At 39.0% G+C, this 272,510-nt stretch overlaps 6 protein-coding genes, 3 long non-coding RNA genes and 6 pseudogenes across 9 annotated transcripts; 6 read left to right on the forward strand and 9 right to left on the reverse strand.

Annotated features, from left to right (window-relative positions):
* Nucleotides 1-25,916: 25,916 nt before the first annotated feature.
* Nucleotides 25,917-26,315, forward strand: LOC139779993 (glycerol kinase 3-like). Its single transcript, XM_071718531.1, has one exon. It carries the CDS (start codon nucleotides 25,917-25,919, stop codon nucleotides 26,313-26,315), a length of 399 nt encoding a protein of 132 aa, XP_071574632.1.
* A 787-nt stretch (nucleotides 26,316-27,102) lies between these two features.
* On the reverse strand, nucleotides 27,103-28,482 carry LOC139779994 (uncharacterized; annotated as a pseudogene).
* Nucleotides 28,483-30,545: 2,063 nt separating this feature from the next.
* Nucleotides 30,546-31,698, forward strand: LOC139779999 (uncharacterized). Its single transcript, XR_011720069.1, has 2 exons — nucleotides 30,546-31,382; nucleotides 31,483-31,698. It is a non-coding gene; the product is annotated as an uncharacterized lncRNA (long non-coding RNA).
* A 13,571-nt stretch (nucleotides 31,699-45,269) lies between these two features.
* On the forward strand, nucleotides 45,270-200,501 carry Uvop (ultraviolet-sensitive opsin). The gene is made up of 5 exons (XM_071718536.1): nucleotides 45,270-45,784; nucleotides 46,024-46,239; nucleotides 49,262-49,643; nucleotides 163,596-163,780; nucleotides 200,226-200,501. The coding sequence occupies exons 1-5, from the start codon at nucleotides 45,561-45,563 to the stop codon at nucleotides 200,326-200,328; spliced, it is 1,110 nt and encodes a 369-aa protein (XP_071574637.1). The 5' UTR covers nucleotides 45,270-45,560; the 3' UTR covers nucleotides 200,329-200,501.
* On the reverse strand, nucleotides 86,566-88,286 carry LOC139780007 (uncharacterized). Its single transcript, XR_011720071.1, has 2 exons — nucleotides 87,204-88,286; nucleotides 86,566-86,852 (listed from the first exon to the last, which is right to left on the reverse strand). It is a non-coding gene; the product is annotated as an uncharacterized lncRNA (long non-coding RNA).
* LOC139779991 (uncharacterized) lies at nucleotides 88,471-95,212 on the forward strand. Its single transcript, XM_071718530.1, has 4 exons — nucleotides 88,471-88,505; nucleotides 89,975-90,129; nucleotides 90,226-90,413; nucleotides 94,039-95,212. Exons 1-4 carry the CDS (start codon nucleotides 88,471-88,473, stop codon nucleotides 94,912-94,914), a joined length of 1,254 nt encoding a protein of 417 aa, XP_071574631.1. The 3' UTR covers nucleotides 94,915-95,212.
* On the reverse strand, nucleotides 95,107-96,682 carry LOC139779992 (putative nuclease HARBI1; annotated as a pseudogene).
* On the reverse strand, nucleotides 97,752-98,980 carry LOC139780006 (uncharacterized). Its single transcript, XR_011720070.1, has 3 exons — nucleotides 98,901-98,980; nucleotides 98,433-98,823; nucleotides 97,752-98,346 (listed from the first exon to the last, which is right to left on the reverse strand). It is a non-coding gene; the product is annotated as an uncharacterized lncRNA (long non-coding RNA).
* On the reverse strand, nucleotides 123,257-125,530 carry LOC139780002 (uncharacterized; annotated as a pseudogene).
* LOC139780004 (uncharacterized) lies at nucleotides 127,542-131,794 on the forward strand (annotated as a pseudogene).
* Nucleotides 190,661-193,486, reverse strand: LOC139780000 (uncharacterized). Its single transcript, XM_071718535.1, has one exon. It carries the CDS (start codon nucleotides 192,754-192,756, stop codon nucleotides 191,716-191,718), a length of 1,041 nt encoding a protein of 346 aa, XP_071574636.1. The 5' UTR covers nucleotides 192,757-193,486; the 3' UTR covers nucleotides 190,661-191,715.
* A 10,125-nt stretch (nucleotides 200,502-210,626) lies between the features above and the next one.
* Nucleotides 210,627-215,961, forward strand: LOC139779998 (uncharacterized; annotated as a pseudogene).
* A 30,083-nt stretch (nucleotides 215,962-246,044) lies between these two features.
* LOC139780001 (G2/mitotic-specific cyclin-B3-like) lies at nucleotides 246,045-249,258 on the reverse strand (annotated as a pseudogene).
* Nucleotides 249,259-250,541: 1,283 nt separating this feature from the next.
* LOC139779996 (uncharacterized) lies at nucleotides 250,542-255,662 on the reverse strand. The gene has a single exon (XM_071718532.1). The coding sequence runs from the start codon at nucleotides 255,660-255,662 to the stop codon at nucleotides 250,542-250,544; it is 5,121 nt and encodes a 1,706-aa protein (XP_071574633.1).
* Nucleotides 255,663-256,075: 413 nt separating this feature from the next.
* On the reverse strand, nucleotides 256,076-271,847 carry LOC139779997 (uncharacterized). The gene is made up of 6 exons (XM_071718533.1): nucleotides 271,799-271,847; nucleotides 270,638-271,374; nucleotides 269,848-270,049; nucleotides 258,425-261,055; nucleotides 256,162-256,169; nucleotides 256,076-256,081 (listed from the first exon to the last, which is right to left on the reverse strand). The coding sequence occupies exons 1-6, from the start codon at nucleotides 271,845-271,847 to the stop codon at nucleotides 256,076-256,078; spliced, it is 3,633 nt and encodes a 1,210-aa protein (XP_071574634.1).
* Between the last annotated feature and the right edge of the window lie 663 nt (nucleotides 271,848-272,510).

Genomic DNA, 272,510 nt, shown 5'->3' on the forward strand with positions numbered 1-272,510 from the left:
TTAATTTCTGATGCCAATTTGTTAATATCATCTTTGGTTCCCATAAGACTAATTAATGAGGACACAAATGATGTTATTTGGCAAAATCCGACCCCTTCTTCCGTTCGATTTTGTCGACCTATTTCAATAGAATTTTCGAAAGAGACACCAGAAAAAACAAACAATCTTGTCAATGACATTGAAGCACAGATACGTGTACTTACACCCACCTCAGCTATAATTGGAGAGAAAACAGTGACGATAAAACATAAATTGTTCTTAACAATGGTAGATGGAAAGGTGGTACAAGTATTAACAAATACACCGTCTTCCTCAACTTGCAATGTATGTCGCGCCAAACCATCAGAAATGAACGATTTAAATCGCATAAAGCAAAAAGTTGCAAATGAAGAAACCTACAGATTTGGACTTTCCACGTTACATGCGTGGATTCGATTTATGCAGTTGGTTTTACATATATCGTATAACTTGTCCTTCAAAAAATGGTATGCAACCACTGATGTACACAAAAGGAGAAAGAAACTAAAAAGCGATATATACAAGAACGTTTTCGAAATGAACTAGGTTTAATAATTGACAAACCACGCCAAGGTAGTGGAAATAGCAATGACGGCAATACTGCACGTAGGTTTTTTTGACAATGAAGCTTGCACTGCTGACATTACAGGAATTGATGAAGAACTAATAAGACGATTCCATGTTATATTGCAAGCTATGTCATCTGGATTACAAATAAATCCTCAAAAAGTTTGGAGAATATGCTTATAGAACAGCAGAGTTGTACGTAACTAAATATGAATGGTATCATATGCCATCATCCATACATAAAGTATTGATTCATGGAGAGGATATAATTCGTTATAATGCCATTTTACCACTTGGACAGTTATCCGAAGATGCACAGGAATCAAGAAATAAAGACTACAAGAAGTTTAGATTACATCATGCTAGGAAATGTTCCAGGTTTGCCACAAATGAAGATGTCTTTCATACATTACTTTACACATCAGATCCGTATATAACCAGTCCTTAGAAGTAATTCTCGGAAAACTACCGTAGAATTAGACGAAGATGTATTACAGTTGCTATTAAACTAAATGTAAATTAATTTGTTGATTCTTTAAAATAAATTTTAAAAATCTAAAAAAATAAGAAATTGAAAAAATCGAAAAAAATGTAAAACATATTAAAAACAAAAAACAGTTTTAAAAATATATATGTACGTACACGGAGAGAATTTTTTGTTATATTTTACCCTTAAATTCACTACAAACTTGGGACAACTTGACAACCAAGAAATTTTTAAAATATACAAAAGACATTTTACAAACAACGTGATAAAAATTACCAAGCAGATTGGTAAATTTTAAAAAATTATTGAAATTTCCTAGATATATTTGAGTAAAATTAATCAAACATATTTTATATTTTAAATGTAATAGATATTAATATTTTTTATTATGGTAGATATTAATCAGAATAGCTCGCATAAAATTCTTGGTGGTACATGTTGTCCCACAACTACCATGATTTCAGGGTAAATTTTAAGAGAAAATTTTCTCCGTGTACAGTCTAAAATAACCCTCTTGATATTAGTAAAGGGTCATACGTAATGTTTCAAGATATAATGAACTTATTAGCATTCATGTTACGAAGTATATTTATTAAGTTTTCCGCCATCTTGGATCCGCCATTTTCTTTTACTTAACCTGCAGATTCGTCATTATCGACTATACAACATATAATAATATTTTTTCGTAAATACATGCACGGTTTGTTACAAATTTACTCGCATTCGTACACTTTTGGCACTTTATGGGATCCGCCATTTTGAATTTAGAACAAAATCAAAATTGGCGCAGAATATTTGTATAGCTTATTCAATTTCCAAAAAATTGAAAAAAAAAAAATAAAAATCCGTTAAGAATTGGCGCACGGCTCGAATTTTAATCACAAAAGGAGGTTCTCGCCCCACTGTGCGTCGCACGCGTTCGCGCTTGTGTTCCTTTTCTGTGGTTTCATGCTTGGCTCTAGAACACCGTGACCGCCGGGGCACGAAGCCCTCGGGGCACGCGCTCCGCCTAACCGAGTAAGTAAGGAAACGATGAAAGTAGTGGTATTTCACCGGCGATGTTGCCATCTCCCACTTATGCTACACCTCTCATGTCTCCTTACAGTGCCAGACTAGAGTCAAGCTCAACAGGGTCTTCTTTCCCCGCTAATTTTTCCAAGCCCGTTCCCTTGGCAGTGGTTTCGCTAGATACTTGTATATGCAACCTGGCATCTTTATATCTTATTCTTTTAAGATACAAACTAGTACATTTCAATGATTTAACTAGTGAGACGGCGGGGAGGTGGAAGCGCGTTCGGCTTACGAGCTGACTTCGGACAGGCCCGTAATCTAGCGAGACGGCGGAGAGGTGGAAGCGCATTCGGCTCGTGCGCTGACTTCGGACAGGTCCGTAATCTAGCGAGACGACGGATGGGTGGAAGCGCGTTCAGCTCGCGAGTTGACTTTGACGAGGCTTAATTTAAACGTATATTTACGATAAGTAAAACAGACGTTATTTGCAAATTTCGATTCACTTTTTATCATACATCTATCTTCTCGAATTCCGTATTACCCTTTTAATTTTTTTTTATTTTTCTGTTTCCGTAATACTCTTTTAATCTGTCTCTTTTATTTTTAATAGCTTATTTACTGTATTTAAAATTGTGTTATCTACATTACCCCTTATTCCCGTACAGGGCGACTTCTATTTACTCGTGCTTAATATGCTCGCATAGATTGTAAAGCTTCAGTAACTTTAGTTTTCTAGTTGTCTGACTATAAGCGGAAAATTTTACAAATTTAGAGAATACAAGTTTAGTGATTAAACTGATTCGCAGAAAGAGCCGATAAACATGCCACGCGCAGCAAAATTTTCTGTCGAAATTATTTTCGATTCAGTAAAAGATTTGATGTTTTTCGACGATAGCGGAGAACTAAAATCATTATCGCAAAGCGTTTGGAATGACGCAGTCCTAAAAATGAGAAACGAAATATCGATAAAGCACATGTATTTATACATTTCTCGGAATGATCACAAAATCCAAGATATGCTGAGAGAATGGCATGGCGTTGGGCAAAATCTCGAAATATCAACTTCGAAAAAAAATCGCAGTTGTGACTCAAATCACTCAAACTGGTCAATAAATGCGTCTCGTGATTTATTATCACCACTTAGAGCGACAATCACTATTTCAGGCGATGATTGGAATAGTATTCGTGCGCGTGATGTATCGTACAAAGATAGGAATTATAAAGTATTACGAGAGAGAGAGAGAGAGAGAGAGAGAGAGAGAGAGAGAGAGAGAGAGAGAGAGAGAGAGAGAGGGAGAGGGAGAGGGAGAGGAGAGGGAGAGGGAGAGGGAGAGGGAGAGGGAGAGGGAGAGGAGAGGGAGAGGGAGAGGGAGAGGGAGAGGAGAGGGAGAGGAGAGGGAGAGGGAGGAGAGGGAGAGGGAGAGGGAGAGGGAGAGGGAGAGGGAGAGGGAGAGGGAGAGGGAGAGGGAGAGGGAGAGGGAGAGGGAGAGGGAGAGGGAGAGGGAGAGGGAGAGGGAGAGGGAGAGGGAGAGGGAGAGGGAGAGGGAGAGGGAGAGGGAGAGGGAGAGGGAGAGGGAGAGGGAGAGGGAGAGGGAGAGGGAGAGGGAGAGGGAGAGGAGAGGGAGAGGGAGAGGGAGAGGGAGAGGGAGAGGAGAGGGAGAGGGAGAGGGAGAGGGAGAGGGAGAGGGAGAGGGAGAGGGAGAGGAGAGGGAGAGGGAGAGGGAGAGGGAGAGGGAGAGGGAGAGGGAGAGGGAGAGGGAGAGGGAAAGGGAGAGGGAGAGAGAGAGACGGGGTTGGACTGATATACTTCAGGAGCAATTGTGGCGAGAACATAAGTTGCCATGTTGTTATACTTTTAAAAATCCGAAAATTAACGAGAATCCCGGGGAATTATATGTGATGATAAAAGGTTCTTGTACTGAATGTAATGTTGAAATTAATTTGTACGCTTTAGACAAACCAACCGAAAATGGACTCACACTGCAAGTGTCAACAAGTAACACAAAAGAAATTGAGCATAAAAAGAAGCGCCAACTGCGAGGAGAGAACAGAAAACGAGTCGCTAAGGAAGTCACTGCCCAATCAACGTATGCTTGGCGTAGACAAAAAGCAAATAAGCTTATGGAATTCGGCGATAAAGTTCTCGCGCATTTGTACAACGAAGATGTTCTACGCAAGGCAAAGCAAACGGAAAGCGATCGAGAATTAGGACTTCGTAAAGGTGTCGATGTCCTTGAATCGATGCGTGAATTAAAATATCGCCCCGAATTCGTGGGGACTATTCGAGAAATTGGATACGATAAGTTCTTCGCGATGTACTGGAGTCCGGAACAAATCTTTCTGTATAAAAAATATTGCAAAGACATGTCAAAAATTGGTAGTCTAAGCATAGATGCGACGGGTTCGATTGTTCGAAGCATTACGAAACCAGATGGATCAAGTTCAACGATGTATCTATATCAAGGTGTGATTCCGTTTAATACGAAAATCTTGCCAGTTGTCCAGATGATTTCGGAAAAGCATGATGCGAATATTTTATCTTATTGGTTACGCGAATGGTTACGTTCTGGCGTACCGTGTCCTACGGAAATTGTTACCGATTATGCCTTGGCACTTTTAAATGCTGTTTGCTTGGCGTTCGAAACAACTGATCTTAATACATATGTCGATAGATGTTTTGCGCTTGCTGAAGGAAATTGTTCCATTACAAAACCACGTTGTTACATAAGAATCGATATTGCTCATCTCATCAAGCTTGTCACTCGTTGGAAATGCTTTCGTAATACTCATATACGTGTAAAAGAATTTTTTCTTCGATCGTTTGGACTTCTCGCAAAATGCACAACATTTAAAAGCTTTGAAAGCTTGTTACGCAACACTCTGATAGTAGCTTTTTCTGAGACCGAGGACGTAAATTCAAATGACAACTGCTTTAGTGCCCAAAAACGACTGATCCAGAACATTAAATCAGTAAACGAAAAAGAAATCGATGCTGTAATAGAAAAAGAAATAAATTATGAAAATGATAATTCCGAAGATAATTTTGCAGTGGATCTTGAAACTTTCGAGTTCGACGTAACCGGAAAATTGAGTATTTTTTTACAAGAACTTGAAAATGATTGTAAACAGAGAGCAGAAATAGGTGACCGACCAAATCCATATTGGTGTCCGAATTTCGCGAATAGTCTTCTAAGAATAAGTAAACATTTTACTCTTTGGACATGCGTATTGGCACCAAATGGGACTATTGCAACTTCTTCGCGAAGCGAAGAATATTTTCGTGAATTAAAAAATCTGATTTTAAAAGGTGATCGGAACCTTCGTGTTGACAAGTTTATAATAAAACACATACGATCAATTTCCGGCACCGAAAAACTTTTGAACGCTGCTTGTGATTCCACTGATAAATCTGAAATAATTATTACATCGAATGAAATTTCGAAATTGGATATGTCTACCTCAGAAATCTCAAAATCAGAAAATGCGGTATCAAAACTTGACATAATCTCAAAAATCGACACTAAATTAGAAATGGAAGAAATTTCGAACTGCGGTGAAATTGAAAAACTCAGTGTTTCACATGAAGAACCCATAGAACTTGATGCAGTTTCAAAATTCCGTGAAACTGAAACCTCGGAGTTTTCGACATTTAATGAGACATCTATTGAGAAAGCTGAGATGAATGTAAAGCATTTTGAAGAAATTTATTCATTTTTATACGAAGAAGAAAACTGGGGTGGAAAAAATTTGCCAAGAACCGAATCATGTAACATCAAAAATCAGGCAAAACAAACAAAGTATGAAATTCTATGTCCAATGGTTGATAGTGTCCTCGATGAGCCTGATGCTAATCTTCTCAAAGAAAAATTAAATGTAAAAACATCAAAACGGGGCAAATATTTAACTCCGTGTCCGGACATTGAAAACATTCTTCAGAAGCCTAGTAGAAACGCTAATTTACCGTTATTAAAAAACGGACAACTATTGGGGCGAGTTCGCGTAGCAGGAAAAGATGTGACATTTTACAACACGTGCCCGTTTGATGCACTTGCGCAGTCCGTGTTAGCAGGTTATCGAGATTTGGGCCAGTTATCATAATTATATTACGGTTTCGAAGAATGAGTTTTATGATTTCATAAAAACATTTTCAACTTATGGAGCAGTTGCCCAAACATATAAGAAACGATCGACGCTACTGAGCAATATATTCGAGGTGCAAAATAATGAAATTAATTGCCATTGCAAATCACGCAGCAATGTTGTGATTGTGGCGATATTATCGATAATCGCCCGGTTATTGACATAAATACAAAGCCTTTCTATGAAAAAGGTATGCAGGCTCTTGAAAGTTCTATTAATGATAAAATATGTGATGAATTCTATAAGAATTGTATTCGATGTAGGTCGAACAATGTACTTTCAAAAGTTTCTAGTGGAAATCATCTCTTCATCGACATCGAATGCTTGCAATGGTTAAAACTTGCTGCAAACATGGGTAACAAAAAATGGCCTGGAGTATTTACTATTTCACAAATTCCCTCAAAGTTAATAGTTGGCGAATTAAATTATAGATTAGTTTCTGCCATAGAATATATTGGGAATTCAGAATTCAATCCAAAATATGTCGGACATTACGTGGCGTACATCCGTCGAATAACCGGGCGGTGGGAGGTTCATAACGACTTAGGTGCCAATAAAAAACCAATCCTAATAACAGCGAGAGCATTGCTACAAAAGAGAAAATTGGCAATGCTAATGTATGTAAAAGAAACGTAAGCAATAAAGAGACATGAGGGGACATGAAACAAACATTCTGAAATATTAAAGTAAAAAGGAAAAGGTCCCTGGCATAGATATTGGCATATTCAATAAATAATATATTATTATTATTTTATAATTTTTAATATTTTATTCTTTTATATAATTAAAATAGCTTATTAATAATAAACATAAAATATAAAATAAATAAAAAAAAACAAAATATATTTATAAAAACAAAAAAAAACAAAAAAGTATAAAAAAGCAAAAAAAACAAAAAACAAAATGGAACTAGAATCCTGTCACGTCCTCGTCGTTAGTTCCGGATTACACTAAGCGCAGGAATATAACAATTATGCAATAGATTTACCCGATGCGGTTACACCTCCGAATAATTTCATAATGGTCACACGAGATCCATTGGACCCCCACGTAGAAAAAAACAATCACCATTTGTTAACTATTCAAACTATTCAATTTCATCTCAAAAATTTAACTAGACATACCTGAAGGTTTTCTATTTATGATCCAACAATCTTTTTTTTTTTTTTAATTAATACGTTAACATAATAAAAAAATTAGAAAAACGGTTTCGCGATATCTTAAAAAATAGCGAACTTACCGTTTTAGCGTTAGGTCTAATAATTTAAAATAATTGTACTTCCGAACCCTTTGAGGTACAAACGAAATGAAAAGCGGTACAAACGGGTACTAACGATTCTCTGTCGAACCCCGTTGACCGTTTCGCGATATCTTAAAAAATAGCGGACTTACCGTTTTAGCGTTAGGTCTAATATAATTTAAAATAATTGTACTTCCGAACCCTTTGAGGTACAAACGAAATGAAAAGCGGTACAAACGGGTACTAACGATTCTCTATCGAATGACATTAATAAAATTAAAATATCTTAAAGTTGAGTTCTGGCCATTTTTAACCACCTTATATCTCCGAACCCTTTGAGGTACAAACGAAATAAAAAGTGGTACAAACGGGTACAAACGAAGTACAAACAAATTATATTATTAATTTTTAATTTTCGTAAAGTCGGGCTCCAGGTTCACAAAGGTTACATATGTCGCTACGGAGCATCCGCGTGTGGTCGCGGGGCATGCTCGTAGTCGCTACATCTTGTCGGTATGACAGGTCTCATAACCTGATAGTCGTCAACTTTAACTGTTAACCCCTTCGTTGGCATTGACGCAATAGTGCGACAAATTAATTCGTGCCCTGTGTGGCATTGACGCAAAAGTGCGTCAACCTTTTTTTTCCTATTTAACTTGCTCCGATTTGGCATCCAAGTCTTATACGGGGGTTTTTGGGGTCGCTGATTACGAATCTGAATTCAAAATTTGCAAATTCAAAATGGCGGATCCAAAATGGCGGATAAAAATGCAAAAAATTACTTGATTGGGATGAAATTTGCCACTCGGGGGTTTTTGGGGTCGCTGATTACGAATCTGAATTCAAAATTTGCAAATTCAAAATGGCGGATGAAAATGCAAAAAATTACTTGATTGGGATGAAATTTGCCACTCGGGGGTTTTTGGGGTCGCTGATTACGAATCTGAATTCAAAATTTGCAAATTCAAAATGGCGGATCCAAAATGGCGGATAAAAATGCAAAAAATTACTTGATTGGGATGAAATTTGCCACTCGGTGGTTTTTGGGGTCGCTGATTACGAAGCTGAACTTAAAATGAAGGAATTCAAAATGGCGAATCCAATAACATGGAGCGAAATACAAAAAATAGGTGGAAATGTACTCAATGTTGTTTTAAATGATTTAAGAATTCCAGTTTTGAGATTTCTCAAAATTTGAATCAGCAACCTAAATAACCCATAAGTACCAAGATTTATCCAAATCAAGCCGTTTTTTGTATTTTCGCCCGCCATATTGGATCCGCCATTTTGAATTTCTGAATTTTGAGTTCAGATTCGTAATCAGCAACCTAAATAACCCATAAGTACCAAAATTTATCCAAATCAAGCCGTTTTTTGTATTTTCGTCCGCCATATTGGATCCGCCATTTTGAATTTTTGAATTTTAAGTTCAGATTCGTAATCAGCGCCCTCAAAAACCCCAGGGTACAAATTTTCAGGATAAAAAATTTTCCTGCCATTTTGGGCACTTTTTGTCGAATTCTCTCTGCCAACGAAGGGGTTAATATCTCGCTTCGCGGAGCAGAGCGACACTTTTTTCTGCCAGATTCGGTCGTTTTGTGCAAAAACGCGTCGATTAAGCCTAAGTTCAACGAAATCGGTGAGGAGGCCACTATTCTTCAGATTTACCAAATCCTGTTTATTACAAATCTTTGGTCAATTGAAAAACCAAGACTGTGCTAGAGAACCAATTTATCAATAATCGTGTCATATTTGTTTCATCAGATGACCTAAGAAATTGAAAACTGAAAACAAAGTTCTATAACCTCACTTTTTGTCGTAACCTAGCAGAGATCAACGAATATTGCCTCACAGCGACTCGATTACATGTGATCTGTAACTAAAGGGTGAAAAGAAAGAGAAAATAAAAGTGTGGATATGATTATCGATGGAAATTATTTCATTTTATAGGAAAATTTAGGCACTAACATTTACTATTCCGCGATCGAAACACACTACGGAAACTCGCGCTGTCACGTAGGTAGGTTAGATAGTTCTGTAAGCGTGGCACAGAGGACCCCATCAACCTGCGTCACATTGGACCCCACTGAACATCGATATTATTTATCGTAAATATTTCAGATACAGAACAATTAAACGTTTTTGTGCGCACGTTGGTATTGAACCTAGATCCCGACGAACGTCTTATGAATTTTTTTTTAACTGTAGAATCCCTAGAAATCCATACATATCAAAAAGTTATGACAAGTAAAAATTTACTTTGCAAGGCTCCAATTACATATCTGCCTTTAACTAAAGTATACATATATGCTTATTTCGGCATAATTTTTTGATGGAAGTTATATGTTTTGAAAACGAAAGTTTTCATACCCACCGTCACTATTTTGCAGAACGTTAATACAGAAAACTCGCACTGTCACATTGGACCCCGTGGCTCAAGGGAGCCCACTCTCCCCTACTTACGCAGTACTAACCAAGTAGAACAAAAAGTCAAGATAATATCAAAATAACGTCATATTGATAGTTTAGTGTGTTAATTTAGTATTTCCAAGATACGTTACGAAAAAGTAGTACTAGCAATCAGTACTCAGTACTGAGTGATCAGTACTCGTAGTATTGACAGTATTAGTATGTTAATACTCATGAATATTGCAGAATGGTCAGTACTGTGCCTATTAGTTTCTTACAGTACTGGCAGTACTATCATGATAGTACTCCGAATATTAATCTGATAAAGTACTGACCACTTCAATACTTTGAAATACTAATGAGTATTATGGTAGCACGACTAAATATTTACGACTAAATATCTTCGACAAAATAACTCGGGAAAAATATCTCACGTCGAAATATTTCTCCGACACAATATTTTCGACAAAATATCTCAGAAAAACAGGGGGGCGGAACCTATTGCTTCCACGCATACACTTTTCGCGCGAAACGAGATGCCACATGGGTTTACGACTTTCCACGCGTGGAAAGCCAACGCATGTACTTTGAAGGCACACTATGTGTCTAGTTTAACAATAGTGGAGCCCCCCGCAGGGGGGCGGAACCTACTGCCTCCACGCATACACTTTTCGCGCGAAACGAGATGCCACATGGGTTTACAACTTTCCACGCGTGGAAAGCCAACGCATGTACTTTGAAGGCACACTATGTGTCTAGTTTAATAATAGTGGAGCCCCCCGCAGGGGGGCGGAACCTACTGCCTCCACGCATAGACTTTCCACGCGAAACGAAGTGCCACATGGGTTAACAACTTTCCACGCGTGGAAAGTCCACGCATGTACTTTGAAGGCACACTATGTGTCTAGTTTAATAATAGTGGAGCCCCCCGCAGGGGGGCGGAACCTACTGCCCCCACGCATACATTGTCCACGCGAAACGAGGTGCCACATGGGTTCACTCATGGGATTTGCAATAAACGCCTTATGTTCAGCTATATTGTTGATATTTGTGAAATTATCTGTCGGCGAGATATTTAGTCGCGAGATACTTTGTCGGTGAGATATTTTGACCAAGATATTTTGTCGAAGATATTTAGTCGGAGATCAATTGTTACGCAGCCGAGTATTATTGCTTGTAGTACTGCCAGTACTGTAAGCACTGACAGACACAGTACTGACCATTCTGCAGTATTCATGAGTATTAACATACTAATACTCTCAATACTACGAGTACTGATCACTCAGTACTGAGTACTGATTGCTAGTACTACTTTTTCGTAAGGGTGTAATGGTCATAAAACTACACGTACGCATCTCCGTTTTACAAAAAGTAATTAAAGGTAATTTAGATTGATGAATGGACGAGTATGGAAACAAAGAACATGCTAATCCTTGACTTACGAGAGTTACGGCAGCTCCATTATCAACCTCAAACCTAATCAGCTTTTTATTTACTCGTAGAGTAACTTCGAATTTGCTTTGTCTTTCGGAATGCTCGAGGGTACATACATCCTCAATGGAACGCACATTTTCTTTCTTGGAGAAGCACACCTTGCTAAGATGGCCCTTCTTGCCGCAAGAGTGACAGATTATATTTTTACTAAAGGTACATTTCGACGCCAAATGATGATCGCCGCATCTGTAACAAATAATATTTGTATTGGTTTTGTACAACAAAGTCGAAGATTTTGCGGTCGACGGCAAGCTCGCTTGTCCCTTTTTCTCTGTCTTCGTATTCTGCGGTTTCTTCTCCGGACGACCTTTTGATTTGAACGTCTTCTTCTTCTCCACCTGCAGGCACTCTCCCATGGGCTTCTTTGCTTGTAACTGCACCCCGCCTTTCTCGGACATTTGCATGGTTAAGGCGATCTGGCACGCTTTATCGAAGGTCAAGTCTTTAACTTCCAATAATCTGGATTGAATACGTTTGTTGGAGACCCCAAACACGAGTTGATTTCTCAACGCTGTCTTTAAATAAGCGCCCATTTTGCAATTAACGCTTAATTTATGCAAGGCAGCTATGAATTGCTGTATACCCGGAAAAAAAAGATTATATATAATGTTGACGCATCTAACATGTAAGCTTTTACAATTTAACTCTGACAGGTCTTCCGCTATTATATTTGACATATTTATTTTGACATATTCGTTTTTAGTTTTAGCGTGCGCACGATGTAGTTGGGACACAACGTTTGGCGACGCATGATGTAATTGTTGCGTATTGTATTAATTATAACATCTCTCTTGAGAAGGACCAAATTGTGGTCGAAACGTCGCGAGGCAGAATAAATGGAAATGGCCAGTTGGGTCGCTTAATTTTGAATTATTATTTTTATCTACGTACTGGCGAATTGATTATTTATTACATTATATATAAATATATATGATTATATATAATGCAATTATATATGAATTTTTTCTCTATATGATCATATATAGTTACATATAATCATATATAATCATATATGAACATATATAATGATATTATATATATGTAAATATATATAATCATATATGACCATATATAGTCAATATATATTAAAAAAGAACTGTTAACTTCGATAATACAGCATTAATAAATTAAGATGTATATTTTTTTAAAAGCTGTAGAATTCAAAGTAAAATGATTTATTCCATGTATTATGACTTGGCACTGCTTGACGTGAGACAATGCCGTGTCTCTTGATACCGTTTTTATACCACTGTTCGTTCGTCAAATTTTAAATACGAGAAACGAATCCTATCGAATGCCATCTTTTTTTTGCGTAGGATGGGAAAATGCCTATGCATGATGCCCCCCGAGGGGAGGACTTATACATGCCGCATACCCTGAGATTCGGTCTCTCAGGGATATGTGGGACTGCACCCACTAAAAACCGACCCCTCTGGCAACCAGCCTCTGGTGTACCAGGGGCCCGGAACATCGCTCGGTACTCTTCAGACCCACAGGCTCACCGTGTGTCAAAAGACACCCTTTCCTCCGTAACACGCCCGTCCGCTTTCGCGGAAGAGGTGCTCCCGTGGAAGAGCATGCGCAGCTGGTCGGCCAATTTATAATTGACCGACTGTCTCTGGCGTGCTATGCCATGCCATGCGGGGGACATGCCATAGGCAACACCATCATTGACGGCGCCACGATGCCCCTCCACGGGAGCCAATAAGTGCGCCCCCCCACGTCTCCGTTCTAGCGCACGAGTCCACAATTGCTAATCAGGCACCAAGCCTGAGCGCACACACCTCCGAGCGGTGACCCTCACCTGACGTACTCGCCCCCAAGGATCACAACATCTATATACAGAAGGCCGGAAATTTCCGACCTCGACGCCTTAAAGTCTATGAAGACAGACCTACTCTTCGGAATCAGGGTCGCTCCGTACACGCTGGGGGGATCGAATGCCATCTATTGGATAATCCGAATTTAAAGTTTATATATGATTATATATAATCATATATAATCTACATGGATAAATGCTTTTTGTATATATAATCTATATATAAATTATATGAACTCATATATAATCATGTCAAATTGTATATAAAACATTTATATATATTTAAATATATTTTAATCGCCTGTACAATTATATATAATCATATATAATCATATATAATTATATATGATATATATAAGTACGGAAATTTTGCTTTTTATATATAACGCTACATGAAATTATATATAATCATATAGGGTTATATATACTTTTATATGAATCTTGTATGTATCCATACATGAGTGCATATATGATCTATTGTTCATATCTAGTTATATTTGGAATTATATATGCCCATATATAATAATATATGGACCCATATATAATTTTATATAAAGAACCAAATTTTATACATAATCACATATAATCATATATATTAATATATAATGAACACCAGAAGGATATCAAAAAACCAGCCGGCAAACACTCTGTAGTTAGTGAACATCGAATATCCCGTGGACATGACTTTGATTGGGGGAATCCAGAGATAATGCATAGGGAGAGGCTGATGAGAAAGAGGGAATTAGCGGAGATGTTCTTCATCAAAAAATCGGATAATACCATTAATATGCAAAAGGACACAGAGAGTCTTAATGCTCTCTACGAACATATCATAAAGGAAACGTAATATCCCCTTCTCATCTGCTTCCCTCTCTTTACTTCAGCCACATTTTGAAGTCATTGTTTATTGTTTCGTCCTTTCTTGTTAGTCGCAATTTCACCATCGCACGACAGGGACTCGTCCCTCTGATATAATTACGGACAACGGAAATGTAGTGAAACCGTTTTCTATTTCTTGAAATAACACTCTAATATGTAAGTTTTTGATTTATATAATGCTCCTAGACTTATTCTATCTGCTACGTTCTACAAAATCTGATGTTTAGTTTTTAGATTCGGCGTATTTTGGAAACTATGTTCAACTAATTAATATTTGCGAGTCATACACGCTTGAAAAGGACCGAATTTTGCGGTTGAAACGTAGCGTCTTTTTAATAATAAAATTGCCAGTTTGGTCGAACAAAACTCCTGTGCTAATTGTTAATATATAATTATATATAATCTTTTTTTCCCGGGTAGTTTCTCCATCTTCTTGTTTTCTTTGATGGAAACGGAAATTTTTCACAATTTCCAGAGGCGCAGGCTCGTAAAACTCTTGTAGAAGTGTAGTTAACTGAGCATACGATTGCTCATAGGGATTCTCCGAGTCCAAACGATCACACAGCGTATCAAACGACGGTGCCCCGATATAATGTAAAAGGTAAGCCACTTGTCTCGGTGACCTTGAAAACACCCAAAGCGCCTTCAAAACGTTGCAACCAACGATTCCACTGGGATGAGGCAGGATCGAACTGCTCGATTTTGAAAGTGCTGGGAACACAGCCCGACGGAGGATCGGCCGTCGCCATGATGCAATCGGGGAAGAGCAAGCACACCGTGTCGTAATACAAAGACCTGATAAACTGTTACTTAGCTATCAGTAGTGCGCCGATCCCATCCTCGTCGCCAATTACTTGTTGTGTATGTAGGTAATGTAATGAATCGACGCATGGGTTATAAAGATATAGGACTCGTTTATTTCGAGCCGTAGAACTTGGCTGTGTGTCGCAAGCTCACAAAAGACGAACGTGAATCCCGCCGCTGCTGCTTCACGCTTGCTTGCGCCTGTGCGCTCGCATACCCTAGACTCGTAGCGCACGACAATAACTATCGCGTAACGCAAACGATTAGCGCGGGAAACTCAAACCTACATAACATATATATCATTTGCGACGCCCGTGACAGCTACCGGGATCGTCTCCTTCGGAACCAGTGTAACGCGATTCCGGATAAGAAAAACGGTAGACATTTCAATATGTCTTCATCCGATACAGGAATTATGGCACGGCCTCCTCCTCAATGCGAATCAGGAAAGCTTCCGCATCATTTCCACGCGCTCTCGAAAAGCTGAGATTCCACCGTCTCATAATATTATAAACGTCCGGGGCGAAGGCTCCTTCCCGTCGCGGAGTATCGGTTCGCGGTCGCACCCCCAGCCTTGGAATCTCGGGGGCTGGTAACACTTTCCGGACATCCATCCGTAAACCCGGACTTTCCTCGGCCTCCTCTACGGGATCGGCTCGCAACGCGCGGGGTGAAGTTCCACCGAGTCCTTCTCGAAGAATCCGTTCATAACGTAACAGACGGTGTCGCAGCGTCGGCAAAATTCCATTCGTAGATAGGCCTCATGCAGCTTCTCAATTAATAAATCCTGATACTTATTTATCTTAATCAGGTTAATTGTGGAATGGCAGATAATCTGTTAGGATTACTCAAGTGAAGAGACACAAGAAATTTAATATGTAGTTTTATTCTCGTGTATGTAACAGCGTGCGTAGAATCGACGGAACCGGAAACGGAAGAAGGAAGAAAATGAACGAAAAAGAACTAGACAGTCCGACATGGACTATAAACTAAAACTCAATATGATATCGCTCTTAATGTGAGCTAAATGACAAACAAAAGAAACTAATATATATATATATATATATATATAATATAATATGTAATATGTAATATGTAATATGTAAATATGTAAATATGTAAATATGTAAATATGTAAATATGTAAATATGTAAATATGTAAATATGTAAATATGTAAATATGTAAATATGTAAATATGTAACAAATCCGAAATCCAAGCATCAGGGTCGGTTCCACCTTCCATCGCGAAAACTCACCTGGTATACGCAATTGAAATATTATTCGCAAATCAAACTAATCAACGGCTAACGCGAAAGTCCAAACACAAAAGAAATGGTAAATACTGGAGACTCGAAATGGTAAATAGACAACGCGCGGTCTCACGGCAGAGGCACGGACTGCTCAAATTCCACATTCAAAACAAATAACCCACCCAAAATTTCATGGTCTCCGAAAATTAATTCAATAAAGGCGAGCGTCTCGGTACAAGTCTCTTTCAAACATATATAGCATAAATCAAAATCATACCAGCATAAAAAATCATAGGGAAACATAAATCAAATCGGGAGTTCCCCCGTAGCCCTCGGCGGGGGAACAGGCGGATAAGTGGTAGGAGAGTGAAAGGAGATGAAGGGAGAGATTTGAGATGTGAGGAAGGTGTTGGATGAAGGGAGTAGATAGGGGAGTGCGAAAGGAAGACGGGAGATATTGGAGGTGAAGCGGAAGGTGGTCTGGAGGAGACGGGAAACGTTGGTAAAGAGGCACGTGGAAAGTGAGGTTAGGGAGAAAGGCGGGATTGAAGGAACGGAGGTATCAGCCCAGGTTACATGACGAGGCAGCTGAGTGAGTTGGCATTGGCAGCAAGGAGTATCGATCGGGCGATCGATCGAGCTGACTCGAGACAGGGGATTGTCGATGGTGGCGCGGCAGGTGCGGAGCGGAGCAGCGAGTCGTCTCGACGGATCGATGGATCGAACGATCGAGGGGGCCGGCCACACATAGACAGGTGATAGAGAGAGATGGAGAGAAAGTGACGGAGGAATGGAACGAGGAAGGAGAGGAGGTGCCGAGCGTGCGTGAGCTGGACAGATCGGCCGCCGCACGGCAAGAAGAAGGAGAGAGAAGGACGGGGGGGTGGGAGAACGGAGAGAGAGGAATACGGAGATGGGGTAATAAAGTATCCAGATCAGCCGCCGCACGGCAAGAGGACGGAGAGAGGAGGACGGGGGGGAGAACGGAGAGATGGGAGTATGGAGAGTGAAAGGTGGTGAACGAAGAGAGGCGAGAGGAGAACGTAGAGAGTGAAGAACGGTGAAAGGATAGATGAGGGAAAGGATCGAGTGGAGGGCGAAGAGAAGGGAGAGGAGGGGAGAGAGCAGAGAGAGGTAAAAAAGGCAGAGAGTGGTAAGGGAGAAGGAGGGAGAGGCAGGGGTTACACACACACACACACACACACACACACACACACACACACACACACACACACACGCACACACACACACGCACACACGCACACACGCACGCACACACGCACACACGCACACACGCACACACGCACACACACACGCACACACACACACGCACACACACACACACACACACACACACACACACACACACACACACACACACACACACACACACACGGGGTTTAGAGGAGGCGTAGAGAGGAAGAGAGAAGGGTGGTTAAGAGACATGAGCTGAGGAAAGTTTGTTTGTAGGGGTGTCCGACAATCCTCAGTCTCTTTTGTTCTCGACAGGACGTCCGCCCTCACGCACGATCAACCCAATAGTGACGAACATCGTAGCGCGACGACGATCCTCAGCTCCGATTTCGGTGGTGCAGCCTCAGCACGCCGGATGACGCCATCGACAGAGATCGGAGTAATACCGTCGCTTTTCCGTACTCGCGGGAAATTTGGACTTCGGCTCCTCCTTGGGTCAGTCGCTCTGAGTCCACTTCGCCTGGCCAGGGCGAGGGTAAAATAGAATCGACTCCACGGCGGGGCCTCCTTTACTGTGCCGTAAGGGAGAGAGCTCTCCCCTGGTCCGAGTTCTCGTCCTGGAGCTTTCCTCCGCTTTATCCTGAACCAGCTACCGACGCCTACAACCAGCAATACCCGTAAATAATAGTTAACGCAAAAACGCATAGGTCCACTCCACCACGCTGACGGAGGTCGGTCTTACGCACGAGCTTCAGGCTCATGTGACCGGCACACAGGGCCACGTCACACATTATATATATATTATACAAGGACGAGCGTGGCCTAGTAGACAGCGCACTGGTCTACTGAGTCACAGGTCCCGGGTTCGATTCCCGGTAGAGCTAGAAAAATTATATTTGCTCGTTCTCCTCTCGGAAGGCAATGGTAAACCACCGAGAGTATTCTTGCCATGAACACTTCTCTGAAAAAAATATAGCCGTTCGGAATCGGCGTTAAACTGTAGGTCCCATATACAATGTGTATAATCTACGTGCGCAACATATGTATATGAAGAGTAGTCACCACGCTCGGACACGAGTAATAGGACTGAGGATATATATATATATAAAGTTCGGAAAAACAAATTTTTGAACTCTAACTTGCGCCAAAATTTTTCTTATTTTATGCCCTTTCAAAGGATATACTACAATATAGGGGGTTCTATTTAAAAAATTGAAGGTGACTTTCACGTGACCTTCAAGCAACTATTCAAGGTCAAACTAATGACACCATCTTATGTGCCCCTCGAAACCGTACAACTTTTGTCTGAAACATTTTTGCTGAAAATGCTTCGTTGAAGAATTGTCGAGGTGCGTTTTTTAAAATGGAACACCCTGTATATATGATATATATATTTTATTATATAGGAGGAAATATGCCACACTTAACAAAATTTTGATTTTTATTCTATTTTTTTTCTATCTCTTCGAAATATCTTTGCGTACTGGTCTCCTTTTTTCTCCTTTTATCTGTTATTTATATATATGATTTTAATAAAATATTTTGATTGTTTTTACTATTAAAAAGAAAGAAATACAAAAGTATTGCAAAATGGCATATTATCCAACCATGTGGGTAATAGTTTATTTCAACATTAAATTTAATTTTAACATTTTATTTTTTATTTTAAAAACTATACTGACTTATTTTAAAGATTATTTGTACTGTTTTTATGAATAAAGTAACTTTTAATGTTAAATTACTACATGTTTGTATGTGATATATTACCTTATACTATGTGGCATATTACTTACATGAGGTAAATGTCTAGATTAAAGGCGACCTTACCGATTTCAATGACCTTGACATATATTGCCAAGGACATGGCTCTGGCAAACTTGCAAGAAGTTTTAGCCATCGCTCGTTGTTTATTAAAAAGTTATGAACAAAATAGTTTAAGAAATATAATACTTTGTGTCAGTGCCAAGGGAAGTAATTTGCTGATATATGTGTATAGATAGTAGGGGAAAGGGTGTAAGATGACGAAGTGGTACTACGTTTACGCAAGCGTTACTTCTGTAGTAACTTACGATATATCACTCGTTTACGCGGAGTAAATTATCGCAAGTTACTACAAAATCCCGTTTACGCGAAGGAAAATCCCGTTTACGCGAAGGAATTATCGTAAGTTACTACAAAAGTAACGCTCGCGTAAACGTAGTATGGGTAAGATGACGAATTGCTAATTTTTTTAAACTAATAACAGATAACGAGTTGATACTGAACTCATTAAAGGCTTTAGATAATAGCACATAATCTCTTGTAGTTTGATTTCAATCTGTCCACAAAAGTTGATAATATAATAAGAAATGTGTTTTGGATGCACCCATATGTAATTTTTTGGTGTTTGTTTATAAGGAATGACATAATTATAGTAAATACTTTCACTTTCTCTATGAAATTACAGTATAGTATAGCTAAGAATGTATAGAATAACATACTAGCATATTTTATTTTTATTAATATTTCATTTTTCGCATTGCACCATTTTTATTAAATTCAATGCAATTGTAGTTCGCTAGTTCGAAATAATAAAACTAATTGTAAGACGTATGAATTGGCCTAACTGGCATTAATTTATCATCGTGACGATTCGACCATTGGTTTTGGTCCGATTAATCGTCAAGACATTAATAATCTTTGATACTTATATATATAAGCAACTCATTTTTAAATAATTTAAATTAAATTATATTATTAAATTTATTGCGAATTTTTATTAAATGAAAAAAAATAAATACAATGACTGCGGGTAAGATGAGGGGTTTCCCCGTAGCCCTCGGCGGAGGGACAGGTGGATCGTATAAAGGGAAGGTCAGGGTGCTGGAAAAGGGTGTTTTGGGGGAGAGGGAAGGTGGAGGAAGAAAAGAAGGAGTGAAGGAAGCTGAAAGGAGGTGGAGTGAGTGGAGGTGAGGGAGAAAGTAAAGCGAGACGCCGGGAATTTGTTGGAGAAGAGGAGGACTAAGAAAGAGGTTAGGATGACGGTGTGATTTTGGGAAGGAGGCTACAGAGAGAGGAGCAAGGACGGAAAAATACGAAGGAGGAAGGAAGGGAGAAGAAGGCGGGGGTGCACATGCGACGGGCGTGGTGGCGTGGAGGAGCCGGAGCCGTAGAGGTTGTGATCGAATGTGACGGGAGGAGAGAGGAGGCGGGGGAGCGGGTCAGGAAGAAGCAGGGGACCCGCAGAAACGGACGAATCGGTAAAGTGGAGAGGCCAGGTACCGACGAAGAGGATTCGACCACGGATTGAGTGAGTTGATAATGGGGGAAAGCCGGGGCTGCCGGATCGATAGGAGGATCGATGGAGCGGCACGGTAGAGGGACATAAGTACGGCGTGACGATCGAGGCAGGACACGTGCCATTAGAGTGCTTGAACGAGAGGCATAACCTAAAGGGAGAAAGAGAGGAAAACGGTGGAAAAAAGGATGGAATGCAGAGGGAAGATTATAATAGAAAAGGAGGCGATAGAAAAGATAGTGGAAGGGAAAGTATGGGAGATGATAAAGGAGTTTAAGGAGGACAGTAAAAGAAAAGATGAGGAGCTAAAAGAACTGAAGGAGGAGGTAGAGAGATTAAAAAGAAAGGTGTATAGGATGGAACAGAGCGCGGGCAAAAGGAAGAGGGATGACAGTGAAGAGAGTAAGGGTAAGTTTGGTAAGAGGAAATGGTGGGCAGAGGAGTACGAAAGGAACGACGACGAGAAGAGAAAGAAGAACGTGATAATAAGGATTGAGAAGGAGAGATGGGTGGGAAAGGAATCAATTTGGGAGAAGGTGAAGAAATTGTTGTCGGAAGCATTAAAGGTGAAGGTGGAGGTGAAAGAGGTAAGCGTGATAGGTCAGAGAGGAGACAGGGTAACGATACTGACGATAATAGTAAAGATGGGGAATGAGGAGGATAAGTGGAAGGTATTGGATGCAAGGAGAAAAGAAGGGAGCAGATTAAGGGTGAAAATGGATGAGGACAAATCGGTGGAGACGAGGGTAAGAGAAAGAGAGGAGAAAGAAAGGAGAAAAGAAAGGAGAGAGGAGGAAAGCGGGAGACCAAAGAGGACCGCGGAGGACGAGATTGCGTAAAAGGATGGAGGAGAATCTGCTGATGGATTCAAACGAGGACGAAGACGATAGGAAGAAAAGAGAGTAAGAGGAATGTAGGATAGAAAGGAGAGATGAAGGGAGATAGAGAGAGAAGCGTTAAGGGAGAGGGAGGGGAGAAGGAGAAGAAGGTAAGATTGTAGGATTAATACCCTTATTTTGAGAGTGAAGGTAGAGTAAGAAAGAAGGAAGGCGTCGAACACTAGGAGGAAGGGAGCCGGGAAAAAAAGGGAAGAGCCGCGCTAGGAAGGAAGGAGTCAGAGGTGTGCTGAATTAGGAGAAGCTAAAGGAGATGGACAGAGGGGTCCCGGATGGAAGAGGAAGGGAAGGGAAATAAGATGTGAGGTCGCTCAATGACCAGGAGGGGGAAATGAAGCAAAATGTAAAGGTTTTTGGGACCGTTTTTGCTGAAAAAACGCCTTTCCAGCCCCGGAAGAGGAGTGAAATAAAGAATGATTGATTGACTGCGGGTAAAATGACGAACGTCATGCGTGTGCAAGATAACGTATCCGTAAAAGCAGTTATAATTGTTAATGTGCATTGTAAATGTGACTGCGTCAAATTAGTTAGTTTGTTAATATTGGTTACCTGTGTAAACAAATCTTACCATGTGCATTCACTGATTTTTTCGTTTTTTATTTTTCTTTCATTGCGTTAAAATATTATAACACCAAAACAATATAAGAAGTTTATTACAATAAAATAAATCTTCTTCGTAAAAAAGTATAGTTTTAGCTTAATTTGACTTTTCGTTATCTTATTCACTACTAAAATCATCTTACCCGCATATGGGGGCAAGATGACCAAAACGACACGTTCTTAAAAAATGTAAATTTTTAAAAATTTTAATTTATTTAACAGTTTATATAAAATTTTTACAGTTTATATAAAAAACTTTAGTGAATCTAAAAAAAAATAGATCATTATTTTTACATTCTCACAGAAATTAGAAAAAATCGGCAAACCTTCGTCGGCATCTTACCCCCCTTTCCCCTACACATGTAGGGGGGGGCTACCGTCCTTTCCTTTCAAGCAGGGATGGGTGGGGGTGGATTTCGGTTTGCGTGGAAAGTTGAAAATCTGAATCGTACAATGATAGACATCGTTTCGCTCTATAAGCAGGGGTGGAGTGGAACTTCGCTTCACATGGAAAGTTTGAAACCCATGTGGAACAGTAAAATGATAAACCCCATTTCCGCCTGTAAGCAGGGGATGGACCTCGCTTTGCGTGGAAAGTTGGAGCTGCTTACAAAATGAAACGAGATCTATTATTGTACGGTTCTATATGGGTTTCCAACTTTCCACGTGAAGCGAGATCCACCCCACCTCATTCCTTGCTTACACCATTGTACATTTCTACTCAAGGGGTCCAACTTTTTTTTTACTAATAGAGAAACGGGAAAAGTCAATTACCTTGATCTTCTTAGAGGTCTATTTGTCTACATTACATTTAAAATATGTTACTTTTAATTTTAAAAAGTAGAAAATTTTGAAATAATTAGAAATATCTCAGAAACCAGAAGAGTCCACAGTGTGATTCAAAGTGTACGTAATTCAAAACTATCAACTACACTCTATTGACTGATTGATTCTAATACATGAAAAGTGATCAATGGGGTTTAACCTTGTTGCATATGTATGTTGGAATGTACAGTCTGTTCTACAAGAACGTATACGGCAGCATCTGAAAAATATACAGTTTAGAGTAAAACTTCTGTTTTCATTTTAAACTAAACCATAACTATTGCGCAATATCTAATAGAAGGTCCAGTCGTCTCCGTTGTCGATTATTGTCTGGTACCTTCTGTCCATGCTTTTCACAAGGTTTTCCGCATATTCGCGTGGTAGAGAGCGCCATAGCTTCCGAATCCTGGTTATAAGCTGCTTCTGAGTTAAGGCAGTTTTCTCGAAGCTTATACTTTATGTAAGATCACACATTTTCAATGGCATCTGGGAACGATGCTGGCTAATCCACCGTAGTAATGCCATTATCCTCTTTCCACTGCGTGCAAAGACGACTTCAATGTTTTGGGCTATTATCCTCTTGAAGCAACATCGCCAAAAAACTTCTTAGCAAACTTCAGCAAGTATTTTTGGTAAATACTACGCATTTTTTAGCGTTTAGATTTTCGGTGAAGAGGAAAAGGCAGCCAAAACCGCGTTTGTAGAAGCACCCCCCAAACATGGACTTTTATTGGGTGCTTAACGGTGCGTTGAACAATCTTACTATCTGCAGTTAACCAGGCCCTTGTTAGGGGAAACCATGCCCAAAAGAAAGCTTTATCAGTGAAAATTACATTGTCCTAATTTTCAAATTCTCGCGTGCCCACGCCAGTCGTTTTGCAGTGTGTTTTTTTCAAACAAAGAAATTTTTTGGATAGTAGAGCGATACTTTATGTTCTTTTCATATAGGCGACGTCTAATAGTGTTAATTCCAATGTCTACACCCTTCTTATAGAGCAAAACGAGCCTGGCGCAATGTTAGAGAAGGACGCTGTTCATAAAGGTGAACGATCATTCTGTCCTGCTTTTCTGTCATCATCCGTGTTGTTACCCTTTCGGACAAGTCATCCACGTTTCCAACTTCTTTGAAACGTTTCACCTACTTCGGGTCAAATGCCTTAGACTTTTTTATCGATGACGCAGCTGCTGCATACGATAGTTTTGGTCCTTTCGAATGACTAACGAGAAACACTGCCTCATACCGCTCCAGATATTTCGCAAAAGTCTCATTTCGAAAAAAGTCTGTTTAAACGAAACTAATACAGCGTACCGGTAAAATGTATACTACGCCAAAGAGCATGGTTTAAGCTTGTGGATAGTCTTAGAGAGGTAGCGCTGTGGTCATTTTTCATAAAGTTATGGCGTATATTTTCTTATGGAACAGCCTGTATGTGTGTACGTGTGTGAGTCAAGGAGCGAGTGAAAACGCTTGTAACAAGGCATAGTCGGGCTGGTAATGGTGAGCAAGCCACATTGTCTGTAGGAATAAAAATAAAAGACTGGCATAAACTACGTGTACCACTTTAATGAGTTTCCCGACACGTAACATAACATTGGCGACGAAGAAAAGTTAGAAAAATCAGTTTACAAAGACGCAAACCAGTGATAGTGAAGACGGCGTCATGTCAGGCGAGTCGAGCATCACTGTTTAATCCGAACGAGGATCAACACGACATACACAATGATTCAAAACAATCCTATTGTCCCGTAAACGTCAGATTCCTGACACGATTCTGAGACAATTTTTCCTGTAGCAAAATTTTAGTCAAAGCTTAGTTTTCGAGTTATAAAAGAAAACAGTTACCTTATTACAGACCGTACAGGAGGTAAGCAGGGGCGGCGCAACTCACCGTCCGCTAGATGTAATCAGTTAGCGTGCAATTCAGTTATTCGCAGAGATAATGGCATGGTATATCGAAAATTTCTTGTCGCGTCGATGCGAAGATGATTGGTTCGCGGAGGCGAGGAATGAGGCGCCTGTTGCGATCAGCTGAGCGCTACATACGAGAGTGCACATACATGCGAACATATTTTCTATCTTTTTTCTCTTTTACTCACTCAGTCACTCCCTTACGTTTACTATTTCCTTGTAGAGATTCGATGACTTCGTGTTGCTGTAGTTTCTTGAGAAAGACAAATGAATTTCTCGATGGATCGTAATTTGAAACAAGTGTTAATTATAACTTTCATTCAAATTTAACGTAAATATTAAGTCATACGACGTTCACAGTAATCATTGATTAAGAAATATTTCATAGATCCTTAATAGCTATGTAAGTCAATTTTGACGCAATTTTGACGCAATAGACTCTGCGTTAATCATTAATATCTTTTTAACAATAAGCGACACACCAAATTCCTTTTGAAGACTAAAAGTTCTAACAATATACTTAATTTTGATTGCAATTAAACTCCAATACGTCACATATCGTAGTTATAATATGCCAAAATGCACTAAAATAGCTCATTTTTGCAACTTTAACTGCAAATATCTCAAAATTGTGACGTAATAGAGCAATTTGGCAAACGGGATTGTTTTCCGCGTCCAAAAAAATTATTGAATGTCGCAAAGTTCGTTTTTGTGTTTTTTTTGTTGTACAATGTTATTAAATGAGAAAAATTGGTGCAAGAATCCAAAAACTGATTCCATAATGAGGGAGGGGAAAAATCCAGATGGCAGTAAACAGAATTCTGACAGCAAGAAATTCCAAAATGCCCTCCATGGAAAAAACCGAGACAGTTGATAAGGAAAATGTTTCTTGATAGGTACAATAATGCCCTCTGATTTGGCCGATGGTCCGTCTGTTCTCAAAATATTAAAGTTCCTAAGGGAAAATGACTTATCCTTATCTAACCAAGTTTCAGAAAAAAACAAAATGTCAAAATCATCCACCAATTTTAGAAGAAAATCCTTTTTGTTCCCGTGACTTAGCAGCTAACTGCAGAGTCTCCTGAAATCGGCGGAAATGCTACCGGAGATCAAGAGCAGTTCCGAGATATACGGCAAAATCATGATCGGTCCGCTAGCCGGCATTCCCATATCCGGCATTTTAGGAAATCAACAATCTGCTTTGGTCGGGCAGAATTGCTTGAAGAAAGGCCAAGCGAAAAATACGTATAGGAGTGGCTGCTTTCTACTGTGTAACACGGGGCATACTAGAGTATATTCTTCTCATGGATTGGTTACAACCGTCGCATATCAGTTGGGTCCGAAGAGTCCACCTGTCTATGCGTTGGAAGGTTCAATCGCGGTTGCAGGTGCAGCTATTAAATGGCTACGGGATAACATGAAGCTCATAAACATGAAGCTCCTCATCACGCTGGCGCAACGACGCGGCGGCGTACTCCTCGTCTCGCCGACGTAGCGAAGCAGCAAATTCCTCCTCTTTCCGCGCGTACTCCTCACGCAACAGCCGCACTTCCTGGATGACGACTTGCAGAGTCGATGCCATCGTGGTCGCTTCCGAGACGTCCGGTTGAGGTGTCTCTGCCCGGAGCCTTTTTCTGATGGAAGCCGACGTGACCATTTCGTCCTTTCAATTCCGGACGAGCCCCCAAAATGTTGCACTCTCCGCAATCGCACTCTCTCACACTCACTCTCACTCTCCCGCGAACGCACCGCGCACTTCCATTTCCGGGAATAAAGACTCTCCGTTAGTTAACGAACAGATTTAATAGAAACTCAGTACAGGGAAAACACGTTTGTATGGCTCAAAGGCCCGGCGCAGAATCTGAAAAGCGACAGACAACAACAAGCCCGTCGTGAAGCCCATCGTCAGGGACCGCTTCGCGACTTCCTTCTTAAGGCTTCTACTGGGCCGACTGGGCGTCTCAGCACGAGCGCAACAATATATATATATATATATATATATATATATATAATCTCTTTTCTCTATTTATTGAAGATTTATGAAAGTTATATATATTTCCGTTGTCCAACGTCACATTGACCATCATTGATTAGCTATTTATAAAGTAATAATGTTGGCAAAAAGAAATTGAATCGGTATGAATCTAGTAACTAGTACGAAAAAATGGGACGTGCCGCATTTTTTTATTCGAGCTTTCTATTCAAGTTTTGCCTCCAAGTTCAGTGTGTCCACGATCCAAGTTTTAGTAACTTTCCTTCGGTCCGAGAACTTAGACCAAGTTCTAGCATCGTGGACACAGGCCTTTAGGCCCCTGAAGGGGACTGGATGACAGGGGCAGAAGAAGAGGCTGCATCTTCGCGAACCAGCCCCAAGTTTTGTTTACGATGGGCCCGTCTTTTAGGAATCCAGATTCCTCCCGAGAGGAGGAGGAAGACGATGAAGAGGATGGGATGTACAACATCCTAGAAGGAGGAGGAAGTGGAGAAGAGAGCGCCGCCGCCTGCGCGAAAGATGATGGAGCGTCAAGAGAATTCGTTCTCTTAGCAGAAGAGTGGAAAATAAAAAACTCCTCAAAAGAATAAAAATCTGGGGGCGGAGAGGAAGAGTTAATACCTCTCTTTACTATATCTCTCGTGTCCGAAAGAGAGATATTTCTGTAGGCTGCTATCATCTTAATCTCCTTCTGACGAGATAGCTCCGAGCATGAGAAGTGGCACGATGATCACCCTTACAATTAATACAAGAAGGGAGCGAGCCCGGACATTTATCTAGTTCCTCATGGGATATTTCTCCACACTCTGCACACCTTGGATGGCTCTTACAGTTGACTTTAATGTGGCCAAACCTGTAACAAGAGTAACATTGAGAAACCCTTGATACATAAGGGGAGAGTTCATAGTAAATATGGAAAATAGCGACTTTTTTTGGAAGGCACTATCCAGCAAAAGTAATAGCAACTGTTTTGGAAAATACGAGTTTAAACTCAGAATCACGTTCTTTATTTTCACTATTTAAAGTATCCTTATCTTTTTCAATGCAAATTCTACGATTAAGTCTTTTGACCTTGAGAACCCTAAAGGGAGGGCCCTGAATTCCTCTAAGGATTTCCTGATCAGAAAATTCTAGAGGAACATTTTTATAATTCCCTTGCGCGAGATAAAAAAAGGTGGAACAAACGCAATAAGATTTTTCTCTTTCAGCTTAGGATGCGCGATCAGAAAATTTTCCGCAGATCTAGACTTAAGGTAAATTGCAACCTTAGTAAACCCTACATTCTAATCTGAAGAATGTCATCTACTAGTATAGAATTAACAATTCTACCCATCATTAATGAATGAAGACGAGTCTGAGCGTCCGTGATCCGTTGCACATGAACGCTGAAGGGACCTTGATTATCATCCGAATAAACATTATTCAGAATTTCCTCCGAGAAAGAACGTGACGAGCCCGAGGATACCGAGATCGAGGAACCCGAAAGAGAGGGGGACGATCTTTCCTCGGGAAGGGTATTTTGCACCTTAAAAGACGAAGGAGAAGAATCTCTATCCTTAGTAGCACGCTTCATCACATAATCCCTTTTGATCGGCGGACAGGACATCTGTGAAACATCTATAGTTCAGGAAAATTAGACGAAAAAATAACAAATCTGCGGAAAAATTTGCACCCAGCTGAATTTTTGCATAGACCTTTATTTCGTCGTTATAAACAATATGTGAAAAGTTCCCATCGATGTGACCCCTGCTAAAATTTTTACAGAGGGTCAAAGGTAAAAAAAACAGTTTTTCGCGAATATCTCTTTATTCATTAGTCCTACGGCAAAAATAGTTATTACAAAATTTGTAGCTTATAAAATTCTCTACAAAAAACGTTCCATAAGTTTTTTTCGTAGGATCAATCGTTTTCGTGGCTTACAAAGTTTCAATTTTTATACGTTTCAGAGATAATACACTGTTTTCCACACCACCTCGAAGGTACAGTGCTAGGTGCGTTTTTTGTAATGTGGTGTCCCCAGTAGGTCTAATTTACTGTTTTTCTGAGAGAAATAAAACAATTAAGTACTTCTTCTTCAATTTCCTCCATTGGGTCAATATCCATAACTTCTTCAATTTCCATGGCTTCCGCCAAGAAATCTACAGAATGTACATCTTCGTAGCCGCAGTCGGCATAGCATTCTTCGATTGTATCAGGTGCTGCGTTGAGGCAAGACTGGCAACGGCAATGTCCACACACTGCTGAACATTTTAAACCAATTTTCTTGCAGCCACAGTTGAATCCACAACTTTTTGAGCAGTTGCAAAAAATGGAATTTAACAGAGTGTCCGGAGCAGATGGTAGCAAAGATGGAATCGATTCTGAAATATCATTCCTCCTTATCCATCCTTAGTTTTCAGGAGAGAAGCAACAAAAATATATAATGTAAAATTTTATTGTTTGTTAAAAAATGCTTAAATAATTTATTAGAATTAAGCTTTGATATTATTTTAGTAGTAGTTAATAATTAGTAGTTAATAATTGACCAAAATGTAACTAAATTTAATATGGTAGCTATAATACAAACAAATAGCTTCCAATTACTCTAGCTCTCAGTAAAAATGGAAAAACTGGCTGAGGTAATATTTTTCGCAATAAATTTAATTATTTAATTAAGATGCTTATATTATAAGCATCTAAAATTACATCAATTTTAGAATGACCAGAATCCTTGGTCGAAACTCGGACGATTTGTCACGACGATTATAATTGTTACCACGATTATAATCATTGCCAGTATAGTCAATTAAATTCTTAATTCCCAGATAGCCAAGATCCCGTGATAGAGCATATTGAGCAAACTAATGCATTGCATGTGTTTTCATGTATTTGCTGTAAATTTGCTGACATCGAAATAGAACACGTTACAAATACAGCTACATGACTGCTTATACATGTAATCAGTTGACGCAATTTCAAGAGCAAACGGTCCGCAATATTGGTGCGTTATGTTGTCTGCAACATGTCAGCAACATGACAGCAATGAATGATTCATCGTGATGCAAACATGACGGCAACAACACATATATAATGATTTCCATCCGTTATTGTGTATATGTCATCAAGCTATGAAGTTTTTTAATTGTATCTCGTTGCTAACGAAGTGTTGACAATATGAAATTGTCACAAATCCCTCACAAATTGATGCTGTCACGTTGCAATCAATTTGCTGTTAATAGAAATATAATTCATATAAGTTCAACCCGACAAGCATAATGCTGTCTCACCTTGTCCCGAGTTTGTCAAAATTAGTTGCATTAACGACAAGCTGCTGGTTGGCAACATGGCAGCAAACTCACAGCATTTGGCTATCTGGGTTGTGTTAAAAATGGAAAAAAATTGTAGTTAAACAAATAACTAAAAGTTATATAAAGGTAACAATCAGCTAATATACTTTCGAAATAGCGTTCCAAGGTCATGTTCCATCAACCGTCATGTTCCAAGGTACATAGAAATCAATTATACTAATAAAAAATTAGTTAACAGTTTATAGGCCAGTCATATTAGACATCGAACCTTCCAATTAATCTTCCCAGGTTGCAACCACCATGAATCGCTTTGATTTGAGGTGCTATAAGTGGGATTTATTTTGTATAAATCCCACAATAAAAAGTTATTAACAATATTATCAACAAAAAACGCGATTTTTTTTATTTTTTCTTAAATATCTCGAAAACTAAGCAAGATAGAGTAATTAACTATACGTATCTTTTTTGTAGAGCGTAAGATTATCTACAATAATGATCTAAACAACATTTATCGTCAAGTCAGTCGTTTAGTTTGCACGCGCTGTCAAAGTCCGAGACTCGGATCCCGAAAACCCTCGATTTCATCGTTTTTTTAATGTTGCGCCGGTGATTTTTTTCCGTCATTTAAAATGGTATTAAAAATCCCCAAAAAATCACACATAATCTGAGAACTACAAAGAATACTTTTCATGATGCAACCGATTTTTTAGACCTTTTTTCTTTAGTTTGTTTTGTAGCTATGTAGGGGAGATCGGGACTAAAACGCCTACGGGGTAAATACGTCTAATCAAATATCTCGGAACCTGTATATTGTGCGAACTCGCTATTAACATTGTAAACGCTGCTTATAGTACCCATGTGACCAACGGAGTTTCGGCAGGTTACCTGCCGTGTTATGATTTTTACGAGGGCAAACGTGTTTTCGAAAGGTGAAAGTTACATTTTCTGCGCGTGGAAATTTTGTAATATCTGCAATAATATTTGCTCTCCAAATCTCGAGGTACGTGATTATAAAGAGTAATGCATGTTGAACACGAATCCAGTGTAGTTTTTTCATTATCGTTGATGTCTAATATTTCGTGGGCGATCAAACCTGAAACTTGTGTTTGGGGCTAATCGGTCAGTAAGCAGTCCGGGTGCATTTCCAAGGCATTTTCGGGCTCACTGCATATGGAATATGGATGAGACGGGAATTACAACCGTTCAGACACCGAATAGAGTCATCGGACGTCGAGGAGTGAAACAAGTCGGGCGAGTGACTTCTGCGGAAAGAGGAACCCTCGTAACTATTTTTTAATAATGTTTCGCATAAAAATTTTAAATAATTTTTTATATTTTTCTCTTAAAAAACAATTATTAAAATGTATCCTATTATTTTTTAGAATTAGATGTACGTATATGTATTGAAAATGCAGTGCAGACTGTTATACCCCGGCATTTTTTAGATTTCAATTTTTCCACCGTTGTCGTTTTTGCTCTATACCGGTTAAACAAAGCGACGTAGACAAAAATTTCCTATATAAATTTTGTAGCTAAAGGTTCACTCTTTACAGTGGTATACCACTTTTAACTACAATTATTTATTTTGTTGTTAAAAATTGGCACCGAAAAAAACGGACTGTTTAGCCCCGGTCTCCCCTAAGCAAAAATTTTGATTTTTTGGAATAGTCTTAGTTTTTCGCTGTTTTCAGGCCTTAGAATTTATTTGAGATGAATTTTATCATATGCATCTTGTATTTTTTTCGTACGACGAACGGTGATTTTTTTATTGACGCGCAAAGTTATCCAATATTGCGCACAGGTCGGATAACGCTTGTTTTACACTAAAATAATTATTTTTTATTAAAATTTACGTGATTTTTCGCATTACTAGCACCACAGACGCGCGCTTCGCGCGCGCTATTTAGCTTTAACATTATGCTATTACTATTACACTATTAATTTCTTGATACACACAACTGTCAAAATATACGATGACAGCTGCAAATGAAGTAAGCGCAGCGAGAAAACCAATCAGCATCGCGGAAAAGCGGCAACAATAAATTCGACTATTGACTTAACATGCCTTTTTTTATATAGGAATTATTGAACCATATTGCAAAGCCGGGTTTTTCGCAGTATTTACCTTTCAAACCTTCGCAAAGCGTTACAAAAAATATCTCACAAATGTCTTATATATGTCTTAGATACGTGAAAATGTCCGCTATTTTGTCACAAAGACCTTTATGAAAGGTTGCACAGACATCTCCTAGAGATTTTTCTACCATCCCTGAGATGTTTTGCAAAACATTATGAGAACGTTGCATAGAGATATCTGGCAATTATTACATACGCTCATATATAGTAGGATAATTAAAACCGTTAGGTAAATGAGAGGACAAACTATGTTAAACCACAAAATAAATTGTATTTGATTGCATAAACATTTTGCTCTCGCATTTACTTACAATCTCATTTATTCCATATTTGAGCCTATCTTTTTAAAGTTCTCCCATTTCTCTAAAGGGACCCTACATAAAGTTATATTAACATTAGATTTTACTTTATGTATATTTTTGATCGATATTTAGTTTCGAATTGAAAGGTCGCTGACCAAGTTAACAAAAAATAATTTTTTTATTTTACTCACTCGCGACGCGTCGAACGGTTAAGCTCGTTACAATGTGAGGCGTGTGTCGCTTTCGCGGTGCGATATTCTGGTCTGCAGTTGCTCCGCATGGTTCGAATCTTTCACCCACTTGGTCTTTCAACCGGGCTGGATTATTCGAGGATGAGATGGATGTGGAGCGATTGCACACCGGCATGTCGGGCTTTCGACTATGGTACATCCTGATTTGATTTTATTCTTAGACTGCGTCCTTTATACTTTATTTGTCGATGACTACGCCTTATACTCGACTTTCTGTAAATCTTCGTTTTTGACTATGTAACTTTTAACGCTGAAGAGGACACGAAAAATGTGTCGAAACGTTCGTTAATACATCTATTTATTACTTTTAAATTGGTTTGCGCTTTGACTACCGCGCTTGGCTCTAATTGCCTCACCTATTCACATTGTGTGAAAAAATAATTTTATCGTACTTTATTATTTTGTATTTAAATGGAGTTGCAAGATTATTTTTTAAAAGATATAGAAAAATTTTTAAGAATATTTTTAAAAAATGTAGAAAAATAGATTAATTAAATATTTAATATGATTCCTTTCTTCACATCGTTTTATTTTGCAATGCAAGTATAGAAATTTATAAATATGTAGAGGCTCTATATATAAAAAATTTCAAATTAAATTCAGGCAACAAGAGCCGAGCGTGATATTTAGCCGCTAAGATTTATTTTGCAAAACTAATAATTAATACAGTCAAAAGTAGTCAAATAACGTACGTTTCGACCCTTTTTGGAGTCATCTTCAGCGCATTGTCTTAAAATTAAAATTCACATAAATAAACCGCGTGAAGGCCATATAATAATATTTAACATTTTGAAAGAACAAGTAACGCATTTTTCAGCCTATATATAAAAAAATGCTCTATATATAAAAAAATTGAATATAAAATATAAAAAAATATTAAATATAATTATCATTGCACATAAAATATCACTTTATGATAAGTAAGAAAATAAAACACATTACGAATATTAAGAAATAAAAAATATTAAGGAATAAGAACATTAAGAATAAAACAATATTTTCTTACAGCATAGAAGACGAAAATGTTCTTAAAAGTCTGTTACTTAAAAATCATATACCAAAATAATAATTTTAAATTAGCTCTTATCGGATGATATACTTTTTTCCTTGTCACCGATGTTTAGTAAAGGATTTTTTTTCGGATTTCTTGGACCTATATGAATACCAGCAGTACATCTATTTTACATATTATTTCAGCTGAATTGTATATAGAAACCTTTCATGAACATCACGTAAACGTTTTAAATGTTATGTTTCTATGTTATGTTTTTTAGATGTACCAATGACGCTTTAGTGTTATTTAGAAACTTTTTGGAAACTTTGAAATATTTCTGAAACATTTCTGTGGAGTTTTGTGCTATGTGGGTTATGGCTGATAACTATATCTTCATTATAAAAAATTACAAAAATCACAGTACAAATCTCAATAAATTTACTTTACGCGTCATAAAATACAAAAGTCGATATAACTTACGTGTAAATAATCGCAACGACACAAAACTACAGATTTAAAGAGATTATCAAATAACTCAACAATTAGTACCATAAACTATCGCCAGATGCGAACACTATTCGATTACGACAGAGTGTTCCAACGTGCAGCTGTAGCCAAGGTACAGCACCTTCCCCTACATAAAATTCAACGAATAATATTTTTAGGCTATCAAGATTTAGTCCTGACCGTAAAATGACGTTTTACCCTAATTGATTGATTGTACATTGATCGTATTTTACTTATTTGGCTGTTCTTCTGAAAACGTCCGTGCTCCGATTTAGGTGAAACTTTATAAATAGGTTCCTTTTAAATAAAAAAAACCAAAAGGATTTTTAGCGACTCAAAAGTTAAGTAACTTTTTTAACCTACTGCCTCCACGCATACACTTTCCACGCGAGACGAGTTGCCACATGGGTTTACAACTTTTTACGCGTGAAAAGTCCACGCATGTACTTTGCATGGCACACTAGGTGTCTAGTTTAACGGTAGTGGAGCTCCCCGCAGGGGGCGGAACCTACTGCCTCCACGCATACACTTTCCACGCGAGACGAGTTGCCACATGGGTTTACAACTTTCCACGCGTGGTTTTTCAACATTCCACACAAACAATGATAGACTGTACAATAATACATAAGATATAAGAAAAAAATGTGAAAAAATATTTAAAAAGTTGCTTAACTTTTGAGTCGCTAAAACTCCTTTTGGTATATGTCTTTTTTATCTATGTTTGAGATTGCGCTACCCTAGCTGGAAATCGCATAAATCGCATGTCAAGTAGCTCTCAAGAATAAATTTGTCGACGTTAATGTTCAGTATAGCATGGATCTTTCATCGCATCGGAAAGTTCGCTAATTGTTAGCAATAACACAGCCACGGCCGACCGGGCGCACAAATAAAGTCAAACAACAACGCTTTCACTAAGGAAAGATCCATGCTATAAACACCGCAATCGAAAACATGTAACGAGCACGTCGGATCTTCAACCGAAACCGTGACGTAAGCGCGATGACGTGGGCCACCGATGGCCAATCACCTTCCCGAAATTATTTGTAACGAGCCTGGAGGGAGTTCCTCCTCGGAGGTGATAAAGGGATCGCCGCTGCGCCGCGGAATCGATTTCGTTCGAGGATCACCGCCAGTACACCGCTTCATACCATTCGCACTCGCTTACTTGATTTCACCCGCTTAGAATCACCGCTCGTGCAAATCGCTTGAACGCTACTTGCAAACCGCTTAAACGCTACTCGCAATCCGCCCTCGACACCGAATTAGCTTGTGCAGCTAAATTCTCTGCTTTTTGCTGTGATAGATTCAGTGCGCGCTATCACTCACGGCTCTGAACTCTGTAAATAATTGTACACATTAGACTGTGAATATACTTTGTTTTATTTTCGTGTATTTTTGGACTTGCTGTTTTCTTTGTGGTCGTCTCGTTGCCTCGCGCTACATCGCGCTACCGCGTGCTCTCGAACAATCTAAGAGGAACCTATTTACAAAGTTTGACCTAAATCGGAGCACGGACGTTTTCGGAAGTTTTGTTGCTTCCTCATAGAGAAAGCTTTGTTTTCGTGAAAAAATTTTATTTTTCAGTTTTTTTGCCAATGTGTTCAGAATGTTCTAAAACGGCGAAAAATCACATTTTTTTAAAATGTCCGTGTGCGTGCGTGCGTGCGTACGGATTTGATGTCCGTGATTGCTTTAACTTCCGCAAATTTTGAGATATCAAGCTCAATTTTTTTTTTAATGTAGAGTATTATTATTGAAGAAAAGTTATTGAATTTGGCGATGATCGGTAAAGTGGTTCTTTTTAAATAAAATTTTTAATTTTTTGAGAAATGTCCGTGCTTGCTCCAACTTTCGCTAATTTTGAGATATCGGGCTTTTTTTCTAATTCTATTATATTCTTCAGTCTTTTCTACCTCTATTTCATATATAATTTTTTAAGATTTGGTTGATTAGATCCAGCTTTATACGCAATCGAAGGTCCATATGCGAAGTCCATACATGGACCATGTAGTCTGAACTCCCAAAGTCAACATCGATTTAACATTGCGTTGATTGTAAAACCCCACTTGTGCTACTAAGCTGACCCCTCAATTCATAAAAAGGTTAAATTTAAAATAAAAAAAGTGTGCAGATTAGAAACTTGCACATTGCTTCCTCATCATTACATATCGCTACCATTACTCCTGTTTTATTTCGCTTATAAAGCTTTCTCTATGAGGAAGCCAAATAAATACATAATAAATACTAATAATTATGCATCAAATAAAATACAAGTTTCCTCATAAGAGGAGTTTTGTGAGCTAAATAAAATAGGAGCAATGGTAGCGATCTGTAATGATGGGGAAGCAATATGCAAGTTTCTAATTTGCACACTTTTTTGGATTGGTTCTGCCATGATTTGGCAACACCAATCGTCACACAGTCGATCAGTGGCCAGACTCTTACTTGAGGGTCTCTAGCTTTATCAACCCGTGAAAAAAAGATTATATATAATTATATATAAATATATATGATTATATATAATGCAATTATATATGAATTTTGTCTCTATATGATCATATATAATTATATATAATCATATATAAACATATATAATGAGATTACATATATGTAAATATATATAATCATATATGACCATACATAGTCAATATATATTGAAAAAGAAATGTTAACTTCAATAAGAATAAACCATTAATAAATTAAGTGTATATTTTTTCAAAAGCTATAGAATCAAAAGTGAAGTGATTTATCCCATATTATAACTTGGCGCTGCTTGGCGTGAGACGCTGCCGTGTCTTTTGATACCGTTCTTATACCACTGTTCGTCAAATTTTAAATACGAGAAACAAATTCTATCGGATAATCCGAATTTAAAAGTGTAATAAATATAATGCACATGTGTGTTGGGTTTATATATAAATACCATATGGTTATATATAATCTACGTGGATAAACGCATTTATATATAATTTATATATAAATTATAAGAAGTCATATATAATCATGTCAAATTGTATATGAAACATTATATATATTTAAATATATTTTAATTACCTGAATAATTATATATAATCATATATAATCATATATGATATCATATATAAGTACGGTTTTGCTTTTTATATATAACACTATATGAAATTATAATATAATCATATAGAGTTATATATACTTCCATATGAATCTTATATGTATCCATACATGAGTGGATATATGATCTATTGTTCATATCTAGTTATAGGGGAGACCGGGACGAAGTCGTCACTATTTTTTTGGTGCCGATTCTTAACAACAAAACAAATAATTTTAGTAAAATATGGTATACCGTTGTAAAGAGTAAAACCCTTGGCTACAAAATTTATACGGACATTTTTGGTTTACGTCGCTTTGTTCAATTGGTATAGAGTGAAAACGACAAAGGTGCAAAAATTGAAATGTCAAATCTCCCGGGGCGGATTCGTCACTTTATTCTCGGACTGAATTTTAAATAAAAATTCATAATTCCGATCATGAAAAATGATAGGATACATTTTATTAATTATTTTTTAATAGAAAAATGGAAACATTAATTAAAAACACGATGGCGGAAAATATTGTAATTACAAGAAAAGCGCACACACTTATGTGCCCTACGTTTGCACGTTTCTCGTCAGCTCTATTCTGTCATCTCTGAGCACACGTAGCACATATTATCCAAGTCCTCGCCGGAATCCGACCACTGCTGCTTCTTTGACTTTGATTTTCGCCGGAAGCCTCCATGATATGGCTTGGTGACGACTTCGCCCCGGACACAAGTTTCAAGTTTGGTCGCTCATAAAATATTAGAAATCAATGAAAATAAAAAAAAACTTCACTGGATTCGTGTTCAGCATGCATTACTCTTTAGAATCACTTACTTTGAGATTCGGAGACACAATAATATTTAAGATATTACTTCTACGTACAAAAAATTTTACTTTCGAAAACACGTTTGCTTCGATAAGAATCACAACATGGCACATAACCTCACTAAACCCCGTTGGTCACGTGGGCACCATAAGCCGCGTTTACAGTATAGCCCCCCTTATGAAAAAGTAGTACTGGTTTTAATACTGGAAAAAGTATTGGTAAAAGTACTGGAGACATAAGTACTCAAAGTACTACTAAATTCGACCATACTGACTTCGTCAGTACTCCTTCCCAGTACTCATCCAATACTCATTCAGTACTCCCTTCAGTACTTCCTCTAGTGTGTACTCCCTCCAGTACTCCCTCCAGTACTTTCTCCAGTATTCCCCCCAGTACTCCCCCCAGTACTCCCTCCAGTACTCCCACCAGTACTCTCTCCAGTACTCCCTCCAGTACTCTTTTAGTACTTATTGAATAATCGTGGGATACTAACGTGTGGTACAGGCGCAGTAGGGGAGAGTTGTACCCTTGAACCACGTTTTTTCAAATCACATTAAAAATGATTTTTAATAACTTCATTATAATATAAATGAGACTATTCGATGTTTAATATAATAAACTTTGTTTATAAATGATTTAAGAAGTAAATTTTCAGAAATATTTTGCAAAAATAATGATATTTCGAAATGCTGCGTTTGTCACAGTGGACCCCACGCGTGGGGTCGATTGAGCCATAGCGTAGGGTACACTGTGACATGTAATGTGAAAAGTAGGGTACCCTGTGACACGTAGAAGAGATCTGTTTAAATCCTGTTTATTACAAATCTTTGGTTAATTGAAAAACCAAGACTGTGCTAGAGAACCAATTTATCAATAATCGTGTCATATTTGTTTCATCAGATGACCTGAGAAATTGAAAACTGAAAACAAAGTCCTATAACCTCACTTTTTGTCGTAACCTAGCAGAGATCAACGAATATTGCCTCACAGCGACTCGATTACATGTGATCTGTAACTAAAAAGTGAAAAAAAGAGAAAATAAAAGTGTGGATATGATTATCGATGGAAATTATTTCATTTTATAGGAAAATTTAGGCACTAACATTTACTATTCCGCGATCGAAACACACTACGGAAACTCGCGCTGTCACGTAGGTTAGATAGTTCTGTAAGCGTGGCACAGAGGACCCCATCAACCTGCGTCACATTGGACCCCACTGAACATCGATATTATTTATCGTAAATATTTCAGATACAGAACAATTAAACGTTTTTGTTGGTATTGAACCTAGATCCCGATGAACGTTTTATGAATTTTTTTTAACTGTAGAATCCCTAGAAATCCATACATATCAAAAAGTTATGACAAGTAAAAATTTACTTTGCAAGGCTCCAATTACATATCTGCCTTTAACTAAAGTATATATGCTTATTTCGGCATAATTTTTTGATGGAAGTTATATGTTTTGAAAACGAAAGTTTTCATACCCACCGTCACTATTTTGCAGAACGTTAATACAGAAAACTCGCACTGTCACATTGGACCCCGTGGCTCAAGGGAGCCCACTCTCCCCTACTTATGCAGTACTATCCAATAGCGTTTTTTCTTGGCTGCACTAGTGGGCGGTAGTGCAGCCAAGAAAAAACGCTACAAGTAGAACAAAAAGTCAAGATGATATCAAAATAACGTCATATTGATAGTTTAGTGTGTTAATTTAGTATTTTATTAATTTAGTATTTCCAAGATACGTTACGAAAAAGTAGTACTAGCAATCAGTACTGAGTGATCAGTACTCGTAATATTGACAGTATTAGTATGTTAATACTCATGAATATTGCAGAATGGTCAGTACTGTGCCTATTAGTTTCTTACAGTACTGGCAGTACTATCATGATAGTACTCCGATTATTAATCTGATAAAGTACTGACCACTTCAATACTTTGAAGTACTAATGAGTATTATTGCTTGTAGTACTGCCAGTACTGTAAGCACTGACAGACACAGTACTGACCATTCTGCAGTATTCATGAGTATTAACATACTAATACTCTCAATACTACGAGTACTGATCACTCAGTACTGAGTACTGATTGCTAGTACTACTTTTTCGTAAGGGCCCTTGCACAATAGGCGATAGCGATAGCGACAGCGACAAAGTTGCCGACAAAGCTACAGCTTCGCTATCGCCTATTGTGCAAGGGGCTTATTAATGGCGAGTTCACACAACATACTGATTTCGAGATAATTGCAATGACGACTTCACCCCGGCAGAGATGCCAATGGTGCTGTTTTGCCCGCTGCCTGCGCGCCTGGTGGGGGACACGCACACAGCTGACGGAGCCGTGTACGTGTGCGCTGGGCGCTCGGCGGCGGCTCGGCCAGTTTCGGGCGGGTAGAAGAGTGCAGACATACACTCGGATGTCTCGTTCTTCCGCGAGTCGTAGCGTAGCCATAGCCGGTTCATCGAAAGTCGTATGCGTTAGCGCGTCGGCTGACTTGGCTCGTCTGTTATGTCTCGCGTATCCCTTCTGATGTTGATTTATGAATAAAATATATATTATGACATTGCAGGTGAATAAAATATTCCTTCCCACACTAGGCGCGATACACTGTGTCTCTTAATTATTTAAAAGTAATGAAAAAGTCATTTATGTAATTAATAAATTTTACTAACAAAAAATGTTAGTAAAATTTATTAATTACATAAATGATGTCTAATGAAATTATATTATCTTTATTCTGAAAATAACCTATATAAATTAAGTAAAGAAATAAAAAACAGAAAAAGCGTAAATAATAGAAATCCACTCTTAGGCCAATATGTACGCTTTCTTCTAAAAAAATCTTGTTATTAATTTAGAAAGATGACTTCTGTTTGCAATTCTTACATTTTTTTAAATAAAAATATATTACTGTACATCATCAGCACACTGCGTAATTTATATTTTCTCTTTACCATATACGATTATATATTTTTAATCCATTTATTTTAATAAATATCTGTACATATTGTTGGAATACATTTGCTGACTTAATATGACTCATAAAAATGTAAAATTAAACGATGACTTTCAGTTTTTATTTTATATTTGCGGTTTATTATTAGTAATAAATTAATAAAGAAATGGAAAGTTTTAAAATATTTATTTTTCTTACAATTATTTGATATCTATTTATAAAATGTGTAATTTTATGCTCGTAATCTTGCACTTTTTATTATCAAATTTTTCAATATGTTATCAGCAATCTTTATAATCTATAAATGCATATTTTGGTGTAATAACATGGTGTCTTTTCATAATAATGTCTGAAAGCTGTACTTTGGATTATTTTAAAAATGAGAACTGACTATATTAATAGTATTAATACTAGCCTAATTCATATTTATTATAACACCTCTATTTCACTATATTAATTATATGATGTTTTAAATTGACCTCTTCAATCGAATTATTTGTTCACTCTCAACATGCTTTGCGTTACCGTGTGTCTGTGAAGTTGGCATATCATTTTCCAGCAGATCAAAAATAAAAGGGAGTTCTTGTCGCATGCAGTCGAGTTCTATAGTTCCTGATTCTTTTTAGTAATAGTTCTGGTGATTTTACCCAAAAAACAGTCGATCGAAAAAATGATCTGTTAACTTCCCGTAGCAGATCATTTTCTAGCAGATCAAAAATAAAAAAGAGTTCTTGTCGCATGCAGTCAAGTTCTATAGTTTCTGATACTTTTTAGTAATAGTTCTGTTGATTTTGACAAAAAAAGTCCATTGAAAAAATTATCTGCTACCCAAGCAGCATTTTTCGGTTAACTTTCCGACTAAGGATACTTTTCTACTAATCACAACGTTGTAAGCGGTCCAAGAAAGTTATAAAATGTAACTTATAATTACTAACGTTTTTTGGACGTTGTCTTAACGTTAAAATTACGACGTGCTTTTTTTGTCACTTTCCCAACGTCAAATTTAAAACAGTTTAAGTCCTATTACCCGACGTTAAGATATTTAACGTTTGCCTGACGTTATACTCTGCACCACACTGTTTTGTTATCAAACGTTGTAAAACGCTAACGTTGTGAAACGTCGCCTGTGGTCATTTCTGACTGACGTTAAGAAATCGCGAGAAATGGTAACAAATTCTAGCGACGCGTGGCGGTGCTAGGACGTGGACGACGATGACGGCGACGACGCTTCGGCGAGGTATCTCGCTGGTACCTTCGACAGGGTGTTCGCGGGCCCCGAGACGAGCGAACGACGTATCTTTTCGTCTCTTTCTTTTTTATTTTCTTTCGACCCGGTTCAAGAAAGAGCGCGTGCTGCGTCAAGCGGGATCGCCGACGGCAATTCGCGGCGTCGTGCGTGAGCTACGAGGACGATGCGACGAATGTTGACGATCCACGGCCGAACCGGTCCATCTCACGCGGTTATCGTCGTCGGGAAGCAATGCGCGCGCGGTTCACAGCTCGAGAGCGCGTTCGCTCGGCTGCACGGCTGCCATAACCATAACCTACATCACATCACCATAGATGGTATTGCATAGGTCGGATTTGGTTAAGATATACGACTCATTCGCAAATCTAGTATAGAATTTTCGACTAATCGATACTTTATCGACATGTTAAGTCAGTTTGGCGACCTTTTAAGACTTTTAGTCAATATAGGTACAATTTTGCCTACAGTGGTATACTACTTAGTTTGCAAAAGTCTGAAAAAGTTCATTATTTTATACGAGAAGACAAATCTTAGTAGAATTTATCGCACCTTTTACTACGTAAAGTTTGATATAGTGTGGAACGCTGACTTCACCATTTTCATTCCTCAAAGAGGAAGGCAAATAATCCGCCATTTTCCAGTATATTTAGATTTATATTTTTTAACGCACTTTATTAACAATTTAAAGCATTTATATAATATCTGTTGTTAAAGTTTTGACAACATGTTTATTTTAAAAGTAATTTTGATAAAAAAAAATTAAAATTTACATTTCGAAAATTTTAGTTATTTAATAAAATATTTAGTAAATTGGAATATTTTAGAAGGGATTCGTCTAATTTCGACCTATCATTTCCACATTTATCAATAAAGTAGGTTTCGTTATAAATTTTCAGTTCTGGGTTCGTGTATTTATGGCAAAATTACAATAGTATCAAAGACTGCGCAAACTATATTTTTCCTCTAAAGCCATTTTATTTGTGCCAAATTGATAAGTACGTATTATGATACATTTATCACACCAATGCCGTCATATGGTTTGAATGGAAGCACGAAAACTACACCTAAAATGTACGTTGTGAAAAAATAACCTCAGGTCTAGCAGAGTGTACAAAATCAAAGTTTACAAAAATTACTTATACCAACGTTAAAACTGGTGGAAAAAATGTAACCTCAATTTAACTTATATAAGTCGGATCCCAACGTTGGTACAACCTAAATTTGATTCCCCAAATTAGTGCAAAAGAGGGTTGAAACGACGTAGCGAAAACGTTGGATACCAACGTTAAGTGTGTTTATCTTAACGTCGGGCGGACGTCAAAATGCTGCTTGGGTAGTTTTCCGAAATCTCGGAGTTCCGGTTTATCTAAAATATTTTTTGAATAGTTCTGAGTCTTTTTTCATACCAATTGATTCGTCTCATTATTCTGTGCATAAAAGTATTAAGGTAACATTACCGAAAACTTAATGTTTTACAAGATATTTTGTATTTTATGTCAAAATACTAGAACTTTCAAGCCTAATAATTCCAAAAGTTCTTAATGAAAAAATACTTTATTATAGTGTTTTGAAAAGCTCTCGAGATTAGCTACAAGAATATGCATTGAAAAATAGGGGTTTCCATTTAAGAAATTAAAGATGACCTTCACGTGATCTTCACACGCCTATCCAAGGTCAAACTAATGACACCATCTTATGTGCCCCTCGAAACCGTACAACTTTTGTCTGAAACATTTTTGCTAAAAATGCTTCGTTGAAGAATTATCGAGGTGTTTTTTAAAATGGGACACCCTGTATATGCCCATATATAATGATAGATGGACCCATATATAATTTTATATAAAGTATCAAATTTCATATATAATCACATATAATCATATATATTTATATATAATTATATATAATTATATATAATCTTTTTTTTCCCGGGAATAGCAATCTAAATCTGATAGATTGATTCTTCGATCTACGTTTATTAAGTATTTTTTCAATTTACTATTGATAGGCACTATTTATTCTAAATTTATCCTTTTCTCACAAATAGAATTTATATGCATTTATTAATATTCTAATATATATATGTATATTATATATATATAGGTAGAAGCGTTCGTGGAATCAGCTGCTCAATATTACGGTTTGGAGATAATACGCATGCAACGACCGATTCAGTCCGCATTATCTGCATTACTGGAAGAAAAACATGATTTGAAAGCAGCTCTTATGGGTACAAGGAAAGGTGATCCAGGTTCCGAAAATTTACAAGCATTTACACCCACCGATCCGAGCTGGCCACAGTTGATGCGTATAAATCCTATCTTGCATTGGTCGTACAATCAAGTGTGGGCATTCTTATTAAAGCACAATATTCCTTATTGCTCACTTTATGATCAAGGATACACGAGTATCGGTAATAGAAATACTACGGTGCGAAATCCATTGTTAATGGATATTAATAACCCTTCATCTTATTTACCAGCGTATACTTTGACCGATAAATCTGCAGAGAGAGAAGGCAGAGAACATGATAAAAATAATATATGATTTTTTTATGATTCGATATAGTATTCCATGATTAGCGAACTAATATATATGTTATATATTAACTATTAACTAGTGTTATTAATGTATATTTAGTATTGTGTATGTATATATTAATTATTTTTCGAAATAAATCAAAAATTTTACTTCTAGGATCATATTAATTATTTGTACACACCAGATAACACATTTTTACAAATTATTATAAAATTTTTCCTATTTAAATTTATTATGGACACACATTATAACATAAGTATTTCTATACAATTTCTTAAAAAAAAAAAATAATAATAATAATAAAATAAATTATTTTTAATGAAAACTACTGAATATTCTTTTAATTCAAGAATTCTCAAAAACTGTTCAATCACAATCAACGCTTTATCAATAGGGATTCTGCTACTATAATACATAATTCGATTTAACTGACGTAACACAGCAGCATACATACGGTGACCATCAGCAAATTGAGGATTATCTTCAGTTGATCTTCGTCGGAAGCCATTTAAGTTTGGATTTGGATGGATTAAGGTTTCATGAATTTGTGGGATTGAAGTTCTATGATTCCGCAACGCATATAAAGATTCAACAATACAGAGAAATAAAGTAAAGCTAGACGCTACCAAATCGACATGTTCAACGGAAGTATTCATTGGGAGGCAAGAATTCTATCAGCAGGATCACCACGATTGTTGGGATGGAATATCCCTGAGGAAGAATTGGTCTATATACCGGAACATTGGCTGATCTATCCCGAACCCAATCCCTCTCTTCACTATCTGCTGGCCATTGTATACATACTCTTCACTTTTGTAGCGCTACTCGGAAATGGACTGGTTATCTGGATATTTTGTTCGTAAGTTTCGCATACCATCAGTTGAATATTAACAATAATATTGTCTAATTTAGATAATAATGCTGTACGATGCAGATTTCAACAATAAACAAAATCTTTTAAGAATTAATCTTTATTTTCCCAGATATCTAGTTATGACTCTTTATTCAGTACATTATAATTTAAAAATGTCCAAACTTAGCATGTTATTATGTCGAATGTTGTTTATATTTTATATCAAAAATTTTTTTTATTTTTAGAGCCAAATCACTAAGAACTCCTTCAAATTTGTTTGTGGTGAATCTGGCATTTTGCGATTTCTTCATGATGCTCAAGACACCTATATTTATATATAATTCCTTTAATACCGGATTTGCTACGGGTCATTTAGGATGTCAGATCTTTGCCTTTATTGGATCGCTTAGTGGAATTGGAGCTGGTATGACAAACGCTGCCATTGCATATGACAGATACAGGTATTGCAGAATCCTCATTAAGTAAAACAATTAATTAATACACTCATTATACAACTAAGAATTTTCATATAATTAAAAAATATAAATTTCAAAATAAATCTTAAAATTTTTAAACAGTGTAAATTAAAAAATCAAATCTTAAATTATTTAGACTATGTTTTTAAGCTACGAAAGTTATTAAAAGTTTACCTATTACTGATTTTAAGCTTAAAATGAGTCATATCAAAACTATATTTTTTTGCAATGAGTACTGGTTTCACTCAAATTTTTCTTAATATCTTAAGTAATTGATTATTTTAACACAATCAAATTGCTCAAATAAATTATTAACTTTGTTCGAACTTTATTCTTTTTATTTGAAACTTAAACACTTTTACTTACTATTTGAACAGTTTGATCACACAATTTTGTTCCAATCTTTTGTTTAAATCTTAATTAAATAAAAATTATATCACATTATTGAATACAATTATATGTATATTACATTCCAGCTAATAAGGTGACGTCAAAATAACGTGACTTTGGATTGTAAACGTTATTAGTAACATGAATTAGACGTCATTTTGACGTACTTGGGATGTAATTATGCTACAGTCTATTAACGTCATTTTTGCAACATCATAATGACTTTGAAAAGTGAAGTAAAAATAACGTCTTTTAGTTGTCTTAAAGACATTTTTTGGATGTTTTATTGACATTGGGTGAAACAAATAAGAACGCAATATTATGTTTTAATACATTTTATATTAGTACACGATGTTGAAAATAATGCATTTAAAAGTGTGTGCCATCTTTCTGTAAGAGTGGACTCCACGATACAACTGATACAAGTTATGCTTTACTGTGATTTATGTACTGTTCTTATACTACTGTTCATCATATTTTACGTACGAGAAACAGATCTCATCGGAAGCTATCTATCGGATGTCAATATTTGGGAATACACACAAAGCACTATATATTCTATATATTAGCACTATATATTAAGACAATACGTCTTTTTAATGTAATCGTAACGACGTATTATTTTAGTATTTAAAATCACATCAAAATTACGTTCCATTTAATCCTTCGAGGCCACACTGGGTGGCGGCCACCCAGACAAAAATTTAGGCCCAATATTTTTAAGATAGGCTTTATAATCAGTGTTCCTTCACCCAGGATTCTTAGTTTGAGTCGCTCTCTTGAAGATCCATACAGTAGAAAGGCTTTAAGCCATGTCAATTATGTTTAGTAAACAATTTGAAAATTATTATAGGTGGTGACCATCCAGGTATGGCCTCGGTGTATATTCCTTATCGCGACCAAAAATTACAACATTTTTGTTTATCGAGTACATTTCGGGTTTTGCACCATACATATTTTTGAACAACACCCTTAAAATGTTTCATGAATTTTTACGTGCACATTAATTGGAATTATGAGACTGAATCCTGGGTGCCGACTACTGAGTGTCGTCACTATTAAAATAGAGGTGTAACCTCGGAGGGTTAAGTCACATAACGTTGTCGTCATCAAAATCACGTATTTTTTGCGTTATTTCGATGTTGTCTTAGCTGGGATATACATAGAATGTATTAAATTTTATTAATGATGTATTGATTCATGATATAATATCAATGCTATCCTTGGTGGAAAAATGTCTCAGAATTTTTTATACTATTAATTAGAATTTCTATAAAAATTTTCAGATTTCTCAGAATACTCCGAACTTTTCAGATTTTTTATATAAATTGAAACATTTTTCAGAAAAAGTCAGACAAAATAACAGAGTTGGAAAGTAACGCGTTATTTGTAACCCCGTTACCGTTACAAGTACTTGGAAGTTTTAATCGATCCCCTTAGGGTTACAATGCTCATCCATCACTACCCTTCTCCTCTCACTTAACCCTTTGGACCAACGACTTAACGTCTCTTCCCGAAAGACGGAGCCCAGTTTGCTCCGTACAAGAGTTTTTCTTGCACGGAGGGCGCAGCTTTCGGAAAATAAATTCCATGTTTACGTGCTCAAGTGGACTCGAACCTGGTTTCTCAGATTACGAGTCTGGCGCTCTACCACTAGACCACACTGCCGCCCTCCGTTACAAGTACTTTTTTTTTGGTAATGGACTGGTAACGACGTTACTTTTTTCTTTTCGTAACTGTAATGGTAACGTAGTTACATTTTTTCAGTAATAGTAACGAATATTTAACAGTTACTTTTATCGTTATTTTTTGTATTTTGATATTCGACGATATTCATAGTCTGTTATATTTAAAATCGTCCCAAGAATAGTTTTAAGATATTATAAACTAATCACAAAGCCGTTATTAGTATAAAAATAAACTTTATGAATACCGGCTTTGATGCCGCGCTCTCGCCACTGTGCCTTTTCGCATTAAAATTTTTAATACAATTAAGGGTACAAAAAGTATAACTTTGGCTGTATTTATAAATTTAATAAAAAGTAAAATTTTTTGCTTTTTAAGCATTATAAATTTCTCTTTAAATTTTTTGTGGTCTTGCGATTTAAAATATAAAATTTTATTGCTTTTATTAATATTTTAACAAAAAATATTACGAAAGTAAATTTTTTAGTCTGTAATCTCATTTTAGTATTAAAAAAGTAACGGAAAAAGTAACGAATCGTTACTTTTTAAGTAACGGTAACGGTAACGAAATACTTTTGAGAATCAGTAACCAGTAACGGCAACTAGTTACTTTTAAAAATTAACTTTCCTATCCCTGCAAAATAATAATAAAATACATATTTTAGATTAATCTTGCCAACACATCTTTGTAGAAATTTAAATAAATATGAAAAAATCTGTGCAATTTATCAGAAATTTTCATACAAATACTGAAATATTTCGAAAATTATCCAATTATTTCTGAAAGTATCTGAGAAGATTTATATATATTTTTCAGAATTTTTCATTAGTCTCAATTCTTACAAAATTTCTGAGAAAATATGAGAAATTTTTTCACCAGGAATAATTTATAAACACATGTTTAAATATATATATAATGTTATAAAATTAGTACTATAGCTCGGCCACTTGATGGGAAATTATCTCGTGGTCAAGTGTTGCTCTTTATCGTGCTCATCTGGACGTATACGATTCCTTGGGCCCTAATGCCACTAATGCATGTCTGGGGTCGATTTGTGCCTGAAGGCTTTTTGACGAGCTGCAGTTTCGATTATTTGACAGATACGCCAGAAATACAATATTTTGTGGCCACGATATTCACTTTTTCTTATTGTATACCAATGGTTCTCATCGTATATTATTATAGTCAAATTGTCAGCCATGTTGTTAATCACGAGAAAGCTCTTCGTGAACAAGCGAAGAAGATGAATGTCGAAAGTTTGAGAAGCAACGCCAGTACGAACGCTCAAACTGCGGAAATACGTATAGCCAAGGTATTCTCTACACACATCTCTTCCTTACACATATAATATGAATACATAGATAAATTTACATACGTATATATTACAAACAACAATATGATCTCGCTCGACTAAGCAAAACAGCTAAATAATCAAAAACGGCCAAATTTCGAGCAAATAAAGGATGTTGAAAATAAATTTAATAACTTCAATAAAAGTATACAATCATGTTAACGTTTCGAGCCTTACTTGGCCTTCTTCAGAACCATAAATAACGATGAATGACACATTAAAAATATCTCGTATCAATTTACAATAAAAGAATCGGAGTAATAAAAGAATCGGAATAGATCTCACCTATGAAATATGGACAGATAGTCAAAGTGAAGTCGGAGAGTACATCGTCGAATATTCGTCAAAGTTACATACAATATCGGCCGTATTCTTCATTGCATGACCCATGTGTGTCCATGGAAACCAAGTGAGAGTTCAATAATTGTATTGAAAAACCTTCTCTGTCGCAAACCAACTTAGTGGCAACTATTGTATATAAAAAAATTTTTTGAAAATCACGTAAGAAACAAAGTAAAATTTCTTTACTGAAAATAGACCAATAAGAGGACTCACATAAGCGGTCAATACAACAAGAACGAGGATGAATTCTTTCCATCATCTTACGAAAGCGTGTGATCCCCGCGAAGAATTACAGCTGACTGACAAAGTATTCACATCGCAAGGGCACAGTAACCAATAGTCATTGTTGTTAACAGACATTTAAGATAACAAATTCAAAATATCAAAATAGACATCGTCCAATAATTCGGTGTCCTTGTTTAAATTTATACCATTTGGCTGCTCTTTAATATAAATCATTTCCGCGATCAATCTTTTTTGGTAATTATGCTCAATTTCTAAAATGAGTGTATTATCCCAATCGAATGAATGACTGAATTTAGCAATATGTTCTGAGACAACTGAATGTTTGGACTCATCCAGTCTAATATTGTTTTCATGTTTTTTCAATCTGGTATGCAATTGCCTCTTAGTCTGACCGACATAAGAGGCATCACAATCCTTGCAATAAAATTTGTATATCACATCGCTGTTAGAAAAATAGGAATTCCTATCCTTCTGGACCTTAATGATGCTACTAAGTTTATTAAGAATACGATATCCCACAGAATTTTCTGATTTATTTACAGCTGAAGCAATAATTTCCGAAGTAGATTTTAAATATGGCATAACAATAAAACTCTTTTTTTGTTGGGAACATTCAGAATCATTACAAGTGTTATTGTTATTCTTTAAAGACTGAAGTTTCCTCAATCTCTTATTAATATATAAGAATATTAAATCAATAGGATACCCATTTCCAAGTAATACGTTAATAACAAAAATTAAATTTTTATTGTAAAAGCTAGGGTGTGACAACATGATTGCTCTGTCCAACAGACTATAGATTGTTCCTATTTTATGTTGGATAGGATGACTCGAAAAGAAAAACAATAGTCTACCCGAGAAAGTTTTTTTATGAAACCAATCTGTTATAATCATGTTGTTTCTAATCAGCATCAGATCCAGAAAGCTAAGGCAACCATTTTCCTCGTATTCAACTGTAAATTTGAGTCTGTTGTGGTAATTGTTAAAGTGATATACAACATCTTGAACGCTATCCCTTGGAACTGTCATAACAATATCATCAACATAGCGCCTGTAAAACGATAGACGGATATTCAATGTGCCCAAAACCCATTCCTCCAAGTCTTCCATAACAATGTTGCCTTAGCTCTGGATTTGATGCTGATTGTTAGAAACAACATGATTATAACAGATTGGTTTCATAAAAAAACTTTCTCGGGTAAACTATTGTCTTTCTTTTCGAGTCATCCTATTCAACATAAAATAGGAACAATCTATAGTCTGTTGGACAGAGCAATCATGTTGTCACACCCTAGCTTTTACAATAAAAATTTAATTTTTGTTATTAACGTATTACTTGGAAATGGGTATCCTACTGATTTAATATTCTTATATATTAATAAGAGATTGAGGAAACTTCAGTCTTTAAAGAATAACAATAACACTTGTAATGATTCTGAATGTTCCCAACAAAAAAAGAGTTTTATTGTTATGCCATATTTAAAATCTACTTCGGAAATTATTGCTTCAGCTGTGAATAAATCAGAAAATTCTGTGGGATATCGTATTCTTAATAAACTTAGTAGCATCATTAAGGTCCAGAAGGATAGGAATTCCTATTTTTCTAACAGCGATGTGATATACAAATTTTATTGCAAGGATTGTGATGCCTCTTATGTCGGTCAGACTAAGAGGCAATTGCATACCAGATTGAAAAAACATGAAAACAATATTAGACTGGATGAGTCCAAACATTCAGTTGTCTCAGAACATATTGCTAAATTCAGTCATTCATTCGATTGGGATAATACACGCATTTTAGAAATTGAGCATAATTACCAAAAAAGATTGATCGCGGAAATGATTTATATTAAAGAGCAGCCAAATGGTATAAATTTAAACAAGGACACCGAATTATTGGACGATGTCTATTTTGATATTTTGAATTTGTTATCTTAAATGTCTGTTAACAACAATGACTATTGGTTACTGTGCCCTTGCGATGTGAATACTTTGTCAGTCAGCTGTAATTCTTCGCGGTGATCACACGCTTTCGTAAGATGATGGAAAGAATTCATCCTCGTTCTTGTTGTATTGACCGCTTATGTGAGTCCTCTTATTGGTCTATTTTCAATAAAGAAATTTTACTTTGTTTCTTACGGGATTTTCAAAAAATTTTTTTATATACAATAGTTGCCACTAAGTTGGTCTGCGACAGAGAAGGTTTTTCAATACAATTATTGAACTTTCACTTGGTTTCCATGGACACACATGGGTCATGCAATGAAGAATACGGCCGATATTGTATGTAACTTTGATGAATATTCGACGATGTACTCTCCGACTTCACTTTGACTATCTGTCCATATTTCATAGGTGAGATCTACTCCGATTCTTTTATTACTCCGATTCTTTTATTGTAAATTGATACGAGATATTTTTAATGTGTTATTCATCGTTATTTATGGTTCTGAAGAAGGCCAAGTAAGGCTCAAAACGTTAACATGATTGTATACTTTTATTGAAGTTATTAAATTTATTTTCAACATCCTTTATTTGCTCGAAATTTGACGGTTTTTGATTATTTAGCTGTATATATTACACATTCAATATAATTATCAGGAATATTCTCTACTTATTCTGTACATAAAAGTAATAAGATACAGTTATCAAAAAATCAATAATTACCGAGATATTTTATATTTTATTCTTACTATATTTTGATATAAAATATGAAGTATCTTATAAAATATTTATTTTTGGATAATTAATTTTAATATTTTTATAGAATAACAAAAGTACATCAATCACTATAAAGAAATACATAGTTGGTTTAAAAGAAAATAGGACGCAATTCACAATATGCAATTATACACTTTTTAAAAAAATACTTATATATTTTCTTTATATCAGTTGCATTATTGCTTCCTCATAGAGAAAGCTTTGTTTTCGTAAAAAAATTTTTTTTTATTTGTTTTTCTGAATGTGTTCAGAATGTTCTAAAACGTCGAAAAATTGTAATTTTAAAAAATGTCTGTATGTATGTATGTGTGTGTGTATGTGTGTATGTGTGTATGTGCCAAATTTACCGAAATTTCTATAACTCCAGAATTAATCAACCAAATCTTAACGAATTGTATATGAAATATGGATAGAATTTTCCGGGGAGTGCTATAGAATGTATAGTTTTTCGTTATCTATTTTCTGGAAACCGATTTTAAAAATTTTTTTACCCGTAAGAATTAGAAAAATTAAAAAATCGGTTTCCAGAACATCGGTAACGAAAAAAATACACACTCTATAGCACTCGCCGGAAAATTCTACCCCTATTTTATATGGTTTTAATACAAATTCGGTCCAATAGTTTTTAAGTTAATAACGTTTTTTTTAATTTTTATAATTCTTACGGGTGATGCACTCCCTGGAAAATTCTACCCCTATTTCATATACTTGTGGTAAAAATTCGGTCCAATAGTTTTTAAGTTATTAATGTTCAAACATACATCACCCGTAAGAATTTTCACCCGTAAGAACTATACATTCTATAGCACTCCCCGGAAAATTCTACCCATATTTCATATACAATTCGTTAAGATTTGGTTGATTAATTCTAAAGTTATAGAAATTTCGGTAAATTTGGCACATACACACATACACACATACATACATACATACATATATACATTCTATTTTATATATGTAGATATAAAGATTTACATATTTAAAAAAGTCTTCTTATAACAAAAAAAAATAAATCGATGATGACTTTGAGAGTTCAGGCTACATGATCCATATATAGACTTCGCAAATGGACCTTTAATCGCATATAAAGTTGGGTCGAATCAACTTACTTGAGTGAAAAATACAACGCGATATTAAAAATAATTTTAAAATGTGTAAATTAGAAAGTTGTACATTACTTCCGTAAAAGAATTAACTAATCGAGTGAACCAAATAGAAATAAAAAATATCTACAATTAGTAGAGATTAATTTTACTAAAAACATTAATTATTTAATTGATTTTTGTAATAGTATATCATAAATTAGTATAACAGATATTAGTCACAGTAAAACTTATCACAATAAAAAAATGGAGAAATGGTGCAAGTAGAAACTTGCACATTGCTTCCTCATGCAATTGTTTACTTATAGTTCTTAAGCTTTTATTTTATTCGATGCATAATTATTAGTATTTATTTATTTGTTTTGGCTTCCTCATAGAGGAAGCTTTGTGAGCGAAGGTTTCTACTTGCACACTTAAAAACTATGAAACAATGTGCAAATTTATAATTTACATACTTAAAAATTTTTACAAACTTAAAACGAAAAACTACACACCCTATAGCACTCGCCGGAAAATTCTACCCCTATTTTATATGGTTTTAATACAAATTCGGTCCAATAGTTTTTAAGTTAATAACGTTTTTTTTAATTTTTATAATTCTTACGGGTGATGTATGTTTGAACATTAATAACTTAAAAACTATTGGACCGAATTTTTACCACAAGTATATAAAATAGGGGTAGAATTTTCCAGGGAGTGCATCACCCGTAAGAATTATAAAAATTAAAAAAAACGTTATTAACTTAAAAACTATTAGACCGAATTTGTATTAAAACCATATAAAATAGGCGTAGAATTTTCCGGCGAGTGCTATAGAGTGTGTAGTTTTTCGTTACCGATGTTCTGGAAACCGATTTTTTAATTTTTCTAATTCTTACGGGTAAAAAAATTTTAAAAATCGGTTTCCAGAAAATAGATAACGAAAAACTATACATTCTATAGCACTCCCCGGAAAATTCTACCCATATTTCATATACAATTCGTTAAGATTTGGTTGATTAATTCTGGAGTTATAGAAATTTCGGTAAATTTGGCACATACACACATACACACATACACACATACACACACACATACATACGTACAGACATTTTTTAAAATTACAATTTTTCGACGTTTTAGAACATTCTGAACACATTCAGAAAAACAAATAAAAAAAAATTTTTTTACGAAAACAAAGCTTTCTCTATGAGGAAGCAAAATGGTGCAAGTAGAAACTTGCACATTGCTTCCTCATAGTTTTTAAGTGTGCAAGTAGAAATCTGCACATTGTTTACTTATAGTTCTTAAGTGTGCAAGTAGAAACCTGCACATTAATTTAGTTTTTAAGTGGGCAAGTAGAAACTTTCTTAAAATTTTTAAGTATGTAAATTATAAATTTGCACATTGTTTCATAGTTTTTAAGTGTGCAAGTAGAAACCTTCGCTCACAAAGCTTCCTCTATGAGGAAGCCAAAACAAATAAATAAATACTAATAATTATGCATCGAATAAAATAAAAGCTTAAGAACTATAAGTAAACAATTGCATGAGGAAGCAATGTGCAAGTTTCTACTTGCACCATTTCTCCATGTTAAAGTAATGTTATGATGGCACACCATTTTACTTTTTAATAGCATAAATAATATTCTACTCGATATAAAAGTTTTAAAAAATAATTGTTTTAAGAAAAATGGCGACTCTTACTAATGAATTAAAATTATGTTGAACATAATAAAAATTGGATGAATTACAATTATGTCGGGATATAATAAAAATTCGGAATTATTTTTATGTCCCGACATAATTTTAATTTCACGAATTAAAATTATGTCTGGACATATATAAAATATAAAAATAATTTCGAATTTTTATCACGTTCCGACATAATTTTAATTCATCCAATTTTTATTATATTCGACATAATTTTAATTTCGACATTAAGCAACGTTGTTTTCGAGGTTACGCAAACACGCGACGGCAGTCACATGTAGGTATTTTAAGAACTGTTAGCGCTACCCAGTGCTGCCAATGTGAAATGAAAATCACCAGCTCCGGAATTAAAATTATGTCGAACATAATAAAAATTGGATGAATTAAAATTATGTCGGGATATGATAAAAATTATTCGGAATTATTTTTATGTCCAGATGTAATTTTAATTCGTGAAATTACCCAAACAACAAAATATATCTGAGATATAGCCAGATATCTTTATGCCTACAATTTTAAGTCAAATCTGAGATATCTTATTTTCAGATATTCACAGAATATCTGCAAGACATCATTATATCTTTGAAAAAGATATCTCTGCAACATTTGCATTCGAATATATGGTCGATTTATAGTTAGCTCTTATATTTTATAAAGATCAACTCAAGTTTATTCGTAGCCAATAAAAATCCGAGAGGACTTGGACGCCGTACCGATTCGTCCTGGCGAAAGCCAGACGCCGCGAGGAAACTTCGAAAATTTTCACTCGGGCGGCGCGAAAGCAACTCGCCGCGAGGGGACTTAGAAAACTTTTTCTGGGGCTGCGCCGGAGGTAACGACCGCGGCGCGAAAGCAACATGCCGCGAGGGGACTCAGAAAATTTTTGCTCGGGCGAGCGCTAGTAACATGCGCTGCCGCGATGCGGCTACATGCGCCAGTACCTTCTCGTAAGCAAAAATCCTTGCGCACTAGGATAAAAGGCGAGCCTGTGAGATACTTGGCTCTAATATTTTTCGTGATACCTCCGAGATATCATACAGAGATGGCAAAATGCAAAATATTGGAATAGTATCGAAACATAATTTTGAATTTATTGCGAATTCTTATGAAAAGAACTTTTTCTATATTTGAAGAAAGACTCAGAATTGATGACATAAAAATGAATTTCTTTTAAACTCTTAAAAATCATTTTAGAACAGAGAATAAATACGGAAAAACAATTAATTTCATAAATCGAGAATTTAAAAAGAATTTTTTTCTTCTTGCTATTTGGGTTGTATATAACATATCTGCTTTTAAATGAGGCATAGATATCCGATATATATGCAGAATCAGATATTATATCTGAGATAAAATTATTATGGCTTTTTATAATCTTGGAGATGTCTCTGAGATATTCTCATGATATCATGCGCAATCAGATTCCGTCATTCAGATATCTTCTAGGTATCTTGGTGATATATTTTGCTGTGTGGGATAAAATTATGTCAGGACATAAAAATAATTCTGAATTTTTACTATGTCCTGACATAATTTTAATTTATCCAATTTTTATTATGTTTGACATAAATTTATATCATTAGTAAAACGGTGTGCCATCCAATTTTTATTTTGTTTATCAAATTTTAATTTGATGAATTAAAATTATGTCGCAATATAATAATAATTTAATGAATTAAAATAATGTCTGGACATAAAAATAATTGCAAATTTTTATTATGTTTCCGACATAATTTTAATTCATTAATAAGAATCGCGATTTTTCTTAAGACTATTATTTTTTGATCTTTTGTATTGAATGGAATATTTTTTATGCTATTAAAAAGTAGAACGGCTTGCTGTACAATTTTTATTATGTTCCGACATAATTTGAATTTATTAGTAAGAATCTATTAATAAGAATTAGTAAGAATTTATTAATAAGAAATATTGACATAAAATCATTATTTTCAAAAGTTAATGACTGTGGGGTAGACCTTGCTTCACCTTGCACAGTTTGTTATCCTATATAATATATCAAAGTCATGTGTGGGCGGGGGGGGCTCCGCCCCCGCACCCCCCCGTGCACTGGGCGGTTGGGTTGATATGGGTGGGCAGGGGGGCTTCGCCCCCTTCCGCACCCCCCCATGGACACGCCTTCGGCGTGCCCGGGTGGGAAATGTATTTCGCTTTAAGCGTGAGCGGGGGGGCTTCGCCCCCCTGCACCCCCCCATGCACGTGAACTTTGCTTTGTAACTTATAACTCACGTGCGGGGGGGTGGGGGTGCAGGGGGGCGAAGCCCCCCCTCGCTTACGCTTAAAGCGAAATACATTTCCTACCCAGGCACGCCGAAGGCGTGTCCATGGGGGGGTGCGGGGGGGGGGCGAAGCCCCCCTGCCCACCCATATCAACCCAACCGCCCAGTGCACGGGGGGGTGCGGGGGCGGAGCCCCCCCCGCCCACACATGACTTTGATATATTATATAGGATAACAAACTGTGCAAGGTGAAGCAAGGTCTACCCCACAGTCATTAACTTTTGAAAATAATGATTTTATGTCAATATTTACCACAATATCTTAGTAAATACAAGCGACCCCTAAATTTTATCAACAGTTTTGGATTCGGGGGGCAAAAATACATAGAATTTACCTCTTTTTAATTGATTTCTCGTTGGGGCCCTAATTGTAGACATTTACCAATATTTTACCAAAGCTACATTTTTAAACTTAAGGAGAAAAAAACTATGTACAAGAGTAAAAAAGTAAATAAAAAGCTACATTATGTTAACAATAAGAACTTAATTTAGTAAAAACAATCTTAATTTTATTTGTTAACAGTCACACAGTCCGAATTAAGCCACACCTAGGATTGACTGGTCAAAGTCCGAAGTGATTTTTCTTAAGTTTTTAACTTTGACCAGCCGTATTAGTTATTTCTAGGTTTGACTAGTCAAAAGCCGAAACGCAAAACTTATTTCGGGCTTTGACCAAGACGCTTGGTCGTTCCCCAGGATTGACCAGTCAATCCTAGGAATGCCCGCGTTTCGGGCATAACGTATCTTTGACCATAACGTATATATTACCCTTCTTCGAGTGCGTGAAAGGTCCTGTTGTGTCAATGGCTAGTTGTGCCCATGGTGTAAGTAAAGATCTCGTCATTGACGGTCCCTTTAATGGTTTCTGATCAAATTTGACTTTAAGACAGATATCGCAATCTTCGACACAAGACTTTACGTCTTGTGACATGCCTGGCCAGTAGTAATTTTGTCTTATGCGATTATACGTATTGTCTCTACCTAGATGACCTGCCTGTGGAGTTGCGTGGTTTTCACGTAGGACGTTTGGAACTTCGTCTGGCCTGATTACTTTTTTCCACGGGTTTTCATCGTCCATCAACATTTTAGCATAGTCTGGTCTGTGATAATAAAGTTCGTCGTTTTCGATCTTCCACTCTGGAAATCTATCCGGTTGTTTACTCACGAGTTTGCGTTTCGTCTCGTACCAGTCTTGATCGCAAATAGTTGTTAATTGCATTCGGTTCTGGGTTATCTCTTTAATAACTTTCTCCCACCCGAGTGGATCGACGTCAACGTCGTACATACGCGAAAGTGCATCCGGTGCTTCATTTGTCGTTCCGCGCCTATATTCGACTGTCATATTATGTTGTAAGAGATAGATTGCCCATCTTGCAAGACGACCTATAGGGTTTTTTAATCCATGTAGCCACTGTAGCGCTTGATGATCAGTGACAAGTTTAAAGGGCATTGCTTCTAAATAACAGCGTAATTTCTCAACTGCCCAAACGATCGCTAAGCACTCTTTTTCGGTGGTTGTATAGTGCAATTCCGCGCTCCTTAACGGCCGGCTCAAGACTTCTATCAAATTTTCTTTCTTAGTGTCGGGATCTTGCTGTACTAGGATCGCGCCTAACCCGGAGTCGCTGGCATCTGTATACAAAATAAACGGTTGACCCGGTATCGGCGTGTACAGTCTCGGCGCATTGGCTAATGCAGCTCTTATCTCATAGAAAGATTTCTGTTCAATTTCCGTCCATCTTCACGGAACCTTCGGACTAGTTAGCTTGTTCAAAGGTCTTTGTACTCGCGCGATGTTTTTCAAGTGTCGGTGGTACCAATTAACAAGATCGTTGAATTGTCGAAGTTGCGTTCTATCGCTCGGTACTGGGAAATCGAGGATTGGTTGTATTTTTTCCGGGTTTGGTCTCATACCAAATTCGTCAACAATATAGCCGAGAAATTTGACCTCTTTACAAGCGAAATTACTTTTCTCGCGATTAATTATTAATTTTGCCTCCCGCAGAACTTCGAACAATAGTGACAAGAGCGCAAGGTGTTCATCAAGGTCTTGACTGACTACTATCCAATCATCTAGATACGCGAACACTTGGTCGGCCCATTTACTCGGAAGATTTCTTTCTAAAATTAGCTTCTTGATTCGCCGTTTTAGTTCGTCCATTGAACGTTGGAACGTGGTAGGAGCTCCGGTTAAGCCATACGGCATTCTGACCCATTCTAGTAACCCCTTATCTTCGACGACGAACGCCGTGTATTTCCGACTACTTTTATCCATATGGATTTGATGGAAAGCTTCACTCATGTCTAGAGTCGAAATTATTTTAGCTGGATGTAATTGCGACAAGATTGATTTCATGTGTTGGAGCGGGTAAACTGGTTTAACGGTTTTTCGATTCACCGGACGATAATCTATACAAAATTTGAGTCCTCCGTTCGCTTTCGGGGCCACGATTGGTGAACACGCCCAATCGCTATTACTATAAGTTACGTAGGGGAGACCGGGGCCTAACCGTCGCCGGGGTTGAACCGTCAAATCAAATATCTCGGAACCTGTATATTGTGCGAACTCGCTATTAACATTGTAAACGCTGCTTATGGTACCCATGTGACCAACGGAGTTTCGGCAGGTTATCTGCCGTGTTATGATTTTTACGAGGGTAAACGTGTTTTCGGAAGGTGAAAGTGAAATTTTCTGCGCGTGGAAATTTTGTAATATCTGCAATAATATTTGCTTTCCAAATCTCAAAGTACGTGATTATAAAGAGTAATGCATGCTAAACACGAATCCAGTGTAGTTTTTTCATTATCGTTGATGTCTAATATTTCGTGGGCGATCAAACCTGAAACTTGTGCTTGGGGCTTATCCGTCAGTAAGCACCCGGGGTTTATCCGTCAGTCTCGTCACTGTGGCGCGCCGGGCGCACGACTTCGGCTCACGGCGATTTCAGGTTAGGTTTCCCTCGAGCGTGATTCTGTCTTCCCTTGCACGTGCGTCAGTTTGTATAGGAGGGAAATGGTACGCACGTATCGTCGCAAAACGGGTGTTTTGGCCGACCGAAAAGATGGCGGACCGTTGTTTTCGAGATCGCTCGCGCTCACGGCACGTCGGCGAGGTACGGCGAGGCACGGCACGGCTCTGAGATCCCGCGATTTCCGCGCGAGAGTTGACATGCCGCGCGCGCGGTAGATCGTCCCGACTCCCGGCCGCGGTAAATCGTCGTTGTTGGTCGTTGTGTTAGTGACAGTCGCGCGTGCGACCGCATCGTCTAGCGTTCGCCGCATCGTCTCGGCGTCATTGTCGCCGCCGTTGTAGTGGTGGTGGTGTCGGTGGTGGTCGTCGTCGTCGTCGTCGTCGTGGTGGTGGTGGTGGTGGTGGTGGTGGTGGTCGTGGCCGTCGTCGTCGTCGTCGTCCTTACTCCGTACAAAGCGACGTAAATCACAGAATCCCTGGGTCCTGACGGAGCGATTCCGACGACGTGTCGTCGTCGGCGCGTCGAGGAATCGGCGCGAGGACGCCGTCGATTCCCGTCGACAAGGAGCAACTCAAGAAGGCAGTTCTTGCGGTGAGAAAAGATAAAATAAAAAATGCCACACAAACAGAACCGCAGCCTTCGACGAGCAGTGGGCGTAAATCGAAATCAAGGAAGCAGCAGCGGTTGGATTCTGACGAAGATTTGGATAATACGTGCTGCGTGTGCTCAAAGAAGTTGACAATAAACAGAGCATATGGGAAACAGTGCATTGCGTGCGAGCGTAGGGCACACAACACATGCGTGCGCTTGTCAGGATCTGTATTCACGTGCCTAAAATGTTTTATGGAATAGGTAAAACAATTATTTTTTAATAAATTTTTATATTTTTCTCTTAAAAAACAATTATTAAAATGTATCCTATCATTTTTCAGGATTAGATGTATATATATGTATTAAAAATGCAGTGTGACGGATAAACCCCGGGGGGGGGGTGACGGTTAAACCCCGGCATTTTTGAGATTTCAATTTTTCCACCGTTGTCGTTTTTTCTCTATACCGGTTAAACAAAGCGACGTAGATAAAAATTTCCTATATAAATTTTGTAGCTAAAGGTTCACTCTTTACAGTGGTATACCACATTTAACTAAAATTATTTATTTTCTTGTTAAAAATCGGCACCGAAAAAAAACTGACGGTTAGGCCCCGGTCTCCCCTATCCCTTTTTCCAGTAACCGATCGACTTCTTTATTAATAAACTCACGGACAACCTCGCTTCATCGATAAGGTTTCTGTCGGTGTGGAGTAAGGTCGTTTAGTTCAATGACGTGTTTAGTTAAGTCAGTCATTCCAGTAGATTCTTTATCAAATCTCGCGAATTCAGAGTCGAGAAAGTTTCTTAATTTATTCGTTTCGTCAACCGTCAAGGTTCTTAATTCCGCTCGTGTAACGTAACGTTGTGACATTGGAATATTTACTCCCCTCTAATGTCCAAGTTCTTGTCGTTGGATTGGTTTTAACTTTAAATGACATCCAAAAATCCATCTCGAGGATTAATTCACTTGATAGGTTCGGGAGGACGCTAAACCATTGTGGGCCATAAACATCACCCACATCGATTACGAAAGACGTGTCCCTTTTAGTCTTGGAGACTGACTTATCACCTAATCGTACTCCGTTTCTTGATGTCGAGTCTGAGGAAAGGTCTTTAATTTGAAGGTTTTTTACTCGTTCATATGTTGCTTGACTCAAGTACGATTTTTCACTTCTCGTGTCTAATATTCCACGAATTTTTTCGCCAAAAATGGAAATCTCTATTGGTATTCTCATGACTTTATTCGGCTCGACCAGACCGTTATTGGCACGAAAGATTCGTCGCTGTGTCAAACGATGAACTAAGTGGGGTCGCAAACCGATTGGTCTCTAGGCTTTCAATTTCTCAATATCTAACGCGTTCTCCCGAGTAATGTCAGTAGCTGTTTCAGGTGTTTTGTCCGTTACCAATGTTGACAACTGTACCATTTCTTTGTAGGGTTTGTCTGAAGTAACTACGTCCAAGTCATTGTCCGACAGTTCTGACTCGTCTGTTAATTCGACAATTACGTCTAATTTAATTGACGAGTCATTTTCGTCAGTTTTTTGATCCTGTACGTGAGTTAGTATCGTTGTATCTGCGCGAGTGTTTAATTTATCTAATAACTTAGTTTGCTCGATATTAATTTTAATTTTATTTTTCTCATTAATGCCCTCCGTAACAGTAACCTGAGGTTTGATCACTGTGGGCGCTACTCGTTTCCCGAACGCGTTGGGCAATCTTTATTTATGTGACCTTTGCGTCGGCAAACATGTCATACAATCTGTCGATCAGCCGTACACAAACGTGAAGCGTGTCCCGTTTCGCCACAATTATAGCAAAGCATTTTACTCGGATTTGGAACGAATTTCATAGGCGATTCTTTTGACTGTTCGTTAGAATCAACTGTCGATGTTTTACTGTTTTTTTTTTCAAAACGCGCGAGATTATGTTCGAGTCTCTGTTTGACTAGAGTCTTAAAATTGTTCGATGAATTCTTTTTGTTGGTACGATTGGTCTTTTGTTGAAATGGCGTGCAAATTGGTTACGTCACTGTCTTCGTCCTCTATTGGTTGGATGTCGTCCTTGTCCGTATCGTCTTGCAAATATTTTAATTCCGTTTTAGCGGCTCTATCACGTGATCCCTTTTGTGTGTCGAATGATCTACGGTATAGGTAACTGCGCTCGTTTATGTAGTGCAAGAACTCATCGTAATCGTTAATTTGCAAGTTGAGGACTTCGAAGGTTAACCGTGGATTAAACTTCACTAGAATCTGTTTTAGTTGTTCGCGGAAAGATGGAGGATGCCGCATCCTCTCGAAGATGAGGCGCGCCCGACAAGTGAACTCCGCGATTTTCACCCTTTTCGAGTTTTAAATTGTGCACCTCTAAGAACAGAGCACCGTTATCCTTCTTTACTCCCCATTGAAAACGGAAGGCTCGCGCAAAGTCTTTCCACGTCCGCCAACGTTGTTTATTCAATAAATACCAGGCCCTGTACGGACTCTCGAAGATATTAGACAAACATGGAACAAACAAGTCTTTGTTTATTCCACTCACGCTTAGCTGATCTTTTAAAATTAACAGAAACTGTTCGGGATTTTTTTCAGTTTTAGGGAAAGTGATGTTCCAGTTACTAACAATTCGCCTGATTTTCATGGCAGAATTGAATTCTCGATCGTGCGCGTACGAGGGTGAATTTCCGCTCCCGCTATACCGATTTGTCGAATAATTATCCCTTCTGGGTCGCGAACTTCTATGTTCATTGAGTCGTCGTGCGTCGTCGTCACTGTCACTCGATTCGGTACTTCGCCATGATAGGGCCCCCCTTCTAGGTGTTCCTGGACATTCTTCGCGTCTAGGTTGAGAACTGAACATTAAATTCTCGCGGCGAGACAATTCACTTCTGTTTTGTATTATTTGTCGGTATTCTTTGTTAGTTACGTAGTTATCTTCACTTACTAATTCGCCTTCAGGTGTTAATCGCGTTATTGTTAATTTAACCATGCCGTAGTTACGTTTGAGTTTCGGGAATTATGTCGAACGTCATTTAACACTCTCATTTGATTCACGTCTGGTGATCGAGTGTTCAGATTGACCGATTTTCATCACCGAAATGTACTCTACGGAGTTCTCTTTCGACTGAACCTCTCTCGTTTACCGGGATAACTCCATTGTGTAATAGCCTGCTTTGTTACCCGGTTCCAAGTAATATTTCCCGAGATAACCCTCGCGCATCCTGACATGACGGCTGTATATCTTCACCAATATTCTGGAAACTGTTCGACGGTTCCACGTTGACGACTTAACAACTACGCGGGATAATACTAATCAAGCGAAAGAAATAGAAACGGTAACGTAATGAAATATTATGCGAGCGAACAAAGTCGAGTAGAGTGAAAAATAGAAGCGTTTCTGATAAAACTTGTTTCCTTGGATTTGAACAGAAATTTACTACGACCCCAGATTAATAGCTTAATTAATTTACAATTATTCAACAAGTCGACAACCGAGACAAGACTCAAGCTGTTGAAATGTCATTGACTTATCAATAATAACACATAAGAACGGAATTTGTCAATAATCCATAGCGAGATATGAACCGGTTGACAAAACACGTACATAATAACTCAACATACATAACGAAATTCGTCCATAATCCATAACAAGATATGAACTAGTTGACGAAACACGTACTCCTTTACAATAATTTGTCGACGAATGGGAGCAAGATCCTCACTCATTGACAACAAGATTCAATTAATCCTTTTAGAATTTACTAATTAACGAGAGCAACTCGTTTACAAATCAGTAATCACAATAACTGATACGGACCAGGGCAAGATCTTTGTCCCACAAAAATTACTCAATAATTTTAATAAGCCGCAAAATTAGAGCAAGATCTAAATCATTCATTCGTTCATTCAATGGCGCAACAGTCCGAGTCGGACCTGAGCCTCTCCCAAAGTCATGTGCTTGTAGTGCGCACGCAGGTTGTACACAAGCACATGGGATCTACAGTTTTAACGCCGAATCCGAACGGCAAGGTAGAGGGGGTTTCGAGGCAAGGGACACTCCTGACGGGCTGCCATTCCGTCGAGGAAGATCTAAATCAAGCGACTGCAATTTATAATTGTTAGATTGAACGAACTTACCTGTGAAGTTCGATCCTAATTATGCCCTGTGTCTCGTCCGGATGGAAAACTATGTAGTCGTGCTCCTGCATGCTCCCAGACAACAGCATTCAAAGAATTGCCCAAAATAAAAAGTAAGCGCGCGCCTGCCCCCCAGCGCCCCCCGCACGGCCCGCGCTTCTGGGCGCTGCGCGCGCCTTCGTTCTTCATAAGTTCAAAGAAGACAAATCGCGATATATCAGGGAGGGGAGAAAAACAGAAAGGGTGGGCGTCCATCCGGACGAGACACAGGGCATAATTAGGATCGAACTTCACAGGTAAGTTCGTTCAATCTAACAATTATGCCCAGTTGTCTCGTCCGGATGGAAAACTATGTAGCTGTTCAAATAGTCGCGATTTGTTAACCAAATACTGAAGTATAATAACAAAGGTTCGGCCCCAGTGAAACGCATACTCCCTCGTCTTCGCCAACCGAAGGTTGGCAGCAGTCGGGAGAAAAAGAATATTATTCACAATCTAATATTGATGACATAAGATGGGCAACGCATAATTATATAAAAAATAATTAATAAGACCGTTACATTAGGATGCCGTAAGTAACAACTGTGTTGTTTTTTTTAACTATTAGTATTAGAATTAAGTTGTGCGCGAAAGGATATAAATTAAACCTTTATGATAGAAGAACCGCGTTACTGAAATCCGCTGGATTAATGATAGGCCTATTGTAAAAGTTTGCGTAAACGCAGGATTCACCGGTCCAGCCTGCCGCGCGCTTAATCAGGTCGAGCGAAACTCCCTTTCTCGCAGCTTTTGACGTTGACGCGTGACGGGTATTGTAAGCTGAGAAAATAGTAGTATGTATTCCGCATTCGTCTAAGCTCTGTCGAATCCAACGACTTACAGTTTGAGCTTTATATGGTTTAGCAAGAGAAATAAAAAGGAAATTGCATCCCGATGGCCGTAGATCTTTAGTTTTATCTATGTAATATTCTGTTAGGCGAACGATACAAAGATTCTCGTGATCCTGGAAACGAGAAAAACAGAAAAGGGGTTGAGCGCGGCCCGGTGCTGATGTCTTGATCACCGGAGCCGGATTCCAGACGTAGTCATAACGAGGTTGCGGCGGATTGCGCGCTGCAACGCCTTTGCAGAAACGCTTGACCGCCGGATGTTGACCAATTTCGTTCTGGGAAATTAACGAGATAGCCGACCTCATCGTATTTAGGCTCGAATAAGAGGTGGTAGGGCTGAGTTTCTGAGCTAGAAATTCTAGCATCTGAGGGACCGTTGGAGAATACAGAGATAGCTAACGGCGATGACAGAAGTTCCACCAAAGGTGGAGAGGACGAGAGTATTACTTGATAGTTGTTTATGACAAGGAAGCTAGCATCGTTGGTATGGCTACTGATGGTATTAGGCGGGCCCTGAAAGATTCCGTGATACCTTCCCGGCAACCAGGGAAAGAGTTTTCCACGCTGGATGATGGTTCCTGAAAGGTGAAGAAAGCAGAGAGTAACTGGGAGGAAGGATTAACGGTTTAGATATCAAGAGGCGTTGAAACAACGGAAACCATGCTTGAGAGGGCCACCAGGGCACCACCAAAGTTCCCGTTGCGCCCTCGTCCACTATCTTTCTCAATACGCGTGGTAACAAAATAAAGGGTGGAAAAGCGTATAAATTCAGTCCTTCCCATGAGAGAGTAAACGCATCTATTGCTATAGATCCTGGATCTGGGAACCATGAAACGTAGAAATCGCACTTGGTATTAAGTAGAGACGCAAAAAGGTTTACATCGAATGGACCAAAAGTCCTGGCCACTCGCTGAAAAGTATTATTGGATAGGGACCACTCGGTATCGGGATCTGCGATTCGAGATTCAGCGTCGGCGATGGAGTTCTCAATAGAGGAAATATATGAAGCAAAAATGAAGATATTTCGATTCTCGCACCAACGCCAAATTTGTCTAGAAATTTCAGAAAGATGTGGAAACTGGATAGAACCAAACTTATTGATGTAGGCTAAAGCGGTTGTATTGTCAATACGAAGCAAGATGTCACAATCGCGGAGGTCCGCTGCGAAGCCGCACAGGGCGTAAAAGGCTGCTTTAAGTTCGAGTGCGTTAATGTGAAGAGCTCTATCGTCTACCGACCACCAGCCGTGTGTACGCAGCTCGCCGCACGAAGCTCCCCAACCGTTCAAAGAAGCATCTGAAAAAATTTCTCGGATGAATCTGCCCGAACGAATCTAAATAGATTGATTAGGATTTGAAAAGACATTGATCCACCATGCAAAGTTTGATTGGAGATATGATGGAATCTCCAGAGTTACCGAATAATTATCGTTGCTCTTATTGAGAGCCGAGAAATTTTTCTCGTTCCAAATTTTTTATATATAGAAGTCCATATTGAACAGCTGAGTACACCGAAATGAGCGATCCAATCAGGCTAGCAAATTTTCTTATGGAACATCTCGATTTGTAAGCCATATTTGTTGTTAATTGTAATAATTTCTCCCGACGGCGAGGAGGGATCGAAGTAGATTGGTCGGTGGAATTAAAAACAAATCCAAAAAATTTACGGTTATTCGATGGTTCTAAATAAGACTTGGAATAGTTTATCCTGAAGCCTAATGACAGCAGGAGGTTAATAGACGCGGTAACATTAGCTCGGCATTCCTCTATGGATGAGCCGAGAAAAAGAAAATCATCCAGATAGACGATAGATTGGAAACCTCTCTCGCGAAGGTAAGATACGACTGGTCGAAGTATTTTGGTAAATATGTATGGGGTTGTCGAAAGGCCGAATGGTAATGCGGTAAATTCATAAGTTACTTCGCGCCACTGGAAACGCAAGTATTTTCTATGTTCCTTGTCTATTGGAACCAGCAAGTAAGCGTCCACCAGATCTAAAGTGGCCATTAGCGATCCCGGTAACATGAGGCGAATTACTGTCCGCCAATCCTCCAACTTAAAATGTGGCGGCTCAATATACGTATTCAATTCACGTAGATTTAATATAAAGCGCTTATCACCTGGTGGTTAAAAAAAAACACATTAAGCCATGTGCGTATAGCCGCTGCGCGTTTGTTCGAAGAAATCCGCTCTCTCAGTCGGTCACCCATCCAAGTAGTATATCGGCGCCTTGTTGCTTGACATCGATGCTCGAACAGGGTAGTGGTGATCCCTGACTCTGACGCTACTTTTTCTACAAGAACGGGGATAAAAATTGTTCTGTGCAGGGTTCGACCGCCTCAATGGCTCCTTTACGCAAGAGGCGTTTAACCTCTAAATAAAAAATTTTTGCGGTGGCCTGCGAAAATTCCATTTCTTTCAGAGCGGCTCTCGGTGGAGGCAAAAATGTAAAAGGGATGTGATAACCCCGTATAGCATCCAATACTGTTTGGTCGGTAGTAATATCCGACCATTGTGACAAAAAGTTGTGGAGGCGCCCGGCGGTACTTACGGTGTTTAACGATGGTGTCGTGGCCGGGACCGGGAGTGAGAGCGATGACGACGGCTCTTGGAGTAAGGAGCCCCTGTTTGGCGAGCCGTTGATGGATGAACAGGAGCCTTCCGGTTTCCCGGAAGCTGCGATTTAGACGTAGGAGGCTGAAAACGGCGCTGCGGCGCCTGCTGACGGACAGGCTGCAGGGTCTTTTGCCCACCGGGGCTGACGATTTAGAAATCTCGCGCCCTGTCTTTTCACATGCCTGTGCTGCTTTAAGGGTCTCCGTGAAGCTTTGACCAAACAGGAATTCGTCAATAGGTGCTGTCTCTGCGGCATTTTTGCCTATGATGTTAAAGGAAGGCTTGGTGAACGCTCTTCTAACTAGGGAGAGGCGAAACTGATGGTCAGACAGTAAGTGTATGCCCTCTGAGAAATATGATAAGGCCGGTCGTGCGTCGTCCTTAAGCTTGCGCAGGATTTCCGGCTTTAGCAGGATTGACATGCCAGAGCCGAGGGCATTGAGGCAGGCACCCACTTGAGCCTGTGAGAGCGATTGATACTCGTCACGCTATCAGCAAAGATACATACCAAGAGTTGCAGAGAAAACGTCGCCGACGTTAGTAGGCACTGGTGCCAAACAGAGAAAACAAAGCAGAAGAAAACAGTCGGTTATGTTTTCTCTTTGCCACGGAGTGTGGGTCAACAAGAGGACATACCTGGTACAACGCCACGGTCAGCTTGTGCGACCGTCTGTTCTTCACCTTGGTGGAAATAATTTTACAAATTTTCACGCAAAAATTATGCGAAAACTACAATTTCTTATAATATAATTACAACTTTTCACGCTATTTTTACGTAATTTTTACGTAATTTTTACGTCAAAAGTACGCGATTTGGGCCATGTTTGTAATTTTTCATAAATTTACGTAGAAATTTTTATGAATAACTACAATTTTTTGGATATACTACAGAATAAAATATAAAATTTACTTCTCTCGTGGAACATTATTTTATTGCTGAAAATCTTGATTACATGCAAGCTTAATTAAATAAATTTATATTAGCAATATAGAAATTTTATTATCTCACGACGTTTCGACCGTCACTTTCGGTCCTTATCAAGTGTTCTATCTCTTACAAACAATTCAGTCCTGGCATTGTGCCAACAATCCAAAAGTCAAGAACTAAAATTATATTAAAAAAATATAAAAAGAAAAGTATATCTTAAAGATATTACATTGCGAAAAACAAGTTAGAAAACGCGAGATCGCAGAAATGTTTTTCATAAAACAAAATAACAACACAATCAACCTACAGAAAGACACGGATAATTTGACCGGGGCATATGATATAATAATAAAGAACATTTAACGTCGATCGTGATCAGTGTGCCTTTGTCACCCGTGGGCTGCTGACATGCTTTTTCCACACATACTACGTCTTTTACATATGACGCGCAAACTTGTAAGTTATTTAAATTTGTCAATTTATATTTTATACTTTTCTTTTTATATTTTTTAAATATAATTTTAGTTCTTGACTTTTGGATTGTTGGCACAATGCCAGGACTGAATTGTTTGTAAGAGATAGAACACTTGATAAGGACCGAAAATGACGGTCGAAACGTCGTGAGATAATAAAATTTCTATATTGCCAGTCAGCGTCGATTATAACTACTCCTTTTTATTTTATTCACTGGCGAAGAAAAGGTTTCTTTATTGGTAAATTTATATATATTGTACTTAGAAAATTTGCTTACCACCGCGGGATTTGAACCTGAAACCCCTGGCTCTTGAGTCAGTCACCTTCCGCACTGTGCTACAACATTGATTGATGAAGACGTTTTGTATTGTCTATATATGTTACACTTATTGTTAGCAGACGTACGGAAGGTGTCAGCTTTTAATAGGGTCGGCTCATTATATATATATATATATATATTTCTTACAAAATTGATGTCGGTCATCTGTTCGATATCGAATCGATGACTTATCGACATCGAATTTGACATTGAAAATCAGCCGATTTCAATCAAATTGTTTTGGCATCAAGTTGCTTCTTTCTAAGTTACTTGTGTTCAAAACTCTAAAAATTTTGTCTAAAATTAAGAGACTATCACCATATAGTATGCAGATAGTCATCGATTCGATGTCGATCGATATCGAACCGATGACTATGCATACTCTCATATGGTGACAGGCCGATATTCATAGTCGGTTCTTATATTCAAGACCATCTTAAGTTCAATCTTAAAATGTCATGAACCAATCGCATAGCCGTATTAAGCCCCTTGCACAATGCCAGGCAACAGGCAATAGGAACAGAAAATAACCAAAAAATCGTTAATTACAACCTAAAAAATTCGAATACTATGATTGGTTGGCAACAGGCAATAGGCACAGAATTTCCAACGTGACGGAAACTCTGTGTCTATTGCCTGTGTCACTGTTTATTCTGCATTTATACATGATTTCTGATTTCTATTCCCTGTTCCTATTGCCTGTTGCCTGGCATTGTGCAAGGGGCTTTAGCGTCTTAATTAAGACATAACTTAAAACGGTCTTGAAATAAGATCCGACTATGAATACCGGCCATAGTCTCTTAATTTTAGACAAAATTTTTAGAGTTTTGAACACAGGTAACTTAGAAAGAAGCAACTCATAATGCCAAAACAATTTGATTAAAATCAGCTGATTTTTTATGTTAATTTCGATGTCGATGAGTTTCCGGTGAATCGACGTTGAATTGACGTCGATTCGACATCAGCCTTCTCACTGGATAAACATACTAAATATGCGATATGTTCGACATTTTTACATCAGACTATGCTGAAATCTACAACTTTCAATAAGATCTGTTTCTATTCCTGCACTGCTGAACTAGTGCACACTGATGCAATATAAGTTAGAGTGGGACAAGTATACTTTGTTTATATCTTACATTTAATCATAAAAATATTTTTAGAATATTGTAGAAAGTTGTAAATAGTTGTAATTTTTACAATAATTTACAACTTCTACAATTTACTACGTTCTCATAAAAAATATTCGCAGAATGTTGTAGATAGTTATAAATAGTTATGATTTTTACAATAATCTACAACTTCTACGATTTACTACGTCTCATAAAAATGTTCGTAAAAAAAGTTGTTACAATTTTCTATTACTTTTTACAACTTACTACAATTTACTACAACTTACTACAATTTACTACAACTTACTACAATTTACTACAATTTACTACAATTTACCATGAATTTCTACAATTTTCACTTTGTAGAAATTTGTGATTTGTTGTAGAAGATTGTAATTTTTCATAGAAATACGTAAATTGTTGTAAAATTATTTCCACCAGGGCAGTGCTTGTTAATTGCTCTAAGGCAGGAGGTGTAGCCTGAAAGACCGAAGTTAAAACCTCGTTCACGGGCGAGGCGCCCGTTGCAGGCGACCTAACCTCCTGGGCAGGATCTTGGAGGTTATGCACGTCGGCCCGGTAGGCGATAAGCCTACGAACCTGCTCAAGAATCTGAAAGCAGCTGTCCCTGAAAAGAGAGCCTCGAACGGATGAATCCCTCGATGTCCGCCTGCTGTCCGCAGAATGGCTGCGCGATCTTCCTCTACGTCGCGAGAGATCTCGAGATTGTCTCACGAGAGAATAGGCTCGCAAACGATGCTTACGATGGACTTTGTCTCCTCTCGAGCGTCTCGAGGGAGAGCTATCTTTTCTATCCTTATGTTTCGGCATCCTAAACGACGAAAATCCTGAAGATAGGGAAAGTGCGTGTTGTCTAGACTAACGAGCAGAACACAATGAAGAACGAAGGCGCGCGCAGCGCCCAGAAGCGCGGGCCGTGCGGGGGGCGCTGGGAGGCAGGCGCGCGCTTGCTTTTTATTTTGGGCAATTCTTTGAATGCTGATGTCTGAGAGCATGCAGGAGCACGACTACATAGTTTTCCATCCGGACGAGACAACTGGGCATAATTTATAATTTGTCATGAACGGAGCAAGACCTTCATTCAGACGAAATTATCTAACATATAATTGAGCTACCGGCCGGTCGAGGTTTGTTCAGTAATTTGGCTGTATAGAGTAATCCTATTGGACCTAGCGCTAAGTTTTAATTTTAATGTTAATCGAATATTGCCTTATTCTACCGCGGAGCCCGAGAGTTTAAACTGCGAGACATTGAGCTCAGAATCTCCTGTCACATCACAAAGAATTTAAGAGGTAACAGTAAAATAAAAATATTTAATTAAAATAAAATAAATAAATATTCTTGTAAAAAAACTTGGCGCTGCTTTTTTACTCCCGTCACATTCTTCCCTAAATTATGTTTATTGTTTCTTTATTCAATCAAAAATTTTAGTACTAATGTTTAAATTTTAATGTTTAAATTTCGAAGTCTAGCAGCGCCAAGTTTTTTTACAAGAAATATTTATTTATTTTATTTTAATTAAATATTTTTATTTTGTACTGTTACCTCTTAAATTCTTTGTGATTAAAATGATTCTTTGTAATATTATAATATTGTTAAGGAGAATTAAGAAAGAAGCTATTACCACTTGGGTTGAAATAGGAAGATCCTTTAATGGGAACACAAAGATATGTACCAGTTGGATTTTATTTTTTTAAAGTAGTTGCACAACAATTATTTTTCAAAGCAATGTATATATTTTCTTTGCAATTGGCGCAATTTAAAGATTTCACATCTTTTTTTGAAATACATGTCACTTGGGTTGAGTTAGGTAACATAATTTTGTGATATAATAATTTTGTTAAGGAGAAATTAAACTACCACTTGGGTTAGATTTTTGAATTTACAAAATAAATTGCGTGTACTTGGCGCCTTTTTTTACCTTTTTGAAAAAGGTAATTTTGTAGTGTCACGCATTTTGTAGTGTTAAGCAGGGATCGGCAAAAGAATTTTTATTTATTATTATTTAATTATTCACAAAATTAGCAATAACAATAAATTAAATTTTTATTAAATTAGCAAATCACAAAAAATTACTAATTGCATAAAAATTAATAATATTTAGGTAAAAGTGAATTACAGATTACTTAAAGAATTCGTAATTTGTCAGAGAAAAGTTTCTAGTTCGTGAAAGTTAGTATTTAGGTGAAAATGAATTAATTTCTTTTGCAAATTGGTAATTAGTAAAAATAAATTTTTTATTATTAAAATAATTAATAGTGTTTCGTGCTCGGGCAAGGAATCCTCGGGACACGAGGGTTTTGCCGGAACCCGCCCTGACAAAGGCGCGAAGCTAGGACCTTGGATCGGCGAGGAATGGTTCCGCGATTAACTGAGGCGGTAGTGTGTCTAATGTTTAATTACGGCACAAATACAAAAAAGCTTTCTCGTTCACAACAAGCAGTTGAGAGATGTCCCAGATAGCCAAGCATTCCTTGGCATAAAAAGGAAATAGTGTTTGGCATAAGTTTCCCTTCAGTTGTCATCATATTGCTGTCACCGGACAACAGTAATTTCGTTTAGAGCAACTTAAAAGCATTATGCAGACAACGATTACCTTACGCAAACAAGCGGAAAGCTCGTAGCATACTTATTGCCATAAAAGTTGCCACAATCTGTTGGCAATCGTTTTGGTGGCAATAAAAGTCGGCAATTCAATAGGCAAAATCGGAAGCCGCTTTCCTCAATATTGAAGGCAACTTAGCAGAGCAGTTTTAAGCAAATTGACAGCAACCTGCGGGCAACTTGCTATTTGGGGTGGTATCACAGGACTCGATACCACGAAAGAACAGTTGGCGTCTCGCGGTTGTAAAGCGCAGAGAACGGCGAGCAACGGCCGGAGAATCGCGCTTCGGTCAACCACGTCGTGGAAGAAGATCGCGTTCCGCACAGAGAGGTAGTCTGCTTCCCCGTTGAAGACGGCTGGCGGCACGAACAGCGAGTAGCAATACGTTTCGCGCGATGATCAAGCGAACGGATGCAGATCGCGACGAACTGTTCGTCGACTCTTTAAGTACGAGGGCTAAAACGGTTCTCTCTATCTCGCTGCGGTTACGGTCGTGCTCCGGCTTGAGAAAGGCTCTACGGGGGGAGCAGGGCGCGTCAAAAGGGACGAATCGTATCGATCCGCGTTGCGTGGTGAACGAAAGCGCGGAAACGCGTGCGCATGACTCTCGTGAGTTCGCATAAATTGAGGGATTATTGGGCGACGCTCCGTGGCAGGCCCGTGTCTTCGATCGAGATCTCACGCGCTGAGGTCAGGGCCGTTGACAGAGAGACGGCGCCCAACAATTCCTTTCTAGCGAACGGAATTTCGATTGCTATCCTGAACAAATAGTTTGTCAAAAATAAATTACTACTTATTTGAAAATTAATAATTAGTGAAAAATAATTATTTTTTTCAATAAAAAAAATTAGTCTCTACTTAGATAAATTACTTATTTTAAAAATTATTAATAGTTAAATATAAATAATTTAATTATTGCAGTTAAAGGTGGTTTAAAAAATAATTATGTTAATGTTATATTAAAAATATAAACTCGTTTGTCCACCACTTCCAAAAACTTTGCTATTATAATTTTTATTATGATATATTTAGATTAAATATTAATTAATTCTTTTAGAATCTAATCTTTTTTGAGAAGAACATATTTAATTTAATTATTTTTTAAAATGTTAGAGATTGCTGAATACGAATATAAAATTTACCAAAATTTATTTTGTTGTTATTGCTTTCGTGAATAATTAATATTTCCAGACACCAAGATATAAAATCAACGTCTATCATAATATAATGGACTCGATTCAATTGATATTTTAACTTACCTACTATACAAATTGCGCTACAGATAACTTTCTCGTTCTCTTCAACTTTTACAAGACAGCAATTTACAAGACATTTACAAGACAGCATATGCATACGTGTGTGATTTTTGAATGCACCTTCCTTCTTAAAGATCTCCTCGGTATCAGCTCCCTCCGGTTAATATGTAATATTATATGATATATTGATGATCACACACACACACACACACACACACACACACACACACACACACACACACACACACACACGCACACGCTCACGCACACGCGCACGCACACGCGCACGTACATGCGCACGCACACGCGCACGCACACGCGCACGTACAGGCGCACGCACACGCGCACGTACACGCGCACGCACACGCGCACGTACACGCGCACGCGCACGTACACGCGCACGCACACGCGCACGCACACGCACACACACACACACACACACACACACACACACAATCTGTCACGTACTACGTTTACGCTAGCGTTACTTCTGTAGTAACTTATACGATAATTCCTCCACGTAAACGGGGGTCTGATTCGCGCTTGAGCCACGGAAGCGAGCGGACGTTCCCTCTCTCCCGTGTTCCTGCGCAGTGTGCATGTGCGTATTTCTGCCGACCGGCCTTTTGCCTTGTGTCGCGCGGGGTTTTTAGTAGTGTGTTTTTGCGCGAATTAATTGCTTTTAGACTTTTATTACCCGTATTCTACGGGTCGCATAAGATTTCTTATTTTTCGATTGATCCGCGTGTGCGTGTAATTGCCGATTCATCACAGATCTCGGCAGGGAGATGCGTGCGGCTTCTGCCACGTGCTTTCCCGAGGCCGGCGAAATCGATCGAGGACGACAGAGGATCTGCGCCCCTAAGTGAGTTCAACGAGTTTAATTTGAGTCTCAATAACGAGACCCTTTCGTTTCCCTTGCCCGCGGGCCGCGTCGACACGCATGTGATTCGATCTCGCTCTCAGTCTTGCGAACGTGATTCATCGTTTGATTACGATAACGATTCAATCGATTTAGATTTCAACAAAGATTTAGACCTCGACATGGGGGGAAAAAATAAAAATAAAAACAGAAAACGAAATCTCACGCATCCGGGAAATGTAATTGCACCTCCCTCCCCCTTTCGCCCGAGCGGCGACGGCTCAAAGGACCAATATCAATTAAATATGAACGTCTTAGATAAGATCAGCCGCGCTTCCGAAGTACATTGTATCGAAGACGATGCAAATAGCATCCATGAAAGTGACGACATTCATCGCGTAACGCCGAACAAAGAAAACAATGAACTGCGTAAAGATGAAACATCCGCGGCCGCGGCGGCGACCCATACCGATTCTAGCATGGATTGCGATAATTCTAACGAGATTAGAAGGGGCGTTAAGCGCCCCACCAAGGACTCGGCACCCTCGGGGGGCGGCAAAACTCAGGGAACATCCGCGTCTTTCAAAAAATACAGAAGAGAAGCCAACCGTTATTCATCCACTGATCTCCCCTCTTTCTTAGTGCATTTCAATATGCCGAATCTAACGTTCCCCCGAATTCTCCTCTGATCTCTAAAATTATTAGCGGATCGCTCGGTGAGAGTATCGAAAAAATGCGCACGATCGGTAATAACAAAATTAGAGCCCAGTTCTCTACGTATCACGCGGCTAATCGAGTCATAAATAATCCGATACTCAAAAAACACAACCTAGTAGCATTCATTCCCTCCTTTAAGATAATGCGTATCGTTCTTGTAAGGGGCATTCCTCTCTGTTTCAACGATGAAGAACTTATACATGAAATAGAGACCTCGGCTAAAATAATATCGGTTCACTGGTTAAATCGCCGTGTAAATAAGGATGGCGAAAGCAAATTCGAACCCTTGAAAACCGTAATGATAAAATTCGAAGGTTAATTCTTGCCCGCGGAAATTTCTATTTACAAGACCAGGCTCAAAGTCGAGCCATATGTACCGCAAGTACAAATTTGCTTCTCGTGTTTTCGTTTTGGACACATCGGCGCGGATTGCCGTAGCAAGGCGCGATGCAATCGTTGCGCGCAGACCGCTCATGAGAAGAAGGAGGAATGTCCGAGATCCCAACTGCCGCCGCTTTGCATTAATTGTAAGGGAGAGCACCTCCCCACGTCCTCTCTATGCCCTGTTTTTATTAAACAGAAACACATCGTTACCGTCGCGGCTAAGGAAAACATTCCTTATTTGGAAGCTCGCAACCGAATTGAAAATAATTATTCCCCCCTCCAGATTTCAGTTCTTTTAACTCTATTCCCTCGCTTTCTAACGCATTTAGTCCAGGTCAAACAACCAAAAACATTAAATTCAATTTCTCTCCATCTCCCTCGTTACACAGCTCCCCTTCGATGTCTGTTCGCAAAACGTCTGATCAACCATCAACAAGTCGGCAACAAAAGCTCAGGGAGGCTCATGAGGCCTGCCTAAATTCCCCTCACGGCAGAACTAAAACTGACAAAGTTCCAATTTTTGTTTTCGGAAAATCCGCTGAAGAAAACCTACAAGATGATCCCTCTTATTATCCCAACCTCACTCGGGAGAGTTTCATTCCTCTTATCAAAATCATAATTGACTTCGTTTACAAACTGCCTGAATTCTTCCCTGCGGTAAAAGAAACTCAATTTTTTGAGATGGTGCTTCAGATTTGCACCGTCGCGAAATGCTTTTTTGGGCTGTAAATGCGGCCCAACCTCTCTAAATTTAACATCCTCTACTGGAATTGCAGGGGAGCAGTACACAAAAAGCCTGATATTGAAAAATTCTGCGAAAAGTACGACATAATTTTCCTTTCGGAGACCCTTTTAAGACAACAACACTCCTTCTCCTTTTTTGGTTTTAATGTAGTACGAAACGACTCGGAAGCGGGCCGACGTGGAGTTGCCATGCTAATTCGAAAAAACATCACCTTTTCTCTCATCAATCTTGATCACATCCTAAATTCAAATGCGACCATTGAAGCTGTTGGAGCAAAAATTTTTGTGGATGGCGTCAGCACTGCGCTGTTCGGTATCTATAGGCACCCTGGAGGTCCGTGCCCTCAAAATTCCTGGCTTAAGTTTTTTAATTTGGCTAATTCTTATTCGCATTCTCTCCTTATCGGAGACCTCAATGCACATCATCCTTTTTGGGGCGCTTCGTCGCCCAATCCTGCAGGAAAAGTTATCATGGATTTACTTGATCGATTCCCCTTCATTCTCCTTAATCCCCTTACGCCTACTTTCATCCCCCCCTCCTTGTATTACCCCCTCTTTAATCGATTTGGCTATTGCCTCTGCTGGTTTTGCCACCTTAGTAGACGTCAACATCCTGGATGACACCTATAGCAGCGATCACAGACCTGTGGAGATTGCTGTCAACTCTAAGATTAAGACCAAAAATATTTTCTCCCACAAGTGTAAATTTACCCGCGAACAACTCAAAGAATTTACTCGCATGCTCGAAGCGCGAGCAAAGGTCATTGAAACCAGTGTGTTAAAGATCGCAGATAATGAGCCTCTGGAGCAATATAAAATTTTCACCTCCCAGTTACAAGAATGTATTGATATTTTCTCTCCACAGAATAATAATTCACATTCAGACAGATACAGCAATCTCAATAGCCCAAGCAACAAACCCCCTCCTTCCCCGTGGTGGAACGAAGACTGCACAGCGTCAGTCAAAGCAAGAAAATCCGCGTGTAAAACATATCGGAAAAACCCTACGGTCGCCAACTATCATCTGTATCGGAAGCAAATGACCGAAACCAGAAGAATCCTAAGAACCGCCAAAAGAGAGGGATGGAAAAAATATTGCAATTTTTTTGATTTTAAGACTCCCACTCCTTCCATTTGGAATATGATTAAGAGGTTTTGCAATAGGAAGTTGGCTCCCAAAGCAGATGCCCATTCCGTTAATCAGGAAGAAATCGACGCCACCACGGCCAATATTTGCCCACCAGCTTGTTGGGAAGAGCGAACAAACCTGGCAAAAAGCGATTGACCGGATATAAACAATCCGTTGAACTGGCTCGACAGCCCCTTCACGTGTAGCGAATTTCATCATGCCCTAAATTCTTCCAAAAGCGGCTCTAGCTCCGGTATCGACCGAATCAATTATAAAATATTAAAATCCCTTCCTCTCTCGCTTAAAAAATTACTTCATCGAATCCTCAACAATATTTTTGCCGAAGGCGACTTTCCGGATCACTGGTCTCACTCTCTGGTCTACTTAATCCCCAAACCTCATGGCAGAGGAATACGCCCAATAGCTCTTACTTCCTGCACTCTAAAACTCCTAGAGAAAATGATCCTCAACCGCATACACTGGTGTGCGGAGTCAGGCACTGCGACCTTGATTCCGGAACACCAATTCGGGTTCCGTAAATTCCGTTCCTGCTCTGATAATCTCACCATACTCGCATCTGAGATTCATAACAATAACCTCCTTGGTAAAGCAACAGCAGCGCTTTTCATAGACATTAAAGCAGCTTTTGATAACGTCATCCCTAGTATACTCGTAGATGATCTTTTGCAAGCCGGATTTCTTGGCAAAACATGTCAGTTTGTACAGAATCTCATAGCGGAAAGAATCGTACAGTTTGTGATAGAAGGGAAAATATCATGTCCCCACATTTCGCGAAAAGGAACGCTCCAAGGGTCAGTTCTCAGTCCTTTTCTATTTAACTTCTACCTTAAAGATATAGCAGCCCAGCTAAGCCAGCACGTAAAAATCCTTCAGTTTGCGGATGACATCGTCATTTTCGCCTCAGCTAAAAAGATCAAGAAAATCATCAAGTGGTTAGAGTCCTCTATAAATAACATTAACAAATACCTGCGCAGTCGCGGATTAGAAATTTCGCCATCAAAAACTCAGCTCATGATATTTTCCTCAAAAAGATTCCCAATACCGAGCAGCACAAAATTCAAATTGAGGATGCCTCCATATTTCCCTCGGATTCCGTTCGCTTCTTGGGAGTCACTCTAGACCCCAAGCTTTCAGGTGAATTACATATGAATTCAGTTATCAATAAGGCTAGGAAAACCGCGGACGTCATTTCAGCTCTTAGAGGGGTGTGGTGGGGATCTCATCCCCAACTCCTCCTTAACATTTATCGTGCGGTGCTACGAGGATCTATAGAATACGCCTCCCATATTTTTGCTCTCAAAGACAGCCCCAGATTCCATCGTCTTGAAATAATCCAAAACAAAGCCATTAGAGCGTGTTTAGGGTACCGCATATCAACGCCCATTAACACCATGTTCGCGGAAGCTAAAGAAGCACCTCTCAAGCTCCGCCTTCAGTTCCTTGCATCCAAATACCTAATTAAAACCCTATCCATTACTAATCACCCGGTAACAGAGGCGCTATACCAGCTTGCACTCACTACTCGAGACAACCTAGCTAACTACGAATACTGTCATAAAAGATTTCCTCTATTTAACTTGTTCACACGCACTCGGGCCCTTCAACCCTCTCTCCATTCCGCAGTTGCCCCCTCTCCCTACCAACACTCCTTCCAAACTATTTTATTTGCTCCCTTCTTATACCGCCCAGCCTCAGACCTCCTTGAGGTCATAGAAAGGGTTCCCAGATTTTCAGTCCAGAACCTTTTCATGGATGCATTTAAAACAGTTATGGACAACTCTGTTGTTGTTTATACAGACGGCTCTAAAGTTGATACGGCAAGCTGGGTGGGAGCTTCGTGCTACTCCCCTCAACTCCAGAAAAGCTTAATGTATAAGCTCCCCTCGCGTGCGTCAGTATTCACAGCGGAAGCGTGGACAATATACAACGCGGTACTGCTCTCGCTAGATTTAAATCAATCCAAATACACAATAGTTTCAGACTCAAAAAGTGTACTCGAAGCCCTCTCTAACCCGGTAACATGCCGCTCAAATTACTTAATTCCCCTAATCAAATCTAAAATCATGGCATCCCAAGAGCGTGGCAATTCCATCCAATTTATCTGGATTCTCTCACACAAGGGCATCACCGGCAATGAAATAGCCGATGAGCTAGCCAGAAAAGCTATTCGTTTCGGTAAAGAACCACCTACGTTTAAGCTTCCCCATTCGGACTTATTCATTGAACAAAGGGAAAAATTAACTGTAGAATTTCACAATTACTTATTTAAAAGGGCACAGCATAAAGGCAATCACTTATTTCGCACAATATACGTTAATTCACCGAAACCGTGGTATTATAAACTAAATTTAAAACGTGACGCAATTGTCACGGTCTCCCGACTGAGAGCGAATCACTACAACCTGAATTACAGTCTTTTCAGGAAAAATATAGTCGATGACGGCTCGTGCGCTTGTGGTGATCCAGCGCAAGATATAAATCATATCATTTTTCATTGTCCTCTAACGTCTGGACGAGCCGCGGGTCTCCGGCGAGTGGTGGAGACCCTCGTGGGCCCACACTGTAATGATTTTCTCATTGCATTGAAAAAGCTGATCATGGCATTCTGCAAGTCAGCAAACATACATTTGTAAGCACGCGCGCTCCCGCGCGCGCAACAATGGCCTCCGGATTCCCCCATTTTCCTTAGTTACTCCCTGAATAATCCCCCCACCATATACGTCCGACTCAAGTGGCAGAGTCAACATCAAATATGATAGCACACCGCTCTCAGTTATCTGAACAAACAGGGGCAAATGCTGGCCATATTGACCTCGTATTAGAGGCAGGAGCCAATATAAATCCAAGAAGAAGAAGTAAACGGGGGTCTGTAGTAACTTATGATAATTCATCCCGCGTAAACGAGTGAATTATCGTAAGTTACTACAGAAGTAACGCTCGCGTAAACATGTGACGGTCACGACTGTCATTACATATCTCCGACCTGCTGATATTTCGCCTCTTGTGACACCCACATCCTAATTTCGTGGCACTTCGATCCTTGCGTGACGCGACCGAAATTCGGAATTAAACGATCGTAGTATTTAACGATGGGAGACCACGGTGTTACGTGCGAACGCGATATCTATTTCTAGGTTATAACTGATGACTGACTGCGCGCTGTCCGCGCGAACGCACTGAGCGACGAGCACACACGTATATGCTGTCTCTTTTCAGTGTAGCAACATTGTCATGGAGGGGACCCGGGGGACCCTCGAGATGTTCTCAAACGCCATCTATCGAGGCAAAAGCAACCGTACGGCGATGACGACGACGACGACGACGACGACGACGTTTCTTAATTGTAAAATTTAACATTTCGGATTGCATCGTAATATCTCCGCTCGTAGGGCACGTAGCGGAAAAATAAAAACACTCTTATTATATAATTCAAACCCAAGCTATCGATCAAGCCTACTTAGAACTTAATCCGTTCACTCGTTATTGAGATCTCAAAATCTCGGCTACTCGCAACTCGTGCGTTCGCGTAAAAAAGTCACGGTGCGGTCTCGCTTCGCGTGTACTTGGCGCGAGACACTACCGTGTCTCTTGATCCCTTGCCTCGAAACCCCTTCTACCTTACTGTTCGGATTCGGCGTTAAACTGCGAATCCCATGTGCTTGTGTACAACCTGCGTGCGCACCACAAGCACTTGACTTTGGGGGAGGCCTAAGTCCGACTCGGACTCTTGCGCCATTGAATTGAAAATTGAATGTAATATAACGGCACTTTCTCCGATTCGTTTGAAATTTTCAAATTTTGTATATTTTGAGTAGTAAAAAAGATTCTCAGAAGGAGAATTGTCGCTCATTTCATTTGTTTATAATTAATACTTAAAATATCACGATGTCGGTAAGTATAGAAATAATAATTTATGGATATATATTTCGCTCTTACTTATTAGATCATATGTTATTTACAACTTCATTCAATTACATATTTTAAAATTATAATCTTTGTTAAAGCAGAGAATAGTAGAAAGCATAATTGCAGAATATTCTCTGCTTTAACTAAAAACACAAACTGTTGTCTACTTTAATTGTGATCTTTTAAATTTTTATCCCAAAACAGTTTTCGAATGAATTTGGGTCATGTATTCGCATTACCAATTACATCTTGAACTGCAAGCAGGGACTATTATTAATTTGTTCTACTGAATATAATATATCAAAGTCAGATACTAGATATATGTATTAAAGTTGTGCAATACAACATAATATGAACAAAAAGTTAGTCGTAATCCAGTTCGCATAATATAAACAAATTCAAAAAAAGGAGGGCTAGCGAACAAAGCTCGTTCTTAAGGGGTTAGGTCACTCTAGAGCAAGCCATATTTCGGGAATTTTTTTTAACGCAATAAAGGGATCAATCGAAATTCTGTAAAATGGGTTTTATCATACTACTAATGAATTACAAAAAAATATTTTTTCATTAAAAAAATGGCCGCTGCTCCGTCGATGCCTTTTTTTTTGGAAGGGGTCCACGGCCGGAAATGTAACTCATGCAATTTTTGACCTGGAACAAAAAACCAAAATTTTTTCGATTATATATAACAACAGCTAGAGACGTACGTAGGATTTTTTTTTATATTGCATAGTATTCTTTTTATAAACAATTATCTGACGATTTTTTTCCTGAAATTTTAAACTTTTTTTTCATAAGTGTACTATTTTGCCAAAAATCAATGTATCGAAAAAATCCTACGTACGTCTCTAGCTGTTGTTATATATAAAAAAAAAATATGTGAAATCTTTTAATACTGCGCCAATTACAAAGAGAGAATATATATATATATATATATATACCTTAACAAAATTATATTATTATATTACGAAATTGCGTTACCAAACTCAATCCAAGTGATATATATATATATACCTTAACAAAATTATTATTATATCACAAAATTGCGTTACCAAACTCAATCCAAGTGATACGTACCAATAACCTAAGTGGTAGTAGCCTTATTTCTCCTTAACAAAATTATATCACAAAATTGCGTTACCTAACTCAACCTAAGTGATATGTTATTTCAAAAAAATGTATGAAATCTTTAAATTACGCCAACTACAAAGAGAATATATATATTGCTTTGAAAAATAATTGTAGTGCAACTACTCTTAAAAAATAAAACAAAATTGTGTTACCTAACTCAACCCAAGTGGTATGTAGGTACTACCACTTGGTTTTTTTCAAGGTTACAACCACGCATGTACTTGGCGCCTTTTTTTACCTTTTTTGAAAAAGGTAATTTTGTACTGATATCATGCATTTTGTAGTGTTACGCATCCTCTTCTAACTAATCTTATAAAGAGTATATCTTACAAACAGTATGTACAGATTGTAAAGCTAAAGGTGTTACAGACTATTATTTCTAAGAAAATAGATTTTTTTAAATAACATGTAGACATGATACAAATAAAACAAATTTATTCTTTATGTTTTTTTGTACTTTTAAGTACTCTGCATTTAAAAATAATTTACATTATTTTCATCCATTTGTATCATGTCTATTTGTTATTTTAAAAAATTTGGCAATTATATCGTTCAATAAAGCAAGGTTTCAGCTTTAAGAATCTGTTTTTTGAATTGCAATACGATGATTTTTAAGGAAGTTATGAGCAATCAAAGTCAAAATGCTCATTTCTTATTCAATCCACGATAAAAACTTTCAAAAGTAGAGATTTCAAGCTTTAAAATCCTTTTTTTAAATTTAAATTTTGTTCATTTTTAACAAAGTTACAGCTGCTTGAATTTTGCCTATTTTTAAAGATAAATTTAGTGTTCTTTTAAAATACCTGACACATTGAAGATAATGAAAGTGCTTCTAGCATGCTCGGATTTTAGATTTCGAAAATGCAACAAAATCAATATGTTAGTATTTCTTCAGAAAAATGCATCAACATTGGTTAGCGCTTAAACGTTAAATTTTCTTTTCCTGCGTTAAAAACTAAAGCTACGATTTATTTAAACATTATTGGTGCAATAACTAGGTAAAACATCAATTTAAACATACATGTGTAGTTTAGACAGGATATAAATCCAGGTCAGAATTACTTGAATGTACTAGCATTTAATTATACAGTAAATAATATATTTATTTACAGTTACAATAGATTATACATATTAAATAAAACTTGATTTGGTAAGTATGAAGTAAATAACAACAATATAATAGTTTTATTAAATGTTTATTTAGCAATTATGTTTTCATGTATGTATAAGAAACGTAGCATATTCACATATTTACTTTGTATGTGTGTGTTCATATGTGTATGGTCAGAGGTACGAATATATAATACTGACGGGTTATATTACTGCTTAAAAATACGGCTTAAAAATAATTATGTTACTGTCTCGGTCTTCTGCCTCGTCTACCCCAATGGTAGTTAGCTGACGACATCTTTCTTCTTGTCGTCGTATCCCCGCGGCTCTGCCTCTTGGTCTTCGAACTGTAAATATGCTCATGTACCATAGCGTTTGGTCCAAAGCGTTTGGTCTGCACTATGCGATCGTGTTCCTCTCTATTTTAAAAAAGGTAATTTTGTACGGATATCACGCCTTTTTATAGTATTACGTATTTTATAAACAGTATGTACAGGGTGTTATTTCGAGGTATAATACTACCACTTTGTTTTTTTTTTTCGAGTATTATTGACAATGCGATCAAGTGCGATTTTTTGCGCATTTTTATTACAGACGTTCTTCATTACATTAACATAACAAAGTCTATACTTTCAAGGTACATGATGATCGTTTTAAAATGGTGTCTACCTGTGAGATCTTTAAGGATTATGCGCAGTGTTCAAGCTCCCGCACGGAGCACATTAAGCTAAATTAGTCTTCATTATTTTATTTTTATCTTGCAAATTGTCTTTATTTGTTCTCTCTCTCGCGAGCTTACCGATTATTAATATCGAGTCGCCGCAAGCGCTTGGACACTTCGATAAGATTAACCCTTAAATGCCACACCTCTCAAGAATCTCGTAAATGACACATGGGGTCTAAAAGACCCCAGCATGAAAAATGTCTCTTTACTTATTGATTTTTTGATATTTAGTTATGAAAATTATTTTCAATGTTGTTCAAGGCTTAGAAAAGAGAATAAAATGCTTATATTGTTAAAATTTTAATTTCAACATAGTATAAAAAATTAAGATCGCCAACAGTTAAAATGTTGGCTCCAAAATCAAAAAAATAAAAAATAATAAATAAATATGAGCTCCATATTTGGCGGGAACATTTGAAAATATATCATTCTAAAGGGTCTGGGGTCCGCTGGACCCCGGGTGGCATTTAAGGGTTAAACCGATCACAGACAGAGGCATTCCGGTAAACGAAACGCCGCGAACACCCCAATAGATACAGAGGCTAATACTTCTTTTCTTTTTTTTTAAAGGATTTCTAATGATATCCGTACCGCACGTAGGGCGTTCCCGTCGTTGCGAAACCGTTTCACGACTCGGAGGCTGCAAATGTAGCGAGTCAAGTTTGTAACGCAAGCTCCGTGTCCCAATTCGTTCTAGATGCGCTCCTCTCTACCTAATGTAATACATTACTCGCGTAAAGTACCGCGCAATTGTAATTGTACGTTATAATAAATGTAGTACAAATAGAGAATATACCGCGCGCGCGTAATGTAAAATTGTAAGAGTAGACCTAAAAGGTAGTAAAATCGTAAAACGTAAATATCGTAGAAAAGTTTTGCGAAAAAGCAAAGGCTCGTTCCAAAACAATAGCGGAAGGCTTATGAAATAGAATAAAAAGAAAAGATGATAAAAAATTTCCTCATACACATTCTCCGTTAAGCTCTGATATTTGTATGATTCTTCGTCCTTATGTTAGTTCGTCTATCGATTATCTGTCAGTAAGAAAGCATTTATACTTCTAGTAGACCGTCGTGTTATAGTTCTGAAGGCACTGTTCAAAAGTTTATTACATTTCTTGGAATAACGGGTCTTCGCTAAACACCTCTTCGAATGGTGCGACAAGGAGAGTCGTTATAAACATCGACATGACCATTGCACACGCCTCCTTCGGTCTATATCACAAAATTCAAAATAGAGTAGTCTCAACTTGACAGCCTGTGCCACAATGCCAATGCCGTATTTGTCGGGTCTGTGATCGGTTAGGAATTATCGTGAGCTAGCAAAAATCGATGGTCAGAATTCAGGCTTATGATACGCAATGGCCGGTGCATTTCCATTAATTATGTCATATCAATATCGTATCATTATATTACACAAACGCTTATTAATTTAGAGGCACATTGCTAAGGGTCTCGGTTTTTTTTCTTTTCAAGTTGCTCCCTACATTAATGAACTTATGACAATTAGCTAATTACAATTATTCAATACGACAGCGATTTGGCATACAATATTGGAAATTGTACAAAGATTCGGAGGATGCAATAGTATTTGAAAATATTGCTTTGTACATATATATGGGGCATTCTCCGTAAAATCAGACACCCCCCCTGTCCAAAAATTGGGGTCACCTAAAAAATTCTTTTGGGGTTTATTTTATAGCTACACATATGTAGTTTTAGTTGAGCTGTGACCTTTTGAAAAATCAACATGGCGGACCCCAATATGGTGGCCGAAGTCTGCGGGTAACGAGGTACGACAGATGAAATCGTTACTTGGAAGTTATAGACTGTCATAGAAAAATGTGTTAATGTGTTTATTTAGTAGTTAGCATTGAATCCATGGAAAAAATAAATTTTTAGTTCGTCCAAAACCAATATGGCGGCCAAATTATCCGTGAAATGCTAAAAAATAACTATTTCGTTCTTTAAAAATTACAAACTGCGTTCAATTTTCATGAAAATTTATATCATGATACATTTTAAGATGTTGATCATAAATTAACAATTGGGACGTCGTATTTGAATATAACGAAACTCAATATGGCGGCTGTATATTCGAAAAATGCTAAAAAATAATGACGTCGATATTCAAATCATACAGACTCGTTCTAATTATTATTAATTTGAGTGTTACGGTATTTTTTAATTGCTTTTTTTTATTTACTTTTTCAAATTTTTTATTATTTTTTTATTTTTGACTATGATTTCGTTATTGCGGTGACAAAATTTGAACGTGGTTGATCAAATATGGCCGCTAGATTTTGAAAAAACAGATTAAAACAGTGATCGTTTTTTCAAACTTTCAAACTTGTGTTATTTATCACTTAATTGAGCGCTGCAGTATTTCCTCGTCCCTAGTCTCTCATTAAGATATTAAAAATTTGGCACATACACACACACATACACACATACACATACACACTTACACACATACACACATACACACACACATACATACATACATACATACATTTTAAACGAAAACAAAGCTTCCTCTATGAGGAAAACGTTCTAAAACAGTTTCTGCAAATAGTTATTTTCACGACTATTGTTCGTAAACACTTAAACAGTCGTTCTCACGACTACTTCTCGGGCGGCGATTTACTGCAAACAGTTTTTGGCAGTTGTTTTCACAACTACTGCTTGCAGTAAGTTGAGTTCGGGTGTTCGCAAACAGTCGTTCTCACGACTACTTCTCGGGCGGCAATTTACTGCAAACAGTTTTTGGCAGTTGTTTTCACAACTACTGCTTGCGGTAAGTTGAGTTCGGGTGTTCGCAAACAGTCGTTTTCACGACTACTTTTCAGGCGGCGATTTATTGCTGGCATTTTTCTTAGTTTTTCTCACGATTTCTAGTCACTTTAAAGTGTCTTCAAATATCAATCAGTTCTTTGCAGAACTACTTACCAATACTTCTTACAAGAAGGAACTATTATTCTACTGTAGTCTTCACATCACTTGTTTTTTATTTTGTATCCAACCTTATACTCAATCACTATGTCTAAAAAAGTTCGTACAGATAGATGCATCAATCCTTTTATGAAAGATGGTGTACCAAATCACAAAGGTTCAAATCTTAGAAAAATATCAAAAACATTTTTACAAGAAAGACCTGATTTCCCAAAAAATGCTATGATATGTAACGATTGTAGATTAAAACGTTCACTGAATCGATCAAGTAGTGCTATGTCTTTAGATAATTCCTGTCATAGTATTGATACTATGGAATGTGATGAAATCTCATCTGAGATTGATGTTGACAACCCAAACTCTTCCCTGAATAATGAAGACGAATTTCGATCATCCCGGTTACTTGAGTTGGAAGAACTTCTACAAGGGTTGAAAGATAAATTTGCAAGCTTGGAAGGTAATGACCCAATGAAGCTAAAAATTCTCACTATTGCACCAGAATCTTGGAGCATTAGAAAAATTTCTAGCGAGTTTAATTCATCATTATACTTAGCGACAAAAGCTAAAGAATTAAGATTATCTTGTGGGGTTTTGGCTGAAGTAACTTCAAGAACTGGTCAAACGTTACCAGACTCTACCATTACAAAAATAAATGACTTTTATAATGACGATTCGATTAGTAGAATTATGCCGGGGATAAAGGAAACTGTGTCGGTGAAAGTTGATGGCGAGCGTGTTAAGGTACAAAAACGTCTTTTGTTAATGGATCTCAAAGAATTACATATGTTATTTAAAGAATCACACCCCGATAATCCAGTTGGTTTTAGTACTTTCGCAAAGCTCCGACCAAAACACTGCATACTGGCTGGAGCAAGTGGGACACACTCGGTCTGTGTATGCACGATCCACCAGAATTGCAAATTAATGTTGGATGCAATTAATATTGCCACCTTGACAAAAGATTTCGACAATCCAGTTTGTAATTATCACGACTGCTTAAAATTAACTCTCTGTAAAACCCCTACACCTAACTGTTACTTCGATAAATGTAACAATTGTCCAGATATTACGGAATTCTCTGAAATATTATTTAAAATTTTAAGAAATGCATCTATTGATCAGGTTGAGTATAGCACGTGGACAGGAACAGATAGATCAACATTGCAAACAGTCACTGTTGACGTAACTGATTTTGTTGAGGAATTTAGTCATAAATTACAAGTTCTTAAACCCCACTCATTTATTGCAAAGCAACAATCACAATTTATTTCACAAAAGAAAATTGATTTACGTAATGGAGAAGTACTCGTAATGTTTGATTTCTCAGAAAATTATTCATATGTTGCGCAAAATGCTTCTCAAGCTTTTCATTTCAACAATCAACAGTGTACTGTGTTTCCCGCTATATATTATTATAAAGAACAATCTGAACTAAAGCATCAAAGTTGTATTTTTTTGTCAGAAAGTGTAAGGCATGATACTGCTGCTGTTTACACGATACAAAAGCAATTAATGCCAGAAATCAAGAAAACTGTTAAAAATGTTTAAAAAAAATAATATATATTACGGATGGTGCTAAGCAACATTTTAAAAACAGATTTCAAATGGCTAATCTTCTTAATCATAAAGAAGATTTCGATGTTGATGCAGAGTGGCATTTTTGTGCAACTGCACACGGTAAAAGTGGTTACGACGGTATCGGAGCTATATTTAAACGAGAGGCATACAGAGCAAGTCTTTTAGCTAAGCCTTCTCAGGCTATTTTAACACCACAAGCTCTCTTCAGTTGGTCAAAAATTCACTTTAAAAATATTAAAATGTTCTATTTCAGCAAAGTTGATCACGACAAATCAGTAAGACACCTAAATAAGAGGTTCCAATCAGCGTTACCTGTACCCGAAATTTTAAAGAATCACTCTTTTACCATTCTAGCATCAAAAAATTTATTTATCAAACGATTTTCTAATGCTACAGATGGAGTAGAATTTTTCCAGTGAATACAGAATAATTTTTTTTCTTCGCTGGCTGAACAGTCTGTCTCTCTTGCCTTTACTGGGCCGGACAATCTGTCTCTCTTGCCTTCACTGGCCGGACAATCTGTCTCTCCTGCCTTCACTGGCCGGACAATCTGTCTCTCCTGCCTTCACTGGCTGGACAGTCTGTCTCTCTTGCCTTCACTGGCCGGACAATCTGTCTCTTCTGCCTTCACTGGCCGAACAATCTGTCTCTCCTGCCTTCACTGGCTGGACAGTCTGTCTCTCTTGTCTTCACTGGCCGGACAATCTGTCTCTCCTGCCTTCACTGGCCGGACAATCTGTCTCTCCTGCCTTCACTGGCTGGACAGTCTGTGTCTCTTGCCTTCACTGGCCGGACAATCTGTCTCTCCTGCCTTCACTGGCCGGACAATCTGTCTCTCCTGCCTTCACTGGCTGGACAGTCTGTCTCTCTTGCCTTCACTGGCCGGACAATCTGTCTCTCCTTCCTTCACTGGCCGGACAATCTGTCTCTCCTGCCTTCACTGGCTGGACAGTCTGTCTCTCTTGCCTTCACTGGCCGGACAATCTGTCTCTCCTGCCTTCACTGGCCGGACAGTCTGTCTCTCCTGCCTTCACTGGCTGGACAGTCTGTCTCTCTTGACTTCACTGGCTCGAAAAACTACCTGTCTTGCCTTCACTTACTTATTCAATGTCAAAATAGAGAAAAAGTTCATATTTTGTCGACCAGTGTAACCAGAAATGTACTTAAGTTAACAAATGAGATGATTTTTTATCGGTTTATGGACTTATTCAGATACTAAGGCATATATGCCGTATCTCGTAAACTAGATCTGACTAGATAGACCACAAATCTGACGGTATACTTGGATTCTGCACCTCACAATTACCTAGGAACACTTAACAAATCGCAAGCAACAAAATGTGTAATTGGAAAGAGTTTGTATGATTTGAATATCGACGTCATTATTTTTTAGCATTTTTCGAATATACAGCCGCCATATTGGGTTTCGTTATATTCAAATACGACGTCCCAATTGTTAATTTATGATCAACATCTTAAAATGTATCATGATATAAATTTTCATGAAAATTGAACGCAGTTTGTAATTTTTAAAGAACGAAATAGTTATTTTTTAGCATTTCACGGATAATTTGGCCGCCATATTGGTTTTGGACAAACTAAAAATTTATTTTTTCCATGGATTCAATGCTAACTACTAAATAAACACATTAACACATTTTTCTATGACAGTCTATAACTTCCAAGTAACGATTTCATCTGTCGTACCTCGTTACCCGCAGACTTCGGCCACCATATTGGGGTTCGCCATGTTGATTTTTCAAAAGGCCACAATTCAACTAAAACTACATATGTGTAGCTATAAAATGAGCCCCAAAAGAATTTTTTAGGTGACCCCAATTTTTGGACAGGGGGGGTGTCTGATTTCACGGAGAATGCCCCATATATATATATATATATATATATATATATATATATATATAGAAAGAGAAGTGTGTGTGTGACGAACGAACGGTGGATATCTTTCTTGAAAAGAACATCAATGTGTGTCAAGGTAGTTTAAAGACAATATTTGAGCTCGGAATTTCTTAAAATTAAGCATAAAAAAATGTCATGTGCATAAAAATAATAAGGGTGCGTTCCGTTTCTCGCATGATGCGAGCATGAGCATGAAAGTTCGTTCCGTTTCTCTTCATGCGCATTCCCTGCACGCATGGATGGCTCACCCAGGCCCACCTCTTCCGGTGCATGAGACTGCATGAAGTGCTTCACCTCGCGAGCTAGGGCACTTCATGCAGCTCATGCATTTGTCATATTTTGGCGCGAAATCTAAAGTATAAAAATAAAAATTGTGTCAGACGCACTAGTGTTGCACTAGTGTTGCACTAGTGGGCGATAGTGCAGCCAAGAAAAAACGCTATTGGATTGGAGTGGCTGCGTTTTGCCGAACCTCCGCTAGCCTAGCAGTCGCTCGTTTGGTAGCGGTTTTGATTGCAGCGCCGCTTAGCGCTATTGAAATATCGGCTGGCTACTGACTATCTGGCTACTCAGCGCTTCTGTCCAGCCAAATATTGCGTAGCAAGCGCTCGCTGCTTACGTGCGCTTAGCTAAGCAGAGGTTCGGCAAAACGCAACCAATGGCAGACATGGAAAACGTAACACTTGACGATCTCGTTGGCCAAAAAGAGGAACTGTATAAAATTACCGTATCCCATGAAGAACATCAGGAAATATTGAAAGGAAGTAAGTTGGTTATAAAAAATTTTCTTAACTTAACCTGTAAAAAGAAATTCTGAAAATATTATAACTTTTATGTTTTTGTCCCTTTAATATTTTATAGTATTTTATAGTTGTTTCTTGTTGACTTTCTAGATGAAGCGTTATTGCTAGAGTTAGTTGCTAAAGAGACGGAGAAAAGAAGTCTTGCTACGATTCAGACACTTCTAGCAAAAGAGGCTAATTCTACTCAAGATTTGAACCTGGAAACTACAAAGTCAATGGAAAGTGACCATACAGAGGAAGAAGGATACAAAGATAGTGAAAAAGATACAGTATTTATCTGGCCAGACAAAGCTGTTATGCTTTTCTTAGAACTGTATCGTGAAAGGGAGAATGACTTTATTACTGGATTGAAACGCCACAACAAATTATGGTCTGAAATTGCTTCTGAATTAAAGAATTTAAATTATAACGTTTCTGGTGTACAAGCTCAAAATAAAATGTCAAGTTTAAAAAGGACATATAAGAAAATTAAAGATTCCAATACTAAAAGTGGAAATCATAACAGTAGTTGGACGTTCTATTCTATCATGGATTCTTTATTTGGTGACAAAGCTTGGGTTTCTCCTCCAGCTATAGCGAGTAGTGATGGACCAGCTGTCCCCAACACATTAGCTTCTTCATCATCTGCGTCATCATCCTCAACATGTCACTCATTACCATTTTCTTCTGTAGACGATTCTGAAGTCAAGAATTCAGAATGTCAAGAATTACCTTCTAAACCCAAAAGAAGGAAAGTAGAAGTAATATTAGATTCTTTTATATCAGACTTGAAAAATAATAGAGATCAGATGAAAGAAGAAAGAAAGAGAGAACGACTTGAAAGGGAAGAAAAAAAAGAGAAGAAATGGGAAATTAAGAGAGCAGAAAGAAAAGAGATGCATAAAGAATCTTTCGAAATACAAAGATCTCTTGTTCAACTTTTAAGTAAACTTGTCGAGAAATAAACTGAATTTTTAATATGTAACCTATGTTATAAGTAAACAACTTGTTTTGAAAAACATTGTAATGACTATGTTCAACATTTATATTTATAAATTACATTTTTGTATTTTTATTTATTTACCAATATGGGATAAATTATTATGTTATCATTTTTAGTTTTATTGCAATTGCAATTGCAATAGGCTGCTAATCAGCTAAGTCGAGTACAGAAATGTATATAGCATTAAATTTTTGATTATATATTTATTTCAAATTTGCATTCTTAGTTCCTGCATAATTTTATTTCTTTTGATATTGCCTAATTCAGTTCCTGTTTGTATTACATCAGGTACAGTATTTGTTGTATTTGGACATACTATTACAGGAAATTCATCATTTCTTAATATACAAATATTATGAAGAACACAACAAGCTAGTATTACTTGTGGTATCTTTTTTACATCAGTAAGAGGTAAGCAATCTAATAAAATACGAAAGCGTACTTTTAATAAACCAAAGGCTCGTTCTATGGCCATTCTAGTGGAAGACAAACAAAAATTATAATTTTTTTGAAGTGCTGTGAGGTGGCCATTATCCCTAAATGGAACAATTACATGCGGATGAATTGCATATGCAGCATCTGCTATAATGTGAGTGTCTGAGGGAAAATATTCATTGGGCATTTCAATATAACGAGCAAGTGTGGAACTTCTAAACACTCTCGCATCATGCACTGAGCCGACATGTCCTGCATAACAATGCGTGAATACGGACTTTGCATTACATACAGCTTGCAAGTGAATAGCATGAAACTGTTTTCTGCATATGTATGAAGCAGCATCTTCCTTTGGAGCTCTAATTTTGATATGTGATCCATCCAAGGCTCCAATTACTTTCGGAAAACCTTTTGCTTTTAAAAAATCTTCTACAGTACAATTTACTGCTTCACCTTTGGGCCATTGAATAAATCTTGGTGCTAAGCAGTGTAAAGCATATGTTACCCGCCTGACTGCTCTGAATGCTGTTGCTTTTCCAACACCAAACTGAACATGTATAGATCTGTCAAAACAAATATGCTGCATATTATTCTATAACCAAAAGATAACAAATATCAGTTAATATGAAATAAAGCAAATAGAAAACCTGTATGAATCTGGAGTAGCCAAAAACCATAATGTTATCAACAGCTGTTTTCCTGGATGTATTTGTTTTCTTCCTGTTGCATTGGTCTTACATAAAGATGGTCCGATCATATACAAAATCATTTCATATGTTTCAGAAAACATTCTACAACAAAAAAAAGATGACTTGTACAACAAGTACCATATGATATTAAATATTGGGTGCTTTCCATTTACTGATACAAGTCAACACAAGTGTCATTCTATCTTTGTTACTTATTGAATGCCAAGGAAGATAGAGCATTGTTTGTGTTGACTTGTGTCAGTAGGTGGAAAATATCCATTGTTTGCAACTTACCTGAAGTGTTCTTTAAATTCTTGTCTTGAATATCCTGGTACGACTCTTTCAACATAATCTTCTAATAGTTCACGTGGAACATTCTCCCCTTTTGTATGTCCTACCATAAGAATGGCATATAAAGTGCACTCACTTTCTTCATCGCTTGAAAATTCACTTTCAAGTGATGAATCACTACTCTCACTACTACTACTACTACTTGAAATACACGAACCTTCTTTTATTATAAAAAAAGATGTAAGAGTAATTATAGTATTATTTTGTGATCCAGTTAACTTCAAATTGTCCTCCTTGTTTATTACACGTTGCATGAAATGCATGAAAGATGTTCCGTTACTGAAAGCGCATGATCAGTGCATGAAGTGTATAGAAGAAACGGAACGAGTTCTGTACTCTATGCCCTGCGTTGGTCGTTCATGCGTTTCCTGCGAGAAACGGAACGCACCCTAAGACAACTCTTTACAGATGCTATAACGATCCCGCTATCGGATTTCCTTACCTAAGCAGGAAAACTTTGGCTACTGCTACACGCTATTTGTACTTCGGCGAAAAAGAGCCGAATTTACGATTCTTGTTAAGAACACCGATTGCGCATTTAGAAGAAAAAAGAACGGTACGCAGCACACACAGTACCTAAACCAGCAACAGATCATTTATATGTTCAGGAAGACCTTAACAGTACTATATATGCTCACGCTTTAATAAATCTGAATTCTACGCACAACGATTGTAATGTCAGAGAAGCATTCACTGTACTCAGAGAGTGTACTTTTTGCCGGAATGTTTAAACGTGATATTTCTTTTCTTTTCTTTTTATATCCACACACAGCACTGGACTATTTGCGTTATTCGCGCTCATAAATTATTTAAAGGCTCTTAGTCTTTTGAACATTAAAGTCCAGAATGCTGCTCTGAGATATGAATGCTCTACAGAATGTACATAGTAGACAGCAAAAGCGTCTAGACCACAGTATGTTCACATTTGCTCTGATGCAAAATATCGTTTTCTTTTTTTTTCGAGCTACAAAAATCAGGCTGATGCAATGGCAGATACTATGTAGATATATAAAAGTTAGCTTTACAACACACACACACACACACACCCACACACCCACACCCACACACACACATACACACACACACACACACACACACACACACACACACACACACACCCCCACCCCCACACACACACACTCACCCACCCACCCACACACACACACACACACCCACCCACACCCACACCCACACACACAGACACACACACACACACACCCACACACACACACCCACACACCCACACACACACCACCCACACACACACACACACACACCCACCCACACACACAAACACACACACCCACACACACAAACACACACACACACACACACACACGCACGCACGCACGCACGCACACACACACACACACACACACACACACACACACGCACACACGCACACACGCATGTAATTAACTTTACAACATGTAAAACCTGATAAAGTTCTTAAAAAATCTAAAGAACATTCCCTGAATAAGATCAATCACACGACAATTCAGTCCTCTCTAAGTATCGTACTTTGATCGTAGAACGCATCAAATAATTTCTTTTAAGGGAATCAAAATTTTCTAGAGTAATATGCATATAATCAGTGATATATTCTCATGAATGTGTGGGTCCGTCATGGTACCAGCCTGGATCCGGCCAATCAAATCATGTGATTCCGTAGAGTCAAGACACAGACATTTCTCTTCCGCATCCGTACATATAAGCCACTAAGATAGATCACAAAAAGTACGGAGTGGGCGTTAGAGGTGGGATTACTCTCTCGGAATCAGGCACTGCCTGGAACAGCACGGGTGATCTCTGATCCACTGTCGTGAACTGCATGATACTAGCTATGTTACCACATCGATAACAATAATTTGGGACCGACCACACTGTGACGAGTTTGTCATTAAACATGTACCTATAACCTGCATGATAAAAATATGCGTCATCAATACATATTTCCAAGATATTTAAAAAAATCTGCGACAAAAATATTTGAGCAAAGACATACCTTCCTGAACTAATTGGTGCGCCCTACAGATGAGTTTAAGATCATTCACTTCCATGAACATGTAAGTCACTTTGCTACCAAACAGCCAGCCTGCACCACGCGGACTTACTGTCCATGTTTCTACATCTTCTGGATCGGACCAGACCAAATCACAGAAAGCATCTGTAATATGGCAATTAAGCAACGATATTTTATTATTATTGTACAATAACAGTAAATATCCAGTCATGTAACTTTTATTATTATGTAACTTTTGCAATGACATATCACTTTATACAATTAATACCTTGTGTGGAATCTTTTGATTCCTTTCAATCGTTCTAATTTGATCTAGTGTTCTAATAGCTGGAGACAATCCACCGTGTACACAAAGAACCTGTTCATCAATTAACTAAAACAGAATTTTATTCGAGCGTAATCAAAAATAAAGTTACAATTTAAAAAAAAATCTTTTATACAAATACTCACGGCAGCAACTGTGAGCAAGTCAAATACCCTACAACAGTACTTCCACGCATTAGCATTGCCGTACTTGTTTTGGCATTCATCTAGAACAGAAAATGAAGAGACCAATTACCGTAAAATCCATAAACGTGCGTGATTTGTCTAGATTCGTGATTACCGCGTAGTAACGTTATCCTGTCGGACCATTTAGCTTTAAGTGTGAGCAGACGAGTAAACGTTTCTAAGCTATAGTAGCCCCGATCGACAAAATCTCCCAGGAATATGTAATTTGTATCTGGCACGGGGCCACCGTTACGAAACAGTTCCTCTAAATCATAGAACTGTAACAGCACAAAAACATGAACAATCTGATGTATATTAATATCACGATTGTGTACAAATAACTATACAGCTACAAAACATTAAAATCGAAAAGTTGTGAGGCAATAGATAATGGAAGACTAATATTGTTGCGACGCTAATTCGGAAGATTAAAATCCGCTAAAACTTTACGTCGATCCCGTAGCGGTGAACAAGGATGCTCCGACTTTGAGGTTAGTACAACATTCATCGCACGATACTGTTATAATTGCAAATCGGAAACGTACCTTGAGTCCAGCTCTTCTGCGATCAACGAAGTCGGGATCGAACGTGTCAGTCGTCACTTTCTGCCAAGCGTAGAGAACCTTCTTTTCCGGCAGCGGTGGTAACACGATGTAGGGATACGAAATCTCCAGATAAGCACGAAGCAATTCAAATTCAGTATATCGCCGGCACGATTACGGCGTTACTGCCGTTTCGCGTACGCGCGTATGCGCGCGTTGTCGCACCTTACCTCGCGACAGCGTGCGGGTCGTGCAAACGTTAACGCGCGGCCGCAATCGCGCGGCAGAAACGCCTCGTGTGAACAGGCTCCTTGATCTCAGTATCAGCTCCCTGCCGTCAATATATATAGGTTAACCTGTATGTAAACACTCACGTAAACGTAGTAAACAGTAAAATAAGTAACAGTAATATATAGAATAAGATAATTATAGGATAATTACATAAAACAATTACCTTGAATTAATCGTCGCGTCGCGTAAAGAGGCCACGGTCGGTCTCGCTCCGTGCGTACTACCGTATCTCTCGAGATAGGTTAACTGATGTGTGACAGCGCGCTGAAACGCACTATCTGCACTCGCGCAGTACACACACGTATACATATGTGCATATCGAAACTGGCGATACTAGCACCGCCCTGGTGTCGAAAAAGTGAAAAGGACGCGACTCCAGCCAATGAAATGATGGCATGGCACATGAGAGCGTTAGTAGAAGTATCTTAAAATAAAATTTTCACATTTCGACTTTGCGTCGCAATATTTCCGCTCGTAGGGCACGTAGCGGAAAATATTATAGGAGATACCCCCCCCCCCCAAATCGACCCCAAGCTATCGATCAAGCCTACTTAGAACTTGATCCGTTCACTCGTTATCGAGATCTCAACATCTCGAGTACTCGCAACCCGTCGCGTCGCGTAAAAGAGTCACGGTCGGTCTCGCTCCGCGTATACTTGGCGCGAGACACTACCGTGTCTCTTGATAATCGAAAGAATTTTGGTTTTTTGTTCCAGGTCAAAAATTGCATGAGTTACATTTCCGGCCGTGAAAAAAAGGCATCGACGGAGAAATGCTGTGCAGCCGCCATTTTCTTATTAATTGATATGAAAAAATAACTTTTTTGTAATTCATTAGTAGTATGATAAAACCCATTTTACAGAATTTCGATTGATCCCTTTATTGCGTTAAAAAAAATTCCCGAAATATGCCTATTTTTTCTTGCTCTAGAGTGGCCTAACCCCTTAATGCTTATTGTTATATCATATATTACAGTTTAATACACAAACATTTCGACCCTAAATGTGGCCTTCATCAGTGTAAAATAAGTAACAACCTTGATCGTTTAAATAATACAAAGTTGAAATAACCTTGACCAATACTTCGCAAATTGTTAACTGAAATGATAGAAGGCCTAGCTTGATGTACATCTTTAAATTTTCAGCATTATCTCGCAGCATGATATTGTTAACCAATAAACCTCGCTTAAACGTTCCTTTATTCGCATTGTGATGGAGGAGGAATCGGTTACATATGTGGTCTCTATAAAGTGTCCATAAGTCAGCCTAGAAATGGGAAGTCATGAGTCTGCTCAGAGTGCCCTTGTGTCATGTTTAACTATTTTTATAAAATTAAGTCGTTAGTAGTAATAATATTAGTCATTAGTATAAAATTCTTTGTAATAAATATTAAGAGATACTTGGATTTTTTAAGAGATGTATATCAGAGAGGAAAAAGTGCATGTACTAGTATAGAGCCTGTTTGAAGGGAAATGCGAAAAACAGGGATTGTGCTAAGAAGCTGGAAAAATGTGGTAGGGATAGAGTATATTAGGAAGGGGGGGGGTAGGGAAAGGAGTGGGAATTAGGAAGGAGGAAGTAAATTAAGTATTGGGAGATATGCTTCTGACAAAAGTTCTGTATCGCTTTGTTTGTTTAGACCATTATTCTGTCGTTTTATATGCACCATCTCGGAAAGGAGTCGTTTATATTGAGTAGATTCATTATAAAAAATTTTTACTCCTTCCCAATCTAGGCTGCGTTGCAGAACCACGCTCTTAACGCTCGAGTGTCGTTCTATCTTTGTTACTTACAGAAAGTTGAACAAGGACAAAGCACGCTCTTTGTGCTAAGAGCGTAGTTCTGGAACGCAGCACTAATTTATGATCTGTTTTAAGGCGATGTTCCGAAATGACCGATAAAGATCCGCTTTTTTTATTAAATCAGATTTATGTTCTTTAATTCTGGTTTCTAATTGTCTCTTGGTTTGTTCAACGTAAGTGGTTTCACAATCCAAGAAATTTATCTTATGTACAGGGTGCTTCCGCAACATAATGTGATGATCGTTCTCTCTCTCTCTCTCTCTCTCTCTCTCTCTCTCTCTCTCTCTCTCTCTCTCCTCTCTCTCTCTCTCTCTCTCTCTCTCTCTCTCTCTCTCTCTCTCTCTCTCACGCACACGCACACGCACACGCACACGCACACGCACACGCACACGCACACGCACACGCACACGCACACGCACACGCACACGCACACGCGCACGCGCACGCGCACGCACACGCGCACGTGCACGCGCACGCGCACACGCACGCACACACATGTATCTTTCCCAGTTTTTATAAAATTGTTTAGTTTAAACGGAATCGTGAACGCAGAACGGAACTTAAATTTTTTGCCCAACGTTGTAAAACTTTCAGAAATAGAATTAATGTCAGGGATGGTAAAGTTAAGTATCTTAATATCACTATTGGGGTGGTCTTGTACTTGAATATTGTTAAGAGATGAAAGATGTTTAATTTTATTCTTGATAGTGGAAACTATGAAACTAGCGGATATCTATTGTCTAATAGTGTGTTAATTGCTCCTTTTAAATTTTTTTTATGGAACTGTGGGTGGGACTACAAAATGATTTTATCTGTCAGACCGTATACTACGCCTCTTTTATCGCATAGTGGGTGGTTAGAACTAAAATTTAGGTATCTTCCAGAAAAAGTAGGTTTATGGAAGTAATCGAAAATGATTCTGTTATCCTCTACAATAATTGTAACATCTAAAAAATTAAGCCTTTCACCATGTCCGATCTCACACGTAAATTGCAACCGTTCGTGCAAAGAGTTAAAAATCTCCAGAGTATTATTCACTTCATCATGCGGAGCATCCATTACTACATCGTCCACATAACGGCAATATAAATGCGGAACATAATTGAGTTGTTCGATTGCAATTTCTTCGAGATCGCACTAAGTCCGCTATCTCCAATATACAATCTATGATAGCATAATATGATCTAATTAAAGTAAGAAGCGAAATATATATCCATAAATTTATATTGTTTTAATTATCCCTGGCGGAAAAAAATCTATGAGAAAGTATGTCATTCCGAAAACAAATTATGACTGTCTACAATAAAGTATCCGAAATTTACAACTCACTCATATTTTAACAAGTTGTAGTTTTCTTGTAGAAAATTTATACAATTATCTAAAATGAGCTATAACCTTCTACGAGAAAAAAATAGTTAGTTTGCAGTTTCTCATTTAAATTATAAGTATCTATGCTAAACTACTAGTTTCTACGACATAGTTCGGACATAAATGGTAAACGAAAAGATGGGCGGAGTCATTTGTTGTAACTTTTCATAGAAATTACAAGTTTCTAAAAAAATTACGACTTTTAACAACTGTTTCTGACTTTGACCAAAAATAGAAACAAGTAAGGCAAGATATTCGTATAAAAGCTACAACTTTGTACAACTCACAGCAACGTTCTAAAACTTTATTGAACTTAAGAGAGCTAACCAGGATGTAGTTTTTCGTAACTCCTCATAAATACTACAAGATTGTATTACAAATTATGAATTTTTACAATTACTAGCCTCCACCAAAATTCACTACTTGGAGGCATTCACAGTTGTAATTTAGCATAGAAAATATAAATTTCTAAGGAAAACTACTACTTTTGACAGCTCTTACGGACTTGGACCGATTGTGAAAAATACTCGACAGGCATACTTTTTTGTAATCTTTAGTGTAAAGTTTAAAACTGTAACTTTCTACGAATTACAACAATAATCTACAACTTTGTTGAACTTGAAAGAAAAGTCAAAACTAATTAGAGTGTAGTTTCTCATAATTTTTTATAGATACTAAATGATTCTACGAGAAATCACGAATTTCTTGCCTAGCTCCCGTCGTAAATTATTGAAATTTATTGTAGAAAGTGTACAACTTTCTACAAAATCTACTTGCTTTGACAATTCTTGCAGACAAACTGAAAATGGAATCAAGTAGAGCTACAACTTGTTACGAGTAAAAACAACATTCTACAATTCGTCTGAACTTGAAAGAACTTGAAAGTCTGAGCTATATTTATTCTCATTTTGTCTCAATGTCAAATTTCCAATCCCAAATCAAACGTTAGCAGATAGTTGTAAATTTTCGTAAAAATTTGTAGTTTGTGTGAACGCTAGTAACGAGCGCTGCCGCTACGCGGCTACATGCACCATTCCCTTCTCGTAAGAAAAAATCCTCAATACATGTATAACTTATACTCTAAATCGGTATCCCCGGATCGACGACAAATTCATGTCAATACGAGATCCTCCCAGTGTTAAGTATAAATTTCTTGGAGAAATCTCGCCAAAGTAAATGCCAACCTTCCTTTAATGATATTCTATATAAGATTACATGTATAACTTTACATTTTTTTTAGACATGAATCGATAACCCCTTCAGCGATTGACGCCAAATTCAATACCAACCTTCCTTTAATGATAATCTATCCATCAAAAAATTCAGTTCAATATCACAAAATGTACGGAAATTAGAACAAACACGGAGATTTGTTAAAACAGAAATCGGTAACCCCTGTTCACCAATTATCACCAAATTCAGTACCAACCTTCCTTTAATGACACTCTATCCATAAAAACAAATTTCAGCTTGATATCACAACGGAAATTAGAGCAATCACGGAGATTTGTTAAGATAGAAATCGGTCACCCCTTTTGGAGATTTTAGAAACTTTAGAGAAAAAAGAGAAGATACCTAAATGAGGTCTCCGATTCATTAAAATTTTAATATGCTTAAAGAAATCGGTTAATAAAATAAATGAGTAGTTTTTTCGTTGTAAACCAATTTTCATGAAACCAGTACTAAAATTTTTCCAGAAAACAAAGCTAAATTAAAAAAAAATTAAACCCATCGTCGCCATCCTCGAAAAATTAGAATTTTGGAATCGGATTTCAGCGTTTTAGAACATTCTGAACACATTGGCATATCAAGAAAATCGGTTATAAAAAACAACCCAAATAAATTGCAGGAGCATTTAACTCACATTGAGAGCTTTCACACAAAAACACTATAATAAAGTATATTTTCCTTTAATACTTTTCGAGAAATATTCGACGTATTAAGGTGGTTCATGCATGTAGGTCAAATGTAGTTAGCCCGGAAAATGTGATATGAAATAAAAGGTTAACGTTCCTAGAGTGTATCTGTAAAATTTCGGGTTTTTTAACCGATTGGTTCCGGAGATATATGTCCGTAAACTTTGCCAATTTAACGCGGGGGGGGGGGGGTAGCCCCTCTTGCGAAAAACGAGGCAAAAGCGCTTATGCTGCAAAAATTGCAATACTTCGGAAACGATGCAATAAACATTTTGCAAGATACTGACGGAAGCCAGAGTTCATTGACCGAACCATATAATAATAAAACGTAATTTTTGATTGACTAAATCGACAACACGGAACTGATGGCTGGACTCGAGCGGCACTAGCGGCAGCTTGGCAACGTCGTACGTGTCAGCTGATGAGTATAGCGCACGGAGGAATAGATTCTATCAATTTTTCGTTTCGTCTCGAAACGTCCCTTACGTCGAGGCTGCTCGCTCCAGCTCATATTTCACACTTGTATCGCTTGTACGTACAGGTTATGTAGATCGCGACGACGAAGACTGCTGACTCAGCTGACTGCAACGTTGCCACGCTGCTGTTGTACATATATTCACAGGGCTCACAACTCTAGTAAAAGATGTGACTTTCGTCTCAATACTTTAATTACGTAGAGGTCGTATAACATTAAAGATGTCATAAATAATAAATCTAATTATATGCTGATTTTTACGGACAAAAATCACACTTATTTATCACTAATAAGAATAGTTGCCTATTTGACTTGCAAGTACTGCATGAACCTTAAAACATTCTGAACACATTGCCAAGTCAAGAAAATCGGTTATAAAAAACCACCAAAATAAATTGCGGGAACATTTAGCTCACATCGAGAGCTTTCACAAAAACACTATAATAAAGTATATTTTCCTTTAATACTTTTCGAGAAATATTAGTGTTGCATGTTTTCGTTGCAAGAAAACGTTGCAGTCGTGCACCCGAAGTTACCCCACCCCCCTCGGGAAAGACGTAGTTCTACGTCAAAAAATTAAACTTAATACGGGCAATAAGAGCCAAGCGTGCCGTTTTAACGCTCAAATTTATTAGAAAATACATGTGTCAAAAATTGTCACGATCCCATATGTTCCCAAGTTAACGGAAAAATATAAAAACATAACGAGATATCTGAAAGTAAAGCTCTCGTATGTCAGTTTAAATAAATTAAACGGATGTATCAGAGTACATAAAGATGTTCTCCCTAATTCCTCGCATAGGAAACTCGTATATAAAATTAACTGCAAAGACTGTGAGGCATCTTACGTTGGTCAGACGGGTAGACAACTGCAAACGAGAGTTAAAGAACATGATTCTCATATAAGAAGGAATGGTAGTGGTTGTTAAGCAGGATTGTGTGAGCGGGCTGAGGAATAGAGTTGATTCGGTGTACTGTATAAACGTGTTCTCTTTATTGGAATAATCTTACTGTACGGCGCGTGCTCTCCTCTCGACATGAGACTTGAGACTAGAGAGGGGAAGAGCCGCCTCGCATGGTTGCCACTTGAAGTCGCTTCGGGGCACGAGAGCTGCCGAAGTTACCCGAGTCGCGCTCGACTCGTTTTACTGTACAGTCACATCGAATTTAACAAAAGGAAATATGTGTCTGTACACTCGCCAACATAAACGCGCTGAACTTAACTATTCTTAACACTACCGCCGTTCGAGCGTTTCTCGTTTGTTATCATGTTTAGCTTAAAACATAGATCTCTGAAACGGTCTCGCGGCAGCGCTTTCGTGAGTATATCCGCGCGCTGATTCTCGGACGGAACGTATTCGATTTTTATCTCTTTTTCGTTTACCTTTTCGCGGATAAAGTGAAAATGAACATCTATATGCTTTGTTCTCTTGTGAAATACTGGATTTCTGACTAGTTGAATTGCGCTTTGGTTATCAACATATAGAGTTGTTTCATTATCACAGGGACATCCGATGTCCGATAATAATTTTCTTATCCAGACTACTTCTTGCGCTGCTGTCGATGCAGCCACGTACTCGGCTTCCGTCGTACTTAGCGTCACCAGTCGTTGCCGCTGCGACGACCACGTGACGGCCCCGTTCGCGAGACAGAAAACGTATCCCGTCGTGGATCTTCGCGTTTCGATATCTCCGGCGTAGTCAGCATCCGAAAAACCTATTAAGGGGATGCTGGAGCCGCAGGCGAACTCGATCAGCGTCGATAAAGAAGTGCTCACCGACTATATCTGTCCTTGTATAGACAAAGATATAGACAAGGATAGCACGCTACATTGCACGCACACATACGCACGATACACATCGACATTATACTTTTATATTACGCTTCCAAATCTTGATTTGGGGGGTTTATCGATGTTTTTATTGTTGTGCAATTCAGGGGAACTTGTTTTTTCAGGTTCATACCAATGGTATATCTCTTATATGAAATACATCTTGTGACGAGCTGACAGCTCGCCGCTACTCGAGACGCCATATTGGGATAAAAGTAGATAAGGAAATCTGTACTTCCGTAATTTTTTCTCGTTTTCTATATAAAATCGGAGTTCCCCTGAATCATTAATGTATGTACTGCAATTCTGGAAAAGGATTTTTAATTCTGTCAAATATTAACGACGCTACGTGCCGACAACAAAATGCCGGTAAAACAGACGGCTTCAGCATCCCCTTAATGCTGCTTCGCTACCGCCGCTTACATACTTGATACCGTAATCTATCGTGCCTTGAAGATACGCGAATATTCGCTTTACTGCTCGCCAGTGTGTCGCATTGTGTTTGCCCAGATATTTGCTAACTGAATTTACCGCAAACGCAATATCCGGTCTCGATACGGCCGCTAAGAAAACTAACGACCCGACTGCCTCGCGATAAGGCACGTTAATCAGTTTTCCGTCTTCCTCCTCGGTTGGGGACAGTGCCGCGTGCGGATCCGCTGGCACACTCACCGTTTTCGCGTTCGCCATTTCGAACTTTTCAATTATTTTTCGCGTGTACGCGCTCTGGTGAATCGTTAACGTTTTTCGCTCTCTATCGCGTTCGATTTGCAGCCCGACAAAAATATCTGAATCTTCGACCGTTATTTTGAACGTTTCACTTAGTCGCTGAATTATTGTCTTGAGTATCTTTACATTGTTTGACGCGACCAGGCCGTCGTCGACAAATAACGCCAATATCACTATGTATTTACCGAATTTCCCGATAAACACACACTTATCTGCTTCGCACTCTTTGAAGTTGTACTCGTCCAGAAACTTCGTGAATCTCAGGTTCCAGCATCTGGGAGCCTGTTTTAGGCCATAGAGAGACTTCTCGAGTTTGCATGCGACGTTCCTGGGATTTTCTTTCACCTTGAGTCCTTCCGGAATTTCCCATGTATATCGTCTCTTCCAGCTGTCCGTATAGAAATGCAGTTTGTACGTCAAACTGCATTACCTCGAGATTCTTCTCAGCGATTATTGCCAGCAATATTCTGAGTGAGTCATATCTCACCACTGGAGAAAACGTTTCCTTGAAGTCGATCCCCTCTCGTTGTAGGAAGCCCCTCGCACACAATCGTGCCTTGAATCGAAGTCTCCCGTCTGCATCCTTCTTCACCCGAAACACCCATTTCGAGTCGATCAGTCTCATTTCCGGCGTCCTTTTCACGAGTTTCCACGTGTTATTTTCTTCGTGCGCTTTGAACTCGTTTTGAATAGCACCCGCCCACTGCGTGGCTTCAGTGCTATTCGTAGCCTCTTCGTACGTCATCGGTACGATGTACTCGGCAACATTTGCGTTGTGCCGGTACCTGCTCGGAGTTTGAATTCTCGAGCGATCTCGCAGGACTCTTGGATCTTCTTGTGCTGCTCTTGGATCTTCTCGTGCTGGCTCGTTCTCTCGTTCCTGGGCCTCGTCGTTGTCCTCTTCTTCTCGTTCTTCGTTGTCGCCGTCGTCTCCTTCAGCGTCGATCACGTTCCCGTTCTCGTACTCGTTCTCGTCTTTCGATCGTGGAAGAATCACTTCGTTTTCTTCTTCCTTCTCTTCTGCTTTCGCCGACGGCGCTCCGACTTTCTCGTTGAACACGACATTGCGAGCTATGCTGACCTTTTTCGATTCCGGGTCGTACACCCGGTAGTTCGTCGATTCTTCTGTGTATCCAACGAAGATCTTCTTGCTCGCTCGCGCATCGAATTTTCGCGTGAATTGTTTGGGAATGTGCACGTACGCATCCGAACCAAAAATTCGTAGATGCTTCAGATTTGGAGCTTTTCCAGCCCATGCTTCGTACGGCGTTACTGCACCACTCGTCCACACGGTTCGGTTGAGGACATATACCGCACAATTCACTGCTTCTGCCCATAGGCTTAACGGCAGATTTTTCGCGATTATCATCGTTCGCGCACTTTCAACTATCGTCCGATTGTCGCGTTCGGCTTTGCCATTTTGCTCCGGATTAAATGGCGCCGTCGTTTCTCGCTTGATTCCACACTTCTCGAGATAATTGTCCATTTCTCTGTTGCAGAATTCCCGACCGTTGTCCGAGCGCAGCGTTTTCATTTTTCGACTGAACTTGTTCTCGATCATCTTCTCGAAGATCTTGAATTTTTCGTACACCTCGGATTTCTTCTTCATGAAGTACACGTGTCTGTAGCCGGTCGCTTCGTCCTTGAAGGTTAGGAAGTACCTCGATCCTCCGACCGAGTTCGTTGACATCGGCCCGCAGACATCCGAGTGCATTTTCTCGCCCGGTTTTATTTTATTATTGCGCTCCAATTTCTTGTTGAACGGCAGCCTGTGCAATTTCCCCAATTGACACGGTTCACAGAAAACGTCATTTTTGTCCGTAATTGACACTCCACTCACTAGTCCTTTTTCGGCCAGTTCGCGTATCGCGCGCTTCCCGACGTGTCCCAATCGCTCGTGCCACACGGTTAAATTCGTCGTGGCTATGTTCGCTTCTTCAGCGCTTCCTTGTTTCGCGACCTTGAAGAACATGCGATACACATCGTTGCCTTGCTTCATGCCCGTCGCGAGCACCTTGCCATCGAGCACCACTTCGACCCGATTGTTTTTAAATTGCACTCCGAGTCCCTTTTTCGTACACACTCCGACGGAGAATAAGTTTTTGCGCAATTTCGGAACGTGCAACACTTTCTCGATTCGCGCGTCGTGCCACACACCGTCGACAAGCTTTTTAATTTGCACCGTGCCTTTACCAGCGACGTTGCAGATTTGATTATTACCGAGTGATATCGTAGCACCGGTATTGTCCGTCTTATAGTCAATGAGCCAGTCACGTCGGTATGTTAGATGCCTCGACGCACCGCTGTCGATCAGCCAGACCTCACTTTGGTCGGCCGCCATAACGTGACTTTGCGTCCACAGCACACGACTTTTCGAACCCGACGCAACCGAACTTTTAACCGTCTCCACTACGAATGCGCAGTCGCGGGATTTTTCGCCATCGTCGCGCGGCTTCCGCTTATTTCGGCACCGACTCGCGATATGTCCCATCTCTTGACACTTGTAGCACTGTATTTCTTTTGTATTTTTAGTCTTTTTGTTCTCGGCACTTTTCGCTCCTCGCGGACGTCGATTTTTGGCCTTCGCGGCCAACGCTTCCGAAGCGTCTTCGTCGTTGTTGAGCCTCGCGTCCTCTCTAATCAGCCTTTCCTGCAGATTATCGAGAGTTTGTCGTGCAGGGTCGACACTATCCCACGCCACCTGCAGCGTGCTAAACCTCGTGGTCAGACTCGCGAGAATCTTCGCCATAACTGTGGCGTCCGATACGTCTTCGCCGACGTCCTTGAGCTGACTCGCCATGTTCGTTACCCTCGCCACGTGTTGTACCGCCGTATCCGCTTCGCTCATCCGATACGCGTGAAACCTTTGTAGCAGGCCCAACTTGTTTGTCGCCGTCTTCTGCTCGTGGATTAGACACAGTTTGTTCCACATTTCTTTCGCAGAAATGCACGATAGTACACACAATTGTTGGGCTTCGTCGAGATTGGACAGGATAATGAATTTCGCCGTTGCATCGTCCTTCACGTTTTTCTTCAACGCGGCCGCGTGTCCCGCTCCCGCGAGTGGCGGTTCCCTCGTGCCGTCTACGATGTCGAGGACATCGTTCATTACGAATAGCGCGTTCACTTGAGCTTTCCAGCCCTGGAAGTTCGTTCCGTCGAAAGGCTTCACACCCTTCACCGAGATTCCAACCGACATCGCGGATTCGTTTTGCTCGCACGCTTCCGACACGTTAACACCGGCACACCGGCACTCGAACAATGGCCGACTTCCGTTCCGCACCACGTGCGACTCCCCGAATTCTCACAGCGCACACAATTTTCCGCAGTTAGACGTTAACTGGGCCCATAACCTGTTAAGCAGGATTGTGTGAGCGGGCTGAGGAATAGAGTTGATTCGGTGTACTGTATAAACGTGTTCTCTTTATTGGAATAATCTTACTGTACGGCGCGTGCTCTCCTCTCGACATGAGACTTGAGACTAGAGAGGGGAAGAGCCGCCTCGCATGGTTGCCACTCGAAGTCGCTTCGGGGCACGAGAGCTGCCGAAGTTACCCGAGTCGCGCTCGACTCGTTTTACTGTACAGTCACATCGAATTTAACAAAAGGAAATATGTGTCTGTACACTCGCCAACATAAACGCGCTGAACTTAACTATTCTTAACAGTGGTCATTATGTGCTAACTGATCACAGATTGAAATATAATCATAATTTCAATTGGAAGGATGTAGAAATACTAGACCAAGAACCGTCTTTAAACTGTTGTGCCCCTTTTTGAAACACCCGGATTCTTTTGGTCCACGGGGGAGGCGAGAAGGAATAAGCGACACTTTGACTTGAATAAAATAATACTTTAATAACTTCGGTCTGACAATTGTTCTTTATACGAAATGCCCGTCACTGCCTCTAACTCCAATTGCCCTCTCGGTTCTCTTTTATCGGCTCGTTCGTCCTTCGTTACTGCTGAGTTGCTCGATCGGATGTAGGCCGGTCGCGCAACTCATCGTTTTGCTGACTAGGCTTTCGTAACTTTTGCGGACACATTCACGGTCGCGTTTAATACATTATTATAATACTCTATTTAATACATATCTTTAAATAATAATATTTCTTAATCATATTACTTAAAAATAATTTGGGGCCGCAACATCCCTCCCCCTTTGAGAGAAGGTACGGTCTGTAGTTTTCGTTACAATTTACGCTGCTTATCCTATTTTTATTTCTATAAGGGTGATTCATTCACTTTATTGTTTTCTGAGGTTACATTTTTCTTATCTTCTAATATAACATCGCTAGATCGCTCTGTATGTGCGGTCGGGCGCTCGCTTGTCTCTTATTTCTTTTTATTACACAGATACTTATTCCTATTACGCTTAATATAATTATAATCGCAAGGGTCGATCCTACGGGATATATGACATAGAGATTTTTTTATTATGCTCTCTTGGGATTTATCCAATTCTTTATTTATTTCGTTTATGTCTAAACTTAATTCCATTAATTCGTTAGAATTTCTAATTACAGGTTCTAGTCTAATTTCCTTTTTCGCTTGTTCATTAATATTTTTATTTTTGCTTATTAGTGTTAAATTAAAATCTGCTAAGTGCATTTGTATTTGTTTCATATTCGTTTGTCTTTTTGTTTTTATAATAATGTCGGGTGTAGTTAGTTTACAATTTTCATTTATACTTATTTTTCCTGTTCGCTCTATTTCGATTTTTTGTTCCGCCTGATCATTACATTGTATCGTTAATTTTTGTTTTTTCGGCGTTGAGAACAGCCACGTTTGTGGTTCAATTAGCGTTATCCATAAAGTTACATTTGACAATATTTGACGTTTTTCGCAGGTATTTACATATCCTGGCGCTTTTACATAAACTTGCACCTCGCATGGTGCGCCGGCTTTTATAAAGTATACCGGGTAGTTTCGGTTACATATAAGTTTTATTCCGTTTCGTTTACAATCATTTAAATCACGCTCCTCTAACGTTATATAGTTGTGATTTTCTTTATCTATCGCTAAGATGTTGTGCGTAATTCTTAAAAATGTAAAAATATTCGCGTGGTTATAGACAGGTAATGGTGTCGTTCTTATTATTTTATACACGGGGTATGCTACCACGGGAAATTTAATTATCGTGTAAATATTCGGGTTATCATAATACGCGTTAATTTCAACGTAACTCTGTATATCGTTCCAATTTTCTAATCTGATTTCGAATGGGAAATGAGATCTTCGCGTCAATTGTGACGTTGCCTCTTTTAATTCCGTTATTATATTTTCTATCGGTAATAAACGAGTGAGTATGATTCCTTCTCGCGAATATGTGAGTTTGTAATCGCATTAATAATTGCGTTGATTTTACATTATCTTTCTCTATCGTATGGAGAATATTTTGACACATCTTCTGCGTGTCCATTGCGAGTCTTTCACGTCTTCTATGAGATCTTGTGTAATCGTTGTTATTATTAATAACTGTTCGTCTATTTCTTCTCTTCTTGCGAACTTGGTTATTTCCTGCTGCATTCGTTTCGTGACGTTCGTCAGCAGGTGTTCGTTATAATATAACGATTTTTCTAAGGCCTCCATGTGACCTATTGTGGCATTTATCACCTTTAATTGATTTTTCGCGGTGTGCCTTAGTGTCTGTTGCTGATTTATTTGTATCAGTTCAAGCTGCTCATGTATGTGTTGTGCGTCGTCGGCATCTATAGTACCGAACACCGTTTTGCTGATCGTGCCGATCGCATCTATTAAACCACGTTTGTTATCGTTTGTTTTATATACAGTTTGTGAATATGCGGTGTATAAATTGCGATCGCTATTTCGCGCCGGCGTGACGCTTGCATGCGCACGTATTGGTTACGGGCTGCGCGTGCGGGTGCCATAAGTGTGCGTGGTGCGCCTAGTGATTCTAGTGCGCGTTCGAGTGCGGGGCCCTCATCGCCTCGATCACCCCCCGCCTGCCTATGAAGAGGTAGGCCGCTCGGGCACGTGGGTGCCTATCCTGCCCCTGCAGGTTTCTTTGGACGTCACCACCGGTCGGAGGGTGGTGAAGTTAGTTCGTTGGGTGTGATTTCTTTTGGTAAGTACTAATTTTCTATTCTAATTTTCTTATTGCCTATTGCTATTGCCTACTTCCATTCTTTCGCTTTTATTGTTCTATAAAGGGCTTTATTCGGTTTACGTGTACTTGCGTCGTTTTTCGTCCCTTTTTTATCGTATAATTAACGTCTGAATGTTTTTCGATTATTTCGTACGGTCCTATCCACGGGGATTCTAATTTTTTTTAATCTTCCTCTGCGCACCGTCTCGTCGTGCAACAGAACTTTGTTTCCCACTCGGAAATTGATTTCTTTCGTTTTCCTATCGTACGTCTCCTTGGCCTTTGTTTTTTTGTTTCGCAAATGTTCCTTTGCAACTCGTTGTGTTGCTCTTAATTTTTCTTTTAATTCCTGCGCGTAATTATCGTACGTATACGTCGGTTTCGGTGGTTGCGACAGTGCCGTAGGTAGTGTCGCTCGGTGCCCGTATACTATCAAAGGGCGTAAAACCGGTCGCCGTGTGCGGCGTCGTATTATAGGCGAACATTGCGTATGGTGTCCATTCGTCCCAATCCGTCTGGTCCGCGTTAATGTAATGTCGCAAGTATTCCGCTAGTGTTCTGTGAGAGCGTTCTAGCGCTCCATTGCTCTCGGGATGATATGCCGTTGTTTGAATTTTTTCTATCTTTAATAATTTGCATGTACTTTTAAATATTTCGCTAAGAAAATTCGTTCCTCGGTCCGTCAGAACTTTTTCTGGAATACCGTATTCAAATATTATTTTTGTAACGAATTCTTTCGCGATCGTATTCGCTTCTTGATTAGGTACGGGTATCGCTTTACTGAATTTCGATAAATTATCCTGAAACGTGAGGATATATTTATTTCCGTTTTCGGTCATTGTCAAAGGTCCTACGATATCCAGAGCACATTTTTCAAACGGGTTTATCCGCGGTGTCTGTAATTACACAGGACCACAAAAATTTCTTATAGATTTTGGGTCACTGAATCCGAATTCGTAAACCGTTTTGCTCCATCACGTCTAGATTTTTAGATAATCGAGAAAAATAGCGGAAAATCTGTGAAAATTGAAATAAACATTTAAAAAAAGAGCAAAAGTATAACATCAAAGAAAGAGAAAAAGTATAACATCAAAATGCGGTCGCAGAACTGATTTAAATATATTTTGGTAAGTTAAATAAAGTGCAAAAAAGGAGGATGTTAAAAAAGGGACGAATTTCGCCCAAAAAGGTGTAAGTAAAAGAAATAGTGTTTTTTGTAGATCTTGATCTCCTGAATACGATAAAGCTAATAAAAAGTTTGTGGTGCTTGGGAAACACCTTGAAAATTGAGCATAAACGTGGTGTATTTACAGAAATTCGGATGAGATATATGCTATATTATAAAATGTACTGGTGAAAGATTTGTTGGGGAGAAGGAAAAGGGGGAAGAAAAAGTGTTTTGTGTGCGTGTGTGTGTGCATGTGTGCGTGCGCGAGTGCGGGTGCGTGTGCGGGTACGGGTGTGTGCGGGTGTGCGCGTGTGTGTGCGCGTGTGTGCGGATGTGTGCACACTTGCACACACGCGCACGCGCGCACACACCCGTACCCGCACACGCACCCTCACCCGCACCCGCACCCGCACCCGCACCCGCACCCGCACCCGCACCCGCACCCGCTACCCGCACCCGCACCCGCACCCGCACCCGCACCCGCACCCGCACTCGTACCCGTACCCGCACCCGCACCCGCACCCGCACCCGCACCCGCACCCGCACCCGCACCCGCACCCGCACCCGCACCCGCACCCGCACCCGCACCCGCACCCTCACCCGCACCCGCACCCGCGCACGCACCCGCGCCCGCACACACGCACACACACACGCACGCACGCACACACACACGCACCCGCACACACACACGCGCACACATACACCCGCACCCGCGCACACACGCGCACACCCGCACCCGCACCCGCGCACATACACACACACACGCACGCGCACACATACACCCGCACCCGCGCACACACGCGCACACCCGCACTCGCACCCGCGCACATACATACACACACACACACACGTACACGCACCCGCACCCGCGCACGCACACACGCACACACACACATGCACGCACCCGCGCACATACACACACACACACACGCACCCGCGCACACACGCGCACACCCGCACCCGCGCGCGCGCGCACGCACGCGCACACACACACACACAACACTCTTTCTTCTCTCTTTTCTCTCCCCAACAAATCTTTCACCAGTACATTTTATGATATAGCATATATCATCCGAATTTCTGTAAATACACCACGTTTATGCTCAATTTTCCAGGTGTTCCCCAAGCACCACGAACTTTTTATTAGCTTTATCGTATTCAGGAGATCAAGATCTACAAAAAACACTATTTCTTTTACTTACACCTTTTTGGGCGAAATTCATCCCTTTTTTAACATCCTCCTTTTTTGCACTTTATTTAACTTACCAAAATATATTTAAATCAGTTCTGCGACCGCATTTTGATGTTATACTTTTTCTCTTTCTTTGATGTTATACTTTTGCTCTTTCTTTAAATGTTTATTTCAATTTTCACAGATTTTCCGCTATTTTTCTCGATTATCTAAAAATCTAGACGTGATGGAGCAAAACGGTTTACGAATTCGGATTCAGTGACCCAAAATCTATAAGAAACACCTACTCTGATCTCAGTTGCTTTTCAAAAAAAATTTTTTGTGGTCCTGTGTTATTAATGGTGCTTTACTTTTTCGCGATAACTTATTCTTCTGACATAGTTCGCATTTGGCAATATAGTCTTCGACGTCTCGTGTTAATCCTCGCCAATTATGCGTCAATCTTATTCGATTTATGGTGCGTTCCACTCCCTGATGTCCTCCTACAGGTGCATCATGGTATTCGTAAAGTATACGTTGCTTCTCTTCCTCGGTGTATCTTCTTTCGATGTCCTGGTCATTGTTCTCGTCCTTCTCTATCTTATTGATATCTGTCGGCACGTGTCGATTCAGCGCTTCAGCATTTCTATTCGCTTGACCGGCCTTATGTATAATATTATAATCGTATTCTTCTAATTTTAATCTCCATCGCATTAATCGCGATCCGGGATCTTTTACGTTGAATAGCCAAACTAATGATTTATAGTCTGTCACTATTGTAAATTTCGTTCCATAAACGTATGGTCGGAAATGTTTCACCGTCCATACTATCGCTAGTAATTCTTTCTCAGTAGTATTGTAATTTTGCTCGGCTTTAGATAGTACTCTGCTCGCATAAGCTACGGGTTGATCTTGACCTATCTTTTCTTGTGACAGTATGGCTCCGATTGCGTAATCTGAAGCGTCGGTAGTCACTATAAATTCTTGAGAGAAATCCGGGTATTTTAATACCGGTGCTGTAGTTAATTTTTCTTTAAGTATTTCAAATGCGTTTTGTTGTTCTGCCGCCCACTCGAATTTGATATCTTTTTTGGTTAGTTTCGTAAGTGGCTTGGCAATCGCTGAGAAGTCTTTGATAAATCTTCTGTAGTATCCGGCTAGTCTAATGAAAGCCTGAATATTTTTTACTTTTGCTGGCGTCGGGAAGCTTTTTACTGCTTCTAATTTTGAAGGGTCGGGTGAAATTCCGTTTTCGGTTATTACATGTCCGAGATACGTCACTTCTTTCCGAAGGAATTCGCATTTATCGGGCTGTAATTTTAAATTATATTTTCTCAGTCTTCTTAATACTTCGATTAATCTTTTGTTGTGTTCCTGTAGACTTGCTCCATATACAATTATGTCATCTAAATATACTAGACATTGTAATCCTACTAATCCTGCTAATACAGCTACTATTGCTCTTTGAAATGTTGATGGTGCATTTTTTAATCCGAAGGGCATTCGGTTGTGTTCGTAATGCCCGTACAGTGTAGAGAAAGTAGTTTTTTCTTTGTCTTCTTCTTCCATCGGAATTTGACGGTATCCCGATGCGAGATCTAGCGTGGTGAAATATTTCGCATTTCCTAATTGATCTAAAATATCGGTTATGTTGGGCAGTGGGAAAGAATCTCCCATCGTTAGATTATTCACATACCGAAAATCTATCACCACTCTTAATTTTTATTTTCCGGATGCATCTTTTTTCTTCGGCACAACTAGCAACGGCGCATTCCACGGGCTCGTGCTAGGCCTAATAATCTTATTTTTTAACATCTCTTTTACTTGCCTATTTACTTCTTCTTTATGTTTTTCTGGCAATCGGTACGGTCAGACGTTGACCGGTACGCTGCCCGCCTTTGTTGGAATCATATGCGCGACGATATCAGTGCATGTCAGAGGTTCTCCTTCCAGATGCAATACGTCGCTGAAATCTCGGGAAATTTCCATAATGGTCTTCTTCTCCTCTTTATTTAAATGTTGTGTGCGTATCAATTTTGCGATTTTTTCGCTACGCGGCATTGTTTCTTTTGCATCATTTACTTGATTTACTTGAATATCTTCTGTTTCTTTTTGACTGATTTCCTCTAATGTCACTTGAGGCATCAGCATTTCGACCGTCTTCTCAGTCGTATTTAATATGCTTGCTGCATTTAATATGCTATAAATACTCCTGGCATTGTTTCTTCAGCCTGTATTATTCCTAATGAATTTTTATTGGTCGCGACTTGTATTATCGTCTTGCTTCGTGGTTTCAAAATCATTTTCTTGTACGGATATAATTTTAATGTACTATGACCTATTCGTATTGAGTTCGATTCATAGCTATATGACGCTTGATGCTTTTTTATGAAATCTATCCCTAGTGTAGGCAATTGTTAATAAATCAGACAGCATATACGGATATCACTTGCTCCATTTATTATCTCAACTTTATTCACTCGATTTACACAGTTTTACCGCTTTGCTCCGTTTCACAAATGTCTCGTATATTCCGCTTACACCTACGTCTCAACACGATCCGACTCGGCAGTCCCTCGCGAGTACTTATATTAATTAATACCGGCAGCCCGATCTCAGTCCCTCGGATCGCAGGCAGACCGTTCGGAGTATTCTCTCTCACTGCCCCCAATCGGATCCCGTCGCGTCAGCCTAATTCGGCAGGTGGAGCCATATACATTACAAATCGGCGCCTACCGTACGTCTATCCCAATTCGGCGCTTACACTTATATCTACCGCAATTCGGCGCTTACAGCTTCGGTCATTCTGACCTTTTAGTTCGTCCTCGAACTACGTCCAATAATTTAATTAATAATTACGTTCATACATGTCTGGGAGATACTCGTCATGTTATCTGTTTCCCTATATTTGTCAATTATATTACAATTTATTTACTCCTAGTCATCGCTTACATTCTCAGGATTAACACCCGTTTCGTTCATCTTTATCCACGGCTTTATTTTGTCCGACGAAAGAATTGTATTCATTGATTTTGATGTGAGATTATACCCCGGTATGTCCGTCACTACGAATCTATTTTTCTTCAGAACTGCCCTAATTTGATACGGACCTTTATACTTCGGTAGTAATTTCTGATTTACGCCCGGTTTATGCTGCAAAACTCTAACGAGAACAAAATCTCCCTCTTTATACCGCGTCGGCTTTTTATGTCTCCTATCGTATTGCACTTTGTTGTACTCTTGCACGGCTCGGTTCGCAATTTGTGCAGAGTCTCGCAGCTCCGCTCTTTCTCGCTCAATATTTACGTCTACCTGCGTTAATTTATCGATCAGTTCTCTCAGCTCGTTGTCAGATTTCCGACGCTGATCGTACCCTAACAATAATTTGCTCGGTGTAGTATCGATTGATCTATGGAACGTATTGTTGATGACAAATTGTACAGCTCCTAGCTCGCTTTTCCAGTCGGCTGGCTTTTCGCACACTTTCGCTAATGTCGATTTTAAAAAACGATTGACTCTTTCAACCTGCCCGTTTGCCCACGGGGACGCAACTGCTACCATGACGTGTTTAATCTTTCTTTCGCGTAGAAACTGAGCGAAATTCTCCCCAGTCAACGAAAAACTTAAACACTTAACGCAGTTTACGATATATTGTTTAACACGCAATTTAAGACATGGAAACCAATAGTGATCCATAAGGCCGTGTATCGTTTTATCTATACCGACATGTCCCATTTCATCGTGATAGATGCGTATGACATTATTAATCATATTTTCAGGAACAACGAATAAGTTCGTATCTACATTCTTACGAAAAACCAAGCCTTCCATCAACACGAAGTACTTATGCTCCCTGGTTTTCAGTTCTTCCGCCATTTCTTTGATGTTAGGGTCAGCCAACTGTTTGTACATTAATTCGTCCTCCATCGAGATTACATTTACATTTGCGACAAAACGACTCAGGCAATCTACGTGCGCCATTTTATTCGATGCCCTGTGTCTTAACTCGAACTTATAATTTTGTAGAGTTAAACTCCACCGCGCTATCCTCGGATTTATATTGATCTTCTTCATAGCTAACACCAACGAATTACAATCGGTCACGACTCGGAAGTTAACACCTTGCAAATACACGTGGAAACGCTCGACGGCTAATGTTTCCAGTTCATAGCCGTGGTAATTCTTTTCGACGTCCGTGGTAGCACGACTGAAATACGCTATCGGGCCCAGACGGCCATTAGGCTGTTTTTGCAGCAAAATCGCACTGAAACCGTGGCTACTAGCATCCGTATGCAGCTCTGTTTCCGCCGAGGGACTATATATACATAATACGGGCGACGTCACCAACTTTTCCTTAAGACGCCGAAACGCTTGTATGCATTGCTCGTCAAACTCGAATGTTACATCTTTTTTAAGCAGCGCCTGCAAAAAGCCTTGCAACTGCTTTACGTTTCTAGGCTGAGGGTAGTCGACGATAGCCTGCACGTGTCGTTTACACATGGTGACTCCATCCGCCGTAATCAAATATCCCAGATACTCGGTTTCCTTTTTGAGGAACGTACACTTTTCCAAATTTAATTCTAAACCGACTTGTTTCAAGCAAATCAATACCTTCTTTAAATTTTCCGCAACCGTGACCGTCGGTATTAAGATATCATCAATATATAAATATTTAGTGTGATCTGGATGGATATCAAATTGATGAAAACCACCCTTTAAATCCAATTTTGTGAAAACTCGTTTACCTTCTAAGCCATCAATTTGGTCTTGTACGCTGGGGAATGGATATTTTTGTTGAAATATCCTTTGGTTTAATGGTCTTAAATCTACGCACATTCGTTTTTTTCCGTTTCTACGAGTCACTAATACCACGCGTGAACAATAAGGTGAGATACTGGTTTTAATTATACCACGCTCTAATAAATCGTCCACGCTTTTTTGGAGTTCATTTTTTTCGTTGACGTACATGCGTCTTGGAGCATATCTAAATAACGAATGATCTTTTAAATGTACTTGGATTTTATCATCAGTTTCTATTCTATCGATTTTCATACTATCTACCTCCGCAAAAACCTCCAATAAATCGCGTTGATCGCTCAGACTCGGTTCTTTATCTAAACTTTCAACAATAACGTCGCGGGGTTCTCTATCTTCCACTATGTTTATGGACAACAGATCCTGCGCGAACTGCTCAAGGTCGTCAACAAGTTCAAATGCGAAGCTGTCTTTATGATATGTTAATTTTAGACCAGAATTATTAATAAACTCTCGCCCGATAATAACGTCGTAGCCCATCGTTTTGTCGTCAACTACTAAAAGAGTAATGTCGAACCATGTATTCTTTATGCTATCAAGCGTAATCTGATCGTATATTTTACCAAAAATCGATATGGGCGACTCGTTGATTCCCTTATAATCACTTTCTTTTTTAACCCTGAGCAACTCGCGATTACCAAATAATTTTTCATATACCGATTTTTTAATTAAATTAACTGGACTACCCGTATCAATCAACGCGCGAATGGTTATTCTATCGTTACATGCTCTACGAATTACAATACATGGCCTTGCTCCGGATTCCACCCCGATCTGCAAGACGTCCCCGCTCGGCTGCGACGGAGTCGTCGATGACAAAGTAGACAGGTGCGCCGCTCGTTCCTCCTCCAAGTGATTTAACGTGGCTGCTCGGCTGCCCTCTCTCTTCGGGCAATTATTGCTCATGTGCCCTGTCTGTCCACACCTGAAACATGTTGCCATGGCGAATCGACAATCCTTTGACAAATGACCGGGCTTCTTGCAAGTGAAACATCTTATTTCCGACGATGTACCCTGACCGTCAGTCCTCCTGGCAGGGTATTTGGGCGGCTCCCCTCTCTTCACGATAACGTTGTCCTCTGTAACTCGGCGCACGTGATCGATGAAATCAGGAACGTTATCGATCCACGTATTCAATACGAGTCTCCGCACGCCGAAATCCTTTACATCGTCAGCCAAGAGCTCAATTTTTTCTTTCTCTGACAGCGATAACAACTGCATGAGATTCAACTTTGCCTCAGCATAATCAATGAACTTTTCGACGTGAGATCTCCATACTCGAGCGCTAATTCGCGCCAACGTTGCGGCATAGGACTCTTTTCGCTCGAAATACCGCCTTAGTTGGAACTTGAATTCTTCCCAGGTCGACACTGATTCGAGCGGCTGTCGATTGTACCAACTCGAAGCGCGCTCTTTTAATTGACTCACGGAAGCAAGTAACAAAACCTCATCGCTAAATCGGTATGTCCGCGCGATATTGACGATTCTCTCCAGCCATCTCAGTACATTTTCGTCTTCCTTACCCGAGAAGGTCGGGATCAATTTCTCAGCGCACTTCACGTTTTGCCATATATTTGACGCTCCATTTCCGTTTCGCGTCAACACGCTCGCGTCATCGGTATCCCGGCGGGTCACGCTCACCGGTGGGGACGGAGATGACTGCCGCACAGCTCGCATTACTATTTCCACTATCTGTTCTATGTTCGGGATCGCATTAGCGTTCGCACGATTCCCAGGAATCCCTGCTCCGGAAAAAGGAGCCGCGATAGTTGATTGTTCTTCTGTCATCCCATATCTTTCTATGATCGATTCGTTATTCGGGAGTAGGAGGGGCATGTCATTTCCTTCTTTCGAAAGACCTTCGGAGTTTGCCTCTGGCCATCCTATTCGTTCGTAATGATTCACAACGGTATCGAAAATGTTTGTACGCGATCCCTTCGTGTCGAGCTTTAAGCGCGCTGCATGTGCCCGCAGATCATTGATCGATAACGCCTCTAGCGTTTCCCGGTTCATCTTATTGACGTCGATAATCAAGAGATCCTTGATCACCGATTATCGTATCCAGGATCGAAACACTTTGCGGGTCGGGAACACCAAGCTATCAATTAATCCCGCAGGTGGCACTCCGAATTTCGGTTACTCGCACTTATGCTGACTCATCGACTCCGAAAGTTCGAGAACATTCCTCACCGTGAACGCACCTCCGGTTCTAGCACCTTCTTAGACGACCGATCTCGGTACCAGCTCCGACACGTATTAGTCCGAAAACTTAGTTATATGTCTTTTAGCCACGCCGATTCATCCCACTTCTGATAAACTGTAGGCAATTGTTAATAAATCAGACAGCATATACGGATATCACTTGCTCCATTTATTATCTTAACTTTATTCACTCGATTTACACAGTTTTACCGCTTTGCTCCGTTTCACAAATGTCTCGTATATTTCGCTTACACCTACGTCTCAACACGATCCGACTCGGCAGTCCCTCGCGAGTACTTATATTAATTAATACCGGCAGCCCGATCTCAGTCCCTCGGATCGCAGGCAGACCGTTCGGAGTATTCTCTCTCACTGCCCCCAATCGGATCCCGTCGCGTCAGCCTAATTCGGCAGGTGGAGCCATATACATTACAAATCGGCGCCTACCGTACGTCTATCCCAATTCGGCGCTTACACTTATATCTACCGCAATTCGGCGCTTACACTAGTATCCTGTCATATTCAATCGGGAAATCATCCTTAACTACATACATCGTGTGCTTGATTTTTCTATCTTTTAAATCAATAGTAGCTCTAATTTTTCCAATGGTGTGAGCATTATGTCCTGTTACTCCTGTAATAGCCATTTTATCCTCTTCTATTAATGTTTCGCCTTTCAGATGCTTTACTTTAATTATAGATACGGCCGCTCCTGTATCGAACAGCAAATTCATTTTTTCGCGCTTCGCTTCTCGCATTGGCAGAGTAATTAGTTCCAGCCCTGCATGCTTTCGCGGCTTATTCGTCATGTGTGACACTTGATACTCTATAGCAGGTCGGCGCTGCTTTTTTCCTCTTTGTCTTCCTCATCGCTATTCGGTGCGGAATTACTATTCTTTTTTCTTGGACCATTTGTTTTCGAATGATAATTTTTATTTTGTCCTCGAAAATTATTAGACTTATCGTGATTTGATCTCTCTTTATTTGGTCGACCATTTAATAGCCAACATTCTTCGCGTATGTGTCCTGTTTTCTTACAATATTTGCAAAATTTATCTATCGCATTTACGCGGGGAGTCTTATCCGGTTTCGGCAAAGAAAAACGGTTCGCGTATCTGCTTGTACGACATTCTCTTCCGTGATGTCCGTATTTTCCGCATTTTTGACATTGGATTATCGATCGGTTATCACGCGGTTGCGGCGAGTACGCATAAGTACTTTTGGAACGCGGCGGATTTCCACTCGGTCCGTTTACCTTCTCTTCCGCGCTCGCTCCGGCAATCGCTTCTTGCAAGGTTGCAAAATGCTGAGCTCGGACGAGTAACTTGATCTCGTCTCTCAATCCTAATTGGAAATTCTGTAATGCCTGTTGTTGAATCGTTTCTAATATAGTACGCTTGCTTTCTATGGTGTGATTTCTTCCTTCTATCATGGAATCGTATAATTCCATAGCTAATTTATCTGCTCTTAATCCGAATGCTCTTGCGCTTTCTCTGGATTTTTGCTTGAGTGTATTGAATTCTAATTGCAAGTGTGTTGTGCTTTTTCGGCTAACAAACTTGTAAGATAACAAACTTCTAACTCTTTCTTCAACTGTGCGAAATCTTGTATCTCTCGCGTTTGGAAATCTATCATTGCTCTTTCTTTTAATTTTGTACATAACACTGCTTCTAGTAATGTTCCTTCTTCTATTGGGTTTATGTTTTTTATTGCGTATGACGCGGCGCTAAAAAATTCTTGTAGTTTACTCGAGGTTCCGTCGAACTCTGGTATCATGTCTCTTGCCTCTTTTAGACGTAGATATCCGATAGCGCGTTCCGCTTGATTCCGAACATCGTACGACGTTCGTCCGTACGTAACTTCGAACGGGAGGTCACTTTGTTCGCGTCTCGCGTGAAATTCGCGGCGTTCAGGATTCGCCGTTTCTAAATGATTTACGCGATTTTGTAAATTGCGGATTCCATGTAATATTTCGTTAAAAATGGAATCTCTATCGTCCGGCTGTAATCCGGCCTGGTCGGGCATTCGGTTACGGTTATTCGCCGGGGTTCTCCTTTGAGATAGCACTCTATTAAGACGGTTTATTTCTTCGTCTATTTCCTCAGGGGTTACCGGTGCATCTTCATTGTTCGCGTCGCGGTTGTTAATTTGTGCTTCCGCCATCTTGATTACGTTTACGTTTCTTGATGCTGAGTAATATTCTTGCGGATTGAATATGCTGCTATCATACGATGTCAATGAGAACTCTCGTCTTTGCGATATTCTACTGGTCGTACTGTCTACGACTTCTGATTGTGCGTACGCGTGTGAGGGGTGGAGTCTATTTTCCTCGGGGCAGTTATTATGTCCTATTAAACTCGCGTCTAAATCGTCGAATTGAAATTCGCGTTCCTACGATGTTAGGATGTAATTCCGGTTCTGATTCGCTTTCGCTTGAGTAGTACGCGTCTAAATTTCTACGCACGGTTTCGCGATTGTCGCTTACGACTTCTTCGGTCGTTTGAACGGGACTTAACGGGCTATTTCTACGCGCTCGTCGTGACGTCTCGCTATTAGCCACGATTGATTTAGTTCCGCAGGTGGATTATCGCTTTCCGACATCTATGGTATTTGCGCTTTACATAAATTGCTTATCGACTTATATTACGGTCGCTAGTCGTATGTTGCTGATCGTGCCGCTTTATCTGTCGTAACTCTTGCGGACACATTCACGGTCGCGTTTAATACATCATTATAATACTCTATTTAATACATATCTTTAAATAATAATATTTTTTAATCATATTACTTAATAATAATTTGGGGCCGCAACAAAACAAACGTTTAATATCCGAAATGATTTATATCAAAAGACAAAGAGACGGTTTGAATTTGCAGACGGACCAGAAAAATAAAAAAAAAATTTTCTAGTAAAAAAACTTAACGCTGCTAGACCTCGAAATTTAATAAAGTACTAAAATTTTGATTGAATTTAATAAAGTACCAAATTTTTGATTGAATAAAAAAGCAATGAACATAATTTAGGGAAGTATGCGGCGCGAGTAAAAAAGTAGCGCCAAGTTTTTTTTACAAGAAAAAGTTATTTATTTTATTTTAATTAAATATTTTTATTTTGTACTGTTATCTCTTTAATTCTTTGTGATTAAAATGATTCTTTGTAGAGAGGTCGTATTGGAGTAAGTAAACAGAAGCACGTCTGTCAAGCGCGCCAGCTTATTTCCGGATTTATCTGCCGTTTCATCGCCCTAGGGCGATTCTGTTACAGGTATTTTGCATGCGCAGAATTGCAAGTTTATTCGCAAATATAAGGAGGCAGTGCAGGAGCCGCAGGGGAGACGATTTTAAGGATTCCAGGTTGCTGCGATAATTTTGGAGGTTAGAAAACAAAAGGGAAAGTGAACCACCCAGATAGCCAAATGCAGAGAGTTTGCTGCCATGTTGCCAACAAGCAGCTTGTCGTTAATGCAACTAATTTTGACAAACTCGGGACAAGGTGAGACAGCATTATGCTTGTCGGGTTGAACTCATATGAATAATATTTCTATTAACAGCAAATTGATTGCTACGTGACAGCATCAATTTGTGAGGGATTTGTGACAATTTCATATTGTCAACACTTCGTTAGTAACGAGATACAATTAAAAAACTTCATAGCTTGACGACATATACACAATAACGGATGGAAATCATTATATATGTGTTGTTGCCGTCACGTTTGCATCATGATGCTCAAGATGGAACGATGAATCATTCATTGCTGTCATGTTGCTGACATGTTGCAGACAACATAACGTACCAATATTGCGGACCGTTTGCTCTTGAAATTGCGTCAACTGATTGCATATATAAGCAGTCATGTAGCTGTATTTGTAACGTGTTCTACTTCGATGTCAGCAAATTTACAGCAAATATGTGAAAACACATGCAATGCATTAGTTTGCTCAATATGCTATATCACGCTTGGCTATCTGGACAGAGTTCGCCAAGATACCAGCTGCCGGGTTCGCAAAACCATCAAAAAGCGATTAATGACCCGGTGGTACTACTGACATAGAGAGGCGAGAGACTCAATCTACGACCGAAAGGCGACCAGAGAGAGGGGAGCCACCTAGTGGTCAAAAACAAAAAGAAAAGAGTCACCAACGAAAATCACTATTGGATAGGAGGAGAGACAGGGAACCATTAATGAACAAAACAAGAGAAGGCCCGGAAAGGCAAAAGGAGCCAAAAAGAAAAGGGAGACCGACCCACGCAGAGCATCTCGGAAGGCAAAGGGCTAACAGTGTCGAATCGATAGTTGACTCGTTTAAGAGGAAGAGGGAAGAAGATAGGATAAGAGCAGAGAAGGAACTTCTTGAAAAGTTTCAAAAAACGAGGGCGGTGAGCAGATCACCTCCAACTAAGAGAACAGAAAAAGCAACAGTAGCAGAAAGAACGCAAGAGGAGAAGAGTTTAGAAAACGAAGAAGGACTAGACATGGACAAACTAGATAAACTAACGGAAATTATACTAACAATTAAGAAAGATACAGAAGAGATTAAAAAAGAAAATAAGGCAATAAGACTAGAATTACAAGACTTAAGAGAAGAATGGAAAAAGAAACAAGAGGAGTGGGAGAGATAAAAGGGGATAATGGAAAGCAGACTGAAGGAACTGGAGACCAAAGAAGAACAAATAGAGACGAAAATGACAAGAATGAAGCAACTGGAAGAGAAGGAGGAGGCAAGAGAGAGAAGAGAAAGAAGGAACTTCATTATTCTGAAAGGAGAAGATTTACCGAGAGAAAGTTCACACAAGGGAACGATAGAGCATATAATGAGACACGAACTGCAGGTAGAGGTGGACGTGGAGGACGCGTACTGGATAAGAAGAGAGCAGCGAGGAAGAATGCTTATAGCGAAACTAAAAAGCTGGCAACAGAAAAAAGAAGTACTGGCAAAGAAAAGTAAGCTGAAAGGTAAGAAACTGTACATTGACAACGATTTAACAAAAAAGGAAAGAGATGTGCAAAAAGAGATAGTAGAAATTGCGAAAGTGAAGAGAGAGCGAGGAGACCAAGTGAAGATAGGCTACAGGAAACTAATGGTCAACGAAAAGACCTTCATATGGAGGGAAGAGAAAGGACTGAGAGAGTTTTTTCAGAACAGGCAAAGCCCTTCAAACCCTAAACAGAACGAGTAAAAGCACAGGATAAAACAATAACGGCCCGGCACAATATAAGTGAATGCGAAGACAGTAAGGAAAAACAAAAAGAGATTAAGGTAATGTTTTGGAATACGGCAGAAATTGCAAAAAAACGAAGAATTTTGGGATTACGTACGAGAATTCGATATAGTCAACCTCACGGAAACGTGAATAGAAGAGAAAGGATGGAAGAAAATGGAAGCCCGGATGCCAAAAGAATACAACTGGGAAACACAGTACGCAGTAAGAGACAAGAAGAAGGGCAGAGGAGCAGGAGGTATAACAGGTGTGAAGAAAACCATCAGGTTGGAAGAGGTACAAAAAGAAACACAAGGAATAATTAGTTACAGCGTAGTAATTAACGGAGAAAAGTGGAAAATCATCTCAATCTACAATAAAGAAGGCAAGAGGAAAATACTAGAGAAACTGGAAGAAAAAATTGAAGAAGAAGGTTGGAAAAAAAATGATAGTTGGAGGAGACTTCAACGCTAGAACAGCAGAGAAAGGAGAGTTAGTATGGGATGGAGAAGACGAAGGAAGCAAGGGGTACTCGAAGGATAAAATAATGAACAGACAAGGAATCGACCTGTTGGAAAAAATAGAGAAGATGGGACTAGGTTTGCTAAACGGAAACAAGGAAGGCGATGATCAGGGGGAATGGACATTCACAGGAGCAAAAGGAAGTTCAGTAATAGACTATGCAATTTGCAATGCGGAAACATGGGAAGAAATAAAAAACTTCAGGATAGGAGAGAGGACAGAATCAGATCACCAGCCATTAGAGATAGAATTGAAGGCGACAACAGAGGAGATAAGAAATAAAGAAGAAGTAAAAGAGATAGAGATAGAAGATTGGTTAGAAGAGGGAATAAGAATATACAAAGAAAATCTCGAGAGGAGGAAAACAGAAAAAGAAGAAATCCAAGAAGAATGGGAAAAATTAGCAGAAGAAATCCGAAAAGCAATAAACAAAAAGAAGGTCAAGAACAAAACGCAAAATATGGAAAGAAACCTTGGTGGGACAAGGACTGCAGAATCAGCAAAACGAAACTGAATCGATCACTCAGACAAATGAAAAAGGGAAACATAGAGAGAACAGAATACATAGAAGAAAAACAAAGACACAACAAACTCTGCGAAACGAAAAAGAAAGAAGAAAGAGAAAGAGAGCAGAAAAAGATAATGGAAATAACCAATGAAACGGAAATTTGGAAGTACATAAAGAAGGAGAGAGGAGGAAGAGAGAAGCCGGATAACAGCATTGGAGAAGAGCAATGGAAGAGACACTTTATGGAATTACTAGAAGGAAGAGATACAAGAGAGGAAAACAAAGCACCAAAAGAGCAGCAAGAAGGAGTATTAGAAAGAAGTATAGAGGAAAGTACTGATGGTATAACGGAGGAGGAGGTAGACAGAGCAATAGCAAGATTAAAGAAGAAGAAAGCAGCGGGAGAAGACGGTATAAAAAATGAAGCTTGGCTACATGCGAACAAGGAAACGAAGAGAAAACTAAGAGAAATTTTACAAAAAATATGGCAAGGAGGAGAGATACCAAGTGGATGGAAAGAGGGAAGAATATATCCAATACATAAAAAGGGCAGCAAAAAGGAAACAGGAAATTATCGAGGGATCTCACTTCTGGACACAGCATACAAAATATACGCGATAATTCTGGAAGGAAGGTTAAGAGAGGAAGCAAACCGGCTTAAAATATTACCGGAAACACAAGCAAGATTCAGGAAAGGAAGAAGCTGCATAGATAACATACATGCATTGAAAACAGCAGCAGAGAAGGTGTTAGCAAAAAAGAAGGGAAAGCTATACGTATTTTTTGCAGATGTAAAGGCGGCCTTCGACAAGGTAGATAGAGAATTGCTATGGAAGAATATGAAAAAACAAGGTATTAGTGAAAGACTAATAGAAAGAACAAAAGAAATATATAAAGAGACTACGGCTAGAGTGATATCAGGAGACAAAGTAACAGAAAGATTCTGGACAGAGAGGGGACTAAGACAAGGCTGCCCCCTAAGCCCATTACTCTTTATAATATATTTGGCAGATGTGGAGGAATTCTTGAAGAAAAGACAAGTCGGAGGAGTTGTAATCGGCAGAATAAAAATATTAACACTTGCATATGCAGACGACCTGGCAATGTTGGCGGAGTCTGAGGAGGATATAAAAAAAATGTTGAAAAGCCTGGAAAAATATCTCGAAGGAAAGAGACTCACCCTAAATGCGGGTGAGTCTAAGATACTAGTTTTCTGCAAAAAGGAAAGAAGCAAAGAAAGAAAATGGAAATGGAAGAATGAAGAATTAGAAGAAGTAAGAGAATATAAATATCTGGGTTTTTCACGTTTAAGAAGAATAACAAGGACGATGCACATATAAAGGACGTAGTAAAAAGAGCGGCAGCAGCCATGGCACAGATATGGGGAATAGGAGAGAGGAAATTTGGAGGAGACTTTGACAGAAGAATTATGATGTTCAATGTTATGGTGAAAAGCATCATGTTGTATGGAGTAGAAGTATGGGGATGGAGAGAATGGAAAGAAGTCGAAGCGTTACAGGAAAGGTACATAAGATGGATCCTAGGATTGGACAGGTGTACTTCAGGATACATAGTCAGAGAGGAGGCAACAATAGAGAAGATAAGCCTAGAAGCAGGAGGGAGAGCAATAAGATATCAAGACAGAATAAAGAACGAGTCAGAAAACGTGATACTAAAAGAGTGCAGAAGAGAAATGGATAAGATAGAATGGGAAAGTACAAACTGGGGCAAAACAATGAAAGAACTGTATGATGTAGGAGGAACGAGCCGTTGGGAAAGAGAAGTTAAGGAAAACAAAAGAATAAATACAGTAGAAGAATGGATGGAAAAGTATAAAGAAAAGCAGCTGGAAGAAAGGAGAAATAAAATAGAAAAGTCAGTTTTAGCGAAAGAATACAAAAGGTGGAAAGAAGTAGGAAGAGTGAAATACTTGGGACAGAAAGGAAAAGGAAAACGACTGAAGACTCTAGCCAGATTCAGATGTTGCAACGAATAGAGAGGAAATAAATACTGGGAGGAGGACAGTAAGAGAGAATGTAGATTATGTGGAGAGAAAGAGGAAACCTGGAACCATATTCTGACGGAATGCATAGAAACCCAGGCAATGGGCTTACCGGAAGCAGTAATAATGTCAGAAGGGGGAGAAGGAGTGGAATGGATGCTGAAAATCATCAGAATGAGGAGTGAGAGAGAATTACAGAGAGGACGAAAGAAAGATAAGCAGGATGAAGAATGAAGAAAAACACGAAGAAATGTAGAGATATCCTTTGTAAATATGTATAGAAATAAGTAAAAGTTAAACCATGTATCCCGAGAAGGGAATCATTATCATTAAATAAAAAAAAATAAAAATAAATGATTCTTTGTAATATTATAATTTTGTTAAAAAGAATTAAAGCTTGGATTAGAATGGGAAAACACTTGAATGAGTATACAAAGATACGTACCACTTGAGTTTTATTTTTTTTTAAGTAGTTGCACAACAAATATTTTTCAAAGCAATATATGTATATATTCTCTTTGTAATTGGCGCAATTTAAAAATTTCATATATTTTTGCTTCCTCATAGACGAAGCTTTGTTTTCGTAAATTCGTATATGAACCTTTGATTGCGTATAAAGTTGGCTCTAATCAACCAAATTTAAAAGAATTATATATAAAATAGGGGTAGAAGAAACCAAAGAAAAGATTGTTTTTTGAGTTTTTGATGTCAATATGTTCAGAGTGTTCTAAAACGTCGAAATATTGCATTAAAAAAAATGTCCGTATGTATGTACAATATGTATGTGTGTATGTGTGTATGTGTGTATGTGCCAAATTTACCGAAATTTCTATAACTCCAGAACTAATCAACCAAATCTTAACGAATTATATATGAAATAGGGGTAGAAAAGACTGAAGAATATAATAGAATTAATAAAAATTGTTAATAATAAAGGGGTTACCGATTTCTGTTAAAAAAACCAACCAAGTTTACTGAAATTTCTGTAACTCAAGAACTGATTAACCAAATTTTAAAAAATTATATATGAAATAGGGGTAGAAAAGACTGAATAATATAATAGAATTAGTAAAAATGGTTAATATCATAGTTATAGCTTTTAAGTGTGCAAGTAGAAACTTGCACATTGCTTCTTCATAGTTTTTAAGTGTGCAAGTAGAAACTTGCACATTCCTTCCTCATAGCTTTTAAGTGTGCAGGTAGAAACTTGCACATTGCTTCCCCATAATTTTTAAGTGAGCAAGTAGAAACTTGCACATTGCTTTCTCATAACATTATTTGTTTATCTTTGTTGCTGTTAAGTACATCGTGAATCGTAGTACGGATCTCTTCAGCCTGATTCTTGGCAGTCTCGCAAACCCATACAAGTAACACCATTTTTGTAAAGTAATACGCTATAGTTATTGAGAATATTATACCAAACAGTTTATGCAAATTCGTGAACAATCCATAATACCACTGCATACAGAAATACAGTCCAAAAATGATTTAAGAGAAAATCATAGTTATAGTAGCAAGAAGTTGCAAACTGAAAATTATGTTCAGCATCTGTACTGCGTTGCTGATCGTCAGATGTTGCTTCTTCAAAGCCTTAAGGTTTATTACCAGGAATGCGTTTCTCTGCTTGTAGTAGAACATCATATTTTTCTTTTTTTTTAATATTACATATTCACATATTTAAAAAAGTCCATCTCTAACAAAAAACAAAAAAATGGCCCAATATCTCAAAATTTGCGGAAATTAGAAAATCCACAGGCATTTATACTGTGGAAAAATTAAAACTTCCATAAAATAAAAAAAAATGTATAAATTTTTATCAAAATGAGAGTAAATAAAAGGATTGTACTACCTTACTTGAATGCCAAAATACAACGCGATACAGAATTAGAAAAAATAATTTAAGAGTGTGCAAATTAGAAACTTGCACATTACTTCCCTGGAAGAATTAACTAACCGATTGAACAAAATGGAAATAAGAAATATCCACAATTAGTAAGGATCATGAGAGCAAGCGTAGCGTAGCAGACAGCGCACTGGTCTGCTAAACCAAAGATCTCAGGTTCGAATCCAGTCCTGGTAGAACCAAAATAAATAAAATTGTATCGCTTGTCTCTCCTCCTCGACGGAGTGGCAGCCCTTGTTACGACTTTTACTTCCTCTAAATGATCAAGTTTGGTCATCTTCCCGGCAACATCGGCAATGCCGACGCATTGCCGCGCACCAGTCCGAAGACCTCACTAAATCATTCAATCGGTAGTAGCGACGGGCGGTGTGTACAAAGGGCAGGGACGTAATCAACGCGAGCTTATGACTCGCGCTTACTGGGAATTCGGGGTGGTACGCGGCCCGTCCAGTCGCGCGAGGACGGTATTAGACCGTCGTGAGACAGGTTAGTTTCCCCTGTCCCCGGGCCCTTGCCCAGAAACTCCCTCTACCTTGCCGTTCGGATCCAGCGTTTAAACTGTAGGTCCCATGTGCTTATGTACAACCTACATGCGCACCATAAGCACATGACTTTGGGGGAGGCCTAAGTCCGATTCAGACTGTTGCGCCATTGGATTGGATAGTAGGGATCATTTTAGTAAAAACATTAATTATTTAATTTTTGTAATAGTATAACAGATATTAGTATAACAGATATTAGTATAACAGATATTAGTCGCAATAAAGCTAATCACAATAAAAAAAAGTGTGCAAGTAGAAACTTGCACATTGCTTCCTCATAGTTTTTAAGTGTGCAAGTTTCTACTTGGACACTTTTTTGAAATAACATATCACTTAGGTTGAGTTAGGTAACGCAATTTTGTGATATGATTTTGTTAAGGAGAAATAAAGCTACTACCAAACTAGGCGGCAGTGTGGTCTAGTGGTAGAGCGCCAGACTCGTAATCTGAGGAACCAGGTTCGAGTCCACTAGAGCCATGTAGACATGGAAAGTTTTTTCCGAAAGCTGCGCCCTCCGTGCAAGATAGGCTCTTGTGCGGAACAAACTGGGCTCCGTCTTTCGGAAAGAGACATTAAGCCGTTGGTCCAAAAGGTTAAGTGAGAGGAGAAGGGTAGTATTGGATGAGAATTGAATAAAGGGTTGGGAACGTCCCTACAAAACGCCTTGCAACCCTGAGGGGAGCCAATAAACGTATTTATCTTTTTTTTATAAAGCTACTACCACTTAGGTTGGATTTTTAGATTTACAAAATACATTGCATGTACTTGGCGCCTTTTTTACCTTTTTTTGAAAAAGGTAATTTTGTATTGATATTATGCATTTTGTAGTGCTAAGCAGAGATCGGCAAAAAATTTCCATTTTTTATTTTTTATTTATTCACTAATTAGCAATAACAACAAATTAAATTTTTATTGAATTAGCAAATTAGTAATTAGTCATAAAAATTACTAATTATATAAAAATTAATATTTAGGCAAAAGTGAATTACCCATTACTTAAAAGATTGGTAATTTGTCAGAGAACTAGTTACGTGAAAATTAATATTTAGGCGAAAATGAAATAATTTCTTTTACAAATTGGTAATTAGTAGAAATAAATTCTTTATTATTAAAATAATTAATAGCTTGTCAAAAATATATATTACTAATTTGAAAATTAATAATTAGTGGAAAATAATTAATTTTTTAAATAATGAATAATTAGTCTCAGGTAAATTGTTTATTTTAAAAATTATATTATTAAGGGGATGCTGGAGCCGCAGGCGAACTCGATCAGCGTCGATAAAGAAGTGCTCACCGACTATATCTGTCCTTGTATAGACAAAGATATAGACAAGGATAGCACGCTACATTGCACGCACACATACGCACGATACACATCGACATTATACTTTTATATTACGCTTCCAAATCTTGATTTGGGGGGTTTATCGATGTTTTTATTGTTGTGCAATTCAGGGGAACTTGTTTTCGCGTTCATACCAATGGTATATCTCTTATATGAAATACATCTTGTGACGAGCTGACAGCTCGCCGGTACTCGAGACGCCATATTGGGATAAAAGTAGATAAGGAAATCTGTACTTCCGTAATTTTTTCTCGTTTTCTATATAAAATCGGAGTTCCCCTGAATCATTAATGTATGTACTGCAATTCTGGAGAAGAATTTTTAATTCTGTCAAATATTAACGACGCTACGTGCCGACAACAAAATGCCGGTAAAACAGACGGCTCCAGCATCCCCTTAATTGGTTTAATATTAATAATTTAATTATTGCAGTTAAACGTGGTTAAAATAAAAATCAATTTTTTTTAAATAGAACCGTCTTCAAAAAAGCTCTAAAAAGTCTGAAATAATACTTTTCAGAATTTCTTTCAATTTTTTGAAGTCGGCGTCAAATTAATAATTACTAAATTAATTTAATTACTAATAAATTACTAAATTAATTTAGTGCCAACTTAAAAAATTGAAAGGAATTCTTAAAAGTATTATTAATTTAGCGCCGACTTCAAAAAATTAAAGAAATTCTAAAAAGTATTATTTCATACTTTTTATAGCTTTTTAAAAGAATTTTTAAGAATTTTTTTATTTTATACCCTTTTAGTGCTTTATTCAATTAATATAAAAAAAATAATTTATTAGTTGCTTGTAATTATAATTATTATCTCATATTTCCTTACTGCTCCGTACCCTGATATTCTAACATGATATTTTATGAACTGAAACCTTCCTGGAGGTTTGCTCTATAGGACAGTGAAAACCGCATTCAAATGCGTCCAGTAGTTTCAGAGAAAATCGTGGACATACATACATACGTACACGCCGAATAGAGAACCTCCTTTTTTGAAGTCGGTTAAAAATAATCAACATACTTCAGAGAAATCTTTATTACGCGATAGTGCCTTTTACACGTGCATATAAATACGATAGATTTTTCAGAAAATTAGTGTCTGTCATACATGCATATAGATACAGATCACTTTCTCCTTCTCTTTAACTTTTACAACTTTTCCAAGACAGCATATACTACGTATTACGTGTACGATTTGTCGATTTTGGATACACCTTCCTTCTTAAAGATCTCCTCGGCATAGCTCCCTGCCGTCAATATATACCTTCTTTCTTAAAAATCTCGACATTAGCTCCCTGCGGTCAATATGATCATGTTGATCACTATCTGTCACTTTTTTTCTTGAGGTTATTATCCCTTGGGTAAAGGAAATTTAACGTCCTCTTTCCCGGCAATACAACACAGCACTATTACTATCTGTCACTATGCAATCTAGGTTATCTAGGTTAACTGAGCGCGCTGAACGCAGAACGCACTGTCTGCACTGAGCACACACGTATGTATATGCTAAAGCCGATCCAGCCGTGTAACGATTATATCGAGATCTCAAAATCTCGGGTATTCGCAACTCATTGCGTCGCGTAAAGATACACGGTCTCGCTTCGCGTGTACTTGGCACGAGACACTGCCGTGTCTCTTGATATCTTTCCATCCTGGCCGATAAGTCAAAGGCATATATATATCGATCTGATTTACCTGCTGCATAATAACGCGCGAGCGGTAAGCGATGTCACTGACTGACGGCTGTCACGCTGACGAAACTAACGTTGCTAACGTCAAGAAAGTGAAAGTGACGCGCAACTAGCGCCGTGGCGAAAATAGGAACGGTAAGACGACGCCGTATCTGAATTAAAAATTTATACATTTCGAACTTTGCATCGTAATATCTCCGTTCGTAGGGCACGTAGCGAAAAAATAAAAACACTTATTATATAATTCAATCCCAAGCTATCGATTGAGTCTCCTCAGAACTCGATCCGTTCAGTCATTATCGAGATTTCAAAATCTCGGGTACTCGCAACTTGTCGCGTCGCGTAAAAGAGTCACGGTGCGGTCTCGCTTTGCGTGTACTTGGCGCGAGACACTACCGTGTCTCTTGATAAATTTGAGCGTTAAAACGGCACGCTTGGCTCTTATTACCCGTATTAAGTTTCATTTTTTTAATCAGAATAGCTCGCATAAAATTCTTCGTAGTACATGTTGTCAACAAAATCCTCTCTGTGTACAGTTCGTCACTCCCGCGGTATTTAAACGATTCTAAAACTTCTCCGTCGTGTCAAAATTTTTTTAATTTATTAGATGTTCAAATTGATGGCCATCAATGGTTTGACAAAGTGTCAAATGTTCATAAAAATTGTTTAAAACATTTTGCAGATTTTCCGGTGTTATTGATACTGTAATTCATCCATGAATTAGGAAATCGTATATTAGGGCCGAAACAAACGAGCGACTTTATTTGTCGCACCTGGTCGCACCACAGAGAAGCGCGACAAATCCGCATAGACGGGTGACTTTATCGCGCTACATAGAAACGTCATAGGTGTACATACCTGTATAGATATTGTACAAACTTCTCTGTCGCGCAACAAAGTCGCTCGTCTGTTCAGGCTCTTGCACACGGGACGTGGTAACGCTTGCGGGATTCGACGGTGAGCGCTCGGCAAGTACGGACGTGTGCTTTTTCTCCCTGCGATTCTGCGCAGTCTTAACCTCGTGTTATCGTGTGTATTATACGGGCGAGTGTTAAACCCGTGTTTTGGGTAGTTTCAAGGGGCTTCCCCTTTTCTTATTCAAATAATTGTGTTGAAACGCTAAACTCTTGCTAGTGTTAGGTCTCGTCCGATTATGCAGGCGGCTTCGGCCCCTGTAGAAGAAAACTTGTCGGAAGGGGCGGACCGGCGGCGATGCTTGTCCGTACCTCGTAGCGAATTTGATAGCTTTTTCGAAAAAGCGGCAAGAGATTCGTCATCGGTTTCGGACACGCGTTCACGATCGAGTTTTGAGTCGTGTGCTCAATCTCATTCGGATTCTTGATCTCGCTCCCACTCCCCCCTCGATGCGCATAAGGCATCTTGTGCTTCCGAATTTTTTAAATCCGAGAAAGTGATAAATATGGGGAAGAAGAAGCAAAGCAACCGTAAAGAAAACAGCGGCGGCGATGACTTGGGCTTCGTCCCTCACCCCGAGCCGGCGGAGATCAACGACGATAGGTCCCTTACAGCAGACCCCCCGCGCGGTCAAAAACGATCGGCAGATTCAAAAGGTATGACCGAGGATAGAGTTAAGATCCCTTGCGAGACTCGCAACGTACCCGCGAAGGAACCCAGCGAGAAGCAGCCCGGCGGGGCTCTCCCCGCGGCGTCGATCCCCCTTCCCTCGGCGCCAAACAAAGCAATTAAAAGCTATTGTGCCACCGACGAAAAACCCTATGTAGTTCACTTTCAGCATGTACAAGCGAGTGCCTCCCTTCATTCCCTGCAAATTTCTAGAATGATAAACGCCTCTTTTAAGAAAGATATTATCGAGTGTAAACAGATGGAGAATAACAAAGTTATGGTCACCTTTTCCACGGCTAAAGCAGCCAATAGTGTTATCGGCCACCCCTTGCTAAAACAAAGGAACTTGACCGCGTTCATCCCAACCTTCAGGGTAATGAGGGTAGGCATCGTTAGAGACATTCCGGTCGAATTCACGGGACGTGAATTGGAAACGGAATTCGAGTCTCCGGCTAAAATCCTTTCGCTCAGTCGCTTGAATAGAAAAATCAAAGAGAACGACGGCACATTTAAGTTTGTTCCGTCTAAAACTATTATGCTAAAGTTTGAAGGTCAAAAGCTTCCAAATGAAGTCGCTCTTTTTAGAACAAAACTTCCGGTCGTGCTTTACATACCGCGCGTATTAATATGCTTTTCGTGCTATCGGTTTGGCCATGTTGGCGCTAATTGTAAAGGAAATGCCCAGTGGATCAGATGTGCTCAAACTAAGCATAAGGCGGACGAGGTATGCCCTCGTCAGGAACTTCCCCCCATCTGCGGTAACTGTGGGGCTGAACACTTGCCCACTTTGCTGAACTGTCCAGCACTTAACAAACAAAAGCAAATATATAACATCGCGTATAGCGAGAACATACCTCTTCCGCAAGCGCGCGCAAGAGTCGAGGGAGGCGATCCTCGACGACTAATAGGTTACCGCTCTTTGGCGGACTATCCGCGATTGCCTAATCAATCACCCTTTGACAGTAGCTCGTCACCCAAATCTCGGTGGCAGGGTCAGTCTCCCAATTCCTATGCGAACTATAATCCCTACGAATACCTAACCAACGCACCTGGTGCGAATTGCGATGACAGCTATGGATACACATACTCGGAGGCCCTCCGCAGCTACCGAGGTAATACTAATGTTAAGGAGCGTCAAAATGCCAGCAGCAATATCAGGGTTTTTACGCAGCTCCAGAATAATCAGAACGGTAATCCTGCCTTCTTTGATAGGGATAGAGACCAGGGAAGAAGGGAACAGGATCATCAATATGCACAAAGACAGCAGGCCTTTCGTGACCTACACAACTCTATGTTGTTTGCTCCTAACGGTAGGACTCCTAACTTTGATTCCTCGTCTTCTGATCCTCAACCCCCTTCCTCCTGGGCCTTTGCCTCCCAGTCCCTCTCAGCCTCTCAATCCCTACCCTCTTCCCTCTCTCCCCCCTTTCTTGTGCACAGTTCCCCCCCAGAGGGATCGCCAAGGAACGATGCTAATCAAAACAATGATCTCCAATTTCTAAATATGTTCTCAATGTTAATTAATCGCATTGTTGAACTCATTCCGCCCTCTCTTAACGGCACGCAACTCTGCGAGGGAATCCAACAAATACGTTGTTTGCTACTAGAACTTACACACCACTAAGTGTTCTAATATGGCCAATTCTTCTCCACAGACTTTTGCCTTTGCCCCTGGCTGTGGTATCCTGTATTGGAACTGCAGGGGAGCGGTGAGTAAGAAACCTGAAATAGAAAAACTTTGCGAGGATTATGAGGTAGTATTTCTGGCGGAAACATGTATGACCCCTGCTAATGACTTTTCCGTCCGTGGCTTTAAAGTCATCAGAAAGAATTCTGCTGATCCTGGTGTTAGAGGTATGTTAGCCCTAGTCAATGAGACAATCTTATTCTCTTAAATTAATCTCGCAGGCCTATTGGACCCGTTCGTAGAAGCTATTGGACTAGAGCTAGAGATTGCCAACGTCAAGACTGTCGTTATGGGAGTATACAGGCACCCTAAGCCTCCCGTCTGCCAGAATACCTGGCAAAATCTCTTCTCGTTGGCTGGCTCTTGTGGCTACTTTCTTCTTATGGGAGACATAAACGCCCATCACCCCTACTGGGGAGCGACCCGGGCTAACTCAGCAGGCACTTGCGTCGCTGATATCCTTGATCAACATCCGTTCAAACTTGTGAACTCCGATTCGCCTACCTACATTCCGCCTCCGGGTATCACGCCTTCATTAATAGACCTGGCAATTTGTTTATCTAATCTGGCTCCTCTATGTGAATCTTTTACTCTTCGAGATACAATGGGCAGCGACCACTGTCCGATCGTTGTTCACGTTAATCGGCAGGTTAGATCTGTAAATGTGTTTTCTTGTAAACACAAGCTATCAAAGGAACAGTGGAGAAGCTTTACTTCTATTCTGCAAGCACGTGCTGAGGATCTGGAGACAGAGGTTCTTGAGTGGGGTGATAATGAGCCCTTGCAACAATATCGTGCCTTCTTTGAACAAATTGAAAACGTTCTTAGTGAGTTCTCTCCTCCCGTTAGGGATTCAGTTTTCTTGAAATACCGGAAAAAAGACGGCACTTATGCCGGCCCTTCTCCCGCCCCCTGGTGGACCAAGGAATGTACAGAAGCAGTGCAGGCCAGAAAAAGAGTATGCAAAGTATACCGTAAAAATTCCACAGTGGCAAATTATCAGGCTTATCGGGCTCAGCTCTCTGAAACTAGGAAAATCTTGAGAAAGGCCAAGAGGGATGGATGGAGAGAATATTGTTCTTCGTTAGACTTTCTGACTCCTACCACGGAGGTCTGGAAGATGCTGAAAAGGTACAGAAATCGCAAATTGGCGTCAGCCAATCCTTCCGCAGGTGTGAATAGCGAACAGGTAGAGGCCGCAATGGCTAACATTTGTCCTCCCTCGTGTAATTCCGAACCACAAAATATCCCAGACAACTTCGCTTCCACACCTGAGTCCCTCTCTTGGATGGACAATGCATTTCAGTTCCAGGAATTCGAAGCTGCTCTCAATTCTTTTAAATTAAAGTCCAGCCCAGGAATTGATAAAATAGACTATCAGATTCTTAAATCACTTCCTATCTCTCTGAAGAAATTGCTGCTGAGGATCCTCAACAACTTGTTCTTGGAGGGTGCTTTTCCGGAGTCTTGGTCGCACTCTTTAGTTTATCTTATCCCCAAGCCTCATGGCGGTGGAGTTAGACCGATAGCTCTCACCTCCTGTATACTTAAGTTACCCGAAAAACTCATTCTCAATAGGCTACACTGGGTGATGGAATCGAGGGCCCCCTCGGAGTCCTTTGTACCTGATTTCCAGTTTGGATTCCGCAAGTTTAGATCCTGCTCTGACAACCTTACTATACTAACGTCTGAAATTCAGGAAAGGTTCCTCCAAAATAAAATGACTGCGGATTTATTCATTGATGTGAAAGGCGCATTTGATAATGTCGTTCCCGACATTCTAGAATCTGCCAGTTCATCCAAAATCTTATTCACTCCCGTAATGTGCAGTTTCTTGTTGATGGAAAGCTCACCCCCCCCCCTCGTACCTCACGAAAGGTACCCCCCAGGGATCGGTTTTAAGTCCGACATTATTCAATATATACTTAAGAAAAATAGCAAAACTACTTCATAGTTGCACCAAAATTCTGCAATTTTCAGATGACATAGTTATATATGCAACGGCATGTACCCTTCGAAAAGCAATTGACTCCTTGCAAAAATCCTTAGAACAAATCCAGAAATATCTCAGAGATAGAGGACTTGAGATCTCTCCCACCAAAACCCAGCTCATGATCTTCTCGCCTTTCAAGCGTAACTATAATCATTGTGTCATTAGAATCGACGACAGGGTCATTGGCCCCTCGGAAACTGTTTGTTTTCTAGGCGTTGTTCTTGACCCCAAGCTCTCGGGTACCGCTCACATGGACTATTTGATTTCCAAAGCCAGGATAACAGCGAATATTATTTCTTCCCTCAGGGGGGTCTGGTGGGGAGCTCATCCCCAGCTTCTCCTCAATGTGTACAGAGCCATTTTAAGAGGTTCTTTAGAATTTCCTCCCATATCTTCTGCCTTCAAAACTCAACCAAGTTCCATAGGCTTGAAATAATTCAGAACAAAGCTATAAGAGTCATAGCTGAATAATAGAAACGGCCAAATTACGAGCAATTAATAGGTGTATATTTATTAAAACCACTTTGACAACGTATGTGTTCGCAATATAAAAAAACCAACGTTAACGTTTCGGCCTTACTTGGCCTTCTTCAGAACAAGCCGCATAATTCCAACTTAATCGCTCCTCAGAATTTAACGCATCAAATCATATTAAAAGAACGGAGAATTCGCAACCGTCGCAATATGTAAGAGTTCTCGGTCGTCTTGAGTCGTATGTAATCTCTCGCGGTGATCACACATACGGTGAGACGATGGAAGGAAGTCTCCGTATCCTTCGCTGTACCGACGTCTTATTTACCATTAAGACGGTCGGGTGACATAAAGATTCGCGTATGCAGGGACATCACGGACAGTGGCGTCGTTTTTGCAGCGAAGGAGACGACCGAGAACATACATTTGACGAACACTTGAGGTTTTGACTCTTACATATTGCGACGGTTGCGAATTCTCCGTTCTTTTAATATGATTTGATGCGTTAAATTCTGAGGAGCGATTAAGTTGGAATTATGCGGCTTGTTCTGAAGAAGGCCAAGTAAGGCCGAAACGTTAACGTTGGTTTTTTTATATTGCGAACACATACGTTGTCAAAGTGGTTTTAATAAATATACACCTATTAATTGCTCGTAATTTGACCGTTTCTATTATTCAGCTATTGCTTTATTGAGCGAAATCGAACACTTATTCTATAAGAGTCAGTCTGGGATACCGCATTTCCACTCCTATAAACACTATGTTTGCTGAGGCCAAAGAGCCTCCTTTAAAGCTAAGATTACAATATTTGGCTGCCAAGTATTTTATTAAGGTACAATCAGTCACGAATCATCCAGTTACGCAGTCGCTGTCACAGATAGCATACTATGCAATGCAGGACCCGGAGAGGGCTGAATACATTGCTCGAAATTTCCCTCTTGCGGAAGCATTCAGGGGTGTCGAACAGACAGTCTGCTACATTTATAAATCGACAATTTTGCCCACCTTTCAATACTCCTTCTATTCTTCCTTTTTCTCCCCCCCCCCTCACTACTATCCAGGTCCAGACTTAATGTATATCTTTAGCAGAATTCCTCGACAACAGGTGCAGACAGCTTTTGACCAAGCATTTGGTGATGTCATGAGGGATACTTTGGTATTCTACACTGACGGGTCCAAGACTCAGTCGGGAAATTACGTTGGCTCTGCTTGTCACTCCCCTCGGATTCAATTGCAAATCATGCATAAACTACCGTCTCAAATTTCCGTATTTACTGCTGAAGCCTGGGCAATCTATAACGCTGTACTTTTATGTCTTGACCTTCGGCCAACGTGTGCCACTATTGTTACTGATTCGAAAAGCGTGTTAGAGGCTTTTGTGGCCCCATATCCTCGCAAGTGTAATTATCTTATCCCGCTAATTAAAGCAAAATTACTTATGGCCCGAGAAAGAGGCACTCGTATACAGTTTATTTGGATTCCCTCGCACATAGGAATAGCCGGCAACGAGATTGCTGACTCACTGGCAAAAAGGGAAATTAGAGAAGGTACCTCACCCCCACAGTTCAAAATTCCATATACGGACCTTTTTGCAATTTCTAAGGAAAGACTCGACAATCGCTTTAAAGACTATCTTGCCACGCGCGCCCGTAATAAAGGAACCCACTATTATAATAACATATACCGGGAGTCGTCAAAACCTTGGTATTACAAGTCTGGTCTTAGCAGAGAAACAATTGTAACCGTGAACCGTATCAGAGCTAATCATTATAACTTAAACCACAGCTTGTATCTCATTTTTTAAGAATCTCATTGATGATAGCTCATGTCCATGCGGTAACCGGATTCAGGACATCAATCACTTAATCTTTCATTGTCCAATTACCATTAGGCATAGTATTAAGCTCCGTGAAGTTATCTGTAAGAGTAAAGGACCTAATTGTCGCGACATATACGATATTTTCAGAAAACCCACTAGCAAGGTGTGTCGTCTAATCATGGCCTTTTGTAAGGCTATAGAAGTTCAAATTTAAACCACGCGCCACGCTCCCCTCCACCGCTCCTTAAGCTTTCCTCTCTACATTTCGCACACAGTTTATGCCGTCTCACCGCTCGAATGGAAACGAACCATATTGTAATAGTAACACAAGCCTCATCGACACTCATTTTTAACAAGATCTTGGCCGTATCGCCACTGACAAGAGGCGGGTGCCATTAATCAAAAAAGAAGAAGAAGCGGTAACGCTTGCCGCGCGGCGGAAGTTGGCGTCATAGCCAGCCAAATCTTCCGTCGTGCGGAAAAAATTAAACTCGATCCAACTTTGATTGGTTACCGTGTCATATTTTTCTGCTACTTGCCGCGCGATAAGCGTTTCTGCGTCCCGTGTGCAGAAGCCATTAAACGTTGAACGATGCACATGATGCGCAAAATCCGACCAGCAACTTCCCTGTGGTTCACAATACTAATGCTGGCGATACTGTATCTTACAAACTCATAACAGTCATAACTCGGAAAATACTTTATGGAATGGAACTTTATTATAGTGTTTTGAAAAGCTTTTATAACGTAAGCTACAAGAATATGCAATTAAAAATGGAGGTTTCTATTTAAAAATTTTGAAGTGATTTTTACATGACCTTAACACTAACTATGCAATAACATTGCTACTTAATATGCCACTTAAGAGCCTATAGCTTTTATTTGAAACATTTTTCTTAAAAATGTTTTATTTTCGAGTTATTTGATTATTCCAGGGCTTTTAGGACACCCGGTATAAGAATATCCAATTAAAACACACAAATATGTATATAGGATGGAAAAGCAGCATGTATATAGGAGGAAAACTTAATTTTTTAAAATAGCAGCGTTGTTTGAGTAAAATAAAATACCTATATAAAATATGAAATTTAACGAGACAAAGAATTAATTGTATTTTGATCACAAATACGAAGGGATATTCAAAAGCTTCAAAAATTACTTTAAAAATATTTAAAGTGTAGGGGAAGGTGCTGGGTACACCTTGGAACACTTTTAAGTTTTTGATTTTTCTGAGCCATAGTTTTAATTTAAAAATTTTGAAAAAAATATATTATTAAAGTACATATAGGAGAAGGTGTACAGCTGTACGTTGGAACATTCTGTCATAATCGAATAGTGTTCACATCTGGTGATAGTTTATAGTATTAATTGTTGAGTTATTTGATAATCTCTTTAAATCTGTAGTTTTGTGTCGTTGTGATTATTTACACGTAAGTTATATCGACTTTTGTATTTTATGACGCGTAAAATAAATTTATTGAGATTTGTACTGTGATTTTTGTAATTTTTTATAATAAAGATATAGTTATCAGCCAAGGCTAGTAAGAATGTGTCAAATATGTAGAATAATATAGTAAATTATTTATAACCTCATTTATAACCTATAAGCTGTTAACTAATTTTTTATTAGAAATTGATTTCTACCCAGATAGCACAGATGATTGTTATGAACTCAAACAGGATTCGTGAAATCCTTTTTAAAAATAAATATTTAAAAAACATTTAAAAAACATTGTCTGCTGCTTGGGAAGGTACATACCCAGATAGCACAGATGATTGTTATGAACTCAAACAGGATTCGTGAAATCCTTTTTGAGTTCATAACGATCATCTGTGCTATCTGGGTATGTACCTTCCCAAGCAGCAGACAATGTTTTTTAAATGTTTTTTAAATATTTATTTTTCATTAATTATACATTGTACAATTCATTGTAAAAAAAATATTTATTTAATGTTTATTAAATATTTATTTTACATTGATTATTTATTTGAAATAGTGATTTAGAGAAAATATTTATTTAACGTTTATTTGACATTTATTTAATATTTCTTTTACATTAATAATTTATTTGCAATAATGATTTAAAAAAACATTTATTTAACATTTATTCGACATTAATTTAATATTTATTTTACATTAATTATTTATTTGCAATAATAATATGAAAAAAATATTTATTTAATATTTATATATTAGTATTTACTTCAAATATTATTTTATATTAATTATTTATTTGTAAGAGATGTTTCAATCAAATTTTTCTGTGGTCGTTTTGCTTTATAAATTATGTGCCGTTCCGTAAAAAATTTCCGCGTCATAGGACCCATAAGATTTTTTAACACTTTAAAGATATGTTGTAGACAAGTACAGGTAAGAAGGACGCGTCAGAGTCAGAGGATCGTCACTTGTCCATTCGATCATCAAAGTCAAGCAATGTGGGCGCGGTATTCTACTCGGATGGGTGACCGGCTTGAGAGAGCAGTTTTTTCAGATGGACGCGAGGTTGTACGCACACCCAATATATAAAAAAAACAGTTAGGAAAGCGGTTTTTAGATAAAGAAAAAGAACGTTCTTTAAACATTTCTTTGTCGAAAAAGTTGTTAAAATAAGCGTCCTTAAACATTAAAAAAATGTTTAATGTTAATAGAACATTTATTTAATGTTAAAAAAACATTTTTAAAGGTTAACAAACGTTTATTTAATATTAAAAACACATTTTTTTAATGTTAAAAAAACGTTTTTTACAATATTAAAATAAATATTTTTTTAATTAGAAAAAAGGATCTATCCCATTAATTTAAACGTTTTTTAAATATTTTTTTTTCATTACTAAAAATGTTTTTAAAAACGTTTAAAAAATATTTTTTTTGCTACTTGGGTTGGAACATGACGGTTGATGTACCTTATTGGAACGCTATTTTAAAAGTATATTAGCTGATTGTTATCTTTATATAACCCCAGATAGCCAAATGCAGTGAGTTTGCTGCCATGTTGCCAACAAGCAGCTTGTCGTTAATGCAACTAATTTTGACAAACTCGGAACAAGGTGAGACAGCATTATGCTTATCGGGTTGAACTCATATGAATTATATTTCTATTAACAGCAAATTGATTGCAACGTGATAGCATCAATTTGTGAGGGATTTGTGACAATTTCATATTGTCAACACTTCGTTAGCAACGAGATACAATTAAAAAACTTTATAGCTTGATTACATATACACGATAACGGATGGAAATCATTATATATGTGTTGTTGCCGTCATGTTTGCATCATGATGCTCAAGATGGGACGATGAATCATTCATTGCTGTCATGTTGCTGACATGTTGCAGACAACATAACGTACCAATATTGCGAACCGTTTGCTCCTGAAATTGCGTCAACTGATTGCATGTATAAGTAGTCATGTAGCTGTATTTGTAACGTGTTCTATTTCGATGTCAGCAAATTTACAGCAAATATATGAAAACACATGCAATGCATTAGTTTGCTCAATATGCTCTATCACGCTTGGCTATCTGGGACTTTTAGTTATTTGTTTAACTACAATTTTTTCCATTTTTACTGACAGGTAGAGTAATTGGAAGCTATTTGTTTGTATTATAGCTACCATGCCACGTAAGTAAACGTGGAATAAAAAGACCAAGGCCGGATGCTGGAGCTCTGATATCTGTTGTAAATGCAGTTTTAGAAACTGAAACGACGAAAGTATCTCACTGAGAGAAGCAACAAAAATATATAAGGGACGTTTCACGTCAACCGGGCCACCACTGCGTCCAAAAATTTCCGCAATGGAATGAAACGTATGACGGCTCAAAATGTTTGTTAGGACAGCGCCTTTCAAAAGCCATGTAGCCTTTCCGAAAAATCCAATATGGCGGTGCCAATATGGCGTTGACAATCTGCTGACATGGTCCCTGATCGTACGAAATCTTTGATCCACATGCCAAACCACCTGGAATAGCTTCAAAATCACTATTGGGCAGTTTTCAAGGCCGGTGAACATTAATCCGTACATAAATTCTGGAAACTTTATACGGCGGATCCAATATTGGCGATTATATATTTCAATCCACCATTTAACTCACAATAAGTTTTTTTCCACCGTGAAGATTACTCAAAATGCCTTCTAATTCTTTATCTGGAGGTTCGTAAGGTCAATGAATATGATTTTGGAGTCCAGAGGTATGCGTAATACAAGATGGCGAATCCAATATGCCAGCGAAAACACCTGCAGTTCCGTTATAAGCTCAGCTAAAGCGGAAGAAAACTCAAAATAGCTCGAAATCGACCACGTGTGAAGTGATGACGTCAATGACTATGAGTTTGTAGCCACAATAGGGAACACCAACAGTTCGTCGCAAACAGTCGTGAAAACGACTGATGAAAAATTGCTTGTCGAAGGGCAGGAATTCGAGTATCCTAAAGTGCTGTATAATCTCACAAAGGAGACTCAACTGTGCTCAATGTAAAATTTTGATACTGAATAGTAATAGTTCCAAAAGTGCTTCAATAGAATTTGGTGTTCCCTATTCTGGCTACAAACTCATGGACATTGACGTCATCGCTACACACGTGGTCGACTTCGAGCTATTTCGAGTTTTCTTCCGCTTCAGCTGAAGTTATAACGGAACTGCAGGTGTTTTCGCTGGCATATTGGATTCTCCATCTTGTATTACGCATACCTCCCGACTCCAAAATCATATTAATTGACCTTACGAACCTCCAGATAAGGAATTAGAAGGCATTTTGAGTAATCTTCACGGTGGAAAAGGACATATTATGATAAACGATGGATTAAGATATGTAGTCGCCATATTGGATCCGCCATATAAAGTTTCGAGAATTTAGGTACGGATTAATGTTCACCGGCCTTGTGAAAACTGCCCAATAATGATTTTGGAGCCATTCCAGGTGGTTTTGGCACGTAAATCAAAGATTTCGTACAATTAGGGACCATGTCAGCAGATTGTCAGCGCCATATTGGCACCGCCATATTGGATTTTTCGGAAAGGCCATATGGCTTTTGAAAAGCGCTTCTAACGAACATTTTGAGCCGTCACACGTCTCATTCCATTACGGCAATTTTTGGACGCAGTAGTGGCCCGGTTGACGTAAAACGTCCCATAATGTATTTTATTGTTCGTTAAAAGATGCTTAAATAATTTATTAGAATTAAGCGTTGATATTATTTTATTTTATTTTATTTTTATTTTTGCCTTTTTGTTTTATTTTATTAATAAATATTTTATTAATAAGAATATTTTATTAGAAAGAAAAATAAAAGCAGTTAAGAAAAACATGCAAGATTACTTATGAAATTTATGAACGGTTGTTTTTATTTATGACGATAATGATTTATCTCGTTAGACTTGATTGTCATTTTCAGTTTAATAATTGTCCAGGATGTAACTAAATTTAATAAAATATTATATTTCTTCGAAAAGATTTACTTTTTTTTTAAATTAAAATTTTTTATAGGTGTTCCAAGGTACAAAAAAGAGTGTTCCAAGGTACATCAAGCTGCTGTACCTTTTTCCAATTTATAAAAAATTGCTGTATTCTCTTACAGGATGGTAATAAAAATTTGGGTTTTTTAATACTAAAAAATATATATATATACTTTAATAATATATATTTTTCAAAATTTTTAAATTAAAACTGGCTCAGAAAAATCAAAAACTTAAAAGTGTTCCGAGGTACAGCATCTTCCCCTATATATTTTAGTATAAAAAGAACTATTAAAAAAGAATTAGTAAACTGAAAATGACAATCAAATTTAACGATAAATTATTATCGTCACAAATAAAAACAACCGTTCATAAATTTTATAAGTAATCTGCGTATTTTTCTTAACTGCTTTTATTTTTCTCTCTAATAAAATATTTATTAATAAAATAAAACAAAAAGGCAAAAATTTAAGCATCTTTTAACGAACAATAAAATTTTACATTATATATTTTTGTTGCTTTTCTCAGTGAGATACTTTCGTCGGTTCAGTTCCTAAAACTGCATTTACAACAGATATCAGAGCTCCAGCTCCTTATGGAAAAATACACTCAACTTTTGGTGTTAACCGTAAAAAAAAACACTAAAAAAACCATTAAAGTTGAGTGTGATTTCGGACCTTCAAATGATGGTTAACCTTCAAAAATAGTGATTAACCTTTAAGTAAGGGGTAACACCACTGTAGCGGCTCGGAAATTTTGACAATTTTTTATGGGAATATAGTGAATGGAATACAAAATCTGTTTAAAGGCCTTTATTGTACATACTTTAAAGTGTGTTCACAATTTTTTTCAATTTTTGTTTTTACAAAATGGCGGCGCCAGAGCTCAGCAAAGGAAGCCTCTAGTGTTCTGCGGCCGGAAAGATTTCTCCTCCAATTTTTGACCTGGAACAAAAAACCAAAATTTTTTTAGTTTAATATAAGATTAGCTCGAGAAAGACGTACGGAAATTAAAAAATATCATTTTTTGTAAAAATGGTGCACGTTTGAACAAAACGTTTTATTTGTAAAAACGTTTCATTTTTGTTCAAACATGCACCATTTTTACAAAAAATGATATTTTTTAATTTCCGTACGTCTTTCTCGAGCTAATCTTATATAAAACTAAAAAATTTTTGGTTTTTTGTTCCAGGTCAAAAATTGGAGGAGAAATCTTTCCGGCCGCAGAACACTAGAGGCTTCCTTTGCTGAGCTCTGGCGCCGCCATTTTGTAAAAACAAAAATTGAAAAAAATTGTGAACACACTTTAAAGTATGTACAATAAAGGCCTTTAAACAGATTTTGTATTCCATTCACTATATTCCCATAAAAAATTGTCAAAATTTCCGGGCCGCTACAGTGGTGTTACCCCTTAATGGTTAATCCTTAAAAATGACGGTATAAACCCTAAAAATATAAACCCTCAAATGAAACCCGCACAGCACCTTTCATTGCAAATATACATAGATTAAATACGTAACTATATTGCCTTTTCATTGTATTTCATTTCATATAAAATATAACGTGTTAAATACGTAATTAATGCAATAGGTATGAAATATTCAAGTCTAAATACGTATATGGGTGTTTCTACGTAAATAGCGTTTTTTACTGTCCAAGCTTGTTATATGTTCATGATTGAGAGGAGGGTAAGCAAGCGTTGTGAAAGTTCACTACTGCATCGTATTTGAAGTATCGCACAATAATCTGTTAATTGGGGAGTGGCTTATCCAATGGAAACATGCAGAAACTCCTAAAAATGTCAGTTACCTGGCCTGTCCATTGTCGAAAATTCTCTATTCCAGTTACACTTACTCCCTCCAATTGCAAACTCAATTGAAAATTCCCCATGTTCATTCAATCATAATATAGAACTAAGATTTTAACATCATTATTAAACATAAATCTCCCTTTGGAACCGAAAAAACCGGCTTCAAACTTGGTCCGGACATATGGAGTAAAATTGCACATTTTAAATTTTACCGTGGTTCCGCCATGTTGCATCGATTCAATGGGAGTCTGGTGTGGAGATTTCAAGAATTGGACATCAGGTGTGTTGTTTACATTGTTGGTGGTTGGTTGTTTTGAGCGTGATACAATCGTAATCGTGTATTTCACTTGAGAAAAGGTATGTCATAAAATTACGCGTCATTTGCCTGGCACATCTTTTTTTATTATATCGCAGTAAATTTTTCTTTCTAGTGGTAAAATTCTGATGATATTCGGTAGGCTAAACTTGATTTTTAATGGAAATTGGTTTACGTCAATTCAGGAGAAAGTGAGATTAATTCAACCATGAAATGTCAGTCTACTGGCATGTCATTCACCTGGCCATTCATGGGTTTGACGTTGAAATAAAATCAAACACGGTAAAAAACGTTGAAATAAAATCAAACACGGTAAAATACGGCGAAATAAAATCAAATACGGTAAAATACGGCGAAATAAAATCAAATACGGTAAAATATTTTTTGGCCCCAAGGGCCCCAAAACGTTTTGGCCCCGTTTTGGCCCCAAAAACGGAATTTTTTTGACATTTCCTCTCAAAATCACTCATTGTTGAGGTAATTCAATATTTTACTAGACATGCAAAGTCGACTCATTACCGCACTTTACCAGATCACTGATGAATAAGCCATTACTTTCAGGTTTTTGATGTTGTAGTACGCTGGCTTTCAGGGTATGTTTCTGCTTCTATATTCACTCAAAAACAGGAAAAAAAAAATTTTTTTAGGTATGTTTGAAATTGAGATATTTGCAATCTGAAAAAACGCTATTTACGTAGAAACACCCATATAATACATAGCAAGTATACTGCGCATATTATATAATATATAATATATATAATTATAATGTATGAATGTATCAAACACGTAGTTGATACATATTTAACAAAATGTAATAAGAAGGCGTACCGTAGTAGCGCCATTAACCTCAAAAAATCATTAAACGGACACTTTTTCAGTCACGTAATCGTAGTTGTTATCTGAGTGTAGGATAATAAACACATTTAAATTATATAGTAAAAAATAATTTAAATTAAATAGTGAGTCAAAGGTAAGTTCTCATTTTGTAATAGATTTGAATTTCCATACGATTGTATGTAATTGCTGTACAATTAATGCATATTTGATTGTTATTTTTATAGGTTAGATACATAATAATAAATAATTTTTGCAATATCGTGGAAAAAGGAAGTAATCGTGATATTTCTTCGAGGCATAAGAGACGATTAGCACAAGAAAAAACGGAAAAAAATTATTTTTTGCTAGAATTAACAAGCAGTGGTGTGACTGATTTGAAGTATTTGAACCATCGCATCGGCCGAACGTATAAAAGAATGATTGAAAATGAAAAAATGATCATCAACCATTAGTTTCAACATCACCTTCTCTCAGTAATGATCAGACTTACATCAATCAGTTTTTTATAATTATACAGGGTGTTTCTTAAATAAGTAGACAAACTTGAAGGCGATATTTCTTGGCTTATTTTAAGAAGAAAAGGTTCTATAAATATGTGTCCTAAACTACTTCGTTTTTAAAATACAAGGTGTCAAAGATGCACGCTCTTGGTGAATCTAAAAATGTTTTATCGGTAGGAAAGAGACCGGGGCGAAGTCGTCACTATTTTTTCAGTGCCGATTTTTAACAACAAAACAAATAATTTTAGTAAAATGTGATATACCGTTGTAAAGAGTGAACCCTTGGCTACAAAATTTATACGGACATTTTTGGTCTACGTCGCTTTGTTCAACTGGTATAGAGTGAAAACGACAAAGGTGCAAAAATTGAAATGTCAAAATTGCCGGGGCGGAGTCGTCACTCCATTCTCGAACTAAATTTTAAGTGAAAATTCATAATTCCGATCATGAAAAATGATAATATACATTTTATTAATTATTTTTTAATAGAAAAATGGAAACATTAATTAAAAACACGATGGCGGAAAATAATTACAAAAAAAGCGCACACACATAAGCCGCGTTTACAGTATTAATGGCAAGTTCACACAACACACAGATTTCGAGATAATTGCAATGACGACTCCGCCCCGGTGACGACTTCGCCCCGGTCTCCCCTACTAGAAAATGGTTCTTAATACCACATGTATGCATACCAAAGGACTCCGCCATATCCTTATGGAAATTGGGTTTCGGTGAAATTAGCTGAAACTTTGGAAATAAATAGTTTATGTAATGCTGATCAAAAGTCACAATGGGCAAGATTCACAATAATCAACCGTTTATAGATGCTATCAGCGTTCAGAAGTCAAAATAACAATAAGGTGTTATTTCAGTATACTATTGTGGGACAGTGGATTTTGGTGAAATTGGCTGAAATTTTGGAAATAGATAGTATATATGATGCTGATCGAAAGGTATAATAGGCAAGATTCACAATAATCTATTGTTTAAGCACTATTAGCGGTCAAAAGTCAAAATAAGGCGTTATGTCAGTGCTCTATTGTGAGACAGTGGACTGCAATGTATTATTCTATAGAATCATACAACTTATTCTTTTTGTTAATACAAAAATATGTATTTATGTGAAGAAAATATGTATACATGCATGTGTATATACATATATACAGCATATATACACATATATAAATTATAATCTTATAACACAATTCACATACATGTATATACATGCATACATGTATACATTTTTTTCACATAAATATATATTTTTGTATTAACAAAAAGAATAAATTGTGTGATTCTGGAGAATAATACATTGCAATTCACTGACCCACTATAGTACTGACATAACGCCTTATTTTGACTTTTGAATGCTGTAATAGCGCTTAAACGATCGATTAGTGTGAATCTTACCTATTATAACTTTCAATCAGCATCATATAAACTATCTATTTCTAAAGTTTCAGCCAATTTCACCGAAATCCATTGTCCCACAATAGTACTGAAATAACACCTTATTTTGACTTTTGAACGCTGATAGCATCTAAACGGTTGATTATTGTGAATCTTGCCTATTGTGACTTTTGATCAGCATTACATAAACTGTTTATTTCCAAAGTTTCAGCTAATTTCACCGAAACTCAATTTCCATAAGGATATGGCAAGGTCCTTTAAATTAAATATCTTTAAACGTTTTCCAGATTTTCGAAATTTTTATACTTTTTTCCACAACTTTGACACCCGATATTTTAAAAACGAAGCAGTTTAGGACACATGTTCATAAGACCTTTTCTTCTTAGTGGTCAAATAAGCCAAGGAATATCTCCTTTAAGTTTGTCTACTTACTTAGGAAACACCCTGTATAATGTTTATTAAAAGTTTATATAATTATATTGTTTTCTCTTAAAAAGAATCAAAAAGTATTATATATTACTAACATTTGCGTAAAAGCATTTTGTATAAAAATGTAGGTATATCTAGCTTTAACATTTGTATTAAAATAATATTAAAAAATACTACTATGTTGTATGCACTTCTTCAAACTTTTTATTTTATTTAGTTTCGGAAACAAATAAAATATAAAGTTTACAGTAATACAAATGCTTTATATATATATCAATAATATATTTCTAAATGCTAACACTTTTAATATTTTAAGAATATAATTAGTATATAAACATTTTTATTACTTTAAACTTTATGTATATGTATATGGAGAGGTAGAGGAACTATACAATATATAAATTGCATCTATGCATACAAGTTAATATTTTTAAAAATTTGACTTACACCACTATGGCTTTTTATTCCTCCAATGTATGGATATGATCTACACAGTACATTTTAAACGCGTATTTGCAATATTACAGATACGTATCAAATACATAATTTACGTGTTTAACACGTATCGAATATATATTGTCATATATTGTCATATACGTAGCTGATACGTAACGTAATTACGTATCTAGACACGGACATTGATCGGTATTAAACATGTATCTAGTACATGATTTATACGTATTGCTATACGTATCTGCTATACAGCAACATTTCAAATTTTATGTATCTACTATCTATTTGAAATATAAAATGCTGTGCGGGAAGTAACACCCAAAGAGAGTAAACCCCATATTTGAATGTTCTCAATTTGCTTTCGATAATATATATTATAAGAATTAACCATTAATTGAAGGTTAACCATTATTTGAAGGTTAACCATCATTTGAAGGTTAACCTTCAATTGGCGGTCCGAAATCACACTCAACTTTTAAGGTTTCTTTTTGTTTTTTTTATAGTTAACACCAAAAGTTGAGTGTATTTTTGGTAAATCTGAAGAATAGTGGCCTCCTCACCGATTTCGTTGAACTTAGGCTTAATCGACGCGTTTTTGCACAAAACGACCGAATCTGGCAGAAAAAAGTGTCGCTCTGCCCCGCGAAGCGAGATATTAAACGTAAAAGTTGACAGGAATCAGGTTATGATTCCTGTCATACCGAAGAACTGTAGCGACTACGAACATGCCCTGCAGCCATATGCGCATGCTCAGTGGCCGCACGCGCATGCAGCAGATCACGTGACAACTGTTTGGTTGGTAAGTAAGAAGTGTAACATAATTCGAAATGATATTCTTTCGGCGTATAGATTAGTGACGCGCTTTAAAAGTATTTAAGTGTTTAAAGCGCGTCAACTAACCTATGTAGGTTAGTAACGCGCTTTAAAAGTATTTAACTGTTTAAGGATTTTCGTTAAAGCAGGGCACACACACACACGTGTGTATTTCCTGCTTTATAGAAGTTGTGATTTTCGTTAAAGCAGGGCACACACACACGTGTGTATGCCCTGCTTTATAGAAGTTGTGATTTTCATTAAAGCAGGGCACACACACGTGTGTATGCTCTGCTTTATGGTAGTTGTGATTTTCGTTAAAGCAGGGCACACACACACGTGTGTATGCCCTGCTTTATAGAAGTTGTGATTTTCGTTAAAGCAGGGCACACACATGTGTGCCCTGCTTAGGTTAGTGACGCGCTTTAAACACTTAAATACTTTTAAAGCGCGTCACTAACCTACATAGGTTAGTTGACGCGCTTTAAACACTTAAATACTTTTAAAGCGCGTCACTAATCTATACGCCGAAAGAATATCATTTCGAATTATGTTACACTTCTGACTTACCAACCAAACAGTTGTCACGTGACCTCTTGCATGCGCGTGCGGCCACTGAGCATGCGCATATGGCCACAGGGCATGTTCGTAGTCGCTACATGGATTCGACGGTGAGCGCTCGACAAGTACGGACGTGTGCTTTCCCTCCCTGCGATTCTGCGCAGTCCTAACCTCGTGTTATCGTGTGAATTATATGGACGAGTGTTAAACTTGTGTGTCTTGGGTAGCTTCAAGGGGTTTCCCCTTTTCTTATTCTAGTAATTGTTAAAATACGATAACCCTTGCTAGTGCTAGGTTTATACAATTATGCAGGCGGCTTCGGCCCCTGTAAAGGAAAACATTTCGGAAGGGACGGACCGGCAGCGATGCTTGTCCGTACCTCGCGGCGATTTTGATAGTTTTTTCGAAAAAACGGCAAAAGATTCGTTAACGGTGCCGGATTCGTGTTCTGACTCGCGATCGCGTTCGCGTTCGCGCTCACGATCGAGCTTTGAGTCGTGCACTCAATCTCACTCGCGTTCTCAATCTCGTTCCCATTCCCCCCCCCCCCCCCCCGATGCGCAAAAGACATCTCGTGTTTCCGAATTTATAAAGCTCGAGCAAGTGAAAAATATGGGGAAGAAGAAGCAAAGGAGTCGCAAAGGAAACAACAGCGGCGAAGACTCGGGTTTCGTCCCCCCCCCCGAGCCGACGGGGATCAACGATGTAAGGTCCCTTACAACCAACGTAAACGTATGTGATGAAAATAACGTTATGGACATTGACCCCCCGCGCGGTCAAAAGCGATCGGCGGATACCGAAGGTATGACTGAAGATAGAATTAAGATTTCTTGCGACACTCGCAACGTTCCCGCGAAGGAACCCGGCGAGAAGCAGCCCGGCAGCGACGGGGCCCCCCCTGCGGCGTCGACCCCCCTTCCCTCAGAGCCTAATAAGATAACTAATCGCTATCGAGATACCGACGAGAAACCTTTCGTTGTACATTTTCAGCATGCTCAAACGAACGTCTCCCTTCATTCCCTGAAAATTTCACGTATGATAAACGCCTCTTTTAAGAAGGACATTATTGAATGCAAACAAATGGGGAACAATAAGGTAATGGTCACCTTCTCTACGGCTAAAGCAGCCAACAGTGTTATCTCTCAACAGTCGCAACAGTCTCCCAATCCCAATGCGAATTATAACCCTTATGAATACCTAACCAACGCTTTTGGTGCGAACTGCGATAACAGCTATGGAGGCACATACTCGGAGGCCCTTCGTAGTCACCGTGGTAACACTAATTTTAAAGACCGTCAAAATATCAAGGTTTTTACGCAGCGTCGAAACTTCCAAGATGATAATCCTGTCCTCATTGATAGGGACAGAGAACAGAGAAGGGGAACGTGATCATCAATATTCACAAAGACAGCAAGCCTTACGTGACCTACACAATTCTATGTTATTCGCTCCTAACGGTAGGACCCTTAACTTTGATACTTCATCTTCTGATCCTGATCCTCATCCTCCCTCCTCCCAATCCCTATCCTCTTCCCTTTCTCCCCCCTCTCTTGAGCAAAGCTCCCCTCCAGAGGGATCGCTAAGGAATGATATTATTCAGAACAATGATCTTCAATTTCTAAATATGTTTGCAATGCTAATTAATCATCTAGTTGAGCTTATTCCGCCCTCTCTTAACGGCTCTCAACTGTGCGAGGGAATCCAACAAGTACGTCGTTTGCTACTAGAACTTACACATCATTAAGCGTTCCAACATGACTAATTCTTCTTCACAGACTTTTGCGTTTGCCACTGGCTCTGGTATTCTGTACTGGAACTGCAGGGGAGCGGTGAGTAAGAAACCTGAGATAGAAAAACTCTGCGAGGACTATGAGGTAATATTTCTGGCGGAAACATGTATGACCCCTGCTAATGACTTTTCCGTCCGTGGCTTTAAAGTTGTTAGAAAGGACTCTGCTGACCCTGGTGTCAGAGGAATGCTTGTCCTAGTTAAGGAGACAATCCTGTTCTCTCAAATTAATCTCGCGGGACTATTGGACCCGTCTGTAGAAGCTATCGGTCTGGAGCTCGAGATTGCCAGCGTCAAAACTGTCGTTCTGGGAGTTTATAGACATTCTAAGCCCCCCGTCTGTCAGAGTACTTGGCGGGATCTATTCTCATTGGCTAGCTCTCGTGATTACTTTCTCCTTATGGGAGACATAAACGCCCATCACCCCTACTGGAGAGCGACCCGGACTAACTCAGCAGGCACTTACGTCGCTGATATCCTCGATCAGCATTCGTTTAAACTTATGAACGCTGATTCGCCCACCTACATTCCTCCTCCAGGCATCACGCCCTCACTATTAGACTTGGCAATTTGTTCATCTAATCTGGCTCCTATATGCGAATCTCTCACTCTTCGAGACACAATGGGCAGCGACCACCGTCCGATCGTGGTCCACGTTAATCGGCAGGTTAGGTCAGTGAATGTGTTTTCTCACAAACACAAGTTATCGAAGGAACAATGGAGAAGCTTTACTACTATTCTGCAATCACGAGCCGAGGATCTAGAAACGGAGGTTTTTAGGTGGGGTGACAAGGAGCCCTTGCAACAATATCACACATTCTTCGAACAGGTTGAGTGCGTTCTTAGTGAGATCTCTTCTCCCGCTAGAGAGGCAGTTTCCTTGAAACATCGGAAAAAAGACGGTACTCATACTGGCCCTCCTCCTGCTCCTTGGTGGACCAAAGAGTGCTCAGAGGCGGTGCAGGCTAGAAAAAGGGTATGCAAAATATACCGCAAAGATCCTACAGTGGCAAATTATCAGGCCTATAGGGCTCAGCTCTCAGAAACTAGGAAAATTTTGAGAAAGGCCAAAAGGGATGGATAGAGAGAATATTGTTTTTCGTTAGACTTTCTGACTTCTACTACGGAGGTCTGGAGAATGCTGAAAAGGTATAGAAATCACAAATTGGCGTCAGCCAATCCCTCTGCAGGCGTGAATAGCGAACAGATAGAGGCCGCAATGGCCAACATCTGTCCCCCCTCGTGTGATTCCGAACCATTAAATATTCCTGACAACTCCGCTTCCACACCTGAGTCCCTCTTTTGGATGGACAATGCGTTTCAATTCCAGCAATTCGATGCGGCACTTAATTCCGTTAAATTAAAGTCTAGTCCAGGTATTGATAGAATAGACTATCAAATTCTTAAATCGCTTCCTTCTCCCCTGAAAAAGCTGCTGCTGAGGGTTCTCAACAACTTGTTTCTGGAGGGTGTTTTTCCGGAGTCCTGGTCACATTCGCTGGTTTATCTTATCCCCAAGCCCCATGGCAGTGGGATAAGTTAGACCGATAGCTCTCACCTCCTGCGTACTTAAACTTCTCGAAAAACTCATTCTTAATAGGCTACACTGGGTGATGGAATCGATGACCCTCCCGGAGTCCCTTGTACCTGATTTCCAGTTTGGATTCCGCAAGTTTAGATCCTGCTCTGACAATCTCACTATACTAACGTCTGAAATTCAAGAAGGGTTCCTTCAAAACAAAATGACTGCGGCTTTATTCATCGACGTGAAGGGCGCATTTGACAATGTCGTTCCTGACATTTTAATTCAAGACCTGTTAGAGCTCGGCTTCTCTAAAAGAATCTGCCAATTTGTCCAAAATCTCATTCACTTTCGTAACGTACAGTTTGTTGTTGATGGAAAGCTTACCTCCCCTCGCACTTCGCGAAAGGGTACCCCCCAGGGATCGGTTCTTAGTCCGACATTATTTAATATATACTTAAGGAAAATAGCAAAATCACTACATAGTCGCACCAAAATTCTACAATTCGCGGACGACATTGTCATATATGCAACGGCATCTACCCTCCGAAAGGCAATAGACTCCTTGCAAAGATCCCTTGAACAGATCCAAAAATATCTAAGAGACAGAGGACTTGAAATTTCTCCCACTAAAACCCGATGACAGGGTCATTGGCCCCTCGGAAACTGTTCGTTTTCTGGGTGTTGTTCTAGACCCCAAGCTCTCGGGCATTGCTCACATGGATTATCTGATTTCCAAAGCCAGGACAACAGCGAATATTATTTCTTCCTTCAGGGGGGTCTGGTGGGGAGCTCATCCTCAGCTCCTTCTCAATGTGTACAGAGCCATTTTGAGAGGTTCCCTAGAATATGCCTCCCATATATTTTGCCTTCAAAGTTCATCCAAATTTCACAGACTTGAAATAATACAAAATAAAGCTATTAGAGTCAGCCAGGGATACCGCATTTCCACTCCTATAAACTCTATGTTCGCTGAGGCCAAAGAGCCTCCTTTAAAGACTTCAATATTTGGCTGCTAAGTACCTTATTAAGGTACAGTCAGTCACGAATCATCCAGTCACGGAATCGTTGTCAGAGATAGCATACTATACAATGCACGGAGAGGGCCGAATACGTAGCTCGTAGTTTTCCTCTAGCGGAAGCATTCAAAGGTGTCGAACTGACAACTCACAACATATACAAATCAACAATCCTGCCTACCTTTCAATACTCCTTCTATTCTTCCTTCTTCTCCCCCCCTTACTACTATCCAAGCCCAGAAACAATGGATACCTTCAACAGTATTCCTCGACAACAGGTGCAAGCTTTTTTTGACCAAGCATTCGGGGACATCATGAGGGATTCCTTGGTATTTTACACTGACGGGTCTAAGACTCAGTCGGGGAACTACGTTGGTGCTGCTTGTCACTCTCCTCAGATACAGCTCCAAATCATGCATATACTACCGTCTCAGTCTTCCGTATTTACTGCTGAAGCCTGGGCAATCTATAATGCTATACTTCTATACCTCGACCTTCGGTTAGCGTGCGCCACTATCGTTACTGACTCGAAAAGCGTGATAGAGGCTTTCGCGACCCCATTTCCTCGCAAGTGCAATTATCTCATCCCGTTAATTAAGGCAAAATTACTTGTAGCTCAAGAAAGAGGTACTCGTATACAGTTTATTTGGATTCCCTCGCACATAGGAATAGCCGGTAATGAAATTGCCGACTCCCTAGCAAAAAGAGCAATCAGAGAAGGCATCCCACCTTCACACTTCAAAATTCCATACACTGACCTTTTTGCTGTCTCCAAGGAAAACTTGACAAATGCTTTAAAGACTATCTTGCTGCGTGCGCCCGAGATAAAGGGACCGATTACTATAACAACATATACCGAGAGTCGTCAAAACCTTGGTTTTACAAGTCTGGTCTCTCCAGAGAAACGATTGTAACCGTGAACCGTATCAGAGTTAATCATTATAACTTAAATCACAGTTTGTATCGTAAGAACCTTATTGAAGATGGCCCATGTCCATGCGGTAACCGGATTCAAGACATTAATCACTTAATTTTTTATTGTCCAATTACTATTAGGCATAGTACTAAGCTCCGTGAATTTATATATAAGAGTAAGGGACCTAACTGTCGAGATATATACGAATTACTCAGAAAACCCACTAGCAAGGTGTGTCGCTTAATCATGGTCTTTTGTAAGGCTATAGAAGTTCAAATTTAAACCACGCGCCACGCTACCCTCCACCGCTCCTTAAGCTTTCCTTTCTATACTCCACGCACAGTCAACGCCGTCTCACCGCTCGAATGGAAACGAGCCATATTATAACTATCCGATCGGAACTTAAGTGCCATTAAACGGAAGAAGAAGAAGAGCCATATTATAATAGTAACTCAAGTTTTATCGTCACTCATTTTTAACAAGAACTTGGCCGTATCGCCACTGCAAGAGGCGGGTGCCATTAATAAAAAAAAATAAGTAGTCGCTACATCTCGTCGGTATGACAGGTCTCATAACCTGATAGTCGTCAACTTTAACTGTTAATATCTTGCTTCGCGGGGCAGAGCGACACTTTTTTTGCCTGATTCGGTCGTTTTGTGCAAAAACGCGTCGATTAAGCCTAAGTTCAACGAAATCGGTGCGGAGGCCACTATTCTTCAGATTTACCGTATTTTTCCATAAGGGTTGGTTTATGACTATATCTTTATTATAAAAAATTATAAAAATCACAGTACAAATCTCAATAAATTTATTTTACGCGTCATAAAATACAAAAACTTACGTATAAATAATCGCGACGACACGAAACTACAGATTTAAAGAGATTATCAAATAACTCAACAATTAGTACTATAAACTATCGCTAGACGCGAACACTATTCGATTATGACGTGTTCCAACGTACAGCTGTACCCAAGGTAGGTACAGCACTTTCCCCTACTTACAGGTCTAAAACTTAAAAAATAATTCTGGAAACTTTTGAGTACCCCTTTGTATTTCAACAATTACATACTTTCATTAAATCGCATACATTAAAACAAAATTCAAGTCTTATGTCATTTCTTTTTACAGGCTGCGATAACAATCTGCTTCCTCTTTGTTCTCTCGTGGACTCCGTATGGTGTTCTCGCAATGATTGGTGCTTTTGGAAATAAGGCATTGTTAACTCCCGGTATCACGATGATACCAGCATGCGCGTGCAAATTTGTGGCTTGCCTGGATCCATATGTATATGCCATAAGCCATCCAAGATACAGGTAAATAAAAGTGAAGAATTTTGTTTTTATTTCCTTTTTATCTCAATTATAGGTATTCTAAAATATCTGATCTGCTGCTGCAGCTTATAATGGTTATAAAGTCAAAAATGATGCTGTGAAGTGCATATTACAGATAGTCAAATTTATCCAAAACATATTTCACATTTTATCTACTACAATACGATATGCAATGTTATTGACAAAATGCTAGGAATATAACAAAAATTATTAACAAATTATGATAACAGATTTGATGACAGTAGAAGATAATTTGCAACAGGCGCGAAAGGCGCGAAATGTTTTAGACGCGCGATATCCAGAGAGATGGATGGGTCGAGGTGGCACAATCATTTGGCCGGCGCGGTCGCCGGATCTTAACGTGCTCGACTATTTCGTTTGGAGTTACATCAAAGATTTAGTCGAGTACACCGGCGTGGTGGTACAGAAACTGAGGTACGAGAAGAAATTCTCGCAGCTTTTGATACCATCACGCCGGAAATGGCGCACCGCGCGACGCGCAATATTAATCAAAGGGCCGAATTCTGTATACGAGAACGAGGAAGGCACTTCGAACAGTTCTTTCATTAAAATATTAGAATATTTTAATACAAAGTGGATTAGACTTACTAAGGATACCCTTAAAAAATGCGCCATGCTATCTGCCGCAAGGCGGTGTGTGGAAATGATAGCGCTCTATCATTTTCTTGCCACAGAAAGAAAAAATAATTATTTTTTGGCTCGCGATCTTATATCGCGATTGCTATTTATGTACGCACAATTCACACGCAAAAAATATCATTCTAGTGCTAAGAAAACCAATTTCTCTATTTTAGTTCTCTTCTTTTAAGTAACTGTTTACTCTCTTTACTTAAAACAAGTAATATTCTGAATTCAAATTGTTTAATTCTTCAATTAAGAATATAAAATTAAAACAAAAATTCGATTTGCTTATTATTTTGACTTTTCTTTGATAAAATTTTATAATGTTCTTTGAAAGAGTATAAATTCTTTTTTCGAGTACATGACAAAGACTTTTTCTAAAATTTGTGATGAGTACATTTTAAGACTATTATCAAGAAAATATTCTTTCTTAAAAAGACAACCGTTATACTTACTAAAAGAAAAAAAGTAAATTGAGTAATCGCTTTTTTAAGCAGTAGAATTGATATTTTTCTGTGTACATGTATGCATGTACACACATACATACGTACGCACAAAAAATGTTTCTATGCTGTTAAACAATTTTATTTTTATTTAAAAAAGGCGAGAAACTATCATCGCGGACGGGGGTCCAGCGTTACGCGCCGCTCGTGCGTAGCCATCGCCGCTTGTAATAAATAATTGCCCGCGCGTCGATCGCGGGGCGGCCGCATCTCGCCGCGCGCTTGCATTTGGCGGTGGGCTGGGCTAATACGGCGATTTTTAATCATTAATAACTCATCAACTATTGCGAAAATTGCAAAATGGTACATGACTTTTCGACTCAGTTTGGTCCGCTCTATCTGGATATGAGCAAAGTACCAAACATTCAGGGACACCCTGTATAATTGGTCTGTGCTTTCTTCTTACAAATTTTTCTCAAATGGCCAAAACCGCCACATTCTAAACACTTTATGCTCCGAGGAAGAGAGCAGGAGGGCGCCAAGTGATTTTTACCACACCTGAAACATACAATTTTATCTGATTTAACACCATTTCTTATCTGCTTAGTACTTCCAAAGTCTTTAGACAAAGTCGTCTTCTTCGCTTCCGATTTCGAAAACTGCCCGGTCTTCTTCCGTTCCTTCTCGCTCGACTTCTTTTTACTTTTAGCGCCAGCCCCGACGAAGTCCACTGCCACTAAAGATCCTGCACTCTGATCTTCCTTCAGCTGGTGGATCCCTTAATCTGCCTTTTCCACGGAGCAAGCAATTTTGAGGGCTGTCTCCATTGTCAAATCGACTGTTTCCAACAATCTAGCTTGGATTCGCGGATATTTTATTCCAAAAACGAATTGATTTCGTAATTCGGTTTTTAGGTAATTACTGAATTTGCAATGCAGTGAAAGTTTCTGCAAAGCTGCCAAATATTCCTGGGCTGACTCACCGTCCTTTTGCATACGTTTGCGAAATGTGAAAATTTTTTCAGTGGTTCTGGCGCATAAAATTCTTCTAATTTTTTACACAGATCTCCGAATGATTTAGTATACGAGTCGACCGGATCCAGACGATCACACAGTATTCCAAAAGCTTCGATTCCAATATAATGCAACAAGTAAGCTACGAGCAGAATGAATTCGCTCGTGATTCTTTAAGTGCGGGCTCTGCGAAAACTGCATGCCGCAAACGTTGCACTTGAACGGTTTTTCGGGTGAAAAACATTCATACGGGTGTATGAACTCTTCCATGATTTTTCAGATAGGCAGCCTTTGCAAAGGCTAAACCACAGACTTCACATTTGAATGGTTTGTCTCCCGAATGAAGTCTTTTGTGAGACCAAAGTGAAGAATATCGAGAAAATGTACCATCGCAAACGTTACAGTGAAATGGTTTTTCCGCCTGATTTTGACTGTTTTGCTTGCCACCAATAAAGATAATCCCCGTGCCGTTGCATTTGTGACACTTGGTGACACTGGTGACACCCTTTCGTTTCACAGGATGATGACCAGGTTTGATAGTCTTTTTAACTTTAGTTGGATGATGTTCGCATGGGGGTCCTCACTGCCATCTTCACAAAGCACCTTAGGTTTTTGATGCATGTTTGTTTTGTGACTTTCTCCTTGACAAGTAAGCTTTCTCCTCTACGGCTGTTATTTTGAATACTTTGAACGAACCTTCCAGACGTTGAAGCCAACGTTTCCACGTGTGTGCGTTCGGATCGAAAGTTTCGATCTGCATCACGTTCTGCACTTTAGCACAGCTCGGGGATTCTGTTAAACCCGCCTTGCTCTCTCCAGAAGTGCTAGATCCTCCGGTAGGCATTTTTCCAAGTGTGGCTCAGCACGTGCGGTCACTGCCTTGATTCCGCTTCGGAAAAAAATCCTTCGATCACGCGCCCAAAATCCTCGTCGCCAGTTTGTAATATATTTACTTAATGGTAGATAGAAGGGTACAATAAAATCAGAGTTCGCGTACAGAGTTCGCGTACAGAATACCCGTATAGATTTACGGAGTCTAAAGAACGGTGTGTTTCGTTTCACGTGTAACTCGGTTTTGAAATACCGGAGCAGAGCCGAATCACGCGCCACGCACGCTTCCGCTCCGTGTCTGTCGAAAGTGCTACAACAATGCGTAGCGCCGACTTACGGGAAATATGTCCTTTAATACTTTCATACATAACAGGTAATTATTTACAAAAACACCCCACTCGCCAATGACCTTGACCTTGACATATGTTGTCAAGGTCACCCTCTTGAGTGACCTTCAGAAGGTTTTAACCGGCGGTCGTTTTTTATTAAAAAGTTATTAACAAAAAAAGTTTAAAGAATATAGCAGTTATTTTGAGTATTGAAAGGCATAAACGACTAATATATATGTGGAAATAGTACATGTATGAGCAAAAAAAAGTTATTTAAAGCAGTGAATCGTGAATATATTGAAATTTTTCTGCTTTAATATATTGTGCCGCGTCTTGAAATTTGTCTCAGGGCCGGCACCGGGTTCGTTGGATCCGCAGGATGGAGAAAGAACAACTCTCGAGACTTACTTGTTTGTTGCAGTGGTGTTTAATTAAACGGACATTTCTTAGTTACACATGAATCACTTATTTCACTACCCTGACTTGCGGGCTTAATAATAAGTATACGAAATAACGCGGTCTGTGCTCTGAATGTTGACTGCCCGCCGCTTCTCGGAAGGGCGGGCCTTTTATCGCTCGGAGGTACTTCCTCGTTGCCGACTCAGCTGTCAGTGCTTTTGCTTCCGGGCTTGGGTCAGTAGCCTAGCGACCTGGTGAAGCTCGGAATGCCACCTCAGGTGTATTTGGCAATTGTCGGAACTTGCGCTGACAACTCGATGTTGCAACCAGGTCAACTCGATTTCCGTCTTACAACAAATAATACAATATACATTGCCATTATTCAATTAAATGTTTAAAGCAGATAATAGTTTATATCTTTGGATAGTTCCCTTGTGGAAGGCTCCATTATTGTTAAACTAGACACATAGTGTGCCTTCAAAGTACATGCGTGGGCTTTCCACGCGTGGAAAGTCCACGCCGAAGGCACCACGCATCCCCGCCCCTTCGGTGTGTGTGTGTGTGTGTGTGTGTGTGTGTGTATGTGCGCGCGCGCGTGCTATTGTTGAATAATTTTTACAAAGCAAAAACTTTAATGCTTTGTAACTTTTGAACGGATCGTGACCGCCACTTTTTTCAAGGTCAAAGTTACTCAGAGTCAACAGAGACAACATATGTCAAGGTCAAGGTCATTGGCGAGTGGGGTGTTTTTGTAAATAATTACCTATACTAGTTATATCTTTGGTCATATCTCACTGCATGTTTGTTTTTAGACTTGTCTAATGCATTTGACAATGTTCTTCCAAACCGCCTCGTACATAAACTCAAAGAGATGGGTCTTCCACTAAAGGTTTGTAAATTTGTGTATAATCTTACACACTTTCGCAGACTTAAGATGGTTCACAACGGAAAATGTATAGGTACGTTCTATACGTACAAGGGTGTTCTTCAGGGGTCGATTTTAAGCCCGACATTGTTTAGTATTTACATTGCCGACCTCTTAAAAAACTTAGGCACGGATTGTCAGATTGTGCAGTTTGCGGATGATATTGCCATCTTTATTTCAGCTTCTAGGATAGAAGATGCTTTAATTAAGCTCGAAAGGGCAGCGAACAGAATCTACAAGTTTTTGCATAATCTGAGTCTGACGGTTTCCCTTTCTAAATCTTTTTTTGTCATATTTTTTTTACTCCCAGCAAATTTACAATCTATCTTTGGAGACATTAAGTAAATTGTTTTAAAGAAAAAAATTAACGTGCAGATACATTCCCAGAGGAATGTATCCTTAATATTGTTGCGTTCGCCGCGTCACACTTGCACTCACTCACACACTCTCGGAGCTCGCGGAAATAAAGGGAACACTACGTTAAAGGGCAAAACAATCTCAACGTTTATTACAGTCACGTTACAGAAGAGCGTGGACCCACGTCCGAACGGTCCAGCGGCTCGAGAACAAATCTGACGGTTGTTGTTTGATCAATCCGGCTCGTTGCTAAGGACGCTTTGCGACTCTCTCTTATACCGGGCGTCTCGCTCGAGCTCAGCGCGGATGCAACAATATTAACAATTGCGTCTTTTATCTACTGGGTTTGAAAGAAAATTAACTAGTGTTGAATCTGTTAATTGAGTCCAATGGTTTATACTTCTTCAGTTTTCTTTTGTTCAGTTTTTCGTTCAGAAGTCTATTTGCTAGCTGGTTTGGATGAGAGTCCAGTTGGTCGACATACTCCCTGGCGTATCTTGTTATTACCTCCGTTATTACAGTTTCGATATTTAAATCCCGACAAATGATTTCAGTTGTGACAAACCAGGAGGCATCCACTAGTGTTCTTAGGCCCAGTTTCACAAGTGTCGGTTAACTTTTAATCTTCGATTAACTCACTCTTTGTCTCTTTCTAAGGGGGACGTTAGAAGAAGACGAAGAGTGAGTTAATCTAAGATTAAAAGTTAACCGACACTTGTGAAACTGAGCCTTAGTAATTTAGATTGAAACCTTTCCAGAATTTCGATATTTGAGTTTGAGGCTGGTCCACATAATTGGATACCATATGTCCAAATTGGATTCAGAATAGCTTTGTATAGTAAAGTCTTGTTGTAGAGCGAAAGTTTAGAGTCTCGAGCAAACAGCCAGTACATTTTCCTATGCACAAGTTGTTTTTTTTTGTTCCATATGTGCGTTTTCCAGGTCAGTCTGCGATCTAAGTGAATGCCTAAGTATTTTGCCGAAAGAGCTTGTGGTATTTCCTTTTTATTTATTTTAACTGGTGGGCATGTTTCTTTGTTTAGAGTAAAAGTGACTTGAACTGATTTTAGTTCATTAGGTTTAATACGCCAGATTTTGAACCATTCTACTATTCTGTCAATAGATTCTTGTAGATTTCTTGATGCCACTTTTGGATCTTTGTGAGAGGCAAGGACAGTTGTATCGTCAGCGTACATTCCTGTAGTTGTGCCGCCGCCTTGAATTGGAGATCAGGGCCGGCACCGAGTTCTTTGGATCCGCCGATTAGAGGGAGAGAGGACACTGGCGATATTGAGTTAGCAGTCGCGTTTAATAAAAAAATAGTTTTATTGATACACTTGTGGATTTTCACTACCCTGACTTGCGGGTTACAATTAACGTTTCGTTGACTCGCGGTACGCGCTCGGTTCTTAGACTGCCCGCCGTTCCTTGGAAGGGCGGCCTTTTTATCGCCTCGGTATTGCTGACTTAGCAGTCAGCGGTTTTGACTTCGCGATCAGCGGCCTAGCGGGCTGGTGATGTCCAGAATGACCATATATGGTCATTACCGGGACGCGTGCTGGCTTTCGCGTCGTCGGTCCTCGTCGCTAGGGTCGGATTACCAAGTAATCCGGCCCTCGTTGTTGCCAGGTGCTATAATTCATCGCGAATACGTTGTGCGCTCACAACATACCTTCCCCCGCGGAAAAAGAAAAACTGAGGTATTTGAAGTTTTTCGTTATTTATTTATTTGTGTTTTTCTTTTTCCTGAGAGGTTACACTCTAATTTTCTTATATGCTAATATGTATGCTGTGATTTCCCCTTTTAAATTCTTAATGATTCCCTTTTTTCTTTATTACATAAATAATTACAAGTATAATGCTTACTATTACTACTATTATGGTCGCGGAACCTACAGGATATACAATATTCTTATTCAAAAAAACGCTGGGTTGGTTATTTTCCACTTCTTTTTTAATTTTATCTAGACTTAAACTTAATTTTATTAATTCCGACGGATCTTTGATTACTGGTTCTAACTTTATTTCTTTTTCGGAATCTAATTTGTTGTCTAATGTTATACTTTTTTCTATGGTATTAGTTACATTCAATTCTGGTAAATACATTTGTACATGTTTAGTATACATTCTGTTTTTTGTTTCTAGAATTATATCTGGTGTAGTTATTTTACAATTATCGCGTAATGTTATTTTTCCGGTTTTTTCAATTTTAATTTTATTTTCTGGCATCTCATTACACTGAATTATTATTTTCGATATTTTTGGAGTGGAATATAACCATGTTTGGGGTTCGGCTACTGTTATCCAAAATGTTACGTTTGAGGTGATGTGGCGTTGTCCACGATTTTCTATGTATCTAGGCGCTTTTACATAAAGCTGCACCTCGCTTGGTGCATTCGCAGTTACAAAATACACGGGAAAATTTGATCGCATATAAATTTAGTAGTTTCTCGCGTACATTTATTTAATTCGCTTTCCTTTAATATTATATAATTATGATTTTCTCGGTTTATTTCTAATAGCGTGTGTGAGGGTTCTAGTAATGTGAATACATTATGGTCGTTGTGTATTGGTACGGGTGTAATTTTTATAATTTCGTATATCGAGTATGCTACTATTGGAAACGCGAGGATAGTGTATACGTTCGCACTGTCGTAGTACGCGCTTACGACTACGTATTTTTGGATAGTGTTCCAGTTTTCTGTCTGGATTTTAAATGGAAAGTTTAGTCCTCTGGTTAAGTGTGAGGTTGTTTCCTTTCATTCTACGACTATATTCTCTAATGGAAGTACGCGTGTAAGTTGAATGTCATTTTGTGCATATGTTAGATAGTCTGTAATATCGTTTATGTCTGTCGTGAGGTCAGCTAGGATAGCGGTTATCAATAGTATTTGTTCGTCTATTTCCTCTCGGTGTATGAATTGGTCGTGCAATTTCCTTGTAACGTTTGCTAGTAAATTTTCGTTGTGTGATAGCGTTTGCTCTAATTTTTCCATGTGGCCCAATGTGGCGTTGATGATCTTCAGCTGGTTCTTTGCTGCGTGCTGCAGCGTTTGTTGCTGGTTATCAAGCATTTGTATTTGTTCGTTGATTATTTTTGCATCTTCAGCATCCATGGTACCAAATAAAGTTTTACTTATCTGGCCGATGGCATCGATTAAGCCTCGTTTAGTTACGGGTGCTTTGTAAATTGTTTGTAGATGTTCTAGGGCGCGTGTCGTTCTATCGTTTTCTCTTTTCGTGGTTCGGAGAGCAATTTGACATGTATTTTTGATGTCTCCCGTGGCATAATTGCAAAGTTCTTCGGTGTGCCCTAGGTATCTTTGAAGCTGCTGATGTCTGGTTTTTAATGCGGTTACGTCTATGCGTATCGCTAATTTCCATGTTGCTTTCGTTTGCTGCAGGTGTCCGATTCTCTCGAAATAGATACCTGGCTCGTTGATAAATTGCGTCACTTCGTACGGTGGTACGGGCGACGCCGACGCTCCTGTTGTGAGGTGCTGATAGAGGATGAGAAAATTTATAACGATGCATAATTTTATTTCTCTTGAAACGTCAGATTTTTTATTTACTTTTTCTTTATGCTTCTCGGGTAGGCGGACGTTCGCCGGTGCGCTATTAGCTCGCGTCGTGATCTCATGTTTCACCGCCGTGGTGTGTGTTAGCTTATCGTTTTCCAAATGAAATATATCGCAAAAATCGTCGCATCTCTGCTCTAACGCCTTCTCCTCTTTATTATTTAATTTAATTTTCATGCGTTTTTTACGTAATTTCTCGCGTTGTTCTTGAATTGAGTTGCGTTCTTCAGTCGCGGGTAATGTGAGTCCGTCAACCGTGTCATTCACCGGCATCTCTTCTCGAGTTACATGCGGTGTGAGCATCTGTACTGTCTTCCCGGTGACGTTTAATTTGCTTCTCAGGCAATTGGAATCTATTGGTTTTATCATGCAACTTCCGATGAAAACACCAGAAATAGGTTTTACACGTTTTACAATACCTCTTCTATTTCGATTTGCACCTGTCGTCTGTATGATTGTTTTACTGCGGGGGGGTTGAATTAGCTTCTTATACGGTTGGAGCTTAAGATTTACTCCGCCGATTCTCAATACGTTTTTCCCATGGAGACAGTCAGCTCTGTGCTTTTTGATGAAATCGATTCCTAGTATTCCTTCATAATCCATCGGGAAGTCGTCGTTTACCACGTATATTGTGTGGCGTATGACTTGCTTTCCTAATTTTATTGTGGCTTTTATTTTTCCAAGGGTGTACAGTTGGTGTCCTGTTATCCCTGTCAGTGCTAGTTTCTTTTCACGCATTTGTGTATTGCCTTTCAAATTTCCTATTTTGATAAAGGTTAGTGCTGCTCCGGAATCGATCAAAAAATTCATTTTTCCCGTTTTGGTTTCCTGCATCGGGAGTGTCACGAGATCTAGATTATAATTTTTACTAGTCTTGCTTGTCACTTGAGTAACTTGATACTCGCTCACGGCTCGCGCCTTATGCTTTCTCGGTCTCTTTTCCTCTTCACTGCTACTTCTGCTGCCGCTGCTGCTGCTATTCGATGTTTCATCGTCCTTGTCTGACGTATGCTTAAACGCTTTCGCTGTGGTATATACCTGTGGTTTTTTATTTCCATCAGTTTTAGATTGGCGTGTTCTTTCCTTTTCGGGTCGGCCGTTCAGCTGCCAACAATCTTCCCGTTTATGCCCTTCCTTTTTGCAATACTTGCAATATTTTTCGACGGTATTTATTCCGCTGGGTTTTCTGCTCTCGGGAGAGGATATCTGTTTGCGTATCGGCTCGTACGGCATTCTTGCCCGGTATGGCCTAGCTTTCCGCATTTATCGCATTCAACTCCAACGCTTCGAGCTTGTCGGGTTTGCTCCTGACCGTTTTTGTTTCGGTCGGTATTATATGTCGAGCGCTGAGGAGGTCCTTTCAATTTCTCCTCGGACGTGGCGCCTAAAATGGCTGCTGTGAGATTAGCGTAATTTCGTGATCGCACGATAGTTTGAATGTCATCTCGGAGTCCTAGCTGGAAATTTTCTAGTGCTAGTTCTTGTATCGTATCTAATATCGCTTTTCTTTGTTCTGAAGACTGTTCGCGGCCTTCGATCATTGATTGATATAGCTCCATTGATAATTTATTTACACGGAGTCCGTATTCTCTCGCGCTTTCGCCTGGCTTTTGCCGGAGCATATTAAATTCTTTCTGAATGTGCGTGGTGCTTCGCTTTGCCAAATAGCACATTTCTATCTCCTGCTTCAATTGAGCGAAAGAGTGTATGTCTCGCGTTTGGAAATCGTACATTGCTTTTCCTGTTAATTTCGTGCAAAGTATTGCTTTTAATAATGATTTTTCCTCTGTGGGATTAATTTCGTTCATCGCATAGGTGCTTGCGTTTAAGAATTTCTGTACTTGACTGCGCGAAGTTCCGTCGATTTCCGGAATCATATCGCGAGCTTCCTTTAATTTAAGGTACGTATTTACGGGATCGTGTTGGTTTCTGACGTCTTCCACCGTTCGTCCGTAAGTTATGTCGAGAGGACCTTGGCTGCGTACGCGGCGACCTATTTCGTCGGGGCGATTGTAATTTGCGGCTTCTAGCCTGCTTACGCGGTCCTGCATATCGCGCATTGCGCGAAGGAGTTCTACAGAACGATCGAATTCCGCGGCTTCTGCACGGTTCATGCGATCCTGCATGTCGCGCATCATGTTCAGGATGTCGTCTAGCACGGAGTCCTGTGCTCCTGGTCCTGCTCGCGCCGGCTCAGGGGCTCGGCGTTGGTCAATTTTGGACGGTCGCCCGTTTACCGAGAGTCGCGTTATTTCCGCGTCGATCTGCTCGGGTATCACCGGCATGTCTCGAGTTTCGTCGCGGAGCGTATTAACCGGAACCGCTCTTCCTTGCTGGCTCATAGTGTTGGCCCGGGGGGTATAATCCTCTTCCGTCGGATCGAATATTTCGCTGTCGTACGAGGTCAGGGAGAATTCTCCTCGTTGAGAGATTCTGCTAATCGTACTGCTTGCAACGTCGGAGTGTGCGTCTGCTTGTGTCGGGGTCAGTCTATCGTCGCCGTTACCGCAATTATTATTGTTATTTTCACGCGCTAAACTTGCGTCTATTTCGTCGAACGGAAACTCCCGCTCTATAATGACGTTCGGGTACAGTTCTAGCACCGGTGTGCTATCGTCCGAAAATTGTGAGTCTAAATTCCGTCGCACGCGGTCTAATGTTTCGCTATCGGTATTTCTATTGACGCGTACGGGGCTTTGCGAGCTATATTCAATCGCGCGCCGTGCTGGCTCACTGTGTAGGAACGACGCGTTACGGACGGGGCGAAATGGGGTGATTTCGCCGTCTGACATTTATCGGTTCTCACTAGCTTGTTATGTCGCTCGCGAAGTTTTACATTCGGCGCTCGCGGTTGCGGGGGACGCTAACAGATTCTATTCACGGCGCTTGCCGTTATCGGCTTACAAATTGGTTCGGACTTACAGTACCGCCGCACTGCGCATCTTGTCCGTTTTCCGCTGGGTTGTTGTCCTGCAGGGCCGCTTTGTTGCTCCGTCGTCTCTGCTTCGCTGCGTCTCCGCTTCGCTGTTTCGCTGCTTCCCTGCTTCGCTGCTCCGCTGCGTCGGGCTGGCGAGTCCGTGCGGTAGGTCGGGGCCTTCTCCGGTGTCGCTGATAACACGCGGGGGCTACTACCGTGGCTTTTCTCGCTCTGGATCTGGTCGGCTGTTCCTCTCCGGGATGTTTTACCGCCTTTTGATGATCCGCTCCTTTTTGCAGGCGTAAGTCTGGCAGGATGTCCTCTCGTCCGGTTAGCAGATCCCACCGCTGCCACCAATTGTTGTGCTGCCGCCTTGAATTGGAGATCAGGGCCGGCACCGAGTTCTTTGGATCCGCCGATTAGAGGGAGAGAGGACACTGGCGATATTGAGTTAGCAGTTGCGTTTAATAAAAAGATAGTTTTATTGATACACTTGTGGATTTTCACTACCCTGACTTGCGGGTTACAATTAACGTTTCGTTGACTCGCGGTACGCGCTCGGTTCTTAGACTGCCCGCCGTTCCTTGGAAGGGCGGCCTTTTTATCGCCTCGGTATTGCTGACTTAGCAGTCAGCGGTTTTGACTTCGCGATCAGCGGCCTAGCGGGCTGGTGATGTCCAGAATGACCATATATGGTCATTACCGGGACGCGTGCTGGCTTTCGCGTCGTCGGTCCTCGTCGCTAGGGTCGGATTACCAAGTAATCCGGCCCTCGTTGTTGCCAGGTGCTATAATTCATCGCGAATACGTTGTGCGCTCACAATAGTGCGTTGAGTTGTTGGAAGATCTGCTGTAAAAAGAAGATACAACAGGGGACCGAGGATGCTGCCTTGTCGGACACCCGCGTTTATAGGCTGCAAGTCCGAGAGTTCCTCTTGTTACTTTATGGTGAACTGTCTTTCTGACAGATATGATTTTAGAAGTTGGTAGAAGTTATGAGGAAGTCGTTTTTTAATTTTATATAAAAGTCCCGGATGCCAAACCTTATCAAATGCTTGAGCTATATCCAAGAACACTGCAGGACAATACGATTTGTCTTCTAAGGTTTTTCTGATTTTCCTTGCAATTCGGTGTACTTGTTTTATTGTTCCATGTTGCTCCCGGAATTCAAATTGATGATCTGGGATGATTTTGTGGGACTCTATGATTGTTTTGATTCTTTTGTAAATAAGTTTTTCTAGAACTTTTGATAAAACAGGCAGCAAACTTATAGGCCTATACGATGTAATCTCTACGGGGTTCTTTCCTGCTTTGGAATTAAAATTATTTGTGCCAGTTTCCATTGAGCTGGGAAATGTCCCAGTCTCAAAATGGCGTTGTATATAATAGTTATGAGTCTGATTGCTTTTAGAGGCAGCACCTTTAATAATCTGCCGGTTATTAAATCATAACCCGGTGCTTTGTTTGGTTTTAACTTATTAAGTATTATATTTTGTACTTCGTTTATTTTTATTCTTCTAATGGGCGCTTCTACTTGGAGTGGCATCTCAAGATATTCCAAGATTTCTAACTCTTTCTTTTGCTGTTGGAGAGTTTTGTAAAGTTGGTTCGAAAACCTTTTTAAAATGTTCAGCAAATAACTTAGTTTTTTCCATATTAGTTCTTGCCCAATTACCGTTGTTTTTTTTCGTATTGGTGGAATTGCTTGTTGAGGTCTTTTGATGATTTTTCTAGTCAATTTCCATAGCGAATAATCTGAGGATTTAGTAGGTGTAAGGTTTGCAAGAAATTCTTCTATAGCTTTGTTTTGTACACTCTTCATTAGTTCTTTTAATCGTTTAACTGCTTTGTTTAATTTTGTCTTAGCTTGCGGTGATCTATTTTTCTGCCATTCTTTTCTGAGTTTTCTTTTTTCAGAAATTTTATTCTTTATTATTAATGGACAGTATGTTACTTTCTTGTTATTAGAATCATTAGGGGTTGCCTCCCGGGCGATTCCTTGCGCAGTGTTAATAAATTTATCGATTGCTAATTCAATTTCCTCTTTAGTTTTAAGACGTATTTTACAAGTTAGTCGCTTATCAAGCAGTTCTCTAAATAGATTCCAATTAGTTCTTGAATTATAAAGAGTTGGTGATTTTGTTTTAGTTAATACATTAGCATTAAGAGTGATTAATATTGGCGAATGATCTGAGCTTAGATCGAGGCATGATTTAGCGCTGAATTGTTGCTTAGAGATGCCTTTCACAATGCAGAAGTCGATGAGGTCAGGAATCTTTCTTCGATCTGAGGGCCAATAAGTGGGTTCTCCTGTAGTGACTGGGTATATATTATTAGTCAGCATTGACTGATAAAGTTGTCTTCCTTTTGGAGTGGGTATAGATCTTGAGCCCCATCACGGATGTTTCGCGTTATAATCACTTCCTGCGATGAATCTATTACCTAGAGTTCTAAAAAAATCGGTATATTGAACGTGATTGATAGCGTGTTTGGGTGGGCTATAAATAGCAGCTATGGTGATTGGGCCAACCCAGTCTTCTATTGTTAGGCATATTGCCTGTAGATAGTCTTGAGTAAATTTTACATCGATTTTTCGTGGTGTTTAATTGATGATTTGATGACTATTGCTGTGCCAACATGTGCAGTGCCGTCCGGATGAGGTGTATCGTAAACAGTATATTTTGGAATGTTCAAATAGCTTTTTTTCGTAAAGTGTGTTTTCGAGATTAACATTATGTCAATATTGTGTTCCAGCAAGAAATATTTAAATTCCCTGCTTTTTTGAGCCAATCCGTTAGCATTCCAGGCTCCGATTTTAAGTGTACCAGCCATTAGTTCATTTTCGTGATCATGGCTGTTATTAGGTTTAGCATTGTGTCCATTTTATTCAATAACTGCATGATCAATTTCTCAAGTTTGTCATTTGCTTGTTTCTCGTTTGTGGAAGGTATGGTTATAACTTTATTATTATTGTTGTTTGTATCTTTATTATCTACTGTATTATGCATGACGATTTTAGGACTTCCTCCCCACACTTGAGCGTAGCTTAAATTATGCTGAGGTGGGTCAGGTTCTTCTTGGTGGCTCATAATTATGTGAAGATTTTATGTTTTGCACATTTATCCTTTTTTCTCTAAGTTTTGGAAAAAGTTTTTGTTGTATCTGTTTGTGAGATTCACAGCCCTTGTAACTGGCAGGATAATTCCCTCCGCAGTTACCGCATTTAACTTCATTGGTTTTCTGTCTGATGGGGCAGTTTGATGTTAGATGCTTATCCGCGGATTTTACACATCTTGGAGCTCGAAAGCAGTAATTTTTGGTGTGTCCATAGGCTTGGCACCTTGTACATTGAGCGACGATCCTCTTTTTAAATGGTTGCTCAAATGATATAATGGTATTCAATAGGCATTTAATTTTATATATGTCTTTGTTATTTTCTTTTTGTAGTAGTTCAATGAAGAACAGCGGTAACGGTTTTTTAGTTTTGTTATCGAGTATGTTAGTTATATTAATTACCTTGTAATTATGTGCTTCAATTTCTATTTTAATTTCGTTTATATCTGATGTTGGGTGCATGTTTCTTAGTACCACTTTAAATTTTTTATCAGACTTGTACTGAAAAGAGTAACCTTGAGTCCCTTTTAATTTAAGAGCCTCCATAATAGGATGATATTTGTTTGTTGAATGAGGTTGTATCCTAACTTGGTTATCTCTTAGAATTTTTAGTGAATATTGATCCTTTGCAATATTATCAAAAACTTGCTTAAGTGGAGTAATATTTTCAACTCCATCAATAAATATTGGCGGCGATTTAACTATAGTATCCTCCTTTGTAGTGTTTTTATCATTGCCTTCTTTTAATTCTTCATCAGTATCTAGTATTCCATATGAATTGCTAGTGTTTATTGGTTTATTTAGCTAGTAATCGTTGATTCTGGTCTGTTTTTTTAATTACTTGATGGAATTTCCGGACTGTTTCTTAATCTTTTTTTATTTTTGTCATCCACCTTTACCCAGTCTTGGTTGTGAGTAAAGGAAGCTTGAGATCCTATTGGCTGTTGCTTATCCATAGTTATTTCTCACTTGAATATTGCCTGTTTGAACATGGATACCTTTTAAAGCGCGTGCGCTGATGTAAGTGCGCCTGCGTAGATCCAATTAACCGAGGGCTGTACTGTCTTCGCCGTATCAGTTGTACAGGTTAGATTGAAGTTAACTTTTAGAGTTGTCAGCCTTTACCTTTTACAAGAGAGACAGGCCTCCACTAAGTTTAGAGGAAAGTCCCTATTTCGCTAGGCCGTGCATCTGCAAAAAATCAGGTCCAGAAAAAGCCAAATAGGGCAGAAATGGAAGTCCGATTTCTGTCATATTTACTAAAAAAAAAAAGGATCAATCCTCGAGGTTACTTAATTAATCTGGATGGAAAAGTAATTACCTCCCAACCATCGCATAAATTGGGTATTGAGCTAGATTATTGTCTTTCGGGAAGGGGACACGCCGCTAATGTGGTTGCCAAGTGTTCTAAATTGCTTAATGTTATCAAAGCTCTGAGGAGCACTTGGTGGGGATCTAGTTCCGTGCTACTTTTACAAATTTACAAGGCACTGATTAGGGGTTCCATGAAATATTGCAGCTTTGTCTTTTCCTTCAACAATTACAGTATAATAAAAAAACTGAACACAATTCAATACAAGGCCATTCGCTTGGCTTTAGGTCTTAGATCTTCCACCCCTAAAATTGATGTCCTAGCTGAATCGGACGAAGGTCCCTTGGTCTGTTGTTCTAGTCGGTTAATTTCGAAATATATCCTTAAAATACTATCCTTAGACGTACATGTGGCAATAGATAAACTTTATTGATTGCGGTTTATTTCTACGACCTCCTGCAAAAAAATCCTAGTAATTTCTTCATTTTATTCAGGAACTTTTTGAGGATGTGTTACGTCCCGACGGATTGCGGCTGAACAGCAGAACTCGAATTGCACGCGAGACGTGATCGCTTGTCGGGTCGAACGAACCAAGGGGTTCTCCCCGGGGATACCCGCGACCGAGGTTATTCACGACCCGCATTCCCGACTCCCGATCATTACCAGAGGGTTTGATCGATCCTAATTCTGATAGGGCGGTCGGAATTATGGTATTCTACGCGGTTATTTAAAATATATTGCTCAAATGCTTGCTCTGCTTCCAAGCACTCTCGACGCTCTCGCGCGGGGCGGTAGTCGGCTAAAGTTTTATTACACTCCGAACACGTTTTAAATTCTGTTCGCGGCCCGTATTGTACGTAATGCCACAGCACACCTTCGATTTCTTGTCTGGCGAATTGATACTTGACGAGTTGACAACTTTCGCAAATCACCGCGCCGGTGGTTTTATTCCGGAAAAATAGTGAATATACGCACATACCAGTCGTCAGCCAATTTCTAAATTGCGCGGGGGGCGGAGATAGCCCAAGCGGGGGATGATTGTATGAATATCTCGGGCACATGAGCGTAAGAATTCGCTACAATTTAATGAGCGTTAATTTGAGAAATGGCAATAATAGTAGGTTCTGGAGGACTCGAGAAACAGCTGCTCTCCTTCGTTTTCTACTGAGCAAGTTACGTCGCGGATTATTTCGGAGCACGTGGGGCAACCCGCGGGTCAGCGAATCTCTCCAATTACTATGTCGCACGAATTGCACTCGTCCAAATTGTATTGAAACCCGATGTGCAAGTAATGTCTGAATAGGAGGTCGTACTGAATGCGCTGCTGCGTTAGTAGGTCACGATAGCACGATTCGCAAAGGTAATAGCGGCTGCTCTAATTTTGATAACACGTGGTGAAGACACAGATCGCACGGGATAACCAATTAACGCGCACGATCCGGGAGGCTACTGATGAGAGGCGACGCGTGAGGGAACGCGATGGTACAGACGGCGTCATTAATACCTGGTCCCCAAAATTAGATGCGTTTCGGAAACTCACTCTTCGTCTCTTTCTAACTGTCTCCCTTAGAAAGAGACGAAGAGTGAGTTTCCGAAACACATCCAATTTTGGGGACCAGGCATGAATGACGCCGTCTGTACTTGGCTCATATCGTTCGTCCTCTCAACTAAGGTAGTCGACACTTACCTCGTGTACAGCTAGTCGAGTTCCAGAGGATGATCTGCGGTGCCCCAATGATCGGGGGTTGCGGCTCCGTAATATTGGTATAGGATCTCGGCACGGCGTTGCAGATACCGTGCTCGACGGGGGTCGTCCTCTCTAAGCGTCGCAATCAACTTTAAAGATGGGAGAGGGGGGAAGGGCAGGCTGTGTTATCGGGATCAGTTTGTAAGCCCGGTTCTCGAGAAATGCCCTCGTAGGTCTGGAGGTCGTTATCACCCGCGCGTACTAGATTTCGGTTGCTGGCACTTGAATTCACGTCCGCCTTGCGCGCGGAGTTCGCGACGAAATACTTCTCGTACTCGGGATCTTCCGTGTACTCGACTCCTAGCGCTGGATTCAAGGGCGCGGCGTGTAGGAGACGGTTTAACCGGCGGGTGCGATGCTTGACTCCGCCTTGTCGCGTTTTTGGCATCTATTGGCCAATCGGTAATGCAAAGATTTATATAGAACGAGATACGTTCCAGTTGGTTCCCTGTTGCTACAGCGAGAAAGCGTGCCGCTCGTACAACTCGAGCTGCTCCCTTTCCGGACACCCGCAGCCGGAAACGTGCAGCTTGTACCGCACTGTCTCGTATGCGGATGTGAAAGCAAGGGGAGGACTGGGGATCGGGGTGCTCTATATTAGCACCATCTAAACAAATTCCGAAACGGGGAGTCGACGTTACCCGAATTGGCGTGGGATGTGCAAGATTGGCGAAAGAATTCGTGAATGCAAGGATTTATATGAGAACAATGGTCTATTACGATAAACTTTACATAAAATTGTAATAAACTAACGCGTGGTTAACCCAGAAGGTTCTATTAGAAATTACCGAATACATATAAAACTAGCATGTAGTCGTGACCTAGAATGTTCTATTGGAAATTACCGAATTTATGCAAAACTAGCACGTGGTCGTGATCTAGAATGTTCTATTGGAAATTACCGAATACATGTAAAACTAGCACGTGGTCGTGATCTAGAATGTTCTATTGGAAATTACACAATTCCGTAGCTACGCGTAACAATAGTTCTAGACTGTTCGTTCTGGATACAGTAGTACAGTGATACATGTGGCAATAACTGGAGGATGTGGAAGGTTCTGGATACAGTGTTTACCCTGAGCCCGAGGTAGTATCGCGTTCGCGTCCGAGGATCAACTGAGAGCGTCCCTCGGGATGCTCGCCCTTATATACCCGTTCGCTTGGTGGCGGGGTGCTGGAATCGGTTGGTGGGGATCAAGTGGAAGTGAAAGCTCCTGAAGGTTCGGGAGGTTTCTGGAAGGGTATAGAAAGGTCTAGAAGGGTCTGGAAGAATTTGGACTGTCGAACGACCCGAAAAAAAGGATTCCAAAAAAAGGTTTCATATGAGTGGTCGTGTCGGGAGGATTCTAGAGGGTTCGAGAAGGTTCGGGCAGGTCCGGAGGTTTCTAGAAGGATCTGGATTTATTCTGAGCGTGATACGCGTTCTCGAGGACGGGGCTCCTAGCGCACCTAACCTTGTGATTGAGGGCACGATACGATGACGCTCTTACATCTACGTAATGTCGCTCTTATATCTATGAAGTTTTTTATTTTCTGGAATTTTGTGATGAGGCGGACGTTACAGATGACAAAATATAAATCTCATATCTTATAGGCAGAGCTTCCGGCGATATCAAAAAATTGAGTATTCTGCCGTGATTTTTTGTCTCGAAACCATTATTACTCGCCTTAATCAGGTTAAAGATATTTGTGTGGCTCCGATCCTAGTATTCCAAGATATTTATAAAGACTTATTATGTGACCATATAATTTTCTATACAGATGTCTCTAGAACGAAGCCTGACAGCTACGTAGGCTTTGCTATATATTCACCATCTATTCAGTTACAAAAGCTATATAAGATTGCATTTACTTCGGTATTCTCCGCAAAGGCGCTGGCCATTCTGTCTGCCCTAGACTACATTTTCGCTCACGCTATTTCTGATTCAATCATCTTTACTGACTCGCTCAGTGTCGTTCGGGCGATTGGCTAGCTCTTATTGGCCCATTCTAAAAATATTTTTATTTATCGTATCAAACAACGTTGCTATGATATTTTCACAAATAATTGCTTGGTTTCCATCGTTTGGATCTCGGCGCATGTAGGCATTTTCGGCAATGAGACGGTTGATATGTTGGCTAAGAGAGCCGTGACTTGGGGAAAACTCATTCCGGAGCCGCTTCCATTTATTGACTTCTACAAAACGGTCAATTCACATTACCTAAAGAGCTCCCAAGGTATACTAGAGTTATGGGAACAAAGGGTATACAATATTTTAAGTTTTACAAGGGTTTCAAGGAAAAACCTTGGTTTCTGAAATACAAGGACGATATGTCCCGTCAGGAAATAGTTACCATAGCAAGAATTAGATCTAATCATTATGCCTTGAGTTACAGCCTTTTTAGGTGCTATCTGGTGCGAGATCCGTCTTGTTCGTGTGGAAATCCTATCCAGGATATTAATCATATACTTTGGTCCTGCCCACTCTTTCTCCCTTTTCGAAAGAATCTGCTTTATGCGAGCAAAGAACTCCTTGGTAGGGGTCCTAATGATTCGAAGCTTCGCAACTTCGAAGCTTCGAAGAATCCGAAGAAACGAAGAAACCTTCAAATATCGAAGTTTTAAAGTTTTTTAATTTTTCAAAGATTCGAAGAATCGAAGTTTCGAAGTTTTTGAATTTTTCGAAGATTCGAAGAATCGAAGTTTTCGAATTTTTTGACCCTAAAACCCTAAACAGTAAGAGTTTTAATCTTCTGTATACATAACTTCAAAATTTAACTCAAAAACTTAAGACGAAACTTAATATGCGCATGTTGAGTTACTGTAGTAGGTAATAATAAATTAACATCAAACTAATGTATTGGCAAGGTAAAAAACAATAACAAATCTTGCAAAATTAATCGTTTTTATTAAATTTGAAATAATTCTGACATTACAAAGTAAAAAAACGTATTTTTTGTTGGACACATACACCCACTCATTTATGTAAACACGCATTGAATCCAATGAAATAAATTTTCTGTCATTAACATTTTATTTTATTAACTATATTTTTACTATCGTTTTTTACTATGATACTCAATTATCTACATAATGCCTATTTCTTTCAAAAATTGCCTATTCTGATAAAGAAACACATTCGTTGCCACGTTAAACGAAGTTAGGCAGCTTCTTAGCGGCGAGACAATGTAACCACCTGAGGAAAATACGCGCTCAGATGCCACCGACGTGGCTGGAATACATAAATACTTTTTGGCAAGCCGCGACAGTAACGGATATTTCTTTTTGCGCAACTTCCACCAATCAAGGGCATCTGCGTTATAACAGACTTGTGGCTCAGCTAAATAATCTCTTAATTGCTTAGCAGATGATGACTTTTTACCACTTTCTTTAGGATTGAAAATATAATCTAATGCACTCGCTTCAACCTGTTCCGTATTCTCAGCTGTGGTTGGAAGTAATTATTCCATCTCACTCTTCACTTCTTCCTCAATTAACGCTCGAACAATACTAGATTCAGCCCCAAGTTCCTTATATCTAGGATCAAAAAATGAACATTTTGCCGCTAATTTAACTTCCATACTTTTTAATTCGAATCGTGTTTTTAATTCATTAATTAATTTATTTATGACGGCAGTAATGGCATCGTCGTACCCGTACTCTTCTAATGCAGGCAACATATGTTGGTCAATAATGGACTGAATGATCGGATTCACTGCTGATAATGGTGCATCTGATAACGCCTTCGTCGATATTGCAAGCGGCCGCAAAATTTTCGTAAGTGCTTCAAGTGTTTCCCATTCATTTTCGTGCATTTCAAGCACCTGCGCTTGCTTCCTATCGACGACATTTCTATGTGATAAGACGTTAGACACAGCATTTCTGTTGGTTATCAAACGTTCTGCCATCTTGAGGTCGCTGTTCCATCGCGTACTCACACTTTGAATTAATTTTAATTTTTTTAAGCCGAGCTGCTCTTGCTTTTCTTGTAGACTTTTTGTTGCAAGAGCAGAGTGCCGAAAATGAGCAACAATTTTACTGGCTTTCCGTAGAACTTCCTGTATTCCTTCTTTGAGAGCCGCTTGAACAGCAAGATGGATTTTATGCGCCGCACAGGTTACGTCATACTGTACATTCTCCATAAGCTTGACAGCAGTTACAATATTTGCAGCATTATCATTTGTAATAGAAGGTATTTTTTCTTCAATGCTGAATTGAGCTGCAACATTATTTAAACTGTCCGCAAGATTTTCCGCTGTGTGTCGCTCATCAAGTTCCTCGGTGCATAGGGTGACCACCTGCGGCTTCCAATCTTTATCAATATAATGTGCATTAACGTTTATGTAGCCATCTTGGCATCTGGACGTCCAACAGTCGGTGTCGAGAGACACAAACTCCGTTGCTGCAAGATTTTTCTCGATTTTCGTCTTAACTTCTGCCTCAGCGACTCGTAGACGGTTGACGATGGTTTGACTGCTGGGAACTTTGTAGTTGGGTTCCAAAACGTTCATAAAATCCTTCAAAGCATCCGACGATACAAAGTGGTAAGGTAATCTCGCAGTTGCGACGAGTTTTGTCAGAGCTTGAGTAATATGCTCCGTACGACTCTTACTTATGAAATTTTGTGATCGAGGCGCGATTATGCGAACTTTTTTAGTAGGAGGAACTGGCGTCTCTTCAACACCCTCAATCTCATTTTGGTTTGAAGTTCCTGCCTGCATGTCATTTATATCGGCCACCGGCTACTGTCCAAAAAATTAAAATAGTGATATTAATCAACAAATTAATAGACGGCGATACGAGTCAAGCGCGGTACGTGATGCGGGGGACGAGGGAACGAAAGAGAAGATCGGAAACGTGGACTCTACGTATGAAAAAGCTTTACGTATATTTGAGCGGAAAATCCTAAGAAGGATATATGGCCCTGTGAAGGAAGGTGAAGTTTGGAGAATAAGAACGAACAGAGAGATAGAGTTGGCCATTGAGGAGAAAGACATAGTAAGTCAACAAAATTAATAGATTAATTGCACTTTTACAGCGAACTATCGTGAAATTATCTAGTGCTTTTTGGCAAACATATTGAAATTGAGAGTAGGTAATAAATTTGTTATACGTGCGCCCCATTTTGCAGTTCCTGTTGTCTCCGTTTTCTTTGTATCCCTGAATCAAGTGAGTGAATTCTTATCAAATGTTCTGACAATGTCGTCGTAGATCCATGTGTCTGCATCACTACATCACATAGTGTACATGTAGCGGATTGTCCATTTTCACTTTTACAAAAATGATTCCACACCCAGCTTCTCATAATTTTTAATTAGCTAAAACATAGGAATAAAATTTCATCCGTTCGATTTGGATTGAAATTTTCTATAAAAGGCACCCAGAGGAATATTACAGGAGTTAATCGATAAATCTAATTTTTATTTAAAAAATGACAATACATTTGTTTTCACCAAAAATTAATTAATAAGTGCAAGTTAAAGTTTTGTTTTTAGTTATTTAATGAAAAGAAACTTGTGATTAAGATTTGTGAAATTAGAAAGTGCTCGAAAAAACGAATGGTAAAAAAGGGTATTGAACCGATGTATTAAAAAACGCGTGTCTTCGACTCACGTGCTCGCTCGCTCGACCTTGAGAACGCGGAAAAATTTTACTCTTTACACATTATCTATTAACAAACTATTGTATAAAATTATAAATTATTGTGCAAATTTCCACGCTAATCTGTGCATAAGCTACTGTACCTTTGCCAAATTTTAGATGAAAAATATTACATTCTTTGGCTATATTTATGGAATACACGTTAATTTAATTTTGCAATAACACTTTTAATTTTAGGAGCTTAAGGGCTTTGAATTTGGTGAAATGTATTACTAATATATATTTTCAATTCAATTCAAAAGGTACTTTATTACCCACACGAGGTTTGAAAGGGCGTTTTGTAGGGACGTACCCAACCCTGTACATCCTTCCACCATTGGCGTTTTTCAGGAACGTACCCAAACCTTTACAAATCAAAAATCAAATAAAAAATCACAATGAAAATCATAACCTCAAATCGAAAGGAAACAAAAATCTCTGCCTATTTGGCTCTTGTCTGCTCGACGATTCCCGGGTCCTCTTCCTCCAGTCCGGCCGTCTGCTCCCCTAATCTCCTCTGTTGCCTACTGGCCTTCCTTCCTCCTTAATCGGCCTTTGTTTTCCCTCTCTCCTCGTCTGACTCCATTAGCAGGCTCTCTTCTAGTCTACTTGATATCTCCTCCTCCGCCGATCTTCTTGGTCTCCCTCCATCCTCCTCCCTCCCTTCCCTTTTCTTTCTCTTCTCCTCTCCTTCTCTGAGTCTCCTCTCTATCGATTTGTCCTCGTCCATCTTAACTTTCAGCTTGCTCCCTACCCTCCTCCTCGCATCCAACACCCTCCATTTATCCTCCTCGCATCCCAATCTCACCAGCATCGTCAGCCAATCTCCTCTCAATCCTATCACGCATACTTCCTTCACTTCAATCCTTATCTTCAGGCCCTCTGAGAACAGTTGCTTCACCTTCTCCCGGTTTGTTCTCTTTCCTGTCCATCTGTTCTTCTCTACCCTTACTATCACGTTCTTCTTCCTTCTCTCGTCATCATTCCTCTCCTCTTCGTCGGACCACCATGTCCTTTCCTCTAGCCTGCCAGTACTCTCTTCGCTATCGTTTCTCTTCCTTTTCCCTGTGCCTTGTTCCAGCCTTCGTACTTTTCTTCTCAGGTTCTCAATCTCTCTCTGATCTTTTATTTCTTCTTTCAGCCCTCTTATCATCCCACTTGTCTGTTCCTTTATCAGTTTCTCCAGTGTCTCTCTCTCCACTATTACCTTCGCTCTGCATTCCATTCTTTTTTTTGTCACGTAGTCTCCTTCTCGCCGACCTTATCTGTAATTAAACGCTTGTTTATTATCTCTACCAATGACCCTCCTTTTCCTTTCTCCTTTCCACGCCCTGTCTCATCTCCTCTATCGCCTTCATCCATTCTTCCCCCTCTCCATTTTCGCCCAATATCTTCCCTACCACGTCTTGCCAGCTCTCTCCATCCCATTTCTCCCATCTAGTACATACCTCCCATATATGCTCCCAAGTCTCCTCCTCCCTCTCACACATCCTGCACTTTCTGTCATCCTCCTCTCCCCAGTATAATCCTTCCCTAATTTCGTTGCCCAGTCTAAACCTTGCCATTCTAATCCATCTTGTTTCCTCCCATCCCTTCTTTAGATAATCCGGAATCCCTTCCTTCCTTATAAACTTATACCACCTATTGTATTTCGACTCAATGATCTTTTCTATCCTTTCCTGTTTTTGCTTCAATCTTTCCCTATTTTCCAATGCTTCCTCTTCCAACTCCTCTTCCCCTCCCACTTCTACCCCGATCCCTTCCAAGTAGTCTTTTCTCTCCTGCTCCGATTTGCCTATTATCCTTTCCTTCTTCCACCTCTCTTTCATTTCTTCCAAACATTTCCTCGCTATTTCTCCTCCTTTAACTTCTTCCAGTTTCCTTTCCAACCTCCATGCTCTCCTGCTTGCTCTGGCTCTCATTTTCTCCCTTTTCACCTTGTCTCTAACCATGTATCCTGGTGTCCTCCAGTTTAATCCAAAGATCCATCTGAGATATCTCTCGTGAACCCCTTCTACCTCCCTCCTTTCCTTCCATCCCCATATTTCTGCCCCGTATCCCATCACCGTCCATATCAGGGTATCGTAAAACCAGATCCTTCTTTTCCAATCTTTTTTCCACATCCTCTTTCTTATCCCCCACACCTCTCTCATTACTCTTGCCGCCTTCCTTCTTCTTTCTTTAATGTGCGCCTCCTGTCCTCCGTTCTCCTTCAATGTATACCCCAGGTATTTGAACTCTTTAACCTCCTCCAACTTCTTTCCCTTCCATCTCCAATCATATTTCTTCTTCCTTCCTCCTCCCTTTCTGAATCTCATTATCTTTGTCTTCTCTATGCTCAGCGTTAGACCCTTCATGTCCAAATACCCCTCTAGCCTGCTTATCATAGATCTCATGTCTTGTTCCTCTTCCGCTAGCACTGCTATGTCATCCGCATACATTAGAGTGTATATCCTCTCTCCTCTTAATCTTACACCTCCCCATCCACCTTTCTTCATAAACTCCTCTATGTCTGCAATCAACAAGTTAAACAGTATCGGGCTTAACGGGCATCCTTGTCTTAAACCCTTCGCCGTCCAGAATGCGTCTCCTCTTTCTTCTCCCCTTCTCACGCTGCTTTTGGTTTCTCTTAATACTTCCTCTACCCTGTCTATCAGTCCTTGCCTCATTCCTCTCTCTTTCATTGCCTTGATTAAGACTTCCTTATCTACCGAGTCAAACGCCGCCTTCAAGTCTACAAATAGAACTGTCATCTTCCCTTTCTCATTTCCCAGCTGTCTGTTTATCAGGTAGTTCAGCGCGAATATTTGATCCATTGTCCCCATTCCTTTTCTAAATCCTGCTTGGTTGTCTGGAATCAATTTCTTCGTTTCTACTTCTTTCCTTATCCTTTCTGCTAGAACCGCCGTGCGGTCCTTCTCCTTTCTTCACTATTGGAACTATCTCACCTTCTTTCCAATGTTCAGGCCAGCCTTCCCCCCTCCACACTCGTTTACATATTTCCCATATCCATCTCACTAAATCTCCTCTTCCAAATTTCCATACCTCGTTCGGGATTCCGTCCGAGCCTATTGCCTTCCCTGTTTTCAGTTTCCTTATTACGTTTCTTACCTCTTCCAGTTCTATCTCTTCCTCTTCATGTCTGTTCCCTCCTCCTTCTCCTTTCACAACCCTGTTCTCCATCCCACCCATTAGTTCCATGAAATACTCCTTCCATTCCTCCATCTTTATCTCCTCGTTTACCCTCTTTCTTCTTTTTCTTACTCTGCCTATCAACTCCCATACCTTTCCTTCCGTTTTCGCTTCTCCTATTTCTCTTGTCATCCTATCCTTTTCCTCTTCCTTCTTTCTCTTGCATAATTCTCTGTACTCCCTCCTACCTCCTCTGTATCTTTCCGCCTCTCCAGATCCTTTTCTCCATTTTCTTAATTCTCTCCTGACTACCCTCTTTCTCTCCTTGCATTCTATGTTCCACCATCCTCGTTTGTTTTCGTTCGGTCCCCTTCCCTTCTCTTTTTCGTTCTCCTCTAATACTCTTCTTATCTTCGACGTTCCTTCCTCTATCTCATCCTGCAACTCCCTATTTCCTCCTATCTTCCCTAGCCTCTCACTGAATCGCGTTCTTCCTTCCTCGTTCTATATTCCTCTTCTTCTTATCTTTTCCACCTCTTTCCTTCTCTGTTTTCCCTTCTCGCTACCTCTTATCCATATTATTAAAGGGTGATGGTCTGAGTCTACCTTTTCCCCTACTTCTAATCTTTCCACTTTTTCTCTAATGTCCTCATCTCCTAAAATGTAGTCTATGACCGTTTCACCTTTTCCTCCTGTGTATGTGTATTCTCCTTCCTCATCTCCTTTCATACCTCCGTTTAAGATCGTCCATCCTCTTTCCTCGATAAATTCTAGAAGTGTCCTGCCGTCCTTATTCACCTTCTTGTCTTTCGATTTTCTCCCTCTTTCTTTCCCTCTTCCCTCGGTTTCCTCCTCCCATCCTCCCTCCTCTCCCGTTCTCGCGTTAAAGTCGCCATCTATTATAGTCTTTATTCCCATATCGCCCTTCTCCATGCACTCCTTCAAGCCTTCTAGCTTCTTATTTATATCTTTGTTTACATATATTCCTATTATTCTCCAGGTTTCTTTTCCTACTCTTATCTTAACCTCTAATTTTCCTTCTTCTTTTTCCATCCTTCTTCCCTCCTTTATCTCTTCTAACCCACTTCTTATTCCTATTAACATGCCTCCGCACGCTCTACCTTTCTTATTCCTCTTGTTCGCTATCTGTACTCTCCAGCTAAATTCTCTTGGTAACTTTTCTTTTACCCTCTCCCATCCTTTACCATCTAACCATGTCTCCATCATAACAATTACATCCCACTCCCTTAACCCTTCCCAAAAGTCCTTGTCTTTATTTGTTATGCCAGCTACGTTCCAGAAGACCATCTTCCAAGTCTCCTCCCCCTCCCTGATCTCTCTCACCCTTTCCTCTTCATCTCCCTCCTCCTCCTCACTTTCGATTCCTCCTGTGGCCTGCTCTCCCTCCTCCCTCGTACTTCCTCCTTCCTCCCTGAGCTTATATGTATGGCATAGACTTTCTTCTGTTCTCTTTCCCCCTTCCCGTCTCCCCTCCTGTGTCTCCTCCCTCCTTCTCATGTTTCTCGTGCTTTCCATTTCTTTGTCCTTTTTCTTTTCGTTAAGCCCTACGAAATTCCTTCCTCTCCTTTAACCTTCCTTTACTCTCGTTCCATCTCCATTCTATGTTGTCTTCCCATATCTTATGGTAAGCAATTGTGACTCTTTTTCCTTTCTCTCTCTTCTCCCTTGCTATCTTTCTTATCTCTGTTTGTATCCGCCTTTCCTCTTTGGTGAGGTCGTCATCCAGAAAACTTTTGTACTTCCTTCCTAGCTCCTTCTTTTTCTTCATAATGTCTCTCTTGGATTCCCAGCTTTTGCATCTCAACAACCTTAATTTATTGTCTCCGTATCCTAGCTCTTGTATTTCTTCAGTAATCCCTTCTGTCTTGTTCAATTCTTCCATTAATTTTTCGAATCTCTCCTTCCTTTCCCCGTCGTTTCCTACCTTCTCCTCCTTCACGATTATATTGTTCTTCCTCCTTCTTCTCTCTGCCATCTCCATATTTCTTTCTATCTCCTTCATTTTCCTCAGCCATTCCCCCCCTTCATTCTCCTCTGTATCCCTCACCCCTATTTTCTCTATCTTGTCCTCCATCTTTTTTACCCTTTCTTCTAACGCGTTCTTCTGCTTCTTCCATATTTCCTCGCTCCTCTTCAATTCCTCCCTTAATCCCTTAATTTCGTTTTTTATTTCTTCTTTATCTTTTTTTCTTGCCTCTATATCCTCTTTCCTTTCCTTCTCTTGCTCCTCCATTTTTCTTAATATTTCCTTTAACATCTCCTCTGCCGCCATATTTCCTTTATTCTCTTCCTCTTTTTTAATCTTAGTTGGCGGTGATCTGTTGACCCTCCTTGTTTCATTGAATTTCTCCAAAATCTCTTTCTCCGCTCTATCCGCTACCTCGTCTACCCCTTCTTTTTTCCTTTTCTGTAAAAACTCCCTTACCGATCCTATGCTATTCGTTCTCCCTCTCTGTTTGGCAAGCTCCTCCGCTTTTGTTGGCCTGCCTCTTGCTTTCTTCTCACCCTCTCCTTCTTTCCTCTTTCCTTTACCTCCCTGCTGATCACTTTCTATTCCTAATTCCCTCCCTATCTCCATCCGCCGTTTTTACCTTTACTTGTCCCTCTTACTCGTTATCTATCCTATGTCCGCGAGCACTTACCATAGTTGTCCCTTCTATAACCGGATTAGCCTATGCTCGCTCGCGCGCCACTGCCTTCCGTTCTGTCGTCCCTCTATATTTTCTCTTATTGTCTATGCCGTAACGGTCACCTCACTCCCGTCACTTTACCTACCTTTTCTCCTTTTTCCCGTCTCCTCCTCCTCTCAGCTCTATCACCTCCACCTTCTCGCGCCTCCACTCCTCCCTGCTCCGGTGATCTCGTCTTCTCCAACTCTCTCTATATCTTATTATCGCCACTTCTCTCCCTCTATCACCTGCACGCCTGTCACTATCTACGTACCGGAACCGAAAGTTCCTATTACTAATATATATATATATATATATATACATATAAATACATATAATAAATGTATATAAATACATTTTATTTACTTACGAAATCCTTTTTTTTACGTCTATCTTGAAAAGGTAATTTATGCAGTGGTTTAGAATTTTCCGTCTTGAAGTTGTACACTGTACACAACCGCAATATAAATAATTCGTCTAAAATACAGTAGTCTCGCGTTATTTTTCTGCGCTCGGGACCTATAAGGCTAGCATATCTGACAAATCGGAATTTAGCGAGAGCTAGTCGCGCGCAGTCACGCGCGTTCTTCCTTCCATTGTGTGGAGTTTTTGTGTGTTATTCTAACTTTATTTGTAAGGCACGGCAGTGAATGACCTAATCAGAATGTCAAAGCTTCAAAGCTTTGCTTTTATTACTTTCATTTGTTTGTTACGAAGCTTCGATACTCCCAAACTATAAAACTTTAAAACTTCGAAACTTCGAAAATTCAAAAATTCGAAACTTCGAAACTTCAAAACTTCAAATCTTCAAATCTTCAATCTTCGAAGATTTTCTACGAAGCTTCGAATCTTCGAAAATTCGAATCTTCGAAATTGAAAATCTTCGAACAAAAATTCCAGCCCTACCTTCCCTGGACCTTCAGACCTACAATCCCTCTTTTTTAAACCAGACCTTAAACTCTGTACAGTTATCTGTTCCCTCTTAAAACATGAGAGAATGTAGGTCTAGTTGACGTAAAAGTCACTACTACGCCAACTTGGCTTTCGTATGGAAAATCTATATCACACCCAGTCTATGGCGGTATGGCAAATTTCAGCGACCTTTCAGTACTTTTGCTGAAAAAATCACTTTCAGAGGAATTGCAGTAAAATTTCAGCGTCTTTTCAACAATTTTGCTGAAATATTACTTTCAGCAAAATTTCCGCGAAATTTCAGTAAAATTTTTCCACCAGGGTAATTAAGGATCTTTAGCAGTATTCACTACGATATTATCTGTTATTCAAGAGACGACTGTTACTTGTTATACCATACTACTAATCCATTTGAAATATACCGTTGTTACTATGTATGTATTGGGTATGGGAATAAGTTTTAATCGTTTTTTATGTAGAAAAAAGCATAGTTTGAATATGATGATATTAAATGATTTTATTCAAAATAGTTTCTATCTGAAGCGACGACCTTCGCCCATCTTTCAGGCAATAAACGGATTCCTCGAGCGAAGAATTCTATTTCTTTCGATGCGATCCAGTCATCGACCCATTTTTGTATGCTGTCATTTGAAGTGAAGCGCACTCCAGTAAGTGCCGACTGCATCGACCGGAACAAATGATAGTCTGAAGGGGCAATGTCCGGTGAATACGGCGGGTGGGGTAGGACCTCCCATTTCACCCCTTCTAAGTATGTTCGGACGGGTTGACCAACATGTGGCCTAGCGTTGTCGTGCTGCAGAATTAGCTTCTCGTGTCTATCGTGCCATTCCGGCCGTTTTGTTTGAATAGCTTGTTTCAAACGCATTAGTTGAAGTCGGTAACGTTGGGAATTGATAGTTTCGGACGGTTTCAGTAGCTCATAGTAGACTACACCCCGCATGTCCCACCAGATACAGAGCATTACCTTTGACCCGTGAATATTGCGTTTAGGATTGTCATAATGAATCCATTTTTCATCGCCAGTGATGATCCGATGCAAAAAACCCTTTTTTTGTTGTCGTTGAAGCAACATTTCGCACATGACCAAACGCCTTTCAATGTCCCTTTCCTTCAACTCGTGTGGTACCCAATTTCCTACCCTGTGAACCATTCCTAGCGCATGTAGGCGTTTTCCAACGGTGGACCGATCAACACCCAATGCTTCAGATAATTCTTCAAGTGTCTGACATTCATCAATATCAAGCAATTCCTCAAGTTCCTCATTTTGGAACTTTTTTGGGGCACCTTCGCGTTCTTTGTCGTTGACATCGAAATTACCACTTTTGAAGCGTTGGAACCAATATCTGCAAGTTGGCTCCGATGGAGCATGGTCGCCGTAAACATCCACAAGCAAACGGCACGTTTCCGCAGCACTTTTCTTCAAAAAATAGTAGTGGAGAAGAACTTCCCGTAAATGCTGCTTTTTTGGAACAAATTCCGACATTTTCGATGCGATATGATACTTGTTGTTTACACTTCAAACAGAAGTCTTATACTGCGTTACACAGCTGACATACACAGCTGTTAATCCATCTATCGAAAGGTTAGAAAAGTATGCAAGCGATACTATTAATGCCATCTATGGAAAACGATTAAAACTTATTCCCATACCCAATATGTATGTAATGGTTTATTTCTTGTCCCCGCAGGGTTTGAAAGGCGTTTTTCCCAAACCTTTACAAAACCAACACCTCTCTTATCCTCATACATATTTCCATTGGCGTTTTTAAAGGGATGTACCCAACCCTTTACACAATTATCATCCTTAGCCCGACCTGACCATTGCGGCCCTTTACATTCTTTTTCCCTCCCACCCCTCCTCGGTCCCTTTCCTTCCCCCTTTTCCTCACCTATCCTATTCCTTCACTTATATCTCCCTCTCCTCATCCCACATACATTCTTTATCATCTAACAAAATACCCTACTCCCGGACTGTCCATAGCGACCCTCTACAAACTGATTCACCTCCCTCCTTTCCCCGCACAATACCCCCAGTTTCCTTCTTCCCTCCCTCTTTTAAACTGTTCTCTCCTCGAGCGGCAGGCTCTCTGAACTCCCGCTGGACTCTGCTCCTCCTCCGCCACCTCCCAAAATTGTCTCCTTCACTTCCTGTCCAGCTCCAGTCCGCCACCTGTCATCTCTCTGCCCTGCTCCACTTCTGCACATAAAGATTCATCAATCCTCTCCTTTCAGCCCTCTGCCCTAACCCTCTTCATACTCCCTTCCCTGACCACCTTCTCTTTAATCCGTCTACTATTACCATTTTCGCCTCCATCTCCGCCCATAAATACCTTTAAAACCCCTCTTTCTAATTTCTCGCACCACCTTCATCTCCTCCCTCCTCTGTACCCTCTTATTCGACCCAAACAAGCAGCTTTCTCCACTATTACCCCTTTCCTCTTTATCCGTCGCCTCGACGTCTCGCCGCAGTGCCACCCCCTACGGCATCTGACACTCGGCGCCGTCTCGGTCCTCCGTCGCTCTCCCCAATACTGTCCTGTCGTTCCTCGCTGCACACCGCTACCTCGGGCCTCAGCTCATGCCGCATGTAACTCCTGCAGCTACCCTCCTATTCTCCGTCTTATCCCCCCCTCGCCCTGTCCACCCTTATCAATTCTTCAAGCTCTGACTCTTACCCCCGGTCCTTTTCCCCTCGATCACCTCCCCGTCCGTCGTTCTTCCACCGCCGAATCCTGCCCCTCCTTCCTCCTTCATCTTTTCCCCGTCCCCTCTCTCGTGCTCCCTTCCGCGTCTATCCGGCAGCCTTCCTTTCTCGCCTCCGGCCAGCCGTTCCGCCACTTCCTTCCTTTCGGTTCGGGTTGCTCTTTTCTCCCCTTTCCTCCATCATTTCTCCCTCACTCCACCCCCCCTTGCACCCTCCTTAATCTCCAACCGGCAACCGCCTTTCAATCCTTCCGTCCGTCGGCTTTCCTCCGCGCCACGCGTAGTCTCACGCGTTCCGCAACACCAAGCCTCGACGTCCCGCATTGGTGCCAATCCACTCGGCGTTCGGCACCCAGCGCCGTCTCGGTCATCCATAGCTCGTCACTTCAGCCGCGCCGCCTTCCGGCCGCCAAACCCACCGCGCTCGTCTGAGTCACCATCTCGATTCGAGATAGCCCGTGACCCACGACAATGCGCGCCTTCCGCCGTTCTCTCACCTCTCACGTCCTTGACCCTTCTTCTACCTTCTCCACATCCTAACCTCCAAATACGCCTCTGAGAGATTCCGTCTCCATTCTCCATCCGCACCCTCCTCGGAGCCTCCTCCACTTCCTCGGCCTCCTCCGTACCTCCTCCGCCACCTCCACCACATTACTCCATCCCCCCGACCTTTTCTCTACCAAAAATCACCTCTTAACTCGGCCCTCTTAACTCCGGGCCAACCGCCCGCTCCGCTCCCCGAACCGGAAGTCCTCTATACCGTTGTTACTATTGTATTGTGTGTTAATTGCGCTGCGCTCTTTCTCTTCCTCCCAGAAGACAGACAGCGATAAGAAATATTAAAGGATTTACCCCTGAAGTATTTGTTGCGAGTATTCGCACCTGGCGCCCATACCGAGTATTGAGGACCTATATGGTCAATCTACCATTGGGATAGCGTAACAGGGATTACCGATTAATTTGCGGCGTGCACCCTCGAACGGCGAGATCAAGGGAATACGCGTCACAATATATCTAATAATATACATGTGTTGTGTTTATACAGGGTGTCCCATTTTAACTTGGACAGCAAAATATCTCAAAAACTAAGCTCCACATACAAAAATGTTTCAGACAAAAGTTGTATGGTTTCAAGGGGGACATAAGATGGTACCATTGGTTTGACCTTGAACAGTTTGTTGAAGGTCACGTGAAGGTGACTTTCAATTTCTTAAATGGAACGTACCTTTTCTCATTACATATTCTTGTAGATTATCTCGAGAGCTTTCCAAAACACTATAATTAAGTGTACTTCTACCAAGTACTTTTCGAGTTATGAGGCCCCAAAGTAGTACTAGCCGGATCAACCTCGATCTTGCTTTTGCTAGCCGGATCAACCTCAATCTTGCTTTGGCTAGACCTCGATCTTGCTTTTGCTAGCCGGATCAACCTCGATCTTGCTTTTGCTAGCCGGATCAACCTCGATCTTGCTTTTGCTAGCCGGATCAACCTCGATCTTGCTTTTGCTAGCCGGATCAACCTCGATCTTGCTTTTGCTAGCCGGATCAACCTCGATCTTGCTTTTGCTAGCCGGATCAACCTCAATCTTGCTTTGGCTAGACCTCGATCTTGCTTTTGCTAGCCGGATCAACCTCGATCTTGCTTTTGCTAGCCGGATCAACCTCAATCTTGCTTTGGCTAGACCTCGATCTTGCTTTTGCTAGCCGGATCAACCTCGATCTTGCTTTTGCTAGCCGGATCAACCTCAATCTTGCTTTGGCTAGACCTCGATCTTGCTTTTGCTAGCCGGATCAACCTTGATCTTGCTTTTGTTAGCCGGATCAACCTCAATCTTGCTTTGGCTAGACCTCGATCTTGCTTTTGTCAGTCAAATCAACCTGAATGATACGTAAGGATCAACTTGACCCCATAACAATACAACATACAAGATATTTTGCACTTTGTGCCAATATACTGCAAAGTACTACTTTGGGGCCTCATAACTCGAAAAGTACTTGGTAGAAGTACACTTAATTATAGTGTTTTGGAAAGCTCTCGAGATAATCTACAAGAATATGTAATGAGAAAAGGTACGTTCCATTTAAGAAATTGAAAGTCACCTTCACGTGACCTTCAACAAACTGTTCAAGGTCAAACCAATGGTACCATCTTATGTCCCCCTTGAAACCATACAACTTTTGTCTGAAACATTTTTGTATGTGGAGCTTAGTTTTTGAGATATTTTGCTGTCCAAGTTAAAATAGGACACCCTGTATATGGTTACATATAATCATATATAATCTACGTGGATAAATGCTTCTTATACAGGGTGTCCCATTTTAATCAATCACCCCAAAAAATTTTTTTATTTGTGATTCTAGAAAGAAATGATTCAGACAAAAGTTGTTTGGTTTGAAAGGGGATATATGATTCCAATGTGAGTTGTGTCATACATGTCGTCATTTTCAAGAAATTTTAAGGGAGATTAATTTTTTTAATGGAACTTGATTTTTTCTTTGAAATAAAAGTTGTAGAGCTCGTCGATACGTTTTCAAAACACTATGATAAAGCTCTCTTTCGTTAAGAATTTCCTGAGATATTTAAAATTTTGTTATAATATTTTTAATATAAAATATGAACTGTCTCATAAAGTATCCACTTTTCGATGACTTTACCTTCATACTTTTGTACGTAGAATAATGGAAATAATCAATTGTTGTAAAAAAAAACCGAAAAAATTATTTTAAAAAATTCGATTGCATTTTATAGACGCATTCAATTTTGCAAAATTGCAAATGTAAAAATTATTATTATTATTCGCTTTCTTTCATTATTATATGTGCCCATATATGTATAATGATAGATGGATCCATATATAATTTTATATAAAGTACTAAATTTCATATATATAATCACATATAATCATATATAATTATATATAATTATATATAATTTTTTTTCCCGGGTAATTACAATTCATTATTTGACTTTTCCATACTAAGAGAACAGATTTGCGGTTAATTCGAAATATATGATAGCAGTCTGTCGGCAGATTGATAACAGATTTGATCGGACATATCAGCAGACTGATATCAACTGCGTCCGCATTCAGCTTATGTTCTGTCATCTGAGTCTGCTAACATAATCAGATTGGCAGCAGAAATCACGCAGACAGAGCCTACTGACAGGCAATGTAAGCAGATTGGCAGCAGAAATAGCGCAGAACCTGAATGGTTCCAGCACGATCTGCTCGTCTGTCACTGCTCAATCTGCTGTCTGATTATGATAGCAGATTCTGTTATACTTCTGTTGGCATTCTGCCGACATCATGTAATATATCAGAATCAGCGTCAAATCTGTAGTCTTTCTGTCGACAAACTTTGTAGCAGATACTTTGCAAGATCTGCTTTCGACAGACTTGGCTGTCTGGATATATTACGATAAATACTTAATGCGATCAATACGTGTATTGCGATTTTTTAATATCTTTTTATTTATCGGTTTTTATCACACTAAATATGTATTAATAACAGACCAAAACGTAATGTAAATTATAATTTTAACAAAAAAGAACGATAGGAACACCCTGTTGTGGCTTTGAACCCTTCTTTTATATTAGATGAATACAATATATTTTGATACGAATATATGTATTTAAAACATTCGTATATATACATTTAATTTCTTGTTTTGAATTTACAATAGCTGTACTAATAGAATAATAGATCAATGGTTTTAATATTGTGTTCTTATTCTGCAACAGGTTGGAACTGCAAAAACGATTACCATGGTTAGAATTGCAAGAGAAGCTTCCCGCAGACACGCAGAGCTCTACAACTGAAACAGTGAATGCGCCATCATCTTAAATCTCATTCAATTTTATATAATGACTGTAGTTATTTATGATATGATATGATCAATTGTCCTTATGAAGATTATATTTCTTGTTATTACAGTATGTTGATTGTATAGTCTATATTAATCTAGTAGCAAGTAAATAATTGTAAATTCATAAATGTGAATAATGTAAGCTTAATAAGCACAATATTTATTCTATGTTCCTTCACTTTGTTACGGATTTGCGTGTCCGCTGCTGCAACTTGTGTAAAATACTTACAATTAGAGCCTCTCATGTGGTAACGTAACGTAACGTAACGTGGGTCAACGCACAAGAAACGTATCGGTTACGGCGTTATATGTGCGTTGACCTACATTATGTTACGTTACGTTACGTTACCATACAAGATCCCGCGAAAAACAGTTAAATATGAACTTAATATGGACCTTAATAAAATCTTTATTTGAATTTTATTTAATTTAAATTAATACTAAATAACTGCATTATTATGGCTCATATTTGTTCTATATGGGGCATTCCATGCCAAATCGATCTGGGTTTGACCCTTGACCTCTCGGATTTGATCGGCGATTTTTTATGTTATTGTTCCAACTCTAAAATGCACTCAGAATTTTTTTTAGATTTTCTTTATAAAGTTAATTTAATTATAATTTTTTAAACCGACATATTGATGGCCACAATTAAAAAATCTGAAAAAATTCTCAAAAATCCTGTGTCAGATATCAAAATTTTTGCCCCTTTGGATCAAGGCTTAAAAATTTTGATATCTGACACAGGATTTTTGAGAATTTTTTCAGATTTTTTAATTGTGGCCATCAATATGTCGGTTTAAAAAATTATAATTAAATTAACTTTATAAAGAAAATCTAAAAAAAATTCTGAGTGCATTTTAGAGTTGGAACAATAACATAAAAAATCGCCGACCAAATCCGAGAGGTCAAGGGTCAAACCCAGGTCGATTTGGCATGGAATGCCCCATATATAAAATTAATTAAGAATATAAGAAGAAATGCCAATATAAATGTCGATTAAAAATCTCGAACATATGTATATGTTACGGGCATGGTGTGCAGTGTCGGCATTGCCCGGGCAATGTCATACCGATCAGCGACATCATCCCTTGGTTTACCCAGGCGTTTTTTCGGGAATTTTGAGATTGCTCGCTCGCGATGTTCACAGAACCTCGATATTTCACTTACCGATTACCGATTTTATTCCTTGGTTTTTTAATTGAAAAATCGAGGTTCTGTGTACATCGCGAGCGAGCAATCTCAAAATTCCCGAAAAAACGCCTGGGTAAACCAAGGGATGATGTCGCTGATCGGTAAGTGAAATATCGGAAAAGCGGAAATGACTCAATAGTGTGAAACTCGAGTAGAAAAAGACCGGTTACGACATGTTTAATCCACGAAAACATTTATGCGGTCCGATTTGAAATTAGAGGCATTTAGTTATGATTCAAATTACGAATATCAATTTCATCCGAGTGTAATAATTGGGAAAATGGATGCAATATGTGATCATTGTCAAGTAAAAAAGTTTAAAACTTAAGCACCCAAAATGTGTTATTCATGCAGAAAAGTTAAACTACCGTCTTTAAATCTGTGGCAGAATTCGTAACGTGGCAAGTGAAATACGTGGTTAATTGAATCTAGCAAAAATGACTCGTGCTTGCACGCATGCGAAGCCGAACGTAAACTGAACTGGTACGCGAGGCGCGACTCGCGACTCGCGACTCGCGACTCGCGACTCGCGACGAGACAAAAGACAACCGCTGTTTTCGGGCCGCTACCATCTGGCAACGATTGTCTATAGCGTAGGTCAGGAGCGCAACATACATCAAAAATCCCGACACTCCCACTCGCGAGTGACCTCTACTCTATTCTGAGTGCATTCCGATTAGCGACAAACCGCTCACGAGGCAGCCTTCGTGAAGATGTCCGCCTTCGTGAAGATGTCCGCCTTTGTGAAGATGTCCGCGAGTTGGTCTTTGCTCGCGACGTGACGAATGTCGATCTGACCGTTCTCGAACGCGTGCCGAACATAATGGAACTTAATTTCTATATGTTTCGTTCGACGATGAAACACGCGGTTCGTAATCAGTCTTTCAGCCGCCGAATTATCACAGAAGAGCGTCGTCGGTGACTCTTGCTTAACACCGGTCGTCTCGAGTAATCCGCGTATCCAAACGATCTCCTTCGTTGCATCATGAGCAGCCACGTACTCAGCCTCTGCAGTCGACGTAGCCACAATACTCTGCTTCCGCGCCATCCAGATCACAGGTCCACCATTCAGGATCAACACGACACCGCTAATTGATTTGCGCGTGTCGACACATGTTTCCAAATCAGCATCTGAGTATGCTATCAGCTGATTCGCATTTGAACCTCCGCCGGCGAACTCAATTCCGAGTTCAACCGTTTCTCGCAGATAGCGAAGCACGCGCTTTGCTGCTTTCCAGTGCGCCTCCGATGGGTTCGACAGGAACTGTGAGAGGTTGCTCACGGCAAAGGCGATATCGGGGCGCGTTCCAACAGCCAAGTACATAAGAGAGCCAATTATCTCACGGTATGGTACATCTGCCGGTTCGAGCAAATTTCCATCTTCATCTTCATTTCGCTGCAAGACGGTGTGAATGTCCAATGGTGTCGAGATTGGATTTGACTCGTCCAATCCGAACTTCCGTAACACGCTGCGCGCGTATGCTGACTGATGAATGCGGATTGTTTTCAATTTTAGATCGCGCTCAATCTCCAATCCTAGATAACACTTCGCCTCACTATCCGTTATCTCGAACTCGCTTTTTAATTTTGCGAGCAATTCCATCACGTCATCCTCGGACTGACCGGCCGCCAGGCCATCATCTACGTACAGAGCGAGCAGCAGCGAACCATCTTCGTTGGTGTACACACAAGGGTCGTAGTCCGTTGGTGTCAAACCGAAAGATTTTAGCTTGTCGTCGAGCTTCTCATGCCACTGCCTCGGCGCTTGCTTCAGGCCATACAGACTCTTACATAGAAGACACACGCGACCACTTCCGTCATCAAAGTCCTCTGGCTGCGTCATGTAAATAACTTCGTCTAGGTCGCCATAAAGGAAAGCCGTCTTGACGTCGAACTGACGGATGACAAAATTCTTCACCGCTGACACCGAGAACAGAACCCGAATTGACTCGAATTGTGCGACAGGCGCGAATGTTTCCTCATAGTCGATGCCCGGTTTCTGCGAGCAGCCCTTTACGACTAAGCGCGCCTTGAATCTGTCAGCGCTCCCATCCGGCTTCGTTTTCATTCGGAAAACCCATTTGTTCTTGATCGCACGTCGATCTCTCGAAAGCTCGACCAGCTCCCATGTTTTATTCTTCTTGAGTGACACGATCTCTTCGGCCATTGCCATCTTCCACTGCTCCGCATTAGGCGACTTCTTTGCCTCGTCGACTGTCTCAGGTATCTTCTCGACCATCATTGTCTGAGCCGATGCGATCATTGCGCACAACGAAAGCTTGCTTCTTGTCCGACTTGCAACTAAATCTTGTGTCATTTGTCGAGTTTGAACGCGCTCGTGCGCTCCCACTGGTCGTGAACTGCGTTTGTCCGCAGGCTTGCTGCAGGTTTCCTGCGACTCACTGCCGTCGCTGCTATCGTCGACCTTGGTTGGCGTCTCCTCGATAACTAGCAAAAATGACTCGTGCTTGCACGCATGCGAAGCCGAACGTAAACTGAACTGGTACGCGAGGCGCGACTCGCGACGAGACAAAAGACAATCGCTGTTTTCGGGCCGCTACCATCTGGCGACGATTGTCTATAGCGTAGGTCAGGAGCGCAACATACATCAAAAATCCCGACAAAATCAACCACCCGACACACTCCTTATGTTTGTCCACAATAAGGATATTGAAACACAAATGAAGTCGTTTCAAGAAAAACGACTCCCGGGCGAAGCTCGGGTAACCAGCTAGTTAGATATATTATTGTTTTTATATATATTTATATACTTCGTCTAGTATATAAATCTGCGTTAAAATTTGTAACTTATAAAATTCTATACAAAAAACGTTCTATACTTTTTTTCTTAAGATCAATCATTTTCGTGTCGTACATTTTATAAAGTTTTAAATTTTATACATCTCAGAGATAATACACTATTTTCCACACCACCTCGGAGGTATAGTGTTAGGCGCGTTTTTTTAAACGTGGTGTCCCTAGTAGGCCTATTCCACTATTTTTCTATATAACGTTTTTTGGAGAGAATTTTTTAAGTTACATTTTTTATAATAGTCTCATCAGGAATGAATATTGTTTGGTCCTTTGCCGAACCAATCTGTGAGAGAAAATTTGCCAAAAGTGCATTTGTTGCCGAGTTCTGACTTATAGGACTTCTGAATATACTATATTTTTTGTTTTATTTCCCTTTGGTATCAAAATATATTGATTTTTAGCGTTTCCTATTCTAGATAAACCAACATAAAGTTGTCCGTGTGAGAAACACTCTTTTCTTAAATCTATGCCCACAAATTTGAAAGTTTGTCCTTGTGATTTATTAATCGTTAACGCAAAAGAAACTTTAACTGGAAATTGTAAACGTTTGAAGAAAAATGGTAAGTCATTTGGAATCATTGGAATACGCGGAATATACGCTAACTCCCCTTCTGCGGGGCCGGTAAGTATAGTGGCTTCAATGATGTTGTTACGCAATTCTTTAATTTGAAGTCGCGTACCATTGCATAATTTCGGTGGAATTAAATTGCGCAATAAGATGATTGGTATACCAATCTTCAAAATCAGACGGTGTGGTGGAAGACCAGACGGATTTAAACTATTCATCTCATTGAAAGTTGATCAGCTTCTGAAATAAAATATATTTGTAGATATTGCGGTTTGTTGTTTTGAGCCGGTAATAAACTACCAATTAAATGATACACCTGCCCTTGAATCTTGAAAGTGGGCATGAAATTACTCTCACATACTTGTTTTGCGCCAAAAGACGTCATCTGGAATACCATGTTATATTGTCTAATGTTATTTAAAAAGTCTTTTGATAATGGGTGTAACTCTAATAAAAGGTTTTTAATCGGTTGAGGTGGTTCTGAAATTTCTGGAAGCATTATCTTCCCACCGTCACAACAAAGACCGTTTCGTTCTTCAAGCCATTTTTTCGCATGGTAGTTTGCACATACTTTATCCATTTTACCTATTTGTATATCCGTTTCTTTTGCATAATCAATGTTCGGATCATATAAAAACGCGGATCTTGATTTGCTTAAATTAATGCAATTTCGTTTTCTGTACTTAGCGGCACGTTCACGTTGTTCATTAAGTCGCTGCACCCTTTCTTCACTCGACTCACGTTTTCTTTTTGTAGATATACGTATACTTAACTGTTGTAAACGTTTTTCTCTCTCATCAAAATTTTCCACAGCTTGTCGAGAAGAATATACTAATCTCTTTTGAGACAACCGAGCTTCTCGTGCTTCTTCTGTTTCATTAAGCCTATTTAAATGTATACGTCTGGCATCGGAATTTTTTCTAGACAGCTGTGATTTTTTTTAGGCATTTCAAATTTTAAAGAATGATTTCAAGTAATTATAACTATTTTAGTAATTATTACTTTATTAATTTTTATAATTATTAATTATAAATATTAATTATAATTATTAATTATAAAAATTAATAATTTAAATTATACGAAATAATAATCTAAGAGAGAGAGACTGAAATTTTAATTTTGCTTATCTACCTTTATGAACAACGGTTCCAAGAATACTGAAAACTTTAACAGATCACGGATACATTATTGTATCCCTGACTTACCGTATCATCTATTAATGGCAGATTTCTGAGATCTTTTGTAGACATTTATGCATTTCGAATTTTAAAGAATAATTTCAAGTAATTATAAAAATTAATAATTTAAATTGTACGAAATAATAATCTAAGAAGGAGACTGAAATATATTAATTTTGCTTATCTACCTTTATGAACAACGGTTCCAAGAATACTGAAGACTTCAGCAGATCACGGATACATTATTATATCCCTGACTTACCGTATCTCCTATTAATGACAGGTTCCTGAGATCTTTTGTAGACAAAAATTCTAATACCAAAATGAGTGGCTGCTATAATTTTTCAACTAAAAAGATTCAAAATTCACCAATCTGCTTGTCACAATTTCGCCTTCTCAGGAACATCACATGTCGAAAGAGCTTTACCACAACACTTTACTCAGTTCGAATAGAAATACTTGAACTTATTATTCACTTTATTTCTTTCTATACTGTTTGCATAGCCGACAAATATTCATAATAATTTCTAAATTGTCTTACGAAAACACGAAATGTCTCGAAATGCAAAGCATCCATATAAAACGTGTCGCCGACAAATGACGTTTCTCATGTACTAAGAAAATCAATACAATCAGTACGAAGTTTAATGTATTGATTTTCCATAAAAACTGTTTGTGAAATTACTAAGCTGATCTGCTATCAATTCACTCTCTTGTCATTTATAAGCTGCTGGTTTCACATATTATAGGTATGTCATTTTGATTTTTATAAAGAAAGAACCCTTTTACCGATCATCGCCAAATTCAATACCAACCTTCCTTTAATGATACTCTATAAAATTACATGTATAACTTATACATTTTTAAAGCAGAAATCGGTAACCCCTCCACCGATCCTCGCCAAATTCGAAACAACCTTCCTTTAATGATACTCTATATAAGATGACAAATATGACATGTATAACTTACACACTTTTTAAGCAAAAATCGGCAACCCTTTCACCGATTCTCGCCAAATTTAATATAATAATATTCTATCTATAAAAAAAAAATTAGCTCGATATCTCAAAATTTGCAGAAATCAGAACAATTACGTAGATTTTTTTTATACAGAAATCGGTAACCCCTTTATTAGGAAATTCTACCCCTGTTTTATATACAATTCTTTAAGATTCGGTCAATTATTTCCCGAAAAATTGGAAAAATTTCGGATACCGGTTCCAAAAAAGATCGGTAACGAAAAATTATACACTTCATATCACTCCCCGGAAAATTCTACCCCTGTTTCATATATAATTCTTTGAGATTCCGTCAATTATTTCCGAAAATTGATTATTTCTGAAAAATTGAAGAAATTAGAAAAACCGGTTTCCAGAAGATCGGTAACGAAAAACTATACACCCTATAGCACTCCCCGGGAAATTCTACCCCTACTTCATATACAATACTTTCAAAATCGGTCCAATAGTTTCTAAGATTACCCCGAACAACAGTACAAACTTTTCCCCTTTATATAATAGTAGAGAGTAGAGATATACGTACTTTTTATAGTATCATTTCATCATCAAAATATTCGTATTTAATTTGGCTTAATAAGGATTTAATTAATAAATATATTCAATTTAATTTTAATCTAATTGAAATTATATATGAAATTAATAAGTTCTGAATCTTAATTTAAATTTAATTAAATTCAAATAAGACCTTATATGGGGAGGTCCCCCGTAGCCCTCGGCGGGGGAACAGGTGGATCGGATAAAGGGAGGAAAAGAGTGTCGAAAAAGGTGTTATGGAGGAGAGGGAAGGTGGAGGAAGAAAGGCAGGCGTGAAGGAAGCTGAAAGGAGGTGGAGTAAGTGGAGGCGAGGTGGAAAGTAAAGCGGGACGGCAGGAATCTGTTGGAGATGAGGAGGCCTGAGAGAGAGGTTATGTTGACTTTGGTAGAGGTAGGTGGACTTTGGAGAGAGGATGCAGAGAGAGGAGCAGGGCTCAGGACGGGCGAGGACGGAGGTGAAAGGAAAGGAGGAGAACGCGGGGATGCACATGCAGCAGGTGTGGGGAGGTGGAGGAGCGGTGCGGCAGAGGATGTGATCGGGTGTGACGGGGGGGGAGAGAGGAGACGGAGAGGCCGGGTGCTGGTAGATAAGGAGCAAGGGAGAGGCGGAAGAGGAGGAAGATGACCAGGAGAGAAGGGAGAGGGGAAGAAGGCGAGGCTGGCGGAAGTGTCGGCGTGGAGGCGCCGGGGCGGCCGTGAGCGGGCTCGAAGGGCCAGGAGGAAGCAAGGGGCCCGGCTACACGGATGAGTCGATAAGGAGGAGAGGCGAGGTACCGACGAAGAGGTGTCAACCACGGATATCGCAGAGAAAGCTTGAGCGAGTCGATAAGAAGGGAAATCCGAGGCGGCGGGATCGATAGGAGGATCGATGGTGCGACACGGTAGAGAGACATGAGTACGGCATGGCGATCGAGGCAGGACACGTGCCATTAGAGTACGTAAGCGTGAGGTGTAAGTACGTATTGGCTGGAGAGATTACGAACACGGAACGAGAATAGAGAAGTGGAGGATAGTACGAATGTAAGTAGGAGAGAGGAAGGAGAAGGAAGAGGGGAGCGTGTAAGGCTGAGGTGACAGAGGCGGGAGAGGAAAGTCGAGCATGTGAGATGAAGGAAATTCTTTTATAGAATTAGAGGGGAGAGAAGAGGAGAAAGGCGTGCTTGGACACCGGGCGACGCTGCCTGAGAAAGGAAGGAGAAAGGAAGGTAGAAGAGGAGGCGACGAGAGTTGAGAAGAAGGGCAGGAGGGTGGTGCAAAGGGAGGTAAGGGTGAGAGAGAAGGTGGAGAGAAGGCAGCAGAGGAGAGAGCGTGGAGATGGAGGGGTTGGAGGATTTGATGAGGGTGCTGAACAGAATAGGAGATGAATTAGGGAAGATTAGGAGGGTGCTAGAGAGAAGGGAAGAAGGTTCGGAAGAAGAGGAGAGTGTCGAGGAGAGAGAGCGGAGTGTCGGAGAAAGGAGCGAGTCAGGAAGCAGGACGGAGGAAAGAAGGAGCAGTGGGGAGAAGTCGTGGAAGGAGGTGAAGAGGGGAGAGGACGAGAGAAAGAGATGTGAAAAGGCGGAGGGGGCTGCAGCAGAAGAGAGAGGAAGACGAAGGATAGGAGAGGGAGTGAGAGGAGAGGAAGGAAAAAGGGAGAAAGGAGAGACGGAGGGAAGTATGGCGGAGGTGACACCCGGAGGGGAGGAAGGGTGGAGGGAACGGTGCTGGAAAGGAGGAGGAAAGGAAAAGGATGAGAAGGTGGTGAGGGGGAGGGTGAAGGAAGGGGAGGAAGGAGAGGGGAGTAGTCAAGTTGGCAGAGTTGGCAGAGAGGGGAGATTATCATCTACTGAGATGGTTGAAGGAGGAGGCAAGAAGAAGAGTAGAGGTGGCAGGGGTGAGAGGGGGGATGGTTCGGGTGAGGAAGAAAGATGGAGGGAGATGGAGGAGGTTGAGAAGGAAGGATGGAGGTTAGTAGGGAGGAAAGGTGGAGAAGGAGGGGGGTGAGAGAAAAGTCAGCCAAAGGGGAGGGAAGAGAGCGGAAGGGGGGACTGAAGAGAAGAGTTCTACTGGGATGGAAGAAGGATGGAGACAAGCGAAGCCGGGAGGGAAAGAGGCAGAAGAGGTAGAGCGTAGGAGGAAGGAGGAAGGGTGGCAGAAGAAGGTAGAGAGAAGGGAGGGGGGCGAGAGTGAGAAGACAAGGAGGCTGAAAGAGAAAATGAAAAGAATGGAAGAGGAGAGGGAGAAATAAGAGAGAAGGAGGAGGAATGTGATTTGGAGGGGGCTGGACGGGAGAGATGCGAAAGAAAGGAGGGGTTTCATGGAAAGGGTGATGGAGAAGGTGATGGATAGGATGCTGAGGATAAGAAGCGTATGGGAAAGGCGAGGGAAAAGGGGGAAGGAGGTGGTGATTGTGGAGATGGAAGATGAGAAGGAGAGAGCGGATCTATTGGAGAGATATTGGGAGTTCAGGCAGAGGTGAGGGATAGGGGTCGACGAAGATCTGACGATGGAGGAGAGAAGGGCGAGGTGGAGGATACTAGAGAAGGCGAGAGAGGAAAGAGAACGGGGTAGGAGAGTTTGGGTAGATAATAGAAGAATTTGGAAAAGGAAAGGGAAATTGTTTGGGATGAGGATGAAGAGAAATGGGAGGAGAAATAAGGGGTAGGGAGATTCGATGGGGCGAAGAGGAATGGTAGGGAAGAAGGAGGGAAGGGGAGAGAGAGGAGGTTAACCAGGATGTGTTCACAGAAGCGGGGCTGACAATGGAGCAGATGGAGAAGGGAGGCGAAGAGGTGGAGAGTGGAGGAGTGGAGTGCGGAAGGCAGGAGGAGGGAGCGGTTTGGAGGAGAGAAGGATGGAGCCGGAGAAGAAAGGAGAGGCATAGACGGGAGTGGCGTAAGAGATGAGGGAGAAAAGGGCAGGGAGGGGAGGGTTGAGGAGGAGAGCGGGGGCGGGTCTCGAGAGGGAGGGGGGTACTAGCATGTAAAAGGTCGGTTATTACCAGGACGGGTATAGGATTGTTGTATAATATTGTAAGGGGTTTGGGAACGTTCCCCGAAGAAAAACGCCTTTGTAAACCCTGAGGCGAAACAAATAAACTGCATACATACATACCCAGCTAACACAATCTGTAATCGCAAACGTTGGCAACAAATTATGTTTGCCGAAAGGTCGCAAATGGGAAACATAATTTGGTATTGTCAATTCTGTTAGCACACTTCCGTCAATATGCAACAACCTTTGTCGGCAAAATATATGACAGAATAGCAGTTAACAGCAAGCAGATACCGAACATATTGACGGCAAATTGATGGCAAATGCTAAGCAGTTTTGCTATTACAAATAGTGTCAGCAAACATCTCGCAAAAATATAACAATGTATGTTGACGACAGATGGCTCGGATAAGCGAGCAGGTCTGTTGAATGCATTGACGACAGATTCACGACAAATATCAAGCAACTTTGCTGTTACGAAAGTGTCAGCATTTGTCACGCAAGAATGCAACAGTCGGCTCGATAGACGCACGACGCGCCACGCCGGCCGGAATGGCTGGTGCGCATGTCGCTATGGCAGTCTCGATTTGTACGTCCAATCACGACGTCATAAAGCGCGCAGTGAAACCAGCGTGCTGAAGCGGGAATTGTCCTGTGAAGAACAGTTGCAGATATCATTTGAACGTGCGTGTCTTCAGGCTGAGAAGAAGGTTTTTCTTGTCCTTTCTTCCAAGAAAGAGGAAGTGCCGTTATTTCTCATGAGCTGAACCAGTGCGATTATTCACGTTCAAGAAGCGTTGTGCTCAGGTTAGTTTGTATTTCGTGTTCCTACGATATGAAAATTCGTGTAATATATATGCGTATTTTATCGCGTTCGTCTTTCAACGTCTTGTAAAAATACGAAAAAGTGTCATTATAGTAGAGTTTGGTCATTGCGACGCTGTTATACGTAAAACCAGGTAAATAAAATGTATTTCTGTTCTATTACAGTTCGTACAACGCCACTGCTTGTTATGCTTGTTTACTTCGGGGACAAGGAGTCACGCATCCGGCTCGTGACGATACGGATGGTATTTTGTGCGTGCCGCTCGGTGTTTTATATTGTGTTCCATTGCGTCGTACCTGGTCGCGTGGTCGTACGTGGCCGTACACACAGTTCTGCGTCCTTGGTAAGGATTTTAGTTTTATTTTACTTTTGGTACTTTATTCTTATTTAGTATATTATGTTGCCTTTTTCGCTTCACAGATTTTTGCTCTACGAACGGAACTTCTGTTTGAGTGAAGTCCGACATCACTTTAAATCGGTGACACGATTCATGTTCCCCGATTCCCCACGTATTGTAAATACGTAGAATCATGTTTGTGAACCGCATCGCTTGGAAACTCGCTGCAGCCGCAGGCAAGGTAAGTTTGCCCGATCACTTTACATGCATTAAACGTTATGTGCTCTGTTTTTTATGTCCGTTGTCTTATATCTAATACATTTTTCTTCTTTATGTGTTACAGACTGCTTTGTTTGAGTGAAGTCCGACGTCACTTTAAATCGGTGACACGATTCATGTTCCTCGATTCCCCACGTATTGTAAACACGTAGAATCATGTTTGTGAACCGCATCGCTTGGAAACTCGCTGCAGCCGCAGGCAAGGTAAGTTTGCCCGATCACTTTACATGCATTAAACGTTATGTGCTCTGTTTTTTATGTCCGTTGTCTTATATCTAATACATTTTTCTTCTTTATGTGTTACAGACTGCTTTGTTTGAGTGAAGCCCGACGTTACTTTGAATCGGTGACACGATTCTTGGTCCCCGATTACTCACGTATTGTAAATACGTATAATCACGTATGTAAACCGCAACGCCTGGAAATTCGCTGCAGCCGCGGGCAAGGTACTCGCAATTTCTCCACGATTTAGTGAGACAATATTTTGGTGTTTCCATGCAAATGGATTGTAATGTATAGATTTACTAATGCGGTTTTTATGTTATTTCTTATAAATTATATTTTTAAACTCGTGTGCTCACGCGGTCCGCATTACGACTCCTCGTTTTACCATCTTTTGAAAAGCTATAAAACTTGTGTAGTTGCCTCTGCGTAAAAACTCAGTGCGGTTGTGGAGAGTTAGTTAAGACTCTGCCCTAAACATTAATTGAAATGGTTTATAACTTATCTGTCTCCTACTTATATAAAAATACAGACACTCGCTTAAATCTGAGGGGTAACTCTGACTTAAACTATACTTAATTTTTTAATGTTTAGTGGTATGCGATTTTTTGCGTTATTGCAAGTATGATTGCAGTCTATTTTTTAATAAGTTTTTTGTGACTACAGTTATGTAACATTTTTGTGCGCTGAAAAAAGTGACACCATGTGTCACTGATACTGTTCTGATATTGCTTACAATTATTTATTTAGTTTTTTCAATTGGTTTTGGTATTTTGTACGTTTCACGTATATCGTAGTGCACTTCAAAATATTATCTATTGTATTTATGGTTCATTCTCTTACTAGTTTCTTATTCTCTACGTCTGATCGCTCGCTTTCATCATCAGTGGTTTTATGGTATATCGATTTGATCGTGTTTTTGGCTTTATATAAAGCTTTATGAAGCTCTCTAACCCTTTTCTTCTTTGTATTTACAACAGAAATTTCATATTTTGGAGACGCAAGAAATTTCTACCTGCAATCTCTTGCAAGTTCCATTATATATAAATATGAAAAAACAATATCTAAAGACCTCAATTTGTCGAAAGACGCTTCACACATTATCTGAAAGACAAAAAAGGAGAATTAGAGTAGAATACAGAAACAATGTTCATTTATTAACATTGACCAATGAAAATATTCGTACTACGAGTGATATGCATTTACCTGGCCCCTCCACTGCATCTGAAGAAACTATTACTTTCAATAGTATTTTGAACGATAAAACTTGCAGTACAAATATAGTAAATACACAAAGAATTGATAGTTTGTCTCCTTCAGATATGTTTCATGTTAGTCCTATTAGCAATAATAAAAGTAATGAACCTGAATTAAGTGATGAAAATGCTCTTGCCTCCTTATGTACAGATACCGTACACGAAGCATCTTTTCGTGAGAAATTGGCAACTTGCTTCATAGATAATAATCTTACACATGTTTAGGGAAATAGCATACTATCTCTTCTAAGAACACATTCTTGCTTTTTCTTATTACCTAAGGATGTTAGGACGCTACTCCAAACACCGCGTAATTGTCTTGCTATATCCTCTGTGCCACCGGGAGAATATCTTCATTTTGATTTGGAATTTGGAATTATTGAAAGCCTCTGTAATGCATCATGTACGTCAGTTGACGAGGTAGTTTTAGATTTTAGTACTGATGGATGTAATTTAGATAAACAAAGTATCATTCATATTTGGCCAATTCAGTGTCGAATTGCCAATGTACAAGATGCACCACTAATAGTTGTGGGTATTTACAAAGGTCCTGCAAAACCATATAATTCTAACGTTTTCTTTAACAAATTTGTACAAGATGTCCAAAGAATTTTTTCAAATGGAGGAATACAATTTAATGACAAGAAAGTGCTACTAAGACTTAGATGTTTTATAGCAGATGCGCCAGCTCGCGCTTTTATATTAAATCATCGTAACCATATGGCTGAACGTCCATGTTCCAAATGTAAAAAAACAGGTACACATTTTCATAGTAATTATAACGTTTTTAATGGTATAAACCATCCTCTTCGAACGGATGAAGAATACCACATGTGCTTAGATGAGATTCATCACAAAGAAGGTACAAGTCCGCTCTCACAATTACCGATGGGAATGGTATCACAGGTTCTATTTGAATGTATGCACCTTGTGTTCATAGGTGTAATGAAAGAGATATTACTTGCGTGGGTAAAAGAATAATATTCTCGTGACACAAAACTATCCAGCACATCTATTACCATTATATATACACGAATAGAAAGTTTACAAAAATATTGTCCTTCAGATTTTGCAAGGCGACCCAGATCTCTCGAAATGTTTTCAAAATATAAAGCTACAGAACTGCGACAAATGTTACTGTATACTAGTCCAGCTCTATTCCATGATTTATTAGATAAAACAGTCTATAAACATTTCCTATTTTTACATACAGCTATAAGAATCTTATCTTCTAAGTGTCCATCAAGGCAATACTTACGTTTTGCAGAGTGTGCCCTTCAGAAATTTGTTCTTCAAGCTGAACATGTTTATGACACTCCATTTAATTCGTATAACATGCATGGTCTGCTTCATCTCACAGATAACGTTAGACGTTTTGGCAATTTAGATTCATTTTCTGCTTTTCCATTTGAAAGCAATATGTTAATTTTTCGGAGATATTGCAGAAAAGGTAATCAACCTCTCCAACAAATGTTTAATAGAATAAAAGAAAGACAAGCGCACGGAAGTAGCAAAGCTCGTAATGTAGAAACATCTGTTCGTGTATTTATGCCGTACATTGATGATAGCAATTGTACTCGGTATCGCAAAATTACATTTAATCACATATTGCTTAGTACACATATCCGCGATAATTGTTGCATCTTAAATAATGGGTCTATTTGTATTGTTTGCGATATTTTCAAGGACGGAAATTCTTATTGTTTAGGCGTCAAAAAGTTTGTACAAGTTACTAATTTTTATGATATTGGTATATTATCATCAGATGTTCAGGTATACTCGTGTGCGGCGTTAGCAGATGAGGTATCACATATTAATCTGCATGAAGTCAGCGCAAAAGGTTACAGAATGCCGTATTGGGATACCACAGATGAGAGTAGTAATAGTGATGATAGTACGGCAGATAATGCTTCGTACACACCGCAATATATTGTAGTTGCTATAATGCATAATGAAACATTGTAATTAGGATTGTCATCTCCGTATGTCTGTTCGCCCGGAAAGTAATCAGTAACTTCGTTTTTTTTTCGATGCTTCTGTAAAGCGTAATGCGTATTTTTTCATAAATGTTTAAAACAATATTTATTAGTCGTATCTATTACATCTCATAACAGATACATGTCTAATAAAATATTATATTAGTTAATATTTTTTCTTCTTTATTAATACTTCACAATAGATACTTCGATTTTTCGATTTAAAATATTAAAATAAAATAAAATATAATAATATTTTATTTTATTTTAAAATATATAATTTGTAATAATCTTGGCGATCGAGCGAGCGGAAGCCTTACATTAGTATTAATTAATACATAATTTGTACCGTTTTTACAATACATTGTAAGATACTTTTTTCTAATAATGTAATAAAATATAATATTGTAATTAAATGTAATACTATAAAATATATATGTATAATGTTATTAAATATAAATCAAACTGTATGTAAGTGTATAAATATATAATATATATAATAATTCTAATCACATTCCTTTTCACTTTAAGTTAGGTAGAGATTGACAACAGATCTGGTATTCCTAAAGTCCGTATTCACAGTCGGGATTCTATACCTGCAGAGAATTGTGTGGTTACACCTATTACAAATATATAAGTTTTAGCTGGTTTACACGCTAAGATAAATAACATATGCTATAGCTATGTTATCTTAGCGTGAAAACCAGCTAAAACTTATATATTTGTAATAGGTGTAACCAATTCTCTGCAGGTATGGAATACCGAATGTGCGAATACGAACTTTAAGAATACCAAATCTGTCGTCAATCTGTTGTCGCTGCTAGCGACAGATTTGATTTCCGTTTATTGCCGATCTGGCGTCACTTTTGAAAACAGATGTGGTCTGAGTTTGGCGCCATTTTGTTGGCATGTCTGGTGACAGATTTGGTCTACGTTTGGTGCCAATCGGCTGCCGCTTTGCAATAAACAGATCTGTCCTCAATTTGTTGTGTCAATCTGACGTCGTAAAACTGTTGTCAGATTTGCTCTGGTGTTGTCGTCAATTTGACTGCGGAATATGTAGGGGAGACCGGGGCTAAACCGCCAGTTTTTTTTCGGAGCCGATTTTTAACAACAAAATAAATAATTGAAGTTAAATGTGGTATACCACTGTAAAGAGTGAACCTTTAGCTACAAAATTTATTAAGGAAATTTTTATCTACGTCGCTTTGTTTAACCGGTATAGAGCAAAAACGACAACGGTGCAAAAATTGAAATCTCAAAAATGCCGGGGTTGAACCGCCACCCCCCGGGGTTTATTCGCCACACTGCATTTTCAATACATATACGTACATGTAATCCTGAAAAATAATAGGATACATTTTAATAATTGTTTTTTAAGAAAAAAATATAAAAATTTATTAAAAATTTTTATGCAAAACATTAAAAAATAATTGTTTTACCTATTCCATAAAACAATTTAGGCACGTGAATACAGAGGTTAACCAAATCGTAAACTCCCCAACGGCACGTCACATTGTCAACGCGGGCAACCACGGGGAATACGCGTGACGGCGTTCCGGTGCCATAGGATCAGCGCGGACCCTCGAGCAACCTAACCAAGCCGCGTTTCTCGCGGGGGAGCGATAAATAGCGACAGGGGGGTTAGAAAAGCTCGCGGTGGAGCGCGACCATTTTACCGACTCGACGGCGTCCTCGCGCCGATTCCTCGACGCGCCGACGACGACGACGACGACGGCCATGACCACCACGACGACGACGGCCACGACCACCACGACGACGACGGCCACGACCACCACGACGACAACGGCCACGACCACCACGACGACGACGACGACGACGACGACGATGACCACCACCGACACCACCACCACTACAACGGCGGCGACAATGACGCCGAGACGATGCGGCGAACGCTGGACGATGCGGTCGCACGCGCGACTGTCACTGACACAACGACCAACAACGACGATTTACCGCGGCCGGGAGTCGGGACGATCTACAGCGCGCGCGGCATGTCAACTCTCGCGCGGAAATCGCGGAATCTCAGAGCCGTGCCGTGCCTCGCCGTACCTCGCCGACGTGCCGTGAGCGTAAGCGATCTCGAAAACAACGGTCCGCCATCTTTTCGGTCGGCCAAAACACCCAAAAACACCCGTTTTGCGACGATACGTGCGTACCATTTCCCTCCTACACAAACTGACGCACGTGCAAGGGAAGACAGAATCACGCTCGAGGGAAACCTAACCTGAAATCGCCGTGAGCTGAAGTCGTGCGCCCGGCGCGCCACAGTGACGAGACTGGCGGACCAACCCCGGGTGCTTACTGGCGGATAAGCCCCAAACATAAGTTTCAGGTTTGATCGCCCACGAAATATTAGACATCAACGATAATGAAAAAACTACACTGGATTCGTGTTCAGCATGCATTACTCTTTATAATCACGTACCGCGAGATTTGGAGAGCAAATATTATTGCAGATATTACAATATTTCCACGCGCAGAAAATTTCATTTTCACCTTCCGAAAACACGTTTGCCCTCGTAAAAATCATAACACGGCAGGTAACCTGCCGAAACTCTGTTGGTCACATGGGTACCATAAGCAGCGTTTACAATGTTAATAGCGAGTTCGCACAATATACAGGTTTCGAGATATTTGATTTGGCGGTTCAACCCCGCTGGCGGTTTAGCCCCGGTCTCCCCTACTTAAGATTTCGTTCATGTGGAGAGCAATTGCGGATACAGTAGGCCCTGGCTTTGACATTATCGTTTTGCTGGCATTTGTTTCCCTTTTGTCAACATCCCACAACCAAAATGTTTACTGGGTACATACCTTATATATGTTCTTAATAAGATTTTTAAGGCGCGGCGCAGCGCGCGCTCACTTGGGGTTGGATTTTTGAATTTATTCGCAAGAGAAACGTTTGCAGAAATTCTGCTCTTATAGAAAAGTTGCAAGTTGATTGACTAAAAGCCATGTAATAACCAATCAACTTGCAACTTTTCTGTAAGAGTAGAATTTGCGCATCCGTTTCTTTTGCAAAAAAATTCAAGAATCCATGTATAAATTACTACTTATTTAAAAATTAATAATTATTATTTACTAATAATAAAAATAATAATAATAAAGTACTATTTCGACATATATATTAGTCATTTATGCCTTTTAATACTCAAAATAACTGCTACATTTCTCAAATTTTTTTGTTAATAACTTTTGAATAAACAACGAGCGCGGACTAAAACCTTCTGAAGCTTACTCAGGAGGGTGACCTTGACAACATACTAAAATATCAAGGTCATCCAAGGTGACCCCCTCCGTGTATACAATTACCATAAATATTATTTTTTTAAATAATGAATAATTAGTCTCAGGTAAATTACTTATTTTTAAAATTATTAATTGGTTTAATACAAATAATTTAATTATTGCAGTTAAACGTGGTCTAAAAAAAATAATTATGTTAATGTTAGGGGAGACTGGGACAAAGTTGTCACTATTATTTCGGTGTCGATTTTCAACAACAAAACAAATAATTTTAGTAAAATGTGGTATACCGTTGTAAAGAGTGAACCCTTGGCTACAGAATTTATACGGACATTTTTGATCTACATCGCTTTGTTCAACTGGTATAGAGCAAAAACGACAAAGGTGCAAAAATTGAAATGTCAAAATTGCCGGGGCGGAGTCATCACTCCATTCTCAAATTGAATTTTAAATAAAAATTCATAATTCCGATCATGAAAAATGATAGGATACATTTTATTAATTATTTTTTAATAGAAAAATGGAAACGATTAAAAACACGATGGCGAAAAATAATTACAAGAAAAGCGCACACACTTATGTGCCCTACGCTTGCACGTTTCTCGTCAGCTCTATTCTGTCATCTCTGAGCACACGCAGTACATATTATCCAAGTCCTCGCCGGAATCCGACCAATGCAGCTTCTTTGACTTTGATTTTCGCCCGAAGCCTCCATGACATGGCTTGGTGACGACTTCGCCCCGGACACAAGTTTCAAGTTTGGTCACAGTATATACAGTAGCGCAACTCTCTGTCGGCACCTTTGATGTTAGTGTTGGCCAAAATGGAGTGCGCATGCGCGAAATAAAGCAGTATTCTGTCTCACTTCTCTCTTCGTCATCTCTCTCTTTCCTACTCGTTCAGTCCATATTGAGGTTAATTTAACGCAGTTGGCGCGAGATACAACCGTTTCTGTTAGTTTCAATAAAAATTATGCAGAATTATTGTTAACAATGTACAATGTTAATAATGCGCGCGTAAAAAAATGAAAGAAATTAAAATATTAAAAAATATTACATATATAATAGATGAATCGTTAATGAAGCAAAATAATGATATATAAATACTAATATATGAAATATTATACAATAATAATGGTATGTTATATATATATAAATAAATAAATATATATATATATATACATATATGATAAGTCAGGAATAAATGTAAAATAAGTATATAACATATATAATATATAGAATAATTTTCTCGCATAAAAGTATACACACATAATATACACACAAAAAAATTATGTAAACATTTTAAATTATGTTTAATGTACAAGCTCGCGCAGGAGCCTGGGCTCAAGAAAATAGAATGAGGGAACGACACATCACTTTAGAATTGTGTAGGCAAAGAGATTGTGTATTTTTGTACTCACTTTTCGCACCAAGCAAGTTTACATCACATTCAATATATGTGTATATCACATATTCAGTCTCAAACATTAGTAGCATGTTCATATTTCTCACAAATTAATAAACTGCTTTTACATAAAATAATAATCTGTATAAACACAATAAAAGAGAATAATCATTAGTGAATAATCCTTTCTTGAGCAGAAATCAATATTATAATCCTGTATAAAATAATAAGGATCATCAAAAGAAAATAGACATCATGTTTGCTCATATTTTGAACATCTTGACGTAGTCAAGTGTAATCCAGAATTAATCTATCTCAAAAAAAGGATCGTTCATATTAGACACACATAAAGAATATAATACGAATCAACATCATTGAATATAATACAATAAATAATCATAAATGAAGTAATGCGTCAATTTGCTGATAATCAGAGAATAATCATTTGTGATGAAGTGATTGAATAATATAGCATTCTACATGCTCGAAAGAGTATTGACTAATTTCAAAAATAGGTAAAGAATTACGATAAGACAGCATATTCTGAGTAATTCTACAAGTCAAATGTAACGCACCTTCATATATTAATTGACGCATTAATTCAAGCAATAAAGAATAATATCCAATAAGTAATACAGCGTGTAATAATCAAACTCAGTTAAAGATGAAGAGATAATTCAATCAAGTAAGAATAATATGCAGATAAGTTTTATCTTATCAACGCAAGACGTATCAATAATAGCGGTTTTGAACCACAATAAACGCAAGTGTAACGCAGGATTCAAGTGAATATCGTAATTACATTTCTCTTTTAGTAATCAATTTCGACAATGTGACTTTAAGCTATTTACAGAAAAGATTATTAACTATTTACTCGGGTTGCAACCACAAGAAAAGATAAAGAGAAAGAATTATACTGAGCTCAGTCCGATTTACAGTGTAATTGTACCGTCCGTTTTTACAAAGGGAAGTATTCCTCTCATCGTTCTTTCTCGAGCTCTGAAGCCAAAGATCACGAGCGTAATATGATCTGCAGATCATATTTCCAACAAGAGCATGATAGGATCGATGGATCCTACATCGAGCAAGAGCGTAGAGGATTGATGGTTTCGTTCAGAGATCGAAGGAATTTACCTTTTAGTTGAGGCCTTCCTTATCTTTTGCCAATATTCCGTGTATTGATGGTCATTGAGACCACTGCCGAAATTACAGTTGAGAACGTCCCAAAATGGCCGTATCGTTCCTTGTCCGTGTGACGACGTTGCAATGGCTACGGTCGTCCTTCGTATTTGTATCTCAATCCTTGAGTGTCTGTCTTCTCGTGAATCTCGTTTCAATAACGTGTCGCGGTAACCACGAATATTAACCTTTACAATGGCTTGACAATAGCCACGATCGAGAACTCGTATAACTCGACCGACAATACAATGGAATGTAACCAGGGGAGTGACAGTATGAAGCTTCGTTTGACCCCCTTAGCGACCCGTGGCGCTGGGAGTAACGTGCTTGCCCACGTGATCAAAAACTAACTTAGTTTATTTTGATAGATACTTGACACTCGTCGAACTTATGTTAGAATTTTTTTATCAGTATAATTCTGCAAAAATGCCTAAACATGTGATATTTTTAATATTATACTAACTTATGCCGAGCTTTATAATATTATTTTTGTGACAATTTAACCTTTAAACTACATAAGAAGAAAATAATGGTAACTTCATAAAATAATGATAACATGCATGTGATCCGCACAGCAAGACGGCCTTCGCGAGACTCTCACAAAATGACGACTTCTTACAAGATGTTCGACTTTATTTATAACTTTTATAACGTTTATAAACAATTCTCCCAGCAATGCGCTCGGAGACGATCTCCTGGAGACGTACACAATCTCGATGATCTGATATAAGGATAAAATTCAGGGACGTAATAATATTAAGTAATATATATGTATTATACATAATTATGTATTATATAATTACATAATTACAAATAAAAGAATAAAAGAAATGTACTTCAGTTCACATAATATTTGGCAGACTTTTTCTTTTCTGCACTAATTTTCTTCGGAGTTTCATTAATTTTCTTACAATTTTGCATCATGCATGTTTTAATATAATTTTGAATAATTAAAGGAATCACATCGTCTTTGTGAAAATTGCAAGGAAAAGTAAATAAATTTAATTGTAAAGCTTCGTTAATAACTTCCTCAAAAACATGCGCAGAATTAGAATGCTTGACGAAAAGATGTTCTAAAGATCTAATAAATAAATAAAATTTTCTATTTGGATGAGCAAAAGGAGCGGCTTGATTTACGTTAATCACATTCAAAAACATAGCATCAAAATAATTAGTATGTCCTGTATGCCCCTCAGAGTTTAATAGTGCATTTGTACATACTGAACAGTCCTTAACAAATGCAAGCATTTTGTGTGCCATGTTAGCTGTAAAGCAGTAAATAACACAGTCTACCACTTCTGGTAGACTATAATCAGACTCGACATAATTTTCAAAGTCCTATGCTTTGTTTTGTGTAGCATTGTTCAACTTTTTTTTAATTTTCAGTAAAAACTGTTTTGAGTCATCCGGCTTTGTGTAGATTTCTTTTAGTTGCGAAAGAGATATTAGTGGTTCATTATTAACATTCTTTATAACTGTGCAGTTTCCAGATGAAGGAGGTTTTAAAATACCGAAGGTTGACAATATTTTATAGATCTGCAGAAACGTTGGGGTAGCGGGGTGATCATTACAACCACCTACTTGCCTTATACTGCCAAAAAATCTCTTAAAAAAGGGGCAATCATACGAAAATTTGTTAAAAATAGTAGAGCATAATGCAAAATTGAATACCTTTAAATATGCAAAAATACATTTTTTAATCAATGAAACTAAAATGAAAACTTAAACATTATGTAACCTTCTGGTTGACAGGTTTACATCGGTCGTATCTATCGTATCGTAATGAATGAAAAAATCATTATAAATTAAATACATTTAAATCATGATTTTAATTAATTCATTCAAAATGTATTAACGCTAGATTAAAACTATTACGTTTAAATTTTATCTTAATTATTATATTCTACCTTATTTATATAAATATTGTTGCGCTCGCCGAGTCCGCGTTCGCGTCTCGCCGCTCACACACTCACTCACTCGCGCAACCGGCACTCGCGGTCAATGAGGCGACACAATGTAGAAAAAGGAAAGACTCGTTTATTAGCACAAACGGATTAAAATACAGAATCGAGCCGTCACGTCCGCTCGGAGACGGAAGCTCAGAACGAAACAACAACAAATCGTGGTTAATCGATAAATCAATAACAGCCGGTCGTCAGGGACGCTTCGCAACTCGCCGCTATGTAACGGGCGTCAGAGCACGGGCGCAACACTGCTCCCCCTCTTCAAGATTGTCGTCCCGACAATCCTGGAGAGCAGTGTCCCAGCGGCTCTCCCTGCTGCGGACTCCAGAGTACGTGGATGGTCCTCGCCCTACCCCGAGCTGCTGCAACGGGTTACCGGGCCCCATCCTTTTCATCTCAATCCGCTTCCTCGGGTTAGTCCCCTTTCAGCTTCTTCCTTGGAGGGAGCTGGCCAGCCTCCCCCCAACTAGCCTACTCTCGGGCGACTCCCAACACTTCCTGCAGGAGAAACCGTCCTTTTCCTTCGCGCCACTCCTCTTCCGTTCCCGTAGTCGCCATCCTCTTCACGACGCAGCTCCTGAGTTCTTCGGACAAGGGGGGGGAAACTTCCCATGGACCCGGCGCCCCGCAGGGCTCCCCTAGTCCCCGCCCGGCATTCGCCCTATGGCCCACGGGAAAACCATGGGTCAAAAACCGTGGGCAGGCGGCTTCTTCCTAGGAGAAAGTCCCGGTTGGATGACGAATCGCTTCAGATCTCTTAGGAATCTCCTCTTATTCCCCAGGAACGAAGACTCTCCTTCAACAAAAACAGTAACATTACACGCAGCAACATTGACAAAACGTAAACTTTTTAAAAGAAAACCCCAGACAGCCTTCCGGGTTCCGATTCTCTAAGAATTTCCCACCGTTCTTTCCGAATAGAGAGCTAACCTATCCGCATGTACTATTTTCTTTTTGTGTTTAGGTGTCCTTTGGATACAAAAGACCACATCACTTAATCTTTTCACAACTAAGAAAGGACCCTCCCAGTTACTCTGCAATTTCGGAGCTTTCCCCTTTTTCCTTCGAGGATTATAAAACCATACTTTCTGTCCTTCGCGAGGAAGATTCTTCCTAGTACCTCGGTCGTACCAGGTTTTCATTTTTGAAGATTTAACTTTCATCCTTTCTCTAACCTCAGAATGAATCCCCTCCAATTTTCCTCTCAATCTCTTAACGAACCCGCCTACCGATCCAGGTTCCTCCTCCTGAAGAACCGGAGGGCTTCCTTGTAATAGGTCTAAGGGTAACCTAAGATCTCGAGCACAACACATCTCTGCAGGAGTCACTCCGGTGACCTCATGCTTCGAAGATCTATAAGCCAAAAGAAATAAGGGAATCCACTGATCCCAATCCCTCTGATTTTCGGAGATATACTTAGCTAAGTAATTTATAATTGTTTGATGCTGTCTTTCGACTTGGCCATCTGATTGAGGATGCAAGGCGGTAGTCCTCGTCTTTCTGATCCCGAGAAGTTCCACTACCTCCGCGAAAAGCCTTGACTCAAAATTTCTCCCCTGATCCGTATGGATTTCAGAGGGAACCCCATGTCGAGAAACAAACTGACTAACAAAAGTTTCGGCCACTATTCTCGCTCTAATATTTTTCAAAGGAAAAGCTTCCACCCACTTAGTGAAGCAATCTACAATTACTAACAAATACTTGTTTCCAGACTTAGTCAATGGAAGAGGACCAAGTATGTCCATCTGGACCCTTTCGAAAGGAGCTCCTACATTGAAGATCTGCAACGGAGACTTTCCTTTCCCCGAGGGGCCCTTCTTTGCAACACAGATCTCACAAGACCTACACCAGTCCTCCACGTCTCGTTTACAGGTTGCCCAATAAAATCGTTTCCGGATTTTCTCAAGAGTCTTGTTTACTCCAAAATGACCTCCTGACGAAGAATCATGTGCCTCCTCCAGAATTTGTTTAATTCGACTCCGTGGCACCACAAGTTGATAAATCCTGGATTTCAAATTAGGGGCTTCCCACCTCTTATAGAGAACACCATTTTTCAAAACAAGAGCATCCCAATAGGATAGATAAATCTGCGCTGAAACGTCTCTCGCGGAGATCTCAGAACGAGTCGGACGTTCCCCCAACTTTTTACCTCGATAAATTATTGCGATACTCTGATCCTCCTGCTGCTGCTTTCCCCAATCTTCCAAAGCTTCTCCCTCTAAAACTATCCGCGCAACTGTCTTTTTCAACGCCTCAGCATTTCTCTCCTCTATTCTTTTGCAAAATGTACAGCCGTTTTCTTCACACTGACGCCTGGATAGACCATCGGCGTTTCCGTGCAAAAGTCCCTTTCGGTAGACAATTTCGAAGTCAAACTGCTGGAGCTTCTCCAGCCAGCGAGCTAATTGTCCTTCTAAATCCTTAAAGGACATGAGCCATCTAAGGGAAGCATGATCCGTACGGATAATAAACTTTCGTCCTAAAAGATAATGTCGGAAAGATTTGACCGAACTCACTATTGCTAGTAATTCTCGTCGAGTGACACAATAATTCTTTTCCGTCTTGCTTAACACACGGCTGAAATACGCAATAACTTTTTCCTGCCCGTCCTGAATCTGCGATAACACCGCACCGATACCGATGTTAGAGGCGTCCGTGTCTAGCACGAACTCACCCTCCCCTTTCGGGAAAGAAAGTAATGGGGGAGACGTCAACGCTTGTTTCAAATTCTCAAAAGAATCTTGACATTCTTTTCCCCAAATGAATTTAACTTGATTCCCAGTCAATGTAAAAAGGGGTTTGGCAATGGAAGAGAAACCCTTCACAAATTTTCGGTAATATGAACAAAAACCAAGAAAACTGCGCAACAGCTTCTTAGAATGAGGGATCTCCCAATCTTTCACGGCAGCAATCTTTTCGGGATCCGTAGCAACGCCTTCTGCCGAAACTACATGTCCCAAATATCTAACCTTTTTTTGAAAAAGCACACATTTTTTTGGATTAATTTTCAAATTGGCTAAGCGTAATTGAGAAAATACTTCCTCCAAATTCTTAATCATCTCCTCAAAACTTTTACCAAAAACGATTACGTCGTCCAAATATAACAAACAAATCTTCGATAATAATTTTCGTAGGACCTTTTCCATTAACCGTTGAAATGTGGCAGGGGCGTTGCACAATCCAAAGGGCATTACTGTAAATTGCCAAAGTCCCTTTCCAATAGAAAAAGCTGTCTTTTCGCGATCCTCCGGACGGATCTTAATTTGCCAGTAACCGCTCTTAAGATCAAGAGTAGAAAACCAACTGTAACCTGATAACTGATCTAAGATATCGTCTATCCTGGACAAAGGATAAGAATCCTTTTTAGTCACTTTGTTTATTCCCCGAAAATCAACGCAAAAACGAATCGAACCATCTTTCTTCCTTACAAGGACAGCCGGAGAAATCCAAGGGCTATATGACTCCTCGATCACGCCCTGTTCTCTCATTTCCTCAATAATTTCGTCGACTTCCTTTCGCATACGAAAAGGAATACGTCGGGGAGTTTGTTTAATTGGAGTAGTTCCTTCCTCTAAGTTAATCTCATGATTAACAACTTTACAATTCCCCGCGACTACGTTTTCAGAAAAGACATCCTGAAATTTATTTAAAAATTCAGCGAAAACTTTTCTCTGTTCTTTATCTAGATCCTCAGAATTTTTTTCGTATAGTTCCCTTAAGAAGGGGGCGACATTTTCGGAAAAATCCTCTACCCGAGAGCAATTCAAAACTTTTCCATCACTCGGCTCTATTTTTCTAAAAACCGAATCAAAAATTCCCCCTAAATTCACGATTTTCAAGAAGTCTCCTCCTAACAAACATTCGTCACTTATTTCGGCCACGAACATCGAAACCTTTTCCGAAAATTCCCCGATTTGAACTTCCACCTCAACTTTGAACTCTATAGAGACCTTCTCCCCGGTAGGATATCGTAGAAAACAATTTTCTATCCGAATTTTCTCTTTAGTCTCCCCAAGGAACCTTCTACTTAAAATGGATACATCGGAACCCGTGTCAATTTTAAAATTACAATCCTTCCCATCTAATTTCCCCTTGTAACAGAAATTAAAAGAATTACACTTATTATTGCTAACGGAACCCGTAACGGAACGTATCTCTACATCCGAGGTTTTGTTCGCGCAGGTCACTCTCCCCCCGCCGAGAGTAACTAATCCGCGTTTCCCTTTTTCGTGTTACCGGGACATTCCGCCCGGAAATGCCCGACTTTTCCACAAAGCCAGCATTCCTTATTAGAGGAAGCGCGGTACCGATTATTACGCGAGAAACCCTTGCGGCCATTCTCCTCCTTCTTTTCCTCAAGCTTTTCCTCATTTTTATCATGCGCGTCGTCCTTCTTTTCCCCTTTTTCGAAACGCTTACCAAAATTCTCTTTTCTTTTCTCAAAACCTCCATAATTCTCTCCGTGAATGGCCTTTACAGCTTTTGCCCTTTCTACCGCTAACTTTAAGGAGGTAATTCCTTCCAATTGTAAAGTTCTCTTTACAAAGCCGTCCGAAAGTGCCGAAATAAATTGTGAGCACGCAACTTTATCTCGGACCGCGTAAGGGCACTCGGGGTATGCTAGGCGAGCAAGTCTCTCCAGCTCGGAACCGAGTGAGGCAAAATCCTCCCCGTATTTCTGTTTTCGATTTGTGAAAAGCGAATAATAATTCTGAGAGAGGTGTCCCTCCCCAAAGCGTAATTCCAGCTTTGATTTTAATTCCGCGTAGTCCAAGCTCCCGATATTCTCGACCGAATCCAGAATCGAGCGCGCCTTCCCTCTTAAGCACGAGGCTAACGCGATAGTTCTCGACGCGTCACTCCATTGATTCGCACGCGCGATAATCTCAAATTGAGAGAAAAACTCTCGCAGCGGAACCGACCCATCGTATTCGTCGGGCTTGAGCTTATAGCCCAGCTCCGTGCGCGTGTCGTTCACTCCCGGAGGTGCGGCACGAGCCGCCGAGCACACTCGCGCGCCGCTCACTCCCGGAAACACGTTAAAAGCCGACGGACCCGCGCGCTCATCACCCGACCCAGGAAACGCAGAACGAACCCCCGAATCCCGCATTCCTCCGGTCGCTCTATTAATAGAAGGACTTAGCTGAAATGTGCGGACACGTTGTAGCTCCTCGTCTCGGCGCCGCAGCTCCTCCGCTTGTCTCTCGTCCCGACGTCACAGCTCCTCTGTATGTTGCGCCTCCCTCCGCGCTTGTTCTTCACGCAGCAGCTGCACTTCTCCGATGACGGCCTGCAGAGTCGCCGCTAACGACGTCACATCCGGGGCATCCGGCTGCGGTGTCCCCGCTCGTGTTCGCTTCCTCGAGGAAGGCGCCGATGAGGCCATTCCGTCCGTCTGTTCGACTGTCGCTCTCTCGTTCCGCGGTCGTCCGTCCGATCCCGGACGAGCCCCCAAAAATGTTGCGCTCGCCGAGTCCGCGTTCGCGTCTCGCCGCTCACACACTCACTCACTCGCGCAACCGGCACTCGCGGTCAATGAGGCGACACAATGTAGAAAAAGGAAAGACTCGTTTATTAGCACAAACGGATTAAAATACAGAATCGAGCCGTCACGTCCGCTCGGAGACGGAGCTCAGAACGAAACAACAACAAATCGTGGTCAATCGATAAATCAATAACAGCCGGTCGTCAGGGACGCTTCGCAACTCGCCGCTATGTAACGGGCGTCAGAGCACGGGCGCAACAATATATTACTACAAAATAGGAACACAAATATATCTGTGTGGAAATACTACAATTAACTAAAATGTATTAAACCCATCAAACCTCAAGTGCGTCCTGATTAACACGTCCTGATTGAAGTTCCGAAAAACCAAAATGATTTACAAGGGTGCAGGTTAGATCCATCATGGATTTTAAAGTTATCCGTAAACCTTCCGCAGTTTGCTTGGTTAGAAACAATTTTTTATCTAAAATCTTATCTTCAACTTTTTTTTCCAAATCATCTAGCTTAGATAAAGATTCTTCAAGGATCTATAAAAAGGGTCCATTTTCGAAGTCTCCAAGTTAATCTGTTTAAAATTACATTCATTATAAGAATAAAAATTACCTTGAAGTCAGGATTACCAGGTTTTAGTCCTTTCAAATATTCTCTTCGATTTAAAGCGTCAAACATATTCATCCACTCGCAGAAGTCAGCAGTGGCTTCGCAATCTTTAAGTTCGGGTACGCGGTTTTGATAAAATCGTAAACCATGAGCTACAGACTTACTAAAAACCTATAACATAATACACAAAATGTATTAAATCAATATTAATAAAATACGAAAAAATACAATAATTAAATATTAATACTTGAACGGCTAGGCGAACTCTCATTTTGGCGGAATTACTTAAATTCAAATGATTCTCCGTTAATTTTGGACATATACGCATCTGTCCTGGCAAAAGTTTATCATTGGCATGCATGATTTTCAAATATTCCCATTTAATTTGCGACTGATCAGGGTCCATCTAATATAAAAAACAAAACTATTAAAAATAATGTCCTGGAAATATATAAGTCTAAGGAAATATAACAAACCTGCAATGTTAAGTTGTTATAAAGTCTGTTTCGAATAGTTTTCATTAAATGAGGCGTGTCCGAAAAAACAAATACTTTTCTATTTTCAGCCACGGGGTGTTGAAAGAAATTTATCAAATTACATCGGTTAGGATTCACTCCCATCGTTGTCCAAAACTTACGGTTAGTTGAAGCACCGTCACTTATAACCGCATGAACTTTTGCTCCGGCTTTCTCTACTAATATAATGGCTTTTATGATAAGCTGTGATATCATTTCGCCGTTTACTGGACCACTTGACGCAAACACTGCAATCGGCTGTGTAACTGTCAGCAAAAGGTTGGAACATTTTAGTCAATGCGTGTGATTTGCTTTCTCATTAATATTAGTGGACTGCGGTCCATTCTCGCCAAAATCTACAAGTCCTGTGTAGCTCAAGTTCTGTGTTTTTACACTAACACTTTCTCGAGTGGATATCTCGTCGATTAATAAAGCTCCGTGCTTATTAACTTCTTCTTTCTTTTCAATGAATATCTTAAATAATTCAAAGAAATTCGCATCGAAACCGCACTTTGTGTCAATTATGGAAAGGTACCTGTTAATGTAAATGTTATTTATATAGTAAGTATACATATATGCAAAACATTGTACTGTTTAGTATGTAGATTTTAGCTAAAATTGTTTAATAATATGCTGAATACAAATTTTTACCTTCGAATAGTACGAACAGCAGGAATCGGCAAAATGTCATTTTCCCTTAGAAATCGATATCCACGAGGAGATCGCATGTGCATTAGCAAACACAGCAATAGCCAATGCTCGGAATACCTTCTTCCTTTTGGACTTTTCTTCTTCGAAGCTGCTAATATTTGTTTGATTACTTTTTGTTCGTTCATTCCAATGTTATTTTTTTTCCAATAGATCTTCAACTTGCGAAATTTTTTGAATGTTAGCTTCTATTTTATTTAAGTCTGTTTTCCATTTTTCAATAGATTTTAAAGCTTGCTGTTTAGCTCTGTCAGCCAATTTCTTTTTTTTGCGCATCTTTTCTAAGTATTTTCGATTTTTTGATGACACAGGTATTTGTAACCTGATTCTTTTGTCGTGCTTTTCATCTCGTTTTGCGAGTTTCTGCAAAATTTTCTTTGCAGTTTTACAATACCTACATATCTTATTATCAGATAACAATACAGTACAATTATTGTGTCTCGTCATACCCATATTGTCTTCAAATAGTACGTTACTTTTAACATTTTGTAATTTGGCATCTCTTTGATACCCAGAACAAATCTTCATACCATCTATTTTTACCAATATGTCTTGTAATTGTGAAACTTCATTGAAAGGTTCATCAATCATTCCGAAGGTACCAATATCAAGTAAACGACTAAGAGCTTTAACCGTTATGCGCATATCGCCAGTGACAATGATTTCTTTCAAATTAATGACGCTGTACAAGTTTTTAATTTTACAGCATGTGCTTTCAAAGAAATACAATATATTATTGGCAGCGTTATACATTCTGGACCAAGATGATGATGGCATATCGATGTTAGCATTTATCAAATACTGCATGTTCAATTCGGTTTTCTTTATTTTATTGTTCTAAAAAATAAAATATTCATTATTATTCGGCAGTCTTTCCAACAGATATATGTTTTTTGCGAAACAAAATATAATTTTATAAACTTCTGTTTAAAGAATCTATCAAGCACTTTATAAAAAGACAGATAACTTAGTTCAATTACGATTTATATTCAATATAATTGCATTTAATTGTGGCTCCAGTATTGGAATAACATTCATTACGTTTAAATTAAATCGTACACAACCGAGCTACGAGAAACAATATGTACATCTATAACAACTGATCATTTCAATTACTTTTGAACTAGAGTCTTTTTCTATTTCCATTAATTCAGGTATTTCCGGTATTTCTACGGGCTCTGTGAATACCGATGACGCCGATGACTCAATGTGATCTATGTTTTCGGTCCATGGAAATACAGATGGGACTGTTTCAGCTTTCAATCTTGGAATTTTGTACGAAGACTTAAAGGAAAAAGTCATAAATAAATAATAACTTAAAAAATTAAATAATCTGCTAAACAATTACAACTTACTACGCCAAGTACGTTTCCACTTTGATCACAAATTTCCCGTTGCCATAAGATCTCTTCTTTCAAAAAATGCTTCTCACAGACACACAGTTTTGATGAAAGCACAATATCCTTTCTGCGAATAGCAGTTTGCCATCGCTGTATCATAATTTGATTATTCGGTACACGGAAGAAAGAAACTTTTTCAGGATTGATAATATATCCTGATGTGCAACCTAATACTGCACACGTTGGCATTGTTTTAGAATAAAATGTCAATAGTATTATTTTATTCTCAAACAAGAACAGAAAACACTGAAGAACACTCAACGCACTTAATACTCGAGTAATACTGAACAATACGGAGACGGGAGAATACGGATAATACTAAGAGGTTATAACAGAACAAGAAGTTTGAGTCGCCAGTAGATAATTAAAAATTACTAAAGATGTTGTAATCGACCCAACTGGCCAAATTTATTAATCGAAAAACGCTACGTTTCGACCGAGGATCCGGTCCTTTTCAAGCGTGTATACAAAACTCACAAATGTCGATTAGTCAAGCATAATGCCCTAACTACACCGAATCTAAAAGCTAAACGACAAAAAATTAATTCGCAATTAAGTGAAAATTATATCAATATTATACAAAACCGAAACTTACATATTTGTGCGTCGGGATCTAAGTAATAACAAATTCGTTGAACAGTATATTTCGTGAAATGTTTATAACATGACATAGCAGAGCGGTGGTAAAATTTAGACTGATGAGCCTGACACTTATAAACAGACTGGTGCCGTAAACAATAAAAGGCAAGAACATAGAGAGGGAAGCAGCGGAGAGGAGAAACCAGCTATATTTCTTTTATGATATGTTCGTAGAGAACGTTAAGATTCTCCGTGTCCTTTTGCAAATTGATGGTGTCGTCAAATTTTTTAATAAAAAACATCTCCGCTATTTCTCTCTTTCTGGTCTGTCCTTCCTTATGTAATATTTCAGGTTTTCCCCAGTCAAAATCATGCCCATAGGATATTCGGTGTTCACTCACTACAGAAAGATTGCTAGCGTGTTTTCTAATATTGCTCTGGTGTTCCCTGAGACGCGTACACAGATGCCTTTTAGTCTGCCCTATATAACGTGGCTAGTCTCCTCCAAAAGACCTTACACACGTCGATCCCGAAACCGAAATCGCACATAAAAGATAGTTGGTCCTTTGTGAAGTTTATAAACAACATGAATATTAATGATGACGAAACACTTATTTCACTTGACGTCACGGCACTATTTACGAACATCCCTAAAGATTTAGTATTAAAGGGAATTGAAAAAAGGTGGAACTATATTTCTAGCAAGACTGACCTCAATTTATCACAGTTTTTACACGCAATCGATCTTATTTTATCGTCCACTAGTTTTAGTTTTAACGGCGAAATTTACGAACAAATCTTCGGCAGCCCTATGGGATCTCCTTTATCGCCGGTCGTCGCTGATATTGTCATGGATGACTTAGAGACGCATTGCCTAAGCCTTTTGAATTTTAACATCCGGATATTCATTAGATATGTCGATGACATTTTTGCGGTGGTCCCCAAAACAAGTGTGGGCTTGATTTTAAAAGTTTTCAACGGATATCATCCTAGACTTAGGTTCACTTATGAAATTGAAACGAATGCGTCACTCAACTTCCTGGACACGACTGTAATTAGGAATGGCAACTTATTAATAACTAATTGGTATCGGAAACCGACGTTCTCTGGACGTTACATAAATTTTCATTCTAACCATCCTTTAAAATACAAATTGAACACTATTACCAGCTTGGTTGATCGCGCTGTTTTACTTTCTAATGAAAAATTCCACGATGGCAATATTAAAATAATTAAAGAAATTTTGAACAACAACAGTTTTCCTAAACCAATCGTTAATAAACACATTGCCAAACGTCTAAACACTCTCAAAACACGTAACAACACACTTAATACTCCCACTGACAATAACACAACTTTTGATTTTAAGAACTGCATACCTTTACCCTATATAAAAACGTTGAGTGATAGCATTTGCCGTACTTTAAATGAACTCCACATCACTACCTTATTCACGGTTCCTAAAAAACTTGATTGCTTAATAAGACGGGGCAAAGACAGAATTAACGACCTAAAACAAACTGACATAGTGTACAAAATTAACTGCAGGGATTGTAGGGCCACATATATAGGGCAGACTAAAAGGCATCTGTGTACGCGTCTCAGGGAACACCAGAGCGATATTAGAAAACACGCTAGCAATCTTTCTGTAGTGAGTGAACACCGAATATCCTATGGGCATGATTTTGACTGGGGAAAACCTGAAATATTACATAAGGAAGGACAGACCAGAAAGAGAGAAATAGCGGAGATGTTTTTTATTAAAAAATTTGACGACACCATCAATTTGCAAAAGGACACGGAGAATCTTAACGTTCTCTACGAACATATCATAAAAGAAATATAGCTGGTTTCTCCTCTCCGCTGCTTCCCTCTCTATGTTCTTGCCTTTTATTGTTTACGGCACCAGTCTGTTTATAAGTGTCAGGCTCATCAGTCTAAATTTTACCACCGCTCTGCTATGTCATGTTACAAACATTTCACGAAATATACTGTTCAACGAATTTGTTATTACTTAGATCCCGACGCACAAATATGTAAGTTTCGGTTTTGTATAATATTGATATAATTTTCACTTAATTGCGAATTAATTTTTTGTCGTTTAGCTTTTAGATTCGGTGTAGTTAGGGCATTATGCTTGACTAATCGACATTTGTGAGTTTTGTATACACGCTTGAAAAGGACCGGATCCTCGGTCGAAACGTAGCGTTTTTCGATTAATAAATTTGGCCAGTTGGGTCGATTACAACATCTTTAGTAATTTCTAAGAGGTTATGTTGTGATCACGTGAGCAAGCACGTAACATCCTGATATCGCCATCTGATGTCGGGGTCATTATCGGCGTCAAATATTCTGAGAAAAATAATGAGAGTTTTACTCCCCTGAATGTAACCGATAGATCCGTCTCCTACTACTGATGGAGAACGAATGCCCGCTCGCCGGGCTGCACGCACGTACCGGCCCGATCACGCAAGCGCTGTATCACTCCGCCGCTACGTGTTCAGTTACTGAAGCGCAACGCGGTCTGCGTCGCGAGCGCGCATCAATACGTAATATCGCAGATGAAACGGTAACGGTACCTCTGCCGCCATCTGTGATCGTTTCATCGCACTACTCTTTATTCGCCAACTACTACCACAGATAACGCATGATACACAATCTCTCTCCTTTTCTAGTTACTCTTTAAACAAATTAATATAACACTTTTTAGATTAAATGTATACATTTATATATTTTTATAAAATATGTCACATTTTACAATATATTATATATTAAATATATTATATATTTTGTAGTAATAAACACAATTTTTTAATGATACAATAATATGTGGTCAATATATTGATAAAATTTTTACATTTTATTTTATAACATATATGTAGATAAATTTTTACAAATAATGAATATATAATACTATTGAAAACTTTACTGATAATGCTAAGCTATTGCACAAAAGAAATTGCATTAATAATATTAAAAACTTATTAATATTAAAAACTAAATATATAATTCGCGCATTGTAATACTAATAATACATAAACTTCTTCAGCTTCTTTTCACCAACCTCTCTCATCTATCTGTATCTCAGCTACTCGATCCACCTCGATACAAATCGAAAAGAGAGACAGACAAAAAACAAAAATAATATAATAATAGTAGGGGAGACCGGGGCCTAACCGTCAGTTTTTTTTCGGTGCCGATTTTTAACAAGAAAATAAATAATTTTAGTTAAATGTGGTATACCACTGTAAAAAGTAAACCTTTAGCTACAAAATTTATATAGGAAATTTTTATCTACGTCGCTTTGTTTAACCGGTATAGAGCAAAAACGACAACGGTGGAAAAATTGAAATCTCAAAAATGCCGGGGTTTAACCGTCACACTGCATTTTCAATACATATACGTACATCTAATCCTGAAAAATGATAAGATACATCTTAATGATTGTTTTTTAAGAAAAAAATATAAAAATTTATTTAAAATTTTTATGCGAAACATTATTAAAAAATAGTTACGAGGGTTCCTCTTTCCGCAAAAGTCACTCGCCCGACTTGTTTCACTCCTCGACGTCCGATGACTCTATTCGGTGTCTGAACGGTTGTAATTCCCGTCTCATCCATATTCCATATGCAGTGAGCCTGGAAATGCCCGGAAATGCCTTGGAAATGCACCCGGACTGCTTACTGACGGATTAACCCCAAACACAAGTTTCAGGTTTGATCGCCCACGAAATATTAGACATCAACGATAATGAAAAAACTACACTGGATTCGTGTTCAGCATGCATTACTCTTTATAATCACGTACCTCGAGATTTGGAGAGCAAATATTATTGCAGATATTACAAAATTTCCACGCGCAGAAAATGTAACTTTCACCTTCCGAAAACACGTTTGCCCTCGTAAAAATCATAACACGGCAGGTAACCTGCCGAAACTCCGTTGGTCACATGGGTACCATAAGCAGCGTTTACAATGTTAATAGCGAGTTCGCACAATATACAGGTTCCGAGATATTTGATTTGACGGTTCAACCCCGGCGACGATTAGGCCCCGGTCTCCCCTAATAATAAATATAAATATAAGAATATGTAATTACATAATAAGTACTTATAAAAACAAGGCTAGATACAGATATAAAGTGAAGATCAAAAACGATTTTTTTTATAAATGTAGAATATTTATAAGTTTTCTATTTTTCCTCTTACTTTCTTTCTTACATGATTTGTTATGTTCTGATAATGTATAATAAATACGCATACGCAAAAATAATTTGATAAGAAATATTTTAGGAAAATGCGGACACGGCGGTTCAAAAATTATATTTTGCACAAGCTGAAATAAGTAACTGCCAATATTTTTCTGAAAACAATTTTTTTCAAAATTTGTCACAAATATTTCTTCTAACTTATGTATATATAAACAGAAATCATCGCTTGCTACATTTAAACTCCCGAACATGTTTGTTTCATTGTTTTCATAAGCTCGAAATGAAGAATATAACGTTATATCATCAAAAGTAGCCTTGCTTTTATTTACATAATCTATACATGTATCACATGAATGTATTTCTAAACATTTTTTTATGAGGTACCCACATACATATTTAAATGCATTTTCTTCTGGCAGATTCATTGTATAATAATCATGATTTGGGATGTCTAAAATTGTACGCGTTGAAGATGGAACAGATTCAGATACGGTAGATGAAGTAGAATTTGGTGTCCCAATTAGACTTAACATATCATCTTCATCTGGAGCACAATTTTGCGTATCTGGATGTTTCAGAAATGTTATACTAAACAGTTTTTTGAAAGCGCGTGAAAATTGTATAGGTGTTGGATTTAAAGAATTACCACCTTGCTGTCTAACCGAACCAAAAAAATTTTCGAGACAATCTTGATTAATCCTACGTGTTTTGAAGTATGGAAAATTATAACATTTTAATTTTTCCCAAAGTTTTATTATACTATTAATCGTTATCTGCCAGCATTCCAAACAATTTACTTTTACATTAGTACCATTTTTATTAATGACTTTAATACTTTTCAAAAAGCATATCATTTCTTCTAAAAACTGTAGTTGTATTTTGCTTCCGGTAAAAACTTTACCATATTTTTTAGGGCTACTTGCAGTAAAAGAATTCAAAATATCAAATAATTTATCGAAATGGTCTATCAAATCAATGGTTCCAACTGCTTCACTTGGAAGTAAACCGTGAGACATTTGTGTACACATGCCTGCAGCGCAACGATTGCTAAATACTTGGACAGCAAATTTCACTTTCATTCTTTGAAAACCATTGGGATCAATATGGCATTTCGTTAATTTAGGTGCCAATTTTATCCATTGTTTACTATCTTTCATATAAAATTGAACAATGTGAGTCCATGATGCTATTTTATTATTAAACTGAAAATCATGCTTCAGGAGATTATTGCGTGTTGCTTTTAATAAATGAGGAGTATCAAAAATGTAAACTACTTCTTCCTCCTCAACTGAAAAGGTTGAGTTTTTTGTCGAAATTCCTAGCTCGCGAGATAAATGGATAAAATTAGATCCCATATCAGTTACTAATGCATGTACTATTGCACCACTCATTCTTAATTTAATTATTGTCTCAAATATTATTCTTTTTAAATCATGATTCCGACATGTACTTTCGACAAAACAATAACATAAGGGAAGTTTCCAATGTCCTGCAATGCTACGTACCATTATAACAAAAACGCTTTTTGCAGGTACAGATGTTTTTTCCTTTCCATTATCCTCAAACCCAATAATTTCATCTTGCGATACATTATAAAATAAATGAGATTTTAAACTCATCTCATCTGCGCATAAAATACAATGTCTATCCATCGGAGGCAATGACTTTAATTTTAATGCTAAAGTATCAAAAATTTTATTATTTAAACCAGGTGCAATATTCCACGTTTGAGTCAATAATTGTAAAGAACGTATTGAGGGTAATGGAATTGATTTCTTCAATTCTCTATAGTTTCGCGGACTTAAAAAATATAAACATAATGCGAATTTTTTAAATTCAGGATCGTACCTTCTACCACGACTACATTTTACTTGCGCGTCAATTTGTGCCGACAACAATCTCGCAAACCTTACAGGTAATAACTTACTTCCTAATGTACGCAGAGTCTCAAACTGATCCGCATCCTCCGCATTTGCTGCTTTTCTTTTGGAGTTACGCACTTTACCTTTTCGTAACCGTCTAATCGTTTCTCGCAGACTTTTAACTTGCGCTTTCAACTTCTTATTCTTCAATCTCAGTTTCGTCTTTCGAGGAGAATTGTCGGAAGACATATATGCTTGCTGGGATGTCTTCGTACATGTGCCAGATGTGCTCCTGCGCACACAAAATATTTACATTTCTTACAGATTGCAAAAACAGATAAATTAACGATAACAGATTATAAATAAAAATAACGCAATTGCTAGATAGAAATAAGTGAAATGTAAAGTTTCTATTATATTATTTCAAATAGTGTTAATTCAATCCGTGCAAAATTACCTTTCTTAAAAAAAAAGGTAAAGAAAGGCGCCAAGTACACGTATAGTAGTGTATATGTTGTTACCTCGAAAAAAAAGAAAGTGGTAGTATTATAATACCTCGAAAAAACCTAAGTAACAAGTGGTAGACGTACTCTTTGTATCTCGAAAAATCTCGAAAAAATCTAAGCAGTAGTATCTTTATTTCCAAAAATAAACAGGCACAGTAACAACTGTGCCGCAAACACGTAGAACTACGTCTACTGCACAGTATGGGCACAGCAACAACTGTGCCGCAAGCAACACGTAGAACTACGTCAACTGTCACTGATGATGATTGACGTGATCAAGGAAGGCTAAGGCCCACACCGGGCTGTAGCGCCGAGTTCATCATCAGTGACAGTTGACGTAGTTCTACGTGTTGCTTGCGACACAGTTGTTACTGTGCCCATTTTTTGTTTTTTGTTTTTGTTTGTTTTTGTTTGTTTTTTGTTTCTTTTGTTTGTTTGTTTTTGTTTGTTTTTTAAGCAACAAGCACTTTATGATGTTTTTAATTGCAGGTTTGTTCTCGTTATAGCCGACTCAAAGTTAACATATCAATCATTATCTAAAAACCAATTTTTTGAAACTTCAAAAATTGTTATATTTTTTAATTTTCGTCTACATTGATTTTACTTACGTTGCAAAGGAGGACTAAAGACAGAGACTCTCTCTCTCTCTCTCTCTCTCTCTCTCTCTACACGTGCTATCTAAGTGACTGCTGACTCTGCGACATTTCTTGTGATCTATGCGCAACTCTCTGATCGCGGATCGTCACTACGGAACTCTACTTCTTTTAAGTGATTAAGCGATTGTAGATAACACATGCAGCGTACGTGTGCAAAGTGTACTAAACAGATTGCTGGTAAATCTGTTTCATGTGCTGAGTGTCATAGAGCATTTCATCCGGGTTGTGTCAAAGCTTACGTTGGAACGAAGTCTGCTAGTGCTTGTTGTAAATTACTAAATATGCCGGGTACTCCGAGAGAGGATCGCCGCGTACTTTCCTCAGATCATTGTAATATAGTATCTAACATCGTTGATGTCTCACTTGGCGGTGCACGTATGCATTCCACTACGCATGACACTATACATGACTCTACCAATGATCTTTTGCGTGGATTGATTGAGCAGATGAAAAAATCTTATGCGAACCTTTCCGCTTTTATTGACAGTCAGCGACGTACGAACAAAGAAATAAACGATAAACTTAGTCACTTAAATCGTCTTGCTGACACTGTCGCTCAGAATAGTCAGCGCCTAGCTAAATTGGAGCAAGATAATGCGATACTTATTCGCGAAATCCAAGACTTGAAATCTGCTCAGTCATTGCAGGGATCCCATAGTGGAAATGAGTTGATCATTTCAGGTTTACCTTCGACGTTGTCCGTTGCTCCATCTGAGCTTGCCAAAAATGTGCTAGAGGCATTGGACGTTCCGAACTTGTCATGCCATATTCTCAGCGCTAGAGCTGTCAAGAAAGCACTGTCAGCGACTTCCACAGTTGCTGCATCTTCTAGCTCGATCATTGTCACCTTGGCCTCGAGTGCCGTTCGCGATATTGTTATTTCTAAAAAGCGGGCAAAGGGTGTACTCAAAAGGAAAGACGTATGCGGTGGTAACTCAGATCGTCACATTTACGTCAATGAATTGTTATCCAAGAGCACTTATGACATATTACAACGGGCTAAGAGTATTGCTAAGGAGAGGTCGTATAAGTATGTCTGGGTAAGGAACGGCCAGATATGCGTTAAATATTCCGATGGTGAACCTGTTATCCATATTGATTCCGACACTGATCTTGCTAAGCTTGTCTATCGTTCGGCATAATGCATCATGTAAATTTTCTTATCCGTATCGCTCAATTTAACGCTAACTTACTTTATGGACATATCGACTTGCTTGCACATGGAATTGAATAACATCAGTTTTGGCATAGGGCTTCGAATGCTTTCTTACCTTATTATTAGTTTGTAGATTGCTATGCGTTTTAGTTCTTAATTTTATATTCACTATTTAGTTCGCTTAGTATTACTTGCTTCTCATATTCTATTTTCATTGTAAGTTGCGTTAGTTCTTAGTTTTTATAGTGTACATTATTGAAATTGGTTATATTTTATTGCGTCATACTCTACATCCTATCAATTGTTTTTATGCTGGATCATTGGTTGCTCGTCTTATGAGAGAGAGCATGCACATGCTTTGTATTTACAGTACTGTACTTTTCTATCAAACTCACATCAACTTCTGTCTTTTATATTTCGCTCTTGTTTACATTATATGTATCTTTGTATTATTTATCATTTGCCTAAAGTCTTTAGACTATGGCATAAATAAATATCAATCAATCAATCAATCAATCAATCAATCTCTCTCTCTCTCTCTCTCTCTCTCTCTCTCTCTCTCTCTCTCTCTCTCTCTCTCTCTCTCTCTCTCTCTCTCTCTCTCTCTCTCTCTCTCTCTCTCTCTCTCTCTCTCTCTCTCTCTCTCTCTCTCTCTCTCTCTCTCTCTCTCTCTCTCTCTCTCTCTCTCTCTCTCTCTCTCTCTCTCTCTCCTCTCTCTCTCTCTCTCTCTCTCTCTCTCTCTCTCATTTTATCATAAATGGGACTTCTTAAGCTTTAAAATGAGATGTCAATTATTACTGTACGATTATTAGTTTCGAAGATCTAAACGTTCAAAGTGTGACATGTTTTCGTTGCATCTACAAGAAATTTAGCTAAACTTTCTAACGCTACTATATATAAACGGTAAGAAATAGAGAGTTCGGACTTGTTTTATCATAAATGGGACTTCTTAAGCTTTAAATTGAGATGTCAATGATTACTCTACGATTATTAGTTTCGAAGATATAAACGTTCAAAGTGTGACATGTTTTCGTTGCATCTACAAGAAATTTAGCTAAACTTTCAAACGCTACTATATCTAAACGGTAAGAAATAGAGAGTTCGGACTTGTTTTATCATAAATGGGACTTCTTAAGCTTTAAAATGAGATGTCAATGATTACTCTACGATTATTAGTTTCGAAGATATAAACGTTCAAAGTGTGACATGTTTTCGTTGCATCGTCGCGTTCCATTGTTTCATCCGTGGGTACCCCCCCTACCGCGGAGAAAGACGTAGTTCTACGTCAAAAATTATAACCTAAGTGATACACATCACAAAATTATGTTACCTTATCAAAGAAGAGTCGCACTTCAAGTGATCTATTACAATTACAAAAAAGAAATGATATCTCTTTAAATTACAGCGCCAATTACAGAGAGAACATATATATTGCCTCAAAAAATAATTGTTGCACTACTTTGAAAAATCTTTACATGGTGTCAATTAGAAAAAGAATGTATGATAACAATTTTATAAGATTAAAAAATTTTATTTAAATTTAACAAGGGAATACAAGATATTTAAATACAAAGTTTACATGTGTATTTTTTAGTGGTCACAAAGAATTACAGAGGAACAGTACAAAATAAAAATATTTTATTAAAATATTTAATCCAACGAGGGAATACAAGGTATTTAAATACAAAGTTTATATATGCATTTTTCAATAGAATAAAAGATTTAATCACAAAGAATTACAGAGATAACAGTACAAAATAAAAATATTTTATTAAAATACATAAATTTTTCTTGTAAAAAAACTTGGCGCTGCTAGACCTCGAAATTTGAAATAAATAAATAAACTTATCCTATACTTAATTATAAGCCGCATTATTCGCCGTCGTCACGCACACCCATATCACTCGCTCGCACATACACACCACGCTGATAATCATTTTGTTACTCCCGTCGCATTCTTCTATGAATTATTTTTATTTATTGTTATCCTTATTTATTTCAAATTTCGAGGTCTAGCAGCGCCAAGTTTTTTTACAAGAAAAATTTATGTATTTTAATAAAATATTTTTATTTTGTACTGTTATCTCTGTAATTCTTTGTGATTAAATCTTTTATTCTATTGAAAAATGCATATATTAACTTTGTATTTAAATACCTTGTATTCCCTCGTTGGATTAAATATTTTAATAAAATATTTTTATTTTGTACTGTTTCTCTGTAATTCTTTGTGACCACTAAAAAATACACATGTAAACTTTGTATTTAAATATCTTGTATTCCCTTGTTAAATTTAAATAAAATTTTTTAATCTTATAAAATTGTTATCATACATTCTTTTTTTAATTGACACCATGTAAAGATTTTTCAAAGTAGTGCAACAATTATTTTTTGAGGCAATATATATGTTCTCTCTGTAATTGGCGCTGTAATTTAAAAAGATATCATTTCTTTTTTGTAATTGTAATAGATCACTTGAAGCGCGACTCTTCTTTGATAAGGTAACATAATTTTGTGATGTGTATCACTTAGGTTATAATTTTTTGGAAATAAAGATACTACTGCTTAGATTTTTTCGAGATTTTTCGAGATACAAAGAGTACGTCTACCACTTGTTACTTAGGTTTTTTCGAGGTATTATAATACTACCACTTTCTTTTTTTTCGAGGTAACAACATATACACTACTATACGTGTAGAGGAGACCGGGGCCTAACCGTCGCCGGGGTTGAACCGTCAAATCAAATATCTCGGAACCTGTATATTGTGCGAACTCGCTATTAACATTGTAAACGCTGCTTATGGTACCAATGTGACCAACGGAGTTTCGGCAGGTTACCTGCCGTGTTATGATTTTTACGAGGGCAAACGTGTTTTCGGAAGGTGAAAGTTACATTTTCTGCGCGTGGAAATTTTGTAATATCTGCAATAATATTTGCTCTCCAAATCTCGAGGTATGTGATTATAAAGAGTAATGCATGCTGAACACGAATCCAGTGTAGTTTTTTCATTATCGTTGATGTCTAATATTTCGTGGGCGATCAAACCTGAAACTTGTGTTTGGGGTTAATCCGTCAGTAAGCAGTCCGGGTGCATTTCCAAGGCATTTCCGGGCATTTCCAGGCTCACTGCATATGGAATATGGATGAGACGGGAATTACAACCGTTCAGACACCGAATAGAGTCATCGGACGTCGAGGAGTGAAACAAGTCGGGCGAGTGACTTCTGCGGAAAGAGGAACCCTCATAACTATTTTTTAATAATGTTTCGCATAAAAATTTTAAATAAATTTTTATATTTTTTTCTTAAAAAACAATCATTAAGATGTATCCTATCATTTTTCAGGATTAGATGTACGTATATGTATTGAAAATGCAGTGTGACGGTTAAACCCCGGCATTTTTGAGATTTCAATTTTTCCACCGTTGTCGTTTTTGCTCTATACCGGTTAAACAAAGCGACGTAGATAAAAATTTCCTATATAAATTTTGTAGCTAAAGGTTCACTCTTTACAGTGGTATACCACATTTAACTAAAATTATTTATTTTCTTGTTAAAAATCGGCACCGAAAAAAAACTGACGGTTATTCCCCGGTCTCCCCTACTTGGCGCCTTTCTTTACCTTTTTTTTAAGAAAGGTAATTTTGTACGGATATCACGCCTTTTTGTAGTATTACGCATTTTATAAACAGTATGTACAGGGTAAAGCTATTTGGAGGTATTATACTACCACTTTGTTTTTTTCGAGGTAACAACATAATACATATACACTACTATGCGTGTACTTGGCGCCTTTTTTTACCTTTTTTTTAAAAAAGGTTTTATACCAACCGGAAGGTTGTCTGGAAATATGATGAATCACGAAATACTTGTGAATATTATTATATTTGTGCCTTGATCTATTGTTTCGCACTGTTTTTTACCACCATACAGCTTACAACTTTGCAGTTGACCGTTCGAACCCATGAACCAGTAAAGCGACTGCTCATAAATACCGATGCCTAACGGACGATGTATATTTTAACGCGCCACACCTCTTTACATGGCAGTATCTCCGGTGATGAAACCTGTCGCACAATTATTTCGTGTAATCATGTTCGTATTATCAATCGACGATCGGCAGTACAATCCTAAAATATCTTTCGTCGTGAAAGACATCGAAAAAAGATTAAGATTAATTACGGGGAGACAGGCTGAAAAGCAACGCACACGGTCAACTATCTTGAGGCACAAGATAGGGACAGTATGTTGTGTTTCGTTCAATTACTCTTAATAAATGTGCAAAAAATTTGCCATATTCAATGATTCTCAAAAAGTACATGTCTAAATAGAGTTAAGCATATTATGTTAATTAAATTTTTTAATATACGCAATTTAATAAAATTTAGTCATTGTTTAGAGTGTTGAATTGATATTATTACTCAAGGCACGGTGGACCCTCGGAACAAAATTTTGTAAATATGAAGCCAATTGCTTCAAAATCATGTGACAATAAAGCCTGCTGCGACAAATGTAAAACATTCAATTTAGATTGATGAATCTGCCGTCGTGGGATTTGCATCTCTCCTCTCAAAAGGTGTCTTACTCTTCCGTGGATGGTGAAGCTAAGCGAACGGAGTAACGCATAAAAAATTTTTTACTGGGAAGAATTTATTTGGTTTATAAGGCAATCATGTAATAAGGCAAAAAAAACAGATAAATTTTATTCTTTTCTTTCCTTTAAATTTTGAAAACATACATCTCTTTTCATTTACGAGCAATTCGATCGAGCACATGTGCATTACTTTTCAGTCTATTCTCGCTTATTGAAAAAACCCGATATGAAATTTCGAGTTAAGAATTCATCTCGCAAGGTACAAAAGCGTGGCGCTAAAATAAATTTTTAATAAAAAAAGGAAAAGAATTAGTAAAATGACTTATACAAATATAGCAAAGACTGTAAAATGATATAGAGATTACTGCGTCATATATGTATATAAATAATAATAATAATAATAATGAGTCAATATACTATCTAGTGTACCCATAAAAAACTTAATGAAGTTTCGCGACAAAACTTTTTGACATGCATCCGAGATTTTTTACGTTTTTTACGCCTTTGTTTCACGCATTATACAATTTAGAGAGCAGCGCCACTAACGATCACTTAACTAATGTCTAGGTTGTCCAACAATTCGATACGCGACTAGTCTTAATTTCTAATGCCTTGTTATCAAGATGATTCATCTGCCTGTATTTATATATTGAATTTGGAGCACTTTTTTTGACTTACAAGTTACTTCAGTACTCTTTCTATTTATATGTCTAAAGTCTCTTTTAGGGGCAGCTTTGCTACTTCAAAGAAAATCCTAGAATACAAATAAAATCGAATGAACATTGGTTATTCACGAAAATATGTTTCAATATATGTATATATAAATTATAACGTGTATAATATATATAGTGTAACATGTTCAATATATAAAAAAATACATAGCAAAAAATAAATACTTACTTGTGGCTGTACTTGTTGTGGACAGTCTTTAATGCTTCTTCGTGTTTCCTATGCAAGCTCTGGTTTAAAAGATTGCAAATATCTCTTATGTCGTCAAGTTTATAACCGCTATAGTATTCTAATGTTGGATTCCATCCTCCCAAGTCCTTCATTAGCAACGCTAGTAACAACGCCGCCGCCGCCATTTTACTATCGCTAAACCTGATCATTGTATAATCCATCAGAGAATGTTCCAGTATGTACCGAGCCAGAGTTAACGTGGGCATAGACACCTTGGCACACTATTTTCAGATAGTAATGATTGAATTAGTATACGTTTATATAGATTCCATTTGAATAAGACGGATATTTTATTGGAGAATAAAATAAAAAATCAAAACATTAGTCTCCAACAAAAGAAGGTAATTAATCTTCTACAACCTGATGTTTTAAAAATAATATATGTACTTCTTTCTACAGTAAATATTATATATGTTTAGTTGAGTACATAAAATTTACATATTGAAAAAGAAAAATGTCAAGCGCTTTTGCTCAGACTCCAACACGAGAATTCAACACGAATCTTCCACTTGCTAATTGCTACTATAATGTAAAATGCCTAATATATTCATTTAAATCTTGGAACAGAATAATTTCTGGGATACCCGATATAAATTGTTAACTTTGTGAATATCTTACCCTGGCATAACGCCAAAGAAATCTGTAAGAAAGAGGTATTCCCAGGTCAAAATTGACTATTTTTAAAATACTTATTTCCATTTTGATCAGCTCCCTTTGCGTGTAAGCGCCGTCACATATATAAAAATCTTCCACCATTGATGGTATTCTTTCCTAAAGTTAAAGTTAAGAATAAGTTTTTGTTATTGGGTTTACTGCTCGACATGAGCACAATCAGGCAAAAATTTGTGTAGCAGAGATAATATAAAACTTACGTCAAACTTGCTCGCTATGAAAAGACTCGCAGCGCCGAGCAATTGTAGAGTCTCTTTCCCGACTGTCATCTTTGTTAGGTATAGATCGACCAGTTTTACAGCCAGATATAAGGTCTCGTGATTCAACTCAAACGACTCCTGCACCTCGACCATCCAATCGACCAGTAGCGCTCTCATCCATTGCAAGAGGCATACTTGCCGATCCATGTAATTGCCGATGGGGAATAGGCGTTCTCGTTCTTTCAGATACTCGAAGATGTCCATCGCATAGTGTGACACCTGGTACGGATCTAGCCAATTCTCGACATTAAAGTCCCATTGGACACCTTCGGGTAATTGTCTTATCTTACAGGTATGGCGATCAACAAACTGGCGGCCGAAACCTTATCCTCACTCGCAGAAGACGATGGTTCACTTTGTTCATCTTTCTCCGTTTGTTTTTCCACTGATTTCTCCCTTTTCTCATTTGTTTTTTCATCAACCTGTATATATTTAGTCTATTAGTACTGCATACACGGAATAAAGTAAAACAAAATGTAATATCTTCTAAAGCACCGATGTACAACGAATTATCCTCTGATCTCTCCAAATCTGAACTCATTCTATTATTTACAACTTTGTTGGCAGTCTCCGTTTTATCATCTTTTTTTATAATAGGCTTAACACGAGGCACTAGTTTTGCTTTTGCCGGTACAATTTTTGATACAGCAACGTCTGCAGGTTTCTCTGGCAAAGCAACGTTACTTTCAATTGATTTGGTTTGAGTAACCATCTTTTTCGATGTATGGTTCTGCCCTGCCAGCGATGTGGTAATGGCCTACTACCAAATGTGAAATAATGAACATTAATGTAAATATTACAATGCTGTGTTTGGGATAAATTTAAAAAATAGTGGTTTGATTTTCATGAGGAAAGAGTGGACGTCGACATAAAAATCGAGCTGAAAATTGCATTTAAATCTTACCACTGAATCAAAATATACATTTAAATTTTGATATAATAATTGTGTAGAGTACACATACATTGGTGATGTTTGCAAAAGCGCATCTTTTATGTGTTTTTTCTTTAAACGGCGAAACTTCCGCTTTTCGCTTGGCACGAGTTTATCTACCAACATTGGGTTGTCGTAATACATTGCTCTGTAAAGAATTTTGAAGTACTATACTGAAATTAATTAAAGTATTATTTTGACTTCTGGTCGTTATTCCTTTCCTCAAAGTTGCAGTGCTGTTTTGTCGATTTTGTCCGAGTAATACCTTCGGTGGTGCCATTTTTCAGATATGACGAAACTTTAGTTCCTTATCTAATTGCTATAATTCACAAACATACATATAATTAGTTTATATACATTATACATAGTTTAATTTATATAGTGCATAATATAATACGGAATGTTTTAGAAATAAATTGTCAAATTTGAGGAGCATATTCTACCAACAGTAAAAATGGAAAAGTTACAAATTTTAAGTAACATCAAAGGAAAGGGAGACGTAAAAAGAAGGAAGATAAGAGAGATAAGTGATTTCGAAGTACAACAGATAGTATAAGTGAATAAAAGAGAGAAGGAGGACATGTAAAATGTATGTATATATGAAATGAAAAGAGAGCATTTTTATCTTTTTCTAACTCTTAAAACTGTAAAAGAATAAAAAATAAGTTGAACCGATATAATAATAACTTACGATAATTCCTTCGCATAAACGGGATTGATCTCCTCGGCATCAGCTCCCTGCCGTCAATATATTATATATATATATATATATATATATATATATATATATACTAGCTGGTTACCCGGGCTTCGCCCCGGAGGACATGTGTAGTAAGACACGCAAATAGTCTCTCTCTTAATCCTTTATATATATAGATAGCTTAAAAGCTATAAAACTCTGAAGCTTTTTTTTGTAAATTCCTTTATCAATCATCACTTAAATCACCTTTACATTCTGTATTTGTAATTTTTAATCACTTTTATTTATATAAAAAAATTAAGATATTAAAATGATGGACTTCTACACCACCCTTGAGGTTCCACCTATTGGCGCGTTAGGTTTTTTATAGTAGACCTTCGCCTTAAGCCCTATTATACTACTTCTCATATTATTTTCTCGCATAGCGCAGAATACATTTTGATAGTAATCACTGCGCGTTGCGCAGAATGCATTTTAGCTGCAATTACTGCGCAAATCGCAGAATGCATTTCTGTTTTTCTTTATTTTATTGTAAAACTATATCTATATATATAAAGGATTTATAATAGAATAACGAAAAATTATACACTTAATGCAATCCCCGGGAAATTCTACCCCTACTTCATATACAATTCTTTGCGATTTGGTCAATTTTATTTCCGTTTTATTTCCGTAAAAATTGGAAAAATTAAAAAAACCAGTTTCCATAAAATCGGTAGCAAAAAACTATACTCGTCTTTGTGACAAATATGATGCCTTGGTCATACACGATGCCTTGTTCAGACTCGATGTCTTGTTCAGACACGATTTCAGACACGATGTCTTATTCAGACACGATGCCTTGTTCAGACTCGATGTCTTGTTCAGACACGATGTCTTGTTCAGACACGATGTCTTGTTCAGACACGATGTCTTGTTCAGACTCGATGTCTTATTCAGACACGATGCCTTGTTCAGACTCGATGTCTTGTTCAGACACGATGTCTTGTTCAGACACGATGTCTTGTTCAGACACGATGTCTTGTTCAGACTCGATGTCTTGTTCAGACACGATGTTTTGTTCAGACACGATGTCTTGTTCAGACACGATGTCTTGTTCAGACACGATGTCTTGTTCAGACACGATATTTTGCGCAGACATTATATTGTTTACACACTCGTCTTTGTGACAAATTTGATGTCTTGTTCATAAACGATGCCTTGTTCAGACACGATGCCTTATTTAAACACGATGTCTTGTTCAGACAACGATGCCTTGTTCAAACACGATCGAAATTTATTTTTTTTTTTTGAGTTGAAGAACATCGCCTTGGAGGACATATGTATTAAGACATGCAAATAAGTAATAGCGTATATTTTCATTTAACACCAGTATGACCTTTTTTTCCTACTTAAGGACCTCTTTATAGACCACATTGGTAGTTCTCCCCTCAGGTGCTAGGATTACCAGACTGCTAGGTGAGCTTACCCTTGAGCAGGCCACGTAAAACTGCCCATGTGAGAAACAATCCTCACTTAAATCAATCCCTGCTACTTTCAGCGATTGCCCCTGGGACTTATTGATGGTCATCGCAAAACAGACTTTGACAGGAAATTGCAGCCTCTTAAACTCGAAAGGGTACTCTGATGGTATGAGAGGTATGCGTGGTATAAACACTGTATCTCCCCGAGCACATCCGGTGAACACTGTGGCCTCGATGACATTCCTATGGAGAGCCTTTACTCGTAGCCTGGTTCCATTACAAAGTTTGGGCGGATTGAGGTTTCGCAGCAACATCACTGGAGCCCCCACTTTAAGTAGAAGCTTGTGAGCTGGTAAACCAGGAGGATTCAGAGTGTTGAGGAACTCTACGGGGTAGTTGACCGCGTCATCTGTTTGTATTACCGAGTCTACAGACCTGTACTTCATTTCTATCCCGTCAAATGAGTTAAGTAGAGTGTCATTAATAACTCCAGCTTTGTCGTTCTTAGGGGTCAGAATGGCACGTTCGCACAGCCAGTCCATAGATTTATCTTTGATATCGGCGATATCAGGGTATATCTTGTCAATAAGGTTAGCTAGGGTTGTCACTACTAAGCCTAGACCTTCAGGAATAATCACCTTTCCCTCAGACTCGGGATACCTTCCATCCCCTATTTTAAGTAGGAGTTTGGAGAATTGCCCCGCGGAGACATCGCCTCTCAAGTATACCCTCATATTCTTTCTGAGAGAAAGTTTCCAGATAAGGGGCCATAAATGTGATGCCTTGATACATGCTTTAACCTCGTCAGCTCTAGTTCCCCTTGGCACTACTGGTAAAGTCTGTCGGAAGTCTCCAGCCAGCAGCACGGTGACTCCCCCCATCACTCCATCGTTGCCCCTAATATCTTTTAGAGTTGTGCTCAAAGCCTCAAAACCTCCTTTATGTGCCATGATGCTCTCATCCCAAACAATAAGCTTGCAGTCCTGCAACACTTGAGCCATGTTGCTTTGTTTTGAAATATTGCATAGGGGTGTTTCTGCATGATTGAGATTGAAGGGCAGCTTAAAAGCAGCGTGAGCGGTCTTGCCTCCCTCCAACAGCGTAGCAGCAATGCCAGAAGATGCAACAGCCAAAACGATGCCACGTTCACTTCTTACTTTTGCCAGGAGTAAGTTGATCAGGAAGGTTTTTCCAGTACCACCAGGAGCATCCAGAAAAAAGACCTGACCAGCACTTGACTCAATGCTGCTAAGGACCTGCCGATAGACAGCGAACTGCTCATCTGTCAGTAAACCCTCGTTAATCGACACCACTTGTGCTAAGGTGTTTACGTCGTAGTTGGTCTCTCTCAGATAATCTCGATTTTTCAAGACTTCTCCTAATCTCTTTGGCTGAGACAGGCCGTATTGGTGCAACTCCTGTCCTCCCAAAGCCAACACTGTGTCCTCAATCAGCACCAAACATCTGTTATACACCTTGTCCATCACCTGCTGTGCATTGCCTTGCAACTCTCTCTCCACCTGTCGTGTAATGTCTTCTGAAAGGCTGTCTTTGTACTTTTCCCAAAGACTCAGAGGTTCGGTAAGTTGACAGAATACCAACATCACTGTAAAGAGCTCTCGCAACTTGAAAGGAGAATCACATAAGGCAGCTTCTTCCAAGGTATTGTCCCAGTGTTTGTCATCTTCCAGCAAACCTAATGCCTTGCATGCAGACTGAAATGTTGAACAAAGGACACCATTTGCAATCTTTAGATCTAAAAAGGACGTTGGACCTCGAATCTCATGCAGCAGCAAGCGAAGATAATAACACTCGGTGTTATTTGGATGGATGGTATACACTCTTCCCAGCGCATGGTCTTTCTTTATTCCTGGCCAGCCGTCGACATCCATCCCCCGCTTTCTTCTCTCAAACTTGTTATTTTTAAACACAAAATAAGAAGGAACCTCACAGTACAAGAGGGTTTTTGCAAAATCATCGGTTTTGCACAGCTCGAAGAAAGCCAAGAGTGTTGTCTGAGGTGGGTTGCTAAGCCTCTCAACCAAGTTTTTGGAATTGAAGTACACACGCTGACCATTCTCAAGGTGAACAGCGAGATGGAAGATAGTAGGATATCTCTCATGAATAGGGAACGCCAAGATTCTCCAAATTGCCTCTGAGCTGCTGATGTACCGCCCACTCTCATACAACTTCACCTCATCTCTCTCACTCTCTAAGGCAAAAGTCGCTTGGTCACTACCCTTATTCACGTACTTGCAAATGTACTTGATGGACTTGACTGAAGTGCATAATTCCACATTAATATGAGCATTAAAAATACGTAACAAAACAGGATTATAGGGCACCACCCAGCGGTTATCCAGCTCTATTTCATTGATTTTTACGGTAAACCCACCATCAGCTTGAGACCTCCTCCGATACTGCGGGTATCCATCATTTCCTGTCTGAGTGTTTTTGAGAAGTAGCCGTGGGTACCTCTTGCTGCAATTGCCTCCTTTCATACAAGGCGAATTACGATTTAAGCCCCCGCAGGGACCATGAATCATGTTGGCCTTGACAATGTTATGAAGAAGAGAGTCTTGCACGGGATCAGGTATTTCAGCACAGATGACTTTGTCGATCATATCAGGAAAGATGCGCTGCTCTAGCCACAGCAAGATATGGATGTGAGGCAGACCTCGCTTTTGCCACTCTACAGAGTACATGAAGCACCACACTTTTCCAAACAGATTGCCCTTGTTTAAGAGAGCCATCATCTTCTTCACCTTGAGATGAAATACCCTAGCTATAATGTCGTGACGATCGTGTGATTTTTGCCCTGACAGCAGTACATCTGTGATATCTTTCCACTTAGGGTTACAAGTAAAAGTGATGAACAGATCAGGACGGCCGTGGTAGCGGACGTATGTCATAGCGTCTTGAGTCCGCTCATGCATATAGCGTGGTCCTCCAGTGAAGGATGACGGAAGCACCACCATTTGACCCAGCTGAGCAACGTCAGCATCCTGCTTTCCGACGGCGTCTCTCAGGTGAATGTAGCTGTCTGCCCTCAGCTGCGCCTGGTTGTTCCTAATATAGTTCAACCTTTCAGTCTCTATTTTGGCGTACATGTCAACCAAAAATTGACTAAAAAGAGAACGGAAGTACACCAAGTGGTTGACTTCCCCTTGCCTGACCATGACACGGTACGAGTAAAAGCTCGCTGCGGAAACTGTATTCTTGAGGGGCAACTTGGTCTGAGGATCACGCTGAGGTAGGGCAATAGAGTACCCATCTTCGCCACGGCAAAACAAAAGCGGGTACTGCAGAGCGTCGTATGATCGGTGAATCTCGCTGATGCGCCGCAGTGTGTTGTCGTGGCTCTGCAACACAATATCTCGCTGCTCGAATTGCTGTCCAACAATCACCAGAGCTACTTCATTTGCTGTTGGTGCATTGAAGCGTCCTCCATGAACATCAACGGGCTTTTTATCTGCATGAATAATGACCTCGAACTTTTTGCAAGTTGGAGGTACTTTTTCTAGAGTGGTTTTCAGGTCTTTTATATAGCTATTGACTTCATGTAGCATCCTCTGCAATTCTTTGACTAATTCCTGTTTGACATCAGGAAAATTGCTGCATCTCAAACGCACTTCCCTTTCATCCTCGCCCACGAAATAAATTTGTAGAAATTGGGCTTCCTGTTCAGGTGCTGGCAGCAGACTTCCTACCAAGTGATATACTTGCCCCTGAACTTTAAAGGTCGGCATGAAGCCATCTTGTAGAACCTGCTTGGCTCCAAATGATGTCATGTTAAAGCAGCCATTGTACTTCCGAACACGGTTCATAAAGTGGACGTGCTCTGGGTGACTGCCCATTACCAAACTGTAGAGAGGCTCAGGCAGAGGTTCGAAGGGTGAAAGCTGCACCTTTCCAGCGCTGCAACACATGCCGAGGGCCTCCTCCTTCCACTTGAGGGCATTGCAGTACTTGCACTTGTGGCTCATGGTACCCAGAGCTATAATGCTGTCTTCCTCATAAGCCACATCAGGATCATATGCCATGCCTGAATAAACTTTGTCCTTCCACGGAAGTGCTCGCCTTTCTAATCGTTTTCCAGGATGACTTTGTTCATATCGAAACTGTTTCGCACTGTGTACCTCGGGGTTATTTTGTTGGTACCTGGCCACCGCTGCTCTGTTCACCTCGGGGTTATTTTGTGAGTACCTGGCTACCGCTGCTCTGTTTACCTCGGGGTTATTTTGTGAGTACCTGGCCACCGCTGCTCTGTTTACCTCGGGGTTATTTTGTGAGTACCTGGCCACCGCTGCTCTGTTCACCTCGGGGTTATTTTGTGAGTACCTGGCCACCGCTGCTCTGTTTACCTCGGGGTTATTTTGTGAGTACCTGACCACCGCTGCTCTGTTCACCTCGGGGTTATTTTGTGAGTACCTGGCCACCGCTGCTCTGTTCACCTCGGGGTTATTCTGCGCATATTTTCTTGCCGCATCTTGAAGTTGCTTCTTTCTTTTAACGTTGGTATATCTAGCACGACGTTTGCCAGAAGCCTTTTTGTAAACAAAAAAAGGTGATAATTGTGAAATGTTTGAGGCGTGGTCAGACTGAGAGAAGAGTGGTGTGGTGGTCAATTCTTCAGGTTTACGTGGCACGTACGCATCGAAATGTCCCTTAGAAAGGTCCTGCGCGTGCGTAAAACGTAGCCTCTTAACAGGGTGACCCTCAACACCGAAACTCTTATAGAGCTCACCATTGCGGTAAACCTCGAAGACAAACCTAAATAGTTGCCCAGCCGCCACCAACTCGCATAAACCACCATAAGTAAATGGTTGGGACATGTGAGCGAGATATTCAGCAGAGCTGATGTAATTGTCCCCCTCGCTGTCGTGGGACATAATAGAGAATTCCTCCCAATTATCCACCACATGTTTTACGATTAGTTCACGCACATCCCTAGCCATTAACTGATTGTAATACATGAGATAGGAGAGGGACCTAAACAGGCAAGCTCCATCCCCTGTGATTGGGACAATAGTGTGAGGCACCATCTCTCCATTAACATTTAAAAACTCAAATGCCATATCAATTTAAAAAAAGAGAAGAGACAAAGCGTACTAAAAAGTAAAACAATTTTTCCCTAAATATAAATAACAACCTGTAGTAGACGCCAGGAAAAGAATGCTTAAAACCGTTTTTGCACCCACTCCCAATTTCCATAAAATAATTTTTTTTATTATATGATCATCAAAAATATCCAAAAAAACAATTACGTAAAAAAAATCAAATGCATAAAGCCAAAATTAATTATTAGTCTGGGTATACCACTATGGTTCACCCACTATAGTACACATAAGCCTTTAAGGCGATCCTACATTGGCAGTAATTATCGAAATTTTCTTATTAAAAGAAATCTTTAAATTGGCTTTACAAAATTTCTAAATTTTTTTATAAGATTCAACACCTACACCTATATAGAATACATTATATTTATGAGCAAAGAAGAGTTACTATTAAACTGTACAATTAAAGCAAAAACAATTCTATTACCTGAATAACTGCGAACACAAAATAAACGTGAAAAATACTTTGTAGTATACACACTCCTCTCTCTCTCTCTCTCTCTCTCTCTCTCTCTCTTCTCTCTCTCTCTCTCTCTCTCTCTCTCTCTTTCTCTCTCTCTCTCTCCCTCCTCTCTCTTTTTTGCTTCTTTAACCAATTGCAAACTACTGTTGTGCCGCCGCCTTGGATTGGAGATCAGGGCCGGCACCGAGTTCTTTGGATCCGCCGATTAGAGGGAGAGAGGACACTGGCGATATGTAGTTTGCAGTCGCGTTTAATAAAAGATAGTTTTATTGATACACTTGTAGGTTTGCACTACCCTGACTTGCGGGTTACAATTAATGTTTAGTTGACTCGCGGTACGCTCTCGATTCTTAGACTGCCCGCCGTTCCTTGGAAGGGCGGCCTTTTTATCGCCTCGGCATTGCTGACTTAGCAGTCAGCAATTTTGACTTCGCGATCAACGTCCTAGCGGGCTGGTGATATCCCGAATGACCATATATGGTCATTACCGCGACGCGTGCTGGCTTTCGCGTCATCGGTCCTCGTCGCTAGGGTCGGATTACCCAGTAATCCGGCCCTCGGTGTTGCCAGGTGCCATACTTTATCGTGAATACGTTGTGCGCTCACAACATCCCTCCCCCCGCGGAAAAAGAAAAACTGAGGTGTTCGAAGTTTTTCGTTATTTATTTATTTGTGATTTTCTTTTTCCTGAGAGGTTACACTCTAATTTCCTTTATTACGTAAATAATTACAAGTATAATGCTTACTACTACTATTATGGTCTCTGTGGAGTATCCGTAATTGATAAGGGCATTTTTGTTTTTCTGCTCAATTTATTCTTTTGGCAGTATTCACATTTATTTATATAATCTTCGACATCTTTCGTAAGTCCATTCCAATTGTGGGTCAATCGGATTCGATTTATAGTTCTTGTGACTCCTTGGTGTCCTCCCATAGGTAGGTCGTGATATTCGCGTAATATTTGTAGTTTATCTTCTTCCGAGTATTTTCCCGGCATTTCCTCTTGATGCACGTTATTTACTTGTAAGTCCTCCACTATTGGGTTTCGACTCAATGCGTCAGCGTTTGCATTCATTTTGCCTGCTTTGTGGGCAATCTCGTAATCGTACTCCTCTAGTTTAAGTCTCCATCTAATTAATCTGGAGCCGGGATCTTTTACATTGAATAGCCATATTAGTGGTCTATGATCCGTAATTATTTTAAATTTTGTTCCGTACACGTAAGGTCTGAAATGTTTTACGGCCCATACGATTGCCAACAATTCTTTTTCTGTCGTATTATAATTTTGCTCAGCTTTATTTAATACTCTACTGGCATATGCTATCGGTCTGTCTTGTCCTACTGTTCCTTGTGATAACACGGCTCCGATTGCGTAGTCGGATGCGTCTGTAGTTACTAAGAACTCCTGGCTAAAATCGGGGTAATTTATTATGGGTGTTAATATTTAATATGGGTGCCGTAGTTAATTTTTCCTTTAGTGTTTCGAACGCCATTTGCTGTTCGGCTGTCCAACTAAATTTTTCCCCTTTTTTCAATAATTTTGTTAAAGGTTTTGCAATTTTAGAAAAATCTTTTATAAATTTTCGATAGTATCCAGCAAATCCGAGAAAAGTCTGGATATCCTTTGATCGTTTAGGCGTTTTACACTTTATTACTGCTTGTATGTTGGCAGGGTTTGGTAGTATTCCGTTTTCTGAAATAATGTGCCCTAAATATAATACTTCTTTACGCAAGAATTCGCACTTATCGGGTTGAAGCTTGAAACGGTATTTTCGTAATCGCTGTAATACTTCGATTAGGCGCCTGTTATGTTCGGCCAAGGTTGCTCCGTATATTACGACATCGTCGAGATAGACGAGACATTTGATTCCTTCTAAACCCATTAATGCTGCTATTATTGCTCGCTGAAAAGTCCTTGGCGCGTTCTTTAGTCCGAAGGGCATTCGGTTAAATTCGTAGTGTCCATTGGGAGTGGAAAATGCTGTCTTCTTTTTATCTTTCTCATGCATCGGTATCTGGTGGTACCCGGATGCGAGGTCTAAGGTTGTGAAATATTTTGCCTTTCCTAATTTATCATGTATTTCTGCAATATTCGGCAACGGGAATGAGTCTCCGATTGTAAGGAAATTAAGCTTGCGGAAATCTATTACGATTCGAAATTTTATTTTTCCTGAAGCGTCAGGTTTTTTAGGTACTACTAGTATTGGCGAATTCCACGGGCTCGTACTAGGGCGGATAATTCCATCCTCTAGCATCTTGTTAATTTGTCGATTTATTTCCTCCTTATGCTTTTCTGGCAAGCGATAAGGTCGGACGTTCACCGGCGCGCTATCTGCTCGCGTCGGGATCTCGTGTTTCACCGTCGGGGTACAAGTTAGCTTGTCGTCTTCTAAATGGAATATATCGCAATAATCCTCGCATATTTGTTCTAACGTTTTTCTTTCTTCGTTATTTAAATGACTCATTCTTAATTTACGGCGCAATTGTTCGCGTCGCTCGGTGATTGATTCGCGCTCTTCTGTCGGCTGTAATGTGAATATGTCGGCCTTGTCAGTCACCGGTGCCTCTTCTAGAGTTACATGCGGCGTGATTATTTCGACGGGCTTCTCCGTTATGTTTACTATGCTTATTGGACAGAGGAAATCTATCGGTTTTACCATACAATTACCGATGAATACTCCCGGACTTATTTCTTTACCCCTTACGATACCTACTTTATTCGTGTTGGTTATCGCGGATATTATTGTCTCGCTACGCGGTGGTAAGGTAAACTTTCGATACGGCTGTAGTTTAAATGTCGCGGCACCGATTTTTAATCGATTTTCGGCGTGATTTGGCACGGCTTGATGCTTTTTCAGGAAATCGATTCCCAGAATTCCTTCGTAGTCGACCGGGAAATCGTCTCGTACCACGTACATTGTGTGCCGGATTGTTTCCTTGCCTATTAGTATTGATGCTCGTATTTTCCCGAGGGTGTAGATCTGATGTCCAGTTACGCCGGTTAGCGCTATTTTCTTTTCTCGTATTTTAGTCTTATCTTTTAATTTTCCGACCTTGATGAAAGTTATTGCGGCTCCGGAGTCAAGCAAAAAACTCAGTTTTCCCTTAGTTGCTTCTCGCATCGGGAGGGTGACGAGGTCCAGATTAGAATTCTTATTCGCTTTACCGCTCACTTGAGCTACTCGGTACTCGAGCGCGTGTCGCGTCTTATGCCTTCTCCGTTTCTCTTGTTTGTCATTACCGCTACTGCGGCTGCTGCTGCTGCTGTCGCTATTTGACATGTCCTCATCCGTTTCTGAGGTCCTATTGCCTCGATTCTTTTCGGTCGCATTTATCGGCTTCTTTTCCTGTGCATCATATTTGGCTTGGCGAGTCCGTTCTTTCTCGGGTCGTCCGTTAAGCGTCCAACAGTCTTCCCGTTTGTGTCCCTCTTTCTTGCAGTGGAAGCAATATTTCTCAACGGTATTTATTCCGTGGGGTTTTTCCGCTCTCGGGAGAGAATATCTATTGGCGTATCGGCTAGTACGGCATTCTTGTCCGCTATGGCCGAGCTTTCCGCATTTATTGCACTTGACTCCGACGCTCTGAGTTCGTCGGGTTTGCTCCTGACCGTTTTGGTTTCGATCGGTATTATATGTTGAACGTTGGGGAGGTCCTTTCAATTTCTCCTCGGAAGTGGCGCCTAAAATGGCTGCTGTGAGGTTGGCGTAGTTTCGGGACCTCACGATAGTTTGAATGTCATCTCGGAGTCCTAGCTGGAAATTTTCTAGCGCTAGTTCCTGTATCGTATCTAATATCGCTTTTCTCTGTTCTGAAGACTGTTCCCGGCCTTCGATCATCGATTGATATAGCTCCATTGATAATTTGTCTACGCGGAGTCCGTATTCTCTCGCGCTTTCGCCTGGCTTTTGCCGGAGCATATTAAATTCTTTCTGAATGTGCGTGGTGCTTCGCTTTGCTAGATAGCACATTTCTATTTCTTGCTTCAATTGAGCGAACGAGTGTATGTCTCGCGTTTGGAAATCGTACATTGCCTTTCCTGTTAATTTCGTGCAAAGTATCGCTTTCAATAATGATTTTTCCTCTGCGGGGTTAATTTCGTTCATCGCATAGGTGCTTGCGTTTAAGAATTTCTGTACTTGACTGCGCGAAGTTCCGTCGATTTCCGGAATCATATCGCGAGCTTCCTTTAATTTAAGGTACGTATTTACGGGATCGTGTTGGTTTCTGACGTCTTCCAACGTTCTTCCGTACGTTATGTCGAGGGGACCTTGGCTGCGTACGCGGCGACCTATTTCGTCGGGGCGATTGTAATTTGCGGCTTCTAGCCTGCTTACGCGGTCCTGCATATCGCGCATTGCGCGAAGGAGTTCTACAGAACGATCGAATTCCGCGGCCTCTGCACGGTTTATGCGATCATGCATGTCGCGCATCATGTGTTGGATATCGCTGAGCACGGAGTCTATTGCTCCTGGGCTTGCTCGCGCCGGCTCATGGGCTCGGCGTTGGTCAATTTCGGACGGTCGCCCGTTTGTCGCGGGTCTGAGCCGCTCTATTTCTGCGTTAATCTGCGCGGGTGATATATCCTCACGCGGTGCGATGGTCGCGGCAGCTCGTGGCTGGCTCATCGTGTTGGCCCGGAGGGTATAATCCTCTTCCGCGGGGTCAAATATATCGCTGTCGTATGAAGTCAGGGAGAATTCTCCTCTTCCGGAGTTCTCGCGTTGTGTGTCGGCCGAGGTGTCCGATCGTGCGTCACCTTCGGTCGGGGGCTGTCTGTGCGCGTCACTGTGTTCGTCGCTGCTTGTATTGTCCGCGCTATCACGCGGGTTTTCGTTTGCGTCGCAAAGGCTGGTGTCTAAAAATTCGCGTGTACTCGCGTCGTCGAGTTGCGCGCCTAAGTTTCGCCGCACGCGATCTAGTTCGTCGTTCGCGAGTCGAGTGGCGCGAAAACGATTCCGGATGCTGTTCTCAATTGCTCGTTGCGCGCGCTCGCTCAGCACGAAGGACGCGTTGCTGACGGGGGGATGCCGGGACAAGTCGTCCGACATCAATCGACGCTTACGCTCTTAGATCCTGCAATCGCGGGAAGTGATTCTGCGCTTGCGGTCGTGGGGGACGCTCGCGGAGATACAATCTTTTTTCGCGGCGCGTGCCGGTATCGGCTTACAATAGGAATGCAGACTTACATTACCGCCGAATAACGCATCGTCACCGCTTCTGCCGCGTCGACGCCTGACAGGGCCGCTCTTCTGCTCGTGCGTTGTCTCCGCTTAGCTGCGTCCCTCCTGCGCTGCTTCGCTGGCTCGCTGCGTCCCTGCGTCGCTGCTCCGGGCTGGCGAGTCCGTGCGGTAGGTCGGGGCCTCTCCGGTGTCGCTAATAACACGCGGGGCTGCTACCGTTGCTTCACTCTGCCGGGATCTGGCTGGCTTTTGATGATCCGCTCCTTTTTGCAGGCGTAAGTCTGGCAGGATGTCCTCTCGTCCGGTTAGCAGATCCCACCGCTGCCACCAATTGTTGTGCCGCCGCCTTGGATTGGAGATCAGGGCCGGCACCGAGTTCTTTGGATCCGCCGATTAGAGGGAGAGAGGACACTGGCGATATGTAGTTTGCAGTCGCGTTTAATAAAAGATAGTTTTATTGATACACTTGTAGATTTGCACTACCCTGACTTGCGGGTTACAATTAATGTTTAGTTGACTCGCGGTACGCTCTCGATTCTTAGACTGCCCGCCGTTCCTTGGAAGGGCGGGCTTTTTATCGCCTCGGCATTGCTGACTTAGCAGTCAGCAATTTTGACTTCGCGATCAACGTCCTAGCGGGCTGGTGATATCCCGAATGACCATATATGGTCATTACCGCGACGCGTGCTGGCTTTCGCGTCATCGGTCCTCGTCGCTAGGGTCGGATTACCCAGTAATCCGGCCCTCGGTGTTGCCAGGTGCCATACTTTATCGTGAATACGTTGTGCGCTCACAACACTACAAAATAGTGAAACAACATATAAAATAGACAAAAATAGATTGAGAATTTAAAATCAACAATATATCAAAGCAAAGAAACAGAAAATGCCAAAAAGGCATAGAAAAGGCACAAAAATAGATTAATGATTTAAATATTTTGCTTTAATTTAATCAAAAGCATAAATTGTTATCTGTATGCTATATATTTTAAGCATTGAATCGTTGATATATTGAACAGTCTTCTTATTAAAGCAAAAAATAATTAATATAAAACTGTACAATTAAAAGTAGTTTACAATTATAATCATACAATTACAGTTAAAGCAGAGAATACATTATATTTATGCTTTCCATAAGACATAAAATTGTATATACACTTTTGTATATATACTTTTCTACACCAACTATTTTCTGCTGTAACACAAAAAGACTGTTCAATATATCAGCATTTTACTGCTTTAAATAAAGCAGATAACAATTTATAATGCTGTAACACAAAAAGACTATTACCTGAATAACTGCGAACACGAAATAAACGTGAAAGATACTTTATAATATACACACTCCTTCTCTTTCTCTTTCTCTTTCGCTTCTTTAATCGATTACAAACTGCAAAATTGTGAAATAACATATAAAATGTTTGACACATTCATAATTTTGCTATAAGAAAAACAATTTATCCCAGTAAAGAAACGGCAAATGCCAAAAAGGATAGACAAATTGACTGTGATTGGTAATTTAAAATACACCCTTACCTTCTCTCTCTCTCTCTCTCTCTCTCTCTCTCTCTCTCTCTCTCTCTCTCTCTCTCTCTCTCTCTCTCTCTCTCTCTCTCTCTCTCTCTCTCTCTCTCTCTTTCGCGACAATATATCCGATTATACTATTAAAATATAAGCCCGTTTCTCTTAATATCACGATCTCTTAATCCTTTATTTCTTTTATACAATACAAAATTATGCGCGATTTTAAAATTCAATCTATAGAAAAGACAACTTCATAAATTCATAAGTTGCCAATTTCATTTATTAATTGTCGTTTTTCTTAATGCCCGGTCTACAATGGATGTTGTAGGTCGTAAGTCGTAAGAATTGGCCAATCACAGTTAATTATTCTTTGACCGCAAAAAGAATAATAGACTGTGATTGGTCAATTCTTACACGGAGAAAATTTTATATTAAATTTTACTATGCTGCCGCACCAACTGCGGACCATCAAGACGCCCAAGTTTAAATGCTATAGTCTTATAGTAAAATTACTATGTCCATAGCATTTAGTGCTATGATCATAGCATTTAATGCTATAATTATAGTATTCATGTATAATTCATATATAATTCTTTGAGATTCAATCAATTATTTCCCGAAAAATTGGAAAAATTAAAAAAACCAGTTTCCGAAAAGATCAATAACAAAAACTGTACACATCATGGCGCTCCCCAGAAAATTCTACCCCTACTTCATATACAATTCTTTAAGATTCGGTCAATTAATTCCCGAAAAATTAAAAAAATTTCGATACTGGCTTCCAAAAAGATCGGTAACGAAAAATTATACACTTTATAGCACTCCCCGGAAAATTCTACCCCTATTTCATATACTTTTGATAAAAATTTGGTTCAGGGGTTTAGGCTGAGCGATATTAAAGAATCCGTGAAAACACGTTTTACTCCTTTTCACCCCGTTAGGGCTCGAATTTCTAAAAATCCCTTCTTAGTGGCACTCCCCGGAAAATTCTACCCCTATTTCATATACTCTTGGTAAAAATTCGGTTCAGGGGTTTAGGCTGGGCGTTGATGAGTGAGTCAGTCAGGACATCTTCCTTTATATATATAGATATCAGCTGTGCAACATATTATGTACGCGCGGCAGAAACACATCCTGTGAACAGGCTCCTTGATCTCCTCGGTATCAGCTCTCTGCTGTCAATATATATATATACCTCTACAAAGTAAAAATGTATATTGTATAATCAGAATACTAGCAACGTGCACAACTTCATTTGAGGTTATAATTGAGTACAACATTCATCGCACGATACTTTTATAATTGCAAATCGGAAACGTACCTCGAGTCCAGCTCTTCTGCGATCAACGAAGTCGGGATCGAACGTGTCAGTCGTCACTTTCTGCCAAGCGTAGAGAACCTTTTCCGGCAGCGGTGGTAACACGATGTAGGGATACGAAATCTCCAGATAAGCACGAAGCAATTCAAATTCAGTATATCGCCGGCACGATTACGGTGTTACTGCCGTTTCGCGTACGCGCGTATGCGCGCGTTGTCGCACCTTACCTCGTGCAAACGTTATTAACGCGCGGCAGAAACGCCTCGTGTGAACAGGCTCCTTGATCTCAGTATCAGCTCCCTGCTGTCAATATATAATATATAGGTTAACCTGTATGTAAACACTCACGTAAACGTAGTATAAACAGTAAAATAAGTAACAGTAATATATAGAATAGAATAAGATAATTATAGGAGATAATTACATAATAATTTATTAAAACAATTACCTTGAATTAATTGTCGCGTCGCGTAAAGAGTCACGGTCGGTCTCGCTCCGCGCGTACTACCGTGTCTCTCGAGATAGGTTATCTGATGAACTGACTGACAGCGCGCTAAACGCACTATCTGACTATCTGCACTCGCGCAGTACACACACGTATACATATGTGCATATCGAAACTGGCGATACTAGCACCGCCCCTGGTGTCGAAAAAGTGAAAGTGACGCGACTCCTGCCAATGAAATGATGGCATGGCATGAGAGACGGTCGACGTAGAAGTAGAAGAAGTAGTATCTTAAAAATAAATTTTCACATTTGGATTTTGCGTCGCAATATCTCCGCTCGTAGGGCACGTAGCGGAATATTATAAGAGAAACCCCCCCCCCCCCCTAATTCGACCCCAAGCTATCGATCAAGCCTACTTAGAACTTGATCCGTTCACTCGTTATCGAGATCTCAACATCTCGAGTACTCGCAACTCGTCGCGTCGCGTAAAAGAGTCACGGTCGGTCTCGCTCCGCGTGTACTTGGCGCGAGACACTACCGTGTCTCTTGATATAATGCATTATGCAATCATATGACTTAATATTAAATAACATGAAATAGCAATATATGTGAAGACATAAGATTAAGTGCAATATAAATTATTGCACACAAATCATATTGTACAACATATCAGGTATTAATTAAGGCTGCGGTCCATTTAATGCTATAATTTATGCTTCAAAGCGATCTTTGTCTTCTTCTTTCTTTATTGAAAAAAAGGAGAAAATGACAGTTTTGAATCATTTGCAGTGTTATGTGGACTGTAGCCTATAAGCATTCATTGTTTTGATCACGTAATACAGTAAAGAGATATCTCACAAAAATTGTCTCACAAAATTGTCTCACAAAATTGTCTCACAAAATTATTAAATTACAAAATTGTTACTTTATTCAATCCAAGTAATATCTACCTCGAAAAAACCTAAATAACAAGTGGTATCTATTTAAAAAAAAAATGAAATCTTTTAATACTGCGCCAATTACAAAGAGAGAATATATATATATATATATATTCTCTCTTGTAATTGGTTTGTGTAAGGTATATATATTATACCTTAACAAAATTATTATTATATCACGAAATTGCGTTACCAAATTCAATCCAAGTGATATATATATACCTTAACAAAATTATTATTATATCACAAAATTGCGTTACCAAACTCAATCCAAGTGATACGTACCAATAACCTAAGTGGTAGTAGCCTTATTTCTCCTTAACAAAATTATATCACAAAATTGCGTTACCTAACTCAACCTAAGTGATGTTATTTCAAAAAAATATATGAAATTTTTAAATTACGCCAACTACAAAGAGAATATATATATTGCTTTGAAAAATAATTGTAGTGCAACTACTCTTAAAAAATAAAACAAAATTGTGTTACCTAACTCAACCCAAGTGGTATGTATCTTTGTATTCCTGAGGATCTTTCTATCAAACCAAGTGGTAGTAGTTTTAATTCTCCTTGATAAAATTATAATATTACAAAGAATCATTTAATCATTTTAATCACAAAGAATTAAAGAGGTAACATTATAAAATAAAAATATTTAATTAAAATAAAATAAATAAATTTTTCTTGTAAAAAAACTTAGCGCTGCTTTTTTAACCCTTGAATGCCACACCTCTCAAGAATCTCGTAAATGACACATGGGGTCTAAAAGACCCCAGCATGAAAAATGTTTCCTTACTCATTGATTTTTTGATATTTAGTTATGAAAATTATTTTCAATGTTGTTCAAGGCTTAGAAAAGAGAATAAAATGCTTATATTGTTAAAATTTCAATTTCAACATAGTATAAAAAATTAAGTAAACTGAGTACTGCTAAGTGTACAAACGGGTAGGTCAATCACTCAACTATCATCAATGGGAGCATGAGCTCCATTTTTGGGGGGAACATTTGAAAATATATCGATCTAAAGGGTCTGGGGTCCGCTGGACCCCGGGTGGCATTTAAGGGTTAAAGTCTATTCAGACAAATTTGCATCGCGCATAAACATAAGCGTAAGAAATTGATTGGTTCATATATATGTGCAAAAGGAAATAGACCAATCCATCTCTTTATGCATATGCTTATGCACCTATGCAAGTTTGTCTGGATTAACCTTAAAAAAGCAGCGCCAAGTTTTTTACAAGAAAAATTTATTTATTTTATTTTAATTAAATATTTTTATTTTATAATGTTACCTCTTTAATTCTTTGTGATTAAAATGATTAAATGATTCTTTGTAATATTATAATTTTATCAAGGAGAATTAAAACTACTACCACTTGGTTTGATAGAAAGATCCTCAGGAATACAAAGATACATACCACTTGGGTTGAGTTAGGTAACACAATTTTGTTTTATTTTTTAAGAGTAGTTGCACTACAATTATTTTTCAAAGCAATATATATATTTTCTTTGTAGTTGGCGTAATTTAAAGATTTCATATATTTTTTTTAAATAACATATCACTTAGGTTGAGTTAGGTAACGCAATTTTGTGATATAATTTTGTTAAGGAGAAATAAGGCTACTACCACTTAGGTTATTGGTACGTATCACTTGGATTGAGTTTGGTAACGCAATTTTGTGATATAATAATAATTTTGTTAAGGTATATATATATCACTTGGATTGAATTTGGTAACGCAATTTCGTGATATAATAATAATTTTGTTAAGGTATATATATATATATATTCTCTCTTTGTAATTGGCGCAGTATTAAAAGATTTCATTTTTTTTTTAAATAGATACCACTTGTTATTTAGGTTTTTTCGAGGTAGATATCACTTGGATTGAATAAAGTAACAATTTTGTAATTTAATAATTTTGTGAGACAATTTTGTGAGACAATTTTTGTGAGATATATATCACTTGGATTGAATTTGGTAACGCAATTTCGTGATATAATAATAATTTTGTTAAGGTATATATATATATATATATATATTCTCTCTTTGTAATTGGCGCAGTATTAAAAGATTTCACATATTTTTTTTTTAAATAGATACCACTTGTTATTTAGGTTTTTTCGAGGTAGATATCACTTGGATTGAATAAAGTAACAATTTTGTAATTTAATAATTTTGTGAGACAATTTTTGTGAGACAATTTTGTGAGACAATTTTTGTCAGACAATTTTGTGAGACAATTTTTGTGAGACAATTTTGTGAGATAATTTTTCGAAACGTTGTGAGTTTAAATATATTAATTATTAGGCCAGTTGGGTCGAACAAAAACAACTTCTGTTTTTAATAATTTTGTTAAGAAAAATTAAAGCTACTATCACCTAGGTTAGAATAGATTTTATTTATTTTTGCATTTAAAATTAATGATACTACCACTTGGTTTTTTTCCGAGGTAACAACCACGCGTGTACTTGGCGCCCTTTTTTTACCTTTTTTAAAAAAGGTAATTTTGTACTGATATCATGCATTTTGTAGTGTTACGCATCCTCTTCTAAAAAGGGCATGTCATCCATACTCGAATCTATCGAAATATTATTGTCGCTTTTCCGCAATGCGGATTGGTTCTCTTGTGCTTACTTCATGACCGGCTGTCATGGCATATTTTGACAGTTGTGTGGTTAATAGTGTAATAGTAACAGTGGAATATTAAAGTTAAATAGCGCGCGCGTCTATATAATCTTACAAACAGTATGTACAGATTGTAAAGCTAAAGGTGTTACAGGCTATTATATCTAAGGAAACAAAAATTTCATAATTTGCTTAGTTTTAGAAATAATAGTTTGTAACGCCTTTAGTTTTATACCCTGTATATATTTTGCGATATAAGACAATCGCATTCTAACGTGATTAATGCTAATAAAGTGAAGAAATTTCACCACCACTCTCATCGTCTTTTATAATTAAAATATAATCATTGATATGTAAATTAATAAATGAGAGACATGTTTGATGCCACATAAAAAATATGTAATAAAATACAATTGAATTTGGTTTAGAATATCACTGCTAATCATGAAAATACATTGCTGGACATTGTTTTTATGTAAAATGTGTATCTATATTTGATAATAGTTGCTTAATTTTTATTATCAACTTTTTGTAAAAATAATATATAAATATTTCTAGCACCTGTAGGCCATCGTTCTTCTTTCGTAATCATTTTTTGTTTCTCATCAATTTTAGTCCAAGATGTCCCTTCTCTACACATACTTGTATAATCGCCATTCTCAATACATGAACCATCATGAAATATAGCATTCATTACTTTATATTGCTGTTTAGCTATTGATACTTTAGCTGTTGATATGCCATTTAAATTAAATTTCTGTGGTATTTTTATTACTTTATTATCTTGTAATGAAAACAAAACTAAATGAATAATAACCATTTCTTTTGTCAACGTTAATTCATTTTTAAACATTATATCATTTCCTGCACAATGTTCGCATGATTTGTCATGTGATTGACACCAATGTGAAAATGTAGTCTTTAATAAATCATTAAGATCACATTTTTTCTTCAAATTTTTAATAGAAATTGGGACAACTATATTGTTATCAGTAATAATAACTTTTGTATTACCACATGATTTGCACCGACTAGTACAAGTAACTTGATGCTCTACCAGATTTCTTACATAATCATATTTTGTACAAATAGCAGTAAGAAATTCGACGGCATCTTGTTTAATCGAAAAGTATTCTTCTAAACTTTTCCGTATTGCATCAGTGTTCAAATTTTCCATATTGCTTTTATATCGCTGTGCTAATTTACTTAAATCATCTTGTTTCTTAATATTAAGCAATTTTTTTTCTAATAATACTTAAATGCAATAAGCATTGTAATATTGCATTTGCACAGTGCGAATCTTTATCTGTATTTTGAAAAGCACGTATCTCCCAAGCAGTACTTTGTCGAGCTTCTTGATGTGACTCTTGAACGGAAGCAATGCTTTTCGACAATGTTCACGGAACATTTTTTACTTTTCGAAAACGTTGTTTTGAAATAGTAATCATTTGTGCTTGTGGTATAAATTGTCGTCTTAGCCGATTATATTCGGTAATAGCTCTATCACTAGCTGTTACAGATAACGGATCAAAATTAATTAAATGCAATCCATCCAGAGATGTTACTCGGGATAACGCAACATATGCTTGACCATGACTAAATACAGAATTACCTATATCTATAACAGTGTTTTGCAAGCTTAATCCTTGGCTTTTATGAATGGTGATGCCATAACTCAAAGATAATGGAAATTGTTTTCTAACAACATACGCTTTATCCATATCCATTACTTGAAACTTGACACTTACTCTTTCAATAAAATACTCCAAACCAGACGGTAAAAGAAGTTTTATCTTTTCTACATAATCAGTATCCTGCACAACAGAAATAACTGTAGCAATTGTACCATTTACAAGGCCCAAAGTAACATCAATATTGCGTCTTATCATGACTTTAGCTCCAATTTTAATTGTAATTTTTCTTGAAAGTCCAGCTGTTCTAGTATTATCATCATCATTATCCGTCAATCTCTTTACTACTTGCTTTCTTATATGATTATTACATTCAAACGTATCTTTAGCAATTAATAATATTTCTTTTGAATCAATACGACTTAACATTGCAGTGTTAAGAACATCGCACATATGACAAGTAGGCAGTAAACAAACGGTATCAGATGGCAAATTATCAATAAAATTACATAATTCGTATAATCTTGTTTCGAAAGACTCGCCTTTAAAAGATATTTTTCTTTTTTGGAGAATCTCAAAATCAGATTTTGTCAATAAACCAATACGAACTCTCGAGAGTAATTCACGATAAAATTCATCTCCTTGCTGGCGCATATTGATCGTTAATTCGTCATATTTAAAATTTTTCCACAAATTTGTAGACGCTATTAGGCCAATATATTTATCAATTTCTTTCTTTGATAATCGAACAAAAACAAAATTTTCACGTACAGGAGGTAATTGAAGCAGATCTCTAAATAAAAGAATATGCTTTTGACCAAACCAACCATCTTCAGTGGTATTGAATATTTGAGATAGTCGTAAATGTATATACGCTAAAGTTAAATTAGATATCATTGACACTTCATCAATTATAATAAGATGAACATCTTTGAGTTCTGCCCGTAAAACTTTCAAAACGTGATCAGATAATTGTGTATACTTGGGAGTATCACCATGTGCAACGAGTAACTGCCACACTCTGTGAACTGTCAAACCATCGATATTGAACGCTGCTATACCAGTAGGTGCTGCTACAACGGTATCCTTGTTGAGATTTTGTTTTATCCAGCATTTAATTGTTTTAATTAAGAAACTTTTGCCAGTACCTCCTTCTCCACTAACGTATTTTAGTAATTGTTTATTATCCGGCGATGTTACGGTGTTGATCACATCGTCAAATACTCTTCTTTGATCTGCGTTCAGATTTGAAATCATTTCAGATACATCGATTTCCTGAACTAATTTTTCACCAAGATCCTTAAAATCTTGCATCGCTTCACCAGCCTCAATATTTTGAACACCTATTGGATTATCAGGATCATCTTGAGACTCGTGCTGTTTTTCTAAATCATCTAAACGTTGCTGAACCAATTGCTTCGCAGTTTCAAATGCTTTTTGAAATTCCTCTGATTTTTCACGATAATCCAATGCTTTCTCAAGATCTAACTTTCCCTTGTGAAATGATTCTGCATAAGTATCACATCCATTTTTAAGATCTTCCAGTTTCCGCCATGGTTTAAACATAAGCAGTAATGAAAAGAAATAATTTTCCGGCCGCGTATTGACATCATATTTATAGTGATTAATAATATAGTTACGCTGTCGTCGTTTCAGATAATAACCATTATTTATCTTGTAGAATTCAATATTTTTACTTCGTGGTTTGATTTTCGTAATATCATTGCTGTGCAAATTCATATAAACACGAGGCTTCAAGTTCTTCCGGTCTCCATGGATAATGATCATCTATTATAGATGGACAAAATATGTCTGTGGAATCTCCATCAAGAGCTTCAATTTCCTTACAGGTTTTAACTTTTCTATGTCGTATCATATTAACATCTAACCATCTAATACTCGTATTTCGATCAGTCCCATATAAAGGATTACCTAGCAATGTATCAGCAGCTTCAAGAGCTCCACATTCTCTATTACTCATGGCTCGAAAAGCAATCTTCCAAAGACGGCTCGCCAATGATTCGTCTTTCTTATTTTTACTATCAAAGATAACATCAGATATTTCACTTTTTCCTGGTTTATTTATATACTTACAAGGGAACGGTCGGGGGTGTCCGAGACCGATTTGGATGCGCTTTGGATATGTTGTTGAGCATCAAAAAATATTAGACTCGTATTTTTTTTTGCGGCTTATCTCGACGTTTATTGGTCGAAAAAACCCGATTTAGAACCTACCCGATTTGGATGCGCTTTGAATATGTTGTTGAGCATCAAAAAACATTAGACACGTGTTTTTTTTTGCGGCGTATCTCGACGTTTAGGGGTTGAAACAACCCCTCGAAAATAACGGATTTTATAGTTTTTAGCAAATATCTTCGAAAATATAAGGCGTATAAAAAAAAGTTTGGTACAAAAGGTTTATGGCTTTTTGTGCTCTTTACAATGGCGTAATCAGATTTTTCAAATTTGTCACATTTTTTAATTTAACCCCACCCCCACCTATTATTTTTGCCAAATATAACAATTTTTCCAACGCAAATTTAAGAGCGTCAAATGCCAAATACATCCATGTGTATTTTTATTATGATACCATTATTAGATTTTTGGCAAGACGAGATGATACGTGGTATAGGCATCGCGCTGT

This window comes from Temnothorax nylanderi, unplaced genomic scaffold, assembly GCF_030848795.1.
Source record: "Temnothorax nylanderi isolate EJ_2023f unplaced genomic scaffold, tnyl_v1.0 TNYL_tig0255_pilon, whole genome shotgun sequence".
Taxonomy (NCBI): Eukaryota; Metazoa; Arthropoda; class Insecta; order Hymenoptera; family Formicidae; genus Temnothorax; species Temnothorax nylanderi.

Coding starts and splice junctions, on each gene's coding strand:
- LOC139779993 (XM_071718531.1), top strand. CDS start 25,917: ATGCTACCGGAGATCAAGAGCAGTTCCGAGATATACGGCAAAATCATG.
- Uvop (XM_071718536.1), top strand. CDS start 45,561: ATGTTCAACGGAAGTATTCATTGGGAGGCAAGAATTCTATCAGCAGGA. Junction 45,785..46,023: donor GTTATCTGGATATTTTGTTC/GTAAGTTTCGCA, acceptor TTTTATTTTTAG/AGCCAAATCACTAAGAACTC. Junction 46,240..49,261: donor ATTGCATATGACAGATACAG/GTATTGCAGAAT, acceptor TTATAAAATTAG/TACTATAGCTCGGCCACTTG.
- LOC139779991 (XM_071718530.1), top strand. CDS start 88,471: ATGGCGGACCCCAATATGGTGGCCGAAGTCTGCGG. Junction 88,506..89,974: donor ATGGTGGCCGAAGTCTGCGG/GTAACGAGGTAC, acceptor TTCCTGTCATAG/TATTGATACTATGGAATGTG. Junction 90,414..94,038: donor TTGATGGCGAGCGTGTTAAG/GTACAAAAACGT, acceptor AGTATTTTATAG/TTGTTTCTTGTTGACTTTCT.
- LOC139780000 (XM_071718535.1), bottom strand. CDS start 192,756: ATGGAGATAGGGAGGGAATTAGGAATAGAAAGTGATCAGCAGGGAGGT.
- LOC139779996 (XM_071718532.1), bottom strand. CDS start 255,662: ATGGTGCCTCACACTATTGTCCCAATCACAGGGGATGGAGCTTGCCTG.
- LOC139779997 (XM_071718533.1), bottom strand. CDS start 271,847: ATGAGTAATAGAGAATGTGGAGCTCTTGAAGCTGCTGATACATTGCTA. Junction 270,050..270,637: donor ATCTGCTTCAATTACCTCCT/GTACGTGAAAAT, acceptor TCTGTTGTGCAG/GATACTGATTATGTAGAAAA. Junction 261,056..269,847: donor AAACACTGTTATAGATATAG/GTAATTCTGTAT, acceptor GCGAATTTTTAG/ACACCAGCCTTTGCGACGCA.